Genomic DNA, 250,397 nt, shown 5'->3' on the forward strand with positions numbered 1-250,397 from the left:
TCACATTCTTAAAAATGTTCTCAGGAAACTCCTACAGCTACTGCTCCTCACTCTGGGGCCAAACAAAATTTTGTTTATACCTCTGTCACAGAGAAGGGGAAAGGAAGAGTATTTTTTGACCACCTACTGTGGGCCAGGAACTGTACTAAATTATACACACACACACACACACACACACACACACACACACACACACACACACATATATATATAACTGTCCTAAAGCATACAAACACACATATATAACTATACTAAAGTATATATATATATATATATATATATATATATATATACTTTATATATACTGGGATTCCCTTGTAGTTCAGTCCATAAAGAATCTGCCTGCAATGCAAGAGACCCAGATTTGATCCCTGGGTTGGGAAGATCCCCTGGAGAAGTAAATGGCATCCCACTCCAGTATCCTTGGCTGGAAAATCTCATGGACAGAGGAGCCTGGTGGGCTGTAGTCCATGGAGTTGCAAAGAGTCAGGCACAACTGAGCGACTAACACTCACTCACTTACATACACACACACACACACACACACATATATATAGTGGTTCAGTGAAGGCTGTGCTTCCACTATGAGGCTTAGGGCTTTACTGTGCCCCATGTTGTTGGCTTGAAAAATTAGGGAGTTGGAACAGAACAGATAATATCTCAGATTAATTACAAAGAAAAATTCCTGTGTACTTCTCCAACCTCTAGCATTCTGAGGGCTGGCTGGGGGACAAAGTTTCAGCCAGGAGGGGGCAGGATCATGGAGGTCTGGACCCGTGTGATTGATGTGATTGGGCACACCAGTCAGTAGGGACTGTTTCAGCGCTGTGGCGATGCGCCGCACAGACCCAAGAAAAGACTGCCATCCAGTGGCAGCTCACTGGAACTTACCAACCACCCATCCAGTATCTTTCGTGTGTCTGCTAGTGTCAGGTACTGGGTAACAGCAAGCGGTGAGCAGGAGAGACTCGAAAGCCTCAGTCCTAGTGAGACTTTCATTCTAACAGGGCACAGACTAGTTCCAAGCCCTACAGAGTAGTGTAGCCCTCCACAGCTGATTCAGCACAGCTATCACAGACTTGGAAGCCTCAAATTAAGATAGCACACTACTTGTTCGCTGTTTAAAGTGAAGTTTTCTGTTAATAGAGAAAAGATGCACACACTACTTCTTGGGGAAAATGGCTTCTGAATGAGCCAGCTTGAAAGTTCCTCTTGCATGATATTTTTTAAACTATTTTATACCACGTCAATGGCACCCCACTCCAGTACTCTTGCCTGGAAAATACCATGGACGGAGGAGCCTGGTAGGCTACAGTCCATGGGATCTCAAAGAGTCGGACACAACTGAGCAACTTCACTTTTACTTTTCACTTTCATGCATTGGAGGAGGAAATGGCAACCCACTCCAGTGTTCTTGCCTGGAGAATCCCAGGGATGGGGAGCCTGGTGGGCTGCCGTCCATGGGGTTGCACATGACTGAAGCGACTTAGCACGTCAAGTGCTTTCTCTTTCTTCAATTCTTAAAATTTCTACGACCATATACTATTTTTAAAGCGTGTTTAAATGGTTTTCTTATGCTATGGAACATCGCGTGGAAAAATAATAAACTACAAATTAAATATTTTACTATTAATGAACATGAGACTTTAGGCGTTTTATTCTCATAATAAAGAATCTGACTCCATTTTTCATGTTTGCCGACAAATGTTGAGCCTCACTACTTCCTTCTCTTTGCCCCACATCTGGGAAAGTTATAAGAAGTCCTGGTGCTTCCTCTTTTGGTACTGAAGGCAAGTTCAATGCAAGCCTTGGCCCTCATTGGGACCCCTCCTCTTGATCCCAGTGAAAACAGAGTCAGTCTCCTATCCCTGCTCTCTCAGGTAGCCATTCGTGGACTGGCTCAGAAGCCACTCTGTTCTCCCCAGAACAGCTCATTCCGAGCTTAATAAACCGTCACAAGCAATCTTGAGAAGGAAGAACAAGCTTGAGGCATCACATTCCATGATTTCAGACTATGTTACAAAGTTATAGTAACTGAAACTGTATGGTGCTGGCATAAAAACAGACACACAGATCAATGGAACAGAATAGAGAGCCCCGAAATAAACCCATACCTATGTGGGCAATTAATCTATGGCAAAGGAGTCAAGAATATACAATGGGTATGGACATTCTTTTCAACAAATAGTTTTGGGAAACTGGCCTGTCACATGCAGAAGAATAAAAGTGGACCATATCAATACCATACACAGAAATAAACTCAAAATGAATTAAAGACGCGAACGAAAGACCTAAAACCATAAAACTCCTAGAAGAAAACTTAAGCAGTAAACTCCTTGAGAGAAACCTTGGTGATGATATTTTTAATCTGACACCAAAAGCAAAACTAAACAAGCAGGGTTAGGTCAAACCAAAAAACTTCTGCACAGGAAAAGAAACCATCAACAAAATGAAAAGGCAACCTACTGAATGCAGAAAATACTTGCAAATCATATATCTGAGAAGGAGTTAGTATCCAAAATATATAAAGAACTCATACAACTCAATAGTAAAATAACAAAAGCAAGCAAACAAAAAAAAACAAAACAAACAATCTGATGAAAAAATGGGCAGAAGATCTGAGTAGACATTTTTTTCCAAAGAAAATAAACAGATGGCCAATAGGCACATGAAAAAGTGGTCAATACCAGTAATGATCAGGAAAGTGAAACCAAAACCACAATGAGATATCACCTTGCTTCTGTCAGGATGGCTCAAATCGAAAATACAAAAAATAACAAGTGTTGACAAGAATGTGGAGAAAAGGAAACCATAGTACACTGTTGGTGGAAATGTAAAGTGGTACAGCCAGCATGGGAAACAGTATGGAGCTTCTTTTAAAAAATTAAAAACAGAACTACTGTATGATCTAGCAGCTCCGCTTCTGGTTATTTAGCTGAAGAAAAGAACACACTAACTCGAAAGTGATATATATGCACTCCTCAGGTCTGTTGCATCATTATTTGCAACAGCCAAGATATGGAAGCAACCTGTGTCCATCAACAGATGAGCAGATAAAGACGGTGTACACAATAGAGTATTATTCGGCCAAGTAAAAGAAGGGAATCTCGCCATTTGTGACAATACGGATGAACTGTGGGGGCAGCCCACAAAGTGAAATAAGTCAGACAGAGAAAGACAAATATCATATGATCTCATTTATATGCATAAATTAGAACAAAACTGAACCCTCAGACACAGAGAACAGATTGGTGATTGCCAGAGGAAGGGGGTGGGCCAGAGAGAAAGTAGATAAAGGAGGTCAAAGTGTGTAAACTTCCACTTTTACAATAAAATATGTCATGGGGATACAGTTAACAATACTGTAAATTACATATCTGAAAGTTTATGAAAGAGTAATAATAAGAAAAAGAAATGTGTAACTGTACGGCAACAGTCGGTAAAGAATTCCCCTGCAATCCACCTGCAATGTGGAAGACCTTGGTTCAATTTCTGAGGGTTGGGAAGATCCCCTGGAGGAGGGCATGGCAACCCACTCCAGTATTCTTGCCTGGAGAATCCCATGGACAGAGGAGCCTGGCAGGCTATGGTCCACGGGGTTGTGAAGAGTCAGACACGATTGAGTGACTGAGTCCAACAAGCGCAGCATACGGCAATTAGATTAATTGTGGTGATCATTTCACAAAATATGCAGTCATTGTGTTATACATGTGAGGTGTAACATCAATTACACCTCACTGAAAGTAATAATAATAACAAATAAAAAGCAAAGCTACCCAGTGATAAGAAGCAAACAAATAAAAAAATCTTTTCATACCCTCTTGGTGCAGGTATGAAATAGTCTCCACATCCAAATTAAATTTGGGGGGAAGGGAAGAATTCATCCTACCTCTATATAATGGCCACAACAATTCTATTTTTTGAAATATGAGAGCATGTTAAGTGTGTTAGTTGCTTAGTCATATCTCTTTGAGACCCTATGGACTGCAGACTGCCAGGCTCCTCTGTCCATGGGATTCTCCAGGCGAGAATACTAGAGGAAGGTGCCATTTCCTTCTCCAGGGGATCTTCTCAACCCAGGGATTGAATCCGGGTCTCCCACATTGCAGGCAGATTCTTTACCAGCTGAGCCACCAGGGAAGCCCCAAAGAGAACCCCATTCTTCATCTCTCCCCACACCAAAATTTTCTTAGATCCTTTATATCTTTCCTTTCCCTTATTCTAGAATATTTGGGAACAAGGGAATATGGGGAATATGCTGCCAATGCAAAAATTATCTTTGTTTCTATTTTACTAAAAATACTACCAACAAACATCATTATGTTAAAGGATTTGAGTAAGTTAAAAATGCAGTGGCAACTATTTTGAAATACACAGATATGACTTTGAGTAAAGCAGATTGTCTTCCACAATGTGTCTGAACCTCATCAATCCTTTGAAAAGACTGATCTTCCCTTAGGAAGAGTAAATTCTGGCAGGAGATGGTTTTCAGACCTGAACCAAACTGAAGCATCATCTCTTCTGTTGTCTGCAGCCTGACAGCTCACATATCTGTGGCCTTTTCTTCTTTAATTTCTTGGTTCAAAATAGAGGAAATATTAAACCATCATTTTGGTATAGATTTTTATTATAAAACTTGGTTATTTTGAGCTCTGCTTCTATTTTTTTCTTAATGTTCTGGGCCACAGATTTTCAAGCTGAAGAATGAAAAGTTGAAGGAACATGCAGATCTGCATAGAAACCCCAGCTCTGTGCTAATTCTTTTTGCATCTGCTTGGCTCGTCTAGCTCTACCTCACAGAGTTCAGAAGAATAGAAGGCTTGACACTAAGGCTCTGGTGACTCTCTTAAGGGTTTAATGTGCTGATGTTTAGCCATAACATCAAAATTGTCTTAAAATAAGGTTTGTCAATGGTTCAAGATCAGAAAAATTCAATAGATATGGCTATTTGAATAGAAAGCTTATGAAAGTAGAAACAATCTGTAATGTGTGTACTCTTCTTTGTATTTTGGGGCTAGCATCCTGAGACTTCAGGCTTCCTAGGTGGCGCTAGTGGTAAGAATCCACCTGCCAATGCAGGAGAAATAGATGCAGGTTTGACATCAGTGTCTGGAAGATACCCTGGAGGAGGGCGTGGCAACTCACACCAGTATTCATGCTTGGAAAATCCCATGGACAGAGGAGCCTAGAGGGCTACGTATGGTCCATAGGGCCACAAAGAGCTGGACATGACTGAAGGGACTTAGCATGCATGCACACATCCTGAGACTTCATGTAGGGATGTGAGAGTTGGACCATAAAGAAGGCTGAGTGCCAAAGAGTTGATGCCTTTGATTTGTGGTGCTGGAGAAGACTCTTGAGAGTCCCTTGGACTGCAAGGACATCAAACCAGTCCATCCTAAAGGAAATCAACCCTGAATATTCATTGAAAGGACTGATGTTGAAGCTGAAGCTCCAATACTCTGGCCACCTGATGCAAAGAGCTGAATCATTGGAAAAGACCTTGATGCTGGGAAAGATTGAAGGCAAAAGGAGAAGGGGATGACAGAGGATGAGATGGTTGGATGGCATCACCAACTCAATGCATATGAATTTGAGCAAACTCTGGGAGATAGTGGAGTTCAGAGGTGCCTGGTGGGCTACAGTCCACGGGGTCTCAAATAATCGGACACGACTTAGTGGCTGAACAGCAACAATAATCCTGAAACTTCAGTATTTTATCAGTTAAGGTCCTTTGGTTTGCAGAAAATTACCTGTGCCAACTTCAAAGAACCCTAAAGCACAGATGAATTACAAAGATCTGCATTTGCCCTTGGAGCAAGCAAGAGGCAGGACCTGGAGGCTGCAGCAACAGGGCTTGGTTCCACTCACTCCCCATTTACATCTGTAGTTTAAAAGTCTAGATACTTAAAAAAGATAAAAGAATCTTGTAGGCCAGGGTCAAGGTTCATTCTTAGATCCACCAGCTTTGGTCTTGGGGTAGTCCTGAGGCTCTGGTCCAGCTGCTAGTGATTCCTAGAAAGCAAAGAATGATTCTATGCAGGGCATCCACTCACAAGACATCTGCCTGCCACAGGCATTTCCATGGATTGCCCTAAATTCCTTCCCATGATGAACGATATTTCTCATATCCAACAGCTTAATTTCCCCCAGGGTTAATCCTCAGAGCTAAATGCCTCTCATATATGCATAAACTACCTATAAATAAGCACTGAAAGTTAAAGTTATGTCTCTCAGTCGTGTCCAACTCTTTGCGACCCCGTGGACTGTAGCCCACCAGGCTCCTCTGTCCATGGGAATCTCTAGGCAAGAATACTGGAGTGGGTTGCCATTTCCTTCTCCAGGGGATCTTCCTGACCCAGGGATGGAAACCAGGTCTCCTGCATTGCAGGCAGACGCGTTAATCTCTGAGCCACCAGGGAAGCTCAAAACGGTGTGTTGCCTCCCTGTAAGGGAAACGAACCCCGGTCTCCCACGTGACAGGCAGGGATACTCACCACTATACTGACGAGGATGGCTAAGAAAGGCCAGAAACAGATTCCTTGTCATATAACTGTTGATTCTTGTCCTGCATACAGATTTCTCAGGAGGCAGGTCAGATGGTCTGGTAGTCCCATCTCTTGAAGAATTTTCCACAGTTTGTTGTGATCCAAACAGTCAAAGGCTTTGGCATAGTCAATAAAGTAGAAGTAGATGTTTTTCTGGAATTCTCTTGCTTTTTCAATGATCCAACGGATGTTGACAATTTGATCTCTGGTTCCTCTACCTTTTCTGAATTCAGCTTGAACATCTGGAAGTTCACAGTTCATGTACTGCTAAAGCCTAGCTTGGAGAATTTTGAACGTTACTTTGCTAGTGTGTGAGATGAGTGCAACTGTGTGATAGTTTGAGCATGCTTTGGCATTGCCTTTCTTTGGGACTGGAATGAAAACTGACCTTTTCCAATCCTGTGGTCACTGCTGAGTTTTTCAAATTGCTGGCACTTTCACAGCATCATCTTTTAGGATTTGAAATAGCTCAACTAGAATTCCATCACCTCCACTAAGGTTATTTATAGTGATGCTTCCTAAGGCCCCCTTGACTTTGCATTTCAGGATGTCTGGCTCTAGGTGAGTGATCACACCATCGTGGTTATCTGGGTCATGGAGATCTTTTCTGTACAGTTTCTCTGTGTATACTTGCCACCTCTTCTTACTATCTTCTGCTTCTGTTAGATCCATACCATTTCTGTCCTTTATTGTGCCCATCTTTGTATGAAATGTTCCCTTGGTATCTCTGATCTTCTTGAAGGGATCTCTAGTCCTTCCCATTCTATTGTTTTCCTCTATTTATTTGCCCTGATCACTAAGGAAAGCTTTCTTATCTCTCCTTGCTATCCTTTGGAACTCTGCATTCAGATGAGTATATCTTTCCTTTTGTCCTTTGCCTTTAGCTTCTCTTTTCTCAGCTATTTGTAAGGCCTCCTCAGACAACATTTTTGCATCTTTTTCTTGGGGATGGTCTTGATCACTGCCTCCTGTACAATGTCACAAACCTCCATCCATAGTCCTTCAGGCACTCTATCAAATCTAATCCTTTGAATCTATTTGCCACTTCCACCGTACAATCGTATGGGATTCGATTTATGTCTTACCTGAATGCTCTAGTCATTTTCCCTACTTTCTTCAGTTTAAGAAATTGAAGATTTCTTAAATTAAATTTATTCTTTAAATTAAATTAAATTTAATTTTAAAAGTTAAATTTAGTTTAAATAAAATTATTTAAATTAATTAAATCTTAGGAAATAAAGATTTCTTTAAAAAATATATGACACTGGAAGATGAACTCCCCAGGTTGGTAGGTGCCCAATATGCTACTGGAGATCAGTGGAGAAATAACTCCAGAAAGAATGAAGAGACAGAGCCAAAGCAAAAACAATGTCCAGTTGTGAATGTGACTGGTGATGGATGCTGTAAAGAACAACATTGCATAGGAACCTGGAATGTTATGTCCATGAATCAAGGTAAATTAGAAGTGGTCAAATAGGAGATGGCAAGAGTGAACATTGGCAGTTTATGAATCAGGAACTAAAATGAACTGGAATGGGCGAATTTAATTCAGATGACCATTATATCTACTACTGTGGGGAAGAATGCCTTAGAAGAAATGGCGTAGCACTGATAGTCAACAAAAGAGTCTGAAATCCAGTGTTTGGGTGCAATCTCAAAAACAACAGAACAATCTCTGGTCATTTCCAAGGTAAACGATTCAATATCATAGTAATCCAAATCTATGCCCCCAACCAGTAATGCTGAAGAAGCTGAGGTTGAATGGTTCTATGAAGATTTACAAGACCTTCTAGACCTAACACCAAAAAAAGGTGTCCTTTTCATCATAGGGGACTGGAATGGAAAAGTAGGAAGTCAAGAGATACCTGAAGTAACAGGCAAATTTGGCCTTGGAGCACAAAATGAAGCAGGGCAAGGGCTAACAAAGTTTTACCAAGAGAACACACTGGTCATAGCAAACACTGTCTTCCAACAACACAAGAGAAGACTCTACACATGGACATCACCAGATGGTCAATACCGCAATCAGATTGATTATATTCTCTGCAGCCAAAGATGGAGAAGCTCTATACAGTTAGCAAAAACAAGACTGGGAGCTGACTGTGTCTCAGATCATGAACTCCTTATTGCCAAATTCACACTTAAATTGAAGAGATGGCTTTCCTGTATTCAAAAGAGAAGGAACACCCTGGTCTCCAAAGACAAGAGACACCAAGAATCCAAATGAGCAGACTTTGCCCAGTCTCTCCCCGTTTACTGTACATAGCTCATACTCCTTAGCCTATTATATCTTTCTACTCTATTGTATCTTTGTGAAAGTGTTAGTCACTCAGTCGTGTCTGACTATTTGTGACCTTATGGACTGTAGCCCATCAGGTTGCTCTGTCCATGGGATCCTCCAGGCATGAATACTGGAGTTGGTTGCCATGCCCTCCTCCAGGGGATCTTCCCAACCCAGAGTTTGAACCCGAGTATCTTAAGTCTCCTGCATTGGCAGGCAGGTTCTTTACCACTGAGCCACCCAGGAAGTCCATGCACTGAATTTACATGAAGCTAAATTCTCACATTTGTTGTGTTAGCCCACTTGTTTTCCTGCCAGAGGATGCAGGAGATCTGGGAACAAGCCCTCATCTTATGCCTTCTGCATACAACAATATATATTGGATACAATACATATGATGCTGCTGCTGCTAAGTCGCTTCAGTCATGTCTGACTCTGTGCAACCCCATAGACAGCAGCCTACCAGGCTCCCCCCATCCCTGGGATTCTCCAGGCAAGAACACTGGAGTGGGTTGCCATTTCCTTCTCCAATGCATGAAAGTGAAAAGCAAAAGTGAAGTCGCTCAGTCATGTCCAACTCATAGTGGCCCCATGGACTGCAGCCCACCAGGCTCCTCCATCCATGGGATTCTCCAGGCAAGAGTACTGGAGTGGGTTGCCATTGCCTTCTCCACAACACATATGAGTCATATGCTATTCTAGGCCCTGGGATACAGCAAAACAGACAAAAACCCTTGGGAGTTTATAGGCTAATGAGGGGCAATTCATAACTTTAAAAAAATTCATCAATGTGGGTCCAATAGTGATAAATGCTGTGAAACAAAATAACATAGTCAAGGTTGGTAGGGAAGAGAGTTTCACTTCCCATTAAGATCCTCAGGGAAGCCTTCACTGTTAGTTCTCTGAACCAACACCTAGAAGAGGCAAAAGATGGAGATACAGGGATGATCGGGGGAAGAGCTTTCTAGGCAAAAGGATTAACAAGTACAGGGTCCTTATCTACCTCCATAATCCAATCTGTAAAATGAGACATCTGGACCAAATGATGTTAAACCTCCCTTGGAAATGTACTGAGTACATGGAGCATGTGGGATCAAAGCAGCAGCAGAAACTTAGGGGAAGCATACTGATTGAAACTGCCCACCCTGGCCAGGCACCATAGTAACTATTTGCATGAGTTGTTTTACGACAGGAGGTCCTGGTAAGGAACAGGGAACTAATAAGCCTCCACCAACCGGAAGAGTTCGGGAAAGGTCAAAAGGAGACACCACCTGTCCGACCACCTCCCAGAATCCTTCTCTCTGGCATCCATCTTGGCTGAACAAAGCGTGCACCACCAGGAAGGACTCTGAGTCAGAATGATTGGCTGAGGACAACCCAGAAACTAATCCCATCACCATAAAACCGAGACTGCAAGCATGCCTGGGTTCCCTTAGCCTACTCCTCGCCACCCTGGCGCCCTTTCCCAATAAAGTCTCTTGCTTTGTCAGCACATGTGTCTCCTTGGAAATACATTTCCAAGTGTTAGACAAGAGCCCAATTTTGGGCCCTGGAAGGAGTCCCCCTTCCTGCAATAGAACTTTGCTTGAAAATACTTCCTACCTGTAAGGAGGCCCCAGTGCAAATCTTCTAGGCTAGAGTCCCTCTCAGTCCCATGGGAAGTTCATGGGTGTAATAAAAACAGAAGGGAATGGAGATTGTTCTAAAGTCAAAGAGTTTTGGAAAGTGGCTTAAAATAGTTAAACAGGATATATTTACTTCAAGACTTCTCAGATTCTTTAGTACATCAACATAGACTCGATTACCTCAAAGTGAGTTGTCATAACTGCCTAATGTTTTTGACCGTGGAAGCCTTTTTTTTTTTATGCAGAGCACATAGCCAGACTATTCCTGAGAACACACTTTGGGAAAGAATACTCTTCTCTAGTGGCTGACAAACTTTCTCTGTAAAGGACCAAATAGTAAATATTTTAGGCTCAGTGGGCCAAATGGTCTGTTGCAGCTATTTGATTGTGCCCTTTGGCTACAAAGCAGCCATAAGACAACATGTAAACGGATGGATGTGTTGTGTTCTAATAAAACCTTGTTTATGGAGACTGGGATTTTGATTTAATGCAAATTTTACATGTCATGAAATGTTATTCTTCATTTGACTTTTTAAAAAACTATTTTAAAATATGAAAAGCATTCTTAACTCACGAGCCATACAAAAACAGGCAGGGGGCCAGATTTGACCTACAGGCTGTACTTTGCCAACCATTGCTCTAGTGAGATGTACTATTTGTGTATTTTTTCCTTAATGTTAGTTGCTCAGTGTGTCCAACGTCGCGACCCCATGGACTGTAGCCTGCTATGCTCCTCTGTCCATGGGATTCTCCAGGCAAGAACACTGGAGTGTGTTGCCATTCCCTTCTCCAGGGGATCTTCCGGACCCAGGGACTGAACCCACATCTCTTGGGTCTCCTGCATTGCAAGCAGATTCTTTACTATCTGAGCCACTAGGGAAGCCTCCCACCCCCACCTTCCTCCCCTCCCTGCCCCCTTAACTGGTGCATTTTTAAAAATGCACGGTAACGATACTCTGCATAAAGTCACAGGGCTGGTGTCTTGACCAAACAAATTTTTTAAAGGTGGTTGCAAATCATATTCAGAAAATTGTTTTGAGGCAGAAGAAAGATTGTTCCACAATAACCGCAATAGCCCCTTATAAATACCTCTTGATAGAAAAAATGGAGTTTAACTCTGCACTTAAAATTCTACTTTGATAACAGAACATTTGATAACATTGAGGGGAAAATTGGCATTTTTTTAGTATTAGTTTTTATTTTCCTCTATAAAATTTCTAAAAAACTGAATTATCAGTCTCTCTCTAGAAAACACGAAAAAGCTTATTGAATGGATGCATTGTCCCTTCTGTTAAAAGGTAAACACTGCAGAGGAAAAAAATAAAGGCCTTAGGCAAAATTGAAATGAAAGTTAGCTTGAACATCTCTACTCAGTATGTCTATCTACCGTTATTATTTTTTTAAAACCAACATTCCCTTTCCTTCTCTAGCCAACATCTCAATTCCTTCAAGCTCCTTTCTCTTCCACTTATAATTAAAGCTTATTCTCAGGATAAAGAAGAGAGTACTCTCACTATGATGTAAATGACTTGTAACAGCAAACAGTTCCAACTGTTCTATAGGGCATATCTGCACTTTAACAGCAGGAGTGAAGCTTTACGTAAGGGAACCAGCAGGTGGGGAATGTATTAATATTTCTTTCAGGTTGTTGTTTTTCAGTCACTAAGTTGTGTCTGACTCTTTGGGACTCCATGCTAGGCTCTTCTGTCTTCCAGTATCTCTCAAAATTTGCTTAAATTCATGTCCATTGAGTCGGTGGGTGATGCTATCTAACCACCTCATCCTCTGCCATGTGCTTCTTCTTTTGCCTTCAGTCTTTCCCAGAATTTTTCCAATGAGTTGGCTCTTCGCATCAGGTGGCCAAAGTATTGGAACTTCAGCTTCCACATCGGTCTTTCCAATGAATATTCAGGGTTGATTTCCTTTAGGATAGACTGGTTGGATCTCCTTGCAGTCCAAGGGACTCTCAAGAGTCTTTTTCAACATGACAATTTGAAAGCATCAATTCTTTGGCACTCAGACTATTTATGATTTCTTCAGGAACCTCAGGGAAACTTTGACTTCTGAAATGATAGCCCCTAGAAAGGCATCTCTTTCACCCATAAGGAAAGACCTGTTACCAGGGGGAAACAGCTTGCCTGTAGTGGAATCATGCATGGTCCCAGCCAGAGGTCAAGGCTAGCCTCTTGCCAGACGTGGGGTTCAGTTCAGTTCAGTTGCTCAGTCACGTCCAACTCTTTGCAACCCCGTGAACTGCAGCACGCCAGGCCTCCCTGTCCATCACCAACTCCTGGAGTCCACCCAAACCCATGTCCATCGAGTCGATGCTGCCATCCAACCATCTCATCCTCTGTCCTCCCCTTCTCCTCCTGCCTTCAATCTTTCCCAGCATCAGGGTCTTTTCCAACGGGTCAGCTCTTCGCATCAGGTGGCCAAACTATTGGAGTTTCAGCCTCAACATCAGTCCTTCCAATGAACACCCAGGACTGATCTCCTTTAGGATGGACTGGTTGGATTTCCTTCCAGTCCAAAGGACTCTCAAGAGTCTTTTCCAACACCACAGTTCAAAAGCATCAATTCTTTGGTGCTCAGCTTTCTTCACAGTCCAACTCTCACAGCCATACATGACCACTGGAAAAACCATAGCCTTGACTAGATGGACCTTTGTTGGCAAAGTAATGTCTCTGCTTTTTAATATGCTGTCTAGGTTGTTTGAAGCAAATAGTATCCTCTAAGAAGTGTGCACTCATCTCATATGCTAGTAAAGTAACGCTCAAAATTCTCCAAGCTAGGCTTCACCAATACGTGAACCGTGAACTTCCAGATGTTCAAGCTGGTTTTAGAAAAGGCAGAGGAACCAGAGATCAAATTGCCAACCTCTGCTGGATCATTGAAAAAGCAAGAGAGTTCCAGAAAAAACATCTATTTCTGCTTTATTGACTATGCCAAAGCCTTTGACTGTGTGGATCACAGTAAACTGTGAAAAATTCTGAAAGAGATGGGAATACCAGACCACTTGACCTGCCTCTTGAGAAACCTATATGCAGGTCAGGAAGCAACAGTTAGAGCTGCACATGGAACAACAGACTGGTTCCAAATAGGAAAAGGAGTACATCAAAGCTGTATATCATCACCCTGCTTATTTAACTTATATGCAGAGTATATCATGAGAAATGCTGGGCTGGAGGAAGCACAGCTGGAATCAAGATTGCTGGGAGAAATATCAATAACCTCAGATATGCAGATGACACCACCCTTATGGCAGAAAGTGAAGAACTAAAGAGCCTCTTGATGAAAGTGAAAGAGGAGAGTGAAAAAGTTGGCTTAAAGTTCAACAATCAGAAAATGAAGATCATGGCCTCCGGTCCCATCAATTCATGGGAAATAGATGGGGAAACAGTGGAAACAGTGGCTGACTTTATTTTTTGGGGCTCCAAAATCACTGCAGATGGTAATTGCAGCCATGTAATTAAAAGACACTTACTCCTTGGAAAGAAAGCTATGACCAACCTAGACAGCACATCAAAAAGCAGAGACATTACTTTGTCAACAAAGGTCCATCTAGTCAAGGCTATGGTTTTTCCAGTAGTCATGTATGGATATGAGAGTTGTACCATAAAGCTGAGCACTGAAGAATTGATGCTTTTGAACTGTGGTGTTGGAGAAGACTCTTGAGAGTCCCTTGGACTGCAAGGGGATCCAATCAGTCCATTCTAAAGGAAATCAGTCCTGGGTGTTCATTGGAAGGATTGATGTTGAAGCTGAAACCAATATTTTGGCCACCTGATGCGAAGAGGTGACTCATTTGAAAAGACCCTGATGTTGGGAAAGATTGAAGGCGGGAGAAGAAGGGAACGACAGAGGATGAGATGGTTAGATGGTATCACCGATTCAATGGACAAGAGTTTGGGTAAACTCTGGGAGCTGGTGATGGACAGGGAGGCCTGGTGTGCTGCAGTTCATGGGGTCGCAAACAGTCGGACACGACTGAGTTACTGAACTGAACAGAACTGAAGAAGAGTCACAAATAAGGACAGAAATTGTCTTTTGGATTGTAATTTGAGAACGCTGCTACTGCTAAGTCACTTCAGTCGTGTCTGACTCTGTACGACTCCATAGACGGCAGCCCATCAGGCTCTCCCGTCCCAGGGATTCTCCAGGCAATAACACTGGAGTGAGTTGGTTCTTGGCCTATATCTTCTCTAATAGAAGACAGACTAACAACAGAAAAACAGTGCAGAAGTTTATCAACATGTATACCTCACATAAACACGGGAGATACCCAAGGAAAGTGAGTAACTTCCCAAGGTGGCTTAAGGTCACCAACTTAAATACAATTTTCTGCTAAAGACACAAGAAAAAAAGGTATAGCCAACATTTTGCCATGAGTATGTGCTTAGTTGCTCAGTCATATCCAACTCTTTGTGACCTCATGGACTGTAGCCCGCCATGCTCCTCTGTCCATGTGGGTTCTCAAGTCAAGAATACTGAAGTGGGTTGCCATGCCCTCCTCCAGGGGATCTTCCCAACCCAGGGATTGAACCCAGGTCTCCTGCATTGCAGGAGGATTCTTTACTGTCTGAGCCACCAGGGAAGTGCATGAGTATAAATGGAGTATGAACTTTAAAATTTGTGAATCACTATAGTGTATAGTGATTTGCATAGTGATTTGTGAATCAAATGGGAGTCATTTCAGGAGTCAAAGTTTCCCTGAGGTTCCTGAAGAAATCATAAATAGTCTGAGTGCCAAAGAATTGATGCTTTCAAATTGTCATGTTAATTTGATTTGTATAGTGATTTGTGAATCACTATACTATACACCTGTAACTTATATAATATTGTACAACACATCAGCTATACTTCAATAGTTACAATAATTTTAAAAAACAACATGATATGGGGAAAAAGAAAAGTGTGTGGGAGGGAGAGTTCAGTTATGGGAGGTTCCTGGGAAAAGGGTACAGTTAGTTATGTAGATTTAGGTTACTGCCTTCCCCATTGAGGAGATTCTCTTTTGATTTAGTCACAATTCTCTTCCTGGTGCCAAAAGGAGGGTGGCTTAGAAATGGAAATTTCCTTTATAAATGTAAATATCCCTTACCAAAGGTGACTCTTACTGATTAAGATCTGCTATACCTGCTGTTTCTCAAATAATCAGCTCAATATAATCCTTATGACAAAGAACTATATGGGGCGGGGGGCATATTCTACTCCCCTTCATACCAACACCCTGAGGTCTTTCTTAGAAAAAAGTGTCTTACTGGAATGCTTAGGGGAGAACCTTAAAATCCAAGGACCTTTCCCTGCTGAGATTTTAAGGCCCATCAGCTAAAGGGAAAGACTTGAGGTGCTTGGCAAGCAACTGACAATTCATGGGGAATATCAACTTTTATAGTACCAATATTTACTCTGCCTTTTATAAGGTGTATACATAAAATACACAAATGAGTACTCAACCTACCAAGAAGTGGTACCTCTGCACACTGTCATTGACTTTGGATTATTGCTTGAATTGAGCAATATATAATTTAGAGCACAGACTCTCAGACTCATCGGGGAACATAAAATTCTTATCCAAGGACAGTGTAACCCAATTGCAAATGTAATGGAGAACACTCATTGCATTGCATTTCTCTTTCTCATTACATTTATTTGCTCTCCAATAGGGGATGTGATTTTGAAAACTCTGCTCTTTATGTTGATGGTTTGCAGGGAACTGAGTAAGAGCTGAAAAAGAAACAAGACCTTCGTGTTCTCACATTACATTATACTTTCCAACCGTTTGAAGTTGGTGTAACTCTTCACTAAGTACTTGGCAAACTTTAACCATACATCTGTGAAGCCAGGTTTTTTTCCCTTCACGTTACCTTTCACCTACTTTAAAATAAACCATTCATTGTTCAAGAGGGAAAACTCAAATTTGTTTTTCCAAAGTAATCTATAATGGAGTAAAACATTGCTGGAAGGTTTGCAATTAACTAATTTACTGTGCAATAAATCTCAAAGGGAATGCAAGTTAATGAGCGAATCATTTTTCAACCTTCAATATTTAGGCCTCCATTTGCTTTTCTTAATTAACAAAATGTAAACACTTTTTAAAATTAGAAAAGCATATGAACCTGATTTTCTAAATGTTTAAACTATACAGAAAATATACAATTAAAGGGAAAACATAATACCCGCTTTCATGTGTATCTTGATTTGTTTTAGTATTAAAATCATAGAAGCAAATGTATAGGAAAAAAAGTTTGCTTGATAATTTTATTAGATTTAACTTTCAGTTTTGCCTATATTTTTCCAGACTTTCTCACTAGGAGATAACAAAAACTATCTTAAAAATCATTCAGTTCAGTTCAGTCACTCCGTGATGTCCAACTCTTTCCGACCCCATGGACTGCAGCACACCAGGCCTCCCTGTCCATCATCAACTCCCAGAATCTGTTCAAACTCATGTCCATCGCATCAGTGACACCACCCAACCATCTCATCCTCTGTCGTTCCCTTCTCCTCCTGCCTTCAATCTTTCCCAGCATCAGGGTCTTTTCTAATGAGTCAGTTCTTCACATCAGGTGGCCAAAGTATTGGAGTTTCAGCTTCAGCCTAGTCCTTCCAATGAATATTCAGGATGATTCCTTTAGGATGGACTTGTTGGATCTCCTTGCAGAAATATAAATATCAGGCCTACTGTGTGCTCACCTGGTGCCAGTTCCCAGAGATGATATGAAGATGAATAACCATTTAGCTTTAACTCTATGATAGACTTTCACAGCGAGTAAAATGGACAGTTTCTACTCTGGCTGCTAAGACCTCTTCTGATCTGACTTGCCTGGTTTCCACTGCTGTCTTACAGGCCTTGCCCTGGAACAATATGAAACTATTTATAAATTCTCCAAATATTCTAACCTTTCCCAAGCTTTAAAGCCTTTGCAAATACTAGTCTCTCTACATGGATGCTCTTTCACCTGTGAAATGCTTCATGAAGTTCTAGTCATGCTTCAAGTATCAACTCAAATACCACCCCCTTTCAACTACTTCCAGGCCCCCGGTTAAGGAAAAGTTGGTTACTCCTTTGTCCTTGAATCCATAACACTCTCAACACACTATGTAAAGTGAACTTTTTGTAATTACTGATTTCTGTTTCTGTCTAGAGTGAGCTTCTGCAGAATGAGGAGTGGGAGTTTACCACCTTTATACTCCCATTGACTATCCATCGAGAGTAATGTGCACAGTGCTCGGTTGGAAGCACGCAAGAATGGGTGAGTTTCTCTTTCTGGATGCTGGGGAAGACTTCCCAGAGGAGCTGACACTTGACCAGAAATGTCTCAGGTATTCTAAGTTAAAAAAATAACGTGTGCAGAAGCATGTGACTTGGTGTGAGAGCAGTTGAGGCTTTTAAAGGGGGTTTTCCTAAGACTGAAAGATCCTACCAGCTCTGTTCCAGCATTTGGCAGCAGGGTGGTGGGCTTCTGGAAAGGGGAGAAGCAGAACTGTTGGGAGACCACTCTTGTGGTCTGGGTAAGAACCGATCACAGCCTAGATTAAGATTTTAGCAATAAGGTCAGGAAAAATTAAGAACAGAGAAATATTTAGGGTTTAGAATTGAAAGTAGATTTGATATAGGGCCCTGGGATAGAGATAGGGTTTTAAGCACTGAGTCATAGGGTGAGGGTGACCACTGGCCATGGATGTGTGCAGAGTAGATAAGATTAGGGGCATACACAGCAATCAGAGCAGAAAAAGAAATAAATGGAATTTAGATTGGAAAAGAAGAAGTAAAACTCTCACTCTTTGCAGATGACATGATCCTTTACATAGAAAACCCTAAAGACTCCACAAGAAAATTACTAGAGCTAATCAATGAATATAGTAAAGTTGCAAGATATAAAATCAACACACAGAAATCCCTTGCGTTCCTATACACAAATAATGAGAAAATAGAAAGAGAAATTAAGGAAACAATTCCATTCACCATTGCAATGAAAAGAATAAAATACTTAGGAATATATCTACCTAAAGAAACAAAAGACCTATATACAGAACACTATAAATCACCAGTGAAAGAAATCAAAGAGGACACTAATAGTTGGAGAAATATACCTTGTTCATGGATTGGAAGAATCAATATAGTGAAAATGAGTATACTACCCAAAGCAATCTACAGATTCAATGCAATCCCTATCAAGTTACCAATGATGTTTTTCACAGAGCTAGAACAAATAATTTCACAATTTGTATGGAAATATAAAAAACCTCGAATAGCCAAAGCAATCTTGAGAAAGAAGAATGGAACTGGAGGAATCAACCTGCCTGACTTCAGGCTCTACTACAAAGCCACAGTCATCAAGACAGTATGGTACTGGCATAAAGACAGAAATATAGATCAATGGAACAAAATAGAAAGCCCAGAGATAAATCCACGTACCTATGGACACCTTATCTTTGACAAAGGAGGCAAGAATATACAATGGAGAAAAGACAATCTCTTTAACAAGTGGTGCTGGGAAAACTGGTTAACCACTTGTAAAAGAATGAAACTAGGATACTTTCTAACACTGCACACAAAAATAAACTCAAAATGGATAAAGATCTAAACGTAAGATCAGAAACTAAAAAACTCCTAGAGGAGAACATAGGCAAAACACTCTCCAACATAAATCACAGCAGGATCCTCTGTGACCCACCTCCCAGAATATTGGAAATAAAAGCAAAAATAAACAAATGGGATCTAATTAAAATTAAAAGCTTCTTCACAACAAAAGAAACTATAAGTAAGGTGAATAGACAGCCTTCAGAATGGGAGAAAATAATAGCAAATGAAGCAACTGACAAACAACTAATCTCAAAAATATACAAGCAACTCCTGCAGCTCAATTCCAGAAAAATAAACGACCCAATTAAAAAATGCACCAAAGAACTAAATAGACATTTCTCCAAAGAAGACATACAGATGGCTAACAAACACATGAAAAGATACTCAACATCACTCATTATCAGAGAAATGCAAATCAAAACCACAATGAGGTACCATTTCACACCAGTCAGAATGGCTGCGATCCAAAAGTCTACAAGCAATAAATGCTGGAGAGGGTGTGAGAAAAGGGAAACCTCTTACACTGTTGGTGGGAATGCAGACTAGTACAGCCACTATGGAGAACAGTGTGGAGATTCCTTTAAAAACTGGAAATAGAGCTGCCTTATGACCCAGCAATCCCACTGCTGGGCATACACACCGAGGAAACCAGAATTGAAAGAGACACATGTACCCCAATGTTCATCGCAGCACTGTTTATAATAGCCAGGACATGGAAGCAACCTAGATGTCCATCAGCAGATGAATGGATAAGAAAGCTGTGGTACATATACACAATGGAATGTTACTCAGCCATTAAAAAAAATACATTTGTATCAGTTCTAATGAGGTGGATGAAACTGGAGCCTATTATACAGAGTGAAGTAAGCCAGAAAGAAAAACACCAATACAGTATACTAACTCATATATATGGAATTTAGAAAGATGGTAATGATGACCCTGTATGTGAGGCAGCAAAAGAAACACAGATGTATAGAACAGTCTTTTGGACTATGTGGGAGAGGGTGAGGGTGGGATGATTTGGGAGAATGGCACTGAAACCTGTATAATGTCATATATGAAATGAATCACCAGTCCAGGTTCAAGCATGATACATGGTGCTTGGGGCTGGTGCCCTGGGATGACCCAGAGGGATGGTATGGGGAGGGGGAAGGGAGGGGGGTTCAGGATGGGGCACACGTGTACACTCGCGGCAGATTCACGTTGATGTATGCAAAACCAATACAATACTGTAAAGTAATTAGCCTCCAATTAAAATAAATAAATTTATATTTAAAAAAAAGATTAGGGGTATAGTCAGCGGGGCGGGGGGGAAGTAACAGAATAGGACTGCTGCCCCTCTAATCTCAGCTACTTTGTGTGTTCAGTAGACTTTGAGGGGCTGAGAGGCTGGCCCCTTGAGTCACTTACCCCCTTGCTTCCATTGGAGAAGTGATCTAAGTCCTAAACTGACTTTCAAACACATTTTTGGAACACCGCCCATGTGCAGCTCTGGACTGGCTGTTCAGAGGGATGTGGTAGGGAATCCAGGGCTTGAAACCACTTTTTTTTAGTGCCAGTCTGAGTTAACTTCATAATATGGATAAACAAGCACTGTTGCATATCTGGAGAAATTACCACTTCACTGCATCAAATAAAATTTGTACTTTTCCACTTCCATTAAGTGGTTACTACCAATCTGCTTGTTAATAGGAAAAGAGATCAGCTTTCACAATGCTTTCTTTGCCTGCCAATAAGTCCAGAAGCTATTCATTTCTAGTAAATGATGAAAAGTATATGATGACAGGAAATCACAGCATTTGTACTGTGAAAACAAATAGATGATGATACAGAAAATGAAAATCAGGTGTAAACAGGTTTAGAAAGAAAGAGGGGGGTAACAACTCGAAATGCTTTACGTCCCCTTTAGGTTAAAAAAAAAAAAAAAAGATATGTGTCATCACCGCACAAAACAGTTTCAGAAGAAGGAACTATTATTATATACAATGTTTATAGTTAAACCCATCAGTGTCCTCTGGAAGATAGATCTTGACTTAATTGTGCGGTAATTTATACTTAGGGGCCTTCAGTTCAGTTCAGTTCAGTCACTCAGTCGGGTCCGACTCTTTGCAACCCCATGAATTGCAGCACGCCAGGCCTCCCTGTCCATCACCAACTCCTGGAGTTCACTCAAACTCATGTCTATTGAGTCGGTGATGCCATCCAACCATCTCATCTTCTGTGGTCCCTTTCTCCTCCTGCCCCCAATCCCTCCCAGCATTAGGGTCTTTTCCAATGAGCCAACTCTTTGCATGAAGTGGCCAAAGTATTGGAGTTTCAGCTTTAGCATCAGTCCTTCCAAAGAACACCCAGGACCGATCTCCTTTAGAATGGACTGGTTGCATCTCCTTGCAGTCCAAGGGACTTACAGACTGCAAAAGGAACAGGTTCTTCTACATTCATCCATCTTCCAGGGATGCTGAAAGGGCATGTGCTCTGGGTGGAAATAAAGACAACTGGGTTCCACAAGATGATCGCTAAAATCCAGAGCTTCTCCTGACTCTTTTGGCCCTTTGCTCTCAAAGCTTATCTTTCAAGGTAAGCAGGGGCCAGACCTGAGTACAGGACTGGTTGGTCTTGCTCGTCAGCCCCAGAGCTCAGAACCAGGAAACACCAAAAAGGCAACATCCAGAAGTCGAGGTTTAGGACTAAGAGTCTAAATGAAGTTTTAACCAAAAGCCTAAAATCGAAACTTGGAGCAAAAGCCATGCACAAGTGTCAGAGGCAGATCCCAGAACACGGAGGTCAAGCCAGAACCATTCTGACAGGGCTTTCGGTCGGGGTGCTGGGCACACTCAGATGCTGTAACGGCCTCACGGTAGACCAGGAGGAGGCTGCAAATGGAGAAAGTCCTGGGGAGAGAAGCTACCTTATGATGGGGGCTGGGTGGGGAAAGTGGTTTCCACTAGTAACTGACCTCTGGAGTGAGGCTTCATCATCTGAAGTCTCTGGGCGTTAAGCCTGAGAAGCATATTTAAAGAGAACCAAACACAAAGTGTAGTAGAACTCCGCTCACAGGGCAACACTTATCAATTTAGAAAAAAATTTTAGAGTCTTCATTGTGCTCTAGTCATTGGACAAAACCTTGGAAATGTTCATAGTGATCTATGAAAATGTGAAAGTGTTAGTCATTCAGTTGTGTCTGACTCTTTGCAACCCCAAGGACTATAGCCCACCAGACTCCTCTGTGCATGGAATTCTCCAGGCATTCCTGGAGAGTGTTGCCATGCCCTCTTCCAGGGGATCTTCCTAACCCAGGGATCAAACCTAGGTCTCCCGCACTTCAGGCAGCCTCTTTGCCATCTGAGCCACCAGGGAAACCCTAGGGATCCATATGCGGATGCTATAGTGTGCCACCTAGTTCTCTATTCATGAGTGAAGGACTATTCCCTAGCTCTGGAAGTGCTGTTGGCAAAAAGCCCTCAGTTTCAGACCCTTAGAGGGATGGCCTGACTAACAAGGGGTGCACCACACTCCCAGAGGACCCCACACTGCATGGCTGATCAACGTATGGTCCAGAACTCTCAGCCCGATTCGGAACAATTTAGAAGAGTCATTCCAACTTCAGGGCTGCCCATAGGTTTGACTGAGGACTTCACTGAAACTGCATTGCTATTCAACTTCTCCTTCTGCCCCAATTTTCTTCCTGTCCTTCCCTTCCCTTCTCTCCTACAGGAACTGATGCCAAGTTCACCAGTCAACCTATTACATACCGATCTCCATCTCAGAGTCTGCATCCTAGGGAACCCAACTCACGGCAGCCAGTATCAGAAGTACCCATAAACCTGGGATGGGGTTTTGGAGCTCGATCGCCAACCACTCACTTGGAAATGATGACCCCCACCACTGGTTAGCCCAAGCACAGGTAACCGTGCTATTACTAAAACTAGCACCAGTAATAAAGTGGAATGTATTTTTGTAGATGGATATTCACTAGCACTAGGTGTGAGGTATCAGGTGTCTGGAGGGAAATAGTAACTCATGGGCAGATCTTGTTAGGCAGGAATGAGTCTTTGGAAAAAGAAAACAAAAGACCAAGAGCGGCTGAAAGCTCACTGTGAAAGCCATATGGCCTCCTTGGTTAACAGAAAAACAAGGCACTCATTGCCTGCAGTGGAAAAGCTGAGAAAGCCAAGACCAGACCCAGGACTTAATCATGAAAAGAACTAAGCGCCAAAAGAGGCAGGTCCACTATGCCAAGATCTGGGCTCTGATTGGGAAAGGACACAACCCTCATGCGCGGTGAGACTCATCTGAGTTTATCACTCCCAAATCCCAAGATCCCTCAAATCTGATCCTGCAGAAAATACCCACCCATCTGATTCAGATCTACACTCCCTTTTCTCTTGAGGATGATGAAGAGATTTCCCCCCAATGACAACTTGTGCTCTTCTCTCTTTTCCTTCAGTTCAGTTCAGTTCAGTCACTCAGTCATGTCTGACTCTTTACAACCCCATAAATTACAGCACACCAGGCCTCCCTGCCCATCACCAACTCCCAGAGTTCACTCAAGCTCACATCCATCGAGTCGGTGATGCCATCCAGCCATCTCATCTTCTGTTGTCCCCTTCTCCTCCTGCCCCCAATCTCTCCCAGCATCAGAGTCTTTTCCAATGAGTCAACTCTATGCGTGAGGTGGCAAAAGTACTGGAGTTTCAGCTTCAACATCAGTCCTTCCAAAGAACCTAGGACTGAGCTCCTTTAGAATGGACTGGTTGGATCTCCTTGCAGTCCAAGGGACTCTCAACAGTCTTCTACAACACCATAGTTCAAAAGCATCAATTCTTTGGTGCTCACCTTTCTTCACAGTCCAACTCTCACATCCATACATGACTACTGGAAAAACCATAGCTATGACTAGATGGACCTTTGTTGGCAAAGTAATGTCTCTGCTTTTGAATATGCCATCTAGGTTGGTCATAACTTTCCTTCCAAGGAGTAAGCATCTTTTAATTTCATGGCTGCAATCACCATCTGCTGTGATTTTGGAGCCCAGAAAAATAAAGTCTGACACTGTTTCCACTGTTTCCCCATCTATTTCCCATGAAATGATGGGACCAGATGCTATGATCTTAGTTTTCTGAATGTTGAGCTTTAAGCCAACTTTTTCACTCTCCTCTTTCACTTTCATCAAGAGGCTTTTTAGTTTCTCTTCACTTTCTGCCGTAAGGGTGGTGTCATTTGCATATCTGAGGTTATTGATATTTCTCCCAGCAATCTTGATTCCAGCTGTGCTTCTTCCAGCCTAGCGTTTCTCATGATGTACTTTGCATATAAGTTCAATAAGCAGGGTGACAATACATACCCTTGACGTCCTCCGTTTCCTATTTGGAACCAGTCTGTTGTTCCATGTGCAGTTCGAACTGTTGCTTCCTGACCTGCATATAGGTTTCTCAAGAGGCAGGTCAAGTGGTCTGGTATTCCCATCTCTTTCAGAATTTTCCACAGTTTATTGTGATCCACACAGTCAAAGGCTTTGGCATAGTCAATAAAGCAGAAATAGATGTTTTTCTGGAACTCTCTTGCTTTCTCAATGATCCAGTGGATGTTGGCAATTTGATCTCTGGTTTCTCTGCCTTTTCTAAAACCAGCTTGAACATTTGGAAGTTCATGGCTCATGTATTGCTGAATCTTTCCCTTACCCCCTCCCCTTACCCCCTCCCAAACAGCTGTACCCACCTAACCTCTGACTTCAAGGATAATAACTAGATTTATTGTTGTTGTTGCTGTTGTTCAGTCACTAAGTCATGTCCAACTCTTTGTGACCCCATGGACTGTAGCCCACCAGGCTCCTCTGTCCATGGAATTCTCCAAGCAAGAGTACTGGAGTGGGTAGCCATTCCCTTCTTTAGAATAACTAGGTTAAGTCACAGGTTAAGATGGGTTCCTGCTGATGAGGAAGGAAAGGAACTATTACAAAGAAGCTGCAGGTCCTGGTCAGCATGGACTTTCAGGAGCCAGGAGACTAGGCTTGAGATTGAATTAAGGAGACTGAAACATAAAAATGCCAAAAAAAAAAAAAGAGTTTGGAGTCTTATCAGCTTGAATCAAAATATAGGGTTAACACCCTGGAAAAGACCCCAGAAGATGTTGCAGATATGCAAATAGTCTGGCTCCTAGATGCATGGAAAAGGAGAAGCCCACACTGAGTGAGGTAAGTACGCTAAAAAGCGGAAGAAGGGATGACAATGCTTGGTGAAATAGGCATGTTGGTGAGGATGTACTATATAAGGCTGGAAAACCCATTAAAGCCCTGTGTTCCATGAAAGAACCAAAGGACATATCATTTAGCGAAGCTCTGAGGGATGCACTGGTGCAACAGAGTCCAGCATCACCAGCTGATGGTGGGAGATGTCATATAATAATAGGGATTAGTAATAGCCCTGGGAATGTTGCTGCTGCTGCTGCTAAGTCACTTCAGTCGTGTTCGACTCTGTGCGACCACATAGACGACAGGCAACCAGGCTCCGCTGTCCCTGGGATTCTCCAGGCAAGAACACTGGACTGTGTTGCCATTTCCTTCTCTAATGCATGAAAGTGAAAAGTGAAAGTGAAGTCACTGAGTCGTGTCCAACTCTCAGCGACCCCATGGACTGCAGCCTACCAGGCTCCTCTGTCCACGGGATTTTCCAGGCAAGAGTACTGGAGTGGGGTGCCATTGCCTTCTCCTCCTGGGAATGTTAGGACCCTGAAAAACGAGAGATCAAGCGAAAGTGCTTATCTATTAAAAGGCAGGTGGATGCAATTATTGTTGTGAGTGGTAAGATTGGAGGGCATCCAGGGAAGCCTGATCCACAAAGAATTGTGGAGATAGTTAATAGATAGTGAATTTTCTCTAGGGGAAAAAATAGATGAGTGGCTAACCTAGTTTCTACTCAGTCTGTATAACCAAAAGAAATCGAGGATGGAAATGAAAATATTTGTCCACATAAAAACTTACACAACAACTGTTTACAGCAGTACTATTCAAATATTCATCAGCTGGTGAATGGGTAAACAAAACTTGGTAAATCCATACAGTGGAATATTATTTGACCATGAAAGGAATGGAGTATGAATATATGCTACAACATAGAGTGAAACTTGAAAACATTTGGTTAAATGGGAAAAGTCAGTCACAAAAGGCCACATATTATATAATTCATAAAATGTTCAGAATAGGCAATTACATAGGTTTAGAAAGTGACTGCTCAGGGTGGGGTTTGGGGGTTAAACAGATAAGGTGCTGATCCCTAAAAGGCACAGGGTTTCTTTTTGAGATGGTGAAAATGCTCTAAGACTTCCTTTGGAGATGGTTGCACCTATCTGTGAATACACTAAAAACCATTGAGTTGTCTATTTTAAACAAGTGAATTATGTAGTATGTGGGTTATATCTCAATAAACCTATTTAAAAAGAAAAAAAAAATCAAGGTTGATAAACAGGAGGATGAAGATAGCTCAGTAAAAAGCCACAGTCCTTTGCCAAATTTCTGAACCTGAACCAGTTTTCCAACTTGGAACCTACTGACTAAAAGAGAGGGAAAAAAAGAGGTCAGATTCCCAGGAGGAAGGGCCCTGAAATACCAGGGAACATGAAGACAGTCCTCCAGCCCAAGAAACCAGTGGGTGTTCAAGCAGTTGCACACCAGGAAAAGGGAGTATTTCAAGAACCACTGGACACTGGGTCCAATTTGAAACAGAGACACAGAGACCTGAAGCAATAGAATGGATCCCCTTGTAGAGGGAGGTACGTGGGGATAAAGTAAGAATTGAGTTCAACTTGCAGTGGGTCCACTGGCTCTGAAGACCCACCCCCATGCCCACTTTCCAGGTTTCCAGATGGACACTGGAATAGACGCACTTGGCAGAAACCCATTATGGGTGGTTGGCCTGGGAGGTAAGAACTATCTTAGTGGGGAAAGCCTACTAGAGAACTCTAAAACTGCCCTCCCTTCACTCCCAGCCAAGATTCTAAGTCAAAAACGATCTCATTCAGAAGAAAACGGCAATTTAGTGAACGCTCCATGTCAGACTGTAATGAGTTACTTCAGTTCAGTTCAATCGCTCAGTCATGTCCGACTCTTTGTGACCCCGTGAACCGCAGCACGCCAGGCCTCCCTGTCCATCACCAACTCCCAGAGTTTACCCAAACCCATGTCCATTGAGTCAGTGATGCCATCCAACCATCTCGTCCTCTGTTGTCCCATTCTCCTCCTGCCTTCAATCTTTCCCAGCATCAGGGTCTTTTCAAATGAGTCAGCTCTTCGCATCATGTGGCCAAAATATTGGGGTTTCAGCTTCAACATCAGTCCTTCCAATGAACACCCAGGATTGATTTCCTTTAGGATGGATTGGTTTGATCTCTTTGCAGTCCAAAGGACTCTCAAGAGTCTTCTCCAACACCACAATTCAAAAGCATCAATTCTTCTGCGCTCAGCTTTCTTTGGATTTTAAGTCAGGGAAGGAAGGTGAATTTAAACTATGGTAACCTGGAAAGAACTCAAAGAAAAGATGACATTTGAGCAAAGACTTGCAGACTGTGAGGGGTTGGTCTGAAAGAAAGAACCCGACTCCAGGGTTTTGGGTTTGAGCATCTGGAAGGACAGCACTGTCATTTTCCTGAGCTATAAAGGAAGAAACGGGCTTTCCAGGTGGTGCCAGTGGTAACAAAAAAAAACCACCTGCCAGTGCAGGAGACATAAGAGACCAGGGTTTGATCCCTAGGTTGGGAAGATCCCCTGGAGGAGGGCGTGGCAACCCACCTCAGTATTCTTGCCTGGAGAATCCCATGGACAGAGGATCCTGGAGGGCTACAGTCTATAGGCTCACAATGAGTTGGACACGACTGAAGCAACTTAGCAGGCAAGCATGTAAAAGAGAGAGAATGGAGTTTGGGAGAGCTGAAACACACAGAGCTGACTCTGTGTTTTTGCGACCCCATGGATGATACATTCCATGGGATTCTCCAGGCCAGAATACTGGAGTGGGTAGCCTTTCCCTTCTCCAGGGATTCTTCCCCACCCAGAGATTGAACCCACGTCTCTAGCATCGCAGGTGGATTCTTTCCCAGCTGAGCCACAAGGGAAACTTGGGAGCGCATAGAGGTGGACAAGTCTGTAGTTCAAGAGGGAGTTCTGGGCTAGGGAGAGGAAGTTAGCAGATGTGAGTGTATCCTGGCAGGTGGGTTTTAAAGCTACGAGACTGAAAGTTATCAACAAGAGATCAATCATATGTCAGACTTTCAATTTTGTTTGGTATAAAAGCAAGGAAATTGAGAAAGAGAAGCCAGTGAACAAGAAGAAAAATCAGAAAACTTGCAATGCCTAGAAATAAACAAGTAGAGAAAGTCTTTCAAAGAGCTGAGTCTGATTAATTGTGTTAAACTATGCTTATGAATCAATGAAGATGAGCACTGGGAACTGTTCTCTAGGTTTAGCAATGCAGGGTCCTGATAACCTTCACAAAAGCAGTTTTGAGGTCGAAAGCGTAATTGGAATAGATTCAAGAAAGAATGGAAAGAGCAGATTTAGTGACAACATGAACAACTCTTGAAGTAGTTATTCATTAAAGAGAAATGGGGCTGTAAGAAGGGGAGAAGTGAGTCAACAGAGTTTATCATAGTGCCAGAAATAATATGTTTATGATGAGAAGGGTCTGCTAAAGTCGAGGAAGTTGATGATGTAGAAGAGAAACAGGAAATTGATGAGCAATGTCCCTGAGTGGCTGAGAGGATGGGACCTGGTGTATAAGTGTAAATTGTGGCCTTTGATTGGCGTGAGGGCAGTTCGTCCATTAAAATGCAGGGACGGGTAGAGCGTATGGACACAAGCTCAGGCATGCGTGTATATGCAATGAGAGAACTGAAATTCTCTTCTGATCACTTCACAAAGAGTCCAACATGACTAAGTGACTTCCACTTTCTTTTCTTTCTGATTACTTCAATTTGTCCTGTGAAACAAGAGAAAAGGTTATCAGCCGAGAGTTTGTAGGTGCCTAGGTTTCACTCTCAGTTTGGGTAGGGAACCACTGAAGTACTCTGAGCTGGGAAATAATGTGATCAGACATGAGCTAGTGAATCATAACAAGTAAAGGTCGTGAGACTGGTGGAACAATCAAGACCAAGGATGGTGAAGTGTATTGATTCTGGCAGTGGGAAGATGAGGTGGAGAGACTTAGGTGATAAAGTTAACAGACATGGTTAGGTTTTCTAAAGTCGCTTCCCCCTCCACCTCCTTACCCTTCTTTACTTTTCTGTATAGCACTTACTGTTATCTGAAAGCACACTCTGTTCTTCTTTGTAGATTGGCTGTGTCCCTCTCTAGAATGAGATAGAAATGCGATTCATGTTAGGACAGAGACTTCGTCTTATTCACTGTTTTGCCTTCTGTTCTGGCCACTAGAAACAGTGACTGGCATTAATTGGAGCCTTAACAATTATAAGTGGAATGAAGGATTGGATGTGAAGGACAAGGTACAGGAAAGGGTTTAGGATAAGCTCAGAGTTCTGGTTTGGGTCGCTGGGAAAATGGTGGTGGGGAAATACTTGGACAAATTCTGAAAGTCCATTAGACCTTGAAATTAGGATTTGGAGCAACCAAAGCTCTGCAGCTTTGATGTATACAGCCAGCTTCTCTTTTGGCCACTCCATATTCTCCCAGAGAACCTTTAGTTCTCCTGCTTGCCTGTTACTACAGTACTACTTAGATTATAATACTGAGTAGCACTCCAGTACTCTTGCCTGGAAAATCCCATGGACAGAGGAGCCTGGTAGGCTGCAGTCCATAGGGTCACTAAGAGTCAGACATGACTGAGTAACTTCACTTTCTCTTTTCACTTTCATGCATTGGAGGAGGAAATGGCAACCCACTCCAGTATTCTTGCCTGGAGAATCCCAGGGATGGGGGAGCCCAGTGGGCTGCCATCTATGGGGTCACACAGAGTCGGAAATGACTGAAGCGACTTAGCAGCAGCAGCAGCAGCAGCAGCAGCATCTAGTGATAATGGCTAAGAAGGATGCTATGTCCTAAGCATTATTATAATTATATGCATTAATTCAATTAACCCTTAAAAATGAGATAGGTATAATTTTGTTAAAATCTTTTTTGATATTTTACTTGAAATTCCAAATTTGGAAATGTCTGTCTGTCCTATATAAGGAATTGGACAACTTATTTATTAAAAAATTTTGGTTGCTCCTTGCAGCATGAGGGATCTTAGTTCCCCAACCCAGGGACTGAACCCACAACCCGTGTATTGAGAGCATGAAAACTCAACCACTGGAGCCCTGGTGATAGGTATAATATTTTATTTTCTTACTTTGCAATGAGAAAATAGAGGCCCAGAAGCTGAATGGTAGAGACATGGTTTAAGCCTAGGCAGTTTGGTTCTAGAATCCATGCTCTTAAAAATCTCAATGCTATTATTAACTCTTTAGATTGCTGCTGAATGACTCCCAATCTCTAAAGCAGATTTATTATCTTTTGTTAACAAATTACCCCCCAAAAGTGGCCTAAAATAATAAACACTTGTTATCTCATTCAGTTTCTGCAGATCAGGAATCTGACAGTGGCTTGGCTGGGTGACCCTGCCTCAGGGCCTCTCATGAAGTGGCAGTCAGGATGGTATCAGGGGCTACAGTCATCCGAAGGCTTGACTGGGGCTGGAGCACTGCCTTCTAAGGCGGCTCATTCCCACGCGGCCAGGTGGCACTTGTTGGCAGGTGGGCTGCCGTTCCTCGCCATGTGGAGCTCTCCAGACAACTGCCTGTGTGTCCTCAAAGCGTGGCAACTCTCTTTCCCAAGTTGAGTGATCCAAGTAGAAACAAAGTCACAGTATCTTTTTAATACCCAGCCTTGAAGATTCACGCTACCATTTCTGCTATATCCTGCTGGTTATATGGATCACCATGGGAAGGAACTGCATAGGGCATGAATATTGGAGGTAAGAACTGTTTGAGGCTATCTAGGAGGCTGGCGACTGCAGCATATGCTGTTCCAAGACCAGAGCCTATCTGAATTTCCACAGGTAGAGAATCCGCATGTTCAACTCTTTATCTTTTTTTCAAACTTATTTCTTCTTCTGCATTCACTAAATTACTTCCAGTCCTCAATCTAGGAATCTGTAAAACATCCTAACCTCTAACTTCTCTCTCTTACTCTCTCCTCAGTCAATTTCATATCACTTGCTAAGTTTTGTCAAGTCTATTATTTGTATGTCTTGTAATTTGAGTGACATTCTGAAATTCATATATGCTGTGAACTGAAATGCATCCTCTCCCAAATTCACCTGTTCAGGCACTAATCTCCTCAATGTGATTGTATTTGGAGATAGGAGCTGCAAGGAATAATTCGGGTTAAATGAGGTTCTTAGGATAGAGGCCTTATCCAATAAAATTAGTAAACTTATAAGAGGCACCAGAGAGTTTGCTCTTTCTATCAGGTGAGGACATGGCAAAAATACAGCTAGCTGTGAGCTGGAAACAGCGCTCTCATCAGAAACCAAACAGGTTGGACCTTGAGCTCAAATTTCTGGCCTCCAGAACAGTGAGAAAATAATTCTGTTGTCTACACCGCCTATTTCATGGCATTTTGCTATGGCATCCTGAGCAGACTCATACAATATGAGAACAAAAAATCTTGGTTTGTGATTTTACTGTGATATTTTTATTCCTGGGTATAAGCAACTCTAGTTATACCTCCTTCTAGGTCCATTCTGTGACACTCTCTCTGAACTTCCTAGTAGGAAGGACTCTTCTCTGAATTCATGTGGTTCTTTGTTAGTATTTCTCTTGTGGCATACCTAGTTATAATAGTTTTTTGTATGTAAGTGAGTTATCTCTAAGTCATGATGTCTTTAAGGGGAAGGAATATTTTTTTATTTATCCTTGATACTGCTGTTGAAATGAAGAAACCACCAAAACAAAAAGCTGAATATTTTTGGCTTGCTAAGCAAGAGAGATCTGTGCAGTGTCTCTCTAAACAAAGTAGAAAGCTAGAAATAAATTTTTTTTGGTTTATTGAAGTTTGATTGGCAAATTAAAAACTGTATATATTTAAGGTGTATATCTGAAGTTTTGATATACATATACATTGTGAAATCATCCACAATCAAGTAATTAACAAAACCATCATCTCACATAGTTACCATTTCAAAATTTTTTAGAGATACTCTTATATAAAATTTTGGGAAACAGGAACTCCTAGGATTGGCAGAGTTTCCGAAGTGGAGTATATGGGGATTGGCTGACCTTTAGCTATGAAAGTATGGTTCATAGGGGGAGCCTATACCTGACTGTTGGCTTTCAGAAGTATGGATTTGATGTTGCCATTGGTTAATCAGCATAAATTCAAAACTGATCTGGCAGGTTTCCCCAGTGGCTCAGTGGTAAAGATTCTGCCTGCCAATGAAGAAGACACAGGTTTGATTCCTGATTCGGGAAGATCCCACAGGCTGTGGAGCAACTAAGCCCATGTGTCACAACTATTGAGCCTGTGCCCTAGAGCCCAGGAGCCACAAATACTGAGCCCCCGTGCAGCAACTACTGAAGCCCATGAACTCTGGAGCCTACGCTCTGCAACAAGAGAAGCCACCACAATGAGAAGCCCCCCCACCACAACTACCACAGCTAGAGAAAAGTCCCCCCAGCAAGGAAGACCCAGCATGGCCAAAAATAAATAAATGAATGAATAAATAAAACTTATATAAAAAAACTGATCTGGCAATTCCTTGTACTATATCTGAAGAATCACTGGGCCTTTCCTTGAAGTCCTTTATTCCCAGTATCTAATTTGGTGTTTTATTCAGTTAGTATTAGTTGAGTGAATAAATTAATGAAATTATTTTTTTCTCCCATTCATTCTTTTTCTCTCTTGGCTGCATCTTGCTGCTTGTGAGATCTTAATTTCCCAACCAGGGAATGAATCTGAGCCCTCCACAGTGAAAGCGTGGAGTCCTAACTAGTCCACCAGGAAATTCTTTCTCCCACTCAAATTTTAAGTCCACAAGAAATAGTATGCTCCAAAAGTCCATAAAAATAATACCTTAAAAAGAGAAAGACAAAAGCTTTAAACTTATGTGATTTTCCAAAAATAAAGTAAGAAAACTATGATTCATTTACTCACTAGATTATGGTGTGCCCTTTGTTCCTTATCAAGACCATATTACAACATGGAAACATTTTTTATATAATAGTAAGTGAAAGAAAATGATACAAAAATATATAAGAAAGCAAAAACCATACAAATAAAAAATTAAGTAAAAACACCAGAATACTGATCATGGTTTAGACAGGTGAAGTTTTAATTATTATTTTTTCTTTTTTTTATTCTCTAAGTGTCAATATTACTAATATGTCAGTATTACTAATTATAATTATTTTTAAACATTTTCAGGTTATACCCACTCTTTTCTCCTTATCTATGGCACTTAAATCTAAAACAGGAGGAAAGGACTTCACACTTCTACTTCTAACAAAGTTGATTTCATCACTGCCATGCAGGATAGCTCCCCAAGTCTCTGATACAGGAACAGAGAAAGCAGATGTAGACAGAAAAAAAAAAAAGAAAGAAAGGAAAACTTTGCCAGGCATAAATTCAGCTTCCCTGGATGGATGTGAGAGTTGGTCTGTGAAGAAGGCTGAGTGCCAAATAATTGATACGTTTGAACTGCGGTGTTGGAGAAGACTCTTGAGAGTCCCTTGGACTGCAAGGAGATCCAACCAGTCCATTCTGAAGGAGATCAGCCCTGGGATTTCTTTGGAAGGAATGATGCTAAAGCTGAAACTCCAGTCCTTTGGCCACCTCATGCGAAGAGTTGACTCATTGGAAAAGACTCTGATGCTGGGAGGGATTGGGGGCAGGAGGAGAAGGGGACGACAGAGGATGAGATGGCTGGATGGCATCACGGAGTCGATGGACGTGAGTCTGAGTGAACTCCGGGAGCTGGTGATGGACCGGGAGGCCTGGCGTGCTGCGATTCATGGGGTCGCAAAGAGTCGGACACGACTGGGCGACTGACTGAACTGAACTGAACTGAGTATACTAGGGAAGACAAAAAATAATCATTTCCTGCTCTTTTTCCAAGGACCCGCCAACAGGGGCCACATTTGCACCAAAAGGCGGCCCGGGTCTTCGAGAAGTACCACACGCGCCTGGGCAGTGACTTCCACACCAATAAGCGGGTGTGCGTGGAGACCGCTGTTATTCCCAGCAAGAAGCTCCGCGACAAGATGGCAGGCTACGCCACACATCTGCTGAAGCGGATTCAGAGAGGCCGGGTGAGAGGAATCTCCATCAAGCTGCAGGAGAAGGAGAGACAGAGACAATCACATGCCTGACATCTCAGCCCTGGAGCAGGAAATCATTGAAGTAGATCCTGACACGAAGGAAATGCTGAAGCTCTTGGACTTGGGTGGTCTGTCCAACCTGCAGGTCACTCAGCCTGCAGTCCAGATGAATTTCAAAACACTGCGTGGAGCCGTTTGAGTCTTTTCTGCTGTGCTGTGATATTTGCAATAAACCTTGAACAACAACAACAAATAATCATTTCCTGTTAGTCCTCAACTTAAATTCATATCAATTCAAACCTGATATTTGTCTCACTGTCCCTCCTGTTCACCTCAATGGCACTCAGACCTGAACTGATGCAGGCCTGGCATAAATTAAGAAGGAAAAGGCTACTCACTCCAGTATTCTGGCCTGGAGAATTCCATGGACTGTATAGTCCGGGGGGTTCCAAAGAGTCGGACACAACTGAGTGACTTTCACTTCACTTCCACTCACTCTCTCATACTCTCCAGAATTGGAAAGACTTAGTCAAACCAACTACTCAATCGCACAATCACAGCTGAGCGACCATATTATCATCTGAGTTTCTCATCTACTCTCCCCTCTTCTCCACAGCTTGGATCCTATGTCCTGAACAAGCCCTGGAAGCTCTCTTTCTTTCCCAACCACATGGTGTCCAACACTTGAGTATGACTAGAGGTCAGAAGGACACCTCGACTTTTAGCTATAATTATAGCCACTGTCTGTGGTGCTAATCCGAAGTAAGTACACAAAATTTTATTTAACAGAGAAAAAAAAATACTACTTAAAAATGCCATTTAGTAGGCAAAATATATTTTAAAAATGAAGACCATAAGAGAGGCATTAGGAAGTGGATCCTTTTGGTGAATTTGAATTTAGAATATACTAATATTTAGTATATTTATTTAGTAAGAATTTGGAATATACTAATATTCAACAAAAAATGCTAGACACCTTAAGTCCTTTTGGAAACAAGGAAAATGAACAAACACAGGAGATGCTGGCATCCAAAAATGATCACCTAAGATGGACACTAAAAGGGAACCAAAATGTCAAAGATTGATTGCATTCTTTTTCTGACACATTGTCTTATTTTATTCAAATAGTAGTCTGCTCACACATGGCCCAAGAACACTTGAATAATAAAGCAAATATAATCACATGTTAAAAATTAGTCTTCAAACATTATAGCCAATGATGCCATAGTGGCCTATGATACGCCAACATAAAACCACATCCACACCTCAGTGGCCACCAAACCATTCAGTAGAGCTTCCTTAACTGTGAGCTGTTTGAAGCTACCAGTTTTAGCACTGTTGATAATGTTTTTCAAGCTCTGAATTGCTATAGGGATCTCAGCAGGGGTTGGAGGAACCAGCTTAACCTTGGCATAGTACCAAAATGTAGCCAATCGAGGCTTCGACTAAGTCACAGCAGCTTTGACCAGCGCCAGGGGCCTTCTCCACGAGTTTACAAATTGGGCCATGGTTCTAGGATGGAGAGCCCGTCACCCCAACTGGCCAGCTGAATCTCACTCATCTGCTGATTGCATTTTATTTTGAAAAATATAATTAAATTATAAAGAAAGTATATTTTATCTTCATTTATAATTCCAAAAAATCAAGAATTTACTGTTTTATTGGCATTACTTTCTGATATCCTTCATCATTGTGTTTGACTTTTACAGACTGATCATTTTGAAAAGAATGTGCATGGGCTTCACTATTTTCCCCTAAAGATCTCTATTAAATATTTTGCTAATTAATTCTTTTTTAAAGCACTTACCTTGTCAACATCCTTGTTGATTTTGTTCTTTGGCTTTTAGATACTAAATCTTGTTTGTCAAAGGCTTTGCCATCTCCAGCATTACTTTCATTAACTTTATGTACCCCTGTAGGTTTGACAAGATTTGCAGTTTCACTTAGAATTCAATTTTCAATGACAAAGACTGGTTGACAGGCACGGATGTAGACCCAGAGAGTGTCTGAGGAGAAGAGTTCACTAGATTATAATTCCAAGCTATGTTTTAAATGCAAGGATTTGATATTGACTGCTCTGATGACCTGGACCCTCCTAGAGCCAGAAGGAAACATCCAGCATTTAGTCAAACTCTCATAACTGTAGGATCACTGCCGATGGTGACTGCAGCCATGAAATTAAAAGATGCTTTGTTCCTTGGAAGAAAAGCTATGACAAACCTAGATAGCATATTAAAAAGCAGAGACATTATTTTGCCAATAAAGATCTGTATAGTCAAAGCTATGGTTTTCCAGTAGTCATGTATGGGTGTTAGAGTCAGACCGTAAAGAAAGCCAAAGAATTGATGCTTTTGAACTGTGGTGTTGGAGAAGACTCTTGAGAGTCCCTTGGACTGTAAGGAGATCCAACCAGTCCATCCTAAAGGAGATCAGTCCTGAATGTTCATTGGAAGGACTGATGCTGAAGCTGAAACTCCAATACTTTGGCCACCCAATGGGAAGAACTTACTGGAAAATACCCTGATACTGGGAAAGATTGAAGGCAAGAGGAGAAGGGAACGACAGAGGATGAGATGGTTGGATGGCATCACTGACTCAATGGACATGAGTTTGAGCAAGTTCTGGGAGATGGTGAAGGACAAGAGGAGCCTGGCATGCTGCAGTCCATGGAGTCACAAAGAGTCCGTCATGACTGAGTGACTGAACAACAACAACAGAGAATGGAAGAAATAATCTTAGATTACAGAACAAATTGGGAGCAGCTCAAGGCTGAATGCCAGATCTGCACTGTGTCCCATATAATCAACTAGAAAAATTAAAAAATAAAAAAGGAGTTGATGTTGACAAGACTCACTCTCTCACAACTCCCCCTCTTGGGGGATCTCTCAGAAGAAGCCAAACAGCTCCTCCCCAAACCCACTAAGCCACCCTACCCATGCAAGGCTACGGCTGGGTGAACAGCACCTGAAGTTGGCATAGAGCAATCTGACATTAAATCACAGTACAGTGGGTTTAAACAAGGATGGCAGCATGGTGATTAGCTAATCCTGTAAACTGCTGTTTCAAAAGCAATGATCAGGGGCGAATCATTGAAATAAAAACATAACCAACTCACATATCACCTAATGGGAAACAAAGGGAGCGGAATAACCCCTCTAACTTGTTCAGGGCTTCTAATCCCCCAAGACAGCCTGCAAGCCTGAGCCTGAAGCTTCCACCCTACCCAACACCACCTTATTTGGCTTTGTCTTCAGAATGTCTTTAGGGAGGGGTTGATCTTATGCAAGACTGATAACACTTTTCATTGCTTCCTTGCTTTTTGATCCCAGTAGCCAAGTATGTGGAGGTGAGGGAGAAAGCAAGTTTACCAGAAGGAAGTTGAGTAATGAAGATAAAAAAATTTAATTTTTTCTCCAATCAAATAATAAAATTTGCCTTGAAACCAAGCCTCATTCATAGAGGGAATATTAAAGCCCAGCTCAATCCCACTTGTAGAGAAAGAACAAATCCTTCTAGTTAGTTGTCTCTGAGAACTCAGGATTACCTGACCTGAAAAATTTCGAATAGTTTTTTAAGACTCCAGAAGAATTCTTCATTTGACGCTCAAATGTTGCTGTTAATGATGAGGAACGTGTAAGTTAAATTGTACTTGTCATCTATGTGATCTTTACTTGGAGGAAGTTTTCTAAAATCCAAGGCAGATATGTAACTCTCTTGCTTAAAATACTTCAATCGTTTCCCTTTCCTTCTAGAGAAAACTCTAGCTACTAAAATTTTAAAATTTGGGGGTTCTTTCATGGTCTGGCCCTGCAATTTTCTTCACCTTTGAAGTTGACTTCCCTCTGTCCTTGGTTTCATCCTGTCAACTATCTGTTCAGTTCAGTTCAGTTCAGTCGCTCAGTCGTGTCCGACTCTTTGCAACTCCATGAATCGCAGCACGCCAGGCCTCCCCGTCCATCACCAACTCCCGGAGTTCACTCAAACTCAGTCCATCGAATCTGTGATGCCATCCAGCCATCTCATCCTCTGTCGTCCCCTTCTCCTCCTGCCCCCAATCCCTCCCAGCATCAGAGTCTTTTCCAGTGAGTCAACTTTTTGCATGAGGTGGCCAAAGTACTGGAGTTTCAGCTTTAGCATCATTCCTTCCAAAGAAATCCCGGGGTTGATCTCCTTCAGAATGGACTGGTTGGATCTCCTTGCAGTCCAAGGGACTCTCAAGAGTCTTCTCCAACACCACAGTTTAAAAGCATCAATTCTTCAGCGCTCAGCCTTCTTCACAGTCCAACTCTCACAACCATACACGACCACAGGAAAAACCAGAGCCTTGACTGGACGGACCTTAGTTGGCAAAGTAATGTCTCTGCTTTTGAATATACTATCTAGGTTGGTCATAACTTTTCTTCCAAGGAGTAAGCGTCTTTTAATTTCGTGACTGCAATCACCATCTGCAGTGATTTTGGAGCCCCCCAAAATAAAGTCTGACACTGTTTCCACTGTTTCCCCATCTATTTCCCATGAAGTGATGGGACCAGATGCCATAATCTTAGTTTTCTGAATGTTGAGCTTTAAGCCAACTTTTTCACTCTCCACTTTCACTTTCATCAAGAGGCTTTTTATTTCCTCTTCACTTTCTGCCATAAGGGTGGTGTCATCTGCATATCTGAGGTTATTGATATTTCTCCTGGCAATCTAGATTCCAGCTTGTGTTTCTTCCAGTCCAGCGTTTCTCATGATGTACTTTGCATATAAGTTAAATAAGCAGGGTGACAATATACAGCCTTGATGTCCTTCTTTTCCTATTTGAAGCCAGTCTGTTGTTCCATGTCCAGGTCTAACTGTTGCTTCCTGACCTGCATACAGATTTCTCAAGAGGCAGGTTACTATAAGTGGGCATTTACCAAGAGCATTGACTGAACAACAAAGGCATCTGCCATCTGCCTCGACAGAGATTGAACCCCATGCTGCTATAGCTATTGACCTTCAACAACCCCTGAGGGAGTTCTGGGTGGAGTGAGGCACTCTGTGTTCCACGGAATCTGGTGGAACAGGTCTTTAGATTATCATTATCACATTTGCTCAGTCGTGTCCGACTCTTTGCGACCCCGTAGACTGTTACCTACCAGGCTCCTCCGTCCATGGGATTCTCTAGGCAAGAATACTGGAGTGGGTTGCCATTTCCTTCTCCAGGGGATCTTCCTGACCCAGGGATTGAACCCCGGTTCTCCTGCCTTGCAGGCAAACGCTTTAACCTCTGAGCCACCAGGTCTTTAGATAGTTGGATGTTTTTAGGAACAGGTTTTATGATCTCAATCCTTGCATCTCCTCATATCTAGAGAAGCACTAAATCCCTTCATGGTGACATTAGATCCTCATGACTAATAAAAAGCCTTTTGTGAAAAGAGTGCTTCATGGTATTGAACTCCCCTTTCACCAAAACCTTATATTTAGACTTTCCCCCACTGCCGCTTTGGAACAGTCTCTCAGAGCTACCTGAGATGCTGCCTCCGGGGCTGCAATCCTCATTTTGTCCCAAGTAAAACTTAACTTGCAACTCTCAAGTCGTACATCTTTTTTTAAGTTGACAGAGTATGGCGACCATGAAAGGACCCAGAGTGGACTTCCTTCCTTCGACTGGACTCCCTTCCTTTGATTGGACTGCATGAGGAACCAGAGCTTTGGTACCAGCAGTGGCCCCTTGCACCCATCGACCTCCTCCGGAGTGCAGACAAATTTGGGTAAGTCTATCCTGGTTCTTGAATCTCCTGTATTGGTTGAGATTCTGGGTTTTATTTGACAGTGAAGCAGGTTACTTGCCCCCTCCCAGGAGGAATGATACTGGGGTGCGGGGGGCCAGGTGAAACATCCAGGGCATACCCACTCATGGTCTAGACACTAAGTAGGGCTTGGTTGAAAGATACTGAGAAATTCCCACCCAATCAAAAGATACTGCATGGCAGGGCTGGCTGAAAGATGCCACGAGAATTGCCCACCCAGTGGAAAGGAACTGGGTAAGGGGGTTCAATTGGGAAAAAAAAAAATCAAGGAGTACCTGGGGCTCGGCTGAAAGATGCTGAGGTCACTCTGTTGGAGGGGACTGAATGGTCTTGGCTAAGGGGTTAAGAGACTGATCTGACCCTTTTCCTCAATTTGACTGCTATTATAGAATTTGTCAGGATAAAAGTGAGGAAAATATATGAGCTTTTCTCTGAAGGAAAGGGACAAGACTCCTCCCAGCCAATTTCGGTTTTCTCAGGTGACTGAGAAATTTACGGGAGTGTTGGAGGCCTAGTCCTCATTCCGTGCAGTGGTCCCATAGGGAAACCCATTCATTAATTAAAATACTTGCTCGTCCGAGGGTCGCATATAAGACTGACCGTTCAGCCACCTGAGCAGCCATCGTGGTCTTAGATTGCTGGAAGCAGAATCCGAGGCACAGAAGATGAGCTGAAATGACTCTGGGGTGACTCCTGGAGGAGTTAAGCTCGCAAGCAGCACATGGGCCCACTACACAAGTTCATTGGTGATTTTTATCCTTGACAAATTAGGCTTAAAATGGGAAACAGAATCTCCCAAAAACAGAAACAAAGGGGTGTCAGAAAGCCAGCCTCTGACTAATACTCCAGCCAGATTCATGTACAATATGTATGGAGCTCATAACTTGAAAGTACCTAGTTAATTGGAGAAATTATACTAAAAGAGATCACAACCTAAAATGGCCAAATTGGACTACTTTTGATATTCCAAAATTGATATTTTTGCTGACACAATTAGAAAAGGCCATGCTTACTTTGACTGGCATCTAGAAGCTTCTAAAACAGGAAATGATAGAGTAACTTCTTTGCTGGAAACCAGGAAGAAATTGCTCGAAACTATATCAGAACTAAAAAAGGCTGCTAGCACTGACTTTGCCAGGTCACAGGTCTAGTGGAACTGGGAAGTCACTTTTGGCATTTATGCCATTTGGCTTTCTGGGCATCACTTTACCATCTTTTGGGGGCACTCTTGTTACTTGGTTTTTGATTTCTGGGCATCTCTTTGCCTTTTGTTTCATTTGGAGTGTGACTCCTGGCTGGTGAAGTTCTGGTTCGGTTTGGTTTTGTTGGTTTGGTTTGAGTGCACAGACATCTGGTACAAACTGCTTGATTTAATATGGGAATTGCTCACTCTAAGATTCCACTCCACATGGGAACCCCTTGGGGAGGAAAAATTTTTTGGGGGCTGGCCAATCTATTGCTACGATCCAATGACAAGAAAAACAGCCTTAAAATATTAGATCTTTATTGACACATGACAGGAAAATGGGCTGAAGTTCCCTTATGTCCAGGAATTCCTCCTGTAATCAACAGCCTGGGGCTGATCAAACCAAGACTCTTACTTCCCCAGAGGGACAATCCCTGCTGGGACCAATCTGCCCTTGCTATCAGGGCCAAGTTGAGCGCTAACTGGTTTAAATTTTGGCTATAAAACTATGGTCACAGAAAAATACAATTTTTGACAATGCGGTCACAATAATCCTTAGACTCCAGAGGAAGCTTGGATAAAAAATTATCTCTTTAAGAATTCTTGCCCTGAGGAAATAACTCCTCCTATACCTTTAGGCCAGAGCTCTCTGGGTCACTTATCTAGACCATCTCTAATTCCTGAAACCAAAAGGAAAAAAGGAGGTGTGGGGGGGAGGGAACAAATCCTTTTAAAATCTTATTCCAGTGATTTTTTTATCCATGACTAAGTTTGGAAAACAAAGCTATAGGATCTCTTGGGTCTATTTGAATATATGTATGTCTCAGTGTGTGTTTTTGTTTTTTTGGATAATATTGCTGATTGCTGAGATCAGCTTGTAAATGAGCTCTAATCTAATTGGCCTTAAAAAAAAGTACACACTTACAAATCAAATAATTGTAAATACAAGAGAAATTAACCTAAATGAATTTCAGGTTCACATGAACTGGGAAATATTCAGTTTTAAATACCTGATATTAATCTTTGTTGATCTAACTAATGTAGACATGTCTAAGAGTAATTAAGCAGAATATTTTCATTATATCTAGTTTTAATATGTTAAATTATATCTTTTACAAGTTTGTCAGCAAGGAAATCACCTCAAGTGAAGAAATTTCTAAAAATATAAATGAGATATGAGCCTTTAGATAGACTCTATTAAAAATAAATATGCTTTTAAAGAATATGTGTCTAAAATAGCCTCTCCAGATTGGGGTAACTTGGACTGTGAAGAAGGCTGAGCGCCAAAGAATTGATGCTTTTGAACTGTGGTGTTGGGGAAGACTCTTGAGAGTCCCTTGGACTGCAAGGAGATCCAACCAGTCCATTCTGAAGGAGATCAACCCTGGGATTTCTTTGGAAGGAATGATGCTAAAGCTGAAACTCCAGTACTTTGGCCACCTCATGCGAAGAGTTGACTCATTGGAAAAGACTCTGATGCTGGGAGGGGTTGGGGGCAGGAGGAGAAGGGGACGACAGAGGATGAGATGGCTGGATGGCATCACGGACTCGATGGACGTGAGTCTGAGTGAACTCCGGGAGTTGGTGATGGACAGGGAGGCCTGGCGTGCTGTGATTCATGGGGTCGCAAAGAGTCAGACACGACTGAGCGACTGAACTGAACTGAACTGAACTTTTAAGGGTTGTGCTAAACTAAGTGTTGGAAGTCTATCGAATAGCTAAATCATTTCCAAATAAAATAAGATTTTGAAACATTTACTACTAAACACTAATTTCCTCCTACAGAGAAACTCAAGAGATTTGGGATTAAAAATGTTAGGTAGTTAGAATAGAAAACAGGAGTCCAAAATGGCGGTGGCTAAAAGACAAGGAAGGGGAAAGGCGGCGAAAATAGAACAAAGGGTGTCAAAGGAAGGTCCAAGGACCTGAGTGAGGACCTCAGGTAGAACAAACAGCACTCTTGGCTAGCCCAATTTACATAGGGCAGGCCCAGGGGGAGGGAAAAAACATATAAAAAGAGGAGCCAAAGCGTGCTCCGTCTTTCTCTCTTCCGCGTGCTGGTGCTCCCCCCCACTCTGTTCTCTTCCCGTCTTTGGGTCGGCATGCCTTCACGCTTCGACGACGTATTCTCTTGCTGTTTTCTAAATAAAATAGAGCTGTAACACTGATTTGTCTAGGAGCTATAAACACAGTCTGTCCAAGACCGAAGGGCTTTAATGTCCATCACTCCAAATCTTTGTTTTGTCGAGACAGAACCGAGGAGCATACACTTGCCTGACAAAAATATATGATGTTTGGTGCCATCCTAAAATGTTCTCCTTAAGAAAGCAAGGTTTTAGCAATTATCACTGGTATTTATGCTCACCAATCTATAAAATGCTAATATAAAACTCAGTTCTCTGTTGCTTAAGGGAAGTAGGAAGTGTGTTTTCAGTAAAGAAGGTATGAGGAATGGAATTGTATTTTGTGAAAGGAAAAGGAAGTAAGCCTAAAAAGTGACTTTTTAGGATGGAAGAATACAGTAATGGGTACAGAAAGTGAAAGTTTTTGAAAAGTGAACCATGAGGAAAGACTTTTGTACATGGTTAGAATTAAGTTTAAAATAAAGTTAATTAAGTTTACCTTTTAAATAAAGTAACCTGGTGCAAAAACTTGAATTTAGCTTTTCTCTCTGTTAAGAGGACAACTTTTCTTCAGATGTTGAACCGACTTTGATAATAGATTTAAGTTTCTTTATCTCTTAAATGATCTGTTCTGAAATCCTTTATTGTTACTTTGGCTAACTGAACAGCTCTTGTTTCACAACGACCTATAGTCCTATCTGACAGAGTGTCCTAAACCTTTTTGATATTTGTTGACAAACCTTCCTAAATCATTCTAATGAAGATTTGTAGCTAATTTGGGGATGTTTCAGAGGGCTCCCAAAGAGAGAGATACACTAATTAGGTTCATTTTGTATACAGAATTACATGGGAAGTATTGTCAATAATAAGTAATAAGTCTTGGGTTAGTTATATTGTATGGTAAATGTTACTAATATAGATATCCTAGAAACTATATGGAGTTCCTAAAATTCTGACATGTTTGGGTAAAACGTTATCAGGCATAATGCTAGTTACTATCTCAAAATATTGTCATAGGTCTAACCAAGTTTCACAAAAATGCTTCCTCTTCAAGAAGATTTATGAAAAGGATTTTTGAATAAATACCAATTTCTGAACTGGGTAAGGATTCTAATGGCAAACCTGATGACTTCACAAAGGTTAACAAAAGTACTGAATGAACTGGTGAATATGCTTATAACTTCTATGGTTTCTATCTGAAAATTTACTGATTTGAATCTGTTTTCTAGGTGTAAGAAAAAAAAACCCTTCCCCTCAAACTAATTATGAGTAATTTGGTAAAATTATATTTTTAACATTTATCTTTTTCCTCTATCTGAACCCTCCAGAGATAGGAAGCTCTTAGTTTCCAGTAACTTTATCAGATAAGTTAGGAAGGTTATCTCAATGACAGGTACAGAAACCTCAAGGAATTTTGGAGACCTTGAGAAGGGAGGAATTCACTTAGATCTGTTAGGCAAAATCTGTGATAAGCCTTTGGCATGACTTTCCTAGCCCTAAAAGGTTTTATTTTAAAAGTTCAGTCTGAGATTCTATAAAAGTCTCAGCAAAGCAAAAAAGTTTATGATCAATTATGGTTATATAAATCATCAATCCAAGTTTATTGAGACCAGACCTATGTTACAAACATGTCTTAATTTGGTTATATTTGGTAAAAATGACAGTGATTTTAGGGAGAAAAAGATGTTTCAATGAATGTTAAATCCCAGTTTGTTAATGGAGGTCTGTATCTACTAAGACTCATTTTCTGTATAGTTCTTGGCTGTTTGAGTATATTAATGTAAACTTTAATTATTAAAGGACACTGTAGGGCTGTTTCTGAAGCTTGTCTCAGTAATCTGTCTTTGGGTGAAGATCAGATGCCTCACACGTGACCTGCAACCAAGACTGGAAGAAGACATAATTTAAGGAACTCTCTCCAACCTGAATGGAAGGACCTTTCTGTCAGGTTCTCTTAACTAGCTCATGCCCAGTGAAATTGAAGGGAAATTGACTCGGGTTAAATCCTACTTCCACAGGCCTCTAAGCTGGACTGGCCTATAGAGAGGCCTTCTGACGTCAAGCTCACCTTCAAACAATACTCAAACAGAGGAAATTACACTACACTAGGACGAGAAGATGCCATTAGAAGTAGACAGCTTGCCCAAGATGCTGATCTGACTTGTATTATCATTTATAACATTTTCTTGATTCCTTGGTCCTATGCCTATCAATCAAATGTTTTCTATCATGGACATGATTCTATGCCGGTTTAAAACTCAATCCAATTGTTGCATTGTGGCCAATTACCTGTATCTAGTACTTCTGGGTTACTTTGGTGGATTTCTGTTCTCTAGGGCTCTGATTTGATACCCCCCAGGAAATTTATTCAGAGAAGGCAATGGCACCCCACTCCATTACTCTTGCCTGGAAAATCCCATGGATGGAGGAGCCTGGTGGGCTACAATCCATGGGGTCGCTAAGAGTAGGACACGACTGAGCGACTTCACTTTGACTTTTCACTTTCATGCATTGGAGAAGGAAATGACAACCTACTCCAGTGTTCTTTCCTGGAGAATCCCAGGGACGGGGGAGCCTGGTGGGCTGCCATCTATGGGGTCTCACAGAGTCCGACACGACTGAAGTGACTTAGCAGCAGCAGCAGCAGGAAATTTATTTTAGATGAATATTCAGTCCTGTTCTATCTATTCATGATATTACTAGATGGGATCCTCTCACCTGGCCAATTAATAATACCTGCTCGGATGCTGGCCATAGATTTAAGTTTTACCTTAGGGTCATTCAAACTCAACTGGAGTGAAGAGCTAAGTCTCAATAAAAAAAAATTAAACTCTCATCTATTAAAAGGAAAACTCCCACAACTATGAGGTGGATCTACATGGTTAACACCAGGCTACGGTCATTTAAGTTTAAAAGCTCCTCTACGTTGGGAAGGGTTAAATCATACTAAAAATGATCAACCTGGAAATTATGAGACAAGGCTGGGTGCTTTATGAACTACGTCTATTATTTCTTTTGAGAGAGTGATTGGTATGGAACTCAGTGGATTTGTGGCATTAATTTATGGCCTTCACATCTACAGGGATGGATACGAAGGTGTAGCCTGGGATTCCCATGAATTTCAGGTCATACATGTTAACAAATTAGAGGTAACCCCAACCAATCTACCATTGGTATGATCCCAGTGGGTCAAGGATCTGTGTTCTACTGGTATGATCATGCGTGTGTGTGTGTGCAGGTGTGTGTGTGTGTGTGTGCATGCATGCCTTCAGTGGGGTCAGAGAATAAAATAGGCCATATCAAAGGTTTAACAACTTTCATAAGCTTTAAATGATAGTAACTGGGCTGTTAGCCTATTGAATTCTGAGATCTCTATGATGAGAAAGGCAGTGCTACACAACTGCAAGGCCCGTGACATCTTACAGCACCTCAGGAGATTTCTGTGCTATAATTCAAAGTGAATGCTATATTTTCATACCTGATAAATCCTTTAATGTAACACGTTTGATGAACCACATGAAAAATCAGATTTCTGCTTTAAGTGACCCATTCCCTAGTCTTAATGATATATTAAAAAAAAAATTGGTTTGGTGTGGGAGGCTCATGGCTAAAATATTTACTTTTAATTCCAATAATGTTATTAACTATACCATTTGTATTTTACTTGTTTTACAAGATTATTTGTTGTATTACCAAGTGTATGACTGGGCCTCCAATGAAAATGATGACTAGATTTGAAGCAGTTGATCAAACGCATAGTTTGATATATGATCAATGATTGTAATAGTGTAACTCTAGATATGGGAAGATGCAACAAAAGGGGACACTTTCCTGGACCATAACTAGAAGACAGGAGTCCAGAGATCTTTGACTATTAAGATCTAGCCCAGTAATAGCACATTGAGTGCCCTAACAACAAAAACCTTTCCACAACTGGAAACAAGCCTTCCCAGCAATGTGGGACAAAATGGTCGTGAAGTGCCCCCCAAAGTATGGTCGGATTTATGACCACAAGGGGGCCACATCAATTACAAATTGGCACTTACCAAGAGCATTGCCAATGACTGAACAACAAAGGCATTTGCCATCTGTCTGTATGGAGACTGAACCTCATTCTGCTATAGCTGTTGACCTTCAATAACCCCTGAGGGCATTCAGGGTGGAGTGAGGCACTCTCCAGATAGTTGGATGATTTTAGGAGTTTTAAGAAGAGGTGGCAACAGTCATCAAGACAGTATGGTACTGGCACAAAGACAGACATATAGATCAATGGAACAAAATAGAAAGCCCAGAGATAAATCCACACACATATGGACACCTTATCTTTGACAAAGGAGGCAAGAATATACAATGGAGTAAAGACAATCTCTTTAACAAGTGATGCTGGGAAAACTGGTCAACCACTTGTAAAAGAATGAAACTAGATCACTTTCTAACACCGCACACAAAAATAAACTCAAAATGGATTAAAGATCTAAATGTAAGACCAGAAACTATAAAACTCCTAGAGGAGAATATAGGCAAAACACTCTCCGACATAAATCAGAGCAGGATCCTCTATGGTTCACCTCCCAGAATACTGGAAATAAAAGCAAAAATAAACAAATGGGATCTAATTAAAATTAAAAGCTTCTGCACAACAAAGGAAAATATAAGCAAGGTGAAAAGACAGCCTTCTGAATGGGAGAAAATAATAGCAAATGAAGCAACTGACAAACAACTAATCTCAAAAATATACGAGCAACTTATGTAGATCTATTCCAGAAAAATAAACGACCCAATCAAAAAAAGGGCCAAAGAACTAAATAGACATTTCTCCAAAGAAGACATACGGATGGCTAACAAACACATGAAAAGATGCTCAACATCACTCACTATTAGAGAAATGCAAATCAAAACCACAATGAGGTACCACTTCACACCAGTCAGAATGTCAGCGGTCCAAAAATCTGCAAGCAATAAATGCTGGAGAGGGTGTGGAGAAAAGGGAACCCTCCTACACTGTTGGTGGGAATGCAAACTAGTACAGCCACTATGGAGAACAGTGTGGAGATTCCTTAAAAAATTGCAAATAGAACTACCTTATGTCCCAGCAATCCCACTTCTGGGCATACACACCGAGGAAACCAGAATTGAAAAAGACACATGTACCCCAATGTTCATCACAGCACTGTTTATAATAGCCAGGACATGGAAACAACCTAGATGTCCATCAGCAGATGAATGGATAAGAAAGCTGTGGTACATATACACAATGGAGTATTACTCAGCCGTTAAAAAGAATTCATTTGAATCAGTTCTGATGAGGTGGATGAAACTGGAGCCGATTATACAGAGTGAAGTAAGCCAGAAAGAAAAACACCAATACAGTATACTAACTCATATATATGGAATTTAGAAAGATGGCAATGACGACCCTGTATCCAAGACAGCAAAAAAGACACAGATGTGTATAACGGACTTTTGGACTCAGAGGGAGAGGGAGAGGGTGGGATGATTTGGGAGAATGGCATTCTAACATGTATACCATCATGTAAGAATCGAATCGCCAGTCTATGTCCGACACAGGACACAGCATGCTTGGGGCTGGTGCACGGTGATGACCCAGAGAAATGTTATGGGGAGGGAGGTGGGAGGGGGGTTCACGTTTGGGAACGCATGTACACCCGTGGTGGATTCATGTCAATGTATTGCAAAACCAATACAGTATTGTAAAGTAAAATAAAGTAAAAATAAAAATAAAAAAAAAAAGAAGAGGTGGCAAGAATACACAGAAGAATTATACAAAAAAGATCTTCATGAAGCAACTGACAAAGAATCAATCTCAAAAAACATACAAGCAGCTCCTGCAGCTCAATTCCAGAAAAATAAACAAGCCAATCAAAAAATGGGCCAAAGAATTAAACAGACATTTCTCCAAAGAAGACATACAGATGGCTAACAAACACATGAAAAGATGCTCAACATCACTCGTTATCAAAGAAATGCAAATCAAAACCACAATGAGGTACCATCTCACACCAGTCAGAGTGGCTGCTATCAAAAAGTCTACAAACAATAAATGCTGGAGAGGGTGCGGGGAAAAGTCAACCCTCTTACACTCTTGGTGGGAACGCAAACTAGTACAGCCACTATGGAGAACAGTGTGGAGATTCCTTAAAAAACGAAATAGAACTGCCATACGACCCAGCAATCCCACTGCTGGGCATACACACCGAGGAAACCAGAATTCAAAGAGACACGTGTACCCCAATGTTCATCATAGCACTGTTTACAATAGCTAGGACATGGAAGCAACCTAGATGTCCTTCGGAAGATGAATGGATAAGAAAGCAGTGGTACATATACACAATGGAATATTACTCAGCTATTAAAAAGAATGCATTTGAATCAGTTCTAATGAGGTGGATGAAACTGGAGCCTATTATACAGAGTGAAGTAAGTCAGGAAGAAAAACACCAATACAGTATATTAATGCACATATATGGAATTTAGAAAGATGGTAACAATGATCCTATATGCAAGACAGCAAAAGAGACACAGATATAAAGAACAGACTTTTGGACTCTGTGGGAGAAGGCAAGGGTGGGGTGATTTGAGAGAACAGCATTGAAACATGTATATTACCATATGTGTAATAGATCACCAGTCCAGGTTCAATGCATGAAACAGGGCGTTCAGGGCTGGTACACTGGGATGACCCAGAGGGGTGGGATGGGCAGGGAGGTGGCGGAGGTGGGGTTCAGGATGGGGAACACATGTACACCCATGGCTGATTCATGTCAATGTATGGTAAAAACCACTACAATATGGTAAAGTAATTAGCTTCCAATTAAAATAAATTAATTTAAAAAAAAAGATCTTCATGACCTGGATAATCATGATAGTGTGATCACTCACCTAGAGCCAGACATCCTGGATTGCGAAGTCAAGTGGGCCTTAGGAAGCATCACTACGAACAAAGCTAGTGGAGGTGGTGGAATTCCAGTTGAGCTATTTCAAATCCTGAACGATGATGCTGTGAAAGTGCTGCACTCAATATGCCAGCAAATTTGGAAAACTCAGCAGTGGTGACAGGACTGGAAAAGTCAGTTTTCATTTCAATCCCAAAGAAAGGCAATGCCAAAGAATACTCAAACTACTGCACAATTGCACTCATCTCATATGCTAGCAGTCATGCTCAAAATTCTCCAAGACAGGCTTCAGCAATATGTGAACCATGAACTTCAAAATGTTCAAGCTGGATTTAGAAAAGGCAGAGGAACCAGAGATCAAATTGCCAACATCCGTTGGATCATGGAAAAAGCAAGAGAGTTCCAGAAAAACATCTATTTCTGCTTTCTTGACTATGCCAAAGCCTTTGACTGTGGATCACAACAAATTGTGGAAAATTCTTCAATTGATGGGAATACCAGACCACCTGACTTGCCTTCCTGAGAAATCTGTATGCAGGTCAGGAAGCAACAGTTAGACCTGGACATGGAACAACAGACTGGTTCCAAATTGGGAAAGGAGTACATCAAGGCTGTATATTGTCACCCTGCTTATTTAACTTATATGCAGAGTACATCATGAGAAATGCTGGACTAGATGAGGCATGAGCTGGAATCAATAATGCTGGGAGAAATATCAATAATCTCAGATATGCAGATGACACCACCCTTATGGCAGAAATTGAAGAGAAACTCAAAAGCCTCTTGATGAAAGTGAAAGTGGAGAGTGAAAAAGTTGGCTTAAAACTCAACATTCAGAAAACTAAGATCATGGCATCCTGTCCCATCACTTCATGGGAAATAGATGCGAAAACAGTGGAAATAGTGAGAGATTTTATTTTCTTGGACTCCAAAATCACTGCAGATGGTGACTGCAGCCATGAAATTAAAAGACACTTACTCCTTGGAAGAAAAGGTATGAACAACCTAGACAATATATTTAACAGTAGAGACATTACTTTGCCAACAAAGGTCTGTCTAGTCAAAGCTATGGTCTTTCTAGTAGTCATGTATGGATCTGCTGCTGCTGCTGCTAAGTCGCTTCAGTCGTGTCCAACTGTGTGACCCCATAAACGGCAGCCCACCAGGCACCACCATCCCTGGGATTCTCCAGGCAAGAACACTGGAGTGGGTTGCCATTTCCTTCTCCAATGCATGAAAGTGAAAAGTGAAAGTGAAGTCACTCAGTCGTGTCCCACTCTTCATGACCCCCATGGACAGCAGCCTACCAGGCTCCTCTGTCCATGGGATTTTCCAGGCAAGAGTACTGGAATGGGTTGCCATCGCCTTCTCCGTATGGATCTGAGCAGGACTATAAAGAAAACTGAGAGCCAAAGAATCGATGCTTTTGAACTGTGGTGTTGGAGAATATTCTTGAGAGTCCTTTGGACCACAGGGAGATCCAACCAGTCCAACCTAAACAAAATCAGTCCTGAATATTCACTGGAAGGACTGATGCTGAAGTTTAAACTCCAATACTTTGGCCACCTGATACAAAGAATTGACTCATTTGAAAAGACCCTGATGCTGGGAAAGATTGAAAGCAGGAGGAGAAGAGAACAACAGTGGATGAGATGGTTGGATGGTCTCACTGACTCAAAGGACATGAGTATGACTAAGCTCCGGGAGTTGGTGATGGACAGGGAGGCCTGGCATGCTGAAGTCCACCAGATCGCAAAGAGTGAGACACGACTGAGTGACTGAAGTGGATTGATTTTAGGAACAGATTTTATTATCTCAATCCTTGCATCTCCTCATATCTAGAGAAGCACTAAATCCCTTCATGGTGGCATCAGTCCCTCATGACTAACAAAAAACCTTTTGTAAAATGAGTTCAACCTATTGAACTCCCCTTTCACCAAAACCTTATATATTGACTTTCCCCCACTGCCGCTTTGGAGCAGTCTCTCAGAGCTATCTGAGATGCTGCCTCTCCGGCTGCAGTCCTCATTTTGCCCCAAATAAAACTTAACTTGCAACTCTCAAGTTGTACATCTCTTTTTTTAGTCATCAATCCCATCTCTCTCTAACTGTAGCCTCTTTTCGCTCCTCAGCCCTTTCCGCTTGGCCAGTGCCTTCTGATTTTTTTGTCTCCAGCCAGAAGCCTCCCCTGACAGCTTGAAAACGGCTTAGGCGCCTTTCTCGGGTGCTCCCAGACCACCCAGCCATCCTGCCATTACCGCATTCGCCACAGCCCCTTCACTTGTCTTCTTCACTGGCCAAGTTTCTGGAGGGTTATTTTCATTACACCCCAGTGCCTGAAAACTTGTAGCCCTTCGGTAGCTTTTGAATGTAGAAAGAAAACTTAAGACTGAAAAGTACCTACCAATGCTAGGCACGGAAGTAATTTAGACAGTTTTTTTTTCTTATAATCTGGAGAAGGAAATGGCAACCCACTCCAGTACTCTTGCCTGGAGAATCCCGGGAACAGAGGAACCTCGCAGGCTACAGTCCATGGGGTCGCAAAGAGTTGGGCACGACTGAGCGACCAGGGCTGTACCTTGCCAGGGTCCATGGGATTTCTCGGGCAAGAATACTGGAGTGGGTGGCCATTTCCTCCTCCAGTGGGGGGTCTTCCTGACCCAGGAATCGAACCCGCGTCTCCTGAGCGAGGGGCGAATCAGGCAGGAAGGAGCACAGAGTCCGTCGTCTAGGGCAGGACGCTTGCTTCCCAAGCAGTGCGGCTCTGCTCCCTGACTGCCCAGGGCGTTGGTGGCGCTAACCCCACCTCCGGGGCTGAACCCACAGCCCGCGCCAGCAGGTATTAGTGCGCAGGCCCGGCCCGCCCCCCATGTCCCGGGCCGGTCCCTGCCCCGATGCCCCGCCTACCCCGTGCCGGGCTGGTGACGCGGCCCCGGGGTCCGGGCATGGGGAGACGGGGCGGAGGGGCGGCCCGGACCCCGCTGGCTTTACTCTGCGAAAATGAGGTGGGAAACGGCAACGCTGCAGTTCCAGGTGGCCTGGGGCTGTGGCCGGTGTTCCCTGAAAAGGAGTCGCTAGCCAATTTGAGACCCTGGCTCCCCTGTCAGCCTCACACAGGGACGCACGTAGGGCCGCCGGAAAGCCGTCAGGTAGCCGGCTGACGAGTTTGGAAGCTCCTCAAATGCGCCTCTCCTGAAGTCCGAGGGTGGTTATAAACCCCAGCTGTCACGACAAGTTTGTTTTTCCGACAAGATTCCAACTCCGCCAGGCTGTAAACAATGACTTTGCCTTAGAAGTGGCAGTTGCCTAGGAAGAACTTGGAAAAGCCGTTTGAGTTGAACTGCCAAGTCTGAGCGTTTGAAGCTCCTCAGAAGTTTACTTGAACTGCGGCCCAAACTGTATCTTTTCCACAAGGGCTGGACACGTTTCAGGAATCTGGTGCTTCCTTGGAGAATGTTTTCCTCGGCCTGAACTGGAAGCTGCTCTCCATACTCCCGAGTTTCTCGTTCTCATCCGTTGAAACTGACCTTGTCCCAGTCCCTGAGAGCCCACCGTGTGTGGAGCAAGCCTGCCGTGGGGCAGTAGTCAAGGCCACACACACCCCGCCCCTTCTGATGCCAACTCGACGTCTCATCCGGAAGATCGCCGGGCGTTTTGGAACCTGAAGCCTCCGTTCTGTGTCTGCTCTGCATTTCCTTCTTAAGCAGCTACTATTGGGTCTGTGCCACAACACCCTGTACATTTCCACCTCAGGCAGAGGACTCACATTTTAAATTTACCTAGTAGATATTTTTTGATCTATCGCCCCCATGAGGCTGGGAAACCTTAGGTCACAAACATTCTGTTGTTCCTTTGTCAGCACAGTCCCTGGCACTTAGAAGTATGGTTGTGGAAAGAAGTTCCTTCAGTAGTTAGGAAGGAAAGCGTCTTCATCGTGTGGATTGTTTCCTTGACTGTGGAGAACAGGTCAGACAGGAAGATGCATTCAGATAAAGTATGAGCCTGGAAACAAGGGGACAACACTTCCTTAATTTGATCTTTTATATTTTGAAGTCTCTCAGGATACATGTTTGAGCCAAATAACTGCCAGTTATTGAATTTTACATCTACTGTTAAATTATTTGTATTCAGTTAAGAGATTTTCATCTTTAACATTCCTTCCTTCTCCACATATTTCCATGTAGTACTCCATACATATTGGGTACTATAGGGATATTAATTTTGGGTGGTAGACTTTTAATGATCGCGGAGAGCTAAGTGTCGAGTTTTCATTTTTCAAAGGAAGGAATCATGTTTACCCTCATCTCTAACATTCAGTTGTAGATGATTTTTAAATTTTCACTTAAATATTGAAATAATGTTGCCGAACGTTGTATGCCTATTTAACAATGCTGTCTGTCATTTTTCAAAACATTTTTGGACATGTTTTAAGCCATAAGAAAAGTAGACTTGCTTCTTTATAGTAACTCCTCCAATAACCCAGAACTCTGAAGGCAAAATGAGCAGGCATGGCAAATGCAGTTAGAGTCCCTACTCTTCTTCCAAATTTCTTAAATTCACAATTAGTATTCTTTCAACATGAGAAGACTAAAATATCTTCGTTTTCTGAAACAAAGGAACATAATAATTTACTGACCTTATTTAACCAGAGGAAACACATGGTGTCATTTAACACTAACTCCAGATTTGGATCAAATTTTGAGAGTGAGCAATGTCTGTGATTGAACTAAGGATCTCCTGCTGGAAAGGAGTCATGCAAAGCTTGGTTTGTTCAACTGAGAACAGAGCAGGCCAAAGTTTACAATTATATTCCCTGGGTTTCTACAGGTTATTAAAATATTTGGCTAAATGGTTGAATACACTTAACTGAATATCACAATATTTTCAGATACAACATTTGAAATTGATCTAATTGCTCTTCATCTAGTTCTTAAATGGATAATGTGGCCCTCTCAGAGATTCTCTTGGCAATGGGCTATGGGCTTTGCAAAATCATAGACTAATGGGATACAATATCTGGGAGAATTGATTTTGCTAAACAGTCTTTAACTTAAATATTTTATATTAAAATATACAATATGTATAGAATGCAACATTTGTACAAATTTTTAAGATAAAACAGAGCATTTCAAAGAAAATTTTGTTTGCAGTCTGGCATTGTCTCTCCAGTTGCCAAAGATATGTGTTCACTTTCCTTTTCCTTGAGATTGTTTGGGAGAAACTTAAGATGCCCTAACCTAATATGTTAATCTCAGTCAAGAGCTCACTAAATGAACTTTAGAAAATCTAACCAACCTTGACATTGTGTCTGGTCCTTATCATTCCTTCTCCAACAACAAAAGGAGCTCATCTAAAGTTTATACTACCTTTATGGACTGAGAGAAGAGTGCCAAGTTATTATGAACTTTCTCTTTTTTCTTTCTTTCTTTTCCCTCCCAATTGTCTATAAACACCTAAGTATTGTACATGAAGCTCATGGTTTCAGACCATGCTGGTTATCTCACACAGATTGTCCCTTTCCCAAGAGTGCCAGTTCCCACCCATTCACACCAGCTTTGCATGATCCTTACCTCTGACTTAGAACTGTTCACATTAAGTCTACTCCCTCTGTAGCACCCTTAGTTTCTCCTTCCATCCAGCTTCTTTCTAGAAATTTATGACTGCTTCTCCTGCTAGTCTATAGAGATAAGAGGTGAAAACATGAGATAGTTTCTGCTAAAGTCTGACATGCCATTTCTGCATTTCCTAAGTTGGCTAAAGGTAAACCTAGTTTATCATGCCATTTTATATAATATTTAAGCCTGATATTTTCTTTAATTTTTTTCAATTATTTCAACTCCTCCAGGTTTTGCACAAAGCCTGATAAGATCTGTTAGAGAAATTTTCTACAATTGAAAAAATAAAGGAATATGATATAAAAGTACTTAGAATATGAATAGAGATCAAAGTCTGAATTATGGATTTGTTTTAAAAATACTGTCAAAATACCCTAACAAACGACCCTACTCTCCCTAACATAAGCCCCAGTAAGAGCAGGAAGGAAATGAACAGCCCACTGAGAGAAAAATGAAAGACACTTACTCAACAGACTTCTCATTATACCCCAGGGAATCAAAAGGTAATGTCCAGGAAGAGAGTGGAACAGGGTGGAGAGACCCATCGTGGGACAGATTTATGGTCCCTTCATCCACTGAAGATGTTATTTACGAGAGACATGCAGTCAGGTCAGTGGAGAGTACAGAGAATGCATGACTCTGGACTTGACTCTAAACCTCATCATTAACTATGGCACAAATCATGTTTCCCATCCAAGCACACAGTAACTTAATGCTGGGTCTCAAGAGGTGTGCAATTAAGTCGTACCAGCACTAGTCAGAAGTTTTAAATTAAACAGACATGATGTATATTAATGGCCTAATGTGACATCAAAAGAGCAGTTTGGGATTATTTTCTTTCTTTCTCCAAATGGGCTTTGATCTGGCTCTCTCTCATATTGCCAGGATTAGTATGATGTCTAGAGGCTCAGCGTTAGAAATGGGTTGCCACTTAAGGACTCGCTGTGTGGCTGCAGCTGCCACTCACTAAATCCAATTTCCTGCACAGAGACAGGACCATCATCAGTTCTGCTTGAAACAAAGCAAAGCACACTCAGGAAGGCTTAGGATATTGTACTAACAAATAACAAAAATAAAGAGTGTGTTGCTATTATTTTATTTTATGACTCTTCTGTTTTTCAACTATTTTAACATAGAAGAAATAAAAAAGAATTGAAATTAACCTCTATAAAATGTAATACTTGAAAATGGCATGAAGTGAAGTGAAGTCGCTCAGTTGGGTCAGACTCTTTGCGACCCCATGGACTGTAGCCTGCCTGTCTCCTCCACCCATGGGATTTTCCAGGCAAGAGTACTGGAGTGGGTTGCCATTTCCTCCTCCAGGGGATCTTCCTGACCCAGGGATTAAACCCAGGCCTACCCACATTGTAGGCAGATACTTTAGTGTCTGACCCACCAGGGAAGATCCTGAAAATGGCATAGGTTCAGTATATCAATAAAGCACAAAAACGAACGAAATATAATCATTTGACTTCAAAATAATCCTCTTACTCCTACTGTCCTACTCAGTGCAAATAAGGAAAGATGAGTAAAAAATACACTGTAGGTCAGTAAATAAAATGGAGACCTTGAATGCCCTTTCTACTGGTGAGGAATTTGAGAGATATTTCTTCTTTTTGTAAATGTCAATTGATCTCATGAGCTTAATTCGTCATTTGTCATTCCTTTTCACGTCCCAGCATCCAAGCACTATTTCTTATGTTTGCAAACCCCCATCACCAGTACAGAAGCTGAAAATGCTGGATATTTCCTTTTCCAGTAGGACAGTCTTCCATTTAGAGTGGAGGACTCAAGATCCTCCCATTTAGATACCTCTCTCCAGGACTTTGCGTCGGAAACTAGTGATACAAAACTGTAGAGATCACACTGCCTCTGTTCTGGCACAGGCAGACACAGTGGTGGTTTCAGCAACCACTTCCCAGAGGCAGCAAAGACACATTCTTTGTCCTTGTTCAAGACTTGATGTTGGGGCTTCCCCAGTGACTCAGTTCAGTTCATTTAGTCGTGTCCGACTCTTTGTGATCCCATGGACTGCAGCACGCCAGGCCTCCCTGTCCATCACCAACTCCTGGAGCTTACTCAAACTCATGTCCATTGAGTTGGTGATGCCATCCAACCATCTCATCCTCTGTCGTCCCCTTCTCCTCCCATCGTCAATCTTTCCCAGCATCAGAATCTTTTCAAATGAGTCAGCTCTTCGCATCAGGTGCCCAAAGTATTGGAGTTTCAGCTTCAACATCAGTCCTTGCAATGAATATTCAGGACTGTGGCTTGATGGTAAAGAATTCGTCTGTAATACAGGAGCCACAGGAGACATGGGTTTGGTTCCTGGGTCAGAAGGATCTCCTGCAGGAGGAAATGGCAGCTCATTCCAGGTTTCTTGCCTGGAGACTCCCATGGACAGAGGAGCCTAGTGGGCTACAGTCCATGGGGTCACAAAAAGTTGGATATGAATGAAGCAACTTGGCATGCATGCAAGACTTGATGTTAGTGGTACAAGTTGCAATATGTGTGTCCAGCAGATTCCCTCTGTAGCATTATTATGGGCATGGTTCCCAGCTCATCTGCAACCCCTAAATATGGTTCTTTTTTGGGGGGAAGAAACAATTTTATTTTTTAATTTCATGCTTCAAATTCATGTATGTACATTCAGTTCAGTTTAGTTCAGTTCATTTGCTCAGTCATGTCCGACTCTGTGCGACCCCATGAATCGCAGCATACCAGGCCTACCTCTCCACCACCATCTCCCGGAGTTCACTCAAACTCACATCCATCGAGTCGGTGATGCCATCCAGCCATCTCATCCTCTGTCAACCCCTTCTCCTCCTGCCCCCAATCCCTCCCAGCATCAAAGACTTTTCCAATGAGTCAAATCTTTGCATGAGGTGGCCAAAGTATTGGAGTTTCAGCTTTAGCATCATTCCTTCCAAAGAAATCCCAGGGCTGAAGTCTTTTAGAATGGACTGGTTGGATCTCCTTGCAGTCCAAGGGACTCTCAAGAGTCTGCTCCAACACCACAGTTCAAAAGCATCAATTCTTCGGCACTCAGCTTTCTTCACAGTCCAACTCTCACATCCATATATGACCACAGGAAAAACCATAGCCTTGACTAGACGGACCTTTGTTGGCAAAGTAATGTCTCTGCTTTTGAACATGCTATCTAGGTTGGTCATAACTTTTCTTCCAAGGAGTAAGCATCTTTTTATTTCGTGGCTGCAATCACCATCTGCAGTGATTTTGGAGCCCCCCAAAATAAAGTCTGACACTGTTTCCACTGTTTCCCCATCTATTTCCCATGAAGTGATGGGACCAGATGCCATGATCTTTGTTTTCTGAATGTTGAGCTTTAAGCCAACTTTTTCACTCTCCTCTTTCACTTTCATCAAGAGGCTTTTTAGCTCCTCTTCACTTTCTGCCACAAGGGTGGTGTCATTTGCATATCTAAGGTTATTGATATTTCTCCCAGCAATCTTGATTCCAGCTTGTGCTTCTTCCAGCCCAGCGTTTCTCATGATGTACTCTGCATATAAGTTAAATAAGCAGGGTGACAATATACAGCCTTGACGTACTCCTTTTCCTATTTATAAATAAAACTTGTTTTTAGGATATCATCATTTAACTTGGACAATACTATCTCACCTCAATTTATTTGGAGAAACTATTTAGCCATTCTCCTTAAAAGTATAAAAAAAGATGCTAAATTAGAAAATAGATCCCCCCCCACCCCCCTGCCCCAAACACACACTTTACTTTTACTACTGGGATGGCTGTTTTAATTAGTATGTTTAAAGTAAGCAAAACATGTTATCAAGGTATTATGCAACAAATTACATCTTTTTCAAAAAGTTGGCCCCCTGGGTTGCACCTGTTGACAAGAAAAAAAATACATTGACGTTGTACACTATACTCATAGGTTACACAAGTTGTTGAAAGCCAAAAGGAATCTTTGAGGTTGGAGGGACTGCTTAATAGTTAATCTTGGGGTTTAAGGAAAAAAAAAAAAAAAAACCCATACTGCATTTCACATCTCGAAAATAGCAAGTGTTTTAGCAGCTTAAAACCTTTTCAGTTATATAAAACTTCTTACACTAGGATTTACTTTGAAATATAGTTTACAGCAAGATCAATTATAATATACATACACTGGCACTTCAGCACAAGGGCAAAATTTAAAAACAAGTTTGTTTTACCTTTAAAATTAGGCCATAGTATAAAAGAGTCCAGGTCTTACATTCAGCAAATTCATACTAAAATATTCTATTTTTGTAGGATAAATGCCAACAAAACTTTACATGTATGCTACAATTTTATTACATATATTTACATGGCTCTTTCCTAGGTATGCAGAACTTTCACATTATACAGCTCCCAACTTTAAAAAACCTTTGCAGGGATGATTTAAAGCCATATCACTGTCAGAATAGTTTGTGCAGTGCCATCATACAAAAATGTATTTTGAAAGCTACTCTGAACACCAAATACTGTTTCTATAAAAAATGGTTTTGGTGCATTTGTTGGCAGACACCCATCCACTGCACATAACAGGGCCAGTGGGGTATACTTGTTTCATTCTAAATAGCCCCTAGTGTCCTTTCCACATTCACCACCATACAGTTCATTAAAATACAACTATTCTCTAAAAAAAAAAAAATTCACATTTTCTTTAGGCAGTGCATCAGGCTGTTGCCATACTACTGGTTTAGGTGTACTGATTTAGGTGTCTCTAGGCAATGGCACCCCACTCCAGTACTCTTGCCTGGAAAATCCCATGGGCGGAGGAGCCTGGTGGGCTGCAGTCCGTGGGGTAGCTGAGAGTCAGACACGACTGAGTGACTTCACTTTGGCTTTTCATGTTCATGCATTGGAGAAGGGAATGGCAACCTGCTCCAGTATTCTTGCCTGGAGAGTCCCAGGGACAGCGGAGCCTAGTGGGCTGCCATCTATGGGGTCACACAGAGTCGGACATGACTGAAGCGACTTAGCAGCAGCAGTAGGACAATAACATCTTAAAGATTCAAATAGTTTTCAACCCCTTTATGTCTTTAACTGGATAGTTATAATCAGATTTACCATATCTTAACAAGTCAATCTGCTGACCCATGAACTGATAATCTTCAGTATTTTCCCCCAACAAGCAATATAAAAAGTTGATTCCTTTAAATTCCCCAAATCTAAACTTGAATGGTTTCACTTGTATGGTTACTCAATTGAGAACACTAGTAAAGAGATCAAATACAATTATCCATAATTCAGTTATTTTAAACTGTACTGATTCTACCATCCGAGTGCACATAAAACAATTAAGATGAAGTCTAATTATATTTTCTACGTTAATCAGTTTTACAGATTAATTCCCTAGTGAATTTGGTCTGAAACAATTGCCAGTTATCCTTAAATATGACTAAGTTTAACTGTTAGTACTTTATCTCATTTTATACCTGTACTTTAAGTAAAGTTTTAAGTTGAAATGTCATTATTTCTTTATCAGAAGGATTAAAGGAAACAGGAACCCAGTGGCTTGGTGGTTTAGGAAGAACACTTGGTAATGGTGGCTCACTAAATTTGGCCCTGGCATAGTTCTGATTAGTTTGAGACTTAAAAGTAACGTGGGACTTGATAAGCTAGAGTTCCAGTTTTGATTGTTTGGAAAATTTTCATTCTTCCCCCCATTTTGCATGGCCTGCCATGCAGCTGATGTTGAATCACAAGTATGTCCTCTTTCCTTTTTCTTGTGAACAGTCTTCATCTGGGAATTCTGATCCTTGGTCTTCCGTCTACTAAGCTGTTGTTGTTCTTACTAACATTTCTAGTTCGAGGGGCTGGAATGTTACACCTCTCTCCACCACCCATCTTCAGCTTCTTCATCACCTTTCAGTCTGCTTTTCTGATTGCAGGATTTCCACTGTCCTCTTCCTTGCTGCCACACCCAGGATAATAGATGTTGCTTTCTGACAGATCCTTTCCTTTGTCTCAATACAGAAGTTTTCATGGGCCAATCTGCTGAGTTCAGCCTAGGAGCTGAGGCCAACATCTGAGTCTCCTCAGCATGCAAGTTTGAGAGAAGTCTTAGTGACTTCAAGCCTGGGACTATGGCGGCGGCAGCTTCTGCTCAGCTTCAAAGCCCCCCTCCCCTTCCAGGGAGAGATGAAGCATGGAACAGGCGAAGCCCACGAGCACCCACGAGCTAGGCGCTGGCCACCTCAACATCTCAACTGACCTCCCCTAAATACGATTCTCTGGCTTCTGCAGAGTCTATGATCTACTCAGTGCATTTTTTTTTTTTTTAATAAAAAGTACTAGTTTCTGCTTAAAATAGTATGAGTTTGTTTCTGTTGCTTATAACAAGAACCTTAATTCATATAGAAACCAATGACAGAAGCAACTGCAGGCCAAAGCCTCTCAGGAAGCAATCATCATTTAGATGCTCTATGTGACAGCAAGAAAAATCCTTCAAGTATTAAAGGACAGAACTCTGGGAACGCATGCTGTACAGTGGCAAAATTCTAACCAGAATGGTATCTGAAAGTGCTCACTAAAGGTAAGACTTCGGAGAAACAAGCGGCAACTGACATAAAATGATATGAAAGCCACAAGGAACTGAAGAAATCTACAAGTGCATGGTTATTGCTGGATAGTTTAAAGAAAGAGAATGTCCAGCTCAGAGTCCTAAACTGCTGGCCAAGGATCAGCTGAAAACAAAAATCTTTCTATGATGGTACTTAGAAAAAGAACGTTACCCCTAGATTGAAATAGATCGTGTATCGAATCTCTAGCATATTCTGAGCCTCCCTTGCTAGAGGAAGTTGCCCTGCTTCTCTTTTTATGAATCTATCTTGCCTTACTTGAAGCTAATACAACAATTTACTTGCAAGAGTAAGTCAGTTCTTCACTTGCCCTCTGCCCTCCGTTTGTAAAAATACAACTATAATCAGAGCCACTTACAAACTCAGAGATTTTTGCTAATTTCTATTATGGAAAAAAATAAGATGGAATACCTAAGTGATATTCTGATGGTGCTGGATCAAATAGGACAGATTAAATTTTAGATTAGGCCGAAATTATCAATGTGGGTGAAATTACCAGAGATTCTGAAATTACATGGCTAGGGGAAATTTTACCTGTATGCTCCATTTTTATATTAAAAGCTGGTCCACTGAAGCCAGCAGAGGCAATCTGGTGTCCAGACCCGCTACAATAAGTCTTCAAGTAGGCCTGATGATGCAGAAAGCCACAAAAGCAGAAGGAACCAGATTATGTACCTGCAGCTGACTAAGAAATTTCGTTCATGGAAGTAAGAGGGCTCCTGAATGATGGCATGGGCTTTCCTGAATTGATATTGAAGATAGCCAGCCATGTTTCTAAACTCTATTGACCTGAAGAATTCATGATTCTGTGAGGTCTGCTGAGACCGCAAAACTTAAGGTATACAATGGGGATCCTTAGGTATTTGACTGCTCACCAGGCATGTATCATTAATCATTTCTGTATATTTTGCAACGATTGTAAAACTAAGTGACAGAAGTCTTAGCCAAGTCAGAGTAGTCGTTCTCATCAATGTACAAATATGGACTCACTTTTGTGGACTGCTTAGGGAACACAGCCCCATCTATCAACAGAAAATTGGATTAAAGATTTACTGAGCATGGTCCCACTCATCAGAGCAAGTCTCAAGATTCCCCCACGGCCAGTCCCTCCCATCATAAACTTTCCAGAAGCCTCTCATCCTCAGCCATCAGAGGGCAGACTGAATGAAAACCATAGTCACAGAAAACTAACCAAGGTGATCACACAGATCACAGCTTTGTCTAAGAGAAACTATGAGCCATGCCATGTAGGGCCACCTAAGACAGACAGGTCCTGGTGGAGAGGTCTGACAAAAAGTGGTCCACTGGAGAAGGGAATAGCAAACCACTTCAGTATTCTTGCCTTGAGAAGCCCATGCACAGTATGAAAAGGCAAAAAGATAGAACACTGAAAGATAAACTCCCCAGGTTCGTAGGTGCTGAACATGCTACTGGAGAAGAGTGGAGAAATAACTACAGAAAGAATGAAGAGATGGAGCCAAAGCGAAAACAACGCCCAGTTGTGGATGTGACTGGTGATGGAAGTAAAGTCCGATGCTGTAAAGAACATTGCATTGGAACCTGGAATGTCAGGTCCATGAACCAAGACAAATTGAAAGTGGTCAAACAGGAGAAGGCAAGAGTGAACATTTTAGGAATCAGTGAACTAAAATGGACTGTAATGGGCTTAATTTAATTCATATGACCATTATATCTACTACTATGGGCAAGAATCCCTTAGAAGAAATCGAGTAGCCATCATAAGTCAACAGAAGAGTCTGAAATGCAGTACTTGAGTGCAATCTCAAAAATAACAGAATGATCTCTGTTCGTTTCAAGGCAAACCATTCAATGCCACAGTAATCTAAGTCTATGCCCCAACTGCTAATACTGAAGAAGCTGAAGTTGAACGTTCTTTGATGACCTACAAGACCTTCTAGGACTATCATCCAAAAAAGATATCGTTTTCATCATACGGGACTGGAATGCAAAAGTAGGAAGTCAAGAGATAACAAGTAACAGGCAAGTTTGGCCTTGGAGCACAAAACAAAGCAGGGCAAAGGCCAACAGTTTTGCCAAGAGAACACACTGGTCTCTTCCAATTCACTGAACCCTCTTCCAACAACACAAGACATGATTCTACACATGGACATCACCAGATGGTCAATATTGAAATCAGATTGATTATATTCTTTGTAGCTGAAGATGAAGAAGCTGTCTACAGTCAGCAAAAACAAGACCGGAGCTGACTGTGGCTCAGATAATGAACTCCTTATTGCCAAATTCAGACTTAAATAGAGAAAGTAGGGAAAAACCATTAGGCCATTCAGGTATGACCTGAATCAAATCCCCTATGATTATACAGTGGAAGAGACAAATAGAGTTAAGGGATTAGATCTGATAGAGTATCTGAAGAACTATGGATGGAGATTCCTGACATTGTACAGGAGGCAGTGATCAAGACCATCCCCAAGAAAAAGAAATGCAAAAAGGCAAAATGGTTGTCTGAGGAGGCCTTACAAATAGCTGAGAAAAGAAGAGAAGCTAAAGGCAAAGGAGAAAAGGAAAGATATACCCATTTGAATGCAGAGTTCCAAAGAATAACACGGAGAGATAAGAAAGCTTTCCTCAGTAATCAGTGCAAAGAAATAGAGGCAAACAATAGAATGGGAAAGACTAGAGATCTCTTCAAGAAAACTAGAGATAACAAGCCAACATTTCATGCAAAGGTGGGCACAATAAAGGACAGAAATGTTATGGACCTAACTGAAGCAGAAGATATTAAGAAGAGGTGGCAAGAATACACAGAAGAACTATACAAAAAAGATCTCCATGACCAAGATAATCACGATGGTGTGACCACTCACCTAGAGCCAGACATCCTGGACTGCGAAGTCAAGTGGGCCTTAGGAAGAATCACTACGAACAAAAGATGCTCAGTTTGACTTACAATAAATGACATGTAAATGAAAACTAGAGAGAAATCATATCCTACCAATTAAATTGGCAAAATGCCAAAAGCAGGACATCCCACTCTATTGCTAAGGTTGTGGGAAAACCAGCAGTCTCATAAACTACTGGCTGGAGTACAAAAATGGAATGGCCTCTATGCTCTAAAATAATGTCTGTATTCATTCATCTGATGACAAATGCTTGTACCCTTTAATTCAGGCCTCTAGCCTAAAGATATATGTGTGTATACAAAACAATGCATGTACCAGGTGATTTACTGCAGCATTCTTTGAAATGGAAAAGATTGGAAATAATACATGTTCACTCTTTACTAATAGGAAGCTATCACTTTACGTTATATCCACACAACCCAATTCTGTGTGACTGTGAAAAAATTGTGAGCTTCATCCATTTACATAGAAGATATGTAGGATATATTAAGCGAAAAGCAAGGTACAGAAGAGTGTGCATAATATGCTGCTGCTTGTGTGAGAAAGGTGAGGGGGGGTAAGAGTATTTGTTGCTGTTGCTTATAAGCCCTCTTACCTGACAGAGTAAGAGTATATCTGTATCTATAAATATTTACACATACCTATAAATATTTTAATACATAATCAATTGTGTCTAAATTAAACTAAATATGAGTTCATACCAAGATCTCTAATTCTCATCCATTACCACATGGATCATTTTAACCTCCTCCCCTTGCTTCTCTGTAACCCCTCCTCCAACAATGAAAAACCTAACTAACTCTCAGGGGCCCTCATCCATTTAGTTAATTATTCAGTTTCAAGACATTCATGGTGGTATCAGAATTGTTAACACATATTCCTGCGGGAAACAACTTTATCAATCAGACTACAAGGTTTCTGTGCAAGGTTCCGATTTCCTTTAGACTTACAGACTGCATTCATTTCCAAGGTTACTTAGGTCAGCAACTTTTTCCCACTCCTTTTGGTGAGGCTGTTTCATAGACCTGTAACACATTTAGAGTCTTTTGTCACTTTCTGTATTCCATCCTGGGATACCCTTACCTCCTAAATGATCTTCTAAATACTTGCATACATTAAGAGTCATTCTTTGTCTTGTAAAGTTATAAGGCTTTTGACTAACACAGTGTCATGTATGCACCATTACAGTATCATAAAGAATTCATACCTTACAAAATCTGAAGTAACATTTTAAAAAGTTTTATGAGATATAAGCCTTACATGTAATAACTGTACTTACTTAAAGCAAGTGATGAGCAGTTTCAGATTGGAGATGCATCACTTTACAAGGCCTTCAGAAATATAAATCCCCGAAGGAATATTATCTACTCAAAGACAGATATAGAGATAAGTCACAAACCTAAAGGTTTTTTATTTTTTAACTCAACAGAAGAAATACACACTCATTGTAGAAAAATGACCACCGCAGGAGGCATGAGTTTGATCTCTAGTTAGGGAACTTAGATGCCACATGCTATGCGGTGCAGCCCCCTAAAACAGGTAAAAAATTTTTTTAAAAGAAAAATGACCAGAGATAAACAAAAAGGAATAAAATCACACATCATCCTGTCACTCAGAGATAATCTCTGTAATCACTTTAATGTCTATAATTCTCTTTAAAAAATGCATTTATCTAGTTTTTCAATAAAAAGAGATAAATGTTTAACACTATTGTTTTGCTACTCAGTACTGTTTTGTGTTAGTCATGAGGTTGGTCCTAAGAGTATAATTTTATTACCTTTTTGTCAGAGTATTCAATATTGTCAACATTTTTTCATATCAATCAATGTAATTCTTTAGCCTCATTCCTGATAGTTGGTTGCATAGTATTTTATTTTATGGATATAACAATTCATGTTACAAAGCTCTGTTTTGGAAAACTAAGTTATTCCCAGACTTTTTGCTCTTAGTTTGCTGAATTCTTGCATACATCCTCAATTCTTTTCTTGGGATAAGGTCCTAGAAGTGGAAACTACAGGGCAGTCTTGTCAGACAACTTCAAATCAGATCTCCCATCTCCAGTCTGCTTGTTGGGCCCCTGGGCTACTGAATTCCCTGCTGCGATGCAGATCAGGGGCCAGCTCACTCTGACCACTGCCTCGGAGAAGGAGAAGGTCTGAGCGGCCCACGACTCTCACCTCCAGGCAGGACTGAAGGTCACTTACAGTAAGGCCAGGGTGTTTCATCCATTGTCATTGTGGATAGTTTGCTTTCAAAATAGTCAAAACGTACCGACAGAAAGAAAGCCTTAAAATTGTAAAGTTTTAATTTGCAAAATGTTTTCATGTAAAATTTTAACCAGCATCCTGCTGCCATTTTGTTCCATATGTTAAACAATTTAATGTGTGGCACATTTGAGTGACTGAACTGACCAACATTGATGCAGTTAGGCCAAATATTGATTTTAAAATATAATATTTTATATTTAATAAATATCTGATTAATGTCTCTGATTGTAATGTATACCATACAGACTCAATTTCCATAGTGGGAACATATTCCAAGAATTCTTTACCAGTTGACTGTTTAGAACTAGAATGAATTTACCTATTGAAAGCGGTGTTATGAATTAGTTGTCAATCCCTCAATTCTCACATAAAACCCATCTGACTTCTAGTGTAGCTGCAATATTAATCAGGAGTTCCATGGTCTAGCTACAACTCCTACCCTAAAGATTATGCTGGATTATGGAGAGTTATGCTAAGAAGGCTTCCCTCACAGCACAGTGGGTAAAGAATCTGCCTGCAATGCAGGATTCAGGTCTCCAACAGGAAATTCCCTTGGGGAAGGAAATGGCAACCCACTCCAGTATTCTTGCCTGGAGAATCCCATGGACAGAGGAGTGTGGCGGGCTACAGTCCATGGGGTTGCAAGAGTCGGACACGACTTAGCAACTAAACCACCACATGCCAAGAAGGGAAGTTCCTCAAACAAGCCAGCCCCCTGCTCACTGATGTCCAGTCCCATGCAGTCCCTCCTGGGGACAGAGGCTCTGCTGCTGAACTGCAGATCCAGGCAGAAAATAAAATAGGCACCTCCTGCTGGGTGTGACTTTGTGGGGGAAACGCCTGCCTTCACGAGTGCTGGTTGGACCTTAACTGGCTCAGGCTTTTCCAAAGTTTCCATCTGGGACAGGGCCACCTGGGTAGCTGTGAGTCAAAGCAGCATGATGAGAACAGACTCCTCTTGGACACACCTTGGTGAGACAGGCCTGAAGTGACGCTCCCTCACATTTCACTTCCTCGGTGAACCTCCTCCTGACTTTTGCTATCTGTGGGCTCCCCGAGCACACAGGATGACGCAGACTGTGGTGCACTCACCTGTCACTGCCGTTTACACGTCTGTGTGCTTCACCTTGGCTCAGTGGGGCCCAATCCTGGCTGCACGTTGCAATTATCTAGAGAGCCTTAAACACTCCTGGTACCCAGGCTCTACCCCTGTCCAATGGAAGCACCGCCTCTGAAGGGGGAGCCCACACATCAAGGTGCCCTCCAATCTCCCCAAGGGATTCTAATATTCAACCAGGATTCAGAGCCACTTCCCTAAAGGAGTTCTTTGAAAGCAGGCACATGCTGATTCATCGTTTGTTAGATGAGCTAATAAATCTCTTAGCAGAGTGCTGGCCTACACTCAGCTCTGGACAGCTGGCTGGTAATAGTAGTGTAGCAGCAGCAGCAGTGGGAACTCCCCACTGGCCAAGCAGGCTTTCTGACACACAGTAGCCACCTTCCCACCAACTGAACTCACATAGAACTATATATTCTGAAGACAAAGAGAGCACAAGAAAAATGACCCTTTAAAGATGATTACATGGACCCCCTCCACTCTGTAAGCCTAGGTACCAGAGAAGTCTTGAAACTGGTAACCTGGATTTGCCTTTTCTTCTGTAAATCTTAGTACTATGGGCCTGCTTTTCACAGTGTGAGCATCTTGCTGTCCTGTATACAGGCAATTTGAAGAGTTTTTGAGTCTATGCGATTTTTACCAATGTAGTTAACAGGATAAATTCACGCAAAGTCTGAAGTTGAAGGTTCTGTCCCTGGCTCTGCCTCTTTCTAGCTGGGTGGCTTTGAGCAGGTTCCTCCAGCCTTCAGGGTCGCATTCATCTCTGAGTCCCTCTTCTCTGATTCGGAAACCTGGGTAAACCCTGTCTTGCACCATCTTGTCTGCTCCTGTGAGTCTGATGGATCAGGCTCGCAGTCAGGACTGTGCTGACCTCGTTCCTGGCCACCCGGCCCACCTGCTCAGCGAGGCTCTCTCCGAACCAATGCCCCAGAGGCCTCCCCACACCTGGGGTTGTCAAGGGAGGCTGTTAGTATCAGTCCGAAATTGTTCAACAGCCATGTGTGTTGAATAGTCTTGGAAACCAGTTGCCACTTACACATTTAGCCCAAAGGAAAAATACTCTGCTGTGGCCAAGGGGAAAGGGTAGTGCCATAAACAAATCTCTTCTTTGCTAGATGCTGGTTCTGGGGAATAAAGAGAACTCTAGGATCCAACTCAGGCTTTGGGGCATTTCTTTAAAAACAAAAACAGGACCATCTGATGTTTCAGTCAGCTTGGCCTTTGCCCTACTTGTCCTAATCAAGGGAGGTTTCTCAGCCTGGTGTGCTTCAAAACAGCTGGATAGATGCCAAAATCAGCCCCCCAACCCACCCATTCTGGTCAATTTTAAAATTCACAGAATCAATCGGAGAAATAAGGCCAATTCTAGTTAGGGATAAAATAACAGAATTGCCAACATTCTTTTGTTGTATTATTCAAGTGGGACTCTTTGGGTAGGACCATGGAATTCTTGCTTTAACCATAAACAGGCATGTTCTAGTGAAATTTGACCTGCATTTAAAAATTGGGAAGTGACAAAGCTTTTAAATCCATGTTGTGCGTTTCGAACTGCTGTGTTAGCTTGGGTTTCTTTTCATTTTGCTCTTGATTTTAAAGGGTTGTGGACTGATCTTGTTTTTAGGGTTTCCTGAGTGTCAAGTTGGTTTAATGAGATCAAATACACTCTAGAGTTGCCCATTAAATTCATCATCTAAATAAATTTGTTCTTCATGACAAAACAGGATTAAGAGAGTTAGCAACCTCTATTTTTCATCCACTTGGCCAACACATCCCTCTTGGCTCCCAGACTCCTTACGGTTAACAGTGATCACAATCATAGTTAGATGGCTGTGAAGTATTTCAGGTTGGCCTCCCCCTCGAGACTGCCAGCTCCACGTGGGCAGGGATGCTGTCCTGTTCATCACGGTGACTCTACACCCACCTAGCAGAATACCTTCCACCCAGGAGGTGCTCTCTGATATTGACAGAATAAGGAGTTTCTCCTGTGTGGGTGGCTTCCTCTCTGGCCCTTGTTTTACTCTACAAATTCATGGATCTTTTTCCTGGACATGATTCAGTCTCCTCTTGAATGGAGAGGCCAGAGACAATTCCCCCAGAACTCACTCCTCTCTGGAGGAGTGAACAGTGAGGGGTACTAAGAACTCAAGTCTGGGTCACTGAGGTCTTGTGACCCCCCTTCTAGCCACCTTCAAGAGCTTCTGGAGCTATGTGTTACCCCCACATACCCGTCTCTGGGGGCACAGCTGCAAGGGTCTGTTGCCCCTGGTCTCCAAGGAGCCACACAGAAGCGAGTGCCCCCCTGCTCATACCAGCTTGTGATTCCTGCCCCTCAGCAGGAATGCGGGCGCTGTCAGCGTGCATTCCCCGCATCACGTCTCAGCTCATGGTAGTCCAGTCCAAAGGGTTCAGACTGGATGTGTGGTTCAGCACATATGGAAGTACTGCCACCTCTTCCTGATGCTAAGTCTGTGACTTCAGTTTTCTGCTGGTGGTTCACTCGGCCCGTTTCTGTTCAATGACACTCCTTTCCCCTACTCCAGTGGTTCATGGCCTTCGAGCCTACGAGTTACTGCTCTTGGTGGACTCACGAAATTAGATTTTCCAGTTTTCCTTTGCTTGAGGTAAGTTTCACAAGTTAGGAATCTGCTCAGACACCAGTTTTCCTAATTTCTATCTCTGTGTGAGAAACACCATCTACAGTACTTCATTGTCTGAGCAGACAAGTCTGATTATACCATTGGGGAAACATCAGGTGCCTTTGAAATGATGTTCCCTCGTTTTCCACTCGCTATGTAGAAAAAGTACTGAGTTCACCGGTAGTATCTGGGGATGTGTATGCAGCTATCTACATTTTTTTTCCTGTATATCCAGCGGATTTTGTTAACCTTTGTGCAAGTTCAATCATCATTTTCTTAAAATGTGAATGGCAAGCCTGTACTTTAAACACAAATGTTGTGTGAACTCTGCTAGTTTTCTTACCTGCTAAACTAGGATAGGACATACCTCAGTGGGCTGTTGCCAGGACTGAATGAATACATACATGAAAAGTGCTTGGCCTACAGTGGACACTCAATACATACTATTATCTGGTCCTGGCTGTGGAGTGTAGTAACCTCTGTGAGGGCAGAGATTTGTGTTTGCTTTGATCTTTGCCGTCTTCCAGAGTTGGAGAAGGCAATGGCACCCCACTCCAGTACTCTTGCCTGGAAAATCCCGTGGACGGAGGAGCCTTGTAGGCTGCAGTCATGGGGTTGCTAGGAGTCGGACACGACTGAGTGATTTCACTTTCACTTTTCTGCCCTGGAGAAGGAAATGGCAACCCACTCCAGTGTTCTTGCCTGGAGAATCCCAGGGACGGGGGAGCCTGGTGGGCTGCCGTCTATGGGGTTGCACAGAGTTGGACACGACTGAAGCGACTTAGCAGCAGCAGTAAAGTCAGGAATAAGGCCTGGCGCATACCAAATATACTGAGTCAATCCATCATATTAGTTTACAGACCAAAGGAAATACTCCCTATACCCACAGTCCTGCTTTGCGCTCTCCTCTGTGTGTAACACCATTTCTGCTGGTTAAATCACAACCCCTCAATGCTCAATTTAAATGCCACCAGAATGAAGCTGTTCCTAATCATCCCAGGAGGAAGTCTTTCCCTAGACTACACTCTCACGGTACACTGTGTGAACTACCCTTCAACACTTAGCAGTTTTCTCTCTTCTATTTTGTGAACAACTTGAGGAAGTTACCATACCACTACTCAAGACTAGAATATTACCCGACAGCATTGTTTCTTGAATCTATGTATACATGATTCTCAAAAACGGAACATTAGCCTTGATAACCAAGAGCACTGCAATGCTGTGGCAGTCTTTGCTAGGATTAGCTCTGTATGAAGGCACAGTCCCACCTGCAGTGGGGCCAGGGATAGATACGGAAGAGGCCCCGTGAGTAGAGTTTGCCTGTGTGCACAAGTTCCCCAGTTATGGGCCATGCCCTCAACTTTTACCAGTCACTTCCCATAGGATGGGATTTGGACCTAGGTTTAAGGCACTTAGGAGAAGCAGTAATAATACCTTAAAGGACTTGGCCTTACTTGATCAAGTAAGGTTCTGCTGTTGTTTTTCAGTTGCTAAGCCATGTCCAAATCTTGGTGACCTTACGTTCCGCAGCACCCTAGGCTTCCCTGTCCTTCACTATCTCCCAGAGTTAGATCAAATTCATGTTCATCAAGTTGGTCATGCTATTTAAGCATCTCATCCTCTGCTGCCCTCTTCTTTTGCCTTCAACCTTTCCTAGCATCACGGCCTTTTGTAATGAGCTGGCTCTTTGCATCAGGTGGCCAAAGTACTAGAGCTTCAGCTTCAGCATCCGTCTTCAGATGCATATTCAGAGTTGATTTCCTATAGGACTGACTGGTTTGATTTCCCTGCAGTCCAAGGGACTCTCCTGAGTCTTTTCCAGCGCTACAAATCAGAAGCATCAATTCTTTGGTGCTCAGTATTCTGTATCTGACATCTCTACAAGCCTACTGGAAAAATCACAGCTGTGACTATACACACTTTTGTTAGCAAAGTGATGTCATTGCTTTTCAATGTGCTGTCTAGGTTTGTCATAGCTTTCCTTCCAAAGAGCAAGCGCCTTTGAATTTCATGGCTGCGGTTACTGTCCACAGTGTTTGGAGCCCAAGAAAAGAGTCTGTCACTGCTTCTATTTTTCCCCCTTCTATTTGCCATGAAGTGATGGGACTGGATGCCATAATCTTAGTGCTTTGAATGTTGAGTTTTAAGCCAGCTTTTCACTCTCCTCTTTCACTCTCATCAAGAGGCTCTTTAGTTCCTTTTCACTTTCTGCCATTTTAGTGGTATCATCTGCATATCCAAGGTTTTTGATACTTCTCCTGGCAATCTTGATTCCAGCTTGTGCTTCATCCAGCCTGTCATTTCAAATGATGTACTCTCCGCATGTAAGCTGAATAAACAGGGTGACAATATACAGCCGTCATACTCCTTTCCCCATCTGGAACCTGTCCGTTGTTCCATGTTGCTTGGTTCTAATTGTTCCTTCTTGCTTTGCATACATGTTTCTCAGGAGACAGGGAAGGTGGTCTGGTATTCCCACCTCTTGAAGAATTTTCCAATTTGCTGTGATCCACATAGTCGAAGGCTTTAGCATAGTCAATGAAGCAGATGTAGATGTTTTTCTGGAATTCCCTTGCTTTCTCTATGATCCAATGAATGTTGGCAACTTGATCCCTAGTTCCTCTGCTTTTTCTAAACCCCGCATGTACATCTCGAAGTTCTTGGTTCACATACTGCTGAAACCTAACTGGGAAGGATTTTGAGCATAATCTTACTTGCATGTTAAATGAGCACAATTGTCTGGTAGTTGGAACATTCTTTCAACTGCCCTTCTTTGGGGCTGGAATGAAAACTGACTTCCAGTCCTGTGGCCATTGCTGTTTTTTCCAAATAAGGTAACATGTATAAACATTTTGGTAATTATTATAGAATATTACTCATTGCTGTTGAAAAAAAGTATCAAAGCATATTTAGATAAAAATGGGAGGGGTAGGTCACTTGGAGTGCATACTAATGAGAGCAAGCCAACTGATGTAACTATGCAAGTACCCTGAGTAGACCTACTCAAGTTTGAAGGATCATTCAATAACAATATAAAGATGAGAAAGATCATACTCATATTGAAAAACGTTGCTTTTAAAGAATGCCAGTAACTTACCAGTTATTCCTATATTTTGTTTTGGTCCTTATAACCAGTGTCAGAGACTGGATAAATTATACTATTTTCACTTGACCCTTTAGAGAAGTTCCAGTCTTCCACTCCCATAGTGATGGCAGTGAGATGTAACCTTGATAAGGGAAAGAATCTGCTTTTGAACTCTGCAATATTTAGCACGGTACAACACTGTAAACTGTTGGAAATGTTCAGGCCTTGAGAAATTTGCTTTAATGATTTTAGAAAACTGATTGGGATTTGGTCAATAGTTATTTAATCAATGTTAAATTTCCTGAACAACATTCCTGATTCAGCCAGGGCTTCCTGCTCCATTTTAGATCAATGATGCACCCTCAGAGGGAGTCTTGGGACTTCTCTGGCAGTCCAGTGGTTAAGACTGTGCTTCCAATGCTGGGGGCATGGGTGTGATCCCTGGCCAGGGAACTAAAATCCCAGGTGCCCTGTGGTGTGGCTAAAAAAATAAAGGGGGGTGTGTGTGTAGTTCTGAGCTGTTTATAAAATAACGTATTTCCTGTAAGGCATCAGCCATTTTTTGACTGGACAATACACGGGCATATGCTATTTAAGATTTAGATTGTAAGAGACAACTAAATCTCCAGCCCACATTCTACTCTGGCCAGTCTTTCCGAGGTTATCTTATAGGGCTCAAGAGATTTCTTGGTGTCTGGAGAAAATACTTCAGCAAATGGCCTTCTTCAGTAGCTACTGCACATGTAGCTTTGCAGTGTGACTTCAAGTTACTCAGCAGCCTGACGCTTCATGAATATGACTCTTCATATCTCTCATAAAATCTAAGGTCCTAATTCATGGTTACCCCAGCGATTGGAATCTCATGCAGCTGTGATATTCTGACCATTATTCAGATGCTCATCACTGAGCCAATGAGATGTTTCTGTTGAACCCCAGCTGTAGATAAATACAAGTCACTATAAAGCTCAATTAAGGAGAAATGCTCTTCAATTTCCTAGTCCATTTATCACTGTTGGCTTCAGGAGTTCAGGGAGACAGCACTCATGCAGCAGTGCTTTTGTCTCAAGTTCTGCCACTTAATCTACAACATAAAGAAAATGAATTTCTCTTCTAATTGGCCATCATTTCTAATATACCATCATTTTAATCCTGGGTAAATCCACTATACACAAGAACTTGAACTCACAATACATCCTTAAATGGAACTGAGATGAGACTTCTAGAATGTTACAATGAAAATTATACCCAAAAGGTGATGTTTAACTCATAGACTACTTTGTATGGACTCTGTGATGTCCACATGTGAAGTTCTATGTGAAGGTCATAGGGACTATAGTCTCAGAAGATACTTGAGACATAAGGAAACATGGGTAAAATTGTGTCCTAAGCCTAAGAAATAATTTCAGTCATGCTAATAGGATACCCTCCTGATTTAGATGATGTTTTTTGGTCTGTTTTTCGGAGAGGTTTCTTTTAGTAAGACTCAAGCACTGTCCTGCGTGCTGTAGTCCGTGGGGTGGCAAAGAGTCGGACACGACTGAGTGACTGAACAAGAAATTGTCCATTCACTGACTCTGCAATACAAACCAGCATCAGCTTCACAAAGTTACAGTAACTCTAGTATTTAATAGTTTCACTTAAAAAAAAGAAAAAGAAATCCAAGTGCCAGATTAGCTGTTTAGGAATTTTATAGAAATAGGCTCTTCACTCAGATATCTCCAATTAGCAACACACAGACCCAGTTTTGTCTCATTTTGTTTTCAACTTCTAACAGAGTCCTCTCAGTTTAGATGTCAAGTCACCTGATTCAGGAGTTTTTGTTTGTGGTTAAAATATGACAGATTAAAAAATTCAGAGTATCTTTTAAACATCATCTTATTTTGCTAGCGCCTTGATTCTGTAACTGTTTTCATTTGTGGTACTATTATGTTTGCCAGTTTAAGGCTATGTTTATGGTTAGAAAATTATTAATTTCACTTGTATCAGAGCTTTTTGTATACAGATAATATGGCAAAAAACATTTCATGTTTGATCTGAAAAAACTACAGCACTATATGTCACAGAATTCTCATCTGATATTAACTCAGCAAATTTTTAATTGAAGAGGACTGTTTATGAAAGTTTTCAGGACTATTTAAATAAAGAAATTAAATGGCAACAATTTAAAGCAGGGCGGGGACAAGTCGTCCAGCCAGAGAGAAGGCTGATTCCAGAAGCAGCAGTGTGCATGGAGTCCAAGAGAGCAGTACATGGATTTGCCCTCAATACCAAGTAAAGCCGGATTTTCAGTCTAAGTGATGGCTTCCAGGGCCAGGGACGGCCGAGCTGTCATTACAGAAGGAAAGAACATGTGATGGGGTCCTTGACCCTGCTCTTTCTTTACAACCTCAGCCGACAGGATGGAAGTCAAGGGATAACTCACTGGGCTGCTCACCACTTCCCATTACTAGTCCTTATTCTCTCTAGAGGCTGTTTTTCCCAAATCCAAATTAATATATTCTGAGAATTTTACTGACTCAGACTGACTAAATCAGTTACCTGAAGGCTATACAATTCTGGTTCACAGACTCCAGAAGGACTGTAAGCCATCCAATATAAAGCGTACGGCCTCTTAAGAGTAGCTCCCTAGTAGGAGGGGCAATGTCTATAGACACACAGTATGGTTTTGCGTTAAAGTGTACAACCAGTAGGGGCTGTGCATTTTGCAGAAGGGGAACAATCAATTTCAAGTTCTATAAAATGTTTTACTATCATAAAGAAATTATATATAATAAAACACTGTTTTCAGACTTGCCTCACCAAAAACATGTCAATAATTAAGATATTATATACACACAGAAATAAATGATTTTCAAAGACAAATCTGCTTCTTCAAAGTTCAGAGCCTACCACTTAATCTGTGAGTATTTTAATTTATAAAATAATACCTAATAATTTTCTTAAGTATTATAGGGCTTCCCAGGTAGTGCTAGTGATAAAGAACCCACCTGCCAATGCAGGAAATAAGAATCATGGGTTTGATCCCTGGGTTGCAAAGATCCCCTGAAGGAGGGCACAGCAATCCACTCTAGTATTCTTGCCTGGAGATTCCCACAGACAGAGGAGCCTGGTGGGCTATGGTCCACAGGGTTGCAAAGAGTTCGACAAGACTGAAGTGACTTAGCATAGCACATTAAGTATTCTATTTTGGAGACATAAAACCAAAGGCTATTTTGAAAGAAACATTATTTTCTTCTGTGCTGCTATTAACACATGTAGTAAAATCATTTAAGACTGAAGGGGATACAGTTCTGCTTATACACTTTTATCAATGAGGATGGTTTACAGGAAGAGTACAGCACAGAAAGTTCAAAGAATTATATCCACACTGCAGAAGTTCCAGGTGCCAAACCGACCTTAAGTTTAACCTGTCTGCCAGTTAGTTACCACTATTATCACCTTTTATTACTTGCACTTATTCTACTGGAAGACCCATTAAGAAGCCAAAAAAGTTTTAAATATATTAACTGTTAAAAACAACAAAGAAGCGTTTAAAGAAAGAATATATTTGAACCATATAAACAAACAAAAAGGTATTACATAAGAAAAATAATGTAACAATTTATGTAAGTACCTAACATATGAGCATGCTCTTACATCTAAAACAAAAAATAAAAAGGTAACATTGGTACTATATATATATATTTGACAAGTGTGCATTAAAGAATTCTCTAATATAAAACATTTAAAATGTGGAGAATATTTTGTCAAGACACAGAAAACAACTGTTAAGATAGGCACACCCACAATTCTTGTAAAAACGTGCTTATGGAAGATAAAGTTGATCTGAGCATTCATTTCTCAGATGCAAAGAAGCTATGAAACTGTAAATCACTGGATATTGCCTCCCACTTTTGCACTGTTTGAGTTTCAACACTGATTAGTGTAAATTATGAATTACACAATTAGTTTTATTTTTAAAATCTTAGTGTTTCTGCCAAGGTTCCATATAAAATGCATCTATTTAGTACGAATACTTAAAACAGCAACATAATTTGTATAAAAGTTACTTTCCAATTTTTTTTAAAGCACTACTGTTTAGAAAGTAGTTATTATAACAAATAGTGCTCTGGAAAATCTGAAACTATAAATCAATATGCTCCATCAACCATAAGTAGATCTAATAAGCCCTAACTAAAAAGAACACAAATGTAAAAAGCTGATAAATTTAAAGATTATAAAATTGGTTTATTGTAAAAGCAATTCAAGAATACCCAGTTAAAATCTTATTCCAATGCCACCCAATACAACCAAGAAGCAGTTAAACACTTTTACATTAGGAACAAGGACAAAAAAAAACAAGAAAGACCACATCAAGACTGTGATTCAAATTCAGAAAGAGAAAGGCTTAGGTCTCCTTCAGGTCAGTACAACGGTTACGATTAGGTCAAAGCACCATGTCCTTCAGACATCACGGTGCTGCCACAACACTGAGGTATAACTGGGTAAATCCAAATCGAGGGGGAATGAAGAACTCCGTATTTTTGTTTTGTGGGTGTACTTAAGTGATTGAAATTTTAGGAACAACTGCTTTTAATGACAGCAATATACAAGACAAGTTTTTATTGAAGAAAAAGAAGCTTATAAAGTTCTCTATCAAGGTCCCACTAAATCTTCACAATCCCCCTCCCATTTTCCCACCCTTTCCCCTAATCTAAAGCTACTCTGCTGATATATAAGATGAGATCTTAATTTGTGGCTTAATGGCAAATTGTAGGCACTCCTTCTAAGTAGCTTTGATCTTCTGCATATAAAAAAGCCAACATGCTGTATCATTCATCCATAAACTCAATTATGCATTCTAGGCAGAAATTCATTATTCCTCTAAAAAAAAAAATCAATACATCTATCTGCACAGTGGCCATTTCCCCCCAGACTTAATTCAAGATTTAATCTTTCTGCTGTTTTAATAATAGCCTTAGAGTCAATTATTACGAATGATCAACCTATGAATCAATATATATAACACAATGACTGCATTTTGAGCACTGAAATCACCTAATATAAAACTTTACTTCCAACTTTTGCAATCCTCTAAACTGAAGGGTCAAAATACTTACATTTTGTAATCAGAAAAAAAAACGAACAAACCCCACCTGAGGTTTTCCTAAGCTGAGGCTTTTCATAGCAGTTTTAGCCAGGAAAAGAGAGATTTTATGTCTTATAAACCCTTGAAAATAAGGGCTTACTCTATAAACACTGAAAGACCCTTAATCGTAGAGGTGCTAGCTGATGCCACTGTAATTCACAAGCAAGTATTACTTCATAGCTTATACTGAAGGGTTGATTCATGCTCATTTTGTTCCTTTAAAAATACTCTTTGGAAAACATTATTATTCCTGTAGACACATACTCTAGTTATATCTCTTCCAGTAAAAATAAAAGTATAATCATGATCATCTCTATTTCTTTGCTAAAATCAACTAGTAATATACATTAATCTGATCACTTTACCAGCTAACTTATGACCTTACAGTATCCCATATACTATCCAGGGTAAATTCTCAGCATATAGAAGTAGGAGCAAGTCTTATAAGTAAAAACAATTTTGTAGGCAATATTTCAATGTAGTGTTTAATGTGTTCATTATAAAAGAGAACTAAACTACTAGATTTTACTTCCAAAACTAAGGCAAAGGTACTCTTCCAAAGCTAAAGGGGATAATAAAGCCATTTCTTGTTTACTTCTTTCAAATTCAGCAGATAATATCCACTGTGTGCCCAGAGGGCATACAAGACTCCTGGAGGCACTATCCATAAGAACAGCCCTTTCTAGAACACTAAACCACCACCAACTGCACACTACCCCAACCGGATTTAAACTATTTGTGAAATATAAACTACTAGTCTTGTATTCTAAATGCATACATTCATAGCTACCATTTTAAAATAAATTGGAAAGTAGGGAAAACTAAAAAAAAAAAGATACATTCTGCTATCACACTATTATAAACATTATTAAGTGTGTGTGGGTATATATAAAGAGAGCTGATTACCAAGATTTAAATAAGATGGTAAAAAAACCCAGGACATGTAGATTTACCAAAGGAACTATAATAGCTGTCCCGAGCTACAAGTATAAACAGATGCACTACAATGGTAATTTGCCTTAGATTCTGAGGAAAAAAGAAAAAAACAAAACAAAACCCCTAAGACAATAAAAATTCCGATGAAGACCAAAAAAAAAAAAAGAAAAACAAACAAAAACCCCACAATAAAACCCACCAAAATCTATACTAGAGTATGTGGCAATAATTAATATATTTCTATGGAAATTATCTCAAGCCTTAGAAGCTCCTAAAATAAAATCAAGGTCACTATGTGACTAATGATAGCACTAGGAGGAAAAAAAACCCACTGAAAGTAAAACAGTCTTCAGCCTTGGTTTCAGCTAGCTCTTCAAATCAGTCTAAGTACTAAACATCAGATACAACATTTTTGGCTTGTTAGACCAGTAAGTCATGTTTTCCCACTGGCCAAAGGCAGCTGAAGAACAGTTGCTTGAACAAACTAAATGCTGTGACATGAAGCATTTGACTTCCAAGTCTGAGTATTTAGTTAAAACGATTGGTGAACATCTAACTGGGCAAAAGGAATGGCATCCATCATCCAAACAGGCTCACTTTCCCCAGCCCCCAAAACAAACAGTAGTTATAATAGCAAAAGAAACAAAAGTTTGTTTTTGATTCCTTAGAGCCAACTATGGAAGAGGTCAGCAATATATTAACAGCAGCAATGGACAAGAAGAGCAAAATAGTGGATGAAAGAATCCTGCTGGACGTTTGTTCATCTTTTTCTGTATTAGCCAGAAGACTGCCCCTGGCTTAACTGGAAATTTCAGGTATAGGTCTTATCTCCTTAGATCCTTCACAGATTTAGAATTCAGTCTACCTGAGGGCTCTATAACCATGTAAGAAAGCTTTCTTTATCTAGCTTGGTGGCGGCCAAAACAGACTCCATGTCGTTGAGGATGTCGGAGCTCAACGCTTCTTGCAGGCTCGGCATCAGCTCCTCCCCTTCTATGTTCATCCCATCTCCCTCCAGGGTTCCGAGGTCCACGTTTGTCCCAGGAATGGCTTCAAGATAGTCTGGGAAACGGTTCTGCTGGGAGGGCAGGGTGCTTTGGTTGATAGTGTCACCTAGATGGACCAGAGAGAGACAGAAAGAAAACAGGTCCCTTTGAAAAGCTGACATCGTGACACACGTAGGGAAAGAAACGCATTCCTGATGGACTTCCTCCACTGATGCCCACAGTTTACTTTAGGCCAAACAACCTACAGAGAGCAAAGTAACAATGCCAAGTCTCCTTCAGCTTCATGTGTTCAGATACTGAACAAGTCTGACTGCTTATTCCTGCGTGGTCAGCACTGAAGAGGGTCCTGGGAAGAAATTCGCTGAAACATTATATACTCAAGAGAGAGAGGACAGATAGGACACAACTGTATCAGTACTTTTCGTCGAAACATTATATACAGCGAGAGAGAGCGAGCGCAGGTGTGACTCAACAGCGTCAGTACCCGACTGCTCCAGGCGTGCACCGCCACAGTAAGGGAAAACAAAGATGCATGGGTATGCCTGTCTTTCTCGCAAGTACACACTGGGGAACAGAATAAAATAAAAAGGCTGCATGAAACTCTATCCCACTCTCAGGAGATTCACATTCACAATAGTAAAACCACGCCTCCCAGAAGTCCTTGGAAAAGTAAGTCTTCCTAGCTTTCTTTGCTTACTGGTCTCCCAAACTTACCTGGCCAAGAAACCTTTTTTGCCCATGATGACGTTAACATTCATGAACACTTCCATGGACTAGGCTTTCAGAAAAACTAACATAAACCATTAATTGTTATAAAAGTTTAGAGAGAAGGGAGAAACGGGGGAGAGAGGAATAAGGAAAGGTGTTATGAATGAGATGGGTTTGAGGTGACTCGTACGGATGACTTAAGATCCAGATGAGGAGAGGGTGGTGTGGATTCCCAGGGACACCGACGCCACGGGCTGGATGCACACCAGCACAGAAGCCCCGCCAAACGCTCCCAGAAGCGGCAAGCTGACGGGCCAGCGAGCTGGAGAGCCTTTTCACTGCCCAGCCAGCTCATGCCCTCTGACAGCTGCCAAGTCCAGGTCAAAGGGTAAGCCACAGGAGCACCACTCCTGTGGGGGAGGTTTTCAAGCTCCTGCAACTCTTCCAATAAAGGATGTAAGGCCACCACCTAACCTTTCCAATCTGCCAACCTGAGGCCCGCATCACTTAAGCTGGACAAAAGACCCTCACTAAGAGGGAGGCAGACAAAGAATCACATACACAGAGAGACATATAAATCAAATACAGAGCTCTTGCTCTGAAATTAAAAGTAAATATCCATATAACAGAGACTTCTAATATGGTCCTCAACTGCCCTGCCCATTAACTCAACATTTTAAATTAACTCAATATTTTAAATGCTAAGTCATGTCAAATAGAGATAAGACATCCATGACATATAAAAACTTGGAAAAGACTTCAATTACAAGATGTTACTAAAAGAAAGAAAACAACCACAACAACAAAGCAGGGCTCAATTAAGTTTACAGGATCTTAACTGGTTTTCTTCTGAATACTCTTGGCTTACTATACTTTATCAGACCCAGCAACACAATGACTGTATCTGACCGAAAGCTAGAGGACCGAGCGGAACAAAAAGTACCAACCTGTATCCATCTCATCAACACTGTTCAGGAAGTCGTCGGGGGTCCGAGGGACGCTGTAGCTGCTCATGCTCAGTCCGCTGTCTGTGCTCTCGTCGCGAGAGTGATAGGTGCCACTGCGAAGAATGAGGGTCACAGACCAACGCAACACACGTAAGAAAAGATTCCCAGGTGAACACATAAACACTTGCTCAGTACCAACGTGATTCCCGGAGGATGAGCGAAGACTCCTGCCCTGCAGCATCAACAAGCGCCCTCCTTCAGAGCCGGTACCAAGCTCCTGTGCCATGAAGCGAAATGGACAAGTTGATCCTAATTCAGACTGGCAACCTCAGGGGGGTCAAAATTTCTCCTAAGGTTCTGTGGTCATAAGGGAAAAGCAAGATACACCCAGCTTTCCTGAGGGACAGGAAACTCTCAGTGTAATGCCGTTTGAATTGGGGGCTCCAAACAGCTCATCTGTCTCAAGGTCCCCGTGCCCCGAGTGGCAGTGGTCACAGGCGTGCATCAAAACACAGCTTCCAGGTGGTACTAAGACAGGCCTGCACTAGATTCCTGCTGAATTCCTCGGCTCATGCAGAGAGTTTAAGCCAGAAAAATGAACCCTAAATAAGGAACCAGAATTTCTTTTTGGACTGGGCCAAAACAGATGAGTCAGTGCTGATAAGAACAGAACTCACTAGCTTGATCTCCTTGCTTCTGTTCGGGAAAGTGGGGGGAACCCCGAACAACCACCTCAGCATGAAACAGGAGTCCTGAGAGTTCCAATGGAAGGAACTGATTAAAAACAAAAACCGAAACAGCCCTGCAAGGCACACAGCTTGAGAAAAACAGAAAAACAGAACCAGGTTTTTACTTTAGGCTGAATGAAAAGTATCACAGATTTACATACAAGTATGTTAAATATCCTCAGAACATTACTTTCATAAATAGAACACTTCCCTAACCTAGCAGCACGTAGACACCAGGTGGCATCAACAGTAAGATCAGAGGTGCTGCTAATTCTAGAACATCTTATAGCAGAGTGTGAAATAAAGGCAACTGTAATTCTTAACAGTCTCTGACTACAGTGTGAACTTTCCTCACAGCTTGGACATCTGAGGAGCTGTTCAGTTTACACAAAAATTAAGCAAAAAATAGGAGAAGGCGATGGCACCCCACTCCAGTACTCTTGCCTGGAAAATCCCATGGACAGAGGAGCCTGGTAGGCTGCGGTCCATGGGGTCGCGAAGAGTAATAACTAAGCTTTAAAACCAAGCTTTCATAGTTGCTCAAGGTTGAGAGCTCAAGCCCTTCTTCCCTACATTACTCAATGCACTTGCCTTGTTCCCCTCTCTTTCACACTGTATATTGCAACCACTAGTTTAATGCTTCTGTCAGATTTTGGCAAGATTCGAAAGCCTCACACAAATCCAAGAAAACACAAATTTGCCTCTGAGACCATCTGTACACAATGCAGCCGCTTCGGAGAAGCCCTCAGGATGTGGTTTGTTTTTATTTTGCCTGACTCAATCTGGGACGAGGGCCTGGTCCTAGTCATCTCTCTATTCCCACTGCTCACCACGGGGCACATATCAAGACACTCAAGACTCTGTTACAGAATGGCTGAATTTACACAGTTCTTTCCAGGCCTCAGGGGAAGCACATGGGCATTCCTGAGGACGGAGTTCACAAGGCCATTTCCCTGATTAGGAACTGCCCCCTGCAGCCCCCATCTCCCTTCAATGACACACACTGAGCATCTGCTACTATGTGATAGGGATGAGACAAAGCTGAGGAATCAGAGGTTAACAGCAACAGCCTACAACTGATGCTTTCTGAGAGGCTCACAACTTCAGGGAGGGAAGGGAACAAATACATATATAAGGGCTACGTGAGCAAGGTGCTTTCAAGAGAAAACTTTCAAAGTACAGGGGGAAGGTTTAATGGACGGGAAAGCCAGAGCTGGCCTTGAAACATCTGAGTAAAAAGGAGACGAGTGAATGTACCACCACCACCAGAGTCAACTCCATGGCAAGTTAGGGCAACAAATGCTTAGTGTTTAAGGAATATCATAAATTAAATACAGGCAGTGGGGGAAACTGTCCAAAGTTTCTGAAAAGAAAAATGCTAGGGCCAGATGTGTGTTTTAGAAACCGGGTACTACAGACAGGAGGCATTGGATTCTGCCCTGAGACTAGCAACTTTGGGGATGATTCACTCTGTTCTTTACCAGGAAATAGAATCTTAAACTGTAGCTCAGCTTTTATCAAAAGTTCTAAGAATCTGCACAAACGACTAACAGGAGGCTATGCGGTCTCCATCCCTCTTTTCTAGATGGTCTCATTTTATCCCTGGACCAATAAACACAGACCATCAACGACATGGGTACTGGAATTACACTGATCTGAAATCTCCTCTGTGGGGGAAAAAAGGTCTGCCGCTATGACTTTTCCTAATTAACCTCAGAATTATAATCTTCTATAAATACACTCAATTACTGGCAGGACTTTAAACTGCATGTGTCAGAGAGCAAATACAAAACTTAAATACATTTTAGATGGCCTTTGAGTTGTCCTGTTTTCAATGTTATTTGTTTCCAGGAGTTTTTCATCTCCCTTTTGATTTCTTCTTAGATGGCCTTTGAAATCAAACCAGTCAATCAGGCCACCAGCACTTATCTTAAGAGAGAGAAAGTTTATTGTACTAAACATTTTGGTATGACAAGGTATCTTGTTTTTCTTAGGGTCTGGATGTTTTCAATTCAACTTGTGAGAACTGAAAGGGTAGCATAATAACTTTCCTAAATAAATATACCTTTCAACATTCTTAAAAGTGCACTGTCTAAAACTGATTACAAACAAAAGCAAAGACCAGAAAGCATTTGTTTCTTATTTTGAAAATAGAAACTGCATAAATATTTGACAATCTACAAGAAAGAACTGTAGTTAAGTCTTAGTTTTAAATGCCTTTCTAGGCAAAAATGATGATCTGTCTCAGCTTGCAGTTTTCAACACAGCACTACATATAATAACATCTTTGCAATATGCCCGAAATCCAAGATTTCTGGTAATTCACTAAAAAATCATCCTTAACTGTGCTATTTTTGAATACTCTTGAATATTAACACATTATTTGAAAGAGACACAACCTTCCTTTTTATCTCCTTGACCTATAGCCCTTAAGAATATGAGGCCTTACAGTGCTCCTGTAGTGAAACGTCTCAGGTTGAACACTTACGTGGAAAATTCCTTCCAAAGATCCTTATAATGCTGCCCTAAGCAGGTTTAAGATGCCTTTTTTCCCCTGCTTTCACAGAAAGGCATTCACGTGTTCCTTCACGATTCTGCAAGTAACTGTTAGTCAACAGCACAGGCACAAGCAAACACGTGACTCTGAGTAAGTATCCCCTCTACAAGTCTGAACAGCTCATTTCCTCTCACAGCAGCCAGCGTCTAATCCTCAAGCTTTATTGTACGAGCCATTTATGGAGAGATTCATTTACAGCCGTAGTTCTTGGCCCACATGGATGTTCAAACAGCTTATTATATATAAGCACTAAGGAGAACACCGTAAGCTGTGATTTTTTTCAGATGTTGGCCAGCAGCAATTCTTACCAACCTGTTAAGAAAGGGATCTGAGCTATTGGTCGTCATAGTTCTCAATTCCTGAGACATCCCAGGAGAAGATACTGGATTTTGAGTCCCACCATCCTGCTCCAGTGTTGGTAACTGGCTACGGAGAGCTAATTCCTAAAAAAAAAAAGAAAAAAGAAAAAAATCAACACAAACAGAATCAACCCACTAATTAACAAATTTATCATTAGATTTACATATAAATCTTATATGTACATATAAAGCTTAAGTATTAACATCTAAAAGTTATTGAGCTGACCAGTCAGAAGGACCAAGTTCTCTCTATTTCAAGTCACTGAACATTCAATTATATAAACTGAAAGTTTATCCAGGCTTATTAACCCCCCAACATATACTTAACTAACTACTTAGTTTTCTCTTGTTATTTTCTTTATTCTGGGAGACATGCCTAGACCCCTCCTTTAGAATAGGGTGGCAAGTCTGACCAACTCTCATACGGTTTCATATATTTGGCACCAGTAATAAAAATAAGGTCAAAAGAACAAAATTTGGTGATTTACCAAGACACCATCACTCCTCACTGCCTTTCTGCACTGTTTTACACTTTGGTATCAAGTGATTCAATCTGATGTAGGTTTTTCAGTCTTGAGCTACTGATATCTTCAAGGGTATCCCACAGTTTCTCAGCAGGACACCACCTGGACACTGAGCAAAAGCTGTGAGCCATTACTACTGATTGTTTCACAAGGCCTGCCCCAACATGCTTTCAAACATTCTGGGTCTCAGCTTTTCATCTGCCCAGGGCTCCAAGGCTAGTTTACTTTACTCTGGCCAAGTGCTACACCTCCATTACCAGCTTGTCCTTTCCTCACCTTTTCATCCATTCGCTGTACCCTTTCCTGAGGATTTCCACTGTGCCTCTCAAGCTCTCATCAACGTCTTCTGCTAGAGATCAGCTTTCTCCTCCTTGACAGTTTTGGTCTGACTTGAAACGTGGCTTTCTATCACAAAGGACACTTCCCCACCTCTTGCAAGTGGGCAAGCCTGCTCACCGAGGCACACAACACCTCCAAGACCCTCACTCCCAGGGCACCACTCGGTCCAGAGGCCGTGGAGGTATTCTCTGAGCTCTGCACCAACATTTCTAGACTTTGCAACAACCACTTTTTACTCAGGTTTCTCCCTTCTAGATATACCATTCTTTAAATGGTTTCTTAGCCAGAAAGTCAAGACGGAATGCAGAGGGTCTGTGAACTTCGACGGAGAAAAAAGTTACATCTTTATTTTCATTAAACTGTAAGTGAAATTTAGCATTTCCTTCAATTATGTTAGGCAACAAACAGTAGTATTTACTATATCTCTAATTTTTCATCAGTAGAAAACATTTTCATATCATACTCCAGTTGTTAAGTTTCTTAAAAATGTTCATTACTATTCCAATATTAGTCATAAGACATGCCACGATCTCTTATTACTTATACATTAGGCAGATGATTTATTCAACATGAGAGCTCCGTAAATTTCTGGATTCCAATGATCTTTATCCCCACATACCTGAAAATCACCCATTTGTACACCCAAGACCTTGCTATTCAAAACCAAACCTGCCCGTACAATCTTTACTCACGTTTGGGACAATGATCAGTGCTTCACTTCATTGAAACTGCACTTTACCACTCGGGAACTACCAACAGCCATGCACAAAATCTATACAGTAATCTAATGCTGAAATTCCTCCTTCCGAGTTGGGGGTTGAGTCTGTGCTCCCTGAACCGGGAGGTGGATCCCCAACCACTGAACCACCAGGGAAGCCCCGAGCGGATCATTGTAAATACACACAAGTATCTTTAAGATTCCTGATACACACACAAATTTTGTTTCAACACAGCAAATTCCAACAATGAATCAATACTAAAAATATGCTTGCTTCATTTCTATGCTGAGATTGCTAAGAAATGCTAAGAGAAAAACCATACAGCTTATCATAAATTAATTCTCTGGTCTTGGCTGAGCCTCTAGTATCACTTACTTTTTTTTGAGGGTGGGTGGGGGGGGGGGCGTTGGTTCTTGGTTACTTTTTCTCACATTCTCCTGATTACTACTCCAAATCTGGCACACTCTCTCAAGCCCCCGGTCACTCACGTGCTCTCCTTTTCTCCAGCTCCCTCCCATTTAAATCAGGACACTAGAGGTCATCAGCCACAATCATGGTTTTCTGGTTCCCCCTGTCACCCTGGGCTGCTCCCACAAAGCCATCTTCTTTCATACTTACAACTTCTCTTCCAGGCTCAAAAAATGGATTCCCCACCGCCACCTCCTGTTCTAGGCCAACCCACACTCCTAGCAGCTTCTGGGGATCCCATTTACTTGTTTTCTCTGTATCTTCTATCTCTAACATTACCCATGCCCCACTTTCATCTTACAAAGTAACAAGGACTTTAAAACAAAGACAGTTTGCACTTCCCACAGACTGTAGGTCTGTGATATGGCATGTTTTCCTCTGATACTATGTCTTTCATACACTCTTTTCTTGACTAAAAAAAATAATAACAACAACAATACTTCTTTTATATTTAAGATCCAGTTACCTTCTCTAGGAAATTCTCCAGAATGATCCCATCTCCATCTTTAGACTGAATTACACAGATGGACATTATGCCTTAACACCCTGTTCAGTTCAGTTCAGCTGCTCAGTTGTGTCCAACTCTTTGCAACTCCATGGACTGCAGCACACCAGGCTTCCCTGTCCATCACCAAACTCCCGGAGCTTGCTCAAACACATGTCCATCGAGTCAGTGATAACATCCAACCATCTCATCGTGTCATCCCCTTCTCTTCCTGCCTTCAATCTTTCTCAGCATCAAGGTCTTTTCCAGTGAGTCAGTTCTCTGCATCAGGTGGCCAAAGTATTGCAGCTTCAGCTGTAGCATCAGTCCTTCCAATGAATATTCAGGACTGATTTCCTTTAGGATTAACTGGTTTGCTCATTTGCAACTCCATGGACTGCAGCATGCCAGGCTTCCCTGTCCATCACCAACTCCTGGAGCTTGCTCAAACACACATCCATCGAGTTGCTGATAAAATTCAACTGTCCAAGGGACTCTCAAGAGTCTTCTCTAACACCACAGTTCAAAACCATCCATTTTTCAGCACTCAGCTTTCTTTATGGTCTGACAAATCATAGCTTTAACTAGATGGGCTTTAGTTGATAAAGTAATGTCTCTGCTTTTTAATGTGCTGTCTAGGTTTGTCACAGCTTTTCTTCCAAGGAGGAAGTGTCTTTTAATTTTATGGTTACAGTAACCATCTGCAGTGATTTTGCAGCCCAAGAAAGTAAAATCTGTCACTGCTTCCCCATCTATTTTCCATGAAGTGATGGGACCGGATGCCCTGATCTCAAGTTTTTTGAATGTTCAGTTTTAAGCCAACTTTTCCACTCTCCTTTCACCCTCATCAAGAAGCTCTCTAGTTCCTCTTCGCTTTCTGCCATGAGGGTGGTGTCATCTGCATCTCTGAGGTTATTGATATTTCTTCTGGCAATCTTGATTCCAGCTTGTGCTTCATCCAGCCCAGTATTTCTCAAGACGTACTCTGCATATAAGTTAAATAAGCAGGGTGACAATATTCAGCCTTGATGTACCCCGTTCCCAATTTGGAACCAGTCTGTTGTTCCATGTCCAATTGTAAATGTTTTTTCTCGACTTGCATTGAGGTTTCTCAGGAGGCAGGTAAAGTGTCTGCTATACCCATCTCTAACAATTTCCCATAGTTTGTTGTGATCCACACAAAGGCTTTAGTGTAGTCAATGAAACAGAAGAATGTTTTCTGAAATTCTCTTGCTTTTTCTATGATCCAATGGATGTTCGCAATTTGATCTCCGGTTCCTCTGCCTTTTCTAAATCCAGTTTGAATATCTGGAAGTTCTTGGTTCGCATACTGTTGAAGCCTAGCTTGGAGTGTCTGAGATCAGTGCAACTGTGTGGTAGTTTGAACATTCTTTAGCATTGCCTTTCTTTGGGATTGGAATGAAAACTGACCTTTTCCAGGCCTGTGGCCGCTGCTGAGTTTTCCAAATTTGCTGGCATATTGAGTGCAGCACTTTCACAGCATCATCTTTTAGAATCTGAAATAGCTCAACTGGAATTCCATCACTTCCACTAGGTCTGTTTGTAGTGATGCTTCCTAAGGCCCACTTCACTTCACATTTCAGGATGTTTGGCTCTAGGTGAGTGATCACACCATCGTGGTTACCTGGATTATTAAGATCTTTTTATGTATAGTTCTTCTGTGCATTCTTGCCACCTCTTCTTACAATCTTCTGCTTCTGTTAGGTCCATACCATTTCTGTCCTTTATTGTGCCCATCTTGGAATGAAATGTTCCGTTGGTACTCTAATTTTCTTGAAGAGATCTCTAGTCTTTCTCATTCTATTGTTTTCCTTTATTTCTTTGCATTGATCAATGCAAAGTTCAGTTCACTTCAGTCGCTCATTCGTGTCCGACTCTTTGTGACTCCATGGACTGCAGCATGCCAGGCTTCCCTGTCCATTACCAGCTCTCGGAGGTGGCCCAAACTCATGTTCATTGAGTCAGTAATGCCATCCAACCATCTCATCCTCTGTTGTTCCCTTCTCCTCCCGCCTTCAATCTTTCCCAGCAGCAGGTGGCCAAAATATTGGAGTTTAAGCTTCAGCATCAGTCCTTCCAGTGAATATTCAGGACTGATTTCCTTTAGGATGGACTGGTTGGATCTCTTTGCAGTCCAAGGGACTCTTAAGAATCTTCTCCAACACCAAGGTTCAAAAGCATCAATTCTTCAGTGGTCAGCTTTCTTTACAGTCCAACTTTCACATCCATACATGACTACTGGAAAAACCATACCTTACACTAGATGGACCTTTGTTGGGAAAGTAATGTCTCTGCTTTTTAATATGCTGTCTAGGTTTGTCATAGCTTTCCTTCCAAGGAGCAAGCGTCTTTTAATTTCATGGCTGCAGCCACCATCTGCGGTGATTTTGGAGCCCCCCAAAATAAAGTCTCTCACTGTTTTCATTAAGGCTTTCTCTCTCCTAGAGTTCTTTGGAACTCTGCAGTCAGACAGATAAACCTCTGCTTTGCTCCCTTTTCCTTTTGCTTCTCTTCTCACCCTGAGCATATATATGTACTTAGCACTTAGCACACGCTTATCTCAGCATTTATCGCATGATATTGTAATCATTCCTTCACGATTTCTTCTCTGTCCCTAAAGGTACAGAGCGAATACATTAATGGATGCTTTGGAGCATAAAAGAGCTTCTAAATACTTTGAAGAATTTATATTGCCATTAAAATATGGGGATGTTAAAAGCAATAAAGTTTAAAATGAGTAAAATTACAGGCTCCAGATGAGGTGAGATGCCTCGGGAAGAGGCATCCTTTTGTTTTCTGTGTACCTAGTTTTGAACTTCTTGCAACATGAAGCAAATAGATCATTACTGAAGCAACTTAATAAACTGGCTATACTTTTCATAGTGTCCTTCACAACTTTCTGTCTTACCCTTTTTGATCGTTTCTATTTTTTTAAGGTTTTATGAAGCTAAAGCTAATTGCCATGTGCAAAATCTCCATGTTCTCATTCTGCCACATTGCTTGTCTGAAGCTGAGAGATTTTTACTTCTTGCTGCCTCTAACAACTGAATTTCTACTGTCAGCAGACACTGAAGAACCAACTATCCACATTGACAAAGAAAAGTAATTTAGAGACGTGAATAAGAAGGCCGATCTTTCTTGCAATTTGCCTAAAAAGATATCCAACCTCCCTAAAGGATATGGAAATATATACTTCTCATCAAATCTATTTTTGAGTCAAGACTAAGCAACTAACCTAGGGATTCACCTAAACTGAACCTCAAAGGAACAAGTGGGAAAAAATGCCACTTTATTTACTGGGAGTGGTGGCAGGATGATGTCAGCATTGATAGTAGGGAATACGGCATGAAAACAAATGTAATGTGGTAAGGCCAATAATACAAATAACATATATACAGATTACAGAACCCATACACACCAGGTATGAATATTCAGCTGAGGTTTGAAACTTCTAGTTATAGGAAACATAAACAAAATCCCAAAACCAACCAGGTTGATCAGAAGTACTTTTTGAAGTTTTATTGAGGTATAATTGATATATAATAGCTTACACATATATTATCCAAAAACGGGTATATTTTCACATAGCTCAGTATTTGCTAAAAACAAAACAACTTCAAGTAACTGAAGTTGACTTGGTAGCTCCCTCCCCAAAGCATTAATTCTTTTGTTAACATTTTCATCTGCTGTGAACATAATTTATTTCATGGACTTCAATAAGGAAGATCAACATTTTTTTTATATTTTAAAGAAACTGTCAAGAGTTGGGGAGGAAAACCATATATAAGTACACAGGCCAACTTCTCCCCCACTTCTTATATATAAGTTTGGAGTTCACGTGAATATGAAAACAGTAAGGCCCACTTCCACATAAACACACACACACATCCATATAGAGATGGAAAATCGCAGAAGTGTCTGACTCTGTGCTTTGCCTCGTTGGGTTTTGAAGGAGAGCGAATGTGGAGTCAGGTTAACAGAGAGTTCCTCCCTAAAGCTGTCCTGCTGCCAGTGAGGAACAATTAGATCATGGGTTTTCATTGCTGAGTAAGCTTTATAATTCTTTGTATTCTTAGCCAAGGACTGCAAATGTTAAAGTGAACACACTGCATAAAATTAACAATTTTATAGTAAAATATTAAAAATGTTTCAGAGTGTACAGAATTTTTGCTAGTGACTCTGTGAGCTTAGTTGCTCAGTTGTGTACGATTCTTTGCGACCCCATGGACTGTATCCCACCAGGTTTCTCTGCCCATGGGATTCTCCAGGCAAGAATACTGGAGTGGGCTGCCATTCCCTTCTCCAGGGGATCTTTCCGATCCAGGATCAAACCAGGGTTCTTAAACGTCTGAGCCACCAGGAAAGCCCAGTGCCTTTACAGAAAAATAATTACTTTAATATGGATAACTATAAAATGAAGTTACATAATCTGAATTTTTTAATCAAAAATATTTCATATAAACTTTCTTCATACCATCCATCTTCAAATAATGCCTGCATATATCTACATATACCTATGTAGAATACACCCATTCTATTCCAATTATTAAAGCATTTTGGATGAATATGAACATTATTTTGTAACTGAGTAAATCTGGCATAGCTGTTTTAAAAAGTAGCCTTGGGACATATTTGGACTGTCTACAAAAACTGATTTCAGTTGAAACATTTCATGTTGAAAGTTATGTCTATCTCTAAAGAAGCTTTTTATCCCGAACAAATGTCTAAAATTAGAATACGGAGCTAAAAATACAAGTTCGTTAAGCTTCTCTTTTCCCAAAGGTAGTCAGAATAAATAGTATGACAGACTTTCAAAAATGGAGAACTAAGCAAGTTATACGAGATTCAGCCAAAATTTATCATGCTTCTGTATTTCAAAAGTCAAACAGTTCTTTTAGCGTATTTGACTTTTTCTTAACGGAAGCAAGTATTTTTAGCTCATTTTCTTCTGTAATAATACAAAAATGTGGTGACTTTTCCCACTGAGCCCGTAAATCTTAGCTAATCTGGGATGTGTGTGGAGCCAGGGCTATCTGCACTGGAAGTAAAACTCATGGACCCAGTTTGGTCTGGAAGGAACTTTCCAGGATGGTTTATAAAGGAAAATAGGATTAGCCTGGTTCATATAGTGGACTTTTATGGACTCAAAATCTAGACATAAGCCATTGGTCCTTTTAAAATTTCCCTTCTCTTATTTAAATGGCAGTACCATTTCTCATAGGGTAAAAAAGATACTTTAAGATATTAAGTATTTTGGCCCCATAAAAAATTGATGCTTTGGTTCACATTATTTAGAAAAATAAGGAGAAAGGCAGTAGAAGAAGTCAGTAGTCCAGAAACACTTTGAACACTGCTAGATTATCAAACTCTTAAGAGTGCCCTACCAAACTGGAGGAATATGCCTACACAAAACCAAAATTTGGAAACCAGTCGAATATCTATCAATAGGTGAACAGATAAACAACCATAGCATATCCCTACAATGGAATACGAGTCAGCAATAAGAGGGAATGAACTACAGATATAATATGAATGAATCTCAAAATAATCATGTTAAAGTGAAAAGGTTATGATCCCATTCATTAGAAAATCCTATAAAATTAATGTCAACTTTACTTTCTTAAAGCAATTTTTTTCTTCAGCCAAAACTATTTATGTCTCATTTCTGGATAATACATGGCACACAAATGAGTTTCCCCTTTTTGAACCCGATCAATTTATTTAAAGTAGGTTAGTTTATTAAACTAGAAACCCAAATTTAGAAATGGAGGAAAACTCTAAAAATACACATCTTTTAAACAGTTTGTCTTAGTAATAGCAGTTTACATCAACAATTTTAAAAACAGAAGCAAAAAGCCATTTCCTCCAACAATTCAAGATAGGTTCCTGTCATACCCCATTTTCCAACACAGTTTTAAACCACCATAGAATATTTAATTATGTCAAAAATTATTAAAACATTTAACCAATGTTGAAAATGCTTTTTGTTTTTTTAAATATTTGTGGCATTTACCGAAGTTATCTTCAACTTCAGAACAACCTTTTTGACTAAAAAATGTGTACATATGGATTTGGGGATAGTTACGAGAACTGTATGATAATCTTAAATTCTTAAAAAGTGATAATCAAAACAGATTTGCACTTTTATGTTCCCACAGCATGATCCTGAGATTCAACACTCTGACAGATCTCTTTTGTAATTTATGCTACTTAATTGTGGTCTCAAAATAATAAAGTTATTATAACATTGTTCAAATTACCATGACCTTAATGAATAAAACAAATGAGATAATCTATTAGACTATGCAGAGTGTGAGGCTGAACCTCCTCCCTTCTTATACAGTTTTCAATATGCCCATTAAAAATAAAATATTCATGGGAAAATACCAAAATGAATCTATGATTTAGTCAATATTAGGACTTCAAAAAGGAGAGATAATCTTAGCTTTTCTAGTATCTGCTAACATAAAAGAGAGTCTGGAGGGAAAGAAAGCCAAAAATTTGCTATTATTAAATTCAGGAAAAAAAAAATTGCAGTGATTATTTTCATATGGCTCTGTAAAGAGGTTTTATTTTGCTCTATTTGACTAAAACTATGGACATCTGAATTTCTTCACCATTTTGGGCTAAGAGTGTAGTATAATATGTTTGATATTAATACAACAATATTAATTTTTATTTATTTAAATTATTTTTTATTAATTTTTTAATCCCTCAAAAGCCGTAACTGACCCTGGTGTGTATTTATTACTATATACATGGAATGGCAACTACACAATATTCATTAGTTGCAAAATATTTTTTGCAATATAAATAACTTCTCTGAAGCTATAATTTCTATGACAAGTAAAGCAATTACTTGCTCAAAAATAAAGTTAAGATATCTATACATAGCACTCTTATTTCTATTTTCTGGGTTTTTCAAGAATTCTGATGAGGGCTCTTGGGGATGTGTTTTGACCTAGGCTTGATGAAAGAAATGGAAATCTTAATTAGTAAAAGGGAAGGGGAAAAGGATTCCTCATGAGTGGGATCATGGCAACAAGACAGAGGCGTGTACTTGGCTGAAGGAAGGTAACTGGCTTAACCAGAATTGAGAGAAAGAAAGAAGATTACTGACCACAGACCATAGAAGAGCCAGGCTGCAGAGTTTAGGACTGATCTCACAGGTACTGAGGGAACCACAGGGAGTAAGAACCTCATTCTTAAGCCTAAGACAGGTAAAAACATTCACACTCAGGTGGGGGAACTATCTTTTCTCCAATTTAAACATTACATGCATGCTCAATCTCACAGAGCAAAGACAATGCTTACAGTTTCAAAGTTTTGTTTTTTCCTGAGACTAGAAACTGCTTTAGAAACATACAAACAGCTAATCAGAATGAAATTAAACAGTTTAAAGCTCTATGAGGACAAGTTTTTCCAAAATTCTGCCAACAAACCCTAACGAAGGGAATAATTCCCATTTTTAACTAAAAAGATATACTAATGCCTGTAAAGTTGTCTTAATTTTTCAGAATTTTGCATTACCCTCACCCATACTGATACTAGCTTATATGACCAGAGCATCCTACAGTACAGACATGTTTTGTTAATCCTATGCAGAAGTACTTAGTAATTTGTAAACATTTTGAAGTCTGATACCTTCCCACAGTCCACAGCAAATGAGCTATATAATTATAAAATAATGCTACTGATTTCATTGTGCTTGTTAACTCATCTCTACTAATTTCTATTAGAAAAGTAAAAATAAATAAAAACAAAGATATCTGACAACTCTGAACAAAAGTGCCTGGCATCAAGTATTCAATGGATCCATCGCTTTTTGTTCATTATTCCTTTGTCCAGTCTGTTCTTTGATACTGGAAAGTTTCTTCTTGCTTTCTTGATTATCTTGGTAACCTTATTTAAAGGCATCTTCACTTAAGACTGTTCTTTGTGAAAAATTTCCTGACATCTACATTAAGATAATCTAGAAAATAAGTAGGATGAGAAAAATAAAAATACTTGCTTGATACAAATACCACCAGTTTCTATGTATTTGAGCAATTCCAAATTTAGCCCTACATTGGAATTTCATACATTTTCCCAATTGTGCCAGGTAAATACACTGACCACTGAAACTTATATAACAAGCTCATATATTTTATTCTCCACATATGCAAAGCTAATTTAAAAAATAACTTTTAATAAAACCTATCTCTTTCAGGTTTCCAGCTCTGGCTTAGATAAATCTAAGGGATCAACACTGTAATCTTAATACCATACAAATTTATTGATAATAGAGTTTTAATTTATCAGCCTTAACTTTATAAAGCTTTACTACTAAAAGAAGTATCTAAAAACTCCTGATAATTTTAATGAGAGCAACTATTTAAACTTATACTGATGTATGAAATAAAGACCTGAAGGTAGTTCATTTATTTATCAGATTTAATGTTTAAGATCTTAAAAGGAAAAAATAAACAGGAGACAATTTCAAAACACTTTAACACGGAGAACTTTTTGCTTGATTCTAAATCTCATTTGAATTAATTTCTGCTCCTATGTTTCCACTTTATTTCCAGATCCAATGCTACAGTGAGTGCTCTTCCCAGTCAAATGTGAAACTAGCAGCCCTCACTCTAAGAATGTCTGCATTGCTTTAGCAAAGATGATGTTCACGGATTATTCCCTTACTTGATTTCTTGATTAAAGAAAGCATTTATGAGAGAGATAAAGAATAGAGATTTTCCTCTCACAAAGTTAACTGGTCTCTGTGAGGATTCTATCTACTATAGTTTCTAGACAGACAAGTTAACAGAATCTAATGTGAGTGGAGTTCTGACAATTCCTACTTCCGCAGCTCATTCCAGCACAATGCACCTGTCAGCCTAGTGCAGAAGAGCTACAGAGTACAAAATGAGGTATTTGATGGTTGCTTTCGCCCACCTGAAAAAAGTCCAACAATCCCTCAGCTCCGAATTCCTCCATAATCGGTGAACCCTAAACACAGAGATCTCTTTGGTTTTAAGAATGAGATTCTCTTCATGAGTCAGACAAGTGCCTGTGTTATAGAAGGAAAAAGCGGCCACAACCTTTGCATCTAAATAAGCTACCTTCACAAGCAGTGTTTCTTTGGGTTCACCAGGGAGAAATGCTGGTAAAAGCCAACAAAGAAAGCCAAAAGAGTACTCAGGTAGAGCACTGTCCACTTCTCTCTTCGAGTGATTTTGATATTCTTTCTTTGGAATGTCCACTAGGAGAAGGAAAAAACTTCTCCTTTCCTAGTAGTATCATTACACTCTAATAAGATTTCCTGACGTAGCCTACCTAAGTAAATAATCTGTGCCCCCTTTGTTACTGTTCAAATTTTTAATTCCTGTAAGGCGCTGTAAGCACTACTTTAGGCTACACAAGTAAAAATAGGCACACTTCAGGGCTGACAGGAGGCATACACTACATATCAGCGTCGGGGCTGAGGGGAGAGACCTCCAGCGAGTCAAAAGGACTGCTATCGTGGGAGGAGCAGACAGTGTCGACTTTCTGGCAAAAGCAATGTTAACTTAAGTAGCTTGGTAGGAAGAGGCCTCAGTTATTCTTCAGTGAGGACAGGCCCCCGGAGCACAAGTTTTTCTCTTTCCTAACAGCATATCTGTTTTCAAGGCTAAAACATCAGACAAGAGCCTACCTGACATTTTGGAGAATTGGCTGTGCTGGGATTGATATTCCGCATTGCCTAAGAGTGAAAAATAAGATGGATAAGAATTACTTTAAGCCACATGGTTTGGCTGTGTAGGCTGACTTACAAATTCCATCCAGACATATCACCAAAGCACAGAATTCCCAAGCTAGCTCAAGAAGAAGCAGACTGAGGGAGACAGGAGCCAGGGGAGTCCCCAGAACAAACGGAAGCCTCAGCAGTGTCCACAGCGTGGAGGGCAGGACAGCAAGACTTCCGGTGTCAGGACTCACAATCTGATACTGGTCAGGCAGGTTCTTTACTTCTGAGTATTAGATGAAGCAGGAAAAATATAATTTGATGTTTCAGTGATAAGAGAAACTGTCAATGGAAGAAGTTCACAGGAAGCCAGAAGACTTAAACTGAATTTATACTGATTGCTAAAAACAAACACCTTAAACAATGGCCCCATTAGTATAAGATTAGAGCAGGTCGGTCACTTCAACAGAAGAAAAGACAACACAGCAGGCAGTAAAAAGACAAAGAAGTCACCTGTAAAGGAAGCTATTCTGTCCGGACCGTCACCCAGAGTAAGAGTGGGAATGAGGCTTAGGAAAATTCTTTAGAATAAAGAATTTTATAAGCAGCAGCATTCTGCCCACCGGGTGGGAAGGGGATGGGAGACAGCTGATCTACAGCAACAAAATGACGGATTTTAGTCTTTCTCATTAATAAGGTCTCTTGGTTTTGATGGTCTTCAATTCACACGTGAAATTTTATTTACTTACACCATCTAGTACTCAGTAACGACAAAATGAAAAGCAAGCAATGACAACAGGCTGCGTAAAACGTACCCTGAAATTACTTTATTTCTTCCAATAGCTATATAATTATATTCTCGATGGTGCTACCTTGTTCCGGTGATAAAGTTTTATTTAAATGAAAAATATCTTTCCTTTATAGTAATATGTTAAAAGTCTGTCAGAGGTATAGTAAACTTGTTAATGTGCTTCCTTTTTCCACTTTCTTAAAGGCAGATGAGGAAATACTTCTTTCAAGACCACTTCATGACACCATATCCTGGCATTCTCCTTCTTCTTTTAGGGCCAACCACACCAGATTATAGTGGCAGGTTACTGACAGCTCAGTTTACAAGTATGGCGGCCTGGAGTCCTCATGGCTCAGTTTAATTCTTGGGTACCAGTTCTTCAAACCTCAAATCAGAGTTCAATCACTGTATCAAGTTCATCTATTTCCATTAACACTCAAGTGACACTATCAAAATATAACCCTCATGAAGAAAACAGTACCTTGTTCAAATGCCTACATCCTGGCAACAAAAATGTAGCCTATAATGGTATTTTTAATGCCTGTTCTTAGTATGCTATGATTTAGGGCGGGGCAGTAGTAGAGGCACTTGTATTCCATGTTTGTAAATAAAGAGAATGTCTGGGGCGGGGGTGAGGGCAAGTATAAGAACTGGTTAGCTATTTACATCCAGAAAAGAGAACTAGAGAAATGGGAAAAGGAGATTTTATTTTCACTTTGTACACTTTCAAAACCACATTGTGTTTTTATTACCCAAAATATTTATATAAAAATTTTAAAATATACTAAGATCATACCCCCAAAATCTAAACTTTAGCTTTTGTCACTCTGAAATTTGAGATGATATGGCACAGAAAAACCAGTATTTCTGAAAGAAAACTGACAGAAATGGCCCTAAAGGTTTCCAGCTCTCTAATGTTAGAATCTGCCCTTCCCAACGTGAAAAAACAACCACAAGCAGGTAATTTTAAGGCACTTGGGGATCTTCTAAACTTGGGATAGCCTGTGTTACATTTTAAATAAAACACATCTTAGATTCAGCAATAGTGAAACACAGCTGTCATTTGAGAGGTATCATACTGGTATATTATCATACTGGTATATTCTCCTAGACAAATAATTTGTTTAAAGTAAAAGATGTTTCTCCCCAAGTGATGTTCCAGAGTTTCTTCCTTAGCGAAATCTTCAGATATTAAATAGTCTGCAATTCCCTGTACAGACATACCTCGTTTTATTGCACTTCACAGACACTGCATTTTTTTTTTTAAAAACACATCAAACGTTTGTGGCAACCCTGCGACTAGCAAGTCTATCAGAGCCATTTTTCTAAAAGCAATTGCTCACTTCACGCCTTGGTGTCATATTTTGGTAATTCTCACAATATTTTGGCCTTTTTCATTATTATTTTATTTATAACAGTGATCTGTGATGTTACAGCAAAAAGATGACTCACTGGAAGCTCAGATGATGGCTAGCATTTTTTCAGCAGTTAAGTACTTTTAAAAAATGTTCACTGTTAAGACATAACGCTGTTACACACTTAAGACTATAGTATGGTATAAACATTAACGTCTATATGCACCAGCAAACCCCCGAATTCATGTGATTCACTTTCCTGTAATACTCGCTTTCCTGTGGTGGTCTGGGACTGATGGGCAATATCTCCGAGGTATGCCTGTATATTTGAGGAAAAGCACCCTTGCTTCCTTTGCCTTCTGCTTGACTGCAGTGAACATGGCCCAAACGCCTCTGTGTGACACAGGTTTACAAGTGACAGCCCACGTGCTCAGAGGCCAGCAGAGAAACTAAGACAGGGACAGAGCTGGACAGAGTGTTTCTGTGTCACTCTAGTTTTGGAGAAACAACATTCCTCTGTAACCAACAAATGCCAAAATGAAACACACCCAGCTTCACGTAGGAAAACAAAGCCCCAAGAGTGGAAGGCTGGTCTCTAACCTGGGGCCTCACCTGCCGAAGCAGTTCTTGCTGCTTCAGTCGCAGTCTTTCTTTCTCCATCTGCAACTGCTGCAGCCGCATCTGTTGCTGCTGGTTGGAACTGCCACCACCCAGGACTCCTCCCTGTGGGCTCTGGGGGGCCAGCGGGGGTGGCTGTTTCACTGGAGCACTTTGACTGATTCTCTGGTTCATGGCTGCAAGGAAACAGAAGATCTGTTCTAAAAAACTAGCCAAGAAAAAGGATTTTTTGTTATTCACAAGCATGATGGGGACATTCAACATAGCCTCTTCTGTAGTAAGATCAGAAATAACCTAAAAACCCACCAATAGTACAAAGGGTACATCAGTTTCTTATTATTACAGACATCCTTGTCATTAGTGTAGTATGCGGCCTTAAGATGAAAGAAACAAGCAGCAGCTCTAACAGGCAATGGCGCGGAGAAGTCTAAGGCACACAAAGGTAAAGGCACAGTACAGAACAGGACAGGCAGAGGAGGGCTGTACTGATATATTACATGCATATCCAGAGAATCTCAATCGAAGGACAGATAAGAAGCAATCAACACCTGCTGGCTCTGTAGCTGGGGAACTGGGTGACTAAAGAACTGACGTTCAAGAGAGACATTTTTTGTAACTTTTCAAGTTTGAATAATGTGAATGCACCGCTTATTATAAAATATATATCCAATTAAAAATAAATCCCTCAAACTAACTAAGAGAAAGCAATCTAAGCAGTAAAGTTCATTATTAATCTTTAAATACAATGCTAACTAACAAATCAAGTAGGTTAGATGCATGCTCCAAATAAAGCCTACATCTGGACGGCACAGATTGGTCTCATTCAACACCACTGTACCCCCCACACAGCCAAGGTAGTCAGTTACTTTTTGAGTTGAACCTGTAATACACCATTTGACAATTAGATTGGATTCTTATAATAGTGAATTTCTGTCACTGATAAAACACTGATCAAACTATGGATTGTGTTAGCCTCAGTAAGCAGATGCAAGTTTTATTACGTGAAAATGGCAATAAGAATGATACATTACCTTTTCAGACATCTATTCAACTTTTTAAGGTGACATTTCAGGTCACTGTTTAATACATATGACACTTGAAGAAATGACACTAATCTTTTACAACCTTTTGCAGAGAACAGCAAAGAAGGAAACTTCACGCTTTTGTGACCAGCATATCCCTAATACCTTACGAAGACACTAAAACAAAGAAAAATCATAGATGGCTCTCTCTCATCAACCTTGCTACCAAAATCTGAAATGATTCACTGGTGGTGCTCATGACTTACTAGACCCTGGCCACAAAGCAAACTCCTTGTGATGATCTTCACATGTCCTCGGCTGGACCACAGGTACAGCTCTTGGAGGCCACCTGAACAAACCTCTTCCAGGGCACTGCCTTGGGACTCTGTCTACTGACATTTCTCACCTGTCATTTTTTATTTACAAATTTATATCTTCTCTTCCCAGGTGGCACCAGTGGTAAAGAACCCTCCTGTCAATGCAGGAGACCTAAGAGACATGGGTTCAGTCCCTGGGTCAGGAAGATGCCCTGGAGGAGGGAATGGCAACCCACTCCAGTGTTCTTGTCTGGAGAATCCCGTGGACAGAAGCCTGGCGGGCTACAGCCCACAGGGTCGCAAGCAGCTGGACACGACTGAAGCGACTGAGCACACACATCTTCTCTCAAACACGTGCCTCAGGAGCGGGGACAGAATCCCAACCGCACATATATTCTTAGTGCCTAGACCAGCAACTTGGCATAAAATCTGTGTGGGGAAACAACACTGAAATGATTCTAAGCCCTTTCATTATGCACTGAGGCAGAAATTTAACTTTTTAAAAGATATGGCAATACAGAAATCCTACCAATTTCCCCATAGACTACCAACTCTTCTATGTGGCAGTATAACATTGATTTGAAACCAAGGATATTAGAAAAAAGGAAAATTACAGACCAATCTTCTCCGAGAATGCCTTAGTTCAATTCAACCTACTGAGATATTAATATAAAGTCACAACATTTTTGTTTTTACTTTCCCCCTCTATTGTTCCTGTATTTCTTCTAACTTTTAAAAACTTTGGCCATGGCAGATGGCATGGGGGATCTTAGTTCAATGCCCTGACCAGAGATTGAACCCACGCCTCTTGCTTTGGAAGCAGGGGGTCATAGCCACTGGACTGCCAGGGCTCTTTTCCCAACTTCTTCAGTTGAACTCACTTAGTCAAGTCTTTTCTTAGAATACTTAAGTCAACAAATTTACCTTTAAGGACTGCTTTTCTGGCATGCCACACATTTGAAATCGTACATATAATTCAGGACTGTTCTATTTCAAATATCTGCAATTTCTATTTTGATTTCCATTTAACTCATGAGTTATTTAGGAGTACAGTTTTATACTCTTAAGCATGTATTTAAAATTTTGAAAAATAACTGCCACAGAGAAGCAGAAAAAATATATATTATGAATCCTCATGTAGCCATCACCCAGCTTCCCAATGATCAACACATAACCAATTTTGTTTTACATCTGTTCCGACTTTTCCCTCAATTACTTTCAAGCAAATAATATAGCCTTTCATCTGTAAATAACCTCAACAGGTATTATATGGGAGTTTTGCTTACGTTCTTAGATTTTATAACTATTTTATGCCTAATGCTGAAAAACTTGGTTCTAGTCACATTTATATATATTATCCTTTTATACATAGACAATTATTTCAAAATAACATTATGACTGAATATTAAAGTTATGCTGAACAAAATGATAATTAAATGGTTTGAATTCTTAGTCTTTTTTTTTTTTTTTGTCCTTAAGATATTTCATTAAGTATATCCAGCCAAATCAGCTTAAGGGTTACCTGAAACAATTCTTCTTCATGTGACTGAGCCACCAACTCAAATACTGGTTCACTGTGACACTGTGCTTTTGAATTTTATACACTTGCTTTACTTACCACCCACCACCGCCCTGCCCCCATTTAAAAACCTAAGCAGACACAGATATGGCAGGGGGCTGTACAGCACACTGGAACAGTGTGTTGGTAGCACATTCTTAATACTTAACTTCACTCTGGCTTTTTGATAATAATATCCTGGAGACTAGTATTAGAGTTTTTCTCCCATTTTCTTTTAAAAATAACTGACTAGTATTTCATTCAACTAATTTCTTATTAGGTACCACAGTTTTAATTATAATCTGCATGTTTTAATAGCTGGTGGGGCAAGCCAGGCAACTTTTGACTATTGGGATCTAATTTTATTGCTTTGTGGTTAAAACAACCTGGTCTGTACACTGCTTTGTGAAATCTGTGACTGGTGCGTGGGCAGTCCTGCTTCTGCCCTAGGCCAGGGCTGGCCAGCTGCACCGCGCCTTTCCCCACCGGGCCTGCTTCACGCATCTCTCCATGCTCTGAACACTCTGAGTTCCTGATATCCCAACAAAAGGACTGGCCCCAGCCCTGTCTGTGCTCCCTGTTTCTTGTGTGGTTTTATTTTCTGACCGACAGACACTTTTTTCTTTTAAATTTATGAATCGAGTTAAGTCTTTTTGGTTATTTCTTTTAAATGTTCTGCCTGACAGAGCAGAGAAGGGATGCCCAAAAAAATGACTTGCTGCTTCTTATTCTTCAAAGCCTTATTAATCTTTCACATGGCAAAAAAGCCACATTTAAGAAATGTCTTTACAAAGAATAAATGGCTGGTACCTTAATAATGATGGTAGACAGTATTCTATAGGGGAATGGATAGAAAAAAGCCACATACTTCATAGCTTAGACATGCTCCATTGGTGGCTCAGATGGTAAAGAACCCGCCTGCAATTCAAGAGACCTGGGTTCAATCCCTGGAGGAGGGCATGGCAACCCACCCCGGTATTCTTGCCTGGAGAATCCCCAAGGACAGAGGAACCTGACGGGCTACAGTCCATGGGGTTGCAAACAGTCAGACACAACTGGGTGACTAAGCACAGCTCAGCACAGCAACCTCATTAATACAATCGCTTATATCTACCTGTCACCAACACTATTAGATTCACAACTGACAGGTATCATCAGTTCAATTCAGTTCAGTCGCTCAGTCGTGTCCGACTCTTTGCGAACCCATGACCGAAGCACGCCAGGCCTCCCTGTCCATCACCATCTCCCGGAGTTCACTCAAACTCATGTCCATCGAGTTGATAATGCCATCCAGCCATCTCATCCTCTGTCATCCCTTTTTCCTCTCACCCCTAATCCTTCCCAGCATCAGAGTCTTTTCCAAGGAGTCAGCTCTTCGCATGAGGTGGCTAAAGTACTGGAGTTTCAGTTTTAGCATCAGTCCTTCCAATGAATACCCAGGACTGATCTCCTTTAGAATGGACTGGTTGGATCTCCTTGTAATCCACGGGACTCTTAAGAGTCTTCTCCAAAACCACAGTTTAAAAGGCCCTCAGCTTTCTTCACAGTCCAACTCTCATGTCCATACATGACCACCAGAAAAACCATAGCCTTGACTAGACGGACCTTTGTTGACAAAGTAATGTCTCTGCTTTTGAATATGCTATCTAGGTTGGTCATAACTTTCCTGCCCAGGGGTAAGCGTCTTTTAATTTCATGGCTGCAATCACCATCTGCTGTGATTTTGGAGCCCCCCAAAATAAAGTCTGACACTGTTTCCCCATCTATTTCCCATGAAGTGATGGGACCAGATGCCATGATCTTCGTTTTCTGAATGTTGAGCTTTAAGCCAACTTTTTCACTCTCCTCTTTCACTTTCATCAAGAGGCTTCTTAGTTCCTCTTCACTTTCTGCCATAAGGATGATGTCATCTGCATATCTGAAGTTATTGATATTTCTCCTGGCAATCCTGATTCCAGCTTGTGTTTCTTCCAGTCCAGCGTTTCTCATGATGTACTCTGCATATAAGTTAAATAAGCAGGGTGACAATATACAGCCTTGATGTACTCATTTTCCTATTTGGAACCAGTCTGTTGTTCCATGTCCAGTTCTAACTGTTGCTTCCTGACCTGCATATAGGTTTCTCAAGAGGTAGGTCAGGTGGTCTGGTACTCCGATCTCTTTCAGAATTTTCCACAGTTTATTGTGATCCACACAGTCAAAGGCTTTGGCATAGTCAATAAAGCAGAAATAGATGTTCTTCTGGAACTCTCTTGCTTTTTCCATGATCCAGTGGATGTTGGCAATTTGATCTCTGGTTCCTCTGCCTTTTCTAAAACCAGCTTGAACATCTGGAAGTTCACGGTTCACGTATTGCTGAAGCCTGGCTTGGAGAAATTTGAGCATTACTTTACTAGCATGTGAGATGAGTGCAATTGTGCAGTAGTTTGAGCATTCTTTGGCATTGCTTTTCTTTGGAATTGGAATGAAAACTGACCTTTTCCAGTCCTGTGGCCACTGATGAGTTTTCTAAATTTGCTGGCATATTGAGTGCAGCATTTTCACAGCATCATCGTTCAGGATTTGAAATAGCTCAACTGGAATGCCATCACCTCCACTAGCTTTGTTCATAGTGATGCTTTCTAAGGCCCACTTGACTTCACATTCCAGGATGTCTGGCTCTAGGTGAGTGCTCACACCATCACGATTATCTGGGTTGTGAAGCTCTTTTTTGTACAGTTCTTCTGTGTATTCTTGCCACCTCTTCTTAATATCTTCTGCTTCTGTTAGGTCCAAACCATTTCTATCCTTTATTGAGCCCATCTTTGGATGAAATGTTCCCTTGGTATCTCTAATTTTCTTGAAGAGATCTCTAGTCTTTCCCATTCTGTTGTTTCATACCATGATATAAAAAACATGGCCTTTAGAGTCAAACAAACCATGATTAGAGTTAGCACATCAGTTCAGTACTTCATCCAATTCTCAGTTTCCTCAATTATACGTTGGGGATGGATCACTGTGGGTGGGTGTGCTCAGTCACTCAGCTGTGTCCAACTCTTTGCAACCCCAAGGACTGTAGCCCACCAGGATCCTCCATCAATGAAATTTGCCAAGCAAGAACACTGGAATGGATTGCCATTTCCTCCTCTAGGGATCTTCCTGACAGGGACTGAACCTGTGTCTCCAACATTGGCAGGACGATTCTCTACCACTGAGCCAGTGGACGCCTTATAAGCCCCCAGTGTGGGGCTTATAAGTAAAATGGAAAGCTTCGGTTATATTACTGGAAGACAATATGTGCTCCAAAATGTTAGCCTCCTCTCCTCTCCCAACAGTTCTTTCTAAAACTTGAGATTACTAGTTTTTCAGATAATCAGCAGGGGCCACAGGACTGGAAAAGGTCAGTTTTCATTCCAATGAAAGGCACTGCCCTAAGAAAGGCAATGCCAAAGAATGTTCAAACTACCACACAACAGCACTCATCTCACACATAGCAAAGTAATGCTCAAAATTCTCCAAGCAAGGGTTCAACAGTACGTGAACCGTGAACTTCCAGATGTTCACACTAGATTTAGAAAACACAGAGGAACCAGAAATCAAATTGCAAACATCCACTGGATCATACAAAAGGCAAGAGAGTTCCAGAAAAACATCTGTTTCTTGACTATGCCAAAGCCTTTGACTGTGTGGATCACAACAAACTGGAAAATTCTTCAAGAGATGGGAATACCAGACCATCTTACCTGCTTCCTGAGAAATCTGTATGCAGGTCAAGAAGCAACAGTTAGAATTGGACATGGAACAACAGACTGGTTCCAAATAGGAAAAGGAGTACGTCAAGGCTGTATATTGTCACCCTGGTTATTTAACTTCTATGCAGAGTACATCATGAGAAATCCTGGGCTGGATGAAGCACAAGCTGGAATCAAGATTGCTGGGAGAAATATCAATAACCTCAGATACGCAGATGACACTACCCTTATGGCAGAAAGTGAAGAGGAAAGAAAGACTTCTTGATGAAAATGAAAGAGGAGAATGAAAAAGCTGGCTTGAAACTCAGCATTCAAAAGACTAAGATCATGGCATCCAGTCCCATGACTTCATGTCAAATAGATGGAGAAACAATGGAAACAGTGACAGACTTATTTTCTTAGGCTCCAAAATCACTGCAGATGGTGACTGCAGCCATGAAATTAAAAGACGCTTGCTCCTTAGAAGAAAAGCTATGACAAACCTAGACAGAATACTAAAAAGCAGAGACATTACTTTGCTGACAAAAGTCCACCCAGTCAAAGCTATGGTGTTTCCAGTAGTCATGTACAGATGTGAGAGTTGGACCATAAAGAAAGCTGAGTGCCGAAGAACTGATGCTTTTGAACTGTGGTGTTGGAGGAGAGTCTTGAGAGTCCCTTGGACACCAAGGAGATCCAATCAGTTCACCGGAAATGAAATGAGTCCTGAATATTCATTGGAAGGACTAATGCTGATGCTCCAATACTCTGGCCACCTGATGCGAAAAACTGACATTTATTTATTTATTTACTTTTAAATTTTTGTTTTAACTTTTTTTACTTTACAATACTGTATTGGTTTTACCATACATTGACATGAATCCACCACGGGTGTACATGCGATCCCAAACATGAACCCCCCTCCCACCTTCCTCCCCACAACATCCCTCTGGGTCATCCCCGTGCACCAGTCCCAAGCATGCTGTATCCTCCATCAGACATAGACTGGTGATTTGATTCTTACATGATAGTATACATGTTTCAATGCCATTCTCCCAAATCATCCCACCCTCTCCCTCTCCCTCTGAGTCCAAAAGTCCGCTATACACATCTGTGTCTTTTTTGCTGTCTTGGATACAGGGTCATCATTGCCATCTTTCTAAATTCCATATATATGTGTTAGTATACTGTATTGGTGTTTTTCTTTCTGGCTTACTTCACTCTGTATAATCGGCTCCAGTTTCATCCACATCATCAGAACTGATTCAAATGTATTCTTTTCAACAGCTGAATAATACTCCATTGCGTATATGTACCACAGCTTTCTTATCCATTCATCTGCTGATGGACATCTAGGTTGTTTCCATGTCCTGGCTATTATAAACAGTGCTGCGATGAACATTGGGGTACATGTGTCTCTTTCAATTCTGGTTTCCTCGGTGCGTATGCCCAGCAGTGGGATTGCTGGGTCATATGGCAGTTCTATTTGCAATTTTTTAAGGAATCTCCACACTGTTTTCCATAGTGGCTGTACTAGTTTGCATTCCCACCAACAGTGTAGGAGGGTTCCCTTTCTCCACACCCTCTCCAGCATTTATTGCTTGCAGATTTTTGGATCGCAGACATTCTGACTGGTGTGAAGTGGTACCTCATTGTGGTTTTGATTTGCATTTCTCTAATAATGAGTGATGTTGAGCATCTTCTCATGTGTTTGTTAGCCATCCGTATGTCTTCTTTGGAGAAATGTCTATTCAGTTCTTTGGCACATTTTTTGATTGGGTTGTTTATTTTTCTGGAATTGAGCTGCATAAGTTGCTCGTATATTTTTGAGATTAGTTGTTTGTCAGTTGCTTCATTTGCTATTATTTTCTCCCATTCAGAAGGCTGTCTTTTCACCTTGCTTATATTTTCCTTTGTTGTGCAGAAGCTTTTAATTTTAATTAGATCCCATTTGTTTATTTTTGCTTTTATTTCCAGAATTCTGGGAGGTGGATCATAGAGGATCCTGCTCTGATTTATGTCAGAGAGTGTTTTGCCTATATTCTCCTCTAGGAGTTTTATAGTTTCTGGTCTTACATTTAGATCTTTAATCCATTTTGAGTTTATTTTCATGTGCGGTGTTAGAAAGTGATCTAATTTCATTCTTTTACAAGTGGTTGACCAGTTTTCCCAGCACCACTTGTTAAAGAGATTGTCTTTACTCCATTGTATATTCTTGCTTCCTTTGTCAAAGATAAGGTGTCCATGTGTGTGTGGATTTATCTCTGGGCTTTCTATTTTGTTCCATTGATCTATATTTCTGTCTTTGTGCCAGTACCATACTGTCTTGATGACTGTGGCTTTGTAGTAGAGCCTGAAGTCAGGCAAGTTGATTCCTCCAGTTCCATTCTTCTTTCTCAAGATTGCTTTGGATATTCGAGGTTTTTTGTATTTCCATACATTTCTTGAAATTATTTGTTCTAGTTCTGTGAAAAATATCGCTGGTAGCTTGATAGGGATTGCATTGAATTTGTACATTGCTTTGGGTAGTATACTCATTTTCACTGTATTGATTCTTCCGATCCATGAACGTCGTATATTTCTCCATCTATTAGTGTCCTCTTTGATTTCTTTCATCAGTGTTTTATAGTTTTCTATATATAGGTCTTTAGTTTCTTTAGGTAGATATATTCCTAAGTATTTTATTCTTTTTGTTGCAATGGTGAATGGAATTGTTTCCTTCATTTCTTTTTCTACTTTCTCATTATTAGTGTATAGGAATGCAAGGGATTTCTGTGTGTTGATTTTATATCCTGCAACTTTACTATATTCATTGATTAGCTCTAGTAATTTTCTGGTGGAGTCTTTAGGTAGAGGATCATGTCATCTGCAAACAGTGAGAGTTTTACTTCTTCTTTTCCAATTTGGATTCCTTTTATTTCTTTTTCTGCTCTGACTGCTGTGGCCAAAACTTCCAGAACTATGTTGAATAGTAGCGGTGAAAGTGGGCACCCTTGTCTTTTTCCTGGCTTTAGGGGAAATGCTTTCAATTTTTCACCATTGAGGATGTTTGTTGTGGGTTTGTCATATATAGCTTTTATTATGTTGAGGTATGTTCCTTCTATTCCTGCTTTCTGGAGAGTTTTTATCATAAACGGATGTTGAATTTTGTCAAAGGCCTTCTCTGAATCTATTGAGATAATCATATAGTTTTTATTTTTCAATTTGTTAATGTGGTGAATTACATTGATTGATTTGCGGATATTGAAGAATCCTTGCATCCCTGGGATAAAGCCCACTTGGTCATGGTGTATGATCTTTTTAATGTGTTGTTGGATTCTGATTGCTAGAATTTTATTGAGGATTTTTGCAGCTATGTTCATCAGTGATATTGGCCTGTAGTTTTCCTTTTTTGTAGTATCTTCGTCAGGTTTTGGTATTAGGGTGATGGTGGCCTCATAGAATGTTTGGAAGTTTACCTTCCTCTGCAATTTTCTGGAAGAGTTTCAGTAGGAAAGGTGTTAGCTCTTCTCAAAATTTTTGGTAGAATTCAGCTGTGAAGCCGTCTGGACCTGGGCTTTTGTTTGCTGGAAGATTTCTGATTACAGTTTCAATTTCCGTGCTTGTGATGGGTCTGTTAAGATTTTCTATTTCTTCCTGGTTTAGTTTTGGAATATTGTACTTTTCTAAGAATTTGTCCATTTCTTCCACGTTGTCCATTTTATTGGCATATAATTGCTGACAGTAGTCTCTTATGATCCCTTGTATTTCTGTGTTGTCTGTTGTGATCTCTCCATTTTCATTTGTAATTTTATTGACTTGATTTTTCTCTTTGCTTCTTGATGAGTCTGGCTAATGGTTTGTCAATTTTATTTATCCTTTCAAAGAACCAGCTTTTGGCTTTGTTGATTTTTGCTATGGTCTCTTTTGTTTCTTTTGCATTTACTTCTGCCCTAATTTTAAAGATTTCTTTCCTTCTACTAACTCTGGGGTTCTCCAACTCTTCCTTTTCTAGTTGCTTTAGGTGTAGAGTTAGGTTATTTGACTTTTTTCTTGTTTCTTGAGGTATGCCTATAGTGCTATGAACTTTCCTCTTAGCACTGCTTTTATAGTGAAAACTGACTTTTTTAATAAGACCCTGATGCTGGGAAAGACTGAAGGCAGGAGCAAGAGGGGATGACAGAGCATGAGCTGACTGGATGGCATCACTGACTTGATGGACATGAGTTTGAGCAAACTCCAGGAGATGGTGATAGACAGGGAATCCTGGTGTGGTGCAGTCCAGGGTATTGCAAAGAGTCAGACATGACTGAGAAACTGAACTGACGTATAACCACGTTGGCTTGAATTCCCATACCTTCTCTCCCCCATCGCTCCACTCCATCATGCTTGTCACTATTCCTAAGCATTTTATGATTCACAAAGATATGTAAATTTATCTTTTCCTGCAAGATCCAAACAGGAAAAAAATAAGTTGTAGAGTTTGAGCCTTAGCTCAACCTCCTTAAGGATCCATCTCGTTTGGTGAAAATGTTCCTGGCATTCCCAAAGGGCACTCAACATTTTCTCAAAGAGATGTTTTCATACATTGTGTTATGTCAGTTTTGAAAATATGAGTTAAATATGAACTGGGGACTGATCTGAATATCTGTCACGTATGGTGAACCTCTAAATATCTGAGGTCTAGAGCCAAAAACTACTGGGAAAAACGTTTTTCATTCTAAGCAGTTAAAAAAAAAAACAAACTGCTAGAAAATAACCCGTAAGTTAAGTTGGAAAGTGTTGAAATGATAAAATAAGACTGATTTCAAAACAGATTCTAGGGTTATTTAGAAACATTAAAAAAAAAACTGAACTTTCCACATTGTGTTTTTATTAATATTGCATATAACAAGTTAATGTAAATATATATTCCTGTGAAAACTAGCTGGACAATAACAATATCGTATGAAAATAAACATAACTATCCTCTGCTCCTCACCAGTTTCTCAGAATTAGATGCCATTAGCAGTAACCAGTAACGACAGCGACCACCGCTGACGGCACACTGAACTGACTGGTAAAGTCGTTTTCAAACCGAAGCTGACTGCTAAAAACCACAGAAGGGGAAGACAGGGTATCAAAAGACGGAGTAAAAACTCCACAAAATAAAAAGAAATGTGCACAAAATAAGCAATAGATAGTTTCTCTGGCTAATAATGGTCAGTCCTTTTGGTTGTTTACTTAAATGCTGTTTGTTACCTGTGGATACAAGCCGTCCTACAAGTTTCTGTACTAAGAGTTCACTTAAATGACCAACTCAAACAACCTTGTTTATCCACTGAAGCTGGGATTTCTTCTCTTCAGAAGCATCCCATTCTTTACCTTCTGACCATCTCCAGCATTTCAACAAAGCACAGAGCAGCGCACCCACATGGGGTGCACCAGAGACCTCACAAGCAGGCAAGAAACAAGACAGGCTTTGTTTCATGGGGGAAGGGAGCAGGGCAGTTAAAAGAAAAGAACTGCATTACCAGCTTCTTCCCCTAAGTGATCAACCACCAAAATCCAAATGTTTCCAGTTTTAAAAGTAAAGAGAAAGTAAGTCTCTAAAACAGGATAGAATTTTTTAAAATACGTTCTATTTAAAAATTCAGAGTCTGCTGCCTAATAGTAACTTTCAAGTTACTTTTTCATAACTTGAACAAATCAGTCAGAAGCAAATCAGTCCTGACAGCTTTATGGTAGCAAATTATACAATCAGCAATTACTGAAGGGAAAAAAAAAAGACCAAAGGAGGTCGTCACCATGGGTTGTTTCTAAATGTCATTCTAAACATGAGTTTTCAAACTTCAGACAAATTTTAAGTTTGCATAATTGGTATCTTCAATCTTGTAATATTACAAAGTATTTCAGATCTGGTAATCAACTGTAGACTTTGATAATACAGTCTATCCCAGTAATGTCATTAAGTGTAAATTAAAACTTAAAAACATTTTTTTGAACTTTTAAAACATTAGCTCACATCAAACCTCCCACAACACAAGAAAGCACTTCTTTACTTTATCTAATATTTTATCAAGTTTCAGACATTACATGGTTACATGTTAGAATGACTGTATTAGTTTGTTCATAACATTTAGAAAGAAATTTTATGTTTTTCCTGTATTGATAAGATATTTAAGACTTCTGTAAAATAGCAGGCTTATTAGAAGAAATGAAAGTTTTCTGAAAACAATCTAACAGGCCACCTATCAGTCTTAAAACGGTAAAAACAAAACACAAAACTCCTACTGCTAGTTCAGTATTTCAATATGACTGAGGGAATTGCACTGTCTACAAAAAGTTGTTACTAACTGGCACAATAATTTACGTATTTTAAATAAGGCTAGGGTCCTAATTTAACGAGTGAATACCTTTTCATTATCAATATGCAAAAGATGTGTCCCAACACTCTTAAGCTATACCTACCTAAATGAAAAGTTATTCTGAGATACTTCACCCCTTTACCAGTTTTAACAAAGTCACAGGACTGTGTGTAATCATCACCATTATCTAATTTCAGAACATTTTCATCATCCCCCAAAGAACCCAAGTATTCCTTTGTGAGTACACTTTCTGTTGCCCCTTCCCCAGTTGCTGGTAATCATTAAACTACTTTGTCTCTTTGGAACTGCCTATTCTGAACAGGTCATATATGTGGAATCAATTTTGAGACTGGCTTGTTTCACTTAGTATGTTTTCTAGATTCATCCATATTATAGCATGTATCAGCATTTTACTCCTTTTTATCATGGAATAACTTTCCATTGTACAGATTTACTACATTTTGTTAGTTTGTTCATCAGTTGATGGAATATCTGTTATTTTCATCTTTTGGTTTTTATGAATCATGTGGCTACAGACATTCAAGTTTGCAGGTTTTTGTATGGACATATGGTTTCCTCTTGTGGGCATACGTATCTAGGGCACGGAATTGCTGGGTTGCACAGTGGGTGCCACTTTCTGAGAAACTGCAACGAAACGGTTTTCTTGAGTGGCTGCCTCCGTTTCCAATCACCCGGACAATGGACGAGGGTGCCAACTGCTGCACGTGCTCGCCAGCACTTACCGATGCCTGTCCTTCACTTCAGCCATCTTATTGAGAATAAAGTGGTGTCTCATTGTGGCTTTGGTCTGCATGATGTGCTAACAGCTAACCTCCTCTAATAGTCCACGCTAGGCACGCTCTGTACTTTTCTCCCTTTCGAAGTATCAAACTCCAGGCCCCCCAAACTGGGTTAAAGTACTTGAATCTTTATAAACTACTCAAAAATATCAACAACGTCTTTATTTTGATCACAATAAACTGTGGAAAATTCTGAAAGAGATGGAAATACAAGACAACCTGACCGGCCTCTTGAGAAACCTATATGCATGGAACAAGAGACTGGTTCCAAATAGGAAAAGGAGTACGTCAAGGCTGTATATTGTCACCCTGCTTATTTAACTTATATGCAGAGTACATCATGAGAAACGCTGGACTTGAAGCATAAGCTGGAATCAAGATTGCCGTGAGAAATATCAATAACCTCAGATATGCAGATGACACCACCCTTATGGCAGAAAGTGAAGAGGAACTAAAACGCCTCTTGATGAAGGTGAAAGAGGAGAGTGAAAAAGTTGGCCTAAAGCTCAACATTCAGAAAACGAAGATCATGGCATCCGGTCCCATCACTTCATGGCAAATGGATGGGGAAACAGTGGGAATAGTGTCAGACTTTATCTTTCTGGGCTCCACAATCACTGCGGATGGTGACTGCAGCCATGAAATTAAAAGACGCTTACTCCTTGGAAGGAAAGTTATGACCAACCTAGATAGCATATTCAAAAGCAGAGACATTACTTTGCCAACAAAGGTCCGTCTAGTCAAGGCTATGGTTTTTCCAGTGGTCATGTATGGATGTGAGAGTTGGACTGTGAAGAAAGCTGAGCGCCGAATTAATTGATGCTTTTGAACTGTGGTATTGGAGAAGACTCCTGAGAGTCCCTTGGACTACAAGGAGATCCAACCAGTGCATCCTAAAGGAGATCAGTCCTGGGTGTCCATTGGAAAAGACCCTGATGCTGGGAGGGATTGGGGACAGGAGGAGAAGGGGACGACAGAGGATGAGATAGCTGGATGGCATCACCAAGTCGATGCACATGAGTTTGGGTGAACTCTGGGAGTTGGTGATGGACAGGGAGGCCTGACGTGCTTCAGTCCATGAAGTTGCAAAGAGCTGGACACGACTGAGCGACTGAAATAACTAACTAACTAAGGTCAATTTGATATAATCTTCCTTCAACCATCTATCAAAAGTCTGGCATGAAAATTCATTATAATGGCATTTTTCAAACAATACAATTGTGAATAGAGCTTAAAAAACATTCAATAGAACATTTTCTCCTCATCACCTCATTAAGCAGTTTGGGGCAGGACACAGGAGTTGCTAAATGAGGTGAGGAGGAGAAGGGAGAAGTAGTCTTAACTAGCCTTCAGCTCTGTCTCCAGGACATAACTATGTTTTTTCCCTCTACTATGAAAACAGTGTTTAAAGTACAAGTAATGAAATGGCTGGTCTATAAAGAGGGAATAACGTTTTAAAATCTACCTGGCATCAAGAATTCATGTTAGATTAATGAGTAAATAGTCCCATTAACAATAGCTTTATTTCTAATTACATGTAATTTATCACTCTTTCACTAGGGGAATTTATAATTTAAAAGAGAAGAATCTGAGTTTTGACAGCTAAGCACAAAAACTGGTCCTTTTATATAGTGTAGAGCTTGACTGGCTTCTCATCTTTTAATGTCCCACTTCAAAAAAGTGTTCCTGACTACCTCACCTCATTCCCTTTTGGAGCACCTTATGATAAAGCCCTTCATTGTATTTAACAGGTTTTGTAATGGTTTATTTACTCAGTAGCCTGCAACCCCCAGCCCCCAACTGTTAGCATAGTGCCTGGTACGTAACTGGCACTCATCTGCTAAATGAGTAAGTAAGTACAAAAAGTTTTTATCCCTGGTTAGTAGGATGCTATTAGTGATGCACAGGAGAGTCTCCAAATTGAAGTGAGTCCAGAGTGAGTTCTGAAGCGACCTCAGCAACCAGGGTAGCAGAACAACAGGAGCATAAAACAAAGAATAGGAACCACCCCCCTTCTAAGTCACTCCAACTGATTTCAGCAGAAATCTATCTGGCTTTTCCCTCCGGAAGTCTATAATCTCTTTTTCTGTTTATCTGAATCCCTGAATTGGCACAAAAAGTGGCACCACCAAATGGATCTCTTCTTCAGTGCATTTTATAAGACACTTGCTATTAATGCAAAGCTGATGCTGGAATCAAGGTTGCCGGGAGAAATATCAATAACCTCAGATATGCAGACGACACAACCCTTATGGCAGAAAATGAAGAGGAACTAAAAAGCCTCTTGATGAAAGTGAAAGAGGAGAGTGAAAAAGTTGGCTTAAGTTCAACATTCAGAAAACTAAGATCATGACATCTGGTCCCATCACTTCATGGCAAATAGATGGGGAAACAGTGGAAACAGGGTCAGACTTTACTTTTTTGGGCTCCAAAATCACTGCAGATGGTGACTGCAGCCATGAAATGAAAAGACACTTACTCCTTGGAAGGAAAGTTATGACCAACCTAGATAGCATATTCAAAAGCAGAGACATTAGTTTGTCAACAAAGGTCCGTCTAGTCAAGGCTATGGTTTTTCCAGTGGTCATGTATGGATGTGAGAGTTGGACTGTGAAGAAAGCTGAGTGCCGAAGAATTGATACTTTTGAACTGTGGCATTGGAGAAGACTCTTGAGAGTCCCTTGGACTGCAAGGAGATCCAGCCAGTCCATTCTAAAGGAGATCAGTCCTGGAAGGACTGATGCTAAAGCTGAACTCCAATACTTTGGCCACCTCATGTGAAGAGTTGACTCACTGGAAAAGACTCTGATGCTGGGAGGGATTGGGGGCAGGAGGAGAAGCAGACGATAGAGGATGAGATGGCTGGATGGCATCACCAACTCGATGGACGTGAGTTTGAATGAACTCCGGGAGTTGGTGATAGACAGGGTGGCCTGGCGTGCTGCGATTCATGGGGTCGCAGAGAGTCGGACACGACTGAGCAATGAACTGAACTGAAGTGGTGCAAATGTAACCTGAAACACAGGTTTCTTTTAAAAATATATTTTCTTATGTCTGATGGGAGGAGTTTTAGTAACACAAGCCATTAATTTAAATTATCACTCGCTATACAAAGAAAATACTTCTTCACTATGTAATTATTTGTGTCACTGAACCATCATCAAGTAGAAAATATGTACTAATTTCACCTCATTAATATATGTGAGGAGGAGAGGGCATCAGAGGAGGAGATGGCTGAATGGCAACACGAATGCAACGGGCACAAACCTGGGCACTTCAGGAGATGGTGCAGACAGGGAGGCCTGGCGTGCTGCAGTCCCTGGGGCTGCAGAGAGTTGGACACGACTGGGCGACTCAACAACAACAGTGTATGTCTACGCACCCTCAACGAACAGAAGAGATTGCATATATGAATAATAGACTATTTTGACACTATCCTCCTGAATATAACATAAATTAAAAGAAAAAAAGACTAAAACTGCAAACGTCAAGTTTGAACTAACTTTGACAGTCCATAACCTTACACGTGAAAACATTCATTTCAGTGTTTATTTAATTTTTACTTAAAAAAAAAATAGTGAGGGCAACAATTTGTAACAATCTCTAACTGTGTTTTAAATTGAGCTTCACTGAGCACATGGCCTATAGTTACACTTCAAATCAACTTACATCAGGCTATTACAGCAACTTTAGGGAAGTTCTAAATTTTCGAAACCAAGCACACCAAAACTGTGTCCATCTTTAAGACAGTAAAGCTGAACCCCACTAACACATGCATTAAATTCCTATATGTGTCAGAGTTTGACAGTGTAGACAAAACTTAACTCTTCCATCCAGCACGGCCATTCCTTGTCAGATGTTTGCCTGGGCATACTCACCATGTGATAAGGCTTATCTTTAGATTAAGCTGGAAGATTTCCTAGTCTCCTCTTCACAAGTAATTTCCAGCTGTGACCAGAGGGCCAAAAGCTAAACTTAAATGGTACAATAAATAGTTCAAAAGTATCTTTGAAACCTCAGGGCACTCAAATCCAGAAAGCTACTGAGAAGTAACCTTAAGTAAGGATCCAAAGCAGCCACTGAAGATTTCATACTCTAGCATATTATATTAAATCACAATAATTAAGAAGGGGCTTCCCTGGGGGTTCAGACGGGAAGGAATCTTCCTGTAATGCAGGAGACTCGGGTTCAGTCCCTGGGTCTGGAAGAACCCCTGCAGAAGGGAACGGCAACCCACTCCAGTTTTCTTGCCTAGAGAATCCTGTGGACAGAGGAGCTTGGAGGGCCCCAATTCACGGGGTTGCAAAGAGTCGGAGAATGACAATAATTAAGGACTGGAAATATTCTTAAAAGCATCCAGTATGTGAGTTCAAATAAGCTGAGAAGTCAGGTACCTTTCTGAACGAATTGGTTATATTCTGATACTAGAATAACTTGGGTCTCCTGATTTCTAACTGAGGAGGTACATTTTTCTACATCACAATTTAATTCATATTGAATTTTTCTGCATCACAGTTTTATTCAAATTCATATTGAATGTATTATGCAACTACTATGGAGAGAACAGGATGCTAATTTCTTTTAAAGGATTTTTCAAGGTCATATAAAATGCCAGGTCAGAGAAGTGTTGCAATTGTTTTTCTCACTGGATAATGTGCATTTAAAAACTACACTGACTGTTACCTTTAAAGAGGCACTAGTTAAATGAAAGGCATCCAGAAGAAGGGAATTAAACTAGTAAAGAACTCAGAACTCTTAATGCATGGAAAAAACTAGAGAAACCAGTTAAAAGAGAATGTTCTGATATTAGGACTGTATTCACAAATTTGAAGGGAAGTAAATTTCTGAGTAATAAAGAAATACATACTTTCTGGTCATTAGAATCTTCCTTAAACAAAATGGACTGACTTGTAATGTGGGAAGTTCCTAGTTGAGGGAAAGGTCAAATCGAGGGAAAGGTCAAAGGTGAGGTTGGAAGGTAATCTCTTAAGGATGTGGAAGAGGCGAGGCCTGATAATTCAACTGTATGGTTTCACTTCTGTAGCTGGAAACTCACTACCTTGGTAATTTCCTCAAGATGAGTCACAACATATAAGTCACGGTACCTAAGTAAATGCATTAACCACTGTCATCTTCCTCCTTCTGAAATTTCCATGTATTAGTATTGGTGACTTAGGTGTGTTTCTAAAGATTAACTGCTTGCCATCTAGATTTCTTTAAAATTCTGGGTGTCAAAGGATCAAGTCCAGATTCTAGTTCTGCCACTTAACTATGTAACTCAGTAAGTCACGATTTTCCTAGATCTCAGTGAAACTCAAACTTGTCGCAGAATTCCCTACCTCTCCCAGTATTTTTTTTTAATGGACGTTGGTGGGTTTGCAGTCACAGGACTGGGTGGCACCGTGGCTCACCGGGCAGGAGTCAGGGCGCTCAACACTCCTTTAGTGCCCAGGGCACCCCTTTCCTCCTCCCCTGAGGAAAGGTAAAGAGAAGAGTCGCAAGTTGCTTTTATGTGCCAAACTTGGTGAGATTTACCTGTTTTAAGACACTGCAGTTAGCAACAGCTCTATTTACCTAAAACACAATGAAACAGCTTTTCCTCCCCACCCTAAGTAGTTAATAATATAGTTCACAACCCAAACTGACATTTTAGGATCACTAGGCAATATTTAAAAGAGCGTAAGGAAAACAGAACAAAAAACAAAGGAAAAACTTGTTTTTAATGCATGGATATCAAGAGACTTGCTTCAGTAAGAGTTCGAATAAGCTGAAGCTGGTATTCTAGCTACCCAAGACTCCATTAATGGAGGTACAGAGTTAGTTCCTATAGCCTTCAGTGCTTTCCCTTCCTCTACAACAGAGGGAAAAATATTTAGTTGGTCATTAGGTACATCTTCATTAAAAGCAAAAGATTACTTTTAACAGCTATCAGAAATATTTGCTCTTAAAGGGAAAAGGTCTGAACACTTAAAAAATTAAACAGACCTTTAACTACTGATGCAAAATATTTAACTGTGATCAGAAAGGTGTGCTGAACAACTTTTAGTTTGTGACTGAAGAGCAAGTTTTGGAATATCTTGAAACCAAGGACCAAAATTAACTTCTAGGTTTTAATTACCTGTTACATTTCCATGCATAGAATGTCTACGCACAGAATTGCTGTTAGCGATTACAAAGGATATTGTGTTTTCGCCAACCTAGGTTATTTATTATCTCTTTTAAGACTCAAAAGATACCCTTTTAATCCACATCTCTAGTTCCAGTACTTTATTTACACCAACTGTGTTTTCAATCCCCGTGGTCCCATCAGCACTTATTTCCAGAAACACAGATTCTAACACTATTTAATATGTTCTTTCCCATAAACAGGGACATTACATAAAAGATCAGTTCACTGACCATTAGTATTCTGGAGTAGATTTTTCATTCTGAAGAACGGGAATTTTTTTGGTTTGCTTTCATTAGGGCTTTCACTGGAAAATATTCATATGGCTATATTATATAAAATAAATAATCTTACGATGTACAAGAAAATGAGACTTTTTATGTTTGCAAGTATAAAATCTGTAGGGGAAAAAAGTGTAAACACGAAATAATTTAATGACCTGTGTAATATTCAAGCATCAACTTACTTTAATAAGTGTAAAAACAGTTCTAGTATGATTCCTTAAAAATAGATAAAAGCCCTTCTTTTTTCACAGTCAGTAAATATCAGCTAGTTCTTATTGCCACTGGATGTTACCTCATGATTTGTTATAAATTACCAATCAATGCTGTAAAATAATATAAATGTCAAAAATATATAGTTTTCATAGAAGGGCAAGAAAGGAGCATGAGATTGAGAGATACAAACTACTATGTAAAAAAAAAAAAGCAACAGGGAAAAATACAGCACAGGGAAACAGTCTTTATTTTGTAATAACTTTAAATGGAGTATCATCTAGAAAAATGTTGAATCACTAAGTGATATACCTAAAACTAATACTGTAAATCAACATAAAATAAAAACCTCAATAATTTTTTTAAAGATATAGTTTTTAAATGTTAAAGAACAAGAAAATCGAATAAAAAGGAACCGATACATAACAAATTACGAATTTCCTAAATTTATATTATATGAATAACTTATTAACTTCATGGGGGATGTGAAGAACTGATTAAAAAAATTATTCTAAATATAATTATTCCAAAGCATCTGATAAAGAACAGAAATATAAAAGAGGCTGGTGTTTGAAGGCAATTAAGTGATAAAGTCAAGCTTATAAAGAGGTCAAATGTATTTTCCACTCTAAAATGTCAAAAGACATAGGTCAACTTAATGTAAAAAATGGTAAATACTTTAATATAGATTTAGGGAATATAGGAAAGCAAATTTCACAACCATGAAGGAAACAACCTATCATTTGTTGCTGTTTGCATGGTTCAAAGGGTCAGAAAGGGGATAGTTTATATTTTTTTGGCAGATAAAATGCAATCTACCATAGAACGTCAGATTTCAAGGAAAACTCCTTCAAATTCAGCAGCTAACAGCTTGTCTCTATTTGCTGTCACTCTGGATCAGAGAAACCCACACTTTTTTCTTCCCCTTTCCTGCTCCCCTTCAGTTACACTTGAGCTCTCTGACTGAAAAGGTCTGGAACAGATTAGAAGTCGGGCCACAAAATAAAAAGCTTTGGCAAGCTGTCAAGCCTGTCTGGAATACACATACAACAGTGGGCCCAAAAGGGGAAACTAAAAGCAGTAAGAGTATTTTACGAAACCTTTTCTTGGCATACTTAATTGTACGCTGTGTGTACATATGTGTTGAGGTGGGAGGGAGACTATTATTTTTTTGGTACTTTCTCCCATTTAAAACAAAAGACCAAGCTATGTGTGATTAACAGATCGACTTAAGCTCACAGCCAACTTGCTTTATTTACTTCACTTTTTATTAACTGGAAATACTTAAAAACAAAACAAAAACTTTTGTTCCAACTGCTGATTTCTATAGCTAGTTAAGAGTTAATCATCATTTTTCAGAGCCTCATGTAGAGGGAAAGAAAAATCCCACAGAACCATTTTTTAAAATTTCCAAATGCGGACAAGCTGAATTCATTTCATTAAAGATGATTTGAGGAAACATGGCTGTTATCATTCTAGTCCATACAAATGGCAAGATTTATTAAATTTTCTACCTTACTTGGGTTCCTGTTTCAACCACAAGGCCTTATTCAAATATTAAATAGAATCAGAAGTTGTAAATTATTAACATGCCACATTACTTTTTTAACACCCAAATAGGTCTTGAAGCTCAAAAGGCTTGCATTTAAGCCAAAGAGACAGTCTCTGCCCTGATCCCACTCTGACTTTACCTGAATAGGGGTTGGTTCATAACGCTGACCAATGGTGAGCTTGGGGCGGCACTGCTTCGAGAAAGAGATGGGAGTCACTGCTCTCTCAAGTTAAAAACCCAAATGTCGGGGTTTTTAAAAGGTATACATACTGACACAGAACTGTTCGCAATGTTCCTAACAGGGCAGTTATTTTGCCCAGTCCTGGGTAGAGTTTTCTTTCTCCCTTTTACCCCAGATTGTGTTCTGATGGCATTCAAGGAGTTAATTCCTCCTTCCCGTAAGGGCCCCGCAGTTGTTGTTAGGTCAACCCCTGCAAAGCTTCAAAGGTTCCGAGCTCCCGCAGTCTGACCTACTCAGTGATCTGCACATTGTTTTCATTTAGCTACATCCAGTCCAAGACGAAAGCTTTAAAACCACAACGATCTGCTCCTTTTTAGATTCATTTTTCCATGGCTTTGGAAAAATATCTCAGAAACCCAACTGAAGAAAGGAAAACAGTGAAAAAATATGGATTAAAAAGGCCCCAAAGTGCTTGTATACTATTATCAAGATATGCACATTTGGGAGGGGGGTATTTCTTTGTGCAAATGGTGATTTTTGTCATTTGAGGGAGAAATATGGCTTTACTTTTTGTTTCCTAAATGAAAAACAAAGGAAAAAAAAACCTTAAAATATGGGTGTGGGGTGGGGGAGTGAGGGCAGAAACGAAGAGAAGGGAAAAAACGCTTCTGGCCTATCTCTAGGTGACAGGGGTCCCCGCCCCAGCTGAGGACAGAAAACATTTTACCACTGAGACACAGGATGGGAGTCACTGCTCTCTCAAGCTAAGCATAAGCAAACACCAGGTCACTCACCGACAAAAGCTGCTATTTCAGGTTTTAGATGAAGCAACAGCCTGATTTTTTCTATAGCTAGAGAGAGAATTTTAAACAAGATCACTGTGCTTCTCAAAAATGTGAAAGAAACAGCGAGTCTGGTTAGTAAACCACCACAACATTCCTCCAATCCCATCCCAAGAAGTCAAAGCTAAAAAGTTGATTTAGATCCAAATTCAGGTTTAAAGTGAAAGGCATAAAAATAGTAATAGATAAGTTGGCTAGGCAGTCATTTTTTAAAACTATAAAGCAATGCAACTTAATTTAAATGTACCTTCCAAAATTCATATACCAAAAAACAGTTATCAAAAATATTTTAAAAGATTTTGAGATGAACCTTTACCAAAACGAGGGTCAAGCCTGGGGTCTAGCCAAGAGGTGGTCTTGTTCTTGTGGTTTATATAGTATATTTCTCCATCCTGAGTCATGGCTTGTTCCCATCCGTCAGGAAGAGGACCTATAAACAACAGAAAAAAAAAAAAAAATCACAGTTGGTTTTTATTTGGTGCACCTAAAAATAAAAAAAAGTGGGAGAGGTGCTAATTTAAAAAGAAAACACATCCTGACATAAAACAACTCATTAAAGTAGAATTAAGCATGTGTTCAGAGAAGAAAGGTAAACCCCAATACTTGATTCTTCTCCACCAAGAAGAAATTATCCAATAATAAAATCTACATCCCCAGAGACACAGATGTAAACAAACTTCAGATTTTGGAAGAACTCTGAAAGTCATGACCCAAGCCATTACTATTAGTGTTACTACAAGACATGGAGTGCTGCAGCTCGGGGACTGTCCCCCCGTCCAGCCTGTTTCATGACAGTACCTTCCTAGAGACCCCAGAGCTCTTAATAAGGAATCTGTGCAAGAGTTCTCACAGCACTACGGTATCATAAACATTCTGCTGAATATAGAGCACAGTTTAGCTTAGCCTGCCAACTGCTATTGATTTCCATTATTTATGTGACTGACACACACCAAGAACACTATAATAGAGAAAACGTGCTTGAAAAGAGCTGATTCTTAAGCAGCCCAGAAGTTGCTAGGAGGTGCGGATAGGGCTGGAAGTTTCAGTCTGTCAGAGATGTGGGAGGTGGTGAGAGTAAGGACCAAGACTGCTGGGAGGCACGTTTCTCAGGAAGAAAAAGAAAACAGGTACAAATTCCAAAACTACAGTGTGAGGAAGCAACACCTGGGAGATAGTGCCAAGAACACAGAAAGCTTAGGGATCATTCTAGGCTTCCCTCCTAAGCTCATTCAGGAAAGAATCTGCCTGCCATGCAGGAGACCTGGGTTGGATTCCTGGGTCGGGAAGATCCCCTGGAGAAGGGAACAGCTATCTATTCCAGTATTCTGGCCAGGAGAATTCCATGGACTGTATAGTCCATGGGGTTGCAAAGAGTCAGATGTGACTGAGTGACTTTCACTTTCACTTTTGGGTTTCCCTGGTAGCTCAGTTGGTTAAGAGACCACCTGCAATGCACGAGACCCTGGTTCAATTCCTGGGTCGGGAAGATCTGCCGGAGAAGGGATAGGCTACCAACTCCAGTATTCTTGAGCTTCCCTTGTGGCTCAGCTGGTAAAGAATCCATGTGCAATGCGGGAGACCCAGGTTTGATCCCTGGGTGGGGAAGATCCCCTAGAGAAGGGAAAGGCTACCCACTCTAGTATTCTTGCCTGGAGAATTCCATGGACAGAAGAGCCTGGCAGGCTGCAGTCCATGCAGTCAGAGAGTCAGATACCACTTAGTAACTAAACAACCACCAAGATGATGCTATCCTTACAAGGGAAGTGAGTTGCTTTTGAGAGGGAACAGTAATGAAATGAGAGACCCAGTGTAAGTGATCAAACCCAGGCACATTTGTCTCCTTGTCTCCTCCACTTCCCACCCCCACGAGGATCAGGAGAGGCAAAGGGAAATGCACCAACAGGAACTGACTGCTCGCTGGGCGCCAGGCATGGTGTTAAGTACACACGTGCATGGACTCATCTGACGCAGACGATGACTGAGGACGTATGTGGCAGGACAGTCTCCATCGTAACCGGAAACTGAGGCTGCATGGCTTAGCCGCACATCACAGATGATGCTCAAACCCAGCAGCCTGATTCCCGAGCCAGATTCCTCATAACACTTCTTTTCTTAAATTTTATCATTTTTAAGCTTTAAAAAAACTTCTTCTTAAGGGGAGGATAACTGCTTCACAATGCTGTGCTGGTTTCTGTCACACAAGAACGTGAGTCACCCGTTAAGCATACACACGTCCCCTCCCTCTTACTCCCACAACTTTTTATTCCTCTTCCACATCCAAGATTAGAGACTAAGTGTGTCTCCTGTGCAAAAATGGAACAAGTCCCTTTTCTCTAGGCAGTAAGTCCCCTGCATATGAACCTCCAAGTTGGGAACTTGCAAAGATGTAAACGTACACGCCCAACCGTGTTTACGTTCGGTCACGTGTCTGGTGCACACTGTCACATGCGTGCACCCCCCCCGACACGTGGTTGTGCTTTTGTGCATTTCACTGTAGAGACTGCAGCAGTACAGCATGTACTTACTACCCAGCATCATCGGATCATTCTTTCAAGAAGGTGGACAGAACCGAATGCAGCCTGTGCTCCCGGGGCCGGCATGAGGGAGACCAGCTTGTCCTCTGCGTCCCATCGCCGACATCCTCCACCTCCACTCCCCGCTGCAGTCAGGAACCTGCCTGTTCACCTGATGCCAGTTTATGCCAGCCATCATACTCTACTACTGTACTTTTCAGGGTTACTATACTGTAAGGTAAAAACTTTTTTGGTGTATTTTTTAATGTATTATTTTTGAAAAAATATTATTAACCTATTACAGTACAATACTATATAGCCTGATTGTGTTAGTTGGGTACCTAGGCTAACTCTGTTGAACTTATGAGCAAGCTCTTGGAACAGAACTCATTCGTGTGCAGGGGACTGAGTGTGTTGGCAGTCCAAGATAGCCTTGTGAGTGGTGCGGGAAGAGGAGCTGTGGCTAACAGACCACTTACACGGGCCCATGGGACCCAAGGCCCTAATTCTAGGCCAGTTTCATTTGTATCAAGAACAGACTGACTTGCTATTATACTATTATCAAAGATCTTCTTTGATGGGGTCAAAATCATGTTAGGGAATGCAGGCACGTGCAACTGGAGTGTTCTAGACTCCTACTAGAGGCCACAAGGGAAGACCCTCCTCCAATCCTGAGTGTGAAGTTCTGCATATGATGCTATGTCCAGAGGCGGGACTCTGCTACAGGTATCCTGTGTTTACTAAGAGGTAAACAGGAAGCAGAGTTGGTAAACACGTACAAATAAAACCACTTCTCTCAGCAGCCTTCAGTGTCACTTTGGTCTCTGCTTTCCCACCAGGAAGTCAGAAACTTCAGAACTGTTGCTGTTCAGTCGCTCAGTTGTGTCCGACTCTTCTGTGGCCCCACAGATTGTAGCCCACCAGGCTCCTCGGTCCATGGCATTTCCCAGGCGAGAATACTGGAGCGGGTTGCCATTTTCTTCTCCCGGGGATCTTCCCAACCCAGGTAGTGAGCCTGCAGGTGGATTCTCTACTACTGAGCCACCAGGGAAGCCCAAGTGTTTGTCACTAACTTTAATTGCAGAAGATGGCTCTTACCTGGATAAGAAGAGCTGGAAATTATTGATTGCTAAATTTTCGCAGATGGATTGAAGCAGATCAGAGAGTGTGAGTAGAGTCACATATTCTATTATAAACAGATTATGTGAATGATTTGATATTAATCCAGCGCGTTTTGCTCCTTGAATGTTTTCATTTTTACAGCTCATTTGATATCTTAAAAAGTGTTTAAAATCTGTAGAACAGTAAAACGGAAAAGCAAAAGTTTCTTGTAATCTGTTCTCCAGGAGAAAAACTGAACTTTCGTTTTGTGATATACTCTGGATTTTTTTTTCCTGTGCACATTTTGTAATACACATGTGTAACTACTGCCATCATGCTATACCTGAGCCACATCTGCTTTTATTCACTTAATATACATTAAGGGCATCTTTTCTTAACATAACATGTAAGCCTCTCTCATTCTTTTTAATGGCTTCACAGATCTTACTACACAGATATACTAGAATTCATTTATCCCAGTGTTACATATCAGAGTTGTTTCCACATTTTGTCCTAAATTTGTTATAAACTGTGCAATGCACAGCACCCCCCCGTAGCGATGGCACCAGCTCCATCACTACACTGCACACCCTATACTTAACCCCATCAGACTGAGACACAGTCACATTCAGACAGATCACTTGCCCAAGGTAGACAGCAGAGTAAACTTTGCCAAGATAAAGATCTGAACCCAGGCAATCTGACATCAGAGATCCTGTTTAAATTATTAGCTATTTATCCTATATAAATCATATTTCTCAAGTATTTTCATATATGTCATTAAGTATAATATTTAGTATTTCACTAAAAAGAGCAGACTTCAAAAATTAAATTTAGCGAACTTGCTACCAGTTCTGTTCTTGTATACTACAAACAATCAAAAACAAACCTCTACACAGCAGAGGTTGGCACAACATTGTAAATCAACTATACTTCAATTTAAAAACAAAAAATAAACCTCTAACTAATCTTAACTTTCTTTTGTTGGGCTCCAAAATCACTCCAGATGGTGACTATAGCCATGAAATTAAATTAAAAGTTGCTTGCTCCTTGGAAGAAAAGCTATGACCAACCTAGACAGCATATTAAAAAGCAGCGACATCACTTTGCCCACAAAAGTCTGTCTAGTGAAAACGATGGTTTTCCTAGTAGTCAGGTACAGATGTGAGAATTAGATCATAAAGAAGGCTGAGAGCCAAAGAATTGATGCTTTCAAACTGTGGTGCTGGAGAAGACTCTAGAGTGTCTCTTGGACTGCAAAGAGATTAAAACAGTCAGTCCTAAAGGAAATCAACCCTGAATATTCATTGCAAGGACTGATGCTGAAGCTGAAGCTCCAATACTTTGGTCACCTGATGTGAAGAGCCCACTTATCGGAAAAGACACAGATACTGGCAAAGACTGAAGGCAAGAGGATAAGGGGACGACAGAGAGTGAGATGGCTGGATGGCATCGCTGACTCAATGGACATGAGTTTGAGCAAACTCTCAGAGATAGTGAAGAACAGGGAAGCCTGGCGTGCTGCAGCCCATGGTGATGCAGAGAATCAAACACGACTGAGTGACTAAACAACTAATTTTAGACATGAAGATATACAGGAGACAAGACTGGTACAAAAGAAGAATGTAGTGACTGTTGCCTCTTTTCTCACCCATAGTTCTAATTAAAGGAGTAAATATGTACATACAAAGTAGAATAATCGCGGTAAAATTTTAAAAGCATTCAGTTCAGTTTAGCCGCTCAGTCGTGTCCGACTCTTTGCAACCCCATGAATCGCAGCACCCCAGGCCTCCCTGTCCATCACCAACTCCCGGAGTTGACCCGAACTCATGTGCATCGAGTCAGTAATGTCATCCAGCCATCTCATCCTCTGTCGTCCCCTTCTCCTCCTGCCCCCAATCCCTCCCACCATCAGTCTTTTCCAATGAGTCAGCTCTTCGCATGAGGTGGCCAAAGTACTGGAGTTTCAGTCCTTCCAATGAACACCCAGGAGTGATCTCCTTCAGAATGGACTGGTTGGATCTCCTTGCAGTCCAAGGGACTCTCAAGAGTCTTCTCCAACACCACAGTTCAAAAGCATCAATTCTTTGGCGCTCAGCTTTCTTCACAGTCCAACTCTCACATCCACACATACCACAGGAAAAACCATAGCCTTGACTAGACGGACCTTTGTTGACAAAGTAATGTCTCTGCTTTTGAATATGCCATCTAGGTTGGTCATAACTTTCCTGCCAACGAGTAAGCATCTTTTAATTTCATGGCTGCAATCACTATCTGCAGTGATTTTTGGAGCCCCCCAAAATAAAGTCTGACCCTGTTTCCACTGTTTCCCCATCTATTTGCCATGAAGTGATGGGACGAGATGCCATGATCTTCGTTTTCGGAATATTGAGTTTTAAGCCAACATTTTCACTCTCCTCTTTATTTTCATCAAGAGGCTTTTTAGTTCCTCTTCACTTTCTGCCATAAGGGTTGTGTCATCTTCGTATCTGAGGTTATTGATATTTCTCCTGGCAATCTTGATTCCAGCTTGTGATTCTTCCAGTCCAGCGTTTCTCATGATGTACTCTGCATAGAAGCTAAATAAGCAGGGGGACAATATACAGCCTTGACATACTCCTTTTCCTATTTGGAACCAGTCTGTTGTTCCATGTCCAGTTCTAACTGTTGCTTCCTGACCTGCATACAGGTTTCTCAAGAGGCAGGTCAGGTGATCCGGTATTCCCATCTCTCTCAGAATTTTCCACAGTTTATTGTGATCCACACAGTCAAAGGCTTTGGCATAGTCAATAAAGCAGAAATAGATGTTTTTCTGGAACTCTCTTGCTTTTTCCATGATCCAGCGGATGTTGGCAATTTGATCTCTGGTTCCTCTGCCTTTTCTAAACCCAGCTTGAACATCTGGAAGTTCACGGTTCACATATTGCTGAAGCCTGGCTTGGAGAATTTTGAGCATTACTTTACTAGTTTGTGAGATGAGTGCAACTGTGCGGTAGTTTGAGCATTCTTTGGCATTGCCCTTCTTTGGGATTGGAATTCAAACTGATATCAAATATATATACTAAACACAAAAGAATGCTTTTATGTTTAGGTTCATTTAACACTAGGTCAAAATTTAATGTATGGAAAGAGACTGTCTAAAACAGGATGTCCTCTTTACTGAAAAAGCTACTGATCAAAGGCAAAGGAGTAGATGAGGAAACATTTCCTTTAAATAGCATTGCATCACAATCGAATGCTAACAGAAAAAACAAAACTGAAAAGAAAAAAAAATCTTCAACCTCAAATGTGAACTAAATGAACAATAAGAGATCTGAGTTTTATTCACACACAAGAGAATTTTGATTTAAATGCTCTTGGGATGAAATTCAGTGACTTGATTATGCAGGTTTCTGAAACACTGTGTTAAACTAAGCTAAGTGCTGAATAACCATAAGAAGCTGAGACAGCAAAGTGACATATCTTCTGAATCATCAAGTGGCACAGGCTACTGAAAGTTTGATTCAAGCATCTGTTTGGGCTATATCTGGAATGCAGGAAAGCCAGTAAGTCTGTGGGGAAATCTGGGCTTCTCACAAAACTAGATTTACAAGAGGAGACTACAGGGATGGATCAAAATATATTCAGAAAAATTTTCAGTTCAATTTACATCCTGATTTTAGCATCATAAATATTATAACTTCTCCAATAGGGAGAACATAAAATAAAGCAAATGTAAGTAGCAATATTTTAATGACTTAGGATAAAACGCAAGCTGAGCCCCATCCCTAGAATTTCTGATTCAGCAGGTTTGCAGTTGGGCCTGAAAATGCCCAGATGACACTGATACTGCTGGTCCAAGGAACACATTTTTTGAGAAACAATGATATAAAAAATAACTACTTACAATTATTTAGCTGGTATATAACTGTTAACTGAATTCACCTAACTTTTATGAAACTACAGTTGTCCACTGTTAGGCATCGGGGCAGTTCAGCCCAAACTATCAAGTACTGCATGTCTGAGGACAGCACACAGTCACCTCTGGCAGAATAAGATGAGGCAAGTGGCTCACCCTCTATCAGGATGAAGCAGAAGGGCAATGCTTCTTTTTTAAAAAAACTGAAATGGCCCAAGTAACTACCACGGAGAAGCAGACCAGATACATTTCTTTTTGGCCTCTAATGACCAGATGTTAACGAACAGTAGGGACTATGGAGGCAAGTAAACTGGTGTGATCCAAGGGAATTATTACTCTTAACTGGGCTTCAAACCATTTTTAGTTGAGAACTTTTCACTTTCTCAATTCAAATGAGGAGTTCTCTCTCTGTGCTAACAAAATATTTTCTTTATACCTAATGCCATAATTAATACTCATCACACGGTACTGTCTGTATGTGTTTTCTTCCAGGCGAGACTGAAACGCCTGAACAGAGACGTGTATATTATGCAGTTTTCTATCTTACTGTCCGGCAGAGTGCCTACTACTCAGAAAGGGCACAAATCCATGTTTGCTGAGAGTAATGCAATCAAAACAAAGTTCAATTAAAATTCATTTATGACTATGAGAGAAAAATATCCTTTTATCCTTTCCACGTTAAGTTCAATTTCTCCATTATTAAGTATCACTGGAATTAAAGGCACAAGGATGTAGTAAACTCTTTTATTCAATAAGTATGTATTGAGCCCCTACTATATTCAAGTACTGATCCAAGCCCTGGATATAGAGCAATAAGCAAAATAGTTCCTGCTTCATGGATTATGGTCTAGCCAGGAAGACAGACAGGTATGTACAGTACAAGGCTGGCTAATGACAAGCACAGTGAAAAAAACCCCCCAAAACCAAACCAAACCTGGAGATGGTCTTTCAGAAATGTGGACTAAGAAGGGGCTCATTGACATGGTGACCTTAGGGCGGAGACTCAAACACAAAGCAAGCCAAGATGGTCACCGTGTTGTCATGACCCAGGCTCGATCAGCAGATCACCAAGCATTTTAACCGGCAAATGGGGAATACAGGGGATCATCAATCCTAAAGGATAGTAACAACTTCTCCAAATTCATGGATCACCTATAAACATGTGCAAGTGGGCAACAAACATTTTCATCCCAGATAATATGTGCATACGTGAGGCAGACCCTTAGACATGGGAAAGGTGTGCGAGTTTTCCAAGGCTAGGCTATTAGGCTTAACTATCGCAGCAAAGTCTTTTGGGGATAAGGAGGAAATAGAAAGCAGGCCCTGGATCATGAAAGTAAACAGTAAGAGGTTATCACTTTAATAAGATGCAAACAGGGTGAGAAATTTGAATTAGAAAAAACAAGAAAGAGTAGTAGCCTATAATTAATCAATAAATTAGAATTACTTATCCTTGGGAAAAATAAATTTTTATGTAGTATTTACTACTACTAGCTGAAAAACTACTATAACAAACACTAACTTCCTGTAGTATTTTAAAAACAAACAAAATATTCTATGTCATAATACTGAAGGTGACTCAACGTCAACTTCCTGTTCTTATCTAAGGACCCTCTTGCATCAGGAATGACTCAAATCATCTGCAACGTCTAATCAAACCAGAAAGTCTTGATTATGCCACAAGCTAGATGATCAATCTCTCCCTCTCACCTGCCCCACAACTCAGGAATAAAGAAGTAACCCAGGTTATTAAACAAAACTTAGTGGTTCAAAGTACAGGGCTATCAAGAAGTAAGAGCAGCTGGAAAAAGTAGATGCAATCCATCTTTCAAAGGTAGCTAATTTTGACCAATTTCCGTTTTGAAATTCTGGTCTCTGACATTTATGATGCATCACAAACTGCATTACTACACTGTTCTAAGTTCTTTACAAGCACATACTAACTCAGTTAACAGTCCCATGGTACAGGTCCTAGTATTATCCTCACTTTACAGATGAGCAAACTGAACCACAGAAAAGTTGCCCCAGATTACTTAAGACTAGTAACTGGCAGAGGGTGGATTCAAACCCAGATAGTTCTAGCTTTCCAGAACTCATGCTCTTAAGTACTACGCTGCAATTACGACAAACATTAGTCAAAAGGAGTATTTTAAAAAATTTCTTCTCCTAGAACTTTCATGAAATCGCACTGGTTCAGTCATTTCCACATAGATGGCTCTTATATCTTTACTACTTCTCACAGGGACACCACCAGTCTTTCTCCTCCACCAACTGCACACCAACACTCCACAAAACATGTCTGGATATTTGAGTTGATTTTATTTTACAATACAATGCAACTGCCCTTGTTCCTCAGATAATACTTAAATGTAGGCTTCCATATTTCCATGACTAAATTTTAGCAGTAACCTCCCAACTGGTCTTAATCACGGACACATTTTATGTACATTAAGAGCATCCTGCCTCACACCTCCTCTGAAGAAGCAGCTCTATGACTCAGAGCTCCCTAAGGCCCTGGGAGTCTGGGCTTCACTGGGCTATCCAAGGTCCTCTGTCGCCAACCATTACACAGCACACTGAAGAGGGTCTAAAGTGTCGCCCTACAGCTCGCGCCCTCCTCACTCCGTCGTGGTTCAGTCCTACCAACTCCTCTCCTTTCTCTGAGGACCTCCTGCAGGGCCTCCTCTCCCAACTGCCTTGCTCAGTTGCTCAGCCAACTCTTCCTCTTCCCTCCCCAGTGTGGACGCGCCTTCCTCAAGAGGGCTTTGCCTACAATCACAAAGGATCATTCCTCTCCTATGCATCATACGCTTCTTTAGTGAGATGATTCTAGCGCATCAGTAACTTAGTAATCCATTCAAAGTGAGTCCCCCTGGCATGGCCTGTCTTTCCAGTACTCAGCAGGGTCATGCACTTTTCACCTCTGCCCATATCCCCAATGCACAAACCCCAGCCTGTCGCCTCTGAGCCTTCACGATTTTTAGCCATTGAAATCCTGCCCTATTTTCATGTTCTGTCTTTGTGAAGTGAAGTGAAGTAGCTAAGTCGTGTCCGACTCTTTGCAACCCCATGGACTGTAGCCTACCAGGCTCCTCCATCCATGGAATTTTCCAGGCAAGAGTGAAGCTTTTCTTAATTTCCATCCCACTACTAACATTCTTCCCCACCTGTGAATAGAAATTGCGCTTGTTTTTCATTTTTTGGGTGCTTATCTTGTATTGGTTCTTTAATAGTGAGTTTAACTCAGAGTTTATCATTTTGCACTAGAATCGAAAAAAGAGTTCTCCATGTTTTTTGAGTTGTGCACTCAATTTCTGCTTCATTAACGACGCTAAAACCTTTTGACTGTGTGGATCACAACAAACTATGGAAAATTCTTAAAAGAGATGGGGATACCAGACCACATGGGGATACCAGACCACAGTACCTGCCTCCTGAGAAACCTATACGTCAACAAGCAACAATTAGAACTGGACATGGAACAATGGACTGGTTCAAAATTGGGACAGAAGTACGTCGAGGCTGTATATCATCACTCTGAGAAACGCTGGGCTGCATGAAGTACAAGCTAGAATCAAGACTGCAGGTGAAATATCAATAACCTCAGATATGCAGGTGACACCACCCTTATGGCAGAAAGTGAAGAGGAGCTAAAAAGCCTCTTGATGAAGGTGAAAGAGAAAACTGAACAAAAAAACTGGCTTAAAGTTCAACATGAAAAAACTAAGATTATGGCATCCAGTCCCATCACTTCATTGCAAATAGATGGGGAAACAATGGAAAAAGAAACGGATTTTATTTTGGGGGCTCCAAAATCACTGTGGATTGTGACTGCAGCCATGAAATTAAAAGACATTTGCTCCTTGGAAGAAAAGCTATGACAAACCTAAAGAGTATTAAAAAGCTGAGACATCACTCTGCTGACAAAAGTCCATATAACATGTAGTCAAAGCTATGGTTTTTCCAGTAGTCAGGTACAGATGTGAGAGTTGGATCATAAAGAAGGCTGAGAGCCAAAGAATTGATGCTTTTGAACTGTGGTGCTAGAGAAGACCCTTCAAAGTCTCTTAGACAGCAGAGAGATCAAATCAGTCAATCTTAAAAGAAATCAACCCTGAATATTCAATGGAAGGACTGATGCTGAAGCTGAAACTCTAATACTTTGGCTCCCTGATGTTAAAAGCCAACTCATTACTCAATCGACATGAGTTTGAAAAAACCCGGGGAGATAGCAAAGGACAGGGAAGCCTAGCATGCTGCAGTTCATGGGGTCGCTAAGGTAAGATTAAACTCTAGCCCATAAGCGAAGAAGAACTAAAGAGCCTCTTGATTAAAGTGAAAGTGGAGAGTGAAAAAGTTGGCTTAAAGCTCAGCATTCAGAAAACTAAGATCATGGCATCTGGTCCCATCACTTCATGGCAAATAGATGAGAAACAGTGGAAACAGTGACAGACTTCATTTTTTTGGGCTCCAAAATCACTGCGGATGGGGACTGCAGCCATGAAATTAAAAGACGCTTACTCCTTGGAAGGAAAGTTGTAACCAACCTAGACAGCATATTAAAAAGCAGACACATTACTTTGCCAACAAAGGTCTGTCTAGTCAAAGTTATGGTTTTTCCAGTAGTCATGTATGGATGTGAGAGTTGGACCATAAAGAAAGCTGAGTGCTGAAGAATTGATGCTTTTGAACTGTGGTGTTGGAGAAGACTCTTGCAAGTCCCTTGGACGGCAAGGAGATCCAACCAGTTCATCCTAAAGGAAATCAGTCCTGAAAATTCATTGGAAGGACTCATGCTAAAGCTGAAGCTCCAATACTTTGGTCACCTGATGCGAAGAACTGACTCACTGGGAAAGACCCTGCTGCTGGGGAAGACTGAAGGTGGGAGGAGAAGGGGACGACAGAGGATGAGATGGTTGGATGGCATCACTGACTCAATGGACACGAGTTTGAGTAAACTCTGGGAGTTGGTGATGGACAGGGAGGTCTGGTGTGCTACAGTCCAAAGAGTCAGACACAACTGAGCGACTGAACTGAACTGATATATTTTAAGGCTTAGATTGGAATTTCGACACTGCTACTTACCTGTATTTTACTCACTACCGTAAACTGTGTCCCCAACCACTGTGCTCAAATGTCCCATTTCAGCAGATGCCTCAGTGAACTCCACTCATTTGCCTACATCCTAGCATGTCTTCCAGGAAGCTCTAAGTCTTAGAAAAAGTACTCTAACTTTTTGGTTTTTCTATCTCTTAGGGCTTAGCACTACCACCAAATATAACTGAAGTTTGTTGAGCTGAAATGATTAAGAACTTACTTGTGAAAAGAATGACTGATTAATCTTGGTCAAGTCAGTCTCTCTGATCCTCAGTTTGTGCTTTTATGGATCATAGACTTGTTTTTTTAATAAGTTGGTAACATTTTGCAGTGCTCTTATACTAAATGAGCTCTCATGTGAAATGGTGGAGTAATTCATATCTAATAGGTACTTAGGAAAGGTTTTTTTTTTCCCTCACTGAAAATACAAATAAAATAAGAATAGGATTAACAAAGTGGATCTTTAATAACGTTTCTATGGTTTTAAGTTCATCATTCTAGGGTCGTCTATCTGCGTAGTTCATGAACCAGCTGTCTGGCACCTCCTGGAAACTCATTAGAAATACAGAATTTCAGGTCCTACCCATGACCTATAGAATCAGAATCTGCATTAAAAAATATATATATTCCCAGGAGATTCCTTTTACACATTACAAATTGAGAACCACTGATTTACAATACTGTGAACTGTGGTGTTGTGCTCTTGAGAGACCCTTGGACTTCAAGGACATCAAACCAGTCAATGCTAAAGGAAATCAGTCTTGAATATTCATTGGAAGGACTGATGCTGAAGCTGAAACTCCAACACTTTGGCCACCTGATGCGAAGAACTGACTCACTGGAAAAGACCCTGATGCTGGGAAAGGTTTAAGGTGGGAGGAGAAGGAGACGACAGAGAACAAGATGGCTGGCTCTCATCTCCAACTGGATGGACATGAGTTTGAGCAAGCTCCGGGAGCTGGTGATGGACAGGGAATCCTGGCATGCTGCAGTCCAACGGGGGTCGCAAAGAATTAGACACAACTGAGGGACTGAATTGAACTGATTTATAATTCAGAAAACTAATATGGCTTGCTTGGTTTTTTAATGTATTATACGTGAAATTAAACTTAGAGACAGCACACTTTAAAGAAAACTATGAAAGGTTTAAACTCAAGACAGATCTGGGTTCAAATTCTGAATCCAATATTTATAATTATTTATATTAGCAATTATAGTAATATTTATAATTATTAGCCTTCTAACCTTGAGCAAATTCCTAAACTGCTTGATGCTCACTTTCTTCATAAAAATGGAGATAAGTACTTTCTCAACTAATTGTTAAAAGGATTTAAAGGAGAAAGTGCTTGACAGAGGGCCAGGCTTATAAAAGATACTTTTAGGAAAAGTCATTCCAACTCTTTCTTGGGAGTTCTGCCATTTTGTTCTAACAACATACATACTTCAACAAAAATTGTATATAAGATAAGCTTATGATAAAATAAACCTGGTCTCAAAGATGAAATGACTGGATAATTAAAAACAGGAAACCTATAGATTTTCCCTTCTATAGGAGAAGAACCCTAGAAAGGAGTTGTTTTTAACGGTCTCCCAAACCTTTCGGGACCCAGCCTTCTTAACTGTCTTTAGCCTCGCTTCCTCACCGTTCTATCACAAGTCATATGGGGCTGGGGGTTTGAGGCTCAGTGATCTCTTACAAAATGCTTCCTTTACTTTCCCCTTTCTTCTGGAAACTTAAGTCCCACTCAACTACTAAAATTTAGGTTTTGAGTCCCGTCACTTCTTACCACTTCCCTTCAAACACCCTGGTACATTGTTTCCCCTGAATTATTACAATTGCCCAGTAACTAATCTTCCTACTTTTAAAAAACTTACACAAATCATGTTCCTGCTCTGTTCAAAACCTACAAACCCCTACATAATACGGCTTCCATGCTCCTTTTCACCGGCTCTGTTCCCGCTGTAATGGCCTTCCTGCTGTTCTTCAAATCTGCCTCAGCCCCTCTGACCGAGCTGCTGCGATAGGCATGGAACATTCCTTTCCCCAGCTATCTGCATGGCTCTTCAGTTCATTCGGATCTTTGCTCAAAAATCACTGATTACAGAGGACTATCCTGGAGAAGCTATCTAAAAATGATCATCTCCCTCCATCCCCAGTCAATCCCTCTCTGATTCTTAACTATTTTTCCCTTTCCATTTCTAACTGATGACACTGTGTATTGTCTCTGTTCTATATTCTTACAGAACATTTAGAGTCGTGCTCTGCACATGTTCAATATTCCGCATTTGTTGCGAGAATGAACAAACCTTAAAGATGTCTGCTCTGCCCTCTGCAGCTCTATCTACCTGTCCTGCCCCGCTTTCTCGGCTCAGTGTATGTCTCCCATAGCATTTACTGTTGCATGGGAAAAAATTATTTTACCTTACTCCATAATCCAAGTGGCCTTTACAATGTCTAGTATAGAGTAACTATATTTGTTGAATGAGTAATTTAGAAAGGGAACGATTCAATTGTTTCAAGGTTGAATAAGAAGACTTTTAAATCAGTTAGTCTGTTACAGCCAGATGAACTTCCCAGAGGAAAAGGCCAAGTGCAAGCTCAGAGAACTTTCTAACACGAAACTCTTCAGACTGTCTTAAACGTAACTCGAGTCTCAAGATTTTAACTTAATAGCCTATAGCTTTAGTATGTAAATTTATAAAAGATTAGCTTTCTACAAGCTTAGACTTCAGAAATGTTCCAATAACGACCGTTGGTAAAATTTTAACCTAAAGTTTTATCATTTCTTTACATTTTTAACTCCAAATAAAATATTATTTTGAAAAACTCTACTGTTGCAGGATTTTGTTTCATTTCACTGATGCTGGCTATATATGGTAGTCTATGGATACCATTTTAAAAGAATTAGCATCTTAATCTTTCACACAAATATTCCTCTTGTGAGTCATAAAATTATTATAGCAGAGAATAGCCAGGATTTAGAAATCAGTAGGAAAGGCAGAAGTAATACTCCAAAGCTTATCAAAAGAAGACACGAAAACAGGCATTTATTTAGTTCTTAAATGGAAATAATTTAATCTTTTTATCCTTTCTACTCCAAAGCTGAGCAAAGTCTCCAAAATTCTACAAATAATCACTGTAGAAAAGTTGAACATGGACACTTGTATTTTTAAACACCACTATCTAATAACTCATTTTACTAAGAGCTGGTATCAAAGGTATGCATCAATTTTTTCCTGTATATTCTTTAACAATATCCTCTCACTCTTCTAAGTTAATCTGTGAAAGTAATCAAAATAAGCTTATATCCTTTTTTTCATTAGGCTCAGTATTTACAACCAATTCTTAGTAACTTTCAGAATTCAAGTGAACTTTACTTTTCCAAATGGTTACTTAAGAGGCTTTTAATACATTTTAAAAAATATTTGTTATTCATGCCCTAAGATCACATCAAGGGACCTCAGCAATCTTGAGTTTCTGTATGTCTCCTCTTGCTTTTGAAGATAACCTCTAAAGTGAAGAAGACAGAAAAGAAAGACCTTGTATGAAATAGGGCATATAGCTAAATATATGAATACAATTCAATCCCTGGGTCAAGAAGATCCCCTGGAGTAGGAAATGGCACCCCGCTCCAGTATTCTTGCCTGGAGAATTCAATGGACAGAGCAGCATAGCAGGCTACAGTCCGTGGGGATGCAAAGAGTCAAACAACATATAGTGTACATGCCAATATGTTTAGTAATATATAAACACATGCCTTGATTCCAGAATAACTGAATTTATAGTTCCACTGATACATTTGGCAGGGAGGGTGTCTGAGAGTCATTTCAGAAATGTAACTAAGTAAATTCAGAATAAAGCTAACACCTTGCTTTATTTGCCAAACGGTGCTGCCTTGCTCAGGTATTCTGAGCTTTAATATTATTTAGAAAATACTTTCCAGTTAAAAATCATGAATGGAATTAGTTAATATCAAGAGTGATTCCCAGTGTAGAAGGAGGGAGCAGCTCTCACCACCAGAGTAACGTAAAGGCCATTAGCTGCCCTGACATGAGTGGCATGTTTCATCAGCAGCAATGTCACAAAGCCATCAAGATTAAAAAATGTCAACCCAGTCCAGTATTCTTGCCTGGAGAATCCCATGGACGGAGAGAGGAGCCTGGCGGGCTATAGTGCACGAGGTGGCCGAGTCAGACACAACTGAGCGACTAACACCATCTCGGAAGGACTCCTAAATACTGAAGATATAATTGCAAGCTATTGTCATCTACAACTCATTTGGACATTCTAATTGGATTATTTTTTCTATTTCACAAATAAATATTTTTACCATCATAATCCCTAGATATTGTTTACTGATAACTTTAATTAACATGAAATGGATTGGTCCATATTTTTAAATTAAAAAAGTGGTTCTCACTTCCACAGTATTAACCATTTTTTCAGGAACTTAATTAACAAATAAATCAAGACACTGAATAAAACAGAGTCTCTAAAGGATTATATTCATTTGGAATTATTATGTTTTTTGCTTTTTACTCTTTTCTCTTTTCCTGCGGTCATCCTTCTTAATTAATCAAAATTACAGATTAGAAAAAAGCACTAATTTTGGTTTAAAAAAGATTATTTGGGATATATTGCCTCTGTCTTGTACTTCACTGCTATGATGCTGGGCTTTATTATACTTTTATTCCCATTTGATATACTTTAGTATAGTCTTGCTCCATATATTACAACTTCAGGTAAGAATCAGGAAAAAGTTTGACCCATGAGAAGAAAATGATATTTACATTTAACACTCTTACAACTTCTATACCAAATGGAAAATCAATGTGACTCTAAAAGTCAGCAGATAACACAAGCTGAATAAGAACCAATGATGTACATTTGGTGTTAAAAAGCTTGTAAACCTAGCCCTAAAGATAGTGTGGTAAAAGATTATAACAAACTTATTTAGAATTAAGTAACAGTAATTGGACTGCAAGGAGATGCAACCAGTCCATTCTAAAGGAGATCAGTCCTGGGTGTTCATTGGAAGGTCTGATGCTGAGGCTGTAACTCCAATACTTTGGCCACCTGATGAGAAGAGTCAACTCACTGGAAAATACCCTGATGCTGGGAAAGACTGAAGGTGACAGGAGAAGGGGATGACAGAGGATGAGACGGTTGGGTGGCGTCACTGACAACGGACATGAGTTTGAGTAAGCCGCAGGAATTGGTGATGGACAGGGAGGCCTGGCGTGCTGCAGTCCATGGAGTCACAGGGAGCTGAGTGACTGAACTGAACTAAACAGTAATTACCAGGTAATGTAAACTGATTAAATTGTAAAGTATCAGATGAAATCACATTTACTTTATTATTCAGTATATTATACCAAGCACTGTATTTTGTTAATAATAATTCTGTCCAAGGTAAGGAGCAGCGGCTGTGCTTTGCTGGAGCAGCTGTGAAGAGATACCCCACACCCAAGGTAAGAGAAACCCAAGTAAGATGGTAGGTGTTGCAAGAGGGCATCAGAGGGCAGACACACTGAAACCATACTCACAGAAAACTAGTCAATCTAATCACACTAGGACCACAGCCTTGTCTAACTCAATGAAACCAAGCCATGTCTACGGGGCAACCCAAGATGAGTGGGTCATGGTGGAGAGGTCTGACAGAATGTGGTCCACTAGAGAAGGGAATGGCAAACCACTTCAGTATTCTTGCCTTGAGAACCCCATGAACAGTATGAAAAGGCAAAATGACAGGACTGAAAAAGGAACTACCCAGGTCAGTAGGTGCCCAATATGCTACTGGAGATCAGTGGAGAAATAACTCCAGAAAGAATGAAGGGATGGAGCCAAAGCAAAAACAATACCCAGCTGTGGATGTGACTCGTGATAGAAGCAAGGTCCAATGCTGTAAAGAGCAATATTGCATAGGAACCTGGAATGTCAGATCCATGAATCAAGGCAAATTGGAAGTGGTCAAACAGGAGATGGCAAGGGTGAACGTCGACATTCTAGGAATCAGCGAATTAAAATGGACTGGAATGGGTGAATTTCACTCAGATGACCATTATGTCTACTACTGCGGGCAGGAATCCCTCAGAAGAAATGGAGTAGCCATCATGATCAACAAGAGTCCGAAATGCAGTACTTGGATGCAATCTCCAAAACAACAGAATGATCTCTGTTCGTCTACAAGGCAAACGATTCAATATCACAGTTATCCAAGTCTATGCCCCAACCAGTAAAGCTGAAGAAACTGAAGTTGAATGGTTTTATGAGGACCTACAAGACCTTTTAGAACTAACACCCAAAAAAGATGTCCTTTTCATTATAGGGGACTGGAATGGAAAAGTAGGAAGTCAAGAAACACCTGGAGTAACAGGCAAATTTGGCCTTGGAATGAGGAATGAAGCAGGGCAAAGACTAATAGAGTTTTGCCAAGGAAATGCACTGGTCATAGCAAACACCCTCTTCCAACAACACAAGAGAAGCCTCTACACATGGACATCACCAGATGGTCAACACTGAAATCAGATTGATTATATTCTTTGCAGCCAAAGATGGAGAAGCTCTATACAGTCAGCAAAAACAAGACCAGGAGCTGACTGTGGCTCAGATCATGAACTCCTTATTACCAAATTCAGACTCAAATTGAAGAAAATAGGGAAAACCACTAGACCATTCAGGTATGACCTCAATCAAATCCCTTATGATTATACAGTGGAAGTGAGAAATAGATTTAAGGGCCTAGATCTGATAGATAGAGTGCCTGATGAACTATGGAATGAGGTTCGTGACACTGTACAGGAGACAGGGATCAAGACCATCCGCATGGAAAAGAAATGCAAAAAAAGCAAAATGGCTGTCTGGGGAAGCCTTATAAATGGCTGTTTAAAGAAGAGAAGCAAAAAACAAAGGAGAAAAGGAAACATATAAGCATCTCAAAGCAGAGTCCCAAAGAATAGCAAGAAGAGATAAGAAAGCCTTCTTTAGCAATCAGTGCAAAGAAATCGAGGAAAACAACAGAATGGGAAAGACTAGAGATCTCTTCAAGAAAATCAGAGCTACCAAGGGAACATTTCATGCAAAGATGGGCTCAATAAAGGACAGAAATGGTATGGACCTAACAGAAGCAGAAGATATTAAGAAGAGGTGGAAAGAATACACAGAAGAATTGTACAAAAAGATCTTCATGACCAAGATAATCGTGATGATGTGATCACTAATATAGAGCCAGACATCTTGGAATGTGAAGTCAAGTGGGCCTTAGAAAGCATCACTACGAACAAAGCTAGTGGAGGTAATGGAATTCCAGTTGAGCTATTTCAAATCCTGAAAGATGATGCTGTGACAGCGCTGCACTCAATATGCCAGCAAATTTGGAAAACTCAGCAGTGGCCACAGGACTGGAAAAGGTCAGTTTTCATTCCAATTCCAAAGAAAGGCAATGCCAAAGAATGCTCAAACTACCACACAATTGCACTCATCTCACATGTTAGTAAAGTACTGCTCAAAATTCTCCAAGCCAGGCTTCAGCAATAGATGAACCGTGAACTCCCTGATGTTCAAGCTGGTTTTAGAAAAGGCAGAGGAAACAGAGATCAAATTGCCAACATCCACTGGATCATGGAAAAAGCAAGAGAGTTCCAAAAAAAACCATCTATTTCTGCTTTATTGACTATGCCAAAGCACTTGACTGTGTGGATCACAATAAACTGTGGAAAATTCTGAAAGAGATGGGAATACCACACCACCTGACCTGCCTCTTGAGAAATCTGTATGCAGGTCAGGAAGCAATAGTTAGAACTGGACATGGAACAACAGACTGGTTCCAAATATGAAAAGGAGGACGTCAAGGCTGTATATTGTCCCCCTGCTTATTTAACTTCTATGCAGAGTACATCACGAGAAACGCTGGACTGGAAGAAACACAAGCTGGAATCAAGATTGCCAGGAGAAGAAATATCAGTAACCTCAGATACGCAGATGATACCACCCTTATGGCAGAAAGTGAAGAGGAACTCAAAAGCCTCTTGATGAAAGTGAAAGAGGAGAGCCAAAAAGTTGGCTTAAAGCTCAACATTCAGAAAACGAAGATCATGGCATCCGGTCCCATCACTTCATGGGAAATAGATGGGGAAACAGTGTCAGACTTTATTTTTTGGGGCTCCAAAATCACTGCAGATGGTGACTACAGCCATGTAATTAAAAGACACTTACTCCTTGGAAGGAAAGTTATGACCAACCTAGATAGCATATTCAAAAGCAGAGACATTACTTTGCCGACTAAGGTCCGTCTAGTCAAGGCTATGGTTTTTCCTGTGGTCATGTATGGATGTGAGAGTTGGACTGTGAAGAAAGCTGAGCATTGAAGAATTGATGCTTTTGAACTGTGGTGTTGGAGAAGACTCTTGAGAGTCCCTTGGACTGCAAGGAGATCCAACCAGTCCATTCTGAAGGAGATCAACCCTGGGATTTCTTTGGAAGGAATGATGCTAAAGCTGAAACTCCAGTACTTTGGCCACCTCATGTGAAGAGTTGACTCACTGGAAAAGACTCTGATGCTGGGAGGGCTTGGGGCAGGAGGAGAAGGGGACGACTGAAGATGAGATGGCTGGATGGCTTCACGGACTCGATGGACATGAGTCTGAGTGAATTCTGCGAGATGGTGACGGACAGGGAGGCCTGGTGTGCTGCGATTCATGGGGTCACAAAGAGCCGGACACGACTGAGCAACTGATGTACCCGCTTTGTATAAAGATTATATCATTTAATCTTCACCACAGACCTATACATTCAGTGTTACTATTTTTATTGTTACTCCATTTCCCAAGTGAAGAAATGAGGCACAAGTAAATATACTCCTTTATCCAAGATCTTATTATCAATTAAGAGACAGAGCTGGGATTCAAACCTGTGTCCACCTGACCCAGAGCCCTTGATCTTTAACCCTTATTCTAAACTCCTCCTGAGTTCACTCCAAAGGTGAAAAGCAGAACTTAAACGCTTGTGAACTACAACACATAAAGCAGGAATCAGCAGAGCCTAAAGTCTGAGGTCAGCTTTGTACTTTTCATATATCCTTACCTCTTCTGTACTTTTTAAAGTTAAAAACCTCACTATCAACCTTTTACCTGTTATTGTTACATTTCACATCTGCTCTGTCCTATTTTCCTTGGTAACAATCTCTCTTTCCCATCTGGAATTTGGTTCTCTGAGAGCGATTACACAAAGCAGAAGTAATATAACAGGCAAATATCAAGGCACCTCGGAATGACCCACTATGCCTGCTTCTCAATGTTTCCCCCAGAGCAATGGAGGTGCTGAGCAAATTCCTTCAACATGCATCATCTTTCACAATCAAGACAGCATTTTCTCCACCCATCTTGACAGATTTCCTAGGAATTCCATGCAGGTTTTCATAACAGGGAAATCAGAAAGTGCTGTATCGGCAGATTCAGGCATTAGTCAAATAAATGCCAGACTTAAACCATGAAAATAATGAATTCCTTAAAATGTACCTGTAACAAGACATTTGATTTTATCAAATTGTTATCAAAGGTAGATTTTTAAAAAGCAGACAACAGAGGGTTCATTGACTTTGCATCATTTAAATCAAGGCTTATGCCATTTTTAATAATCCCAAACAGTCACCTGTCCTTTGGCACCAAGTTATTTCTGGATTATCACAGGATATATTTTCTTTATACTGCAGCTTTAAGATTCAGCAATCTTGTGAATCACTGGTAACAAACTACTAATAAAAAGCTTCATATAAATGGAGCTCTCACACACTGTCTTACATACATACATGACTACTGGAAAAACCACAGCTTTGACTATACAGACCTTTGTCACCTCTTTTTAATACACTGTCTATATTTGTCATAGCTTTTCTTCTAAGGAGCATAAAAGGAGAGTTGGATCATAAAGAATCCTGAGCACCAAAGAATTGATGTTTTTGAACTGTGGTGTTGGAGAAGACTCTTGAGAGTCCCTTGGACTGCAAGGAGATTAAACCAGTCAATCCTAAAGGAAATCAGTCCTGAATATTCATTGGAAGGACTGATGCTGAAGCTCAAACTCCAATACTTTGGCCACCTGAGGCGAAGAGCTGACTCCTTGGAAAAGACCCTGATGCTGGTAAAGACTGAGGGCAGGAGGAGAAGGGGAACGACAGGATGAGATGGTTGAATGGCATCATGGACTCAAGGGACATGTTTGAGCTAACTCTGGGAACTGGTGAAGGACAGGGAGGCCTGGCGTGCTGCAGTTCATGGAGTTGCAAAGAGTCAGAGATGACTGAGTGACTGAACAACAACAATGTGCCATAAACATAATACATTCAATGTAACTTGTAAGGGGCAATCATCAATTTAATAGAATATGGTTTGTATATACTTTTATATATTTATATATTATATATTTAATGCAAAGAAAATAGAATTATTTTACTAATTATTCAAATTTCCTCTTATTTTGTAATTTTCTTTTCCTCACATTTCAAATTCCTTTTTACTAAGTGCACTGTCTTGCTAATTCAGTCAGTTCAGTTCAGTTGCTCAGTCGTGTCCAACTCTCTGCAACCCCATGAATTGCAGCATGCCAGGCCTCCTTGTCCATCACCAACCCCCGGAGTTCACTCAAACTCACATCCATCGAGTCCGTGATGCCATCTAGCCATCTCATCCTCTGCCGTCCCCTTCTCCTTCTGCCCACAATCCCTCCCAGTATCAGAGTCTTTTCCAATGAGTCAACTCTTTGCATGAGGTGGCTAAAGTATTGGAGCTTTAGCATCAGTCCTTCCAAAGGACACCCAGGACTGATCTCCTTTAGAATGGTCTGGTTGGATCTCCTTGCAGTCCAAGGGACTCTCAAGTCTTCTCCAACATCACAGTTCAAAAGCATCAATTCTTCGGCGTTCAGCCTTCTTCACAGTCCAACTCTCACATCCATACATGACCACTGGAAAAACCATAGCCTTGACTAGACGGACCTTTGTTGGCAAAGTAATGTCTCTGCTTTTCAATATGCTATCTAGGTTGGTCATAATTTTCCTTCCGAGGAGGAAGCATCTTTTAATTTCATGGTTGCAATCACCATCTGCAGTGATTTTGGAGCCCCAAAAGAGAAAGTCTGACACTGTCTTGCTAACTAAATGGCCAGTTAAAAGAATATAAATTTCTTCATAGGATCAAGTAGGTCTTGCCTCTAGAACCCTTTCCAGGTGCATCTTTAAGTGATTTCTCAGTGGCTGAGAGGTGAAGAATCTGCCTGTAATGCAGGCGACCTGGGTTTGATCCTTGGGTTGGGAAGATCCCTGGAGAAGGGAAACGGCAACCCACTTCAGTATCCTTGCTTGGAAAAATCTCATGGACAGAGAAGCCTGGTGGGCTACGGTCGCGAAGAGTCAGACATGACTGAGCGACTAATACTAACAGAAATTTAGCCAATTATAAATCACATTCCTCCACTCTAGCAATAAAACTCATCATTTCAACCTCATATTGTGAAAAAGACATAAAACGTAAAAGGAAACTAATCATTTTTGCTAAACCAAATTCCAGTGAAAGAAAGTGGATTTCATAAAATAGAACTGGAGAGAATCTAAAAATATAGTTCCATTAAAACCTATGCAGAAACCTAGAGAGTCTAGAGAAAATATAGGAAAGTGATCTGATTAGAAATAATTAGAACAGAACACAAAGATGGACTCAAATATTTGAATGAGGCGAGTTCTTTTATAAAAAGATTAACAATAGGAAGTTCCAGTTAAAATAATTAATGACGAAAACGTAAATCAAGCTGCATTTAGCTTGATTAACTCAGTAAAGGGTTTCAAAAGAGCTGTGTATCCTTCTCTTTTATACAAAGGCTTCAGATTAGCAGGTTCAGAAGGAATTGTCTTCAAGGTGAAAACTGTCTGCAGATACCTGCTTAACTGGAAATAGGCTAGCGACTTTGTCAATACTCTGAAAATTTATTTAAATAGCCTCACAATTCTTGCTCACAGGCTCCAGGCTTTGAAAACTCAAAAGACTATTTTCCAAGCACAGAGGAGCATCACTTTTGCTGCCTTACTCCAGGAGAAATCCTTGACTGAGAGATAAGATCATTTTCTCTTGAAGCTATTCGAGAAATGCTCTGTACCTCAGTGGAGAATGCACAGTCGCCAAACACCATGAATTCGGTTCAGACGGAGAAGGGGAAGCCCCTGAGTTGAACCCTTATTAACATGACATTATGGCTGTAACTGTACATGAACATGAGGTTATCAAGGTTACAGTTCCCATGGCACTCATTCCAAAGCATCGCAACAACACGAAGTCTTCTATTTTTAAACAGCCACTCGAGGTTTCTTAAATGTGAAGTGAGACTAATAACAGCACCTAATTTAATGACCATTATGAGAATTAAATCAGATTGTACAAAATGACCTTAGCAGGAAGCCTGGCATGTAAATGGGGCTTCCTGTTATTATTTAACACCTTGGTGGCTCAGATGGTAAAGAATCCGTCTACACGCAGGAGACTTGGGTTTGATCCCTGGGTTGGGAAGATCCCCTGGAAGAGGGCAAGGGAACCCACTGCAGTATTTTTGCCTGGAGAATCCCATGGACAGAGGAGCCTGGGGATTACCTGCAAAGAGTTGGACATGACTGAGCGACTAGGCAGAGAACAACACATACCACACCACCACTTCAACATGCCCAGGTCTCTGAGGGGTGGCTTTTCCCATTTCAGGTCCTGCCTTCAACTCTCCATATCTAAGCCTCTCTTTATACAACTCCCAGCCCCTCCCCACAAAAACACACCAACTCACTACAATTGTGCCTCCTGCCACTTTACTCAAACCGTTCCTGCCAAAGTCCCCTCTTTAATTAACACAGCAGCAAGCATGTCTAGTAATTTTCATGCAACAGAAAAACACATTTCATATTTTACAAAACACAGAACTGAAATAATAATATACACAAATAATCTAAAATCCAGTAATACCAATCTGATACATACTTTTGGTTTTAAACATAAACTTGACTCCAATTCTTTTCATTTCCTTAGACCATTACTGTTAGAAAATTTAATAGGAAAAACATAAACAAATCAATGTTCTAAAAGTATCATAATCAATCTTATAGAAGCAAAATGCTTGATCTTCCAAGATAAAAGTTAAATTAATGAATTTTTTTTTTACCAATTTCCCAGGTATAGTTTTAGTTGGATTATGACAAAATGAAAAACCAGCATCATCTTCTTTGAACTATAAATACAAAGCAGCTCTCACAACTTTTATTTGGATATTTGATAATTAAAAAAATAGCTGTCAAGTAAAAATATTAGTCAATAAATACTTGCATAATATTTGGCCTTTGAAAAAAGTTTCACTTCAATGTCACATATAAAACGTATTCTGAGGATAAGTAAAGGTACTGACATTAAAATAAGCACAGACAAAATGGAAACTTTATGACAAGGAAAGCTTAGTCACAAATCTTGCCTTGATTTTCATTTTCTTGAATTCTTTCGAGTGTTCAACCCATTGAAGGCAAGAACAGAGTCATGGAACAGCGAAACATGCTAACACACTGTCATCATCTCTAGGGGCAGAAGGACACTTTCAGTTTCATGAGCTTTCCTAGGGCTCCTTCTGACAAGGGGTTATACCGCCCGCTCCACTTCTGCCAGTCCCTTTCCAAAGGCTGCCGTTTACGACAACCTACAGTGCAGCTTCCAACAGCATCGCGCTGACTGGCCTGCTGGGTAGGGCTGTGAAGGGGAGGCCACCACGGGCACTGCTGCTGCATCTGTGCCCCGACCCAGCACTTCAGGGAGGGGGCCAAAGCGTGGGGGCAGGGGCGTGGTCAGAGACCCAGCCCACACGCTCCAAGCCCGACGCCAGGCTTGGGAGGCATCTTCCCAGAGGAGGGGGCGGGGATGTGTGCTAAGTCGCTTCAGTTGTGTCTGACTCTTTGTGACCCCATGGACTGTAGCCTACCAGGCTCCTCTGTCCATGCGGATTCTCCAGGCAAGAATACTAGAAAGGGTTGCTGTGCCCTCCTCCAGGGGATCTTCCCGGCCCAAGGACTGAACCTGTGTCTCTCAGTCTCCTGCATTGGCAGGAGGTTCTTTACCCACTAACGCAACCTGGGAAGCCGTTTTCCTACCATGCACAAAGATGCACAATGGGTAGCTATGGCCTTGGCCCATGTAACAAAGAAGAAAGAAGCCATCCAAAATCTAACTGCCATAGGGAAGAAGGAACTAAACCTTTACTTAGTACCTACTCTGTGCTAGAAGTGTAATAGAAAAGCTTTATATGTATATTATTTCCTTTACTGTCTTCCTCTCTATAATAAGGAGCACTGTTACTCCCAATTACACAGATGAGAAAAACAGGAAATTTAAGAAAACTGCCAAATAGGAGACAGAAAAAAAATGTACACTCAGGGTTATCTTCTGTGAAAAAGGTGGAAATGTGTTAAATAACATGTACCAGCCCTAAGAAAGGTGCTTTGGGGTTTTATAAGTTGCTCCCTTCCTGTTATCCTCAAGGTAGAACAAACATTCACGCTAAGAGGTGGCTTCCCATTCAAACCACAAAAGGAAGCGGGAAGCTTCAACTCTAAGGTCTCAGACACCAGAAAGCCAGTAGAATAAAGCATGAGCATGTCAAAATGAACCAAACTAGGAATTTGAGACACTCACTTCAGAAATGAAACTTGGAAAACTGCTGGCTTTCAATCACCAAGTCCCTTATGTATTCATGATTAAACAAGGGTTTGGTATAGCAGGCTATTTGAAATTAAGTTTCTCTTATGAGAGAGGATAGAAAGTAACCATCACCCATGCTCCAGTTTCCTTAAAAGAATAATTACTATCTTCCACGGAAAGTTTCACCAAAGCACTACCTGGCGTGCCCTCACGACAGCACTGCACTCACCCGAGGCCGAATTCATCATGTTCTGCTGCACCGGTGGGCTGGTCGGGGCGGTGACGTTCATCTGGGAGAGCATGGCCTTCCTGGGGTCCTGCCAGGTTGTTGTCTGATCTATGTGACTGAGACAAAAACATCCCCTGCGTTAGATAACACAGACGAGGCCCTACAAACAGCAGCCTCGCTTCGAAAAATAGGCTAGCTGTATGAACTAGCAGGCAGGCTTCTGAGTGAGCTCTGTAAAAGCAGTCTTACCACCTCGCTGCCCTCACTCTTCCTCTGCAAACTTTCCTCATCCTTCTATCACTGAACTTTCTGCTCTGAGATTTTGTAAGTGTAAAATCTGAAAGTTATGGCTGAAATTTTAACCGAAGGGAAATCATTTTCACCTAGTAGACAATTAGCTGCCATAATTTAAAGTTTAAGTGTGATTTATAAATCATCTATAACAGTAGTCATACAAGCTAAACCCAAGATTCATTAGGGAATCACCCACTTTTTTTCCTCCCAAAGCTATAAATGCTAATTAACGATATAATTTGAAGACCCAAAACCCTTTACACTGAACAAAGCACAGAAAGATTAAACATTCTTATTCTACTATATACTCCAAAGCCAAAACAGAAATACAAACTAAGTTTTGATTGTCTCCTGTTGATTAATGAAGGACTTTTTCATTTGCTAAACAAAACAGGTAAACATTTTCTATGTACTATTAACTTACTACAAAATGTCTAATACATATGCGTATGGACATCTTCCTCTAAAAAACTGGGCATGAAAAATGGCTAAAACTTACATGAATATGAAACTACAAGGCACCTTGCACAGTCTCTGGTTTACGAGTATGCATAAAAAATATCAGTTTTTATCTTCCAGCGAAGTGTAATTATTTCAGAGAAAGAAAAAAAAAAAAACTTTTAACCCACGAAACTACCTGAAATTTATCTTGAAGAAATAGACAGAGAAGTACTCAAAGATCTATGCCAAGTTCTCTTCTGTATAATTTATAGAAGCCAGATAACATCTAATGAAAGGCACTAATTAAATATTGCTACATATGATGTACTGTACTGCAGCTATTGAAAATACTTTAGAATAATATTTAGAATAGAAAATATTAATAATAGAGATTATAGCAGAGTTTACAGATTATTAGTTTCTATGCTATTAAATATTCTAAAATATTTTCAATATATACTACATCATATGTAACAATATTTAACTAGTCCCTTTCATTAGATGTTATCTGGCTTTCAATTTTTGGGCTTCCTTGATAGCTCAGCTGGTGAAGAATCCACCTGCAGTTCAGGAGACCCCAGTTCAATTCCTGGGTGAAGAAGATCCGCTAGAGAAGGGATAAGCTACCATTCTAGTACTCTGGCCTGGAGAACTCCAAGGACTGTATAATCCATGTGGTTGCAAACAGTCAGACACAACTGAGTGCTTTCAGTCACTCAGAGCTCTTTAAGGTAGACTGTAAAAGAGTATGTACAGCATGGAGCTAACTAACTGTTTAAGCCTGTATGCTGAAAGCACATGGGAAGGATACACATCAAAAGGTTTCTTTTTAATGAATTTTTACTGGAGTATATCTGCTTTATAATATTGTATTAGTTTCTTCCATAGAGCAAAGTGAATCAGCTATACATTCTAATGTTAGAATGTTTTAACAGTGTTTCTTTCTAGATGGCAAAATTACAGAACTTTGTTTAATAATAGGAAAACCTAGAAAGACAGTCATGAACTCACTATCTTTGAAAAGGGTGTGGAAGAAATAAGGGTTATTTTTTTAAAAACTCAAATCATTCTTCCTATGGCTGTTTAAATTTCAAATCTGATTTCTCCTTGAATCATCCCCATGATACTTAATGTAAATGGTAAGGAAATGACACCCTGTGATTAATTTTCTTGAAACCTGAATGCTCTCATCAATAATATTATTTGATCAATAACACAGGGATCTAGGCGCTGACTAGTGTTGTGCTGTGATCAGCCACTCAGTCCTGTCCTAATCTTTGTGACCCCACAGACTGAACCTGGCCAGGCTCCTCTGTCCATGGGATTCTCCGGACAAGAACACTGGGGTGGCTTGCCATGTGCTCAGGCTAGAACAGACCTTAAATACTATCTCCTGGAGATGGGAGAATCCTTCTTCCTAAGGAAGGAGAAAGAAGAGGAAAACAGAGGGCGTAGAAGTGCGAAAAATTTGTACACTTGGGAATAACAATGATACCTGACAACTGACTGCTATTACAAAGCAACTAACAACGCTGAGAGAAAATATTTAACTGAGTACACAGTCTCTCAAATATTGCCTGAGCAGCACTTCACAGGTGGTTTTCAGCAGTTGCACTAGCATTGCTCAGGTCTAGATAATACACGTAAAACCTTGTTCAAGTCTGGATATGTAAACACCTTGTTCCAACAGATCACCTTCCTGTCAAGCCCAGTAGCAGCTAACTCTTTTTCCATCCTTCAGTGAGTCACTGAACAAACTAAACCATAAAATGTTTTCTAGATAGTCTCGTGCTTATAAAGCAGTACACATGATAATTAATACAGTCACACGGAAGGAAAGAAACTTGAAACCGGTAACACAACCAAAATGTAGGGAAATGCTCTGTTTCTCACTGCCTGTTATAATGTTAAGAAACCAGGAAAAGTGGCCAGTGATTCATTATTACTAGCTCTTAAATTTCAATCAAATCGTGTGCCACCTGCCTACTCCTTGTCTGCAGCACTTCTGAAAATCCGTTACATTGTGAGGGGTGAAAGAGAAGAGGCTGGCAGGTTCAGGATTTTAACTGCTGAAGGTTTTCTAATATCTATCTAACAGCTGGGTTTCTCTGAAAACTAACCAATGACATAAATCCCATTAATCCTTCATAACTAGATTGAAGTCCACCTAAGGGCTTAGGAAGACCCTATTCTGATGACTAATAGAACAACAAATCTTCCCAGATAGAGGAGGCAATCCATAAATCTGTTCTTAAGGTTTTCATCTCCTTTAAACTAGGCTTTTAAATATAATGCAGAGAAAGCATAACTTCACTGCTCTGAAGAGTGACTATTTTGCTGAAATGCTACTAAGTGTACAAATGCTAAAATTTCTTCCCCTATAAAGCTTTCTGTTGAACCTCAGTAAGCTAGTTTAGAGAGGCACAGAGCTATTCTATGTTACTTCAGTAGATGTTTCACTTACTCAAAGATCTACTTTTCTTTAAGGAATAGATATGCCATCATCTAAACTGTCCCAAACATAAAAGTATTAAGTGCCTGACGAACTATGGACAGAGGTTCGTGACACTGTAGAAGAGGCAGTGATTAAAACCATGCCCAAGAAAAAGAAATGCAAAAAGGCAAAACAGCTGTCTGAGGAGGCCTTACAAATAGCTGAGAAAAGAGGAGAACTGAAAGGCAAAGGAGAAAAGGAAAGATACACCCATTTGAATGCAGAGTTCCAAATAGCAAGGAGAGATAAGAAAGCCTTCCTCAGCGATCAATGCAAAGAAATAGAGGGAAAAACAGAATGGGAAAGACTAGAGATCTCTCCAAGAAAATTAGAGATACCAAGGGAACATTTCATGCAAAGATGGGCTCGATAAAGGACAGAAATGGTATGGACCTAACAGAAGAAGAAGATATTAAGAAGAGGTGTCAAGAATACACAGAAGAACTATACAAAAAACATATTCTTGACCCAGATAATCACGATGGTGTGATCAATCACCTAGAGCCAGACATCTTGGAGTGTGAAGTCAAGTGGGCCTTAAGAAACATCATTATGAACAAAGATAGTGGAGGTGATGGAATTCCAGCTGAACCATTTCAAATCCCGTTAAGGTGCTACACTCAATATGTCAGCAAATTTGGAAAACTCGGTAGTGGCCACAAAACTGGAAAATGTCAGGTTTCATTCCAATCTCAAAGAAGGGCAATGCCAAAGAATGCTCAAACTACTGAACAACTGCACTCCTTTCATGATAGCAAAGTAATGCTCAAAATTCTCCAAGTCAGGCTTCAACAGTACATGAACCAAGAACTTCCAGATGCTCAAGCTGGATTTAGAAAAGGCAGAGGAACCAGAGATCAAATTGCCAACATCTATTGGATCATAGAAAAAGCAAGAGAATTCCAGAAAAACATCTGCTTCATTGACTATGCTAAAGCCTTTGACTGTGTGGATCACAATAAACTGTGGAAAAATTTTTTTAAGAGATGGCAATACCAGACCACTTTCCTGCCTCCTGAGAAATCGGTATGCAGGTCAAGAAGCAACAGTTAGAACCGGACATGGAACGATGGACTGGCTGAAAATTGGGAAAGGAGTATGTCAAGGCTGTGTATTGTCATTCTGTTTATTTAACTTATATGCAGAGTACATCATGTGAAATGCCGGGCTGGATGAAGCACACGCTCGAGTCAAGACTGTCAGGAAAAATATCAATAACTTCTGATTTGCAAATGACACCACCCTTATGGCAGAAAGTGAAGAGAAACTAGAGAAACTCTTGATGAAAGTGAAAGAGGAGAGTGAAAAAGCTGGCTTAAAACTCAATATTCAAAAAACTAAGATCAGGGCATCCAGTCCTATCACCTCATGGCAAATAGATGGGGTAACAATGGAAACAGTGACAAACTTTATTTTCTTGGGTTCCAAAATGACTGCAGATGGTGACTGCAGCCAAAAAAATAAAAGACACTGGCTTCTTGGAAGAAAAGCTACAACAAACCTAGACAGCATATTAAAAAGCAGACATATTACCTTGCCAACAAAGGTCCATCTAGTCAAAGTTATGGTTTTTCCCCTATGCGACAGTTGGACCATAAAGAAAGCTGAGTGCCGAAGAATTGACGCTTTTGAACTGTGGTGTTGGAGAAGACTCTTGAGAGTCCCTTGGATTGCAAGGAGATCCAACCAGTGAACCCTAAAAGATATCAATCCTGAATATTCACTGGAAGGACTGATGCTAAAGCTGAAGCTCCAATACTTTGGCCATCTGATGCGAAGAGCCGATTCATTAGAGAAGACCCTGATGATGGGAAAGACTGAAAGCAGGAGGAGGAGGAGACGACAAAGAATGAGATGGTTGGATGTCATCACTGACTTGATGGACGTGAGTTTGAGTAAGCTCCAGGAGATGGTGAAGGACAGGGAGGCCTGGGGTGCTGCAGTCCATGGGCTGCAAAGAGACACGACTGAGAAACTGAACAACAGTAACAAACTGTCCCAAGTATAAACGCATATGACCACTTAGATGCCAAAGGGAATATGAAACAGAATTAACTTTAGAGTTTTTGTCTTCACTTATTCTATAAGAATCATGAATACTGTTTTATCCTGAAGCCAATTTGTAGCAGTACATCTAAAAATATCTAGTTTTCCTTTTTACCACAAGAATAAGAATCTTTACAAAAACATTTCATACAACAAAGAAGCATTTTTTGGTAAGAAATTTTGCCAGGCCTACTCTTCCACCAGATACCTGCACGGGACTTTCCTTCATCTCCTCTGGTCTTTGCTCAAATGGCTTATCCCCATTGAGGATTTCTGTAGTCACGTCATTTAAAATCCACCCTATTTAAACTCTACTCCTTCTTCACTTTATTTTTGTTTGATTACCTTTTATCATTATCTGACATATAATATACTTATTGTATTCATCTATTTTCTCCAATAAGCTCCAGAGGAAAAGCCACTTTTACTTATTTTGTTAACTACCGTTATCTTCAATGATCAGTAGAGTGCTTGATAAATATTTGTCAATGAATTAATGAAAACTTTTTCCTTTCTGACCTAAGGACATCAATCTGTCCCCCAAAGTCCTTGCAGCCTTAAGGACTAGCCTTATCAACACCCATCTTCTTTTCCAAAAATGTAATCTCAGGCAAACACTACAGACCCACTAGAAATAGCAACAAGGAGATTACTGGGGACACTGCCAAGAGCAGCTTCAGGGGCGTGATGAGGGTCGAGTCAATAGGAGGCAAGAAAAACCGCCAATGAATGGGTATGGATTTTTGTTTTTTCAGCAGGAAGAAACTCAAGCATTTAAATGTGATTGAAAACAGAGCAGCTGAAGATGTGCTCAGTGAGCATTTGAAGAGTTCCAGCCATCCATCAGAGCATGAGAAGGGCGGGTATAGACATGGTGTCCACTGCACCAGGAGGTGGGGGAGAAGGGGCAAGGCAGGGGCAAATGACTTCACGGCTGGTCAGCTCATCGCATTCCGGTGTGATGGCTTCCACTCTCTTATGGAAAGATCTATCATTACGAGGATTAACGAGGGTGTACCTCCACTATGCAAATAGAAAACTGAGGGACTAAAGACTTCCTTGGAGCTCTAGTGGTTACGAATCCGCCTGGCAATGCAGGGGACACAGGTTCAATCCCTGACTGGGGAACTAGGATCCCGCATGCCCCACCACAACTGCAGCCCATGCAAACTGGAGCCTGTTCACAACAACGGGAGCCTGTGCTCGCCACTGAAGGACCGAGCCTGACCCACGGAGGTCCAACGGGCAGCAGGCGAGACCTGACCCAGCCAAGTCAGTGAACAAATGCCAAAACAAGACCGGAAGCAAGTGCACAAGGTCACACAGCCAGTCCCCAGCAGGATCGCGTGGCGTCCAGGAATTCTGAAAGCAATTTCTGTACTAGAAATGCACACGAAAAGGACAATACTTTAAAATATGAATCTTTGCAATATACACTGAAAAACTGCATAAATGCTGAAGAGGGAATATAATGGCATGGTATTGAAGACTTAATAAAAGATGACAAAAGAAACACAATCTCTATTACTAATGGAATATAAACTTACTGAAGAAAGTGTGCCTGGGAGAGTGCCTGGAATACAGCGGGGCTCAGTGAACATGCAAACGGCGTGAATATTAAAGCAGTGTGCGCTATTTAAGAGTGTAGGCAAGTAAGAGTTCACATAAATACACATCTGAGAAAGGGTTGAAAACAATTTTCACTTAAACTGAAGATTCTAAAAATTGTCAAATTATAAATAACAGAACCAAAATATACATACCATGAAGACAACATTAAGAAAAACTCATAAAACAGTTATTTTCAGAGTTAAATGTATGAGTAGTTATATATAACATAGAAAATAATTTAAAATTTAGTTTATCTTGTCCTAGGAATAGTCTAGCTGCTAAAGCTACTGTGAAAGTAAAAATCACTCAGTCGTGTCTGACTCTTTGTGACTCATGGACTGTACATATAGTCCATGGAATTCTCCAGGACAGAATACTGGAGTGGGTAGCCTTTCCCTTCTCCAGGGGATCTTCCTGACCCAGGGCTTGAACCCAGGTATCTTGCTTTGCAGGCGGATTGTTTACCAGCTGAGCCACAAGGGAAGCCCAAGAATACTGGAGTGGGTAGCCTATCCCTTCTCCAGCGGATCTTCCTGACCCAGGAATCGAACCCAGGTCTCCTACATTGCAGGCAGATTCTTTACCAGCTGAGCCACAAAGGAAGCTTGTGTAGCCTATTCCTTCTCTAGCGGATCTTCCCAGCCCAGGAATAGAACTGGGGTCTCCTGCATTGCAGGTGGATTCTTCACCATCTGAGCTATCAGGGAAGCCCTACTACAGAAAAATAATGTATGAAATTCTCTAGCCCCTTCAAGGTATACAAATAAATTAGCCTCTGCTATTATTCTGGAAAAGGAAAGGTAACTGAATTTATGACCAAGACATGACCTTACTGTAGAGCAGTTATAGCTGGGAAACAGTGACCCTCTCAAAAGTTTAGACTGAAGAAACATAAGCAGCTGTACTTTGACCAGTCTGATCTCTAGCTATATACAGAGCCACTCTCCTATTGGCTTTCGTCTCTTACTTTATACTGCAGAATTTGGCCTTACACATTGGATGACTTGGTAGAATGCATGTAGACCACAAACGGGCAGAAATCCAAAGTGAATTATTAGTACTACTGACTTTCTTTGCATAATCCCACAAAAGTTAATTGAGGCTACAGTATGCAGAAATATTTGAAGAGCTTTATATCCTCCTGTGAGACGTAAAGCTTATGAAACTGAAGCATGGGCAAGGACGTAAGGAATTCTGACCTTACAAAAAAGAACATTACCGTCACATCTTCAAATTTGAAGCAGGAAAACTGTAATAACGTGAAATGCTGCCAGAAGCTAACTGGGGAGACCCAAATATCCCATCTCCTCAGGACTGTGTTCAACAGCAAAGAGGATACTGTGCCTCTGTTCTATGAGTCCCTCACAAAGGCTGAACAAGATAATCATTTCCTACAGTGTATTAAGTGATATGCCCAAAGACAGCCGACAAGCACGCCGTAGAAATGGGATTTAAAGTCAGGGATGAATTGATACAAAAATCTGTACTCTTTGAACTATTATTAGAATTCTCTTCTGATATGTGAGTATTGTCAGTGTTGTTTCAATTCAGTTCAGTCGTTCAGTCGTGTCCAACTCTTTGCGACCCCATGAACTGCAGCACGCCAGGCCTCCCTGTCCATCACCAACTCCCGGAGTTCACTCAGACTCAAGTCCATCGAGTCTGCGATGCCATCCAGCCATCTCATCCTCGGTCTCCCCTTCTCCTCCTACCCCCAATCCCTCCCACCATCAAAGTCTTCTCCAATGAGTCAACTCTTCGCATGAGGTGGCCAAAGTACTGGAGTTTCAGCTTTACCATCAGTCCTTCCAATGAACACCCAGGAATGATCTCCTTTAGAATAGACTGGTTGGATCTCCTTGCAGTCCAAGGGACTCTCAAGAGTCTTCTCCAACACCACAGTTCAAAAGCATCAATTCTTCAGCACTCAGCTTTCTTTACAGTCCAACTCTCACATCCATACATGACCACAGGAAAAACCATAGCCTTGACTAGACGGACCTTAGTTGGCAAAGTAACGTCTCTGCTTTTGAATATGCTATCTAGGTTGCTTATAACTTTTCTTCCAAGGAGTAAGCGTCTTTTAATTACCTGGTTGCAATCACCATCTGCAGTGATTTTGGAGCCCCAAAAAATAGAGCCTGACACTGTTTCCCCATCTATTTCCCATGGAGTGATGGGACCGGATGCCATGATCTTCGTTTTCTGAATGTTGAGCTTTAAGCCAACTTTTTCACTCTCCTCTTTATTTTCATCAAGAGGCTTTAGAGTTCCTCTTCACTTTCTGTCATAAGGGTGGTGTCATCTGCATATCTGAGGTTACTGATATTTCTCCCGCCAATCTTGATTCCTGCTTGTGTTTCTTCCAGTCCAGCGTTTCTCATGATGTACTCTGCATAGAAGTTAAATAAGCAGGGGGACAATATACAGCCTTGACGTCCTCCTTTTCCTATTTGGAACCAGTCTGTTCTTCCAAGTCCAGTTCTAACTGTTGCTTCCTGACTTGCATACAGGTTTCTCAAGAGGCAGGTTAGGTGATCTGGTATTCCCATCTCTTTCAGAATTTTCCACAGTTTATTGTGATCCACACAGTCAAAGGCTTTGGCATAGTCAATAAAGCAGAAATAGATGTTTTTCTGGAACTCTCGTTTTTTCTATGATCCAGAGGATGTTGGAAATTTGATCTCTGGTTCCTCTGCCTTTTCTAAAACCAGCTTGAACATCAGGAAGTTCATGGTTCACGTATTGCTGAAGCCTGGCTTGGGGAATTTTGAGCAGTACTTTACTAGCATGTGAGATGAGGGCAATTGTGGGTAGTTTGAGCATTCTTTGGCATTGTCTTTCTTTGAAACTGGAATGAAAACTGACCTTTTCCAGTCCTGTGGCCACTGCTGAGTTTTCCAAATTTGCTGGCATATTGAGTGCAGCACTTTCACAGCATCATCTTTCAGGGTTTGAAAGAGCTCTACTAGAATTCCATCACCTCCACTAGCTTTGTTCATAGTGATGCTTTCTATGGCCCACTTGACTTCACATTCCAGGATGTCTGGCTCTAGATTAATGATCACACCATCGTGATTATCTGGGTCATGAAGATCTTTTTTGCACAGTTCTTCTGTGTATTCTTGCCACCTCTTCTTAATATCTTCTGCTTCTGTTAGGTCCATACCATTTCTGTCCTTTATCGAGCCCATCTTTGCATGAAATGTTCCCTTGGTATCTCTAATTTTCTTGAAGAGATCTCTAGTCTTTCCCATTCTGTTCTTTTCCTCTATTTCTTTGCATTGATTGCTGAAGAAGGCTTTCTTATCTCTTCTTGCTATTCTTTGGAACTCTGCATTCAGATGCTTGTATCTTTCCTTTTCTCCGTTGCTTTTCGCCTCTCTTCTTTTCACAGCTATTTATAAGGCTTCCCCAGACAGCCATTTTGCACTTTTGCATTTCTTTTCCATGCGGATGGTCTTGATCCCTGTCTCCTGTACAATGTCACGAACCTCAGTCCATAGTTCATCAGGCACTCTTGTCTATCAGATCTAGGCCCTTCAATCTATTTCTCACTTCCACTGTATAATCATAAGGGATTTGATTGAGGTCATACCTGAATGGTCTAGCGGTTTTCCCTACTTTCTTCAATTTGAGTCTGAATTTGGTAATAAGGAGTTCATGATCTGAGCCACAGTCAGCTCCTGGTCTTGTTTCTGCTGACTGTATAGAGCTTCTCCATCTTTGGCTGCAAAGAATATAATCAATCTGATTTTGGTGTTGACCATCTGGTGATGTTCATGTGTAGAGTCTTCTCTTGTGTTGTTGGAAGAGGGTGTTTGCTATGACCAGTGTATTTTCTTGGCAAAACTCTATTCAATAGTCTTTGCCCTGCTTCTTTCTATATTCCAAGGCCAAATTTGCCTGTTACTCCAGGTGTTTCTTGATTTCCTACTTTTCCATTCCACTCCCCTATAATGAAAAGGACATCTTTTTTCGGTGTTAGTTCTAAAAGGTCTTGTAGGTCTTCATAAAACCGTTCAACTTCAGTTTCTTCAGCATTACTGGTTGGGGCATAGACTTGGATAACTGTGATACTGAATGGTTTGCCTTGTAGAAGAACAGAGATCATTCTGTCGTTTTTGAGATTGCATCCAAGTACTGCATTTCAGACTCTTCTGTTGACCATGATGGCTACTGCATTTCTTCTGAGGGATTCCTGTCTGCAGTAGTAGATATAATGGTCATCTGAGTGAAATTCACCCATTCCAGTCCATTTTAATTAGCTGATTCCTAGAATGTCGACATTCACCCTTGCCATCTCTTGTTTGACCACTTCCAATTTGCCTTGATTCATGGACCTGACATTCCAGTTCCTATGCAATATTGCTCTTTACAGCATTGGACCTTGCTTCTATCACCAGTCACATCCACAGCTGGGTATTGTTTTTGCTTTGGCTCCATCCCTTCATTCTTTCCAGAGTTATTTCTCCTCTGGCGCCAGTAGCAGATTGGGTACCTAATGTCCTGGCAAGTACCTCTTTCAGTATCCTATCATTTTGCCTTTTCATACTGTTCATGGGGTTCTCTAGGCAAGAATACTGAAGTGGTCTGCCATTCCCTTCTCCAGTGGACCACAATCTGTCAGACCTCTCCACCATGTCCCACCAGTCTTGGGTTGCACCACGGGCATGGCTTAGTTTCATTGAGTTAGACAAGGCTGTGGTCCTAGTGTGATTAGATTGAGTAGTTTCTGTGAGTATGGTTTCAGTGTCTGCCCTCTGATGCCGTCTTGCAACACCTACCATCTTACTTGAATTTCTCTTACCTTGGGCGTGGGGTATCTCTTCACGGCTGCTCCAGCAAAGCACACCCACTGCTCCTTACCTTGGATGAGGGGTATCTCCTCCTGCCGCCCTTCCTGACTTTCAACGTGGGATGGCTCTGCTAGGCCCTCCTGCACCTGCACGGCCACCACTCCTTGGACTCTGTTGTTTAGATTTCTTAAAACTAACCTCTACATCACCAACCTTCCCTCCTCCAACCCTTGTAATAATTAAGTACAAAGGGATAAAATCTCTGCAACAACAGCCAGTAGACCAAACATGCAATCACACAAAGCCAGGATTAAAATAAATTAGCTTCTAGCTCAGTGTTCTTTTCACTTTAGTGTACTGATCACTAAATAGGAAAAGATTTTCTAAAATGATAATCTGACACTCTACAGAAAAGAATCTTTTCAGGGAATGTAATCAAAGAGAATCAGAAATCTTTTACATGCTTCCTGATTCAATTTATCAACTATTAGGACTATCCCAGAGGACTTCCCTGATGATCTGGTGGTTAAGAATCCGCCTTCCAATGCAGGGAGTGCGGGTTCGATCCCTGGCCTGGGAACTAAGATCCCACAGCCCACGGGGCAATTAAGCCACAACTACTGAGCCCATGCACCACAACGAGAGAAGTCCACACGAAGAGCCAGGGCAGGCCCAGAGCAAAGACCGTTCCAGGACAAGCAGATGAGCTCTGCAATCAGAACCAAGTTGTCTTTTATAAAATGCACAATCATTAGAGAGGTTAGTGATCAGTTAACTGATAGTACTGGTAAAGAGATAAATTGGTTATGGAGTATTATGCCTCCATTTCTAATCTTTTAATCTGGTGGTTTGTAGCTGAAGTGACACTGGTTTTTCTCTTTCTTACTTTGTTTCCTACTTTGGAAACAAGATTCTTGGCTTTGGTATAAATTAAGATACAGGTATGATAACCTGCAAGTCGCTTCCCTATCTAGACATTGTCCTCTTGTTATAATATAGGGTCTACTCTCCTGAGAAAGTACTTCTTTCTCAGGTTTTAAAGACTTCTGCTAAATCATTCTGCAGAATCTACTAAAAGTAATTGTCCCTATTATTTACTTCAACAGATACTGTCACAATGGCACATAAACAACTGTTTTAAGGAAACAGTGAACTAGTTTTGGAAGTGGTTCATGGAGAGATGGCTTAGATAGCATGTGTTACTTTATAAAAATCCCCTTTGCAAATGAAGTGTTATCAACATTATATTATCAACAGCCATATAAGCTTCTTCATCTTTGACTACACAGAACATAATCAGTCTAATTTAAGAAATGACCATCTGGTCATGTCCAAGAAAGAATACACTCGTCTCCTGTGAGTGTTTGCTAGGACAAACATATTCTCCTGACAAAACTATTAGCCTTTGCCCTGCTTTGTTTTGTACTCCAAGGTCAAACTTGCCTGTTACACCAGGAATCTCTTGATTTCCTACTTTTGCATCAGTCCCTTATGATGAAAAGGACATCTTTTTTTTGGTATTCATTCTAGAAGGTCTTTTAGGTCTCCTTTGGCACTAGTGGTTGCGGCACAGACTTGGATTACCATGATGCTGAACGTTTGCCTTGGAAAAGAACTGAGATCATTCTATCATTATTGAGATGACACCCAAATACTGCATTTCGGACTCTCTGTTGGCTTTGAGGGCTACTCCATTTCTTCTAAGGGATTCTTGCCCACGGTAGTAGACATAATGCTCATCTGAATTAAATTCACCCATCCCCGTCCATTTGTTCACCTATTCCTAAGATGTCAAAGTTCATTCTTGCCATCTCCTTGACCACGTAAAATTTTCCTTGATTCATGGACCTAACATTCCAGGTTCCTATGCAATATTGTTCTTTGCAGGGTCAGACTTGCTCAGAATCTACTAAAAGTAACTGTTCCTATTATTTACTTCAACAGATACCTTCACAATGGCACATAAACCACCACCACCAGACACATCACAGTTGAATGCCATTCTGCTTTGGCCTGGCCTTGTCATTTTCTCTGGAGCTATTTCTCCCCTCTTCCCCGGTAGCATATTGAACAGCTACCAACCTGGAGGGCTCATCTTCTGCTATCATATCTTGTTGCTTTTCATACTGTTCATGGGGTTCTTAAAGCAAGAATACTGAAGTGGTTTGCCATTCCCTTCTCCAGTGGACCACGTTTTGTCAGAACTCTTGACCATGACCCGGCTGTCCTGGGTGGCCCAAAGTGGCATGGCTCATAGTTTCACTGAGCTGCACAAGGCTGTGGTCCATGTGATCGTTGTGGTTAGCTCTGCGCAAGCTGCCTGATGGGAGGAGCTGGCTACGGGGAATACATCTACGCTTTATTGACTATGCTAAAGCCTTTGACTGTGTGGATCCCAAATTTGTGGAAAGTTCATAAAGAGATGGGAATACCAGACAACATTACCTATCTCCTAAGAAACCTACATGCAGGTCAAGAAGCAATATTTAGAACCGGACATGGAACAAAGGACTGGTTCAAAATTGGGAAAGGAGTAGGTCAAGGCTGTATATTCTCACCCTGTTTATTTAACTTATATGCAGAGTACATCACGTGAAATGCTGGGCTGGATGAATCACAAGCTGGAACCAAGATTGTAATATCAACAGCCTCAGATATTCACGAAGGTAAAAGAGAAGAATGAAAAAGCTGGCTTAAAACTCAACATTCAAAAAATGAAGATCATGGTATCCAGTCCCATCACTTCACAGCAAACAGATGAGGAAACAGTGACAGATTTTATTTCCTTGGGTTCCAAAATCACTGCGGACAGTGACTGCAGCATTGAAATTAAAAGATGCTTACTCCTTGGAAGAAGAGCTAAGACAAACCTAAACAGTGTATCAAAAAGCATAAACGTCACTCTGCCAACAAAGTGATATATCACTAAATTACATAGTCAGAGCTATGTTTTTTCCAATAGTCATGTAGAGATATGAGAACTGGACCATAAAAAAGTCAGAGCACCCAAGAACTTGATGCTTTCAAACTGTGGTGCTGGAGAAGACTCTTGAGAATTCCTGGAACAGCAAGGAGATCAAACCAGTTAATCCTAAAGGAAATCAACTCAGAATATTCACTGGAAGGATTGATGATGAAACTCTAATACTTTGGCCACTTGATGCAAAGAACTGACTCACTGGAAAAGACCCTGATGCTGGGAAAGATTGAAGGCAGGAGAAGGGTACGACAGAGGATGAGATAGTTGGATGGCATCACTGACTCAATGGACATGAGTCTGAGCAAACTTTGGAAGATACTGAAGGACAGGGAGGCCTGGTATGCTGCAGTCCATGGCGTCACAAAGAGTTGGACATGACTGAGTGACTCAACAACAACAGGCTATCAGTCAGGTCCCCTCACTTGCAGTCCACGAGGCTGCAGAGTCAGACACAAGTTAGCAACTGAACAACAACGATATAAACTTAATATAAACATCTGTTTCTTTTGAGACATCTGCTATATTTCTTGAGACTACTGTTCTTCCTCTGTTAATCTTCTCCCCAACTGGCCCACAAAATACTTAATTTCTACCTAACCTTCTCAAGACCCAGATCCTTCATTTCAGAATTCTCCTCTATGAAATAGTAAGAAAAAGCAGACGTGGATTCAAATCCCAGTCTCAAATTTGCCAATGACAAAATGGGTTGTACAAGCAGGTCGTTTTATCAAATGGTTTTATCTTCATTAAAATAAGACTGATATATTTACTTACTTGTCATGGTTTTGAGAATTAAATTTAGTAGCATACAGAAAAAGCAGCTAGTATTGTGATTCCTGGTACACAAAAAGCCCTCAAATATTTTTCTTGATTTCAGTCAGTTCAATTGCTCAGTCATGTCTGACTCTTTACAACCTCATGGACTGCAGCACGCCAGGCTTCCCTGTCCTTCACCATCTCCCAGAGAAGGCTCAAACTCATGTCCATCAAGTCGGTGATGCCATCCAATCATCTCACCCTCTGTAGTCCCCTTCTCCTCCTGCCTTCAATCTATCCCAACATCAGGGTCTTTTCAAATGAGTCAGCTCTTCCCATCAGGTGGCCAAAGTACTGGAGCTCCAGCTTCAGCAATAGTCCTTCCAATGAATATTCAGGACTATTTTCCTTTAGGACTGACTGGTTTGATCTCCTTGCTGTCCAATGGACTCTCAAGAGTCTTCTCCAACACCACAGTTCAAAAGCATCAAAAGTATTCCTGACTTCATTTCTGTGCTAGTTCAAAACAGGAAAAACTTCAGAGTAGACAGGTAAAGTCAAGAGAATATTTAAGAATGAGATGCGTTTGGTTAAGTGAGAATGACAGATTCAGGGCTTTAAGAACTCTGAATAAGTGTTTAGTTTTCCTCTGATAGGTGATGAAGAGATGTAGTAGACAGACACAGGTTATGGGGCAGAAAACAAAATGCCTCTAGACCGTAAGTTCAGTCTGCACAGATCTATCTGCTTAGAATAAGAATGTACTAGAAAAGGAACTGTGCAACTACAATCATACTGGCTCTGAGGGAAGAGCAGCTAAGTAATTTGAAAGCAAAAGAAAAATGCCATCCATATAAGCAAATATCTTGAAATATTGTTAAAAAGGACTCCAATTCTTTTTAACTTAAGTCATAAGGTGGTCAACTCTATCCACCTGAACCAAAGGCAAAAAAAATGCTACATTTCTTATGAATGAGGCAAAGCCCATCCCAACAAATTCTAAGGTGCTCTTCAAATTCGTTCTTGTACATTTTATCTGCCAAATACTAGATACATAACCTTTACTTTAGGAATACTGAGCAACATTATGGGAAATGAGTTTTATAGTGATAGAAAAATACTGATAACTTTTCTTATCTCTATCCTGAAAACCTTATGTTATGCATTAGTGAAAGTATTAGAGAACTAAGCTAACATAGTTTAGTAAAATAATTTTAGTGATTAACATTAATACTGATTAAATTTGGACACCTCAAGGAATGGATATCTCACAACTTCTCATGGCCCTGCTCCGTAAGAGCGTGGGCCTTGAGGGCTGCCCTGGTGGCCAGTGGTTGAGACTCGGTTTCCACAGCAGGGAGCACAGGTCCACCCCTGCCCAGGGAACTAAGATGCTGCACGTCACGCAGCGTGGCCAAGAAACTGAAGAAAACACAGTGCAGGCCTTGAGCCCGCAGAACTGACGAAACTTTGGCAGGAAGGCTCAGGCTCTGTCCAACCTGCTGATTAAGAATCTGTGGGCTAACAAGATCCAGAGGAGATCTGTTCGAGAAACACTGCCTTAGACACTACTTTGAGACTGGATCACCTACACTGTGTTTTAAGGATGACTAGTGCCTGGAGGGTAAACATTTTGTATAAGTGAAGAGCTATATAGTTTAGATGTTACCGTTTAAGCAAAACCAATAACCTGTGGTAAAAAGTCAAACTTCAGTTTGCACCATTATTGCAGACGGGTGCACGGAAACCCACCGGCTGCTGACTGCAGCAGAGTGAGGACACCACTTAGGCCACAAGGAAAGAGCATCCTCACTGTGCTACGGCGCCGGTTGCGCTGGTGACAGTTTTTTCTACCCCTTCACGCCTACCCTTAATTCAAAACAAAACAAAGTGCTGCAGCTTTTCAAAACTGATTTGGTACTGTATGATACATTTTTATTTAAAGCAACAGTTCTCAATGTAGAAACTGGGGAAAGGGGATTTTTGGTTATCACAGTCATAAGCATCTAATGGGTAGAGAGTACTGGATGCTAGGTTTCCTGTAATGCAGTAGATGGTCTCGCACCACTTCTGAATGTCACGCCAGACATTCATGTATATAAAAATCCAAATTTTATACAAAACTTCATTTTATACAGAGATAAAGTACGTTTTGCACAATTTTAGTTATATACCAAATTTTTCTGGAAGGCAATCAATTATACTTAGTTTTGTTTGGAAATCTGTTAATAGCGTATTCTTTTTGGATAAGCACATCATCACAGCAATGCTGCCTTGGTATTTTAGTTAGCAACTCAGCACAATTGGTCTTCATTCAAAACTGCCATGTTCATGGCAATTTTAGATACAGATGCAGGCACCTGACGACTTTACTAGAGCCTTGAATATATTAGAAGGCCCAAACATTTATAGGGCTTCCCTGGTGGCTCAGATGGTAAAGAATCTGCTTGCAATGCAGGAGACCCGGGTTTGATCCCTAGGTTGGGAAGATCCCCTGGAGAAGGGAATGGTTACCACTCCAGTATTCTTGTCTGGAGAATTCCATGGACAGAAGACCCTGGTGGGCTACAGTCCATGGGGTCACAAAGAGTTGGACATGACTGAGCGACTGACACAGACAAAAATCTCTAAGTTAATATCTGCATTGTTTGATCATAAATTACTTTATTTCTCCTCCATATTGCATACATTTGATATAATGTTGACTTTTAAAAATTACGTACGTAGTTACATACAAATTTTCCTTCAGGATGACAACAAACACTTTCCGAAATATTTCTTACTAAAAGAGGCTGATGGGATTGATAGAGATAAGAACCACTGCATGTAGAGACCATAAACTATAAACAGCATTTTTAGCTTAAGTCTAAGATGTCTTTTCCATCAGATCATGAATTTCTGGAGGGTAAATGATCTCACTCTCTCTCCCATTCTACATTTCAATGAACACAGTGCTCTGCATAAATAACTCCTCTGATGAATTTAAAGCTTATTTTACTGGGTTATTTTTTAACCACCAAGTACCTAAATCCTAAATGGATTCAACGGCAATGGAGGGTGTGGCACATTTGTGAGAAATAAATAAATAAGTTAGATGTTGAGAATAAAGACAAAATCCTGCCCCCAAGGCTCTAAGTAATGAGAAATAAACACCAATATTTCAAGATAAGGAGTTAAATGTAACAATGTAGTTACACACAGTAAGAACAAAATGGTGGTTTACAACATCCTGGATTTTAGGTGGAGAAAAGATGGCAGAGGAGTTCAATGTCCTCGCAAGCCCCCAGTAAAATACTTGCAATCTCGGTTAAAATCTAGAACTAATACCAGTAAAATGAACCTGCCATAAATTTATACACTTGAGACTAACTATATAATTTGTATGGTTTACTCCCTTTTCATAATCCACTTTTGAAAAAGTTTTCTTCTAAACTATAAAACCTCTTTTTCACAAAATCCCAGCAGCGTAGTCCTTATTTGTCTGTACCTTATAACTACCTAACAAATTGGTTCTTTTCAACTTTGCCAAGATTCTGTGACATCAGATGGCACAAATTGGTCATAAGAATTTGACAACATAATTTACAAACGAAACTAATAGAAAATTACATCTGACAGATGCTTAATCTCCTAACACACCTTTCAGACCTTGTGCTGCAATAGGGGAAAACAAAACAAAAACAGGGGGTTTGGGGGGCAATAGTGACTTGCTCCGATAAATCCTTTGATAAAATGCGTCTTTATGAATTTATCTTTGTTGCTTGGGCTTATACATCAAGGACATTGTAGGAATTGTTGGAAGTTCCTACTTATTTCCAATAAAGGTAAACAAAGATGAAATGAGAGAAGTGTGCTTGCTTTCATGCTTATAGACATTTGGACTACCAAACCATCACCATTCTTTAAGAAAGTTAAGAAAATTTGTATTTAAAAGTGTATGCAAGACCACAAAACTTAAGTATCTAATGAGAAGACAAGTGACCAAACCAAAGCATTCTTTTTGTCAAGCAAAGCTGACTTTTGAGAAATAACAAAAAATAAGAATAAAACTGGATAACCAGGAATATAACACAAAGTAGATGTGAAAAATGTTTTCATTTAAAAATTGTTACTGCTGTCAGGCCCTTGAAATACTATGATGGCACGACTGGTTCTAAAATTCAGAAGAGCGGGCAGTCAGCCCAGATTTATTGCTCACTTATCAAGCCCATGTTTGTTGTGCGAGTGTTATTTATAGAGTCACATGCTAGAGGCTGTTCCCAAGCTAGCTAAACCTACACGCCTAATTGACCCTAGGAACAATGATACATTGTTCAACCTAATCCTTCTATGAGCTACAGTTTCTAAGCCACAACCATATGCTTTTTATATTTGTACATATCTACCATGAACGATTTTTAGAAATCTTCAAAACTTCAGAGATAGGCATATACTATCATTTCTTGATAAGGATGAGAAAACTTACCGACTTCACTTATACTACAACACAATATTTATAATTAATGAAAATTAATATCTTATATTTAACTTTAACTGGACTATCACTAAAGGCTTAAAAATGCGTTAAATTTATGAACAATTGTGGGCACAAACACATAAAAGCTAATGTGACAACTGATTATATTCCACTCTACAAATTGTATAACCACAGTGCAATCTGACCCTATAGCCTCAGGTTGAATAAACTGAGTATTTGATCACAAGCAGGATGGAGGAGGAAATGGCAACCCACTCCGGGATTCTCGCCTGGAAAACTCCATGGACAGAGGAGCCGAGCGAGCTACCGTCCACGGGGTCACAAAGAGTCAAACACGACTGAGCACGCATGCACGTACAAATACGAAACCCAGTGAAACGCACACTTAACCATGTTGTCGTATAAAAGTGACATGCCCATATACATCTCCCTTGGAAATGGTTATTCCCTAAAGCAAGGGTGGGATGGAGCAGTTACGAGAATAATGCCAAAGCTCTAGTGGAGGCTTCTTAAAACATGCAGTTCTCTCAAACTCGATTCCAGATGGCTTTTATCTGTAGTTAGGTTCAGCAACATTCTTTCAATAATGACTGAGAACATTCTCAGCAAAAGTTCAAAAAAAAAGTGTTTGTCCTTATTCCATGTTATAGAAAAAGTCAGATGTCATCACAGCATGAATTGAGGCTCATAATTTTGTTAACAGAAGACCAGAGTTCAAGTCTCTTGATTCTCAATCATAAGGTCTACCTAGATTCTTTCATAAGAGTCATCTTAAAGAAAAAAGAAATGGATGAATGGCAGAATTATGATGAAAATAATTTGTTTAGAGTTCTGAGAAATATTAAGACAGAAAATATATAAACATTATTCAAAATATGGTCTTTAAACCACCTGCGTCACAATTACCTGGAAGGCTTATTAGCTCCTCAGTATTTTAAAACAGGATAAGACTGAAGAATAATTCATCAATTATTTTTACATATTTTTTCATAATTTGAGATCATTACATACAAGAAGAAGACATTCATTTACCAGAGGAGCAAAATGAGGAGTACAATACAACCACTCTAAAGGCGGCTGATGATTTTCTCACATTCCCCTGTAATCCTTAGAGTTATATTCCTTAGCAAATACTGTTTTAAATGAAACTACTAGACGTCAGATTGTCAAAATGAAGTGAACTTTCTTATATATGTTAGATCTTGGCAGTATCATCCTTTCATTTTAAAATTGCCAGTCTAGGTTTAAACAACAACAAGCCCTGTGAAGGTAAGGGAACAAATGTGTTGAGTACCAACTCTGACCTCATTTGCCATGACATGACTTAGGCCTGAGGCCCTCAGCCAGGCACCAAGGAAGACAGGTTTAGGCAGTCAAGCAACGCTACAATCAGCCTTCTGCGTCTCATGAAACACCAGCTGGCTTCCAAATAAGGATGCGTTCAGGCTGTTGGCTCTTGTGTCTACTGTGAAGAAATCACATTAAATTATAAACCTGGAGCCATATTCATTGCATATTTATGGCGACATTCAAGTTTTCAACTGTTATCAACAGAACATGGCTTAAGTCACCCAAAATACTAACACCTGAGGAGTCAAACAGCCTAGAAAACATTTCCCAAATGTAAATCACCAGGAAGGCACAATGAACACCTTTAAGCAAGGTAGGCAAATGGCCCTACTTTTAATACCACCACCATTTTGATGAAAATGATACAATGAAAGAATCTTATATATATATATATATATTTCATTCTTGTATGTATTTTTATTTTATTCACAACTTGCTTTAAACAATAACTGTATAACAGTGTAGAACGTCTTCAATCATCTAAAATGAGTCTTAACTGAAATTAGCAAAGTAACTTGGGGAAGGACCCCAAAATCTCAATTGAGTGTATACTGCATACTGAGCGCATATGGCTGCACTCAATATGTCAGCAAACTTGGAAAACTCACCAGTGGCCACAGGACTGGAAGGTCACTTTTCATCCCAATCCAAAGGAAGGACAGTGCCAAAGAATGTTGAAGCTACCATAAAATTGCACTCAGTTCACATGCTAGCAAGCTAATGCTCAAAATTCTTCAAGGTAGGCTTCAACAGTACATAAACCGAGAACTTCTAGATATACAAGCTGGATTCAGAAAAGGCAGAGGAACCAGAGATCAAATTGCCAACACCTGTTGGATCACAGAGAAAGCAAGGGAATTCCAGAAAAACATCTACTTTTGCTTCACTGACTAGCTAAAGCCTTTGACTGTGTGGATAACAACAAACTGTGGAAAATTCTTCAAGAGATGGGATGGCAGACCACCTGACCTGCCTCCTGAGAAATGTGTACACAGGCCAAGCAGCAACAGTTAGAACAGGACATGGAACAACAGACTGGTTCCAAATCGGGAAAGGAGTACATCAAGGCTGTATATTGTCAACCTGCTTATTTAACTTCTATGGAGAGTACATCATGAGAAATGCTGGGCTGGATGAACCACAAGCTGGAATCAAGATTGCTGGGAGAAATAGCAACAACCACTAGAATGGCAGAAAGCAAAGAGGAACTAAACAGCCTCTTGATGAGGGTCAAAGAAGAGAGTTTTCAAGCTGGCTTAAAATGCAACACTCAAAAACCATGGCATCTGGTCCCATCACTTCATGGCAAACAGATGAGGAAAAAATGGAAACAGTGACAGATTTTATTTTCTTGGGCTCCAAAATCACTGTGGACAGTGACTGCAGCCATGAACTTTAAAGACACCTGCTACTTAGAAGAAAAGCTATGACGAACCTATTATAAAGTAGAGATATTACTTTGCTGATAAAGGAACATATAGTCAAGCTAAGGTTTTTCCAGTAGTCATGCACAGATGTGTGAGTTGGACCATAAAGAAAGCTCAGAGCCAAAAACTTGATGCTTTCGAACTGTGGTGCTGGAGAAGATTTGAGAGGCCCTTGGACTGCAAGGAGATCAAACCAGTCAATCCTAAAGGTAATCAGTCCTGAATATTCACTGGAAGGACTGATGCTGAAGCTCCAATACTTTGGTTACCTGATGCGAAGAGGTGACCCACTGGAAGAGACCCTGACACTGGGAAAGACTTAAGGCAAAAGGCGAAAAGTCAACACAGGCAGAGATGGTTGGATGGAATCACCAACTCAACGCACTTGAGTTTGCGAAAACTTCGGGAGATAGTGAAGGACAGGGAAGCCTGGCATGCTGCAGTCCATAGCGTCACAAAGAGTTGGACACCACTTAGTGACAAAGACATCACATTTTCAGAATAAATATATATAATGCACTTTGAACAATGAGAGATGATTTCTATACAAGAGTATTCAGAGTCTTATTCAGCCTTAACTGCATTTCATTAAATCTCACCTAAAAAACCTTTTTTTATTTGATATCTCATTACTTAATAGTTAGATGTCATTTTAGGGGTGCTGGTTGCTCAGATAGCTGAAAATCAGTAATGTCTTCAGGGGTTTCACAGGAGGTTTCTCAGAAGACAAAGCAGGACACTGCTGGAAATGCGCTACGTTTATTTACTTAAATGGAGACTCCCGGTACACAATCTTAGTCAAGTCATTCACCTTTCCTGGACCTCAGCTTCAGTAGCTGTGATGGGCCTCCATTTATTGATAAGAACCAATACTTCACTTCTTGAACACCTACTGTACAAAAAACCAAGCATTTTACCCATAGAGCTATTGTCAAAGTAAATATGTATCTGATGGCAACACTTGGAAAAATTATTTTGAATGGACTGATAGAACCACTTAGCTAAAAGAAGGTTAACAATTTATACTGGTAACAACTAATAATAAATAAATGAATAGATTTTATGTGTAGGACTTTTGCAGGAACTAATAAGGTGGTTTGCTAGGCCTGTGTAAAACGTGCCAAAGGGGAGTAGGATTCTTTCATTCGTGGCCAAGTAGTCATTCACCTTTCTTCCATCCAGTAAGTTTTCCTTATATGGTCATGCCAAGCTATTTTTTTTTTTTTAATTAAAGAAAATAAATGTCAGACAGTCATCCAATCTAGGTTTACCTTTTTAGGTAGTGTTGACTTACATGAATACTTAGTAGTCTATCAACACTACTTATAAATATAAATTAAATGTCTTCTTTCTCCCTCCTCTAGGTTTACTATGTTCATTAAAAAGAAGAACAAAAATCACTTTATGATTTTTGAGGTTCTGCTCAGGTTGAAAACTAGGATTCAACTTGGTTTTCCTAAGTCACAGCTGAAATGTAACACTGCAACTGAGATGTCAGTGAAAACAGTTCTCTTTTTGAAACTTTCAAGTTAATTGACTGTAAAATTCAATCACACTATAAAATATATTAACACCTTTTTGAAGGGGATTTTTATGGATATTGATAGAAAATGTTACCATCATCCTCATTAAAAGGAAATTAAGAAAAAGGGTATACTGCTAGACCATTCAGGTATGACCTAAATCAAATCCCTTATGATTATACTGTGGAAGTGAGAAATAGATTTAATGGCAAACACCCTCTTCCACAACACAAGAGAAGACTTTACACATGGACATCACCAGATGGTCAACATCAAAATCAGACTGACTATATTCTTTGCAGCCAAAGATGGAGAAGCTCTACACAGTCAACAAAAACAAGACCAGGAGCTGACTATGGCTAAGATCATGAACTCCTTATTACCAAATTCAGACTCAAATTGAAGAAAATAGGGAAAACCACTGGACCATTCAGGTATGACCTCAATCAAATCCCTTATGATTATACAGTGGAAGTGAGAAATAGATTGAAGGGCCTAGATCTGATAGACAAGAGTGCCTGATGAACTATGGAATGAGGTTTGTGACATTGTACAGGAGACAGGGATCAAGACCATCCCCATGGGAAAGAATGCAAAAAGGCAAAATGGCTGTCTGGGGAGGCCTTACAAATCGCTGTGAAAAGAAGAGAAGCGAAAAGCAAAGGAGAACAGGAAAGATATAAGCATCTAAATGCAGAGTTCCAAAGAATAGCAAGGAGAGATAAGAAAGCCTTCTTCAGCGATCAATGCAAAGAAATAGAGGAAAACAACAGAATGGGAAACACCAGAGATCTCTTCAAGAAAATTAGAGATACCAAGGGAACATTTCATGCAAAGATGGGCTTGACAAAGGACAGAAATGGTATGGACCTAACAGAAGCAGAAGATATTAAGAAGAGGTGGCAAGAATACACAGAAGAACTGTACAAAAAAGATCTTCATGACCTGGATAATCACGATGGTGTGATTACTCATCTAGAGCCAGACATCTTGGAATGTGAAGTCAAGTGGGCCTTAGAAAGCATCACTACGAACAAAGCTAGTGAAGGTGATGGCATTCCACTTGAGCTGTTTCAAATCCTGAAAGATGATGCTGTGACAGTGCTGCACTCAATATGCCAGCAAATTTGGAAAACTCAGCAGTGGCCACAGGACTGGAAAAGGTCAGTTTTCATTCCAATTTCAAGAAAGGCAATGCCAAAGAATGCTCAAACTACCCACAACTGCACTCATTTCACATGCTAGTAAAGTAATGCTCAAAGTTCTCCAAGCCAGGCTTCAGCAATACGTGAACTGTGAACTTCCTGATGTCCAAGCTGGTTTTAGAAAAGGCAGAGGAACCAGAAATCAAATTGCCAATATCTGCTGGGTCATGGAAAAAGCAAGAGAGTTCCCCAAAAAAACATCTATTTCTGTTTTATTGACTATGCCAAAGCCTTTGACTCTGTGGATCACAATAAACTGTGGAAAATTCTGAAAGAGATGGGAATACCAGATCACCTAACCTGCCTCTTCAGAAATCTGTATGCAGGTCAGGAAGCAACAGTTAGAACTGGACATGAAACAACAGACTGGTTCCAAATAGGACAAGGAGGACGTCAAGGCTGTATATTGTCACCCTGCTTATGTAACTTATATGCAGAGTACATCATGAGAAACACTGGACTGGAAGAAACACAAGCTGGAATCAAGACTGGCGGGAGAAATATCAGTAACCTCAGATATGCAGATGACACCACCCTTATGGCACAAAGTGAAGAGGAACTAAAAAGCCTCTTGATGAAAGTGAAAGAGGAGAGTGAAAAAGTTGGCTTAAAGCTCAACATTCAGAAAACGAAGATCATGGCATTTAGTCCCATCACTCCATGGGAAATAGATGGGGAAACAGTGGTAACAGTGTCAGGCTTTATTTTTTGGGGCTCCAAAATCACTGCAGATGGTGATTGCAACCAGGTAATTAAAAGACGCTTACTCCTTGGAAGAAAAGTTATAAGCCACCTAGATAGCATATTCAAAAGCAGAGACATTACTTTGCCGACTAAGGTCCATCTAGCCAAGGCTATGGTTTTTCCTGTGGTCATGCATGGATTTGAGAGTTGGACTGTGAAGAAGGCTGAACGCCGAAGAATTGATGCTTTTGAACTGTGGTGTTGGAGAAGACTCTTGAGAGTCCCTTGGACTGCAAGGAGATTCAACCAGTCCATTCTGAAGGAGATCAGCCCTGGGATTACTTTGGAAGGAATGATGCTAAAGCTGAAACTCCAGTACTTTGGCCCCCTCATGCGAAGAGTTGACTCATTGGAGAAGACTTTGATGGTGGGAGGGATTGGGGGCAGGAGGAGAAGGGGACGACAGAGGATGAGATGGCTGGATGGCATCACTGACTCGATGGACGTGAGTCTGAGTGAACTCCGGGAGTTGGTGATGGACAGGGAGGCCTGCCGTGCTGCGACTCATGGGGTCGCAAAGAGTCGGACACGACTGAGCGACTGAACTGAACTGAATACTGTAAACACATGATCACTTAGGGACCGTGTCAGTTTTTGAACCATGCTCATTGGCTGAATCCTCAGTTTTACACGAGACACTGCCCAAAGAGGCATTCTTAGGTGTCTAGCTTTTAGATTGTCACTTTTTGAGAATTCCGATGTACTCTCTCTAGTCTGATGAAAATGGCAAATACCCACGAGCTTATGAAAACAAATCCAAACTCTAGGAATCTAAATAACTGATTCTTTAGAATAATATCAGAACATACCATTGGATTTTAAGGTAAAACTAAAATACCTGAATTATAAAATAAGTATTTCTTTATATCTTGAAGAAAAAAAAGCCCATCTCTGTACAAGTTTGCATGAAATATTTTCATCGGCTGCAACTTTGGGAAGGAGCGGCAGCTGAGTGGTAGAATGGGCTATAATGCCTGCCGATCATGAATCACTTATATCTGCGAAATTGTGGAAAGTTTTTGTCACTGTTGCTCAAGTCCGACAAAATGGAGCTTTGGACAAAGACAAACTATTAAAATCGCTTGAGGGATGAAACAGACGAGGCCTATTTGGAACGCTTCAGTCTATAAAGATGAAGTCCAAGTGGAGATGTGATTAAAATCACAAATGGAAAGGAAAATTCTGAAGTTGTTAAAATATGAAAAACACGTCACGTCTAAAGGAAAACTTCTGCCATCAGCCATTGTCTCCTGCCTCCACACCTCTGCTCACACAGGGCCCCGGCCTCAGTGTCTTTCCCCTCATGTCAGCAGCTCTGAGTTGGCTCCAATGTCCACTGCTGGGCTTCCTGAGCTGTCCCCACCTCACTCAACCCTGTACACGTCTCACCGTCCTCTTCTGCCTTCATGGAGGTTTCTTTAGAGTTACTTCTAACACTGTACAGGTCAGAGGGCTATTATGCATACACGTTCTTCAATCCCCACTGTAATATACATTTATTAATGTTTTATGGAACAAAAGGGGCATAACATGGAATCTTGTAGATTTATGAAGCTCTATGGAAGTGTGAGGCATTATTTTTTAACAAAGTATTATTCCACCATAGGGAGAAGGCAATGGCAACCCACTCCAGTTCTCTTGCCTGGAAAATCCCATGGACGGAGGAGCCTGGTGGGCTGCAGTCCATGGGGTCGCTAAGAGTCAGACATGACCGAGCGACTTCACTTTCACTTTTCTGCACTGGAGAAGGAAATGGCAACCCACTCCAGCGTTCTTGCCTGGAGAATCCCAGGGACGGGGGAGCCTGGTGGGCTGCCGTCTATGGGGTCGCACAGAGTCGGACATGACTAAAGCAACTTAGCAGCTGCAGCAGCATTCCACCATAACAAATATTAAGGCAAAGAAAATATCTAAAGGTCTTAGTTTCAATAGTATTGGGCCAAACTCTCATTCGATTATATGAATCATCTCAGATGCATAAAGTGAAAACATACCTGTATCAAGAGTTGTGATGTGATCAGCCAAGTGGCATCAAAGAGAAGACCTAGTATTTGTTTAGAGGAGCTCCTTGAGATCCCAGAATTACTTAATCCAACATACTCATGTTACAGATGAGGAAAACCACAAACAAAAGATAACAAATAAACAAAAGTATGCTGCTAGCTTAAGCAATCTTCAAAAATCATGTAAAAGCCTTACAGAAACCATCAACCTTAGGCAGCTTAAAAGATCTCAAATCTGCAAAGCCAAAGAAAGAAGCAACAAAATGAAAAGATACCCATGGAACTGGGGGGGGGGGGGGGGGGGGGGAAGGTGCAAACCATATATATTTGGTAAGGGGTTACTATGCAAAATATTAAATTCAATCTCAAAAAGCCCCTACATAATCCCAATAAAAATGGGCAAAGGACCTGAAAAGACATTTGTTCAAAGAAGATACACAAGGGCACGTGAAAAGATGCTCAGGATCACTAAACATCAGAGAAATGGAAATGAAAACCTTGATGAACTATTACTGCCAGACTGTGAGAATGGCAAGCATTAAAAAGAAGAGACAGCAAATGCCGCAGAGAATAAGGAGAAAAGGGAAGCCCAGTACACTGCTGGTGGCACTGCAAACTGGTACAGCCGCTGGGGAAAAGTCAGGGAGGGTCCTCAGAGACTGAGAACACAACTACCATACGATCCAGCTTTTGGGTATGTATCCAAAGAAAGCAAAGGCACTAACTCAAAACGATATATGGACCCCCATATTCATAGCAGCATTATTTACAATAAACAAAACATGGAAACAGTCTAACTGTCCATTGATGAGCGACCAGATCAAGAAGGTGTGTGTGGAGGGGGTGGGTAGCACTCAGCCAAAAAAACAAGGAAATCCTGCCATTTGAGACAATATGGATGAACCTTAAGAGCATAATGCCAGGTGAACTAAGTTAGAGGGGAAAAGACCAATACTGCATGATCTCACTTATATGTGGAAACTTAAGGGGGTTAAAACGCTCATAGAAAATGCCACCAGACTCGTGGCTATTAGAGGTGGGCAGGGGAGGGCAGGGGTAACTGGATGAAGTTGGTCAAAAGGCACAAACACGCAGCTGCAAGATGCGGACATAACGTACAACACGGTGGCGACAGCTAGCACCGCCGTGTGACACACGAATGCTAGAAGAGGCAATTCAGAGGGTTCTCGTCATTAGGAAAACCATCCATTTTCCCCTTTTTCCATTCTATATGAGATGATGGACGTCAAGGAAACTTACGGTAACTGTCTCACAATATATACAAGTCCAATCATCATGTTTACACGCTAAACTTACACAGTGCTGCGTGTCAACTCTATCTCAGTAAAACTGGGGAAGAAAATCCCAAATCTTTTTGTTCTTTCAATAAATTGTTTAGGTCTGCTTTGTCTCATAAAACCTTAATTACTTCAGCCCCTAGTGATATTTTCTTTTCCAAAAGTATCATAGTATAGTATATTACTTATCATCCAATCATTTAAACATTCATTTTCTTAATTCTAAGCATGGTAGTAGGTGCACGGGAAACAAAACTGAAATCGTTTCCTGGTTCTGAGGGATTCTACATCTGCTGCAGGACATCTGTCTGGTATGGTTTAGCTCACCATCTAGATTATAAAGAAAATGTCTATAATTGTTTGTTTATTGCTCATACACAAACATTTATTCCTTTCCTGTATACCATGTCAAGGTACAGAATAACAAACTCAAGTTAACGACTGGTAGGAAAAAACCTCAAGAATATACATTATATATATATATACATTCCAAGATGAACTGTTAAAAATTTCACTTTAATCACCCAAAGACAGCACGACTTACTTCTACTAACTGAAGCAAGTCCTGACGTATATTTAGATCATTCAGTTATTTCTAGGCATAACCTGAATCTTCTGAATCACTAAACTGGTGTAAGCCAAGATAATTAAAGAACTGCTGAAATCAAATGGCAAATTTACACAGAATAGTATAATGTTGGAACCGAAAGGAAACTTGACGACCGACAGACCAATCGTTTAATTTTAGGGATGGGGAAATGGGCAGATAGGAGAGTACTGCAGCTCAGTGCTTGCAGCGGCTCTGTGACAGGTTTCTGACTCACAGAGCAGCACCGTGTCCGCGGGCAACACCCAGCCTGATCTCCTGAATCAAGCAGCTTGGCCAAGAGAGGCCAGAGAGAAAGGGGCATGGGCACCGCCTCACCTGCCCAACACCTGCTAATACCAAGGTCACTGGCAGAAGCATCTGCAACTGCTCTGACGCCTGTGACTCAGAGGCTGAACAACAACACACAACAAAGCCATGTCACCAGCATCTTACGGGCCCTTCCTCAGCCAGGCGCTTACTGAAGAGCGCACGTGAACCAGGTCGCTAACAAAGAGGAAAAGTGTACCCCAGAAGTCCTTTTACAGAGAAGTGCAAGGACCTCTTCACTGGACTCTCAGTTGTTGGTATTAATTTACTACTGACTACTCTTTACAGTCCTCTATCTTAAATTATAGGGAAAACACCTGGAGTTACACTAAGACCTCTTCTCTTTCCTGGACACACAGTGGTCTGGCCTCTGGTCCAGTGGGCTGTGCCACACTGCCTACAGGTGGAGCATTCTTGATCTTCCAAGTCCAATTCTCTCTCACCTTGTAAACGGCAAAACTGAGACCACGGTGGTCACTCAAGCACCTGCCTGAGATCGTGACACCAAGCGGGCGGTAAAGGCAGAACTAAAATCCCAGTCTCCTGTCAGTCAACTTTTCTCTCTCCCAGCCCTCTCCCATGTCCCCCCCCGCCCCCCACACACAAGAATAACCCTCTCCTATACCACACACACAAAAGGAAGAAAACAAAAATAAATCTACACCCAAGCCAAACAATATTACAAAACAGTATTATCTGGACTACAGTTTGTTTGAAACACTTCCTGAACACTGCTAAGTGCAAGGTACTACTGACATCAAAATGAGTCAGACACAGTTCCTGACCTGGAAATGTTTCCTTTTAGTGGGAAAGATCCACTAAGATAAAGTTTTAATTGAAAATGATACAGTGAGGCTCATGTTTTTTATGGAAAGGTTCTTGGTCCCACCTAGGTATACAGAGGACACACAGAGAAGATAACCTCTGACCTGAATGCTCAAAAATCTATAAAATTAGCTCACTGATGAGGCTGGAAAATCCTTCCACAAAGGGAGGAACACAGGCTAAATCACAGAAGTGTAGCTTTTGTCCACTTAAATAAAAGGGCTAGAGTAGATTTCAATTAAACCACTGTGACTGAAAAAGATTTAACATCATTCTAACAAAAAGATTTGTCTCTAGACATTACTAAATGCCCTCTGGGAGGGGGCAACACCAATCCTGTTGGAGTACGACTACTCTAGACTTGAGAATAAAAACCATGTGTTATTCAACTATGTACCTCTAGTTCCTAAAAAAAAGTCCCTTATATGTTCTATAATGTTGATTCAACTAAGCCGTCTTTCTTATGAACCTAACATGCTATATTAAAATGCTGCCCTTTAGGACTGCTCTGGTAGTACAGTGGCCAGGAAGCTGCCTGCCAAAGCAGGGGATGCAGGTTGGATCCTTGGCTGGAAGACTGCACATGCCACAGGACGGCTAACTCGCTGAGCCCTTGGGTCACCGCTGCTGCGGCCTGCAACCCGCGACCGAGGAGCCCCTGCTCGCCGCAACCGACAAAGCTCTCGGTAGCAGCAGAGGCCCAGTGCAGCCAAAAGCATCTTGTGAGTGAGCAACAAAGCACTCAGACACCGAGGGCGTTTGTATCCCGTGTTACTCAGCATCACCTCCCCAGTCCCAGGACAAAACACCAAAAAGCGCTGCTAGTGTCCGACATGTGTCCACTCAGATGCTTGAGACAGGCGAGCACCTACTTCCTGAAGAGTCCTTATGCTGTGAAACTCACCTATCACACACAAAAATGTAGAATTTTCACTATAAACACTATATTTATTTTAAAAGCACCCAAATAGATATTTCTCCAAGGAGAACATACAAATGGTCAACAAGCACGCAAAAAGATGTTCAACACCACCATTATCAGAGTCATTAGGAGAGTCATTAGAAACAAGACCAAATGAAGTACAACCCATTTGATGCCTATCATCAAGAAAAGGGCTTCCCTGGTGCTCGGTGGTCAAGAATTCACCTATCAATGCAAGGACACGGGTTGGATCCCTGGGTCGGGAAGATGCCCTGGAGAAGGAAAGAGCAACCCACTCCCATAATCTTCTCTGGGAAATCTCAGAGGAGCCTGGCAGGCTGCACTCCACAGGGTCACAAAAGAATTGGACACAGCTTAGCAACTAAACAACAACAATTTATCAAGAAAACAAAAAAGGAGTATTGGCAGGGAAGTAGAACACTTAGGAACTCTTGTGCATTGATGACATGAATGAAAACCGCTGCAGCCACTGTGAAAACATTTTGCAGTCCTTAAAAAAAATTAAATATAAAATTACCATATGATCCAATACTTTCACTTCTAAGTATAGACTCGAACCAAGTGCTCAAGCAGATGTGTACATCAGTGTTCAAGAGTAGCATTATTCACAATAGCTAAAAGGTGGCAACAACCAAGCGCCCGTCAACACACGGATGGATAAACAAAATGTGACACACACACAGAATGTTATTCAGCCGTGACATTTACTAAAAACGACAAATCCTGCATGACAAAGGGCTTCCCTCATGGCTCAGGTGTTTAAAAAAAACAAAAAACGAATCTGCCTGCAGTGTAGGAAACCTGGGTTCCATCCCTGGGTTGGGAAGATCCCCCGGAGGAGGGCATGGCAACCCACTCCAGTATTCTTGCCTGGAGAATCCCATGGACAGAGGAACCTGGTGGGCTACAGTCCATAGGATCACAAAGAGTTGGACAGGACCGAGTGACTAACACACACTTATAAGAAGGACCTAAAATAGGCAAATTCATAGACACAAGAATGCAGACTAAAGCCCCACCTCCCACCCCAGGGACGGGGGAAAGGGGAGAATGCAGAGCTACTATTGAACATTATGGGCACAGGGTAGCTATTTCAGATGATGAACAAATTCTGGAAATGGATATTGATGATGGTTATGTAACACTATGAATGAACTTAGATGCCACTGAATTGTGTACTTAAAAATTGTTAAAGTGGTAAATTTTATGGTATATGTTATATACCACAATTTTAAAAAAACTTTTTTTAAGTAAAAAAGTTAATCATGCAGACTATTAGCTGTTTTCTTTTTCCTTCACAACCTAATGCCTGGCGAAATTCTTCTAAACGCAGTACTGAACCACATTCCCAATACACTCTAAGAACTGCCTCAAAGGAAGTTCAGTGAACCTGTACAGCAAAAAATTTAGTGAAAATCAAGATCTCTGTGCAGTATCTGTTGACTTCACAAATCCACCTAATACCACTGGCAGTGTCAGCCTTTGATAGCTACAGTATGGTAAGTAAGCAAGGTACCAGAAATTCCTGAAGAACTAAAGCAGAACTATAAACGATAAGTTCCAGCTACAAAACTGGAAAGGTAGATACAGAACTAGAAAGACCAGTCTTGTGTGCAATCAACAGTGAGATATACTCACGTCAGGTAAAGGTTTCAGGCTCATTTCATACTCAAGAGGCAGTATTTTAACTGACTGTGAGAATACTGGATTTTGGCAAAATATTAAGTAGAATATTAAGCTGTGTATGGTGAAAGACTGGGTACATAGTTCTGTGACACTCCCGCACTATCATCAAAAACAAGCAAGCATCTCTCAATGAAATCCACAGCCTAAATCCTGAAGTGACCAACACAGACACTGTGTAGATTGAAAAATGGTCTGATAATTTCATCAAAACAAAGACCATGAAATTTCAAACTATGATTGCAACTACTGCTTAGATATGTATTTTCATAAAGAAATATAGACAAAAATATGAGTATGTAAGAATTTTTCATCCACATATGCAAATGATACCACCCTAACGGCAGAAAGTGAAGCACTGAAGAGCCTCTTCATGAGGTTGAAAGAGGAGAATGAAAAAGTTGGCTTGAATATCAGCATCAAAAAGACCAAGATCACGGTCACATCACTTCATGGCAAACAGAAGAGGAAAAAGTGGAAGCAGTGACAGATTTTTTTTCTTGGGTTCCAAAATCACTGAAGTCGGTGACTGCAGCCATGACATTCAAAGACGCTTGCTCCTTGGAAGGAAAGCTATGACAAACCTAGACACAATATTAAAAGCAGAGATACCACTTTGCTGACAAAGGCCACATAATCAAAGTTATGGTTTTTCCAATAGTCATGTACAGATGTGAAAGTTGGACCATAAAGAAAGCTGAGCACTGAAGAATTGATGCTTTCAAACTGTGGTGTTGGAGATGACTCTTGAGAGTCCCTTGGACTGCAAGGAGATCCAGCCAGTCCATCCTAAAGGAAATCAGTCCTGAATATTCACTGGAAGGACTGATGCTGAAGCTGAAACTCTAATACTTTGGCCCCTTGATGCGAAGAGTTGACTCACTGGAAAAGACCTTGATGCTGGGAAAGACTGAGGGCAGGAGAAGAAGGGGATGACAGAGGATGAGATGGTTGGATGGCATCACCAACTCAATGGACATGAGTCTGAACAAACTCCACAAGACAGTGGAGGACAGAGGAGCCTGGTGTACTTTGGGTCCATGAGGTTGCAAAGAGTCAGACACGACTTAGCAACTGAATAATAACAAGAATTTTTCGAGAATTAACACGTACATCAGACTAGTATATAGGTATTTTTAATTACTGTAGGCCATGCGTAACTATAGACATTGTGGAAACTACAAAATAAATACAAGATAGAACCTTTCCTCTCTAAGGATGCCATCTAAGGGAAAAAAGTTATCTCAAGAAGAAAGAGAGTTGGATGAAACTATTAAATAACCAAATATATTGTTTAACTGTGGCTTAACTTGTTAACTAAAGCTATTTCTCATGAGACTTTATATCTCAACAATTTGTGACACAAGATAATTGAGCACTAATCCATCATTTTTAAAGCTCCCAAAATACTGCTTGACAATACTTCAATCGGCCAACAAAGCATCCCGAGACTTATGTCTGACAAACAAGAGACGCTAAAATGACACTCCCAATTTCTCTGGAAAGAAGTGTGCAAAAACTGCTTGCAATCTCTTTCTGAGCAAATTAACAGCAGCGGAGTTAAAAAACGGAAACGGAAAGAGAGCGAGTTTTCTTTTCTTCTCTCCTCCAAGTCTAAGCACCATGTTGAGATTCCAGAGTTCTCTCTGGCAAAGATCCGCGGGCCTCATGGCTGTCTTCTCACTTCATGGCTGACAGTTCTTCCTGTTTGTCCAGCCTGGAAAAGACGGATGTAGACAGGCCCCTGTCCCCGTACAGGACGGCCCTGGTGCTGCAGCATCCCTCGGTAAGGCATGTCCCTTCATCTGTGCAATCAGACGAGGAAGGTGCCTAAGCACCATCTGTAGGCAAAGCCCCCATGGAGGGGTGATGTGGGGAATAGAAGGGAGATCAGTCCCCAACCAGAGCCCCAAGATTCCTCAGAGCAAGGATTAGAAAGGAAATAAGTTTAATATTTTATATAAATGCAATCAAAAGCTATCATTTTAACTTTCCCAAATTCCTTCCACCTTTGCACAATCACAAAAGCGGTATTAAATATTTACATGCCCCCGCCCCTGTTTTTAACCACCTACACTCAGCAATAACGAGTTTGGCCAATCATTTCATATCCATCCTGATTAAAGGACTGAGACTTGACTGCCCGCCTCACAGGCCACCACCTTCCACACCAGCTTCTGGGCCAGCTTCCCTTAAACACAACTCCTATCTGTTCTCTCCCCTTCCTTTACAACAGTAAATCTGGCTTCCCTATCATCATCCCCGGCTTAACACTTCATCTGACCTCTACCCCCAGCCCCATATCTATCAGCCTTTCCCTCCTTCAGATATACTGCTAATTTTTTATCCAGCACAGAGGTCATGCTCATCTTATTCCATCTCCCTGAACAAACCATGCCTCTTCTATTATCCTATACTGCTTTCAAATTCTTACTACAAAACAGCTCCATTACCTGTGCAATAAAAAATGTAACTTGTTTTTAAAAACATATTGATACAATGATCAGCTGGCAGATGAGTGGACATTTCAGATACTGTCCTGTTTTACACAGAACAGTAAACTAGTATTTATAAGGCATTCGTGCTTCGTCGCTCAGTCATGTCTGACTCTTTGCAACCCCGTGGACTATAACCCACCAGGCTCCTCTGTCCATGGGAGTTTCTTGCAGGCAAGAATACTGCAGTGGGCTGCCTTTCCTCCTCCAGAGGATCTTCTCGACCCAGGGATCAATCCCGTGTCTCCAGGGCCTCTTATATTACAGGTGGATTCTTTACCACTGAGCCATTGGGAAGCCCATTTATAAAGCACATCAAATACTAACTACAGTGTTGACAGCTACCCCAAAACTGACACCAATGATGAGCAGGCATCATGAACTCTTGTGGGATCCTTAAACCTGGCACATTAATGCCTTCCAGAATGACCAGTGTGTGCACACAGGACTTACTGAACTGAATGAAAAAAACTGTTAGTCACTTAGTCGTGTCCAACTCTATGTGACCCCACAGACTGTAGCCCATCAGGCTCCTCTGTCCATGGGATCTTCCCAACCCAAGGACTGAAGCTGGGTCTCCTGCACTGCAGACAGATTCACTGAACTGAATAAACCCCTGCTGAACTATGTCTTAGTTGCAAGTCTTTTTTTTTCCCCCTCTTCAGTTTTTTTCTATTACACAAGATCTTTCAGACACAGAAATTAATCCAAGTCTGCTTTCCTTTTGCAGAAACACAGGCTGTCCTATATGTACACTCAGCTTTGAAACCAATGGTCTTTTCAGTTCAGTTCAGCCGCTCGTGTCCGACTCTTTGCGACTCCATGAATCGCAGCACACCAAGCCTCCCTGCTCCCGGAAAGCCCTGAAAATCAGGTATTTACAGATAAGCCAGACATTTACTTCCAGTTTAGAGACCAATGTTGCATTCTTACGAGGCAACTAAGAAATACCATGGCATCCGGTCCCATCACTTCATGGCAAACAGAAGGGGAAAAGTGGAAGCAGTGACAGATTTTATTTTCTTGGACTCCAAAATCACTGCAGACAGTGACTGCAGTCATGAAATTCAAAGAAGCTTGCTCCTTGGAAGGCAAACTATGACAAGCCTAGACAGCATACTAGAGAACAGTGACATCACTTTGCTGACAAAGGTCCACATAGTCAAAGCTATAGTTTTCCCAGTAGTCATGTACGGTTTTAAGAGTTGAACCACAAAGAAGGCTGAGCGCCGAAGAATTGATGCTTTTGAACTGTGGTGGTGGAGAAGACTCTTGAGAGTCCCTTGGACTGCAAGGAGATCCAACCAGTCCATCCTAAAGGAAATCAACCCTGAATAGTCATTGGAAGGACTACTGCTGAAAACTCCCAACATTTTGGCCACCTGATGCGAAGAACTGACTCACTGGAAAAGGCTGACGGGAAAAGGAGAATGAAGCAGCAGAGGATGAGGTGGTGAGACAGCATCACCAAAGGACATGAGTCTGAGCAAACTCTGGGAGACACTGGAGGACAGAGGAGCCTGGCGTGCTGCAGTCCACGGGGTCATGAAGAATCGGACAGGACTTCAAACCGAACAACAAGAAATACCAAGTTTCCCAAGGTAAAGCATGCTCTGGTCATTTGAGATGCTATGAAATGGTTAGATTTTAAAACACTATTTTAAAAATTCTTTTTTTCCTAATACAGACTAAACTTTAATTATTTTAAATAATCAAGGGGAGCCAAAATTAGCATGGACTTAGAAAATTCACAAGAACACTTTAGAAGGTTTTAAAAGACTTTTCTAAAGCTTTATTTTGCTGAAAGGATTTTCAGCAATATACTCAAATAATTTTTAAAACATTAACAGTAAACATTTCCTTCTGCTTTTCATGACTATCACTCTAAATTTTTTTTTTTTAATAATCAGTTTTTAAAGTCCATCATATGGTTGGCAGAGGCACCATGTGGCTATAATAGTAAATACAGGTTAAAAAATTTTGATAATAGCTGTTGTTAGGACTGGGGAGAAAAAAGACTTCTTAAAAACCAGAAAAATAAAGTAACACCACAGTGGTTCTGCCTGTTTAGAAGTCATTCTCGAGGCAGAGGTCCAATGCTAAAATTAAACTCTATTTCTTATTCAACAGTTAATCTCTTTGAACCTAGTTTCTTCAATTGTAAAACAGGAATGATGTCCATCTTATGTGTAGAAAGTGGTCAATTGTAGCTCATTTCCTTTAAGTCTGGTTTTATTTCAGTATTTCAAAAAATAGAAGAAGCCTAGAGAAATCATTTTATTAACCTCAATACTCCAGTATCTACATGTAATGTAAGAAATCCCTTATTCTTATCTCTTTATAGTGCCAAAATAGGGACTAGAATTTATAGAGATGACTGGATGGAGTATTCTCTTATATGACATTATAAATTTTCATGGTCCTGTGTTGAGAGTTATATGAGAAATGCAGTTAGAGCATATAGTGGATCACTAAATATTCAGTTAGTTCCAAACAGGAAAAGGAATATGTCAAGGCCGTATACTGTCACCCTGCTTATTTAACTTATATACAGAGTACATCATGAGAAACGCTGGGCTGGAGGAAGCACAAGCTGGAATCAAGATTGCTGGGAGAAATATCAATAACTTCAGATATGCAGATGACACCACCCTTATGGCAGAAAGTGAAGAACTATAGGGCCTCTTGATGAAAGTGAAAGAGGAGAGTGAAAAAGCTGACTTAAAGCTCAACATTCAGAAAACTAAGATCATGACATCTGGTCCCATCACTTCATGGGTAATAGATGGGGAAACCGTGGAAACAGTGTCAGACTTTATTTTTCTGGGCTCCAAAATCACTGCAGATGGTGACTGCAGCCATGAAATTAAAAGACGCTTACTACTTGGAAGAAAAGTTATGACCAACATAGACAGCATATTGAAAAGCAGAGACATTACTTTGTCAACAAAGGTCCGTCTAGTCAAGGCTATGGTTTTCCCAGTGGTCATGCATGGATATGAGAGTTGGACTATAAAGAAAGCTGAGTGCAAAAGAATTGATGCTTTTGAACTGTGGTGTTGGAGAAGACTCTTGAGAGACAAGAGACTTTTTCAAGGAGATCCAACCAGTCCATCCTAAAGCAGATCTGTCCTCGGTGTTTATTAGAAGGACTGATGTTGAAGCTGAAACTCCAATACTTTGGCCACCTGATGCAAAGAGCTGACTCATTTGAAAAGACCCTGATGCTGGGAAGACTGAGAGCAGGAGGAGAAGGGGATGACAGAGGATGAGATGGTTGGATGGCATCACCGACTCAATGGACGTGGGTTTGGGTGGACTCTGGGAGTCGGTGATGGACAGGGAGGCCTGGCGTGCTGCAGTTCATGGGGTTGCAAAGAGTCAGACATGACTGAGCGACTCAACTAAAGTGAAATATTCAATTATGTTTCAGTCTAGTGCAGCGGTTAAGAGTATGGACTTAAGTGTCAGACTGACGAGCCAGGAAGGTGATATAGCCACTACCGATATACTCTTGCTTGAAGTGTGCCTCAGTTTCCTCATCAATAAAATGGGAATAATAAGAGTTTTTGTGAGAATTCATTGAATTACTTCTTATAAAAGACTTAAATCAGTGCTTGGCCTCTAATAGTGTTAGTTGCTCAGTTGTGTCCAACTCTTTGTGAATCCATGGATTGTAGCCTGCCAGTTCCTCTGTCCATGGAACTCTGCAGGCAAAAGTACTGGAGTCGGTTGCCATTCCCTTCTCCAGGGGATGTTCCCAACCCAGAGACTGAACCCAGGTCTCCTGCACTGCAGGCAAATTCTTCACTGTCTGAGCCATTATAGCTTGGCCTATAATGAACACTCAAGAAATACTAGTTGTTACTGTTACTATTGCTGATACAGTTTAGAACAAACCATGTCCTTGTAACTCACCTAAATATATTAATAGCCAAATGAATAATAAAGTCAATCTCATGCAACAATGCCTGAGCATAAACTACTGGGTGTTGAAGAGAAATTAAAGTTACAGCCCCAATAAACAGTACCAGTTTCAAAAGGTATTTGACCACAGAAACTCAATTCTCTGTAATATGTAGAAGAGAGGTACTTTACTTATTAATCAAATCTAAGATCCCATGAAATGTTAAGAAGCACTCTAATTTGTGAGTGAAATTATGTTAGAATTGAATGTTATTCAAATTATGTTAGATTTTCTTCAATGTTAGAACTGAAGAAATGCTACTAAAATAAAAATGAGTGACCTTAATGCTACCAAAGTTGAGATAGGAAGGTTCCAATACTGTCAATGCAAGCTACATAAACAAGATCTGTGCTGGCATCTGAGCTGGAGCTGTTTCTTAAATGATAAAATAAAAATTAGGAGAAGTTGAGGGGACCGGAAGGGTAAGCAGCCCAAACAGAGGGAAGCTGCCATGCAGAGTTACACATGCATGAACAAGCACGGTCTCTGCAGCATGGTCTCTGCAGTGTGCGGTGCGCAGGGCGAGCAGGCGAGGCAGACAGACAGAGAGGAGGCTGGAAAGGAGACTTGGGCAGGTGGTGACCTGCAACCTCTAGGAGAGCTGCTCCACTGGCTTGTACTCGTGCAATCACTACATGTGACTTAACTAATTTAACTACCAAACTAAGTTATTGACAAAGCTCACCCAACTAACTCATCCTAAGTGAATCTGGATTAAGTGCCCTGTCTTAACTGCTGGGGCTCAGGGCTCAGGGCTTCTCTTCTGTGTCTCTGGTGGACCATGGCTTTGGACAACCCCTTTGGTCCTGAAAGACTCACAAATAATCAGGCATCAAAACATCACAAATTCTGAAAAGCATAAAGAACAAGAGGAGTAGGCAAAGGACAGGAAAAGCAGAAATACATATAAGGCAACATGGATGTGAGAACAAGAATCCTGAAGTTATTATTAATCTTGTCTACTCCTTGGAAGGAAAGTTATGACCAACCTAGATGGCATATTCAAAAGCAGAGACATTACTTTGCCAACAAAGGTCCGTCTAGTCAAGGCTATGGTTTTTCCTGTGGTCATGTATGGATGTGAGAGTTGGACTGTGAAGAAAGCTGAGCGCCGAAGTATTGATACTTTTGTACTGTGGTGTTGGAGAAGACTCTTGAGAGTCGCTTGGACTGCAAGGAGATCCAACCGGTCCATTCTGAAGGAGATCAGCCCTGGGTGTTCACTGGAAGGACTGATGCTAAAACTGAAACTCCAATACTCTGGCCACCTCATGCGAAGAGTTGACTCACTGGAAAAGACTGATGCTGGGAGGGATTGGGGGCAGGAGGAGAGGGGGACAACAGAGGATGAGATGGCTGGATGGCATCACCAACTCGATGCACATGAGTTTGAGTGAACTCCAGGAGTTGGTGATGGACAGGGAGGCCTGGCGTGCTGCAACTCATGGGGTCGCAAAGTGTTGGACGCGGCTGAGCGACTGAACTGAACTCAACTGAAGCAAGTGAAGACCTGTAAGGCTTGCTGTGTTTTGATTTTGAACAGTTCAAACTAATACGGTCAACATTTTACAGACATTTCACAGATGAATCTATTTATTTATGCTTCCTAATAATCTTTCTCTACCTTCAATTTTTTTTTTCTCAGTTCAACCTTTATGGTTTCTAGGGCTTACCTTTCCAAGGATGAAAAGACTTAGATGATACACTTATTACATTTCTTTTCAAGTTGGTTATATGTAACATAAAAATGGCCACTTCTCTCCACATCTGAAGACAACCTCTGTGGTCCCAGCAGAGGAAGGCCTTAGGCAGCAGTGGCATTTCCGGTATACTAGAACTCCTTCCCAAACCCGGAAGAAATTATTCCCATTCTCCCTCTCCTCCTCCCCACAAAGAAGTACCTGCCTGTCCACTGAAAAGACATTCAAAACCAACATGTGTATCTGGGATTCTGAGCAAGTCTAGGAAAACACCATAAGCACTGAATCGAACTCCAATCATTAAGCAGAGAACTTCTATTCTTAGGGGACAGCAGGGTTTGGTTCAGTTGGCAACACTCCTGGCCTCTGGATCAAGAGGTCACAGTCTCACGTATCAAGTAAGAACTCCAGTTTACAATTCTTGCTAACACTCCTGCAGAATTAATTCAAGAGGAATTAAATGACAGTTCCATCAAAAGTCAAGTATCCAGCAGAATTTCAAATCTAGAAATATAATATGGAAATAAATCGCACACAATAATCCTTTTAAGCAAAAGACTGTGACTTAGAAATGGTAGAAAGGCAGAGGGAGAAGAAGAGGGAGTGTGAGTGTGAGTGTGTGTGTTTTGGCCAAAGGCAGGCTAAATGAATTATATTTCATAACTATACTGACACTTGCCTTTAACACTACCCTGTTCAAAAACAGGTAGGGCAACATCTGCAATAAAGATCTGATTAAAAGTAAGCTTCCGGTCTTTAAATATTTCCAATAAATAATTTAGATTTATACTACAGTGATGGGCTAAAAATATAAAAAAAATTTTCTGCAAAAATGAAAGGCTGCATCAAGTGATTTCATGTAGACAATCCATGAGCACACAACTCAGACACGGTGGCACCAAGTGATTAACAGCCCTTTACAAAAATAGATAAATAATGTTGCAATACAGGAGCTCTCATCTGAAACACTAGAATGTATTCCTGAAAACAGAAACTTATTCTGTACTTTAAAAATAGGCATCCCACGAAAATCAATAAGACTTAAAATTCATACACCCGGTGTCCTAAAGATTAGAGGTCCTAATATGCTACAAGGTAAATTTCCTAAGTAAAACTTTTTTCCCTACTTAAAATTACATAGTCAAATACTTGACTCCCAGGGAAATAATTCAGCCCTACAATAAAAACTATGCAACCTGAACTGACTTTGTACACAGTTGGGAAAAAATGATCTATGTGTGTGAGTTGTAAATAGCCTTTTTATAATGTCATGAATTTTCAGTTTTCATTTTAAACAGGTTTGTCTGGTATTATTATTTTCAGCATTCAAAGAGCTTTTAGTTATGATTTTTTTTTCTTTAAAAAAATTTTTTTTTAATTGTTTTTTGGCCACATCTTAATCCTCTGACCAGGGATCAAACCCTTGCCCTCTGCAGCGGAAGCATGGAGTGTTATCCAATGGACCACCGGGAAAGTCCCTAGCTAGGAACGCTGACCACAGGTCTAGAGCCAGAAGGCATCCACGACGGCATCCTGGCTCTTCTCACACTGGACTGCCGACGCTCCAATGCCCTCTATCACACACCTGATTGCTCTTTAAACGTCTTTATAACAAAGGCCACTTTATCTTAATCAGGTACTATAAAAAAATCATTCCTATTGCTTAATATTCCTAGAACTGGGAAATCCCAACTGGGACAATTCCATTCAGAAAGTTATACTAGGACTTCCCTGGTGGCTTCGGGGGTAGGAATCTGCCTGTCAATGCAGCGGACACGGGTCCAATCCCTGGTCCGGGAAGATTCCACATGCCGTGAGGCAACTCAGCTCATGCACCACAACTCCGGAGCCTAGTGCAGCAACTGGGGAAGCCCACAGGACCAAGGGCCGCACGTGCAGCTGCTGAAGCCAGAGCGCCGCAAGCCTGCGCTCCCAACGAGAAGCGCTGCTCTCAACAAGAGGGGCCTCCTCTCGTCATCAGAGGGAGCCTGCAAGCAGCACTAAGACCCAACGACAAAAATTATTCGGAAAAAAGACAGTTGTAATGAATGAGTGGCAATTTGAATTTGCTGTTTTCACAGTTATGTGAAGGCAGAGCAACATGACACTAAATCAAATCCTCATTAAATTCTAATCCAGTGGGTAAGTACTGACAAGTAATTCGCTGAACTAAAACACAACAAAGCAAGGTGCTCTGGGTAACCTCTTCTTCCTTAGACTCTACACTGTGTAACCTGCTCTTAGCAATACACAAAGCCAAGTAATAAAAGACAACACTGATATAGTCCTTTACAGTTTATGAAGCACTCTTGCATATATTACCACAAATGTACAAAACAGTAAAGGGACCTTAAATTAGCAGCAGCTGGGCGGGAGGCACGCCAGCTGAACTTCCACACATGTCAAACGAGGATGCCTTCATTCCATGGCCTTGATGCATTTAATGACACCAGAGTACAGCCTCCTGGAGAATCTTCTGAGGGCTGGTTCCAGAACCCCCTCAGACACCAAAATCCGAGCATGCTCAAGTCCTTCATTTAAAATGGCATCATATTCGCATATAACCTCCACACATCCTCCTGTATCTTTAAATCATTTCTAGATTACTTATTAATAACCAACACAATGTAAATGTTATGTAAATAGTTGCTGATGCATGGAAAATTCAAGTTTTGATTTTTGTAACTTTCTGGAAAATTTTTTTTCCTGAAAATTTTCATTCTTCGAATGGTGGAACCCATGGATATGAAGGGTCAACTGTATGTACAGAAGCATATGTTCAGTCTTAAGTCCTTTCAATTAATTCAACAACTTATAAGTAAAATCATATCAGAATGACTCTGGAAGCTTTTGAAAGAGTAGATAATTCAGCCTTACTGGTATCATTTAAGGAAGGTGGTAAAGCAATTAAAACATCCTAGTTTAACCCAACAAGTGTTTAATAATCACCAAATGAGTATACAATTACTGAATGAAACTCTACGATAAATACAGTGTAGATTTAGCTCAGTCTGCCAAAAAAAAAAACCTCACAGGACAAACACAAAGTTTATCATTGTAAAGAGATTTAATAGGAAGAGCTCATGCTATGAATGACACAAGCCAGGATAGGTGAATCTGTAGAAGTTACTTCACCTCTTCAAGGCAGAGGCCCAATCTATATAACGGGAAATATCTACAGGACTATGGAGAGGACTAAATGAGAGGGTATGGTAAGTACTCATGGTTAAGTACCCACACAGCAGTATTCAAGGCACGGTTACTCTAACTTTAAAGCAGTAGTATATAAACTAATTCTGCATATTCAAAAGGAAGTTCCTTTAAATGTTTTCCTTTGAGATTAAATATAAATCACTATCTGACTCACAAAATATTAACATTCTTCCATACACTGGAATGAATAAAGCAACGTAAATAATCATCAACAATTCGCACTACCACTGACAATGGGCTAAAAAAAAAAAAAAATGCTAAGTTGTATCTGACAATCGAAACAGTCCGAAGTTACAGCTGACTATAAAGACCAGACGCTGCAAATATGGAAGGTGTCTGGGACTGTGATGCTGCGGCTCTGACAGATAAAGCGCTCTTCTTCAGAAGGCTGAAGAAGCCTTTTGTGGGACTCTCAGGGACAGTGACTGCCTTTAGTTTCTGTGCCAACAGAGAAGCTACAGAAGAGAGAGAGCTCCAAGTCTGAAACTCAAGTTGCTTCTTTCTAATATTTATTTACAGCTTAATCGATAATAAACAATTAAGTGATATGTTAGTATTTTCTCAAACAAAATATTTCTTAAAATCAGCCTGGCAAGCTGCAGTCCATCAGGTCGCAAAGAGTCAGACACGACCGAGGGAGCAACTGAACTGAACTGAACTGAACTCTTAGCAAAACCACATCCCAAAACTAATCACCGATTCTTTATCTATATATATAGCCAGCCCTCTCTTTTCTAACTCTTTCACCTCTAACTATCAATTTCATCTTAAATTTCTACCTATATTCCTAGTGTCACTGTTAGAGCTCTTTTACTTTTCGTTTTCCTTTACACTTAAGTCACAATAAGAAAAATCCCTCCTTTAAACATTAGTAATCCCCCTTCTATTACCAACATCGCTAAGAGATTTTGCTTAATGGGGGTATTTACACATTAAACTTAGTATTCTTTGTGTAAAACGTAAAGCATTGCAAATACAACATCCCATCAAAAAGTTAATTTGATACTTATATATAGACTGGGAATTCACGTGAATTTTTTTCATTGATTTTCACAGCATTTTAGAGCTAGAAAAGTTCTTAGAAATCATATATTCTAATCCACTAATTTCACAGATGGGGAAATCAAGGTTCCCATGTAAGCAACCAGCCAGTCAGCCATACTACTAAACATTTATTAAACGCCGGACACTATGGTAAGTGCCAAAGACATACGGTGAGCTGAATGTGGGGTTTGTAATATCCAATGGAGAAGACAAGCAACAGGTAACTAAAGTTCAAGTAAGAAGGAAATTTTTTCTTACTAGACACAGAGTTTTCCTAAAATCACATAATGTCAAGTTACAAAACCACTCACAAATAAAGCAGACTCAACAAAAGGACTCAATATTAAGTAAAGAATAAAATTCTCTTCCATCGAATCCTGTTTGTCCTTTAAATACAACCAAACTCTTGCCTAAATCTCTAACGACTTGGCACAATGATCTCGTCCTTTTCCAGGTTACTACCTAAGACTGACCGTGTTGCTAGCAGTCAAGTGGACATATTCTTGGACCATTTCTATTTCACATACCTTGATTCCTAACTGAGAAAGGGACTATGAGGTTCTTAATCTGTATGTTTTACACCTCGGGCAAGCATGGCACTAACACTTTCTAAAGACATCAGAACAGATGAACATAACTCGGTGCCTCCAAAATGACTGAGAACAACACTTAGAAACAACTCTCAACACTTTTTTGGTGAGAAATTATTATGTGGTGGTACTACACTAGGTGCAGGGAGATATGATATCAACAGCTTTGAAGTGAAAATGTACTCCTGATATAGAAATGTTCATGACAGGCTCGAAGGGGGAACTTCAAGGCAGACTTGAGGCTAGAAAAATCCAGGAAGACAATCCAGGGGAATTAACATCTTGAGCTGCATTTTGAAGGAATCTGTATTTCATTTAAACAGTTCCCTGATGAAGGGTAGGGATCTGAGGATGAAAAAAGCTACCATTTAGTAAAATACAGAAATGTCCTAAATCTCAACTTAGGTCACAGAAGTAGGAAGTTTCCTTCAATTATAATTGCCACAATTAAGAAACTCACTATTTCACTCAATCTGTGAAATTTAAGAGGGTTATTCAGGGATTTGTCGTTAGGGTGCCACTCTTTCAAAAAACTATTTTTGGCTGTGCTGGGTCTTAGCTGCCACACACAGGCTTTCTCTAGCTGTGGCCACCAGGAGCTCCTCTTTGGGGCGGTGCATGAGCTTCTGGCTGAGCTGGCTTCCTCTGCTGCGGGCACAGGTGTTAGGCTCTGCAGCTGTGGCTTGCTGGCTAGAACACACAGGCTTCAGTAGTGGCAGGGCATGGGCTTAGTTGCTCCTTAGCATGTGGAACTTTCCTGGACCAGGGATGGAACCTGTGCCCCCCACACTGGTCGGCAGATTCTTATCCACTGTGCCACCATGGAAGTCCAAGGGTGCCTCTTTGGAAAGGCCTAGTACCTTGGGGGTCATCCTATAAGGATACTCTTCTCTTTTTCCTTTTAGTCTATGCTGTTGACTATCATGAGGTTTTTTTTTTTGAGGGGAGGGCGGGGCGGTGAGGGGAATTATAGAGACACAGTAAATTTGGAAATAACTCACCTTTTACAGATAATGTTCATGACTAGAAAATCACTTCAAAAATCCTAGATTATTACAGTTCCAAATGCACTTTCAAAGAATTTGAATTAAAAGCAAAGTTCAATTCTTGTAACATAATTCCTGATTTTATCAATTGATGCTTTCCTAAAATTAAAATTATAGGTATGGCTGAAAACCACTTTTCTCAGTCATGTAAAATTTCCCTGAAATTGAATCCAGAACAGTGGAGAAAACATTTTTTTTTTTTTTAGGATGGAGAAAATCATTGAATAATGCCTCAATTTTTTAGGACAACAGACTATAACACAGAAGCTACTAAGTTTTAAAAGTTTGACACCAAAGAGCCGAAAGTTTGCCAAATTCACATATTAGAAGTGTCCTATTTAAGATAAAATGGCTATTAATTTTACCCTGAGTGGACTGAAGCTCCTTGGTTTTCAATTAATCATTTGCTGTAATTAACAATTCCTAACCACATTCACATAAAGAGCAATACTGCATCTGGTCCCATCACTTCATGGGAAATAGATGGGGAAACAGTGGAAACAGTGTCAGACTTTATTTTTTGGGCTCCAAAATCACTGCAGATGGTGACTGCAGCCATGAAATTAAAAGACATTCCTTGGAAGAAAAGTTATGACCAACCTAGATAGCATATTCAAAAGCAGAGACATTACTTTGCTGACTAAGGTCCGTCTTGTCAAGACTATGGTTTTTCCTGTGGTCATGTATGGATGTGAGAGTTGGACTGTAAAGAAAGCTGAGCGCCAAAGAACTATGCTTTTGAACCGTGGTGTTGGAGAAGACTCTTGAGAGTCCCTTGGACTGCAAGGAGATCCAACCAGTCCATTCTGAAGGAGATCAGCCCTGGGATTTCTTTGGAGGGAATGATGCTGAAGCTGAAACTCCAGTACTTTGGCCACCTCATGTAAAGAGTGGACTCACTGGAAAAGACTTTGATGGTGGGAGGGATTGGGGGCAGGAGGAGAAGAGGACAACCGAGGATGAGATGGGCTGGATGGCATCACTGACTCGATGGACGAGTCTGAGTGAACTCCGGGAGTTGGTGATGGACAGGGAGGCCTGGCGTGCTGTGTTTCATGGGGTCGCAAAGAATTGGACATGACTGAGCGACTGAACTGAACCACATTCACATAACCCAATTTCATCCCTTGATGACACACACACAAAAAAAAACAACCCACAAATGAGACCATTTTCTTTTCTAACACTATTTAAAGAAGAAAATCTCTATAGAGAAATGATGTTTCCGTAGATAGACAACAAAGTTATTTAAATTTTGAAAATCAAACTCCTCCCAATCACGGACTCAGATCTAAAGGATATACATGTTAAGCTGCAATTCCTGTGACAGACAACTCCCGTCATCTGTTTTTGTGAGCTTTAGCAAAACTGCTGGACAAGTTCTGCATTTGATAAGGTGACCTGATTTTAAGTAACTAGAAGGGACTTGGGGTGGGGTTGCAGGGGTGGCAGTGGAGGGAATCACTGTTCTTGGATGCTGAACTATTTCCTGAAAACTTAAAAGCTAGCTTCTATTCTATATCCACTTAATAATCTAACTGTTTGGAATGCTTGAAACCTTCCTGCTCTTTAAAAAGTAAGCGACTGACAGGAACTGAAGAGGGCAGATTCTGCAGAGCAGGGTTACTGAGCTCCTACCCCACACAGGCTGCAGGGTGGGGGCCTCAGTGACTGCGGGCGTGTAATCACTGACTTGCTCAGCAACTTTGCTGTAATGGCTTCAAATTGCAGGCCTGAGGAAATGCTCCATAAATAGCAGCTCTTTTTTCTTGTAAAGCCTCTTCATAGACCCAATAGAACTGCACTACCAAAAATGGAGGAGTCACCGTGGATCTTTAAAAAAAAAAAAAAAAGGTCAAGAGAACAAGGAGGAATATCCTGCTAACCAGGTTACTCATTTTGGGGGAATGAATCACAGTACTGAAATCTGACCCACTGTTTGCATTCAACTTTTAGGTAACAAAAATTACAAGGGATTAAGTCAGTTTTTGTAATCATGCAATTTCATGAAAAGGAAAAAGAACTGCTGTTTTTATAGGCCGTTAGAAAAAGGGATGTATACTGAGTTTGAAATTAAATGTTTGAGAATGTCTTCTCAACTCCCAGTGGAGCAGGGCTCCTTCGGTGTCCATTCATAAGCCACCTGCAAGCCGAGACGTGGTGTGGTCACAGAACACACTCTGGGGAAGCAGGAACCACATATACACCACGGCTCGAAGGTCACCGTTAGAACTCACACCTCCTGCACTCCTTATGTTCACGTATATTCACATATATGCATGTAACTTGATCATTCAGATAACCTACTGTAAATTAACAAAAACTCAATGAACAGCCACTTTAAGTCGAATATATTTGCAGTAACAATGAAGATTTTTCTCAGCTGAATTCAGGCAGGGAAAGAAAGCAGCAATGCATTTAAACCAAACACAGATAGGGACCAGGAAATTCAGGTTCCATGTCGCTCCAGTTTTCCACGTGAGTTCATGCCTAACTTAATCTACAACAAATAAGGCAGTTTTTAAAAACAAAACATGAGAGTCAAGTTTTACAGGACAGGTACAACTAGTTGTCAATTAGAATTCATGGTTTTAAACAGAAATGATGACTTGTAATCAAAAAGCCAGTATTCTGTCTAACTTACTAAATGGTTCAGAAACAACCTGATCGGATGGCACCTCAATTCAGATTACATTATTTACCAACAATTAGACTTTACATTTTAACAATATAAACTGTTTTCCTGTGACATTATACTTTACCCTGAGTTTTTTAGGCCTCAGGTGAAATTCAACTATCCTGAACATTGTTTTTAAAAAACTTCCATCCAAGTACGGTAGGCTGAAAAACATGGCCACACTATTATGCAGTTCCTCCCATGAACAAAGAGTCTACTTTTCAAACCTTTCGGTCTGAGCTGAGAGAATGCAGTAACAAGTGACATTATGGAACAGCCTCAGAAGGCTTTGCAGCATCTGCCTTTATTCCCCAGAAGGCTCCCCCCAACACGGAAGGAGACCTCTGTGCCCCACCTGGCAGCCACCTACAAGCCAGGAGAACAAGCCTCAGGATGCAAACGACGTTGATCCCAAGACTCCAGAGCTGTGGAAACGCTAGGTGGTAGTTTAGGCCACCCAATCCACGTTGCTTTTGTTGTTGCTGTTATGGTAGCCCAGTTTGGTAAATCATCTAGTAAGAGCAAATAACCTCCATGTGGCTTACTACAAAACAGCTGGAAGTCTTCATGACCTAATATGCTGCTATCGGCCATACGCATGTCTTAATTACTAGCATTCCTGAAACTCCTAACTTCCTTCCAAAACCATGTTAATGAGTTTTGTGTAAAAAGAATTTTGACTGCTCTGTGTCCCACTAAAGTTTTATTAATAAATTTAAATCTGATTGTTTTAACTGTTACTGGGTGTTTTAACAGTAACTTATAATGGTGATAGGCAGAATATTAAATTTGCTTTACAATTTATTTTAATAGAGTTGATTAATAAATATGCACTCAAACATGTATTTGGTGTTGGTAATGTAAAATGGACTCTAAGCTACCTGATTTTGCTTGTCTATCACTCTAAAGTTTAAAGAATTCTTTAAATCTCTGAAAGAAAACATTTCCGTTATTAACAGCTTTCCTACCAACTTTAAAATGTAAAGACTGTAACTTTTTACAGCATATTTTATTAGTAATTCAATTTGTCCAACAGTAATATCAGTGAATGAAAAGGGCTTACATTCATTTTGTAAAATTTTAACAAAGTTTACTTGGTAAGTAAACATCAAGCTAAACTTAAAAACAGTACCAGAAAGTTGAAAACAATCCCTTGTAACTAGCATTTCCTACAAATAATAGTGTTAAAAAGTAGCCAAAAAAAAAAAAACAAAAAACTTAAATAGCCTGTAACACTAAAAGTTAAAAAAACACATATAGGATACAAACGCATTTGACAATGTTTATATAATGGATGGTCTGTAATAGATGGTCTTCACTTGTAAAACTGTATTTTTCCCCAAGCAGTGAATAAAACCATGCCACTTAGTGGTTTTTCAAGTGTTTTGATATAAGAATTGTTTTTTTTTTTTTAATGCCCAAGGTCAGAGTGCAGAAGCAACCACAATTAATAGCTTCCTTTTGATGAAGGGAGGAATCTCTTAAGATGCAAATAGAATTCAGGATGGGAAGGGCAACCTCTTTGGTTGTTACCAGAAAATCTCTTTGCAGTTGTCTTTGTCTCCCCACTTCCTATGCCCCCACATTCACTGAATTGAAAATACTAATTGTACAAGCTTCCCTGGTGGCTCAGATGGTAAAGAACCCACCTGCAATGCGGAAGACCTGGGTTCAATCCCTGGGTTGGGAAGATCCGCTGGATGAGGACACAGCAGCCCACTCCAGTATTCTTGCCTGGGGAATCCCACGGACAGAGGAGCCTGGTGGGCTGCAGTCCACAGGGTTGCAAAGAGTTGGACACAACTGAGCATAGCAGAGCCCAACTATATAACTGAAACACTGTCTCTTCAAAGTCCCACTGCCATCACTTCATTAATTTTCCCCTGAATTCTCACAGTACTCTACTCAACGTATGTAATGCTTTAACAACATGATTTCATTTCTTATTCATTTAATTCTAAAGCAGTCATATATTCCCCGTCCATGGAACCGTAGATCATTCATTTATAATCCCAAATAAGTGTCCTTCTTTAATAGTTCTAGCTATTAGAGTTTAAGAATAATCTCAAACTTATAAACTTTAGAATACACAAGTAAGTACTCTTAGCATCTTTTTAGCATGGAACGAATAACAATAATAACTAAGCAGGGGCTACAGGCATTATTCAGGGTGACTATCAACCAATGGACTGAAATAAATCAGCAGCCTAAGGGACAGCAGGGGCTTCCCTGGTGGCTCAGTGGTAAAGAATCCACCTGCCAGTGCAGGAGATGCGGGTTCAATCCCTGGGTGGGGAAGACCCACTGGAGAAGGAAATGGCAACCCACTCTAGTATTCTTGCCGGGAGAATCCCATGGACAGAGGAGCCTGGTGGGCTACAGTCCATGGGGTTGCAAAAGAGCTGGACATGACAGCGACTAAATAACAACAAAGGGACGTCATCCACAAATAAACACATCAAAAGCTACACACACAGTGCTGAACAAAGATCCGTCTTCATCGAGTCCATGATGACCTAGTCTCCACAGCTTCTCCACTGAGAGATAATTAGCAACGAAAGGCAAACCTGCAATAAATGTGTCCTGAGATCTGTCTGGTCTATCAAGACTGATATATTATTAATTTTGCCCCAACTCCACAGAGGGGAACCCAGCGAACCCTTAAACCAACGCCTTCCACATAAAACCAAGAGGTAAGGGCTTACGAAATGAAGAGACCACTAAGCACATATAGTGAATTCAAATAAGATAATTGAGAGTAGAAGAGTGAAAGAAATCATAGACATATCAATGTAAGTGATCCAACACACACCATCCAAAACCAAGTGGGTCTTTTTTAAGAAAAATCACCCTGTGTTTGAGGGAGAAGAGGGAGCTGTGCAAATCCCTATCTGTAGTGACGGGCACTAGCTGAAAATCGAAAAACAGACGGGGATATGGGGGGTGGGTTATCTTCAAGCACAGAGGACAATGATACTAACTTTATCTATCACTATGCAGAAACAGTGATTACTGCATGACCCATAAGAAGAGATCTGTACTAGTCCTAACAGGAAAGTCTGCATACCCCTACAACTGGGAGGGGTCAACAGCGATCTATCTATTACATCAGCTGGCGACCATCCAGACTACACGATTTCGGAAATATAACCTGTATCAGTCTGAACATGTGTAGAGGAAAAACAGAAACATCTGTATCTTGGCCAACTTTTCCCCAGTTATTTTTGTTTGTTTGTTTTTAAAATGGAAAAAAAAAAAAAAAAAAAAGTTATCCAGGAAAGCTTGGTAAGTTTTAACTTACCAAGTGACCCTATCACTGGTAACGATTAGTTCCAGGCATTCTCAGAAAGCTGATTTAGCTCGTTTCTAACATTAGTACTTTGTCATTTTAACACACCACGTTACATATTTAACTAAGATGTATTGATTCTGTTCCCATTCCTCTACCCCATTCGAATCTTTTACCCACCCCAAAGTATATCCACCTTTTCAGTATCATGTAGCACTCTTCTCTGATGCTAGAGTGTTCTGATCTGGTTTTGTGTTGGTCACTTAAGATTTTATGCAGATTTTAAAAGGTTTGCTTCTTCTTTTTCTATCAAGAATTTCCAACTTTTTACACTACTCAAGGAAGAGACTGCTGAAAAAGTGGATTGAAGAAAATTCAACTTGCTACCAAAGGGTCCTAACACATCTCTGTTACTAACGTGAATCCATTTTAACCTAAACCCAGTTTTCATAAAATTCTAACTTTTTACACGTCCATGGCTTCTTTATATGTAAACAATACTCTCTTAATATCGCTGTATGACATCTACAGTGGCCTGTTGAAGGCAGCACAGGTCACTTTTCCGAGCCATCAAGAGAGCAGTTGTTAGAGAGCAACCACCTAAACTAAGGCGGGGTCACGCTGTGTGCCTGCGGGGGCCAGCCCACGCAAGGACACTAGTAACTGTTTAATGAGTTTAGACATGCATACGCGTTTTCTTTAACATCTGTGTTGATAAAAACCAGGTGAAAGGAAAAGAATGAAAGAAAATCTATCTGCTGATTTCATAAGGCTATTTTACTTTTAAGCCCTACTTTTTAAAGCAGTGGATACTAGACAGAAAACTAGAAAACGACACGAAAAACAGATAGGATCAGCTCATTATAGATACAGATAGAAATTAAGTCTCCAGGCTCTGCGCCCCTTCACACTTTTCAGGATCCAAATCCTCTGAACAAACTGATACACTGCCTAAAGCCAACCACCCTATCAGAGCACACAATTCCCTCCTCGAGCGAAATCTAGTATGACGACTGAAAGTAGCAAAATCGATGCTGAAAGAGACCAATGACACTGAATTAATCGCTTGCCTGGTAAACACATTTATTTAAGTATTGATTTAAAAGCTAAGTCAAATCATATGAATTTGTCAGTGGTTACTGTTTGGAGCTTAGAAAACTGGCAACTTTATATAGTCAACTTAGTAACTGCAAAATTGAAACCACAAAAATTAAGCCTATATTCAACTTTTTAAAACCTACTGCACACACTCCCTTCCCTGGCCTAGGCAGAAAATGCGAAATTTATGTTCCAGAGAAGCGGACTTAGAGGGTCTGGATTCACGTACCTGGCACAGCAAAGAGCAAGGATGAAGCCCCGCACTTTCAGCCCCAAACACTAGCTGCCAGTCTTAACACACATTCCACGGCCAGAGCTCTAGCGAGGGGGCTGGCAGATTTTATCTGGAGAAACTGGCCACTACAAGAGACCTACTGACATTTAAGGCTTCCCACAACTTCAGGGCCTGGCTGGTTCCTGTTACATCACTCTCCAATGAAGCCCACTTAAGACACCGCAAGCAGAAGATTTAAGAAGAAACACCCAGTGTCGTATCCTTAGAGAGCTATGACATTACTACATCCATGAAATAAGAACAGTATGCTATTAAAAAATAACCAAGGAACAATGAGCTCAGAAGAGTCGCTGGAAATTAAGAATGATAAATATCTTTCTGGAAAAACAAAAAAACAATTGAAAGTTAAGAGTTGAAAGAATCTCCCAGAAAGCATACCAAAAGGCTGAGAGAAGGAAAAATAGGAAGGAAAGATAAGAAAATTCAAGAGCTATTCTGACTGGCAGGAATTCCAAAAACAGAGAAGACATGAAAAAGACTGGAAGAAATTATCCAGGAAATAATAAAAGACCCCAGGAGTGAAGTACAGGGAAATGACACTACAAAATCTTGAAGGGCACCTTCACACTGAGGATTGAGTTTCCAAACAACATGATCTTTACAATGAATTTTTTAAAGTGCATACCAAAGCATACTATGAAATTTAAGACGCCCCCCCCCCCACCAACCAAAAATAAAGGGGAAAAAAACCTAAAATCATCAAAGAAAGCAAATCAGGTTTAACTGTTCAATAAGAAGATAGCATAAAATGGAGTATTACCTTCTAAACTCTAATGGAAAATAGCTTGAGTTCTACAACCAAACTGCCATCAGAGGCCAACAGATAAAGATACTTTTAAACATAAAAGATCTCAACAGTTAGCTACCTACACCCTTTTTCTCAGCAAGTTCCTGAGAAAGTTCAACTCTAAGAGTGAGTAAATCAAGAAAGAGAAAAATAGTAAACACAGTATCAAACCAAGAAGAGTGATACAGGGACTTGCCAGGCTGAGAGTGAAGCAAAGTCCTAGTAAGATGACTCTGAAGCAAGCTGAAAGCAACCCATCTAGCGCAGGGCAGGAAGACAAAAGATTCAGGGATGTCTCCAAGGGGCCAAAAGAGCAACAGGAATACAAATGAGAAAAATGAGACACTTAACAATTCCAAGAGAATATCCAAGTTGTTCAGAAAATCATATTGCATTATACAACTTGGCTGTACGCAAATCCTAGAGTCTTAACAATACTAGTAAGAATACTAGCAAAACAGTTTTAGCGATTTTGGTGGCAAGGTAAAGGAAAGGGGAATTTCAGAGGGCGCAGAAAAAATTGTAAATGGTAACATGTTTTATAAATACATTATTTTTAAAAGGGAAAATCTCAAAAGAACTGAAGTGTTTGCCTCTGGAGAATGTAAGTCAGAGACAAAGAAAAGTCCTGTTAAAACTGTTCTTTTCTTTATGACCCTTATAGCAGGAAGGGATTGTCTGAATCTATGTATATGTCACTCCCCTAAAATTAAATTTCAAAATATATATTTACAGATGACGCTATATAAACATGAATGAATCTTCAACCACCTTTCTCTGGCAGAAATCTAGTGCTTCCTAACATTATTCTTTCCTGAATTTTCCAATTCTCTCTAATGAACATGTGTTACTTTCATAATTTAAAAAATACACTTTCGTTAAAAATTCACAAAATCAGATACATGGGAGAAGAAGCAAAGGAAGGAAGGACAGTTTTATAAATATAAAACAAAGGAACCCCATATTCATGCTTCTACAGAAAAAAAAAAAAAATCCACCTCTTACCCCTACCTCCGAGATGATAGGATTTACTAAATTATTTCCTCAAACCTTACTTCATATTATAGTCGCCTCAGGATATGTGAGAAGTTAAAATTTCAGGTAACTTTCTAAATACACAATTGACTGTGTGAAGGCTCAAAGCAGCACTGAGGAAAGACACTTTCACTCTAAAGCCCAGATCAACTAGTCTATAGCAAGTCTTCATGAACGTACCAAAAAGCTCATTCTCTAAACATATATCTATTGGTTAAACAAAGACCTTACTTTAAAAGTCTCCTCACTCTAGGTTAAGTAAGAAATTACAAGAGCAGAGAAGGATCTTCTTAACAAACTGTACCCTCATCACCCTCAAAGCAAGATTTAGTTGAAAAATTTGCTGAGTCTATTGAGTAACACTATCCTGTGCAGAGAAAAAGCCCACTAAAGTGAAAATGAGCAGGTAATAGTACTAACCACAAAAACACTGAATATATTTGGTAGAAGGAAATAGTAATATTTTAAATAGACAGCCTTATTCATTTTGCTAATCTGCAACACTATTCAGAGAAACATCATCTTATCACTTGATGTGTTAAAGATTGTGATTCTTCTCATGCTAAACGCCAAATAAGGACTAAACTACCGACCACTTTTTCTTGTCAAAAATATTAAAGGGAAGGGGGAAGAAAAAGACCATTGTGATTTATACCAAACTTCTTTTGTTTGCTTTCAGAAGGGGTCAAGCCCTGCGCAAATAGAAGTGCTTCCATGGGGGCAGTACTGTTCCCAGGAAACTTTGTGCTACAGTACTTGAGCATCCAGAACCATGAAGTAATTCTTCTTCATAAAAACAGAAATGTCCCTTTCATGGCTTGAAGTTCTGATTAATCCGCGAATCAGAAGGCCTTTTTGTAAAAACTCCATCACTTAGTAACCATAGTTATAGAATCACACAGCTCTTTAAGACTTTCTTTTATATGTGCTACTCAACTATTATTAAACTTTCAAGTCATAATTAATGGCTAAATTATACTATCACTTAAGGTAGCAAATTAAGTTTGAATAATCTTAACCCTTAACAACTGATTTTTAAAACAACTTCACTTTGATTTGCCCTAAGTCTAAACTTCACAAATATTTTGACAAATAGACTACATTTAGAGCTTACATCTTCCCCAAAATCTGAAGGTAAAATGAAATTCAGAGTCATACCAGCATTACTATCTTAAGATGCTAATTTATTTTCCCAACTACAATGTAAAACATACTTTTCTATATTATTAACGAGGACTGATCTCAGGGTTTCAAGAAGTTTTTCAAGTTTCAACTATTTGACTATCACCCAGGCTTTTTTCTACAGTTAACATGAAGCTTCGGGGGAGAAATATTCTAACGTTACTTTTTAAAGAAAATTTGCCTACCGTCTTGCAGCTAACTGAGTTTGCTGCAATTAAACTTCTAGTTTAATAAAGGTCAAGTACCTGTCTTAGTACCTTCACACTGACAATACTCATTATTTTTAGGAAAGTAAGTTCTATGCTACATTTATCGTCACACTCACTATCTTCCAACTGTTTTTCCCTACCACCATATTCAACACTTTCGCCTAAATCTGTGGCACGGCAGGCCATTCTTCCCGGGGTGCCCACCCACTGAGCAGAAGGAAGCATTTTTCCTGAGAGCTGAGGGCGTGCTTTCATCTCTCTCCACTCAGTCTCAATCAGCGAGACAGACGGGTAGGTTGGCCATCCCCTCAGACAGGGAAGTAACTCTGGGGATTTTTAAAACTAAAGTATAATTGACTTACAATATTATATTAGGGAAATATTTTGTGACTGCAATTTCAACTGTTTATGGGCTTGGGTCCTCACCCTCCCCTCTTTTCTGGGTTTTGCTTTTTTGCAGCTTAATCAACAGTTAAGGGCAATATCACAGGCTTTTCATTTTTAAAGGGAAATCATTTGGGTTACATTTGATATAGCAAGAAACCAAAGGAGCAGATTAGCCTCTCAATAAAACTGTTCCTTTTATAAACGCCTAATATTTATTACAGTAGCAATACACATTATATGTGTTCATACTCTTCTAAGTGTTTGGGACAAGATGCAAGATCAAATTATTATAATAAGAAATAATTTAATTGATAATATGTCTCCCTAATTAATACATGTTTGAAGTAGCTTTACTTAGGGTAGAGGAACATTCATTTTGAAAACAAGGTAAGGGTCAAAAAAAAAAAGACTCCAATTACTTACAGCAATTAATAACACCTAGAAGGCAACTTCATTTAATGTTGGAATACGGGCTAATTTCTATGCTGTGAAATGTCAAAAATCTCTGAAAAGATACCTTTTAAAACTGTGAATCAAGATACTCAATATACTTGTTAATAAAATCACAGCCACAAGAAACCTTGAATCTTCAAGGTTTAAAAACAGAGTCCAGTTATTTAGAAAATGATAAAAAACAGAAATGAAACAAAATGACCTCTTAAAAATTAGAAGATTATTAAAACAATGAAAATCTACACATTTTTAGAATCACTGGATGAGACTTCTTAAATCAAATTATAAGTTCCTACATGCTACATTTTACATAAGAGGTTCTTTGTATGTCATAACAGTTACAGAGCATCAGAGTCAATAAAACAAATTGGAGAAGTAAGAACACTCTTGTAACCAGAGATATAGAATTCTAATTCAGGAAGTTATTCAGCAGCTTATAAAGAAATAGGAAGTTGTTGACCAACTACTTGAAGAACTATTTCCTGTAGGAAAACTGTAAGACAGATGAAGAAAGCAGTAATTCTCAAAGCAATAAAAGAATTCTCTTAAAGCTCAATACATAATTTTGAAGGAATTCGTTTTAAACAGTAAACTCAGTAGAACAAGTATTATACCTAATACGCAGACTAAACCTAAAATACTTCACAATCATACTAGAACCTGAATATGTGTCACTGATAAATAGCTAGGACCACACTTCCACCTTATCACTTGCCAACCTAAGGCACGAGTCTTCTCCAGAAAATCTCACTGATGGAGGCAGGGCTTTAAAAGTCCCAACAGCTGCCTGCCTGTAATCCTTCAGTAGTTATGCTGCCTTGAAACAACAGGATGGGCCAACTAACTTCAAAGTCATTTATCTAATGTCACAAGACAACAATCAGTTGCTTCCAAAGTAAATGTTTCTAAGTTTTAAATTATATCATCTTGCAAATTTGGACCATTTATGGTCAGATTTCTCTATGCCAAATGTGTATTTCAACACATTATATACTTTGTAACTTAAATTTGGTGCCAACAAGTATCTAAAAAAAAAAGGTATAGTAAGGTCCAGCTTTCACTGTTGAAATGAGTGTGAAGTCTCTAAATCTTCATTCTACATCTAGCCAGCAATAAGAATCTTCTTTAGACACAAGAGGAAAGTGCTGCTGATTGCAAAGAGACCTTGACTTTAAAATATCAAACCCAGAGTAAAAATGAACTTTGACAATTAACAACCCTGCTCCAAAAACTTCATTTATTACCTTCAACTCTAAGTCAAGGCAGATACTAACTCATTTCCTATGCAATACACAAAAATAAGTTGTTTAGGACAACTCACATGCCCCACGACATCATGGAAATAGCTACCAACAGGATGTGAACTAATCTTTCTAAAGCTCTTCTCCAACTTACACGCTGCTCATAAAGCAGATCCTTTAGAATATACTAAATTTGTAAGTCTACATCCAGCTTCCACCGTCAGTGCTTAGGGGCCCTCTCTGTAATTCCTGATATGTACCAACTAACCCATGATTTTGCTTTTACTGACCGAGATCCATCCATAAGGGGACATCTTTTTATTTCTGAAGGTTTAATGTGAGCCAAATATTCCACAGAGTCAAAAATCTTCATGAATCTTATCACATAATAAATCTAATTTTACTTCCAGTGAGAATCTCTCAAAAATCTTGAAACACAATCATGCTAATCTATCTTCTTTCCAGTTTTTTCTTTTTCATGGTAACCACTACCCATATGGCATAATTTTCAGATCATTTTGTCCTGGTTTACCTTCGCCAGAGGCTGACTTGAGTGGGGTGTTTGGGGTGGGGGGGTGTATGTGCGTGTATCCTTTGTTAATCCACCTCTGAGAAACACTTTCTCAAAGAAATCAGCACTGGAAACTTTAAAAAATAAAATACAGAACATTTCACGTCAAAACAAAAAGATCATTAAATGTACATACATAAAAATGTAGGCAGATGTCACCTCAAAGCAATTATTACAAGATACAAAAGATGAAAAGGGGAGCATAAATGTTGCTCTTTAATCACAGACTTTCAGCTATAACATCAACCAAAGAAGAGAGGCAAGCCAGCTATTAAACTGTTTAAAAATCTCCCCAGGTCAGCATGCGACCCAGCAGGGAGAGCTTCAGAAAAGTACAGCCTTTCTTTTTCCTAAAAACCTGGTTTGTTTCTACTCCTTTTCCCTTCAAGACACATCCCTCACAGCGAGCAACTCTTTCAATCATTTACTGTGGATGTCTGCTTCAGAACAAATGATCTTGCTCATGCAGATGAGTTTGCCAGACTTGTGTGTACCTTCCAGTCTCAGGCTCTTTATTGTTCTGGTTGAAACCTGACCCTCTGAAATGGATACCGGGACACCAGAAAACGATTTAAAAAAGAAAAAAGTTGCAGGAAAGGGGAGCAAAAAACTGCAGAAACTTCTCAAGATCAAACTTTTCCCTCTGCTTTTCTCCTAAATAAGCTTGTCACAAAACTGTATCTTACACTGAAAGTTAACAACCTGCCCTGAAAGGCAATATAAAATATTAAAATATACAACAAACAGTATTATTATTATTGTATTATCTGATCTAATGAATAAATGTTACATTTGCCTTGGGAGTAGACTGTCAAAGACAAATGTCAATTAAAACTTGGATTGTTTTTATTATTTCAACACGACTGAACAGAACTAAGCAACTTTTTGAAAATATCAGTTTCAGTCTATAATTACTTATAGGAAACATTCTGTATACACTTATGCCAAAGAAGCCAAATAAAAATATTAAAGTCTGATCCATAATTTCAAAGTGAGAGGAGACAAAATTCTACTTTGATCTTTTCAGCTTCAATGAAAATTTGCCATTTTGTTAAACACAAAAAAAATTAGGCTGAGAAAAACAAATAACCCAATAGCCTTGTTTTGTTTACCCAGAGAAGAGGGATTCTATTTTGAAGACCTGCTGGCTCAAAAGAAGTTTGACTGAACTGCTGTATATCAAATATGAAAATGCATATTTCTCTTTGCTTTTTGAGGGAGAAAATGCATCAAACTGCAGCTAAAGGGTCTGTCATCTCACATCTAAAATACTGTAAAATCAGACTTCCAGGGAAGTCCTACTTATTTTTATAGTTCTTTTCTACCAGTAAAATGTTTAGAAAGGTAAGTAGTGCCATACCTACTTCATAAAACTATGCCAGCCTACTAATTCTCACAATTTGAAATTCTTCATGGGATCCTTTCAGTTTAGAGCTAGGCTAATTAACAGGTTTGGCACAAACTCAAAATGAGAACATCCTAACTGCCACAAAAAAAGTTTAGTAAGAGGCTATGAGCCAGGAATCCATAAAGCTTTCAAAATATTACCCAAAGAAGGTATTTAGGTCGTACTATCCTGGGGAAAAAAAAATTATGGAAGAGGTCACTGAGCTTGACATAAATACTAAGGAAAATATAAAAATAAATCATATCTTGGTGCCAGAAAATGATCCCCCACCCTTTTCTCCACTTACTTTAAGAAGTACCTCTGACCAGAAGATGTCTTCGCCATCTCCCAGCCGGCTGGCAGAGGCACATCGTCAGGGATCTCAAAGGAAGACTGTCGAAGGTGCTGAGCAGCCGGTGCGGCTGCCGGGCCGGAGACCACTCCCGTGGGGGTCAGCGTCCCTGGAGACACAGCTCCCAGCTGCAGGGACGCGGGGGACGAGTGAGCCCGCACGTGCTGCGGAGTCAGTGCTCCAGCGGTGCCTGCATCCGTACTGGCCTATCGGGAAGGTGAAAACAAATACTTCTTAAAATACGTTCTCAAAGAGAGTCCTTGCAAACTTCTAGATATTTGGTCGCCATGAAATTCTAAATACCAAAGGTAAATTTCAACATCTAACACATCGGAATACAGGCTGCAGATGGATACTTTTAAAAGCCGAGGTAAACGCCAAGGCAGTGTGGGTGTTTTTCCAAGTTCTGAACTGTTTTAGATATAAACAAAACCCAAAGAATCAAATAACTATGTATTCCCCCACCTTTTTTCAAAACTAAGTTTTACGTAATTGTTTTTTTCTAAGCCAAGCCCTAAACACAAGACAGGTGTCATTATTTTCTCACCATGGACAAATGTCATCAATACAGCAACCATCAAAATTTATACAACTTTTAAGAACTACAAAAGATCCAGAAACATCCAAAGATTCTTTAAAAGCCACCTAATGAATGAAATATAAACCCTGCCATATATTTGTACCTAGATGATAAAGATGTCAGCAATGTAACTACAATGGTAACTTAAGAATTTACATACTTACATATTTACAACTGTGTAGCAGCAGAAAAACTGCTGAAGTCAGACCCTAAAGATATGGGTTTCAGTCCAACCTGGTAAGTGTGACACACTGGACAGTATCTTACTCTGTGAGCCTCAAGACTTCTCATTTGTAATACTTTCCCCGCCCCCCCACGATGGAAAAATGAGGCAATAAATGAACTTATATTCAAATATTCAATAGTTTGTGAACAACAGTATTTACAACCCCCATTCATACTATTCATAAGCAAATATAGTTATTTAAATTCCTTAATTAGAGTTAGGGTTTGATTTATCAAAAAGTTAAAATTTCCCAGATTCATATAACCAAGAAGAGAGACTGAAAGCAATCAGCAAGGGCATCTATGCCTTGATGTTAAATCATATATATTCCGAGTTTCCAATCAGAATAAATTGGAATTTAGGACTCATTAGCAGAAATAAAAGTCTAACTTACAGATGCACACTTGGTCAACAAACGCATTAAAACAAATAAAACTACGGTAACTTGTGAATATTATGAATCCATAAACTGCTGATACAAACTTTCATGCAATGATTTACTAGAAGAATAGGTACACTTTTCAATGGCAATTCTTTTCGGCTTACAGATGCCACAAAATGGGGAATTCAGTATCCTATGGGTATTATACTTTTGAAACATATTAACCAGCAGCATAGCTGTGCAGACGGTGGGGTGCAACGCCAACACCCATGAGCCCGGCAACTCATTTCCAGGGGTAAGAGAGAAGCGCACCCAAGTCTACTTCTTGCAAACTGAAATATTGAGGGCAAGCAGCTAAATTGTTTTTCCTTCCTCTCCCTTAACCCAGGTTTTTTGTCAGCAGCGTGAGTTTTTCTGAGTTCCCAAACCCCTTGGTCTGAGGGAGGAGAACTTATCACAGGCCTCCAAATAGGAGGGGCGATGGGAGTGGGGGCGATAAGTGTTCTTTCCGCTCAAGTTACAGCCGGGTGGACTAACTTCATCACAGTTATTTGGAAAACCAATTAACTTTTGGGCAAAGTTCCTATGCTGAAGTTTAGCCTGAAGCAAGTTCTTTTTTAAAAAGGAAGGACAGAAAGAAAAGTCTCCCCTAAACAAATCTTCTGGGACCGATCGGAATCTTAACACTTTCATAATATACAGTTGCACTTCAACGCTGGATCACGTTGACAAAATAATCGAAGGCTGTATATGTGGGACAGCCATGTTCATATCCTCAGTAAGAATTAAAGAGCAATGGCGAGCCTCGAATTAGTCATCGCTTCCCAAACATTAACTTCTAATCACAGCTGAACTAGGCAGGACTCGGCCTGTGAGTCAACCTGCGGAGCGTTATCAAAGACTTGTGTTAAACCCCAGGCGCGGTGCAACCCAGCCCAGAGCCCGCGCGCCGTGCAGATGTGGCCCATTTAAAAGCATTTCAGCGGACTGTAAATAATTGTCCGCGGTGGGGAAGCCAGCACGTGAGCCCACTGCGTTTCGGGGAGAGTGAGCCTGCGCGAGTTGCAGAGCGCAAGGGGGAAGGGCCGGGGTGAGAGCGCCCAACTCCATAAACAACTTCCAGGAAAGTCTGGATCCTGTGCTCGGCGAGCGCCGGGGCCGCGAGGAGAAGTGCTCCCGGGAGGGGGAGGGGGACAAAGAGCCCGGGACCGCCCGGGCCGGTTCGAGCCCCGGCTCTGCTCCACGCTGGCCAACGAGGGCACGACTCCGTGCCTCCCGGGGAGACTAGGGGGCCCGGGAGACCCTGGAGGAGAGGGGGCTCGGGGCGCGACTCCGCCCGCGGAAGCCAGGGCCGCCCCCGCTCGCGGCCCGGCGGCGGGAGCGGAGGTGCGGGGCGCGCGCGTATTGTGCGAGCCCCCCGCGGCCCGGCCGCCTCGCCCGCCCCTGCTTTCCCCCCGACTCCGCCGGGAGCCCGCGGGGGAGGAAAGAAGGGAGCAGGCGAAGCGCGCCCCCGGGGGCTGCAGCCGCCGAGACGGACTCCCGGGGGCGGGGGGAACAAATCTCGGCCTCGGACTCCGGAGGAGCGCGGCGCCCCGGCCGGCCCGCCCCTGCGCGCGCCCATCCCCGCCCCGCCGGCGCCCCCGGAGCCCGCACCCCCCGAGCGCCCCCGCCGGGGGCCCACCCGGCGGGGAAACGGGGAAACGGGGAAACGGGCGGCGCGGTTACCTGTCGGGAGTGGGATTTGGGCTCGGGAGGCTTGAAGAAGGAGTCGGGCAGCTTCCGGAGCCTCATGGGCACGGTCTGCGGCACGTTGGCCGTCTTGGGGTTCATGACGGCGTTGAAGAGCGCCTCCAGGTCGGTCTCCGAGTCCCCCCGGACGTGCACGATCTGGTGGCCGGCGGGGGGGGCCTGCGGAGCCGCCGGGGGCCCCGGGGGCGCGGGCTGCCCAGGCGCGGACGGCGGGCCCTGGCCCTGGGGGCCCTGTGCGGGCGGCGGCCCCTGGCCCTGGGGGGCTGGCTGTGGCGGGGGCGGCCCGGGATCCATGGCTCCTGCCTCACCCGGCGGGCACGGGCTCCGCCCGGACGGCCCGGCTCGACGGGCCGCGGCGGGGGAAGCAGCGGGCGCGGCGCTGGCCTCGCGCTCAGGGCCGGGGGCTGCGCCGCGGCCCCGCAGCCCCCGCCCCGCGCCCGGCTCCGCGGGCCTGCGGCGCGTCGGGAGGGGCCGCCGGAGACCGGGGCCCGCGGCGCCCGCGCTCGCTCCCTCGGCTCGGGCTGCGGCCGCACGGCCCGCGCCGCTCCCCTCCCCCTCGCCCGGTTTCCTCTCCTTGTTCCTTCCTTCCTCCCTTTCTCCTCCCCGGCGGCGGCCGCTCCCGACTGAGACGCAAACTCGCCTCGGACGCCAAAACTAAAGTTGGGAGACGCGCCCGCCCGAGCGGCCGCGGCCCCGCCTCCTCGCGGCGCTTCCTTCCTCTGCGCGCCCGCCCGCGCCAGATGCTCAGGGAAACTTTCCCCGGCGAGGGCGCCGCATTCCTGCGGACTCCGGCCGCCGCCGCCCCGCCCGCCCGCGTGCCCGCCTGCCCGGCCTCCGCGGGGCCTCGCGGAGCCGCGGCCGCGGCTGCGAGCGTGCCTGGCGCCCCGCGACCGGGGAGCCGCCGGCCCGACGACGCGCGCGCGGCGGGTCCAGGTCGGAGCCCGGGCGCCGCCGGGAGCGCGGCCGCCCTGGGCGCGGGGGGTCCGGCCGCCCGCCCGGCCTGGCCGCCTCCCCCTAGCCCTCGGGAGCGGCGGCGCCCCTCGCCCCTCGATGCCGGACAGCTGAGGCAGAAAGGAGTCTGGCGGGGACGGCGGAGTCCACGGACGCCCGCCCCGCGTCAGCCCGACCGCACCGACGGGAGTGCTCCTGTGGGCTCACGGCGAGGGTGGACCTAAAATGGTACCCGTAACACACATTGACTTAATAAGGATCCATTAAAAAAAAAAAAAAAAAAGAACTTGATACTTTTCACTTCTTAAACATGCAAAATCCACTTGAAAGACATAAACCAGTTTTGTGATTTGAAGCTTAAAGACTAAATCTGGGACTCAGTCTAATTTACTAAGTAACCAAAAAATTGCCTTTGTTTAAACTGAAAACATTTTTTTAGTGCTCAGATTTGCCACATAGTCGTGAAAACTTCAACGGGGAAGCCCACGCTTCAAGTTTCAAGTATTGCCCTGTGTGCCTGTCTTATCCTTGACGGGATGGGAGCCTATCTTTCTTTGTTACCCCTGTGCCTGGGACCTTGACTTTCACTTTGTGATAGTTGACCGAATAAGAAGTAAATGGGTGAGGAACTCACACCATGCACCTGGTTCTCTTTGTGGCGGTGTCATACATGCAAGTCCACTTGAAATCACTCAAAAGCCATGAAAATGTGTTAAGGTTTTTTGTTTGTTTGACCACGCTGCTTGCGAACTTGTGCCTCCAGCAGTGGAAACAGGGAGTCCACTGGAGTGCCAGGGAGTTCTCCAAAATTTGTTTCTTATTTCATACAGTCTGATTTTTTAAAAAGCTGCTTTACTGAGATATCCCATGCAAGCAATCCATTATTTTTCGTTAATTCACGGGGTTATGCAACATCACTCTGATTTTAAATCCACTAGTTCATTATAAAGAAAAACTAGCTTCCTGTTTTAATGATTGTGTCTGCAATGCTAGTGAAATAGATGGGTAAATAGGATTATACAAGAAAAGGTCCCCTGAGCAAAAAAAAAAAAACAAAAAAAAACAAACCACCTCTTCCTCCAGCCAGACCAGTCAGTTCAGTTCAGTCGCTCAATGGTGTCCGACTCTTTTAGACCCCGTGGACTGCAGCATGCCAGGCTTCCCTGTCCTTCACCAACTCCCGGAGTTTACTCAAACTCATGTTCATTGAGTTGGTGATACCATCCAATCATCTCATCCTCTGTGGTCCCCTTCTCCTGCCTTCAGTCTTCCCCAGCATCGAGGTCTTTTCCAGTGAGTCAGTTCTGCGCATCAGATGGCCAAGGTATTGGTGTTTCAGCTTCAGTATCAGTCCTTCCAGTGAATGTTCAGACCGGATTTCCTTTAGGATGGACTGATTGGATCTCCTTGCAGTCCAAGGGACTCTCAAGAGTCTTCTCCAACACCACAGTTCAGAGGGAGCTGTACCACTTGGTGTGGAAGGGTGGGCCAGGGAAAGAGGCCTCAGGCCCTCAAGATTTTAAGGCAAGTTTCTAATCAACTGCTCTGGATTCCACTTTCATGTGAAGAATGAGATCTGCCTCCATGATGCCCATGCCTGCTTTTATATTTATCCCCACCCCATCCCCAAATGAAGCCTCCCAGGGGGTGTTAATGGTATAGAACCCACCTGCAATGCAGGAGGCATAATAGACATGGGTTCAATTTCTGGGTGGGGAAGATCTGGAGGAAGGCATGGCAACCCACTCCACTATTCTTGCCTGGAGAATCCATGGACAGAGGAGCTTGGAGGCTACAATCCATAGAGTCAAAAAGAGTCAGACACAACTGAGTGACTTGCAATGCACATCCCAAATGTCAAGTGCATTTAACCACAAATTTATAAGTTCTGGAGTTAGAGATATTTGAATTCAGATCCCAGATCCACCATTTACTATCTCTGTGACATTGGACAAGTGACTTATTTCCTAGTCTTTAATTTCTTTAATGTTGGGGTCAGGTAATGACACCTACTGCATATGTTGAGACAAGGAGTCAGTGGACATAAAGTAAGTATTAATACTTAGCCCAGTTTTGGGCATGTCGTGAGATCTGCATAAATGTCAGCTCTCATCGTCCTGTGTTCACAGACTACTTCTCACGGCCTCTCCTTTGCCACAGCGCTCCTTGGGGACACTGCCGGCAGCCCCTTCCTCTCCCATCTGATAATCAATCCACACAAACAAAGCCTTTGCGCACAAACTATGCATCAAGTTTTTCAACTAAAAAAAAAAACACCCCAAAAAAACCTTTTTAAGAATGAAAGTGATTGAAAACCTAGGATTGTAATGCAAGTTGTCCCTTCACTAGAGTATTTATTACTATGAACACTGTAATTAAAGGGCTTAGGATAAGGCCGAGGTTGCTTTGTTCAGTATTGTTTCACCTGCCGTTCAGTTGAGAACAAAATTACTTTGATAAGTGGATTTAAAGGCTGTCTGGAGTGATGTTATGTTCTGTAAGCACCTCAGTAACATCAACCAAGATTTTGTAATTGACTATTCCTCATCTATAAATTTCAGTCACAGGTCAGCAAGGGATAAAGATAACATGAATTCAGTCCTTCGTCCCCTCTGTTCCTCTCTAGCTCCACTTTTAGAGCAGTAATTAACCCAAGGCTCTTTGAGACAGGGAGTTGCCTTCTTCATACACAGACCCATGGTATCCCGGATCACTTTCCACATCCGTGTAGATCACTCTCTGAGAACACTAGTCTTGCAATGACTTGCCCTCTCAGCTACAAGGGACTGTCTTCTTCGCTTCACTTTAGCGATCTGCACCTATGTCCACACTCCACCATCATTCAGAAATACTCTAATTGTGAAATCAAGCTGTATTATACTATTCCCTTAATGATTCATACCTCATTTACTATTAACCTCTGTCTTTTCTACCAACCTATCACTCCTGTTTTCACTTCCTTCCCAATTCAGGTTAGAAATTGTAACTCCTTGCTTCAGCCTCCGTTATCATCTGGGTCCTCAAGTTTATTGTATTTCGATAAGCTGGATCTATTAAACTGGATTAATCCAGTCATCTGTCTTTTCCATTCTAATACCTGAGGCTGATAGGGGGCCTGGGCTCCACATTCCTTAAAAGCCTCAAATGAAACTGGGGACAGTTACAGCAGTCAGAGTGGCCATCATGAAAAATTCTACAAACAGTAAATGCTGGAGAGGGTGTGGAGAAAAGAGAACCCTATTGCACAGTTTGGTGAGATGTAAATTGATACAGCCAATATGGAAGACAGTATGGAGATTCCTTAAAAAGAAACTAGGACTAATACCACCATATGACCCAGCAATCCCACTAGTAGGCGTAAACCCTTAGGAAATCAAAACATGTGACGGTTTGTCCAAATGAAGTTATCCTGTCATCCCAGATATACCTATGCAATTACAAGAAAGCATTCACTAGAAACTTAAACTTTGTCCTTTTACCAAATGACACCATCTGTAATGCTTTATGAATTAATATTTTAAGTACATTCTGTAATTATGGAATGAATAGCACAATTTATTGTGTAGTAATGATTGTCAGTTATTAATTTGCAAAGTATAAGGATTTGAAACATACTCTGATTTTGTAACACTCCCTTGGCATTTCAGCACACTCAGATACACAGGGGGGCTTGAAAAGAGGAAGTGTCCAGCCCTCTCCCACTCAGCCTCCAGAAAACCTGGCTGACACCCTGGTTCCTGGGAACAGCTGGAGGTAATCTCACAGGCAGGTAGACTGGTTCCCCTCCACATTTATAGCCCCTAGCCATGTTTCCTGGTGTCCACAGTCAGCTTCTCACTCATGATATTCTAAACTTTGCCACTCTCCTCCTCATGTTTATTCATCATCCCCCCGCCCCCGACTTTCACAAAATCACATCACTTCCAGCTGCTCAGGGAACAGGAGACCACCATACACAAAAGACCTAGAAGTCTTCCCCTGAACCTCAGATACGCAGATGACACCACCCTTATGGCGGAAAGCAAAGAGGAACTAAAGAGCCTCTTGATGAAAGTGAAAGAGGGGAGTGAAAAAGCTGGCTTAAAACTCAGCATTCAGAAAACTAAGATCATGGCATCTAGTCCCATCACTTCATGGCAAATAGATATCTGGGGAAGCAACAGAAACAGTGACAGACTGTTTTCTTGGGCTCTAAAATCACTGCAGATGGTGACTGCACCCGTGAAATAAAAAGACGCTTGCTCTTTGGAAGAAAAGCTATGACCAACCTAGACAGTATATTAAAAAGCAGAGACATTACTTTGCCAACAAAGTCCATCTAGTCTAAGCTGTGGTTTTTCCTATAGTCATGTATGCGTGTGAAAGTGGGGCCATAAAGAAAGCTGAGCACCAAAGAATTGATGCTTTTCAACTGTAGAGAAGACTCTTGAGAGTCCCTTGGTTTGCAAGGAGATCCAACCAGTCCATCCTAAAGGAAATCAGTCCTGAATATTCATGGGAAGGACTGATGCTAGCTGAAACTCCAATACTTTGGCCACTTGATGCAAAGAACTGACTCACTGGAAAAGACCCTGCTGCTGGGGAGGACTGAAGGCAGGAGGAGAAGGGGACGACAGAGGATGAGATGGTAGGATGGCATCACTGACTCGATGGACATGAATTTGAGTAAGCTCCAGGATGGTGATGGACAGGGAAGCCTACTGTGCTGCAGTCCATGGGGTCGCAAAGAGCTGGGCACGATAGAGCGACTGAACTGAACTGAACCTGCAGAAACATGTATACAACTGCACAAGCCCTTTTCTCCACAGGTACATTTTTGGGACAAGCAGTCTACAAGCCTGTTCTTCACATCCTCACCTTTTGATCATTTACCCTTTGACTCAACCCATCTGAAACTGAACTTTTTACCCCTACCCTTGTCCACCTTATACCACACACACACCCTCCCAAGCCACATCCTCCTTCTGATTCACCGTCTCAGTTAATGGCATCAGGATCCACCCACTTGTTCAAACCAGAAAATTGAATGTCCTCTTAATCACCTCCCTGTTACCATCCAACCAGTTAATACATGTGGTGATTTTCTTTCACATCTTTGAAAGTCTACTGCCCAACTCCAGGTCTATTTCCACTTAGACTTCACTTCCCATCACTTTCTGCAGAGCTTCCCAGATCATGTCCCTGCTTCTAGTTTTGCATGGTTGCATCAGACATCTATTTTGACTCTAGTCACTCCATCAGACTGACTTTTCCAATGTGCAGGTCTGATCACGGTGTGATATCATTCAAGACAAATTCAGCTCCCTTGGCATAGTATGCAAGGCCCTTTGCTTCTCTCCTCCACTGAACTCTTAAGACTCACTTATATAAGTTCTGTTTTCCAGGCTTACTGAACCACTTATGGTTCCTTGAATAAGCCATTTGCGCTCTCAGCTTTGGCCTCTGCAGGTGCGACTTTTGCCCTTTGGAAACTTTTACTCCCTTTTCACCTGGTTTCCCTTGGTACTTGAATTGCAAAGCTTCTCAGTGGGAAGTCCTCCTGGGCTCTGCCCTTCTCACTGGCCTCCACCCAACAGCAGCTGAGAGGCCGCTCCTCTGGCCTCTCACAGGAGCCGCCCACCACTTCCATCATGGCTTTTATCATAGTCGTAATGTTTGTATGTTTCTGTGTCCCCAACACCACTCTGGGAGCTTCTACAACAATATCTCCCATCTTTTATTCTTATACCAGTAAATGCTTAACAATAGACACTCAATAAAAAGAAAAGAAGGAAGGGAGAGAGGTAGGGAGGGATCCCAGAGCTCCAGAGTAAAGATTTGGGTTTGCTGCCATGACTCTGATTGGGAAAATTCAGTCTCCACAGAACAGACAAATGTTTCTATATCATATACCTCCAGGACTTACAACATTTAATAAATGCTAGTGAATTTGCCTGACTTTTCAAATGTTCTTGATGGAATGAAAGGAACAGTTAACATTATGCCAAACACTGGGCTAAGTCATTTAATCCTTATAACAATTCTTTAAAATTAAAAATTCAAATTAAAAGAAACCTGGTATAGATGAGGAAACAGAGGCAGAGACAAGCTTGCCAAAGTTGTACTGCTAGTAGATGGTAGAGCTGAATTTGAATCTGCAGTTTTAAGTCCAGAATTCAAACTTCCCATAAGGCATATTACATTTAATTTCAGATAATTTCAAAAGGGTTATTGACAAATTTATACATACAGAAAGGTAAGAGGGTATAGGAACTGTCATCTAAGAAATATTTTATTTATTTCTATTGACTAATAAGTGCTAGTTTAGGGTTATAAAGTCTTAGTGTTAAATGTCAAGGACAATCTGGATTGGTATTGGGGAAGTCCAGCTGAAAGCGTAGAGACACAATCTTTTGTCCCAAAGGAGACGCTTGGAAACATTTTACTGCACAATATATTTTAGGGCTTTTCATACCGTGTGGGACATAGATTACCTCAGTTCATGAGATTCTAACTTAAGAGTTCACAGGAAGGAGAAGGAAACTGTTCTAGTGCCTGGAGTCGGACATCATGGAGCATTATACCTTGCTCAGGATTCTTTGTAGCCCTAACCTTATGATGTGTGGGGGGCGGGGATGGGGACTCTAAATCTTGCAGAATCCATCACTATTTGTAAATTCTCTATCATAGTGACCCGTACTCAGCTTCTCTTTGGTCTAAAGCTGGAGAACTCTTTTCTTCCATCTCTTCCTCATAATTTCTCTTCACTCAAAGCTTCAATAGCTTCAGAGCTTCTGCTTATTCCCTTCTAATTTTGGATCTTCCTAATGGTGTGCTAACTATAGGAGTGGATAAAATTAAGATGAAACATTTTTATAAGTACTGTAGAGTGCTGACTTTCTGCCGGGCATTGGTAGTAATTGGTATAATGATGCCTATTTCACAGGATAATAAAAAAAAATTAAATAGGAAGTATGAGTTTTTATTATTGCATAATGAGGATGAAGAAGCGCCAAGATTTAGTTGACTTGGAATAATTCAGTACAGTTCAGTCAGTCGTGTCCAACTGTTTGTGATTCCAGGGACTGCAGCACATCAGGCTTCCTAATCCACCACCAACTCCTGGAGCTTGCTCAGGCTCATGTCCATTGAGTCGGTGATGCCATCCAACCATCTCATCCTCTATCAACGCCTTCATCTCCTGCCTTCAAAATTTCCCAGCATCAGGGTCTTTTCTTGGGAGTCAGATCTTCCCATCAGGTGGCCAAAGTACTGGAGCTTCAGCTTCAACATCAGTCCTTTCAATTAATATTCAGGACTGATTTGCTTTAAGATGAACTGGTTGGATCTCCTTGCAGTCCAAGGGACTCTCAAGAATCTTCTCCAACACCCACAGTTCAAAAGCATCAATTCTTCGGTGCTCAGCTTTCTTCACAGTCCAAATCTCATATGCATATATGACTACTGGAAAAACCATAGCCTTGACTAGATGGACCTTTGTCAGCAAAGTAATGTCTCTGCTTTTCAATATGTTGTCTAGGTTGGTCATAGCTTTTCTTCCAAGGAGCAAGTGTCTTTTAACTTCATGGCTGCAGTCACTATCTGGAGTGATTTTGGAGCCCCCCAAAATAAAGTCTGTCACTGTTTCCCTTGTTTCCCCATCTATTTGCCATGAAGTGATGGGAGCAGATGCCATGATCTTAGTTTTTTGAATATTGGGTTTTAAGCCAGCTTCTTCACTCTCCTCTTTCACTTTCATCAAGAGGCTCTTTAGTTCCTCTTCACTTTCTGCCATAAAGATGGTGTCATCTGCATGTCTGAGATCATGGATATTTCTCCCAGCAATCTTGATTCCAGCTTGTGTTTCATCTAGCCAGGCATTTTGCATGATGTACTCTGACTATACAGCCTTGACATACTCCTTTCCCCGTTTGGAACCAGTCTGTTGTTCCATGTCCAGTTCTAACTGTTGCTTCTTGACCTGCATACAGATTTCTCAGGAGGCAGGTAAGGTGGTCTGGTATTCCTATCTCTTGAAGAATTTTCCACAGTTTGTTGTGATCCACACCGCCAAAGTCTTTGGGTAGTCATTAAACCAGAAGTAGACATTTTTCTGGAACTTTTTTTCTTTTTCTGTGATCCAGTGAATGTTGGCAATTTGATCTCTCCTTTGTCTTCCTTTTCTAAATCTAGCTTCAACATCTGTAAGTTCAGTTCATGTATTGTTGAAGCCTAGCTTGGAGAATTTTGAGCATTACTTTGCTACTGTGTGAGATGAGAGCAATTGTGCAGTAGTTTGAACATTCTTTGGCATTGCCTTTCTTTGGGATTGGAAAAAAATGACCTTTTCCAGTCCTGTGGCCACTGCTGAGTTTTCCAAATTTGCTGGCATACTGAGTGCAGCACTTGCACAGCATCATCTTTCAGGATCTGAAATAGCTCAGCTTGAATTCCATCACCTCCACTAGCTTTGTTTGGCCCACTTGCCTTCACATTTCATGATGTCTGGCTCTAGGTGAGTGATCACAGCATTGTGGTTATGTGGGTCACGATGATCTTTTTTGTATAGTTCTTTTGTGTATGCTTGTCACCTCTTCTTACCATCTTCTGCTTCTGTTAGCTCCATACTGTTTCTGTCCGTTATTGTGCCCATCTTTGCATGAAATATTCCCTTGGTATCTCTAATTTTCTTCAAGAGATCTCTAGTCTTTCCCAGTCTATTGTTTTGCTCTATTTCTTTACATTGATCACTGAGGAAGGCTTTCTTATCTCTCCTTGCTGTTCTTTGTTTTTTTTTTTTTAAATTTTAATTTTTATTTTTTTTAGTTTTTAATTTTTTAAATTTTAAAATCTTTAATTCTTACATGCATTCCCAAACATGAACCCCCCCACCCACCTCCCTCCCCATAACATCTTTCTGGGTCATCCCCATGCACCAGCCCCAAGCATGCTGCATCCTGCGTCAGACATAGACTGGCGATTCAATTCACATGATAGTATACATGTTAGAATGTCATTCTCCCAAATCATCCCACCCTCTCCCTCTCCCTCTGAGTCTAAAAGTCCATTATACACATCTGTGTCTCTTTCCCTGTCTTGCATACAGGGTCGTCATTGCCATCTTCCTAAATTCCATATATATGTGTTAGTATACTGTATTGGTGTTTTTCTTTCTGGCTTACTTCACTCTGTATAATCGGCTCCAGTTTCATCCATCTCATCAGAACTGATTCAAATGAATTCTTTTTAACGGCTGAGTAATACTCCATTGTGTATATGTGCCACAGCTTTCTTATCCATTCATCTGCTGATGGACATCTAGGTTGTTTCCATGTCCTGGCTATTATAAACTCTGCATTCAAATGGATATGTCTTTCCTTTTCTCCTTTGCCTTTCACGTCTCTTCTTTTCTCAGCTATTTCTAAGTCCTCCTCTGACAACCATTTTGCCTTTTTGCATTTCTTTTTCTTGGGGATAGTCTTGATCCCTGCCTCCTGTACAATGTCATGAACCTCTGTCCATAGTTCTTAAGGCACTCTATCAGATCTAATCCCTTGAATGTATTTGTCACTTTGACTGTATAATTGTATGGGATTTGATTTAGGCCATACCTGAATGATCTAGTGGTTTCCCTGCTTTCTTCAATTTTAAATCTGAATTTGGCAATACAGAGTTCATTATCTGAGCCACAGTCAGCTCCTGGTCTTGTTTTTGTTGACTGTAGAGAGCTTCTCCATCTCTGGCTGCAAAGAATATAATCAATCTGATTTTCGTATTGACCATTTGGTGATGTCCATATGTAGAATCTTCTCTTGTGTTGTTGGAAGAGGGTGTTTGCTATGACCAGTGCATTCTCTTGGCAGAATCTGTTAGCCTTTGCCCTGCTTCATTCTGTACTCCAAGGCTGAACTTGCCTGTTACTCCAGGTGTTTCCTGACTTCCTACTTTTGCATTCCAGTCCCCTGTGATGAAAAGAACATCTTTTTGGGGTGTTAGTTCTAGAAGGTCTTATAAGTCTTCATAGAACTGTTCAACTTCAGCTTCTTCAGTGTTACTGGTTGGGGCATAGACTTGGATTATGGTAATATTGACTGGTTTGCCTTGGAAACAAACAGGGATCATTCTGTCATTTTGGAGATTGTATCCAAGTACTGTATTTCAGACTCTTTTGTTGACTATGATGGCTACTCCAGTTATTTTAAGGGATTCTTGGCCACAGTAGTAGATATAATGGTCATCTAAATTAAATTTGCCCATTCCAGTCCATTTTAGTTCATTGATTCCTAAAATGTCAATGTTCACTCTTCACATCTCCTGTTTGACCACGTCCAATTTACCTTGATTCATGGACCTAACATTCCATGTTCTTATGCAATATTGTTCTTTATAGCATCAGACTTTACTTCCATCACCAGTCACATCCATAACTGGGTGTTGTTTTCGCTTTGGCTCTGTCTCTTCATTCTTTCTGGAGTTATTTCTCCACTCTTCTCCAGTAGCATATTGGGCACCTACCAACCTGGGGAGTTCATCTTTCAGTGTCATATCTTTTTGCCTTTTCATACTGTTCATGGGGTTCTCAAGGCAAGAATACTGAAGTGGTTTGCCATTCCCTTCTCCAGTGCACTACGTTTTGTCAGACCTCTCCACCATGACCCATCCGTCTTAGGTGGCCCTATGCTGCATGACTCATAGTTTCACTCAGTTAGACCAGGCTGTGAACCATGTGATCAGTTTGGTTAGTCTTCTGTGGTTTTCAGTCTGTCTGCCCTCTGATGGATGAGGATAAGAGGCTTGTGAAAGGTTTCTGATGGGAGGGATTGGCTGTGGGGGATGTGGGTCTTGTTCTGGTGGGCAGGGCCATGCTCAGTAAATCTTAATCCAGATGGTGGAGTAGAGGGACGTGTGCTCATCTTCTCCTGTGAGAACTCCCAAACTGCAACTCACTGCTAAACACCGTCAATAGGAGAATGTTGAATTCCACCAAATAAAGATACCCCACATCCAAGGCCAAAGGAGAAGCCCCAACAAGACAGTAGGAGGGGAGAAACTGCACTTAGAATCAAATCCCTACCAGCCAGAAACACTTGGAGAGCTCAAAGAAAACCTTGTTTGCACCAGGACCCAGAGACCCCACAGAGACTGAGCCAGACCTGCCGTTGAGTGTTTGAGTGTCTGCAGAGGCAGTGATCAGCAGTGGCCTGCCACGGGGACAGGGGCTCTGGCTGCAGCAGACTTGGGAGGCAAGGTGTGAGAGCCCCACCATCGAGCCACTGAGCAGATGACCCACAAACTGGGGAACAATTACACCAAAAAAATTCTTTCACTGTTACAAAAGTTTTAGGACCCGCAGCAGATTTCCCAACCTGGGGATCTGGGAAAGGGACTGAGAACCCCCTGGGAATTTGACTTTGGAGGCCAGTGGGATTTGATTACAGAACTTCTACCGGACTGGGGAAACAGGCTCTTGCAGGGCACAAATAAAACCTTGTGTGCACCAGGACCCAGGAGAAAGGAGCAGTGACCCCACAAGAGACTGAGCCAGACTTGCCTGTGAGTGTCCAGGAGTCTCTGGCAGAGGCAGAGGTCGACAGTGGCCTGCCTTGGGGTTGGGGGCGCTGAATACAACAGTCCTGGCATAAGCCCTTCTGAAGGAGGCGCCATTACTGCCATTACCCCTAACATTGTTTGGTCTCAGGCCAAACAACAGGGAGGGAACACAGCCTCACCCATCAACAGAAAATTTATATAAATGCATGAGAAGAAATTAAGGAACAGCTTTCAGGAGAAATTTCTACTTGACTTGATGTTGTTGGGATTGTTATTCAGTTGCTAAGTTGTGTCTGACTCTTTACAACCCATGGAATGTAGAACGCCAGTCTCCTCTGTCCTCCACTATCTCCTGAGTTTGCTCAAATTTGTATCCATTGAGTCAGATATGCTGACTAATCATCTCATCCTCTGCCACCCTCTTCTCTTCCTGCCTTCAATCTTTCCCAACATCAGGGTCTTTTCCAATGAATCGTCTCTTTGCATCAGGTGGCCAAAGTATTGGAACTTCAGCTTCAGCATCAGTCCTTCCAGTGAATATTAAGGGTTGATATTCTTTAGGATTGACTGGTTTGATCTCCTTGCTGTCCAAGGGACTCTCCAGAGTCTCCTCCAACACCACAGTTTGAAACCATCGATTCTTTGGTGCTCAGTCTTCTTTATGCTTCAACTCTCACATCCATACATGACTACTGGAAAACCCACAGCTCTGACGAGAGAGACCTTTGTCAGAAAAGTGATGTTTCTCCTTTTTAATCTGCTGTCTAGATTTGTCACAGTTTTCCTTCCAAGGAGCGAGCATCTTCTAATTTCATGGCTGCAGTCACTGTCTGCAGGAGCCCAACAAAACAGAATCTGTCACTGCTTCTACTTTTTCCCCTTCTCTTTGCCATGAAGTGATGGGACCAGATGCCATGATCTTAGTTTTTGAATATTGAGTTTCAAGTCAGCTTTTTCACTAGCTTCTTTCACCTTATTCAGGAGGCTCTTTAGTTCTCCTTAACTTTCTGAAATTAGAGTGGCATCATCTGCATATCTGAAGCTGTTGATATTTCTCCTGGCAATCTTTATTCCACCTTGTGATTCATCCAGTCCAGCATTTCTCATGATGTACTCTGCATAAAAAGTCACTCAGTTGTGTCTGACTCTTCGCAACTCCATGGAATTCTCCAGGCCAGAATACTGGAGTGAGTAGCATTTCCCTTCTCCAGGGGATCTTCCCAACACAGGGATTGAACCCAGGTTTCCCACATTGCAGGTGGATTATTTACCAACTAAGTTGTCAGGTAAGCCCGAGGCAAACCATTTAATATCACAGTAATCCAAGACTATGTCCCAATCAGTAAAGCTGCAGAAGCTGACATTGATTGGTTCCATAAAGACCTACAAGACCTTCTAGAACTAACACCCCAAAAAGATATCCTTTTCATCATAGGGGACTAGAATGCAAAAGTAGGAAGTCAAGAAACACCTGGAGTAACAGGCAAATTTGGCCTTGGAGTACAGAATGAAGCAGGGCAAAGGCTAACAGAGTTTTGCCAAAAGAATGCACTGGTCATAGCAAACAACTTCTTCCAACAACACAAGAGAAGACTCTACACATGGACATCACCAGATGGTCAATACCAAAATCAAGTTGATTACACTCTTTGCAGGCAAAGATAGAAAGACTATACAGTCAGCAAAAACAAGACCAGGAGCTGACTGTGGCTCAGATCATGAACTCTGTATTGCCAAATTCAGGCTCAAATTGAAGAAAGTAGGGAAAACCACTAGACCATTCAGGTATGACCTGAATGAAATCCCTTGCAATTATACAGTGAAAGTGACAACTAGATTCAAAGGATTACATCTGATAGACAAAGTGCCTTAAGAACGAAGGATGGAAGTTCATGACATTGTACAGGAGGCAGTGATCAAGACTATCCCCAAGAAAAAGAAATGCAAAAAGGCAAAATGATTGTCAGAGGAGGTCTTAGAAATAGCTGAGAAAAGAAGAGAAGTGAAAGGCAAAGGAGAAAAGGAAAGACATACCCATTTGAGTGCAGAGTTCCAAAGAACAGCAAGGAGAGATAAGAAAGCCTTCCTCAGTGATCAATGCAAAGAAATAGAGGAAAAGAACAGAATGGGAACGACTAGAGATCTCTTGAAGAAAATTAGAGATACCAAGGGAACATTTCATGCAAAGATGGGCTCGACAAAGGACAGAAATGGTATGGACCTAACAGAAGCAGAAGATATTAAGAAGAGGTGGCAAGAATACACAGAAGAACTGTGCCAAAAAGATCTTCATAACCCAGATAACCATGATGGTGTGATCACTCACCTAGAGCCAGACATCCTGGAATGTGAAGTCAAGTGGGCCTTGGGAAGCATCACTACTAACAAAGCTAGTGGAGGTGATGGAATTCGAGCTGAGCTATTTCAGACCTTGAAAGATGATGCTGTGCAAGTGCTGCACTCAATATGCCAGCAAATTTGGAAAACTCAGCAGTGGCCACAGGACTGGAAAAGGTCATTTTCATTCCAAATCCCAAAGAAAGGTAATGTCAAAAATGCTCAAACCACCGCACAATTGCTCTCATCTCACACAGTAGCAAAGTAATGTTCAAAATTTTCCAAGCCAGGCTTCACTAGTACATGAACTGTAAACTTCCAGATGTTGAAGCTGGATTTAGAAAAGTCAGAGGAACTGGAAACCAGATTGCCAACATCAACTGGATCCGAGAAAAAGTAACAAACATGTCGTCACTCAGTCGTGTCCAACTCTTTGTGACCCCATGGACTGTAGCCTACGAAGGTCCTCCATCCATGGGATTTTCCAGGCAAGAGTACTAGAGTGGGTTGCGATTTCCTTCTCCAGGGGATCTTCCCGACCCAGGGATTGAACTCGGGTCTCCTGCATTGCAGACATATGCTTTACCCTCTAAGCCACCAGGGAAGAAAAAGCAAGGGAGTTAAAAAAAAAAAAATCTGCCTCTACTTCGCTGACTATGCTAAAGCCTTTGACTGTGTGGATCACAACAAACTGTGGAAAATTCTTCGAGAGATGGGAATACCAGACCACTGACCTGCCTCTTGAGAAATCTGTATGCAGGTCAAGAAGCAACAGTTAGAACTGGACATGGAAAAACAGACTGGTTCCAATTTGGGAAAGGCGTGCATCAAAGCTGTATATTGTCACCCTGCTTATTTAACTTCTGTGCAGAGTACATCATGTGAAATGCCTGGTTGGATTAAGCACAAACTGGAATCCAGATTGCTGGGAGAAATATCAATAATCTGAGATACTCAGATGACACCATCCTTATGGCAGAAAGTGAAGAGGAACTAAAGAGCCTCTTGATGAAAGTGAAGGAGGAGACTGAAAAACGTGGCTTAAAGCTCAACATTCAGAAAACCAAGATCATGGCATCTGGTCCCATCACTTCATAGCAAATAGATTGGGAAACAACGGAAACAGTGACAGATTTTATTTTGGGGGGCTTCAAAATCACTGCAGATGGTAACTGCAGCCATGAAATTAAAAGACGCTTGCTCTTTGGAAGAAAAGCTATGACTAACCTAGACAGCATATTGAAAAGCAGAGACATTACTTTGCTAACAAATGTCTGTCTAGTCAAAAGTATGGTTTTTCCAGTAGTCATGTATGGACATGAGAGTTGGACCATAAAGCTGAGCACTGAAGAATTGATGCTTTTAAACTGTGGTGTTGGAGAAGACTCTAGTGAGTCCCTTGGACTGCAAGGAGATCCAACCAGTCCATCCTAAAGGAAATCAACCCTGAATATTCATTGGAAGGACTGATACTGAAGCTGAAACTCCAATACTCTTGCCACCTGATGCAAAGAGCTGACTCATTTGAAAAAACCCTGATGCCAGGAATTTTTGAAGGCAGGAGGAGAAGGGGAAAACAGAGGATGAGATGTTTGAATGGCATCACTAACCCAATGGACATGTGTTTGAGCAAGCTCCAGGAGTTTGTGATAGACAGGGAAGCCTGGCGTGCTGCAGACCATGGGGTGACAAAGAGTCAGACACGACTGAAGGACTGAACTGAACTGACTCTGCACTGAAGTTAAATAAGCAGGGTGACAATACACAGCCTTGTTGTCCTCCTTTCCCAATTCTGAACCAGTCTATTTATCCATGTGGTGTTCTTTTTTAAAAAAATTTATTTTGATTGAAGGACGATTATTTGAGAATATTGTGATGGCTCTTCTCATACATTGACATGAATCAACCATGGGTACTTATGTTTCCCTCCATCCTGAACCCCCTCCTATCTCCCTCCCAACCCCATCCCTCTGGGTTATTCTGCGTTGTTTCATGCATCAAACTTGCACTGGTGATCTATTTCACATATGGTGATATACATGTTTCAGTGCTATTCTCTCAAATCATCCCACCCTCGCCTTCTCCCACAGAGTCCAAAATTCTGTTCTTTACATCTGTGTCTCCTCTGCTCCCCTGCATGTAGGATCATCTTTACTGTTTTTCTAAATTCCGTATATATGGGTTAATATACAGTATTTGTTTTTCTTTGACTCACTTCCCTCTATATAATAGGCTCGTTTCTTCCAGCTCATTAGAACTGACTCAAATGCACTCCTTTTTATAGCTGAGTAATATTCCATTGTGTATATATGTTCCACAACTTTATCCATCCATCTGCCAGTTGACATCTAGGTTGCTTCCATGTCCTAACTATTGTAAACAGCGCTGCAATGAACATTGGGGTACACGTGTCTCTTTCAATTCTGGTTTCCTCAGTGTGTGTGCCCAGCAGTGGGATTGCTGTGTGGTATGGCAGTTCTGTTCCCAGTTTTTTAAGGAATCTCCACACTGTTCTCCATAGTGGCTGTACTAGTTTGCATTCCCCACCAACAGTGCAAGAGGGTTCCCTTTTCTCCACACCCTCACCAGCATTTATTGTTTGTAGAATTTTTGGTGATGGCTATTCTAACCGGCATGAGATGGTACCTCATTGTGGTTTTGATTTGCATTTCTCTAATAATGAGCGATGTTGAGCGTCTTTTCATGTGTTTATCAGCCACCTGTATGTCTTTTTTGGAGAAAAGTTTGTTTAGTTCTTTGGCCCACTTTTCGATTGGCTTGTTCGTTTTTCTGGTATTGAGCTGCATGAATTGCTTGCATATTTTGGAGATTAATTCTTTGTCAGTTGTTTCATTTGCTATTATTTTGTCCCATTCTGAAGGCTGTCTTTTCACCTTGCTTATAATTTCCTTCATTGTGCAAAAGCTTTTAAGTTTAATTAGGTCCCACTTGTTTATTTTTGTTTTTATTTCCATTACTCTGGGGGGTGGGTCATAGAGGATCGTGCTGCGATTTATGTCAGAGAGTGTTCTGCCTGTGTTTTCCTCTAAGAGTTTTATAGTTTCTGGTCTTATATTTAGATATGTAATCCACATTGAGTTTATTTTTCTGTAGGTGTTAGAAAGTGTTCTAGTTTCATTCTTTTACACATGCTTGCAGTGCCGGTTCTAATTTTTGCTTCCGGAAGTGCATACAGGTTTGTCAGGAGTACCTCCTTGTTTAACTCAAAGACATTATTTCCGAGTTCTCCATTTTAATAAGTTAGAAGATATTCTGTGTGAATTTGTGAGTTAAATAGTCCTGAAATTATTCTTTTATTCTAATTCATGTTCTAAATATGGTAATATAAATGTTTATCACCACAGCCTTTACTGATTGTTATGAATGTTCCATATTAGACACTAATCAATAATTATAAAATAGTCTATGGTTTGAAGGAGATTCTTCTATAATAGCAAAAAACAACTGTGAATTGTTTAAAGTGCTTTAAAGAGGGACTCTATATGTAAATAATTACTTTAAAAACCCAAACCTTGTTCACCCCTGTTCAGTTACACAGTATGAATTGGAGTAGGGAGCTGGATTAGAAAAAACATAAGCTAGACTATGTAAACAGTACTTCTTTGTAAAAAGTTATAATGTCAACTTTTCACTGACTTCAATGGGCTTTTCTAACAGTTATGTGGACACTTTCCCTGAGAGCAGAAAAAATATTTAAAGTAACTCTCCTCAGGTAAAGAATCTGTCTGCAATGCAGGAGACCTGGGTTCGATCCCTAGGTCAGGAAGATCCCCTGGTGAAGGAAATGGCAACCCACTCCAGTATTCTTGCCTGGAGAATCCCATGGACAGATTGCCTGGCAGGCTACAGTCCATGGGATCACACAGAATTGGACACAATTTAGAGACTAAATCACCATAAACCACCACTACTTAGGTTGCTACTTGGATGAGCTAGTTGCCTAAACTAATAGACAATACACCAAGGTATAACAGCCTTCCAGAAAAGGTAGGGGGCATGAGTAAATTGTTCAATCTTGTTCTTCTGTGTTGGAGGACATGTCAAGCCTATTACAGAAGGATCACTTTCAAATACATATATATAAAATATATAGTTTTAGCACTCTAATGCATTTTGGTTAATAAGCTTCTTTTTTCAATGTAATGTCATATATAATGCAGTAAAAAAAATCATTTAAAATCAAATGTCTTTCGCTCCTAAAATCTAGCTGGTTATCCATATGGGAGAAATTAAAGTTTATTCTGACAGTGGGATGTGAAGAACTTTGGAGTATGAAGCCCTTCAGACTTAGGGTAGAACTTAAGTGGAACATGTAATTGAGTCCCCAAAGAGCCTGTCTAGTGCTATACACAGGAGAAGGTGATGGCACCCCACTCCAGTACTCTTGCCTGGAAAATCCCAGGGACGGAGGAGCCTGGTAGGCTGCAGTCCATGGGGTAGCTAAGAGTCGGACACAACCGAGCGACTTCACTTTCACTTTTCACTTTCATACATTGGAGAAGGAAATGGCAACTCACTCCAGTGTTCTTGCCTGGAGAATCCCAGGGACGGGGGAGCCTGGTGGGCTGCCATCTATGGGGTCGCACAGAGTCGGAGACGACTGAAGTGACTTAGTAGCAGCAGCGGTGCTATACACAACATAGGTTGTCAAATTCAGGCTTGTGCTTTCTGTATCCAGGCTTGAAAGGAAAAGTTACTAGTCTCAGCATTTACTATACTTTTCTAAATTATAGTAAAAATGGAAAGGTGTTTTCTAAAAATATTAAATTTATTATATTCTCTATCAATTGTTCTCAAGGTGTGGTCCCCAAACTAGCAGCATTAGCATTGCTAAAAACTTGTTAGAAATGTAAATGTTCAGACCATAACCCAGACCTACTGAATCAGAAACCCTGGAGACAGCAATCTGGATTTTATCAATAATATTACACATCATACTTTGTAAACATTATGCTTCACTGTTCTATAGATAAGTATCCCTTTCATGTCATCATTTATTCTAGAAATAGCTACATCTAGTATACAATATATATTGATAATTGAAAAATGTATGTTTGGTAACATATTCATGTTGTAAAGGATCTCAAAGAGTGATGTCTTGAATATTACCTAAAAGTTGACAACTAATTCTATTTTAAAAGATCTAGAAACCAACACAGCATTGTAAAGCAGTTTTCCTCCAATTAAAAAGTAAATTTAAAAAAGAGCTATTAAGCAGTTATTCCAATTTGTTTGTAGTGTTAATATCCTGTGATTATTATTTTGAAATGTGCATATCTTCAACATGACACATGGCACAAAAATGGTTTAAAGCCATTAAATTAAAATCTGAGTTTCTTTTCAGGATTTAATATACCGAACTCTGAAAGTACGTCAATATAACTTATTTCCTCTTTAACTTAATTTGAGTTTGAGTAAACTCTAGGAGATAGTAAAGGATAGGGAAGCCTGGTGTGCTGCAATTCATGGGGTTGCAGAGAGTTGGACATGACTTATCAGCTGAACAACAACAATAATGGAGAATATCTGGATACCATGTCTAATAACCCTTCGTAAATACTTGAATATATTGTCTCCCATCAGTCTTTTTTTCCTAAATGATCAGTTTCTTAACTTTTATTCACTGTCTTGTTTCTCAACTCTTTAATTCTCCTCTTGCAGTTCTCTGACTCTTCCCCAAGTACACCTTATTTTCTCCGGCAATTAAGTCACAATATATGCTCTATAGTGTCCAAAATATCATTTATACACATTTGATTTAAATTGGTGAAGGTCATTATTTACATACTTTCTATATGTAAAGGTATATAATTTATTATTTGGAAATACAGTTTTAGGAAGTCAAAATCTGAACTCTTATGTGAACATGAATTTTTTCTGCTGAATTAGAATGACAGCATTTTAGAGCTAAAACGCAAAGGAGATCACTTAGCTCAGCTCCCACTTTTTACATAAGAAGAACTAAGGTCTTGAGAAGTTATTCTGCACTATCCAATAAGGTCGCCACTATTGCGGTGGCTGCATGGGCGCAGCAGGGTCTAGAGGAGCTATCCCACTTTGAAGGTCAGGAAGGGCGGCGGTGAGGAGATACCCTTTGTCCAAGGTAAGGAGCAGTGGCTGTGCTTTGCTGGAGCAGCCGCAAAGAGATACCCCATGCCCAAGGTAAGAGAAACCCAAGTAAGATGGTAGGTGTTGCAAGAGGGCATCAGAGAGCAGACACACTGAAATCATACTCACAGAAAACTAGTCAGTCTAATCACACTAGGACCACAGCCAGGTCTAACTCAATGAAATTATGCCCACTGGGCAACCCAAGATGGGCGGGTCATGGTGGAGAGGTCTGACAGAATGTGGTCCCCTGGAGAAGGGAATGGCAAACCACTTCAGTATTCTTGCTTTGAGAACCCCATGAACAGTGTGAAAAGGCAAAATGATAGGACACTGAAAGAGGGACTCCCCAGGTCAGTAGGTGCCCAACACGCTACTGGAGAGCAGTGGAGAAATAATTCCAGAAAGAATGAAGGGATGGAGCCAAAGCAGAAACAATACCCAGCTGTGGATGTGACTGGTGATAGAAGCAAGATCTGATGCTGTAAAGAGCAATATTGCATAGGAACCTGGAATGTCAGGTCCATGAATCAAGGCAAATTGGAAGTGGTCAAACAAGAGATGGCAAGAGTGAACGTCAACATTCCAGGAATCAGTGAACTAAAATGGACTGGAATGGGTGAATTTCACTCAGATGACCATTATGTCTACTACTGCGGGCAGGAATCCCTCAGAAGAAATGGAGTAGCCATCATGGTCAACAGAAGAGTCCAAAATGCAGTACTTGGATGCAATCTCAAAAACGACAGAATGATCTCTGTTTGTTTCCAAGGCAAACCATTCAATATCACAGTTATCCAAGTCTATGCCCCAACCAGTAACGTTGAAGAAGCTGAAGTTGAACGGTTCTATGAAGACCTACAAGACCTTTTAGAACTAACACCCAAAAGAGATGTCCTTTTCATTATAGGGGAGTGGAATGGAAAAGTAGGAAGTCAAGAAACACCTGGAGTAACAGGCAAATTTGGCCTTGGAATGTGGAATGAAGTAAGGCAAAGACTAATAGAGTTTTGCCAAGAAAATGCACTGGTCATAGCAAACACCCTCTTCCAACAACACAAGAGAAGACCCTACACATGGACATCAGCAGATGGTCAACACTGAAATCAGATTGATTATATTCTTTGCAGCCAAAGATGGAGCTTTATACAGTCAACAAAAACAAGACCAGGAGCTGACTGTGGCTCAGATCATGAACTCCTTATTACCAAATTCAGACTCAAATTGAAGAAAGGGAAAACCACTAGACTATTCAGGTATGACCTCAATCAAATCCCTTATGATTATACAGTGGAAGTGAGAAATAGATTGAAGGGCCTAGATCTGATAGATAGAGCACCTGATGAACTATGGAATGAGGTTCGTGACATTGTACAGGAGGCAGTGATCAAGACCATCTCCATGGAAAAGAAATGCAAAAAAGGAAAATGGTTGTCTGGGGAGGCCTTACAAATAGCTGTGAAAAGAAGAGAGGTGAAAAACAAAGGAGAAAAGGAAAGATATAAGCATCTGAATGCAGAGTTCCAAAGAATAGCAAGAAGAGATAAGAAAGCCTTCTTCAGCAATCAATGCAAATAAATAGAGGAAAGCAACAGAATGGGAAAGACTAGAGATCTCTTGAAGAAAATCAGAGATACCAAGGGAACGTTTCATACAAAGATGGGCTCGACAAAGGACAGAAATGGTATGGACCTAACAGAAGCAGAAGATATTAAGAAGACGTGGCAAGAATACACAGAAGAACTGTACAAAAAGATCTTCACGACCTGGATAATCACAATGGTGTGATCACTCATCTAGAGCCAGACACGCTGGAATGTGAAGTCAAGTGGGCCTTAGAAAGCATCACTACTAACAAAGCTAGTGAAGGTGATGGAATTCCAGTTGAGTTATTTCAAATCCTGAAAGATAATGCTGTGAAAGTGGTGCACTCAATATGCCAGCAAATTTGGAAAACTCAGCAGTGGCCACAGGACTGGAAAAGGTCAGTTTTCATTCCAATCCCAAAGAAAGGCAATGCCAAAGAATGCTCAAACTACCACACAATTGCACTCATCTCACATGCTAGTAAAGTACTGCTCAAAATTCTCCAAGCCAGGCTTCAGCAATATGTGAACCATGAACTTCCTGATGTTCAAGCTGGTTTTAGAAAAGGCAGAGGAACCAGAGATCAAATTGCCAACATCTGCTTGATCATGGAAAAAGCAAGAGAGTTCCAGAAAAACATCTATTTCTGCTTTATTGACTATGCCAAAGCCTTTGACTGTGTGGATCACAATAAACTGTGGAAAATTCTGAGAGAGATGGGAATACAGACCACCTGACCTGCCTCTTGAGAAATCTGTATGCAGGTCAGGAAGCAACAGTTAGAACTGGACTTGGAAGAACAGACTGGTTCCAAATAGGAAAAGGAGGACGTCAAGGCTGTATATTGTCACCCTGCTTATTTAACTTCTATGCAGAGTACATCATGAGAAAAGCTGGACTGGAAGAAACACAAGCTGGAATCAAGATTGCTGGGAGAAATATCAATAACCTCAGATATGCAGATGACACCACCCTTATGGCAGAAAGTGAAGAGGAACTAAACAGCCTCTGATGAAAGTGAAAGTGGAGAGTGAAAAAGTTGACATAAAGCTTAACATTCAGAAAACGAAGATCATGGCATTCGGCCCCATCACTTCATGGGAAATAGATGGGGAAACAGTGGAAACAGTGTCAGACTTAATTTTGGGGGATGGTGATTGTAGCCAAATTAAAAGACTCTTACTCCTTGGAAGACAAGTTATGAGCAACCTAGATAGCATATTCAAAAGCAGAGACATTACTTTTCCAACTAAGGCCTGTCTAGTCAAGGCTATGGTTTTTCCTGTGGTCATGTATGGATGTGAGTTGGACTGTGAAGAAGGCTGAGCACCGAAGAATTGATGCGTTTGAACTGTGGTATTGGAGAAGACTCTTGAGAGTCCCTTGGACTGCAAGGAGATCCAACCAGTCCCTTCTGAAGGAGATCAGCCCTGGGATTTCTTTGGAAGGAATGATGCTAAAGCTGAAACTCCAGTACTTTGGCCACCTCATGTGAAGAGTTGACTCATTGGAAAAGACTCTGATGCTGGTAGGGATTGGGGGCAGGAGGAGAAGGGGATGACCCAGGATGAGATGGCTGGATGGTATCACAGACTCGATGGAGGTGAGTCTGAGTGAACTCCGGGAATTGGTGATGGACAGGGAGGCCTGGCGTGCTGCGATTCATGGGGTCGCAAAGAGTCGGACACGACTGAGCGACTGAACTGAACTGAATTGCATATTAAATAGAAAATTCCATTCCCTTAGTCACACTAGCCACGTTTTAATTGCTCAGTAGCTATGCATATGGTTAGCAGCTCCAGATATACAACACTCCCCTTATGCCAGAAAGTTCTATTGGATAGCACTGAATAAATGACTTGCCCATACAGCTTTTGTGTGACAGAACCAGAGCTTCCAGTTCCTGGTCCAGAGGTATCTCACCATATTATTTTAAAATAATAATACACCTTTTAAAAAAAGGCAGAATAGAATAGATTACTTATCTAAAACATTTATTAAGTTTTATAAAAGCAGTGTGGAAGGCATGGATCCTGACCCCAAAAGGCTTTGAAGAGAATTACCTTAGGTGGGCTTGCTGCCTATTTAAAACAATAGCAGGAGGTTTAGTTACATGTCCCTTCTGGCCTCCAGCTATCTAATGTCTATAGCTGACTCCTGTACAGTGTGTGGGCTGGGGCTCCAACCCTCCCAACAGTCCAAACATCTGCGGATAAAATGACACTTGTCCCTTGATTTTACATCTGAGGATTCAACCCACTCAGATCATATGGTACCATGATGTGTATTTAGTGAATGGGTGTGAGCTGTTTGAATCTGTGTTGTTCAAGGGTCCACTGTATATGTATGCAAATGTGTATTCACTGAATGCACCAAATGTTTACTGAAGTGTATTCAGACCCTTTGATCTTCCCTGACATATCAGACATTTCTCAATTCACATCTCAGTTCTTACAGCCCACTCCTAGCCGGTCTCCTAGGCTCCATTTGGCCTTTCCCACTTCAGTCAATTTTCTATCGTTCAAAATCCATTTCCCTCAAGTACCATTTTCACCCTTGATCTTCTATTCAAAACTGTAGTAGATTCCTTGTGTGTACATAAACTAACAAATATGATAGTCAACAACTTGCATTTGCAAAATAAAAACTTCTCCACACATTACCCATTTCCATTTTTCTCCCCAGATTTCAAGGCCTTCAATTAACTGTTGCCCTTTTATTTCACAGGATTGCTTCTTGTTAAATATTTTAAATAGACTTTTTCTAAAAGTTCAAAAACTGGGAACTTTAAAATCAGCCTCGACTTTTCCAGTTCCCACTTCCCAACCCCCAGTTCAGTCCATCAAAAAGTAATGTTGGTTTGGTTCTGGGTCCAGAAAAACATCTGGAATATATCCACTTCCCTCCATGTATTAGTTTGCTAGGGCTGCCATAACAAAGTATCCCAGACTGTATGGTTTAAACAACAGCAATTTACTTTCCCACAGTTCTGGAGACTAGGAGTCCAACATCAAGGTGTCATCAGGGTTGGTTTCTTCTCAGGTTTCTCTTCTTGGCTTATAGATGGCTGTCCTCTTCCAGAGTCTTCACAGAGTCTTCACAGAGTCTTCGCTTGCTGTCTGTGTCCTAATCTCCTCTTCTTATAAGGATGCTACTCATATAGGATTAGGGCCCATCAATGTGACCCCATTTTACTTTTTGTTGTTCAGTGTCACTAAGTCATGTCCCACTCTTTGCAACCCCATGCTTGGCAGCATGCCAAGCTACCCTGTCCTCCACTGTCTCTTGGAGTTGTCTCAAATTCAGGTCCATTGAGTCAGTGTTGCTATCTAACCATCTCATCCTCTGTCATCCCCTTCTCCTCCTGCCTTCAGTCTTTCCCAGCATCAGGGTCTTTTCCAGTGAGTCAGCTCTTTGTATCAGTTGGCCAAAGTATTGGTTTCAGCTTCAGCATCAGTCCTTCCAGTGAATATTCAGGGTTGATTTCCTTTAGGATGGACTGGGTGGATCTCCTTGCATCCAGTTCAGTTCAGTCGCTCAGTCATGTCTGACTCTTTGTGGCCCCATGGACTGCAGCATGCCAGGCTTCCCTACCCATCACCAACTCCCAGAGCCTACTCAAACTCTTGTCCATTGAGTCGGTGATGCCATCCAACCATGTTATCCTCTGTCGTCCCCTTCTCTTCCTGCCTTCAATCTTCCCCATCATCGGAGTCTTTTCCAATGAGTCAGCTCTTTGCATCAGGTGGCCAAAGTATTGGAGCTTCACCTTCAGCATCAGTCCTTCCCATGAATATTCAGGACTGGTCTCCTTTAGGATGGACTGGTTGGATCTCCTCACAGTTTAAGGGACTCACAAAGAGTACCACACTTTGAAAGCATCAGTTTTTCAGTGCTCAGCCTTATTTATGCTACAACTCTCACATGTGTATGTGTCTACTGGAAGAACCATGGCTTTGACAATGACAAACCATCGCTTTTTTGGCAAAGTGATGTCTCTGCTTTTTAATATGCTGTCTAGGTTTGTCATAGCTTTTCTTCCAAGAAGCAAGCATCTTTTAAGTTTATGGCTGCAGTCACCATCTTCAGTGATTTTGGAGCCTAAGAAAATAAAATCTGTCACTGCTTCCACTTTTTCTCTTCTATTTGCCATGAAGGGATGGGACCAGATGCCATGATCTTAGTTCTTTGAATGTTGAGTCTCAAGTCAGCTTTTTCACTCTCTGCTTTCACCCTCATCAAGAGGCTCTTTAGTTCCTCTTCACTTTCTGCCATTAAGAGTGATATCATCTGCATATCTGAGGCTGTTGATACTTCTCCTAGTAACCTTGATTCCAGCTGGTGATTCATCTGGCTCGGTATTTCACATGATGTATTCTGCATATAAGTTAAATAAGCACGGTGACAGTAGAGAGCCTTTTCATACTCTTTTCCCCATTTTACCTTAACTACCTCTTTAAAGCCCTTATCTCCAAATGCAGTCATATTCTGAGGTACTGAGTATGAGGAGCTTTGGGGAGGACATACAATTCAGCCAGTAACATTCTATCTTCAACAAAACCAACCTAGCCCAAACTGTCTTCATTTCACATTGGACTATGGTAATAGTTTCCCCATGTCGTCTCAAAACCATTTACAAGTTAACAGTCATGGTGACCTTTTGATCCTTTGAAAATGTACATCACTCCCTTGTTTCAAACCTTATAGCAGTTTCCCACTGCACTACCATTAAATTCCAAACTCATTTTATTGGTGAGACATGAGTGATCTTTCTTTTTCCCAGTTTCAACTCATGTCACTCTTGTCTGTTATGCTCTGTCCACAATGACTTCTGTCAATTCCTAGACACACTAAACTCATGTCCCTCCCAGGGCCTCACATACACTGTATTTTTCCTGAGAACATTCTTGGACTAACTATCATTGATTTATTTCCTAGAAAAATCATAATTTATAATTACTTTATGTATTTTATAGTATTTTTTTGTCACTGGATTATAGTGTTTTGGAAGCAGTGATTTTTGGGTTTCGTTTACCACTGTGTTCCCAGGGTTAGCATTGTGCCTGGCATTCAGTGGACATTAGATGAATGATCTACTTCTCTAAGTGTATCTACTGCTCTATTCAGTTCAGTTCAGTGCAGGTGCTCAGTCGTATCCAACTCTTTGCAACCCCATGGACTGCAGCACGCCAGGCTTCCCTGTCCATCACCAACTCCAGGAGCTTACTCAAACTCATGTCCATCGAGTCAGTAATGCCATCCAGCCATTTCTCATCAAGTGGCCAAAGTATTGGAGCTTCAGCTTCAGCATCAGTCCTTCCAATGAATATTCATCAGTCCTTCCAATGAATATTTCCTTTAGGATGGACTGGTGCATCTCCTTGCAGTCCAAGTGACTGTCAAGAGGCTACTCCAACCATACAGTTCAAAAGCATCAATTCTTCAGTGCTCAGCTTTCTTTATAGCCCAACTGCTCTATTCAAGGAAGTTAATAATCCTACATGTTCTTTCTACCTCTGTACCATAGCCTGAAACGTTTTCTCTGCCTAGAAATCTTTCCCCCCAAGCTAATCTATAACTGTCCTTTCTTTTAAAATGTCCCTCAATTCCCTTCTCAAAGAGTCCTTTCATTATGAATCATCCTTGACTCTGATCTCTCTAGACTCCCTCAGAACTTCAGTGATAAGTTTTATATTTTAAATGTAGGAAGTAAGCAGTTGCTTTATATGGAGGAAGTAAGTAGTTTTAAGCAAAATAAGCATTTTATTTTACAACGTGTTAAGAGGATAAAAGGTAATACCTGATAAAAAATTTGGTTGAATGAAAGTTAATTTATATTGTCATACTACTTTCATACATATTTCTAGTAACAAAAAAGATAAGAAAAATAATTTACAGATTCTATTTGTTAAAGCCCAGTAACTTAGTTCTTTCTTTCTAAAAAAAGTAAAAAATAAACAGAAATGATAAGTTTCCTTATCATTGATAAGATCAAGACCACCTTGGTCTTCCCTGGTGGCTCAGATGGCAAGGAATCTGCCTGCAGTGCAGGAGACCTGGGTTCAGTCTCTGGATTGGGAAGATGCCCTGGCTGGGCATAGCAACCCACTCCAGTATTCTTGCCTGGAAAATCCCATGGACAGAGGAGCCTGGTGGTTACAACACACGGGGTCACAAAGAGTCAGACATGACTGAGCGACTAAACACACAAGTTTCAACCTTACTGAAATCCAGTTCAGCCTGCCTATCCCAATCCACTGTAACATGTGTGCCAAGTCTCCTGACTTGAAGACTTACATTAGAGGATATCGGGTATACCAGCTACTAAAGTTTGCCAGTTGGACACTGCTAAATGTGGCTTTAAATGCACCTTTTTAGTGCTAATTAATGCAGCTTTTACTGTAAAAGACACATACTTCTCTGTCTTTAATTCTTTCCTTTCATCTATTGTCTTTTTTTTAAACTAGAGAAGTAGAGAGCAGATGCCCAACTGTGGAGCTGCCCACCAGAATGAATATATATTATCAAGGGAATATACAAAACTCAATGTTCCATCTCATAAAGAAGTCAGAACAATTAAAATAATAATTACCATTTCATACAGATTGAAAATAAAAAAAGAGTGTGTCATTTCTCCAGCAAAACTTTAAGTTTCTTGAGAGTAACTGGGTATTTCTCTCATTGCTCCTCACAAATGTTATGGGTTCTAGAATGTAAACTCCCCAGTATAGACATTTTTGTCTTTTTTGCTTATCACTGTATCTGTAGTACCTAGAAGGGCCCACCCAGCACATAGTAAGTAATCAATAAATATTTTTGGAAGAATGAAGGATATTAGTTCTTAACAAACCTTTGCTGATTAACTGGATGACTGAAAAGCCTTCAGCCAGTTTTCAGAAACTTCAGACCTAGGTTTTAAAAATTGTAAGGACCAAAGTTGGTTGAGCATGGGCTGGGGCAGGCACAATGAGCAATTTCCCCTCTCCGACCATAGCTTCCTGACACAGTTCCCACTTCCCAGTTCTTAGTGCTTCATACCCAACACTTCATAATTCACTCAGTAGCTAAGTTTTGGGGGCCATGGTTAATTTTTTCCTAATGAGCACTCTATTGTTATGTACTGCATGATACCCAGAAAGGTCTCTACTGTTATTAACTCAGATCACTCAATTTTGTGTTTCAACAATTATTATAATCTTCTATTTAAACTTTGGACCTTGAACTTCCTTCATGCCAATTTATAACCAATGGACTAATCTTTCCAGAGTACTGCTTTCATAATCCTACTACCCTGCTCAAAGGTCTTTCATGACGTCTATACATCCATCACCTACTTAAAAGATTTGAATTTCTTAGCTTTGTACCCATAGCCTTCAAGGACCAGGACCCCATTCACTTGTCTTCCCTGTGTTATTACCCAGAACTCCTGGACAGAACTCCTCAGTCCCAGTTAGTCCAGGTGTACTTACGTCCTCCTCAAATCACCTTGTGTTTCAATGTCTCTGTATTTATTTGCTTGCTCATGGGTCTTAAGAGTCCCAGGTTCTCTGTTATTCAGCCTAGGGGCCTTTTCTGAACGTCGAAATTATAATTCTGTGAGCCTTCTCTCTTTAAGTTACTTTCAGAATTTCTGAAGAATGCTCTCAAATTCTGGAAAACCATTCTGCTGTTGCTTGTCACTATGGTTGTTTTTTTTCACCCCAGAAAAATCCTCCACCCTCAGCTGATTACAGTTGACTCTTTCAAAGCTGGCTTTCACAGGCTGTTACTGTTCTCCAGGGACAATTTTGTCCCAGGCATGTTCCCAGGCTGCATATCTAATCCCACACAGTACAGCTAAATCCAAATTATAGTAGTTTGCAAAATCTTACAAAAGGCTTAGGAACAGCGAGAGGAAATACTGCATTATTGATACTCCTGGTCCTTACTCGCCCACCCTCTGCCCCCCATCTCACACCTGCAGTCACACTTCAAGAGCCAGCTTCTCTCCAGCAAGTGGACTCAATCAGGAAACCAATACTGAGTGTCAACTAAGTGCCAGGCAGTGTGCCACACACTGGGGATGAACCAAATAGACACAGTTCCTGTTTTCAAGACAGATATTAAATAAATTTTTACAAGTAATTGGGAAAATAATTCTAAGTATGCCAAATGCTGCCAAAGAAATACCTGGAGTACAATTTTAAGTCCTCTACATTCTCTAGTGGCCCAGGGGGAGGGGGGCGTGGAAACCAGTTCCCATCTCTTACAGATGTCTAATCAAATTAGTAATGGTATAATCTGTAGAAAAGCAATTCTGACCTTAAGGAAGATAGTATTTTACATTATGCAGACAATTTAGCTCCAAGTTTTTTTTATTTCCTCCATGGAGAATGAAAAGAGCCAAAATGCATGAACACTTAAACTATGTTCTTGGTACCATTCTAAGCCCAATATATATTAATTTATATAATTTCCACAATAACCAATGAAGGAGTCCTACTATTTTCCCCATTTCACAGATAAGGCAACTAAGGCACAGAAAGACTGGAACTAGCTCAAAGTCACACAGCAGGTAATGGCAGAATTAAGAATCCAGGCAATCTGACTGCCAGCCCAAATTCTTTATTACTGGGCTATTACACCTCTCAATACAGAGAATTTCATAATCTTTTCTCAACAGCGCATTCCTATCTTTTGCCTCTGGATGTCCACCCCAGGGCTGGGGTTAGAGCACCCTGTCACATCATGCTTCTCCACTCGCTTGCACTGTTTCTCCTAGCTGCTGACAGCCCACTAGTTCCTCTATAGAAGCCAGAGGAGACCCTTCCTAGGTCTTCACAGGAATCACTTCTATCTCTGAACTCATGTACAATCACTGTGCACAGACACACGCTTACAGATTATGTTCTCTACTAGGTTTACAGCAAGTACATGTTTCCCCAAAGTAAACAGCACAGTGCCTTGTAAATTGGTACTCAGAATTATTAAGAGAGGGTCCCTGGGTTGTAGGGGTCTGTATGATAGGCAGCAAAGTCAGTGGCAAATGGACATTTTAGTTCTTGATTTTATGTTTTTATGATTAAAAAAAAAAAGTCTATGGAGAAGCCAATGGCACCCCACTCCAGTACTCTTGCCTAGAAAATCCCATGGATGGAGGAGCCTAGTGGGCTGCCATCCATGGGGTTGCATAGAGTCGGACACAACTGAAGCGACTTAGCAGTGGCATGGATATTAAGACCATATCTGGAAAATATTCTTTCAATAAACATTTAACATACCAAAGCATTGTGCTAAGTATTAGAAGTAAAACTGACTCTCTTTCCTGAACTATATACCTAAATTGCCAGCTGCCTTTCAGGTACAACCACAGGTTCAAATCCAAGACTATTATCCTGATCCCTGCAACTCAGAAATGCATATTCCAAACAGCTCTTCCTCAGGGTTTCAGCATTTCTTGCAGGCTCTCCATCATCATCTTTGGGGTACATGTCAATCATTAAAAAGATCAAAGTTATATATTCATTGTATGAAGGTAATGAGGGGCTTCCCTAATAGCTCAGTTGGTAAAGAATCAGCCTGCAATGCAGGACACCCTGGTTCAATTCCTGGGTCGGGAAGATCTGCTGGAGAAGGGACAGGCTACCCACTCCATTATTCTTGGGCTTTCCTAGTGGCTCAGCTG

At 40.9% G+C, this 250,397-nt stretch overlaps 1 protein-coding gene and 2 pseudogenes across 8 annotated transcripts; all 3 read right to left on the reverse strand.

The window, feature by feature from the left end:
• Positions 1-35,532: 35,532 nt before the first annotated feature.
• On the reverse strand, positions 35,533-35,870 carry LOC132657807 (ATP synthase subunit g, mitochondrial-like; annotated as a pseudogene).
• A 25,376-nt stretch (positions 35,871-61,246) lies between these two features.
• On the reverse strand, positions 61,247-79,194 carry LOC101120435 (proline-rich nuclear receptor coactivator 2-like; annotated as a pseudogene).
• Positions 78,055-218,825, reverse strand: YAP1 (Yes1 associated transcriptional regulator). Of its 8 annotated transcripts, none has more exons than XM_015100723.3 (9): positions 218,177-218,825; positions 215,219-215,469; positions 152,431-152,546; positions 125,203-125,316; positions 101,913-102,094; positions 99,126-99,173; positions 86,854-86,984; positions 83,257-83,369; positions 78,055-81,707 (listed from the first exon to the last, which is right to left on the reverse strand). In XM_015100723.3, exons 1-9 carry the CDS (start codon positions 218,492-218,494, stop codon positions 81,469-81,471), a joined length of 1,512 nt encoding a protein of 503 aa, XP_014956209.2. In that variant the 5' UTR covers positions 218,495-218,825; the 3' UTR covers positions 78,055-81,468.
• Between the last annotated feature and the right edge of the window lie 31,572 nt (positions 218,826-250,397).

The sequence above is a fragment of the Ovis aries genome, chromosome 15 (assembly GCF_016772045.2).
Source record: "Ovis aries strain OAR_USU_Benz2616 breed Rambouillet chromosome 15, ARS-UI_Ramb_v3.0, whole genome shotgun sequence".
NCBI classification, from domain to species: domain Eukaryota; kingdom Metazoa; phylum Chordata; class Mammalia; order Artiodactyla; family Bovidae; genus Ovis; species Ovis aries.

Excerpts from the sequence above, each read along its gene's own strand:
- YAP1 (XM_015100720.3), bottom strand. The coding sequence starts at position 218,494 with ATGGATCCCGGGCCGCCCCCGCCACAGCCAGCCCCCCAGGGCCAGGGG. Across the intron at positions 99,174-101,900 it reads TTCGGCAGGTGAGGCCCCAG|GCAATGCGGAATATCAATCC; the intron begins GTTAGAGACCAG and ends TTTCACTCTTAG. Across the intron at positions 83,370-86,853 it reads TCAGATCCCTTTCTTAACAG|TGGCACCTATCACTCTCGCG; the intron begins GTTGGTAAGAAT and ends CATTCTTCGCAG.